At 36.5% G+C, this 288,358-nt stretch overlaps 2 long non-coding RNA genes across 3 annotated transcripts; one reads left to right on the forward strand and one right to left on the reverse strand.

Moving 5' to 3' along the window:
- Nucleotides 1-495: 495 nt before the first annotated feature.
- LOC125965356 (uncharacterized) lies at nt 496-172,736 on the forward strand. Of its 2 annotated transcripts, none has more exons than XR_007479147.1 (5): nt 496-962; nt 27,477-27,529; nt 27,653-27,696; nt 144,277-144,384; nt 172,651-172,736. It is a non-coding gene; the product is annotated as an uncharacterized LOC125965356 (long non-coding RNA). The 2 variants fall into 2 exon arrangements; XR_007479146.1 differs by lacking the exon at nt 172,651-172,736 and adding an exon at nt 145,654-146,409.
- LOC125965357 (uncharacterized) lies at nt 94,874-196,341 on the reverse strand. Its single transcript, XR_007479148.1, has 3 exons — nt 196,222-196,341; nt 158,344-158,426; nt 94,874-96,143 (listed from the first exon to the last, which is right to left on the reverse strand). It is a non-coding gene; the product is annotated as an uncharacterized LOC125965357 (long non-coding RNA).
- Between the last annotated feature and the right edge of the window lie 92,017 nt (nt 196,342-288,358).

A 288,358-nucleotide genomic window follows, 5' to 3' on the forward strand; every position in this document is an offset into this window, starting at 1 on the left:
AATGATTCAATTATACTATATAGACCATTTGGTTCTTAATGACCTGTATGGTAACACAATACTGAGTAGATTGTCTTGAATGTGGATTTCAAGTCTTTGACACGTCCTGGATTCCACAGATAGCTTAATAGTAAAAGAATTTTTAAAAAAGCATCCGAGTAAAGAAAAGAAAACAAGTACCATTACACTCAGTTTGCTCCCTAGAGCATTAAATCCCGAAAGCATTACATAGAAAAATAATTCCTTGGACTCTTAACAGATATTACTCCCAAAGGTTTAAGAGACTGGTTAAATAAGGTTGAACAGATTTCTCTATTACAAAACTCCACACTGTCTTTAACATATAATGTGTTTAATTAAATGCTTTCTAAATCTCACTTCCCCATGAACATTTTATGGGCATTGTTTCATGGAACGCTGATAATAATTGAGATCAGTAGTTCTCAAACGAAGCTGGACATTACAATCACTTAGTGAGTTTGTGAAGTGTATCCCTGCCAAGAGCAATTAACTCTGCGTCTTTGGAGGGTGGGAGCCTGCAGTAAGCAGAATAATGGCCTCCCAAAGATGTTTATGTCCTGATTCCCAGAACCTGTGAATTCCTTGCTTGCCAAAGGGGAATTAAGGTAACAGATGGGATCAATGTTGTTAGTTGGCTGACCTGACGTTAGATTATTCTGGAATATCCAGGTGGGCCCAATGTAATCAGAGGTGTCTTTAAATGGGGGTGGAGGGAAGGAAGCTGATGAGTCAGTCTTAGAGTGATGCAGCAGGAGAAAGGCTCAACCGTTGTAGGCTTCGAAGAGAAGGGGACCGCCAGCCAAAAACTCCAGCAGTTTCTGGAAGCCAGAGAAGGCAAGGAAATGACTTCTCCCCTAGAGCCTCTGGAAAGGAACACAGCCCTTCTGACATCTTGAGCTTCGTCCAGTGAGACTCATTTTGGACTTTTGGCCTCCCGGACTGTAAGTTAATACATTTATGTCGATTTGAGCTGCTGAGCTTGTGATAATTTGTTACAGCAGTAATGGGAAATGAATACAGGGTCCAAGCGCTGGTCTTTTTTTTTTTTTTTTTTTTTTGCGAGTACGCGGGCCTCTCACTGTTGTGGCCTCTCCCGTTGCGGAGCACAGGCTCCGGACGCGCAGGCTCAGCGGCCATGGCTCACGGACCCAGCCGCTCCGCGGCATGTGGGATCCTCCCGGACCGGGGCACGAGCCCATGCCCCCTGCATCGGCAGGCAGACTCTCAACCACTGCGCCAAGCACTGGTCATTTTTAAGAGCTACCAGTTGATTCTCAGGTGTAGCCAAGGTGAGAGCCCTGGGTTAGGGGAATCACCTAAGAAGCTTTTTATCAAACACTAATAATGTCTGGCACCCACCACTAGGGATTCACTTCACATTCAACATATTAACTTATTTAATCCCCACACCTTCATAAGATTGGAATTGTGATTATCAAAAGCACAGATTAGTTTTTATTTTTTGTCTACTGTGACCCAGCTACTAAATGGTGGGCTTCAAACCCATGCAGGATGGCTCCCATCACCTGCATTGAATTAACTTAAACTCTTGTGTAGAGCCGTTAGTCCTGTTTTAAACACGATCATTAAAATTATCAGCTGTTTTCTGAGTTTCTTTTTCACAGAAAAAGGAAGTTAGAAATGAAAGGTGCCAGTAAAAATAAAAACATACTTGGCAATAAACTAGTGATTGACACACTAACAGTGAGGGCTGAGAGTAAAGAATATAAAATCCATCAGTGTTTAAAAATATAAACACCTGAGAGCTTTGGGGGGTGTAAATGTTACTACATGCAGCAATATTTAGTGTTATTTGAAAGTATTACTCAGAGTAGAATTCATTTCAATAACTGATTTAATAAGAAAGGTTCATTTTTGTTCTGTGTATTTCCTTCACAAGAGGAGGTATATATTTATAATTTCCTAGTATTAATATAAGTAAATAAATGTTGATACTGTGAGAGAGAAGCATTAAATGAGTATTTAATAGGTCAGCCAGGAGTTTTCGGAAATTCAGTAAAATGTATTATGTACATATGTTAGGTATCATATGGAAAGCCTGCCTGTTTGCATATGAGATCTATTCAATTTTTAAAAAGTTAACGGCCATTCAAAATCAACTGAAATGTCAACATACTTTGACATTTTGCTGACAGACTTAGGAGAAGCACAAAGACACCAAAACAAAGCTATAAAATCCAGTATTTATAACGCATTCATAATTTAAGAGTGAGGAAGGTGAAGATAAACAGCAAAACCAATTCCCTTGTGCTCAGGTATTTGCCATTTCTGTTCATCCCCTTTAAAGACTATAATCCTGGTATATGTTAAATCTTGAAAATTTTCAGCCCTCTGTTCCTCTGAGTGTTCTAATGAAAAGAGCACTGAAATAAAGGAAAACACTAGCTAGTTGTGTGACGGTGAGTATAAGCCATAAAACCAGGGCAATTTTTCCATCTGTAAAGTAAGTTTTTCACTTGCTTTTTCAATCACAAAGGATTGTTAAAAGTCAAATGACAATGCATGGAAAAGTGATCTTGAAAATAATAAACCACCATGTAAATAATTATTCCATGCAATAATTTACAGTCGGTCTGGACTGCAAAAGTTATTTATCCCTGCATAAAAAGTTACCGCAAAATGTAGTGGCTTCAAACGATAGTTATTTCATAGTACCTTAGGGTAGAAGGCTGCGTATGGCTTCATTCAATCTCCTGCCTCAGGGTCTCTCACAGCTGCAGTCAAGGTGTCTGCTGTAGTTATAATCACCTCAGGGTTCAAGTGGGGAAGGATCTGCTTCCAGGCTCAGTTCCTCCCAGGTGATCTGACTGAGGGTCTCAGTTTCTCACTCACCATTGGCTGTAGGTGGCCCATAGTTCCTCGGTACATGGGCTTCTCCATATGGAATCTTGCTTCATCAAAGTTTGCAAGCCTAGAAGGCAATAGAAAGAATACAGAAAGATGGAAGTTAAAGTCATTTGTAAGCTAACTGTAGAAATGACATCTCATCACTTTGGCCTTTCTCTGTTCCTTAGAAGCAAGTTAGTAGGTCCATCTCATACTCAAGGGGAGGTGACCATATGATGTTGTGAATATTAGGGGGTAAGGGTCATCTTAAAAGATACCTCTTATGTGGACTGTCTCTCGTTCCTTAAACGTATCCTGGGCTTGGCTCTCCCTGAGTTACTGTTTGAGGATTTCTTTCTTTCTTTAAAAGTTCCCTCAAACCCAGCTCAACCTTCAAGGTCCAACTCGATTATACCTTTAACGTGTGTGTGAATTCCCTTGAATCTTCAGTTAGACGGGATCTTTGCAACATCTAAATTCCCAAAGCATTTGACGTTCATCTCTTGCTTATCCCACATACTATCTCCTGATTTTCTTAACACAGTCATAGCTTTCAGACGTCTCCATTTATAAGGGCGCTAAAGGCAGGAATTGGGTCTTATACCTCTTTGTATTCTCCCAGAGGGCCAAGGACAGTCAAGACTACAAAATGAGCCATCTATACACATTTATTGAAATGAGGCAGTTTTTTAAGGAAAAGGTTAAGATCAGCTGTATTTTGATCTTTCTGTTAAAGGCTTACATGAAGCCATCAAGAATCGATCAATAATATCAGTTCTGAAATAGTTTAAGTTCAGGGATTCCTGCCAGTTTCTTGTTTTTCAAAGGACACTTGTGGTCTGCCCTTGAAATGGCTTGATTCACTGAGAGCATGGGCCTCAGGAAAATAATGGAACCATGTGACCTCAACAGGAAGGTCCTCGATTTTCTGGGGCCTGTGCATGAGAAGTGAACCCTGTTGTTCCAAGAGTTTTTCTGTGGCTACATGCTTCGTTATTACAATGCTCTATAGCAAGCTTAATCTTAAGGCAATATTTCTCTTGAGCATGAAGGTTCAATAAGAAATCTTTCATTGACATTAACTTATTAAAAAACTTATTATATGGGTAATATTTTTTAACCATACCCTGTTTGCATGTACATAGACCTACCCTCCAAAGAAATCACTTAGATAATAGCCTGGATAAAAGAGTGTCTGGGGATACATAAAATAATATTGACACAGTGGACCCTGAGCCAAGATTTCTACTTCTTTGGGGTATTTATTTTTATATGAAGTTTGGCCCAACATTCTTATCATTATTATTTTACAAGGTAACAGAAGAGTAATTCATTTCAGTTCAAAAGATTTCAAAGGGGGGCTTCCCTGGTGGCGCAGTGGTTGAGAGTCCGCCTGCCGATGCAGGGGACACGGGTTCATGCCCAGGTCCGGGAAGATCCCACATGCCGCGGAGCAGCTGGGCCCGTGAGCCATGGCCGCTGAGCCTGCGCATCCGGAGCCTGTGCTCCGCAACGGGAGAGGCCGCAACAGTGAGAGGCCCGCGTACCGCAAAAAAAAAAAAAAAAAAAACATTTCAAAGATCATTTCAGTAGCTTGATAATCTGTTGAAATTGGCCCCCAGGGGTTTTGGTTTAGACTCAGTCTACTCTTAGTTTTTTGAGTTCAATCCAAAGAAGGCTTGGGGAGAGCATATTTCAGGGCAACTCGCTGTTAAGTTCTCTACAAATCCCTTCATCAGCCTCCCCGACCGCACCTGCTACTTGTCATTACCATTTATTCTGGGGAGAATTTCAGGAGGTCTGTGCTGAGTTCTGCTGTTTTTCAAGGCTCTCCCCCATCAGTAGTCCCTGTGTAGGAAGTGGCCAATGTTCGCGGTTAAATTTCTGGCTCAGCAAATAGGACTTAATCCATTTGTTCAGTGGTCCATGTATTCTAAAGCATCATGGGGTTTGATTCAGTGTGCTGAGCGCCAAGTCACAGGAAGCAGTGTGATATTTCACTGCATTTTATGCTTCAGTGTGTGGGAGAGAAAAATTGTGAACTGATGGGAAAAATAAAATAGGGCAGAAAATTGAGAGAGAGTTTTAGTGCAGGCCACATTCATAACTTCACCAATGATATAATCATCCTTTCATTCATTTGATGAAAAATACTTGGGCATTACTGAGTTTAGTACTGTTTTAGGCAATGAGATCAAGCACTGAACCCAGAATGTCCCAGCTCTCATGGATCTTCTATGTAGTCCAGAAGTGGATAATGAACAAATAATCAAGTAGACCTACATTAGGCCAGATGGTGATGAGTGGTGTGCAAAAATAAATGAGTAAACCTTGTAAAGCAACAGAGTAACAGTTGGCGATGGGGGTGTGTGCTATCATAGATAGGGCAGCATATGAGCAGTGACCTGAAGAAAGCGAGAGAGTTTGGGGAAAGGGGAGGTTCTGAAAGCAGCAGAAAGTACATAGACACTAAGGTGGGGAAGTTGTCTAAAAAGCGTGAAGAAAGCTGGGGTGAGCAATCCCACTACTGGGCATATACCCAGAGAAAACCATGATTCAACAATGTGTTTATTTCTACTGTACAGCAAAATGAATTAGCTATACATATACATATATCCCCTCTTTTTTGGATTTCCTTCCCATTTAGGTCATCACAGTGCATTAAGTAGACTTCCCTGTGCTATACAGTATATTCTCCTTATCTATTTTGTACATAGTATCACTAGTGTATCTATGTCAGTACCAATCTCCCAGTTCCTCCCACCCCACCCCTTTCCCCGTTGGTGTCCATACATTTGTTCTCTATGTCTGCATCTCTATTTCTGCTTTGCAAATAAGGTCATCTATACCATTTTTCTAGGTTCCACATTTATGTGTTAATATACGATATTCGTATTTCTCTTTCTGACTGACTTCGCTCTGTATGACACCCTCTAGGTCCATCCACTTCTCTACAAAGCAACTATACTCCAATAAAAGTTAATTAAAGAAATAAAATTATCCTGGTACACTTTAAAAAAAAAAAAGGAAAGAAAGCTGGAATGGAGATACAGAGAGAAGAGAAAGAAATGAAATCAGAGAGGTGGGGCGTGGATGCGGACCATATTGGGAAAGGTAGACCATTGTATTGGAGATCTTTGAATTTGATTCCGAATGAGATATTAAGCCATTGGGGAGTTTTAAGCCAAGAGGTGATTTGTCCTAAAGCTTAAAAGGATCAATCTGCCTGTCATATGGAGAACAGACTTCCAGAGAACAGAGAAATCAGGAGGCTGTAGTAATGCAGGTGCAAGAATTGTGACTCTTGGACGGAGGCAAGGTTTAGAGAAAGTGAAGTGTCAAGGATGACCCAAATGCCACGGGTGGAAGGATGAAGTTGCCATTAGTGTAGATGGTAAGACTGGGGAGAGGGACAGATTATGGGGAAGCCAGGGGACTCAGTTTTATACATTTTGATTATGAGCTAGCTTATTAAATGGGAGATAAATTCATAGTTGAATATATGAGTTTCAGACTGAATAAATACAAGCGCCCTCAGCAGTTAGATAGTATTTAGAGTCAAGGGACTGGTTGAAATAATCTAACAAAGAAGTGAATCAATAAAAAAGGAGTTCAGGGACAGAGTTCTGGGGCAGGCTAACGTTTAGAGATAAGATAGATATGGAAGACGCCATGAAATAGGGGAAATGAGACGATGTGTAGAGAATTTGAAAAATGTATTGAAACCCTAATGTATCGGAAGCTCTGTGATAGGTACTGTGGTTCAGTGATGAATAGTTTCTGCCCTTGAGGATTTCACAGTTTACTGGTGCTTTAATAGTTATTTATATAGAGAGTTCTATAGAATGTCCTCTGGGCTCAGGGAAGTCTAAGCTGCTATCTGTGCCTTTGAACATCAGAAACGCTTCAGAAAAGAGGTCACATTTGAGCTGGCAGAGAAACATGAGATGGAGTTTTCCATGTAGATCAGGAAATGAAGGACATTCCAGGTGTGATGAATGGTGTGTAGGAAGGTGCAGACTTGGAGCACCTGTGTGTTGGTGAGGGTTACAAGGAAGTGGCATAGTTGTAGAACTAAACACAGGCATTGGAATGTCGGTGAACTGACATCTGTCACCCAGTGGCTGTTTCATCTGGGGCAGCTTATTTACCTGCATTGCCCTTTGGTTCCTTACTTCTAATTCATGGTAATACTGTCTTCCTTGCATGGTTGCAAGAAGGATTGGGAGTCAGTGTCTCTAGTCCTTGCCTCCATAGTTACAGTACAGGGTGGTTCTGCTGATGTTGTTATTACTGTATCTCCCATATTCTGGAAGAGTTGCATCGAGAGACAAAACTGAAGGAGCTGGATATTTTGTCTTCACGGGGTAGAATTAGAAAAATTTAAGCCCCAAATGTTATGGGCTTTTGTTATGTGAAAACACCTCTCATAATTGAAAAGAGAGAATTAGAAGGGGAAGGAGGGAGAAATGAGGTGAATAGAGAAAGTGAGAGAGAGGGAATAAAGGAATAGTCAAGGAAAGGAGGAAGTAGTGAAAAGGGGGTGGAAGGAAGGAAGGGAAGCACAAAAGAGAAGAAAAAAGGAAGAGAATGTTTCAGTGTTTATGATGTGTCATTCATTATGCAAAGTGTCTCAACAGACATTACCCGACAATTACGTGAAATAGGTATTACTACCCCCATGTCTACATCGAGGAAACAGATTCTCAGAGAGGCTAAATAATTTGCCTGAGTTTTCCTAGGTAGTAAGTAGGGTGGAGGCCAGAGCACAGGGATTGTGCAGAAAGCCAGCATTCAAAACAAGGCTTGTCTAGTATCATATGATATCCCTTCTATGTGGAATCTAAAATACTGATACAAATGAACTTATTTACAAAACTGAAACAGACGCACAGACTTAGAAAATAAACTTACGGTTACCAAAGGGGAAACCTAGGGGGGGAGGGATAAATTGGGAGGTGGAGGTTAACATATACTCACTACTGTATATAAAATAATCAACAAGGACCTGGTGTACAGCACACAGAGCTCTACTCAATACTCTGTAATAACCTATATGGGAAAAGAATCTGAAAAAGAATAGATACATGTGTATATATAACTGAATCTCTTGGCTGTACACCTGAAACTGACACAACATTGTAAATCAACTGTCCTCCAATATAAAATAAAAATTAAACAACAACAAAAAACAAGGCTTGCCTGGCTCTAAACACTAGGCAGAAACATGAGATGGCTCTTTACTGTCAGCGAGGTCCAAACTAGAGCCGGCAGGGTCAGTTTGCAGGAAAGGGGATGATTTGGCAGAGAGACCCAAATTATATCAGCTGAGGCATCGCCAGAGTAAAAGCTTTGTAGCTTGAATAATAGATTGGATCGTGATGATTTCATTCATTGAAGAAAAGAGGGAGGAACGTTGAGGGAAGTGTCAACTTATTAAAATTACACCATCCGTGATGGATCAAGATGACTTATTTACATCAGTTGGATCAACTAAGCTTTTTGTTTATTAGCTCCATTAAAAATCTGATATTTGGACCCCTGGAATTTTGATTAAGACCATAAAATGCAGAGTGCTTTTTCTTCCATTTACGTACAATTAAAAGGACTCAGATCCCCTGGAGTTCATTTAAAACTTTGAAATATCTCAGCATTAAGCTTTGAAAGCAAGTCTCCCCTCCTTTCCACACCCCCTCCACATACCCCAGAACAGAAGCTGTACCCAAAGGTAGTTCTCTCCAGGAAAGAGGGTGAAGGAATTTAAATTCTGAGGATTAGAAGGATGCAAGGGAAGATAAGGCTTAAGCAATAAAGTGATTAAATTGCCTTTTGATTTTAATTATTTTAAAATTTCTGAAGCTTGAAGCTGGACATTTTTTTTTGGTACAAAGCTCAAGTTGTAATGCTCAGACCGCTCTCCTGAATTCCAGACCTGAATATCTTTCTATTGGGAAGCTCTATGTGAACGGTCCCCAGGAAGCTTGCGTGCCTCAGAGACATTTAAACTCAACATGTTCAAAACTGAACTCACCATAGTTTTGTAAGATTTCTTTTTTTTTCCCTGAAAAGCCAAGTCAGTGAAATGTAGTAACATCAAGGCGATCAGAACACTTCAATCGTTCCTTGACTTTTCCATTCCCTCCCTCCCTCCCTCCCTCCCTCCCTCCCTCCCTCCCTCCCTCCCTCCCTCCCTTCCTCCCTTCCTCCCTTCCTCCCTTCCTTCCTTCCTTCTTCATTCTCCACATCCAGTAAGTTATCAAGGTCAGGCTCCAGTTTTCCTAGCACATGGTCAGCTTTCCTAGTTTATCCAAACCAGGATCAACCCCTGTCCTCAATCCCCACCCTTAGAGTCCTTGTCATATGAAGTGTCCATGAGTAAGGTATAGAGTCTACATTGTGTGTGTGTGGGGGGGGTTGGGGATGTGGGTGGACCCATACATATATTTTGTGTCCCTTACTCATGAGAAGAGATGTCACTGTCTGAAGATTACTAGGTCTCCTATAGATCCGCTCTGCTGTTTCCATGAGCTTCTCTGGGGAAGAAATTGAGGTGATCTTTAAGGTTACTTAGAAAAAGAGCAAAAGGCCCTTAGAGGCTTTTATAATTCTTCTAGGCTGTGCAGAGTTTGAGACATTAAGTGCTTTATATACACGGTCATATATTAAAATATTGTATTTGGCTTCTTATGTTTAATTGATTATTATTATTAACAGTAATATTTGCTGTAGCCTCACCAGAGTAGCCAGACTTTTTGAGGTCTGGGCGCTTCCTGCTCCAAAGAAAGTAAAAATGGCCTTTTGGGATTTCTGAGAGAGAGTAGTGTTCTATATAGTATATGGGAAAATCAGGCAGACACCTAATCCACGTGTCTTTCTGCTAAGATGGTGTGAAGTATTGGTCCATTGAGCAAATTGGTTGAATGTTGAGAGACAGAGAGGGAGGGAGGGAGGAGAGATATTTCTGTGCTTTGAGGTTTGGAGGGAAAAGTTGCCCTTCACAAACAGGTGGAATTCCTGAGACTGGAATATGGGAGACAGGAGGGGTGGAACCTTGTGAAATTTTGAGAATTGGTTCTTGAATCACTGAAGCACCCCTGAAGTGATAGAATTTAGAAAGTGATAGATGGTGTGATGTGGAACTCACCGGAGGAACAGAAAGCAGCTGTCTTCTCATCATGCCTCGGGCCTGAGCAGGGGCCAAAGGCTCCAGTGACTGACATGAAAGAGCAGGGGTGGGAGTGGGGAGAAGGGCTTCGCTTAACTGCACGGTGCAAACCTCAGTGTTCTCATCTGATCAATAGTGGGGAGCAGGACCTGAAAATGAATTGATAATGGCTTTAACTATGATGATTGGCAGCTGGAATTCAGTTTTGATTTGATTGAAATAATTGAAAATAATAAAGAAATGTGAAGTATCTGGCATTCTGAATGCTGTGGACGAATTCATGCTTATTATACACAAATTCATAGTGATCAATAGTTCAGCTGAGGTCTGTCTAGAAAAATAAATGACTCATTTGAAGTGTTGATGGGATATTTGATAACATGAGCTCTTGAGATTGTGGTAGCACTAATAATGTTTTAGGGCCTGAGGAATAGTGAGAATTCAAGCTTTTGATGCTGGAAAACAATTAACCCTGGGTATCGTCCAGGAATCATACTGAATTTTTTCCAATTTTACTTCATTTCTGAACCTCCGTAAATGAGTATCCTCAATGCAGATGAATTGGTTTTCCTACTTGACGGTCATGGCTGAAAATTCCAAGTACTATTTCTTAAGATACCTCTTTGCAGAGTGAGTTAATAGAATAGAAAATCAATGACTTGCTTGCTCATCTTGGAAATGAGGTAATCTTTGCAGTTCAATTACACAAATATATATTGAGTGCCTACTCTGTGTATTCAAGAGACTAGGCAGTAGGATCTAATGCAAAGAGGATGAGATAGGAATTTACTGGAAATGCTAGTACCTGGGTTTGTAATCTGAGCCCAAATAATTACTAGATGAGTGTCTATCAGAAGGTCATTTAACTTTATCTTCTACATTGATGTTGTTAAAACAGCGATGTCGGGCTTCCCTGGTGGCGCAGTGGTTGAGAGTCCGCCTGCCGATGCAGGGGACGCAGGTTCGTGCCCTGGTCTGGGAAGATCCCACAGGCCGCGGAGCGGCTGGGCCCGTGAGCCATGGCCGCTGAGCCTGAGCGTCCGGAGCCTGTGCTCCGCAATGGGAGAGGCCACAATAGTGAGAGGCCCGCGTACCGCAAAAAACAAAACAAAACAGTGATATCTGTCTCACAATGTTAGGATAATTTTCAACATGTAATTTTGCTTCTTATTTGTTCAGTCTATAAAATGAGGCAAAATTATCACCCCTAGTAGTTCCTCTAAATTCTGTGATTCCCACAAAAAGAAAATACTTTGGAAATTCAACAAAGGGGTATTTCTTAGAGCTGTTTATTCAGGAGATGTAAGTCTGTTCAGTAAAAGTGTGTTTAAGCTTAACTCATTGCATATGGGATCTATAATGATAATCTAAAGAAAAATAATGGTTATAAATGGAGATATTGACAAGTAAATAATTCGTTTAAAATCATTAAAAAGATCACAAAGACATAATTGAGCCAGTTATATTGTGCCCCCCACAAGGTTAAGGATCTCATTTGTTTACATGTTTTTAAGATAGTGAGCATTTGATCAGTTGTATTAAATTAAGTGAACCCTCAATTTTCAGCTCATTGTTTGGAACCAGTAATTCTCAAACATTGCCTTCAGTGTGATTCAGCGTCGCCTGGAATGGCTCATTAACATGCAAATGCCCATCAGAGCATTTGATTCATCAGGTCTGATAATTTGCATCTCTAACAGGTTCCCAGGTGATGCTGTTCTCGCTGCTCTGAGGAGTACACCTGAGAACCAGTTCTTCTGAAACACCAGTTCATCCACTGGTGAGATAGGGAGGAATTACCTGGAAAGACTTTATTTATTTAAACATCTTTATTGGAGTATAATTGCTTTACAATGGTGTGTTAGGTTCTGCTTTATAACAAAGTGAATCAGTTATACATATAGATATGTCCCCATATCTCTTCCCTCTTGCGTCTCCCTCCCTCCCTATCCCACCCCTCTAGGTGGTCACAGAGCACCAAGCTGATCTCCCTGTGCTATGCGGCTGCTTCCCACTAGCTGTTTTTTTTACGTTTGGTAGTGTATATATGTCTATGCCACTGTCTCACTTTGTCCCAGCTTACCCTTCCCCCTCCCCGTGTCCTCAAGTCCATTCTCTGGTAGGTCTGTGTCTTTATTCCCGCCTTGCCCCTAGGTTCTTCATGACCATTTTTTTTTTTTTTTTTTTAGATTCCATATATATGTGTTAGCATACGGTAATTGTTTTTCTCTTTCTGACTTACTTCACTCTGTATGACAGACTTTAGGTCCATCCATTTCACTACAAATAACTCAATTTCATTTCTTTTTCTGGCTGAGTAATATTCCATTGTATATATGTGCTACATCTTCTTTATCCATTCATCTGTTGATGGACACTTAGGTTGCTTCCATGTCCTGGCTATTGTACCTAGAGCTGCAATAAATATTGTGGTACATGACTGTTTTTGAATTATGGTTTTCTCAGGGTATATGCCCAGTAGTAGGATTGTTGGGTTGTATGGTAGTTTTATTTTTAGTTCTTTAAGGAACCTCCATACTGTTCTCCACAGTGGCTGTATCAATTTACATTCCCACTAACAGTGCAAGAGGGTTCCCTTTTCTCCACACCCTCTCCAGCATTTATTGTTTGTAGATTTTTTGATGATGGCCATTCTGACTAGTGTGAGATGATACCGCACTGTAGTTTTGATTTGCATTTCTCTAATGATTAATGATGTTGAGCATTCTTTCATGTGTTTGTTGGCAATCTGTATATCTTCTTTGGAGAAATGTCTATTTAGGTCTTCTGCCCATTTTTGGATTGGGTTGTTTGGTTTTTTTGATATTGAGCTGCATGAGCTGCTTGTAAATTTTGGAGATTAATCCTTTGGCTGTTGCTTCATTTGCAAATATTTTCTCCCATTCTGAGGGCTGTCTTTTCGTCTTGTTTATGGTTTCCTTTGCTGTGCAAAAGCTTTGAAGTTTCATTAGGTCCCATTTGTTTATTTTTGTTTTTACTTCCATTTCTTTAGGAGGTGGGTCAAAAAGGATCTTGCTGTGATTTATGTCATAGAGGGTTCTCCCTATATTTTCCTCTAAGAGTTTTATAGTGTCTGGCCTTACATTTAGGTCTTTAATCCATTTTGAGTCTATTTTTGTGTATGGTGTTAGGGAGTGTTCTGATTTCATTCTTTTACATATAGCTGTCCAGTTTGGAAAGACTTTAAAACAGATTCTAGGCCTTAACCTCAGATTCTGTTTCTGTGGGTCTTGACTGGGACCAAGGCATCTATGTATTTTAAAACTTCCCAGGACATATTAATAATCCAGTTTTGGAAACTCCTTCTCGGTATAGAGCTAAAGGCTTGTTGGGTTTTTAAGATGTACCTGAGCTTTTCTTAGGTTTGAAATTTCAGAATAAATCTAGCAATAAAAAATAATAAGACAGCATTCTGACACAAAGGGAGAGAGCAATAGAGTTAGTTCTTATTTAGGGAAATACTGGTTTATTTGATTTTGATTAAATTGAAGACAACATGGCATTTATATGGAATATAAATTCCCTTCCAAAGGACGATGACATTGCTTTGGGTTTCATGTCCTTAAAAGCATTTGGAAGCCAGATTTCACATATATACAGTGATATACATGGCACTGTATAATAACTGACATGATTCTGCTCTCTATCTCTTAAAAACTTATTGAACAGGGCTTCCCTGGTGGCACAGTGTTTGAGAGACCGCCTGCCGATGCAGGTGACATGGGTTCGTGCCCCGGTCCGGGAAGATCTCACATGCCGCGGCGCGGCTAGGCCCATGAGCCATGGCCGCTGAGCCTGCGCGTCCAGAGCCTGTGCTCCGCAGCGGGAGAGGCCACAGCAGTGAGAGGTCCGTGTACCGCAACAAAAAAACAAAAACAAAAAACAAAAAAAATCATATTAAACAAAATTATTACAGAAGGTATTTGGTTGATTCTAAATTTATCAGTTATCTGCTGGAAGACTTAAACAGACATTTCTCCAAAGAAGATATACAGATCGCCAACAAACACATGAAAGGATGCTCAACATCACTAATCATTAGAGAAATGCAAATCAAAACTACAATGAGGTATCACCTACACCAGTCAGAATGGCCATCATCAAAAAAATATACAAAGATTAAATGCTGGAGAAAAGGGAACCCTTTTGCACTGTTGGTGGGAATGTAAATTGATACAGCCACTATGGAGAACAGTATGGAGGTTCCTTAAAAAATTAAAAATAGAATTATTACCATATGAACCAGCAATCCCACTACTGGGCATACACCCTGAGAAAACCATAATTCAAAAGGAGTCATGTACCACAGTGTTCATTGCAGCTCTACTTACAATAGCCAGGACATGGAAGCAACCTAAGTGTCTATTGATAGATGAATGGATGAAAAAGTTGTGGCACATATATACAATGGAATATACTCAGCCAGAAAAAGAAATTGAGTTATTTGTAGTGAGGTGGATGGACCTAGTGTCTCATACAGAGTGAAGTAAGTCAGAAAGAGAAAAACAAATACTGTATGCTAACACATATATATGAAATCTTAAAAAAAAAAATGTTCTGATGAACCTAGGGGCAGGACAGGAATAAAGACGTAGACGTAGAGAATGGACTTGAGCACATGGGGAGGGGGAAGGGTAAGCTGGAACGAAGTCAGAGAGTGGCATGGACATATATACACTACCAAACGTAAAACAGATAGCTAGTGGGAAGCAGCTGCATGGCACAGGGAGATCAGCTCGGTGCTTTGTGACCACCTAGAGGGGTGGGATAGGGAGGGTGGGAGGGAGACGCAAGAGGGAGGAGATATGGGGATATATGTATATGTATGGCTGATTCACTTTGTTATAAAGCAGAAACTAACACACCATTGTCGAGCAATTATACTCCAATAAAGATGTTAAAGAGAAAAAAAAAGTTATCTGCTGAACAGTCATCCAAGACCTGAGAGATGAGGCAGGTACAGTCACATAACAACATTCTGATGATTAATTGTACTCAGTTACCTGCTAAAGGGTGCCACACTTAATCATTTTTCATGGCCCTTTAAACCTTCACTGTTTCTACTTCTCCATATCAGATGTCTCATCTACATGCAAAGGTGATTTTGTTTCATGACCAGTAGTTTCATAAACTCTACATGGCAACTTCAAGCATCAAACTTTATCTTCTATAGGATATCTTTGGACAATAAACATCCTCAACCAGGATGTAGCTGCTAGCTTGGCAGATAACGGAAGAAAAAATCTAAGCTGACTGTTCTGTAACTATTTCAGTTATGTAATACAGAAATGAGTAAATGTTTATTTTGGTCGATAAAGCAAGCAGGTGTGGCTTGAAGATAGGACGGGGTGAGCTAAGTTAAGTAAAAGTGGTAATTTTACAAAATTACTTTCCTGACCACCATGAAAATTTATCCTGCATATTTGAGATTAAAGGTTTTTCACAGAGGACTAATCCAGGGAAATTTATTTTCCAAATAAAGTGTATATACTTTCTAGTTTTATTTTTCATTTCACACATTCGGGCAGGATGAAACTTAAAATGATGTTTGAAATTTCTTTAGATCTTCTTTTACAGTCCATCTTAGAAAAAAAAAAAGAAATCTGGCCTTGCAAGGAATGGAATCTTCATAGTGTTAAGGACCAAATTTACCATGTATTTGCCATGAATGTACTTGAATCATGTGAAAACACTGAAAAATAGGATTTATGAAGCATTAGAAGACCATGCCTGGAAATAGTTATTCAATAAATGTTTGCTTCATTTCTATGTAAAATAATTGGGCTAGATTTGGAATTAAACACCCCTAGCAAAGGGTCACACACATCAGTACACACATCAAGACATCAGTAAATCGTGTATTTATGGGCCACAGGCACAGTGAATGCTGAGGCAATAGAGAGATATAAAGGTAAAATCCTTGCCTTTAAAGAATTTAGCTTCTAGAAAGTAAGACAGGTGTGCAAAAGGGCAGTCACAATGGGACCAGTTATATGACAAAATGCCATATGACAGATTGACTAGGAGTCAGTGCAGGCTTCATGGAGACATAATTATCAAGTTAAAAGATGTGGGAATGTTCAGTGCAGCCAAGATGAGTGAGGGAATTATGTACCAGAGAAATTCCTGACAGAATATGGTGCATTTGGGTAACAACAACTTAGTCTTTATGAAGGTCAGTGGTTGGGGGTAAGTTGGATGGTGGGCAGAGAAAGATCAGATCACCTGTACATTAAATATAGGTGCCTTTGTGTTTATCTCTTAAAACCTGGGTAATCTTAGATTCACATGGTAGAAAGTCATTTGCCAAGCTTTTGCTGGCCATTCCCAGTATCGTGGTTTTCTTTGCAGATGTAGTCAGAATGCACACACGTGTAAATGCTGCCACGTCACGTGTGACAGAGCAACCACTAGGTGGCAGAACTGTACCGATTCTGTGGCCAAGGCCAGCTAGCTGATCCCTTGACACCTTCGTCCTGGTCTTTGTTCGAAGCCAGGTTGGCTCCACACTGACGCTAGGAGTCTAGGTTTGTCTGGAAGCTTTGCTGAAGATTGCACAGCAAATTTTAAGGAGCTTTTGTCACTGCAGACAACCTGCAGCTACCAGCCCTGCTCTTTTCTCCTCCCGGGGGACATCCGTTGTCAGATGAATGCAGCCTGGAAATATATCTTAAATTATTTCTTTGGTTTAAAAACATAATCAAGACCCATATATTATCAACAGTCACACAGCATATTTCACATATAATTAGCTCGTAACTAAACGTAGCAGTGTGCAAAAATAAAATGTCAATCTAATTTCTGTTCTGTAAAATTTTCCTGCTGCCAACATAGAATAAATCCATCCCCATATGGCCCATCAGTTCAGCAGAAAACATGGGGTCTAATGGTATTTTGTTAGCAAACTCTTGTAATTGATTTATTTTTCTAGGCTACCAGCTGGGTTGTTGTTGTGTGTTTCTGGTTAGATCATCAATAGATATACTTAACTGCTTCTTTGCTGTTATTGTGGTTCCTATGTTGAAGAACATATAATCAGAGTTCAAGAATTCTACAGCGTAGATTTGCCAGTTTAGAATGGGAGAATGTCGATAACAGGTTGATAATATTAAACATTTCAGTGTTTCTCTTCAATATAATGTAAACGTTGTCTAAATTTAGGCTCTGTTTAAAAGGCAACAGTTAGTCATGGATGATCTGTTTGGACTGTTTTTTAGTTAATGGTACATTGATTAACTTAACTTGCTCATTAAATCCATTAATCAAACTGTTAGTTTGGTTAATGATTCCATGAGCATGTTCCTTTGATGATACAGTCATGATCTTAGCCTGATTTTCTATTAACAGATTAATGTGGAGGTCATTAATACCCTGAAGCGGTAATTAATATCCTGCTGCTCCAGGTAATACTCAAAATAGTCTTATAGCGAAGATTCAAACTTTGTATAGGCCTTTCCAGCACAGGAAGGGGATTAAGGGAATGTGAGTTCACTTTGCATGGGTGTACAAGCATACAGGTATGAGACTTTCAAATATTTTTCTTTAGGTGGGACACATGTTAATATTTGAAATACAGCTTTTTCTTTAACCATAAATTCTGTAAAAACTCTTCTCTAATTAGACTTTTATGGATGGAGAGATTTTAGAGTCTCTCCAAAGTCAGTTAATTTGTAGTAACCATTTGAAACAAGCACACACATGCATGCACACACCCCATCCATTTTAAGTACAATAGTCCCAATATCTTTATGACCAACCAGCCATTCATAATACAGACTTTCAAATTACATACGTTACTGAAAATAACTAGAATGCAGCACTGAAATATAAAACTGGTTATGTTAAAACATGATTTATTCTGCTCTCTTGCCTACTATATTTCTCAGGGAATCATTATGTCTTGCTAGAAATACATCATTATACAAAGCTTCGATATCTCAACAGAGAATAACGTAAGGTGAAATTGTAGGGCTATAGGTCAGCGTGGTCTCCTATCATAATCTTTTTCTTCTTTCTTTTCCTCCTTCTATTCCTTTCCCTTCCCTTTCTTCTTTTATTCATTTTTTTGCTTTCTATAATCAAGAAAAAAAAATTGAACTGGAACGGAAAATGTGTATCCCAAGTTTTTCCCCCTCTTACCCAAAATAGATACAGTGTGCTGAAAGCTTTATAAATTATTAACAAGCAAACTAGGTATTTAAAACTTATTTTAATAAATGCTATGTGAAACACAAATCTTCTAAGGCCAGAAAATAATACAACTTTGTGAATTCAGAGTCTCTACAGGCTGGAATTTTAAAGCAGATATTCCTTACTTATTTTTATATTACAGCTGCATAGTACTCCACTCTGAGGACAAATTATAGTTCATTCAACCAGTTCCCATTGTTGTATGAAGATTCTCGTACATAAGCTTCTTAAAAATTTTGGCCAGCGTACCTCTGGGGCTGATCCCTAGAAGGAGAATTGCTGGGTCAAAGTGTCAATGTGTTACCAAACCATGTTCCTTTGCTGGACATGAAGCAAGCCAGACTCTGAGATGCCGAGGTTTGCAGCAGGCAATGGTTTATCCGCAGGGCAGCCAAATGAGGAAACAGGAGAACAGATCTGCCTCCCCCAAGGCAAGGCGTTAGGATATTTCGGGAATAAAGCTGAGCCATAGGGAGCCTGGAAAAGGTAACTGGAGATAAGAATAAGGTGAGGTAATCATCCTTCTGTGCAGGCATGACTAAGCTACAGGCTTCTTCCTGGGACGTGTGCTCAGAAAATGATGGTGTGAGCCTGTTCTTAGGGTGGAGTTTTGGCCTCTGATGTCAAAAGTTCACTGAGTGGACATTCATGCATGCCCAGTTGGAGGACCTGTGGTCCTAACCAGTCTTAACCTGCTTGACCTGGAACTGGACAACTTGGGCAAAAACATCTTATTGTTTAGGCTACATGACGTTTGGAGGACACAAGTTTTTTGTAAAAACAAAGCGAGCTTGATCAGTGAAGGCGGGTGACAGTTTATTATATATTAATGGCAAACTGATGACTACCCTTGGTTTCAAACACTTACATAATTTTGCCAGGTGTTGCCTCATCAAATTCTTTATCATATGGGTTCTCCTACTTTGCATCCCTACTAGCAATACCTGAGAATGATTATTTTACCCAACCTTGCCAACAAAGTATAATGTCAAAAGTTTTGATATTTTTCAATCTGTAAGTGAGAAATGGAAACTCAATTTATTTTTTTTTATTAATTTATTTTTGGCTTCATTGGGTCTTTGTTGCTGCACACGGGCTTTCTCTAGTTCTGGCGAGTGGGGGCTACTCTTCATTGCAGTGCGCAGGCTTCTCATTGTGGTGGCTTCTCTTGTTGTGCAGCATGGACTCTAGGCACGTGGGCTTCCGTAGTTGTGGCACACGGGCTTCAGTAGTTGTGGCTCACAGGCTCAGTAGTTGTGGCTCACGGGCTCTAGAGCACAGGCTCAGTAGTTGTGGCGCACGGGCTTAGTTGCTTCGCGGCATGTGGGATCTTTGGGGACCAGGGCTCGAACCCGTGTCTCCTGCATTGGCAGGCGGATTCTCAACCACTGTGCCACCAGGGAAGCCCTCTCAATTTAGTTTTAATTTGCATTCAGTTAGGATGAATCAGGTTGAGTATCTTCTCATCTTGTTAAGAGAGATTTATATTTCCTTATCTGTGAACTATACATTGTTACACCTAATTTTTCTTTATTTTTAGAAGTGTGTACATTTTAATGACTTTAGTACTTTGTCTATAAGTTGGACATACATTATTATTATGTAATTATGGGGTTTTATTTCATATGCCACTACGGTGGACTTTTTTTTGGCTATGAAACATACTTTTATTTTTACATAATCTATTTTTCAAATTTAAGTCATTTTCTTTTGTGTGTCTGGAGTTGAGTCCTTGGGGAAGTATTCCCATGGCTAAAGTATAGAAGAATTTACCTATGTTTTTGTCTAACGTTTATATAGTTTCCTTTTTTCACTATTCAAATTTCTGATCTCTGAGGAATTTATCCTTCTGAATGGTATAAGGAATGGATCTTCATTACTTCATGACTATAAAAGCATTACTTACATCATGGTATACTAAATTTACATACAAACTTGGATCTATTTGATTTTAATCAAATAAAAATTGTAAGTTATTTATAGTGTACAAAGTAATGATTTAATATATGTATTCATGTAAAAGGATTCCCCATCAAGTTAATTGACATATACGTCACCTCATGTATTCCCTCCCTTTTTTTTCTGTGAGATCATTGAAGTTCTACCCTCTTAATTCTCTTTGAATAGTCTGTTTATTCACGTGCTAATACTCTACAGTTTTAATTATGGTGGCTTCATAATATTTATTAATAACAGGTGGAGCTATTCCTCTATGATTGTTTTAATGGGGGGTTATCTCAGGAAGATACATACTTGAACTTTTAGTATTTTTAACCCCTGTTATGTATTTTTAACTCCAAATCCTAGCTGCTCTTAACACACAATGAAAGCCTTAAATGTAAATGTCTATAGTTCAAGGTGTTAAGCTCTAGTGGTTTCTTTTAGCTTTCGTGAACTTGTATGTTGGAAGAAATAAGTTAGTTTTAATGGTTCTCTCCTATAGGCTTTTTCATCTATTGGGAAATCGTTTATGGCATGGAGACTCAGAAGACCTGGATTTCAGAACTGGGTCGTTAATTAAAAATAGAGGGAGAATAAATAAGTTCTAGGGACATAATATACAACATGATGTACTTATGGAACACTTCTCTGTTTATATATGTGAGTAAATCCTAAGAATTCTCAACAGAAGGAAAAGATTGTTTTTCTATTTAATTTTGTATCTATATGAGATCATAGATGTCCACTAAACTTCTTGTGGTAATCATTTCATGATGAATATGAATGAAATCTTTATGCTGTATATCACACTTACACGGTGGTGTATGTCCATTGTATCTCAGTAAGACTGAAAGATGAAAAGGGACAAGAAAGTAGAGGGAAAACTTAGTGAAAGAAGCCGTTTAACTTCCTTTGCCTTCCTCCTCTTATCTATAAAAAAGAGATCTTGTAGAGGGATTGCATGCATCATTTAGGAATAAGTTCAGTGGCATGGAAAATTCAATGTAATCAAATACGGTGTTTTGTTTGTTTTTTTGCATAACAAAAAGTTCAGGATTAGAAAATAAAGTGTTGACCTGGTAGCTCCAGGAAGCCATCAGGGCTCACTTTTTGCTCCATCAACTTGAGAGTCGTTCTTATGCTTTTGTTCTTAGCCTTTAACCTGTGGTTGCAAGATGCCTTCTCTGACTCGCTTCTGTGTCTCTACTTAAAGGAATGAAGAAGGGGAAGACCAAGCATACATATCATATCCAAAGTGCATCAGCCTTTATTAACATTTTTTCATAAGCTCTGCTCAGCCATTTCTGCTTAGATCTAATTGACCAAAACTGTGCCCTGTGGCCATTCCTCATTCCAAAGGAGGCTGGAGAATTAAGTGGGATTATTGTATTTATTAATGTGTTGGATTTGCAGCTGAGAGCAGTGCTATACCAAGAAAAATTATGATTCTGTTAATAGAGAAGAAAGAAAAATATAAATTTGCCACAGTGGATTATAAAGGCCCTTCTATAAATATCACAGTAGAAATAAACAAAGAAAATATTTACCTCTTTTCCTCTCCCCCCAATATTTCTTTACTCAGTTATAAAAAGGTCTTTCCTATAAATAACTCAATTTTTCAATGCATTGAACTTGTAAACTGTTCAAATAACTTACATGTTATAAGCATTTTTCAATGTTAGAAGTATGAGAAGACAGTCAAAGGAACGGGGACAGGGAGAATGCTGTGCACACGAGGGAAAGAGAAATGGAGAAAAGCAAGCAATATTCAAATGTCAGATCAACAGAACAGGCTCCCTTTGTTTTCTAGTCATAAGTATTGCTGAGTTTGCTATTTTAAAAAAGAACCAGATTATGAAAATAATTGTTCAAAGGCATATGAAAAACTGCTTTTGAATTGCTCCAGAATCTACAAGTTACCCACCTGTTTGTTAACTTCAGTGAGGTATAGTCTATATATAGTAAACTGCCCCATTTTAAGTGTGCGGTTGGATGAGTTTTGACAGATTATACGCCTGTATAATAACTACCCCGCTAAGAGTACAGATCAAGTCTGTTATCCCCCAGAGATGCCTTATTTCCCTATGTAACCCGCCTCTCCAACCCAGGAAACTACTGCTCTGATTTCTGTCGCTACAGATTAGTTTGCATTTTCTAGAATTTCATACGAAAGGGCTAAACATCACATATTCTATTGTATTTGGCTTCTTTAACCCAGCTTAGAGATTTGGAGATGGATCCATGATGTTGTTGTATCAGGGGTTCAGTCATTTTATATTGCTTAGTAGTATTCTACTGTACACACACACACACACACACACACACACACACACGCCACAGTTTGTTTTATCCATTCATGTATTAATGGACATTGGGATTACTTTCAGTTTTGAGCTGTCATGATTAAGTTGCTATGAACGTTCATGTACAGATCTTTGTGTGGATGTGTTTTTTCATTCTTAGGTAAATGTAAATGTGATTGTTGGGTCATATGGTAATTGGACACAGCAATTTCTGATGCTGCCAAATTCTTTTCTAAAGTAGCAGGTCAAATTTACGTTTTCTCCACCAATGTATGAGGTTCTGGTTCTATGTACTACAGTCTCAGCAGTGCATAGTACGGCCAGTCCTTTTAAATGTTAGCTACCTCATGTTTAAGGGAATGCTCTGAGTTATAAAAGCAGCAAACTCACAGTTCCCTTTTGCAGATCTGTCTTTCAAGGGTAGATTCCTCTGGTCTCTGCCTAGTGTCCCATTAAGCTTCATGAGTTCTTCCTCATGCACGAGTAATTTCACTGTCAGCCAGGGATTCGAGCAGGGTTTATACTGAGATTTTGGACCGCATTCCTTCAGTTCTCTTGCTGCCATGATTTCTTCAAATTTCCAGCTGTTCTTCCAGCCCTGAACTCTGTTCCCTGGCATCCTGAGTTGCTGAGGCTGAGGTTTTCCATACGTCCTGTAGCTGTGGTGGTTGAGGAGACCCCTTTTGTCCTTGTCTTTGTATAAGAGCTTGAACCTTTAACATCTACCCACTGCTCTCTGAACCCATGCTCATTTTCCTCCCTCACAGTTGCAGTTTATAATCTCTTCTCTAGCTAATGTCAATCAAAAAAATTTTTTTGCTAGTGCCTTTAGACATTGGGTACACATTCCCAGAAAAGTCTCCATAATTAGGTTTGAAAGCAATGTCCAGAACCGTCATAACTGATAATGAGTGTAACTGAAATAAAGGATTTATCAAAAAATCTAACCCAAGTTCTGGGGGCCATGCAGTTTAAAATGTAAGCACAAAAGAAGAGTTTCTTTACTTTCTTGGGTCAAGGATGGTCCAAAGAACAAGTTAAAATGTAGCGAAAGTTTAACAGTGGTACTCCTCTATTCCCTTTCTGCTTTCTTCTACTTCTCTCTGTACGCGTGGATGCCGTTTTGTCACGCTATATTCTCAATGAACCCATGTTGAGGTCTGACTTGCCTCCTTGAGTTTTTCTCACTTCCACCCTGCTTTGATGAGAACTCCAATTCTCCAATGCAGTTCCTCTCTGCTAAATGTAAAAGAGGTGTTTCTTCACGTTCCCAGAGGCATTTTCATTTTTAGAAGTAGACATTTAATATCTTAAGTTTTTAATAGAGAACATTTGGTGACATAGCAGAATATAGTAAATTGTTCAGTTCACATGGGAGAATGTATTGGGGGCAGAGGGCAAACATGTAGGCATGGGAATCTTGTAGGAATGGGGATCTTTACTAATGGTTAGCAATTCTGGAATGTTTCTGATTTTTTTTTTTTTTTTTTTTGTCTCTTCTTACCTCTTTTCATCTTTAAATCTAGAGATTTCTTAAAAGCTTCATGTATTTGGTTGTATGTTTGGCTGGTTGATTTCAAGTAGCCACTGATGGCAGCGACTGGGGATTCACAGGTGGGGGATGGCAGGTAGCAGTAGTATTGAAAGACTTTTTTGCTAATAGGTGAACTTGTCTCTGAAACTTTCCTATATTCTGTTCTGCTGCTTTTCTCTACTTCCCATTCCTCTCTCTCCAGGCCCTCAGTGGATGAATTGCTCCTCACTGAAAATAAGAGTTTTATCAACTATACTTCTATTTGATCATGTCTCAACATTTCTGGAGAATGGGTCTCTTTCCAAGTTTAGTTTGGTCCTTCAAAATTTGACTCTCACCAGTGCCTCATGCAGTTAAAGCAATTTAAAACAGAGCTGTATGCTCAACCATAATCTTTCTTTGTCTATAATCGTTCCTAACTTTTGCCTTAATCACGTTTGCTTTTCAGACAGCTGCTAGGTTATTGTCTTTCATCATTGCAACTCGCTGTTTCTAATCTGTTGAGCAATTTTTTATTAAGTCTGATTTTCTTCTTTAAGGTCTCATGGCACGTCACCCTCTTTGGTTCTGAGAAGCCACTCTGAGTTCTCATCCTGCCTGCAGTGCTCCGGCCGTCTCTTTTCTCAAGTCCCCTCTTTATGCAGTGGGTGAATTCTACCTGCTTTGAGCATTTACCTGTTTTGTCCTATGCGGATTGAATGCCGTCCCAAACACGTGCTCTGCTACTAGCCTCACATGAATCCTGTTTTTTCATAGCCTGCAGAATATGATGACAGTGAATCCCTTCTTGCCACATATGATGCAACACATTAATACCATGTTTCAGAAGTACTGAGTGAATTACAAATATATTTCACATATAATCACAGAGTGCTTTAGGCACTCTTTTATACACTTCATTTGCATCACTCATTTAATCATATGAGTAATTAGGTAGATACTGTAAGTATTTCCTTCTTATGCAATAAAAACCTAAGCAAGGAAAGCAAAGTGAGTTAATGGATTCCACAAAGCTAGGAGTTAAGAGAAGGAGATTCAAGGGCACGTACTTTGGCTTGGAAACTTGACCCTGACCTCTTACACTGTTTGGTATATGTGAAACTAATTGCTCTGGACAGCTGCCCAGTGGGATGCTGGTATTAACACCATTTGTAGTTGAGGAAGTGGCTACCAAGTGAGGTTAATTTATTACTCCCTGTTGCCTGACTAAAGCGGTTCAAATGGCCCTAGAATATGAGGCGTCAGTTCCTTCGGAAAAGCCTGTTACTGCCAAGAGTTCATGTTGCTTCTCTCTCTCTAGATATCCTACAGGAGACAAGAGAGCCAATAACAACATCAAACTGAGGTTATCTCGTTTTAAGCCTCGGAAGCAACAGCATTTGAAGGGTACGGAAAGAAAATTAGAAACAAGACAAATGCATTGATGAAGAACTGAATCAAATTCCCTCCGCAAACACTGTTCTCCCAAATGTTAGAGCAACTGCTTCAAAGCCTGCCAGTAACAATCACTGAAAAAAAAATACACTGTGTAGCACAATGCCTAGTTAGTTGTCTTTTGGGACTAAAGATATATGACTGTTTGAGAGCCATGATCTGATGAATGAATCAAGCGGAGCATTCAGCCCCAAAGCCACTCGACCAGAAAAGTGATGCTTACCCCAGAAAGTTTACCTTAGGAAATCCTTCACTAATTAAGGATGTTTTCTCCTGTGTAAATATGTGCACTCCTTGGAGGGAAAGCATTTTAAGTCTCGCTCATTATTCAGCCTCTGGTGGAACTAGTTAATGCAGTCCAATTGCTGGCCAGTTGAAAGTCTGGATAAGGAGGTGGAGGGAGAGACTGTGCCCTGTGCTGAAAAGACATAGATTTTAAGGTCAGATAAAACAGGACCTGAATCCAGATCTCTCCCTTAGATGCTGGGTAACAGTGAACAAATTATGAAACCCCAGCTTCCTTATCTGTGAAATGGTTATGATGACAGAGCCAGGAACTTGCAATTGTGTAAGATAGCATACATAACACACCTAGTTTATAATAACTACTAAAATGTTAGTTCCATTTTCTCTTAATGCTTCTCTGGAAGATGTGTTGTAGAGGGTAAGCAGTTAGGTCGCTTCTGATTCCAGAGGGCTGGGCTGCGGGGAAAGGAGGAAGAAGAAGGACAAATAAAACAGGAGAGCTTTGGAAGGAGGTTATAGTTACCAAAGGAAAAAATTAAACTATTTTGAGCTTCCGTTCGTGATTGGATCTGATTTATTCTCTCTGTGTGTCTGTCTCTGTGTCTTTCTGTCTCTGTGTCTCCGTCTATCTGTTCTCCCATCTCTCTTTCCTTTGTACAACTCTCTATTTAAAAATATTACATTATAGGTAGGATCCCCATAAATAATTCTCAAAACTTCAAACCCTTAGTTGCTACATTGGTAATACTTTGCTGTTATAGAGATACAAGCTAAATGCCATTCATGAAGTTACATTTTCAAGACTGGTTAGTTTAAACACAATACTGGATTTTGGAAGGAAAGAAAAACGCTGTGTTTGTGGGGGGCAGAAACTACTTTAAGTAGCAAAAGGTTAGGTAAAATTGGTTGGCATTTTGCTTCAAGTTCTGGAAATGGGTGAAGGCTATACATACTGTAATTGTATTGTAACTTTTATTTGCAGTGAAATTCTTGCATCCATCACCTTTTAAAACAGACCTGCATGTTGTAGAGAACAAAACAAATGAAAAGGCCGAAAGCATCCCTAGCACTTCCTTCACTGCTTGGCTTTAGAGAAAGGAAAGAGAGGAGAGAAAAGTTAACACATGACTACGTGAAGTGTTCTTTTGAATCTCACCACCCACTGTATTTTATACTCACCCCTTCCAGTTTTTCTTGTTTATTCCTCCCTCTTCCATAAATAAGGTTACTCAGTCAAATTAAGGTCACAGTTCCGCCAGGGGCTATTACTATCAACAGGGAACAGAGACTTAAGCTATGTGACAAAGTGAGAGAGTGGCATGGACATATATACACTACCAAACGTAAAATCAGTAACTAGTGGGAAGCAGCCTCATAGTACAGGGAGATCAGCTCGGTGCTTTCTGACCACCTAGAGGGGTGGGATAGGGAGGGTGGGAGGGAGGGAGACGCAAGAGGGAAGAGATATGGCGATATATGTATATGTATGGCTGATTCACTTTGTTATAAAGCAGAAACTAACACACCATTTTAAAGCAATTATACTCCAATAAAGATGTGAAAAAAAAAAAAAGAAAATAATACCAACCCACAGATGAGTACTGAGGTGATGGGAAGGTTTTGGGATCAGGACCTTCTGTGAAATTGCCTTCACAAAGGAAGTAATCATTTCTACCTGTGTGCTTTGTAACTGGTTCTACAACACTGGACTAACCACTGCTTCCATTTCAGCTTTTCCTTCTCTCTTTGATTCTTTCATTTTCCTTTCTCCTAGGAAGCTGAGCAATTTTGTAGGAGACCCAGGTCTTCCCAGAGGTTTTCCTGAAGGTAAAACTTCTGATTATATTTGGCAGTTTAAATGTTAAGTTGACATAAATCATATCCATCCTACATGATATTCTTTCATTTTTGACCTTACTATATTTATGACTTTTGTCATATATTTGACAGATATTTCTGCTACTGTTTCATTGAAACTGAAGAAAGCCACTAAGGTAAGTTCTAGAGAGAAACCCTGCAGTGCAGATTCAGAGACACGTACTTGACCAGCTCCTGAGGAGATCAAGGTAAGGTTTCATCAATTACTAGTGTCTTCATTCCCTTATGTACTGTTCCAGGTCAGTGTTGGTATGAAGATGCTACCCCCAGTGATTCTGGTCTAAAGTTTTAAGAGAATGTGAAGTGTTGGAGAAGATAACCTCTCAAATGGTCCCCACCCCTAACCCACATCCCCAAATACATAGCAACAGCAGACATTGTGTGCCTTGTCCCCAGAGAGATGGGTCAACTCAAAGACATTAAAGATTAAACATAGAAGGAATGTTTTACTGTGGTGATAATGTGATAAATTTCTGTACTTTTTTCTTTCTTTTGATTGTTAAGACAAAATTTTTTTTTGTAGGGGGGTAGATAAAATAAGGTTTTTCAATTCAGTTGAAAAGCATACATGTTAAAAATTCTAACTGAAACATGGTAGTTAGGTGAAAGTAGCCAACTGTTTTCATTCATTCAGGAATGACGTGAGCATCTTCTGTGTGGCCAACCTTGTTCTAGGGGCTGGGATGCAGGGATGAGTAAAGCAGATGTCTACATCCTATTCGCTGACATTATTGGGGGAGAGAAGCAGAAAGTAACCAAGTTGACAAGTACACGCAGATGATAGCATTTCAGATAAGGAAAATTTTTTAAAAACTAAAGAAAGTAAAGGATGAAGTAACCTCTCTCTACTACTTTAAACTGGGTAGTTACAAAAGGCTTCTCTGAGAAGGCAAATACAGAAGGCATAACTAGAAAGTATCACCAAGAATTGTGTTTAACTCTACAAAATACAATGTGATATTCTGATAACTTATGTAAGTTTTATAAGTAGTTGTTTTGAATTGATCTTGATATAGGAAGATGACATTTTTTTGCCTGTTTTCAATGAATAATTTAGGCATTTGCCTCCCATCTCTAGAATTCATAAGTAGCTGTTATATGCAGTGTTCTTTGGCTTTCTTCCACTCAGTCTTTACACTCTGCTCAATCCCAAGTAGAAATTGTTGGAGAATATTGCTTTGGGTGCCAAAGTATTAGCCTTCCAGGGAATGTGTCTGTTTGTCATGATTGTGCTTTAATAGGGTAGAAAAATATAAAAGCAAGTTAGAGGTTTAGAACTTAGTTTTTTTCTGTAACATGGTCACGTAGCTTCTGCATCTGGGATGATTTTCTGACTTTTAGTACTTCTTTTCTTATACCAGGTGGTCACTTTTTTTCACCATTGTATACTCTCCATTATTTTTCTTGAGTAAGTGTCTAAAAAAGACTCTGATATTGAACATGCTCTACTTAGTTGACCTAACCATTAAAATGCTCATCTTAAACTAGCTATCTGGTCTCTACCCCCATTATTTATTGCAAAAACTAGATAATAATTTTCACAAAAGAGAAAAGGCATTGTGTGATCGCTTGGCTGAAGATATTAACAAAAATCATTTAGCACGGTGTTGTGACTAAGTGATAAAAGATAATGAACTGGAACTTTCCCATTCAAGTTAAATTCCTCTGAGACTTATTAGTATCAGTTGTAATGGTGTATTTTTTTTTGACGTGGGCCCTTACCCACCATCCTAGATGGAGCTGATGCATTTCACACAGGCTGCCAGAGAGCTGTGTGTAAGTGTTTCCTCTCTCTGCCAACTAGCAATTGGTCAAACGGCTCCCGCAAGCCTGAGGCTGTTCCGTCTGTTTCTGGGGCCGAGTAACAAGAATAAAGTAAAGTGATGTAGCACGAGTAAAGGAAAAACCAGACTTGTAAAGGGCTATGAAAACTAGAAGTTAAAACATCAGAAGTGCCTTTTTGCAATGTTTGAAGTGTCTCAACGTTAATCAGAGCATAAAAAGAGATGTTGTACTTTTTTCCCCCTAATGGCAGATACATGTATGTTTTTCTCATATAAATCAGTGACTAAAAGGGAACAGAAAATGCTACAAGAATGTTGTGAGACACCTGACTGTGGAAATCTTTTGAACATTCGTGTGGATTTTTGATGTTGTACACGCATCCCCGTGTAGTTTTTAATGACAGTATATGCAGAAGTGTTTTAAGAGCAACTGACTATGCAGCTATCCACATAAATTTTTATTACATCTCTAAGAATAAGTCCAAACTGTGTAGAATAAGTCCAAACTGTGTAGAGAAATTCAATACAATAAAATATCTTAAAGACATTATAACACCAAACTTGGGTACTTGTAACAAAGCGTGCTCCAATCTGAAAGTCCAAGGTCAGAGGTGTTTTGCTAACACAGAGTTTTAAATATTTCTTAGCCAAAAGGAACCTGTAGAATCTCTAGACACTTGGTTTAAGGAAAGATAGTTTTAATTAGAAACAATTCTGAGCTCTTAGAAATAATATTCCCCCAAAGCAGTATATTATAGCTAGCATTTAATTTGATTTTTTCTGTGTTTGTACATAGATCCATAATTTATACCTATAGAATAATTTTTGCTAAGTTGACCATGTGCTTTATAAGCAATGTCTAACTAATCTTCAACACATCTATACATACTGGGGATGGGATCCTGGTTTGTTAGGTCAGCTTAGCAAAGGGAAAATGAATTTCAAAGGAATTAGGTGACTCCAGTAAGGAAAGCTCATTCTACACCCCCAAATATGGCTGTTTTTCAGCAAAAAATAACAATTTAAACAAATGATGTTGCCTCGTGGTACCTCTCTCTGATTCTGTTTCTTTCAAGGATTTATTGTGGCTCTTTGTTGCTTTGTATATACATCTGCATGGTTTATACATTGTCCAGCTCTGCACGTCATTCAAATATGGCTTCCTATATCATTCTGACTTTTAAAGACAGACAATTCATTTTATGTTGTCAAATGATTTTGTCAAGGATTCTTGGTAAAATCATATTAAAAATACTGTTTTGAAAACAGGTTGGAACGTGGTAAATCCAATTCTGCTTCATCACTCTGAGAACAATCTGATCATTTCTTGGTCTTGGTTTTCTTAGGAAATCAATGGATGTGGTTTACAAAAGGTCAACTGTGACCTTTCATCTACCATCCCACCAATACCTTCAGATCTGTAGGCTGTTTCTACTTAGTAGTACTGCTCTTGCTTTAACCTGGACGTGACTAAACATAAAGTTCCCTCCTGTATTCCTCCTCTTCTACAGGCAAAGCAATATCTGTTTCTCAGCAAGTCCATTGTGAGCTAACATTCCACTGTCTGAGACCCAAACTCCCTTAAAAAGAATTGCCTTTGACTCTAATTTCCCTCTAGCAGCTCTGACTAATGTGTCTCCAAACTCCGATATCCTAAACTGAGGAAATTTCTCTCCCCCTAAGGTATCCCCTCTAGCCCTTGAACCACGTCTCTCTGTCCTGAAGGCTCTACACTTTGTTAGGAGAATTGTTTGCACTTTGTGTTTCCAAATCTCACCTTCCATTTACTTTTTAACCTCCTGCAAACTAGCTTCTGTACCAGGTAATAGCTAACTCCAATAGAACATTTTTCATTTGTACCCAATTGGATTTCTTTACTGAATACTTTTATTTAATCCTTCCTTTTAAAGACCCTCACTTCATCTGTTTTCATGACCTATTAGCCTTTGGTTGTATTTGTATCCCTTTGTCTATATATTTTTCTTCTATGATATGCATGCATTGGATACGGTCCACGAGGACTCATTTGTATCTGCTTCCCGCTTTTGGTAATGTCCGGAGTTGTGATTTTTGCTCAGAGAGATGAGGAGAGTTAGCCATTCAGGTGTTGGGAGGAAAGCAACATTAACAGACAAAAACATGAAAAGTAACAGAGGTTTAAAAGAATATGATGCGGGGCTTCCCTGGTGGCGCAGTGGTTGAGAGTCCGCCTGCTGATGCAGGGGACACGGGTTCGTGCCCCGGTCCGGGAGGATCCCACGTGGCGCGGAGCGGCTGGGCCCGTGAGCCATGGCCGCTGAGCCTGCGCGTCCGGAGCCTGTGCTCCGCAATGGGAGAGGCCACAACAGTGAGAGGCCCGCGTACTGCAAAAAAAAAAAAAAAAAAAAAAAAAGAACATGATGCGTCTGGAGGAGGTTTGGCATATTGGTAAGATGAATGTGGTGGTGCATCTGTGGGTAAAAATAAAAAGGTGGGTTAGAGTCAGATAGTGAAGTATCTCAAATGCTCCGCGAAGCGTTTGGACATTGTACAGAATGCTTGGGCTACCACTGGTAGATTCCAGGCAGTGAAGTGATAAAATCACATTTGAATTTTAGAAAGACCACGCTGGTGAAAATTTGGAGAATAAATTGAGATCGTGCAACATTGGGAATGGAGACAATCTGGTTTGTCTTAAAATCGTAGGAAATTAATGATGAGGGTCTAAACCAGAACTCTGGCAAGGAGATGAAGAGAATGGAATCAACTCTTTTTGGGTTGCAGAACTGACAAAACTTGGCAATCAATTGGATATGGAGTGGGGCGGAGGGAGACAGCAGTTGAGGATGAGTCTCACAGATGAGTGGTATTGGAGGAAGGGAAAGGAGATGACGTTTTTGAAAGAAAAATGACCAAGTTAGTTTTGGTTATGATTATCAATTGCCTGAAGAGCAGCCCGATAAAATCGTTCAGGAGGCATGGAGAAAATGCATATAGGGATTAGGTGATTGTTCCTGATGGCGAAAAAGATTTTGGGGGAGGAAATAATTGACATACAGGTGGCAGCTAAAGCTGTGAGCACAGAGCTAGAGAGTAGGAATAGAGTGAGGAAATACGATAGCTCTGTCAGTCCTTGTGGATGTGCTTATGCTGTAGCACAACACCCTCAAACCTCAATGGTGCACAGGAACAAAGCTTTACTTCTCTGTTTTGTTACATATCTATGGTGGTTGGGATTTGACTTTAAAAAATCTTTGGGATACAGCCCTCCTGAACAACTTGTATATGGAACCTCATTCATCATTATGCAGAGGAAAAAGAGAATGGGGTGAAGCTTGGATGGACCCTTCCAGCTTCTGCCTGTAACACATAAAACTTCTGCTCACGTTTCCATAGTCAAAGCAAGTCACAAGTTGTGACTTCTGAGGGGTCGAGAAGTATAATCCTCTCCCAGGATGGAAAGCAGACATTTGGTAAATAAAAATGAAATTTACCAGGATTGCCAAGTCAGAATCGAAGAGAACATAAATGTTTAAGTTGCTCTTGGAAAAAGGAGTATTTTTGAAGAAAGCTGAAAAGGAGTGGCCAAAAATATAAGTGGAAAACACAGATGAAGTGTTTTTCTTGAAATAGACTAAATGATTTCTTCTTTTTAAATTCATTAACGATTTTTGAAATTTATACACCAAGGGTATATTTGCTTTTAATAATTCATATTTGGAAGGGTATGGGGGTAAATTTTGTTATTATCTTAAAGATTTCTTGCAGAGAAATCATCCTGCAAGATGCATTGCCATAGGCAAATGTAAAGTGCAAAGAGAATGCCTTAATACAGGGTTTAAATACACTCTCATACAAAGGGAGAAATACGTTCCAAATTTCTCTTCATAGTTAAAACATGTGTTTTCCTAGAAAATATAAGGATAGTTTTAAATTTCTTATACTTCACACGGTTGAAGGCTTTTAAACTGGTTCTTAAATTTGCTCCTTCCATTTCAGGCGAAATGGAAGCTCCCAAAGATGGAGGTAACATTTATATCTTTGATTTTATGAAAGATGATGTTCATTTTTTTTTAGCATGTGAATAAAGTACTAATCCTTGCTCTCTTGCGAAGAGTTGGGCAGACTTCCAGTACCAAGACCTGAATTTGCTGTCAATAAAAGAACAGTGAGACATTAGGTACTGAGGTCGGTTCTGTCTTATTCTGAAATTAAATGTGGAATTAAGAATCAAGATTTTAGTAAATCAGAGCTCTCTGAAACGTTAATTGGCCTTCGGTAACTCTGTGGAGTCACAATTAACTCATGAACTATTTGTGGATCAAAAACCGTATTGAGTCTCTATGGGCATCAACTGCGCATAGAAGATACAAGGCCCCTCTCCAACATGGAACTTATATTAAACTTGGGCAAACATGTTAATCCAATAGTCCCCGCCTTATCTGAGGTTTCACTTTCTGTGGTTTCAGTTACCCGTGGTCAGGTATGATCTGAAAATGGGAAATTCCAGAAATAATTCATAAATTTGAAATTATGTGCCATTCTGAGTAGCGTGATGAAATCTCTCAGTGTCCCGTTCCATCCTGCCCCGGATGTCAATCATCCTTTGTCCCGCATACTCTGCCCATTAGTCACTTAGCAGCCTTCTTAGCTACCACATCAACTGTTTGGGGTATTGCAGTGCTTATGTTTCAAGTAACCCTTATTTTACTTAATAATGGCCCTGCAGTGATGCTGGCTGACAATTTGGATATTCTCATGCTGTGCCTAGTTTATAAGTTAAACTTAATCATAGGTACGTATGTATAGGAAATAGTATATCTAGGCTTTGGTACTATCCATGGTTTTGGGTATCCATTGGAACCAGGGGTCCTGGAATACAGACAAGTGGGGGGACTAGGATAAATAAACTGTACAGTTAATAACAATTATATCAGCGTTAAGTGTCAGGAAGGAGATGACTGATATCTAAAAGATGAGCTGACCTAGTGTGATCTCGTTGAGAAAGTGATCTAGAGTGGATAGTTGAGGGAGAAATAGGCGTTAGTAGGTCAAAAGAATAGGGACAATGTGTGGGTTACGGAGCTCTCTGGATGGAGAGGGTCACGATTGTGAAAGTGATGAAAGCTCGGTTGCCTAGGGGATTTGGAAAAGTCCAGTCTGTGAGAGAAGTCGGGGAAGATGTTCCTTGACCTGGGTCGACGTCATCTATAGATCCTGGAGGGCCTTGTAGGTCACGACAATGATCTTGTATTTCATTCCAGGGACCATGAAAGTCATTTTTTTAATAAGAAAGAGGGGAGACATATTCACATTTGTGTTTTCAGTAGATTATTCTGGTGGCTGTGGGGGGGGGGAATGAATTAAGGAGGAATCAAAGTGGCCATGGCATAAGTTACTATAGTTCAGGTAAAGGGTCACGATGACTGGGAATGAAAATGGAAAAACAGGGATAGGCTCCAGAGATAGCTCAAAAACAAAGTCCAATGGGATCCATGATTGATTAGATAGATGTTGAAAATGAAGTTCTCAGAAGGATAGATGAAGGGTAAATGCAAGGTTTCTGGCTTATGTAAGTGTAGGGGTTAGAGTCACCATCTACTGTGGAGGAATGCTGGAGGCGGACCAGATTTATGAGAGGATATTTTGACTCTGTAGAGTTTCTATGCAAAGGCATTACTAGTGTGCACACTGGCCCTGGGTAAGTGCAAATACCATTCAGTTTAGAAGAGAGATCTAGAGACTGTCTCTTTTTGCTCCAAGATCAAATTTTCTGGGTCCTAGGGAAAGTCAATTAATTATGAAGTTCCATTCTATAATATCAAGTTAGCCATTGTTGGCCTAGCTTCTTCTTACACAGAAAGGATGTTGAGGGAATATTCAAATTGATTGGACCCTTGGGCTTTTGGGAGTAGACCCTTCGGTATTAAGCATTTTGCTACTGACCACCTGTACGTTTATCCACGGCACACAGTAGTGAGGATAATGATGATGGTTCGTAGACACTGAGTCCTTACCATGTGCCACATGCCATTCTGTGTGCTTTATGGATATTAATTCATTTGCCTCCTAACACCCTAGGTACTATTACTACCACTCTTTTACAGAGGAGGGAAATGAGGCATAGAACTCTTCCATACTTGCCTCAGTGTATATAGCTGGTAAATGAAAGAACCAAGATTTGAATCCAGAGAGTACAGCCATGCGGTAGGGGCTCTTAAACACCTCACTAGAGAACTGAACTGTTGTGAATCCTACTGTGCAGAGGCTATAAGAATTTGACTGGAAAAAGGCAAAGGTCATGGAATGGGGTTGTGATGTGGGGACAAACTGCTTTCACAAAAAGCCAGAAGTGCGTCATAAGGTATAGTCCTAGGCCTGTTATCACAGCCCGTGTTTCCCAGGCTGAGTGGCTCTGAGTGGGATGCTGGTGATGATTACTCCCCAGGAGTCAGGAAGAGTCCAACCCCTTAGGGATCTTCAGGCTACAGATTGTGAGATCTTAGCATGAGGAAACTATACCGTATTCATCTTTGTATTTCTAATGTCTGAAAGAAGGCTTGAGGAATTACAGATATTACAGTGGATAAAGAAATGAATCCATCAATCGATCTTGTAGTTACAAGTAGTTCCCATGTGTTTTTTTTTTTTTTCCTGGTAAAGTGTTGAGGACGGAGGTAAACTGTGTGAAGCTGAGGACTGAGTCTTTAGTTAGAAGTCTCTCACGTTATTCAGAATCTCGTCAGGTATAAAGTAAGAAAAAGGCAGGCAAAAATAAACAACAGTAACAAAACATCTGGTTATGATGAGCCTGTGGTAGATTCCAAAGAGAGCTACGGATGCTTTAATGATGTATAAAGGTTAAATTCACTTGAGGACAGTTACAACATTTTGTCATTATTTATAGATATTTTCCCCTTAAAATCTTCACTTAAACCTCACGTCATCTGCTGAGAGGCAAGGGGAGATGAGATTATCACCCGTTTATAAAGCAGATACACAGAGCAAGTAGAGGAGAGGTGATTTGCTCTCTTAGTGAACTGAAAGTCAAGTGGAATTCATTCATCCTATGAACCCATACCAGGGTTTAAGTTCCTAGTTGACTGTACTGAATCTTGAGTAAAAGATACTTCCCACTGTCATGCACTATAAGAAAGCTATTAAACTGCTCAGTTTGGTGTAACTTGTCACTTTCATTTTAAAATGCTTCAGGCCTGTTCATTTCTCACTTTACTGGCTCCACTCAATCTGCCATAGATTCCGGGCACTGTTGGACAGTGAGTTCTGAGTTAAGTCAGATCTTTGAAGCTTGTGAGTTGGCCGGGCTTAATATCAGCAACTATATATTTTGAATTACAATCTTGCAATATCTGTTTATTTTTTTAAGTATGAGAATTATATACTGCTTATCTGGTGTGAGATAATTATTTAACTGGAATTTATTATGAGAGCAAATAAAAATTTTCTTCAAATTTACCTTATCTTGTTCAAAGATCTTGTAGTTCCTAAAGAGTTCTACCGAAGTTACTAGATGTATTTTTGTATCTTACTCTGTGAGCCTTTTAGAAGCTTCAGTTTTCAGTGAAGTCACGTAATGCAGTTGGTCTGCTTCTTTGATCTTGTTTGGGAAATAGATTTGCCTTTCTGCTGTTACAGATTTATTGCTGTAATGTGTTTTAAATTCAATCAATTTTAAATTCAATTACTCATTGATTTCCTATTGAAAGCTTTCTATGGGACTCATGTAGTGCTGTGTTTGAGGTCCTAAAAGAAATACTATACCTACAGGCAACAAGAAAGAGAGGAAGAGAGAGGAGAAATGGAAAGAGAAACAGGAAGTCAAGTATTTCTATTTTCCTGAATGTAATTTCCCTAAAGACACATTAAATGATGTATTTCATTGGATGTCCTGTTACAAACTACAAGCTTGTTTCTCTTATAATTTAAACAATGTTTCCTCTCTTCAATCCTGCATGTACTGGATGTTGATTTTATGTTAAGGTCAATTACAGTATCATTAATCTACTATACACTCGAGTTATTTCCAAGTCTTTTAAAAAATGACATAGCAGTTACGTCTGTGGTGAGAATCGTATGCAGTATTGGAGAAAAAATGGGAGATGAATTCTGTAATTGACTTTAGGATTTGCTGATCATTAGAATCGAGGGACATAAAGGACAAATTGGGAAGAAAGTAGAGTTATGGAGGTAGAGGTTGATTCAAGATACGGGTACTGTGATGTACCAGTTGCAGTGAACTTGACTGCTTGCTTTAGTATACTTGCTCATACACTACATATTGGTGTGTTAAGAAGCACCTTGGATTCTGTGACTAATTTCTTATCCGTACACTTTTAATAGATACAGAGAAAAATTTGTCTTGTGACCCAATTCTAGTTTTCCCAATTACTTGAAAATATATGGTTTAGGAGCCAACTAGAACATTGCTTCTTTGCTCTGGAAGTGATCTTTTTGAAACGAGGGGGGATAAAATGAAAGGAAAAACAAAACCGGTACCTGAGATCTGTGAATTTTCATGGTGCCAGACAGCTTTAGGAAAGAAAAGTAAGAGGTTTGGGAAATAAGGACCAATTTAACATGAGAAATTTTACCTGGCAGTACTGTTTATCTCACCAATATAATGGCCTAGTTAAGAGTTTTATTTTAACACCCTATTTATTTCAGCAGTACTTACACCCTGAATGGGTTTGAAACGTGAGTAGTCTTTTTTTCCAGCAAGTTCTAAAACTACATAAAGATTTAACGAGGTGTTCAAAAGTCAAATAGGCTTTATAATTCACAAAAGCCTTTTTCACAGTTGAAAAGAGAAGGCCTCACCACCTCTACACTTGTTAAAATTGTAAGGAAACCTGTACATTAATCTTGGTAGCTATTTTAGAGGAACAAGGAAACTTCTATTTTTAGTGATGCAATTTTAGACCAAGAGATGACATGTGGGACTTGGCTAAAAGGTCGGTGGTTTTGTTTAAATTGAACAGTAGTTTCTTGGTTGCTTTCCCTTTGCAACACTCAGATCTACTGAGAAGCCAGACTGTGTTCCATCTATGATGAGGTGGTAGGGGAATGGAGTAATTTCATTCAGAGGTGGATACTTGCTCCTGATGAAACGCTCATTTTTAGAAAATATAAATGTACTCCGAAAATTGAATGCCAGATTTCACGAGCAATATTTCAGGTATTTTTTTTTTTAAAGATGTACGAGTAAGAAAGAATAAAAAAAAAAAAGTCGTAGAACTTTGGTATGAAGTAGGCTGAAAAATAAAAGGTAGAGAATTTGGGACAAGTCTTTGAAGATGAGATTGAGATCAGTGGTATCATCGTAGTTTGGGTTTGGCCAGAAGTAGATGTCAGAATGGAGATTATCAAGCAAGTAGCTGGATAAGAGGGACTTGTGGACCAGCATCTGTGAGCGAGTGAGGGGAACAGGACTGGGTAGGGGGAGGAGTTGAACTGTGACAGTTGCAGCAGAGGCTTCATCTGGCACAAGTGAAACTCTGGATCTGGGCTAGTCCTTCAGAGATGTCCAAAATCGAGGTAAGGTTGTCAGAACTTTCGGTGCAGCTGTCCCTGCAAAGAAGGTGTAACCTTGGGTGAGGCAGAGACCTTCCTCCGAGGGCAATTCAGCTCTGAGCTCAGCAGACGACCATCTGTGCAGCTGGGGAATGAGAGGTGGCAATTCAGTGGGGCTCTTGCTTAGTCCCCTTGGAGAAGTATTTACTTTTTATGAGAATAAGACATCCAGAATTGCAGAACCTAGAATTTCAGGAACTGGAAGCACTAATTTCCAAAGAAAGGAAACCAGGATTCTTAAAAACCATGATCTCTTCTACATCTCCCTTCCATGTATTATGTATTTTCCATAATGTATACTTCCATCTCCATGTATTTAACCTGGTAAAGAAATATAACTGTAATTGATTTGTGGTATATGCTGGGTCCTGGACGATGACGCCTTATATGCTCAAGATGATCATTCCTCAGCAGGTAGCTGCACCTTTAAAGATCCATTTAATTGTTCTATCGGGCCAGCAGCTTCTGTATGGTGTGTCATAGAACCACTCTGTCCCATGATCACGTTCCCACAACAATTCTCCTCTGCTGGGAGAGGTTCTTTAATATTCAGTATGATGTTATATGGATCTCATATCAGGGGAGCAAACGTTCTGTTGACCTTTACGTAGATATTAGTGCTCACTGAAGCCTTGTGGGTAGGAGAAGCAGCCAGTGATGGAATATATACATAATTATTGATCTCAGTCAAGATGATTCGCTGTCTATTCCCGGATGGAAAGTTTCCAGTGTAATCAACTTGCTACCATGTTCCTGTTGGTCTCCCGGAAGGATGGTGCAGGACTGGCAGTGTTGTGCTAGAGTTGGCTTGAGTTGTGTCTCAACTGGTGACTGTGCCCATCTCTTCAAGTCTCTAAGTTCAGTAATGTCCTGTTGGTAACTTCAGGTTCACCATGCTGAAAATATTACACCACAGAGATGAGGGCTTTTTTTTCTTTGATAACCAGTTGTTAAATAGTTACTAATGTCCTACTGTATTTTGGAATCTGAGATTTGATCTCTGTTGCTGAAAATTTAGGCATTCAATATGGGTAGTAGCTAAATCAGGCTTAGTGAAAGGGACCCCATGTTACTGTTCACAAGTCCAGAGCATCGTGATGGCCAATGACAGAGGCTGGCAGATACCAAATGACTGACTCATTCTGTCTATGTTATTGGTGCCATTTCTTTGGTGATGCTCTTGGGTGGCCTTATCACATACAATACAGAGAAGTTCCCATAGATCTATATATACATTTTCCCCAGCCCTCCTAGTTTTCCGGCCTTTATCTTTCCGTGTCCCTGACCTGATAGCCAAGTCATTCACGGCTGCCTATGAGATTTCAGATATTCTTATTTCAGGCCATTTTCCCTGTATGAAGTGGATGGTCTACCCTGTCCAAAGCTCTGACCATTCCAAGGACTCTCCCCTATGGCTGACTTGCACCGCTGACTTTCACCATCTTTCCCTGGGTGAAGATAACCTGCATTAGCAGTTTTTCAAATTCACATACTGAGCTGATGTATCTATGATCCCAGGGTGACTTTTTTTGTTTTTTGCCTCCATCATCTAGTTTTTTGTTTGTTTGTTTGTTTGTGGCACGCGGGCCTCTCACTGCTGTGGCCTCTCCCGTTGCGGAGCACAGGCTCCGGACGCGCAGGCTCAGCGGCCATGGCTCACGGGCCCAGCCGCTCCGTGGCATGTGGGATCTTCCCGGACCGGGGAACGAACCCGCGTCCCTTGCATCGCATCATCTAGTTTTAAGGGATCTCCCTGACATAGTCATAGTTCTGAGATGAGAGAGACAAATATCTGCTTCAGTTGTTAGTGAACCAGACCCTTGTGCCTTCTGTACCTGCTCATGCCCCATCCCACGTGTTCCGTGTGATCTTACAAGGTGCTATTGTTGGGTCCACCCTACATTAGGACGGAATGCAACTCATTATGAGGTATTCTGGCTGCACGGTCATTTGCCGTATCTCCACCAAGGCCCAGAAGGACAATGCAGGTCACTTTTCAAATGATACTCAACTCTCTGCTGCAGATGGCATGGCCTTGATCAAGGAGTCTAGGAGTCTGTGTTGTAATTTTACTGCTGGAGAATTCTCTACATTGCATCTTTTCCCGCCGTACATACTTCTAAAGCCACGGGGTATGCTGGGTCATATGGTCCAAGAGGCAGGGATGCTTGCACTGAAAACTGGGCCTGCTGCAAAGCTCTGTTCTCTCCTTGGTCCCACTCAGTGCTGGCAGCCTTTTGTGTAATCCAGTACATGTATTTACTGGATTTGAAGCAGAACTCCCAAATCTTGCCTCTAGATCCTGAAGAGTCCAGTCAGATTGTGTTTCCTTAGCTGTGGGATATGTGATGTAATAATGTCCTTTAATTATTTTGGTATTTTTCTAACTTTGTGAAGTTCAAGATTAATAGAAGTACATTTAAAATTAATACTTATCTGTTAATAAATGGTAATAGACTCAAAAAAAATAATAATCTGTCCTTTGTAAAGGACATGTCCTGGAATGCCCCAGACCATAAGACATATAAAAATTTCACTGATACTAATCTTCTAGAGTATATATACTTTATGAAGGCCTCCAACATATTTAGGACAAATGTGTATTTTGGTTTGATTAACATGCTTTCATTTCATTTGATTAACCAAACGGATGAACCAGTAATCTTGTTTGATTAACATGTTGTCAGCGACGTATGGACTAATATAATATTGTGAAGATGATCTAAACGTTGCAGAGTACTTCAGACAATATGATAGAATGCAGGAGGGTAAAGCTAGCCCTGGGGGGAAACTCGAAATAAATACTGTAGTCAGTCCCATGTGAATGTGATCTGCTTCTTGATAGATTTAGGAAAAAAATACATTCTTCAAATTCATGGTAGTTTACCTCAGGTCTGTTGATCTAGCAAAAATAGCACATCAGGCTCAGGAATTGCAGTTGGGGTTACTGCAATAGTCCATTGTTATCCTTCAATCCTGTTTGGTTTGTGTAAGGACCAGCATGGAAAGTAAATGAGGATATGATGGGACCATCAGCCCTCCATCTTTTAAATACTTAGCTAGTTCTTCTTTTTTTTTTTTTTAACATCTTTATTGGAGTATAATTGCTTTACAATGGTGTGTTAGTTTCTGCTTTATAACAAAGTGAATCAGCTATACATATACATATACCCCCATATCTCTTCCCTCTTGTGTCTCCCTCCCTCCCTCCCACCCTCCCTATCCCACCCCTCTAGGTGGTCACAAAGCACCGATCTGAACTCCCTGTGCTATGTGGCTGCTTCCCACTAGCTATTGGTTTTACGTTTGGTAGTGTATATATGTCCATGCCTCTCTCTCACTTCGTCCCAGCTTACCCTTCCCCCTCCCTGCGTCCTCAAGTCCATTCTCTAGTAGGTCTGCGTCTCTATTCCTTTCCTGCCCCTAGGTTCTTCATGACCATTTTTTTTTTTACACTCCATATATATGTGTTAGCATACGGTATTTGTTTTTCTCTTTCTGACTTACTTCACTCTGTATGACAGACTCTAGGTCCGTCCACCTCACTACAAATAACTCAATTTCGTTTCTTTTTCTGGCTGAGTAATATTCCATTGTATATATGTGCCACATCTTCTTTATCCATTCGTCTGTCGATGGACGCTTAGGTTGCTTCCATGTCCTGGCTATTGTAAATAGTTAGCTAGCTCTTCTTGAGATACAATCTAGGTACTTAATTTAATCTTGGCTGGAAGTGGGGTTAGCTTCAGAGGCTCCCATCTGGCTCTCCCCACTATGAAGCTCCTGCCTCACAAACCATGGAACCAGTGTGGGAGTTCTGGCAACTATATTGTGCATCCATTCCAATTGTACATTTACGGACCAAGGAAATTACCATAGAATATGTTTGTAGACCTAGTTGGCAACTGCACAGGCCAGGACACAGTTACTGCCTGGCTTCCGCATTCTCTCATTAAAACAGTGGTGGGGGTAGGGAGAGGACATGTTGCTACTTCAGTTTTCTGGGTATAGTTCTCAACTCAAGCACCGTCCAAGAGTCATTAAAAAAATCTACCTCTTCCCTTTTCCTCAATGTGAAGTTGCTTTAGTAAATGGACATAGGTTCCCTTGGTAAAGTGCTGGAAAAAATTTTACTACACACCCTTTCTGTAGTAGGACAGAGTCCTTCCTCCTGGAGACCTGACCAGTCCTTTAATCAAGGGGTTCTGGATCTGCAGATTGGCTCAGGTCTGGATCCTCTGCAAGGGATTGTGAGTTTCATTGCGGTAGCCGCTCTTAGTCTCCAGGTCATCCATCCTTCATTCCTCTGTTTGTGTTGATGGAGCAATACCCTACCTTTCCCTAGGAACACCGTGTTCTATTAACCACTTCCAAGGCATTATGAGTCGGGCCACCCTGACTGCCAGTTCAACCCCGCTGCTTATTAGGATCATGGCTCCAACTTTGTCTCTGATGGTTAAGTAACACCCTATTGCCTTTACTCTTTGGGAGATGGTATCATCCCCACTGCTATCAGGGAACTCATTTCTGTAAGAGAAAATCCTACCGTTATCCTTGTCCTACGGAAGGCAGCCACCACTGAGCTTCTTAATAATGCCGGGGATCTTCTCACAAACACATTTCTTAGCGCTTTGCTAAACAGAGGGTCCTCCATGTTTTCTCTGTGACACACAGTCATCTTGTGGATTTTTTGACTTTGCATAGTGTACCTACTGTAGCATGTCTAATCTCTGAGCCTTTTGAACTCTTCCACGAATTTTTCATAGCATTTTTGTTTCACTAAGTATGAGCCATTGCTTTTTCCATGATTCTAAGAGCTATCCTAATAGAATGTTAGCATCTGTCTCTGAAGGTCCTTGCTAGGAATTTATTTATTTATTTATCTATTTATCTATCTATCTATTTATTTAATTTTTGCGGTCCACGGGCCTCTCGCTGCTGTGGCCTCTCCCGTTGCGGAGCACAGGCTCCGGACGCGCGGGCTCAGCGGCCATGGCTCACGCTCCACGGCATGTGGGATCTTCCCAGACCGGGGCACGAACCCGTGTCCTCTGCATCGGCAGGCAGACTCTCAACCACTGCGCCACCAGGGAAACCCTCTTGCTAGGGATTTAAATATGGCATCATGAACAATGCCCCCATATAAATAAATTCTAACTTTATGATCCGGCAGTAGGAGGAACCCCAGCCATTGGCAAAGAGCAATGAGCCACTTTTGCAGGACCAAAGGGCTCTGGAGCAGGTGGGGCTTTTTGTCTGTAAATAAAGATTTTTCCAAACTTAATAATTTTTGATTCCCACTCCTTCCCAATAATGAATCTGACCTTGGCATAGTAGATTTGCTGGAGGTGAGAATTCAGTCCTCTTGGGAGCTTTTCTACTCTTAAGTTCTGGGTCTGATACTCAGTCTTTACTACCTCTAGGATGCAGTAGATACGGTACTTTTATATTTTACGGGGGCGATCTTCCAGCTGTCATACTTTGCCTTGAATTAGTAAATAATCATCCTCTGCTGTTCTTTTTCTATTTTTCTCTAATGCTTCAGTAGCATCCAGTAAGAGCCGTTTGGTTCTGTAGTAATTATAATTGCCACTTCCCTTAAACTCTGGGAATGTCTGAGACCGTGTACTCACCAGAGCATTCCCTTCCATGATACCCTATTCTCATTCACCAGTGGAGAAAATCACATGCCAGAGACTCTTTGTTTTATCTAACACTAGTGATGGATGGTATCTGGACAGTGGATGGTATAGTTCTAAAATCTCATTTTAATGCCTGTTTTCCAGCACTAATTTTCATAGGTCATTTTCCCCAGGAAATAGATTCCAAGATAGACATTTACATGGTGTAACTACATTAGGAAATACCAGTAATTCCTGTAAGAGAGTCAGGGAAGTGGGGCTGGGCAGAGGGGGAGTTTGAAAAGGGTTGTATTTTTAGCACAGGCCTTACCAGACCCCAGTGGAGGTCTGAAGCTGTAGTCTTTCAGGGGTATTTGAAATTGTGGCAGCCTCCTTGATTCAACAGGCAGAAGGCCTTGCATCTGGGGGATGAATGCTTCAGCCCTAAAGAGAAGATCTGGGTGGCACACCACAGTACCTTCTACGGTGTCAGAAAAATCCATTCATATTGACATTATGGTACATTTGGTAGCATTTATATTTTCCCAAATCATAAATGAGAGCAACTGCTCTAATATTGAGCCTTTAAACGTTTCAAGACAAAATTTTGAAATTGGCATTGTATTTCAGTGTATCGCTAATTATTTCAGTATATATATTTCAGCTATATATTTCAGTATATCCTATTTTTCAAAGGAAAATATCCATTAAAGTCATTCTTGTTTATGTATTCAAACTGTCATGAGGTTTTTATATCTAGAACACTGAGGTAACAATTTTTTATACATAAAAATAAAGAGGAAGAAACTATTATGAACTAGTCATTTCTATGTAGTAATTTAAACGTTTGTGAGACAGTATTAACATTGTTTAAAGGCAAGGCGTACTAATGACAAAATAACCACTGTGAACAAGATAGGTGAAAATTTTATAATATCAGAATAATGCAATTTATATATATATATATATATAATTTATTTAATGTTTTACCGTATTAAGATCCTACTGGTCATTTTTCTTTGAAATAGGGGTATCCTACATCATACAGAGAACCCAGTAATAACAAAAGAAAAAAATGATAGAAAAAATAATAAAGTGTCATGATAGCCAAAACATTGCAATGAATAACTGATAATTAAATGCTAAGGACACCTCATTAAAATTACAGATGTCACATTTGTCTAAAGAAGATCAAACTTGGATAAAATTAAATGCAAATGGATCTTTTTTTTATATATACCGCATTTCCATTGTGTCACAATAACTTTGTCTGATATGTTCCAATGTGTCTTTTTGATGTTGACTGAACATCATTCATTTTTTTCTGCCAAGTAACACTGTTATCAAAGGTAACACATGCCACTATGAGTTTTCAATTTCCAAGGGTAAATTCAGGCCAAGTTTTATGCTTTCAGCAGGTATGGCTGTCCTCCAGCAATAACTACTGTGGATACTACTCTGGTATAAATGCATGGGTGCTCAGCAGCTATTTAGTTTTAGTATTAAAACAACCTGAAAAAAAATAAAGTTTTTTTGTTGATTATGAAAAAGGTCACATCTTTTAATGAAAAATTCCAATTTAACATTTAAGAAAAATCTATTTAAATTTTTGAAGCACATGGTGTGTTTTTAAGGAAACTAATGTACATAATGACAATACTGGCATCCCACTTAAGAATCTCAATATAAAAGTAAAAATGTCTTATTTTCTATCATGAGAAATATCACTGTCTTGATGTCACTATTTTCATGAAATGGCCTTTATTTGTTCCTTTATTCAGTCTTTATACAGCCCTTCATTTAAAACTCTTCATGATTTTTTGAGTCACAGATGTGGAGAACAAACTTATGGTTACCAAGGGGGGAAGGGGGGTAGGATGAGTTGGGAGATTGGGATTGATATATATACACTACGTATAAAATAGATAACTAATGAGAACCTACTGTATAGCACAGGGAGCTCTACTCAATGCTCTGTGGTGATCTACATGGGAAGGAAATCTAAAAAAGAATGGATATAAGCAATGTATGTCTGTTTCAAGAGGATGTGACAGAGCTAAAAAGCAAACATTGTTGGATTTGTCAGAGACTAACATGTGATCCCAGTCTATCCTGAAATGTTTAGCTATGTGACCACACACAGATCAGTGTTCATATCTGCTTGGAATTGTTAAAACGTATTTTCTATCATCAAGACTGTTAACCTCAACGTTAATATCTATCACTAGAGAAATAATCTTGTAATCAGAATGATAAGTGCCTTGACTGAACTGATTTACCATTTAATAAGACCTCAAAGAGCTGTATTTCAATATTCTCTTTGATTTCAAATTGAATAGCAATGAGCACTAGGTCTATAATAGTATTTTTTAATGAGTAATACAAAAGTAATTTTGGATTCCTTTAGTATTACTTATTAATTACTGGAAACTTTTTTTTAAAAGTAAGTCCTACTGCTAATAACAAAAAGGTGACAAAGCAAATATGCGTATGGATTTCAAAACACGACATATACATATACATACATACATACATACATACATATATATATATATATCAACCCAGAATGGGAACCATGAGGTGGTTATAAATTCATGTTAAAAATAGGTACTAAGATACCAACCTTCTACTCTTTCTAAAACCTTCTATGTCCTCCTAAAGCCTATTCTGAATAAAAGAAAGTAACCAGCTGAAAAAAAGAAAATAAAAAAATATAAAACTCTCCATGATTTTTGACTTCATCTGACTTTCCAAATGTAGTAGCTTCATAAATTCTATTTTGCTACCAGAAATGTTCCCTGTTCAGTTTCATGACATTGAGTATGAGGTTGTCTCTTGGAGATTAACTGAGTTGATGGATAGGGGCGGGCGTCACTGTGTTACAACTGAAATGTCAAGACCTCCACATTCCCGAGGGGTAGGGGTTCTGCAGTTAGTTCATATTCAATTTGGCAGTTACTCTGCCCAACAAAAGAAGTAGGATATAAAACTTTTTTTCCCCCATCTCTGCTGTGTAGGCAGAACCCTGAAACAGATGGGTGGAGAACACAATGTCCTAAGATTAGAGACAGAAAAATTCAGGTCCCCCCAAATAGAAAGAAATCAGTCCACAGTAACAAGTGATACAGGCCAGACATTTTGTAGAGCATAACAGAGAGGAACAAAACTAGCTTAACCAACACTTTGATTAAAAAAAAAAGTACTTAAGGTACTTAAAGGTACTTAAGGTACTTAAAGCAGAGACTGAAGAAATTCGGCAATGCAAGGGTGACAACACTCAGCACAGAGTGGTGTGGCATGAGGACAATGTGAGAGACAGCACTGAAGCCCAGAGCAGAGACGTCCTTTTAGAACATGAACAGATTATTCATATTAAAAATCCATGCAAAAGACTTTTCTCAACTCCTGATCAAGTGGGAAATGGACATAGACAGGGCTCTGTTCTTTCTACTGTATGATTATGAAATGATATTTTGGTTGATTTTATATAGTGCTTATTGTTATGTATGAATTCAGTAATTCTTAACAAATCCACTTATTATCTATATTAAGTGCTGAGGTAAAGAGGGCTACCTGGATTGGACAGGCTCTCCTGACACTTTAAAGTACCCAGAGAGGACACAGCAAGTGGCAGTGGCCTTTGCACCATGCAATCTGAACCACTTTCCCTTCGACTAGCTTTACACTGACTTGCATGTACTCTGCTTTCCTCCTCGTGCCTGGGCTCAAGGTACATCACTGCCTGGAACAACCTTTCTGCCATTTGCACAAGTCACGATCTTGCCTATCTTTTTAAAACCTAGCTCAGATGTCATATTCATATTTATTCATTCATCCTCAGTGGCACTGAATACCTCTTACATTCTTAGGAATATTAGAACCATAGAGAACCATAGAGAAAACAATAAAACAACCATTTATTTTATTCAAAAATAAATTGGGTTTGTAGCCATAAAATTGTTACTTTTTTTTTTTAAGCTTGCAGGTCACTTTTAGTTCTTATTTTATTGAGATATAATTTACATGTAACATATTAGTTTCAGGTGTACAACATAATGATTTTTTGTCTGTTTTTGGCTGAGCCGGGTGGCATGCGGGGTCTTAGTTCCCCGACCAGGGTTCGAACCCATGCCCCCTGCATTGGAAGTGTGGAGTCTTAACCACTGGACTGCCAGGGAAGTCCCTGTTACTGGTTTTTGTTTTTTATTGCATATTAGTCAGAGGAAGTGAGGAAAAGGAATTAAAGAGTTTTGTTTTCTGCAGGAGATGACACATAACCTGTGTCTGAAGAGATGATGTTAATTAGTTAGAGGGGGTGGGAAAGTATAAATGAATAGAGAAACGGGAAGAAAGTCAGAGTAATTGGAAATAACCTGATATTTGTGGAGAACTGCAAATAATTCAGTGTGAGCAAAAAAGAGTGAGTGAAGAAACAGTGAAAGCTGAAACTGGAGAGGTCCTGGAAGATTGAATTCAAATTCCATAATACTAACTTGTAAGTTATTGGGATTCACTGAAGTATTTAAGGAAGAGAATGGCAAGGTTGACTTCTCAGCAACAAGTACTCTTGTAGCTAAAGCAGAGGAGAAAAAAATGAGCGTGTTAGACAGTAGTAGGTCAAGTAGGAATCAGTTCTATACCTACTGAGGTAAGGGTACAGGAGGAGAAAAAGGTACGAGAGGAAGATTATGAGTTCAGGTTGAACAAGTTCATTGGAATTGTCTGTGCTACAAAAGATGAAAATCTCAAGCAAAGTACACTTATGGAGTTTTTAGACAAAGCATTTGCTGGAAGGTATTTATTTAGGAGTTATCAACTTACAGATAGAAGTTAAAATTATGAAACTCAATGAGATCACCCAGGCTGAACAAAAAGAATAAAATTTTAAAGCAAAGGTGGAAGAAGTTCTTAAATTGAGTTAAAAATATTTACAGTCAAGAATGCTAATACCATTTTGTCAGGCGGTAAAGGACCCTGCCATAGGTCATTTGGCTGGTAACAATGAAAGTGAAGTTCAAATATAGGACTTGACACTGCCAACATTTGTGGTCTCTCCTATGTAGCCATGTACACACTAGAATCACAAGAAATTCAAGTAAAATTATTTTTAACTAGAATATTTTGGGGCAAATAATAAAGTTTTTAAAATTTACATTTAATTTCCCAGTGTAGAGTAAGTCAAACATCATAAGTAAAGGAAAAATGAACATTCTAACCTTGGTTCTGAATTCAGAGCCATAATTTTTATTTCAAGCTGAGTGACATTTTTGTTTTTTTCAACTCACAATAATCATTTGGATGACCTTGAAAAGATAATATATCTTGTTTATTTCAATTTTTTAAAAATATAAATTAGTTGAATCACAAGGGTCATATTTATTTAAAAAAGCAGTTACATGATAGAAAAATGCAGTTGAAAAAAATACATGTAAATTCCGAGGAGAGAAATGTTCTTTATGTGCTGTTAGTAAGATGCTTATTACTAAATTGTTTGATTTTGTTCATATTAAAGTTTGAAGGAATCATGGAGTAGAGTGAACATGTGGATTGAAAAAGATAAAATATACTTCTTATCTACATGCTTTATATATTTATTAAAGACAGTGATATATTAAGATAATGGTGTGTGTGTGTGTGTGTGTGTTTCAGTTTGGTTTTAAAATTTTCAGTGACCATTCGGCTATCTATTCGAAAACTCCATACTGGGCACATAAAAATATCATACCTGGTAGTATATATTGAAGGCGTCCTCAAAAGATTTGCCAACTATTTAAATATACAAAACTATACAGAGGAAATAACTGTGTACCTAGTTAAGACAGTCAGTGTGCTCTATTAATTCCGACCTAGATACAATCCTAGAGCCAAATCAAGCTATGAGAAAAGATAAAGTAATATTACCTGAGATACAGTAATTTAAAAAATTGTGCTAAATTAAGACAGCACCAATGTATTGTGTACTGCTCTGTCATGACCTATAGTGTTGGGTTTATTTTGGGCTCATATGTTATTACAACAAACAAATAAGAAACTTTCACATAACAAAGATAAAAGCCTGGAATTGTGAAGGGCCAATAAGTGAAGGGCCAATTCTACCATTTGAATTTTGGGGAAAGAACTGGTGATATGTAGTTGGAACTAACAAGACTACTGAAGAGTGATACTTCTATCCTCCAAGAGTGGAAGGGCTGTTACTTAGAAGATATTATGCCTTTTCTTTATCATCCTGGAATCTAGATCTGAAGGCTTAGAGTAAAGGAAAACCCTAGAGTGAAACAAAGGTCTGTTTGACTCCAACGCTGAAATGGATTCAGAGTAGCTTTCCTAGAATATATTTAGGGGCTGTCCCCTTTGTTTGTACCTGCTCCTGGGTACGTACATCCTCTGTGCCTCTTCTGTAGATTCACTTTTGACATGTTGTTCCTGTAAGTCCACTTTGGTTTCTTTAACTGTTTTCCCTTTTCCCTACTGTCAGGGGTATTCATGGTTGAATTTCACTTTTGACCTCCATCACCTTGAACTTTGCTGTCTGATCAGAAACAGTAGAGACAGATCTTCTAGATTCCTACAGAGAGGACATTGTGGCCACTAGAGATGTATTTTACTTTTCTGTATATCAGATAAATATGTCTTATGACTTTAAGGGAGAGTTCAAGGTTGAATTTACATTCCTAATCAATAATAAAAATCTGAGATTGTTACCTCAAATTCTGGTCTAATAGCATCAGCTTCAAGTATCTTACATTTGGCCTTAAATAAAATTATAGTTGAAATCGGAAGGCATCAATCTCAATGGGAAGGTCTATGTAAATTAAATAACAAATTCTGGTTTAGTCATTAGACAGTTATTATTTACGTAAGAAAGAATATTAGTGTCTATATAAATTACTGTGAAATTTAAGTTAAACCAGTACTTATTCTTGATCAAATCATTACTAAGTTGAACTTTTGCCTATTAACAGTGGCAAAGAGCTTTGTTATAGTATTAAAATACATGTTATAATTGAATGACTGTTGCCCTGTAACCCCAAAACTATAAATATTTGTTGGGGGGGACATCCTTTGTGGAATACTGGCTTTAAATGATTGGGTTCTTATACCTAAATTAAAAACATTTTTGTCATAAGAAGCTTATTTTACAAGCCAAACTTCAACTATTTCTGATTTCATTAGCTAGCTAACAAATCCAAGTGATATAAAAGACTATGTGATTCTCTTAAAATAAAAATTTGAAAAAAAAATATAAATAAAGATATTTTCCTTGTACAAGTAAAAATTAGTTTACAAGATTACAGTAGATTCACTTTAAAACCCAAGTGGGAATCTCAACTTTCCCCAATGGAGAGTTTTATTTTTCTTTCTTTTTGCCAACAATGCAAGTTTTTACTTGCATACCAAAATAAAGTTATTTCAGTAATTATTTTACATGTGCATGATTTACTTCATTTCCTTAAGCTAAAGAAGTTAACAATAGATATTGCTTTCTCTTGCTGATCATATGTCTCGGTCCTAAGACAGGCAAGTGGAAATTTTGTATTACCTTAATATGTAGGTGAAATTCTAGGTCTCGAAAAAAATAGAACCTTAATTCTTGTCTGTGGGATGAGCAGGCCTTCATAAGAGCATTTTTCGAAGACTTAAAATAACTGGACAAAATAGACTGTATGTGCAAAAATGATTAAGTTTTAGGCTAGTAAAACATAGCAAACTAAAAAGAATGAAAGTATAGAAAATATGAAAGCAGTAGTAAAATGTACCTCAAGGGATGCTATTACCACAGCAGTATTTCTTGAACATTTGGATAAAGCAATTCAGAAAACTGATTACTGAGAAGGATTTTAATGCCAACCAATGTGGTAAGTAGTACTAGATGCATTCTAGAACTTTCATTTACTGAATTATTTCTACCCAGTACCATTTTCATCACACTGGATATAAATATTTTATATAATAACTTGCTTTTGCCAATCATGATTTTGCTAGCCACTTGGGTAGACATAAAATAAACTCTGTTACACAGCTGGGAGTTCCAAACTGTACCACCCAGACTATTCTGACTGGTAATAGCATCTTTTCAACTAAAGCAAAGGTTCTATGATTTCCAGATGAGGACATCTTGTTACCTAAGTATGTTGGTAATTTCTTGAGACTTTGATTCTCTTTGAATTGTCCAATTACAGCAACTAAAATAACTGGTTGAGAAAAATTTGTGTTTCCTCTTCTGTGCAAAACTTTTTGTAAAGAGAATGAATTGACATAGCGTTACGTGTGCTTTTGTCATGAGCTTCGATATCTGCATTCTTTCAGAAGCTGGAGGCTTACAAAGGTGCAGAAGGGTTAACATAAAAGTTCCCTTTAAATTTAGCAGCCTGTGAGTTTCTAGGCAGTTGGCTTTGTAATCTAAATTAACCAAATTTCTTTTTTTTTTTTTTGACGTTTGGACTTTATATTTTGTTTCTCCTCATGGTTTAAATAAATATTCCTTGCTCAAACTGTAAGACCCAGTTTTAGATCGTCATTGTGAAGAAATGTTAGTCTTCCATCATGTTAGTCTATATTTATTCCCCTTGACACATTCACGATCATATAGTTTAAGTTCAGACTTCCATTTGTAAGATCTCTCATATTTATTTAGTACCACAAAATATTTTAAAGCCTATCTACATGTATTAATCATCAATGTGGTTCAGTAATTTCTGAACAGTCTGTGCCAACTCCAACTACTTGATTCCTTTTCAATACTGCAATCTAATTGTCTAGTATTTCAATTATGCCCTATATATTAACTTAAAATACCTCAAGAAATGTTATCATTGTTACCCCAGTTAAATCGTTGGAAAAATGTATGATAGCAGCTAATTTAAAAGTATAGTTCTAAAATCATATAATGCATCTTCAGTCATCTATTTTGTCTTTCATTTGGCTATACTTTTGCCTGGTTCAAAGTCTAAATGTTTTATAATATTAATGCCAAACATTAGCATAGAGCCAGATATAAGATAAAATAAATATTTAGCATCTCTGAATCTTGAAATGGCTTGAACTACTGTTTTTATTTTAATTTTTCTCAAAATTTTAACAAATACAAGGTTATAACTTTACATAAAGACCATGAACACAGAGAATGACATTTTATTACAAGTCAAAGCTATATGGAGTAATGAGGATTCATCACAGAATTAAGTTGAATAGTTTATCCAGGACCTAAAATACTTTTGCTATGTATATGTTGCTAAATTCTTTAGGTAACTTTTCGTACCCAAATATTATTTGACTGTATTGGTCTCGATTTTTTTTTTTTTTTTTTTTGCGGTATGCGGGCCTCTCACTGTTGTGGCCTCTCCCGTTGCGGAGCACAGGCTCCGGACGCGCAGGCTCAGTGGCCATGGCTCACGGGCCCAGTTGCTCCGCGGCATGTGGGATCTTCCCGGACCGGGGCACGAACCCGTGTCCCCTGCATCGGCAGGCGGACTCTCAACCACTGCGCCACCAGGGAAGCCCTGGTCTCGATTTTGAAGTACAAAAACTTGAATCCCTTTGGAAGTAAACAAAATTATTATATGAGAACTTGTCACTACATAAAGTAAAAAACACTTTGTTCTGTCTGAAGGTTTACTAAGCATTTAGGACTCTAGCATAATGTCTTATAATGTTATTGAATAAATACTGTTGTATTGTCTCAACACTGAAGAGACAGCGTAACTGTATTGTGCTTGATAATGCTTCAGCAGAAATGCAAGTAAATAGTCTTCTCTCCTATGAGTTTTCTTCTTTCTCCAGAGAACCAACTCATCATTCCAGCGTACTAAATACACTGTGAATATGAATAAATACCTCTAAATCAAAATTTAATCTAATTACTGCAGAATATTCTTGACAGAGTAGATCAGTCAATGCCAGCTACAGGCAAATATATGACATCTGGCCTGCTTTGCTCTCTGTTCTTGACAGTGTTCTACATGATCCTCTGTGGTGGAAACTAATCGAAGGATCATGTTTGAACAGTGTTTTATCTTTCTCTTTATTGCTATCTTGTCTGTGCCCTCATTTTCTCCTCTACATTCAACTCAGAATGAAAGACATTAATTGTTCTGAAGTAGGCTATTACGAATTGACTATCTTTTACTTCATATAGATCAATAGAGCAGTCTGCATGTTTTCCCTCTACTGAGTTACAATTTCTGTTAGGCTCCCAGGAAAAGAGATTTGTATTTTATTACAATAAGAGTGACAGTGTTTCAATGTATACTGTACCTATTTTTGGTATTTCAATCAACTATTCAGTTAAGAAGCACCTGTCCCTCTTCTATTTCTTCCTCATAGCAGGAATTTGTTTTTATGAAGTCCCATGTTCATCAGCTTCGGTCACTGTCTTTCACACTAACTCATGGAATGACTCAAGGATGACTTGTACATGGCTTAGAAGTTGAACTAGTCAAGTCACTAGAGACCAAAGGGAGCCCGAGCTCTCAAGTTTTAGACCATTTTTCAGGAATTGTATTTAGAGTTTAGAAAGTACTTCATCATTATTCAAAGTCTACCTTGGTTACTAAGTGTGGATAGGAAATTGTAACTTCATTTTGAAAAAGAGTGATTATAAAGTTTGCAGTTATTCCTGGTGCTAATTTGAATCTCCAGAATAAGAGTCTTCTTTTATTCTGAAATCGTACTAAAGTTTGTCTAATCCTAAAAATCTTTATGTAATATTAGACTAAGTTTTACATAATTTCTGCCACTCCCAACAGTATAAATGTTAATTAAAGATTTCAAAGAGTGTTGAAAAAAACGCATCATGCTTCTCCCTTCTTAGGGAGAAACATGTATGTCAGGCTGTGTCAGTGCTCCAACACACGCACAACTCCTAACCAACCAGGGGCACGCCAGGGAAGGAACTCAAAGATTTCAGACCGTGTGCCCTATTTATATGATTATGCTCTGAGCTAATATCATAATTCTGGGCCCCATTCTATTTTCCTAGTCCCTAAAGAGGACTGGAGAATAGGAAAAAGAAATAAGACTCATTGTTGTGGATTATCATTTTGTTTTTAATTTTAAACTGCAGGTTCACATTCTCCTTTGAGTATCCTCCACCACTGAGTTCTTTCTCACAGACACTTGGGAAATTTCAAATGCTGGATCTGCTTTTCTAAAACATGATGTGCTGAAATAAACATGGGGCAAACTGCAAGGACTTGATGAGAGACTAATAAATTCTTTCCTTCTAAGCAAATGCATGTGGAATTGAAAGTTAAGACTAATCTATGATAATATCATTCAATCATAGTGAGTTCCTAACAGAAAGACAAACTATATAATGAAAGGAAAATACATCATTGAATATGTGAAATTCAGAACGTGAAGTGTTTTTTGGTGGCGGTATTGTTAGTCTCAAAATCTGTAAAAAAAAAAAAAAAATCAGTTTGTCAGAGTAGTTTTCAGACAGGAAGGTAGGATTTAACAACTTAAAGGTCTGTGAAATTGCCTTAAGCTCTATATAATGTTGTTTTAAATTTCATTTTATTTTTATTTATTTTAGGGACAATTTTGAACAGAGCACCACCCTCCACCCCCAACACACACAATTCAAAGGTATAAAGTTTTTTACAAAACAAATTTTACTCTCACCCATTTTAATTATTTATCGATACTTCTACAGGTGTGGAAGTCTTTTTATTTTTTTCCCTCATGATTTCTTGGTAGAATAGAAAAGCTCAGTTAGGAAAAATTTAATCATGTTTTAATATCAAAAAGAAACTTCCTGCCAACAATGAATAATGGTTTTTGTTTTGCAGGCTTGGTATACAGGATACTCTAGATTACTCTGAAGGTTTCTCATGAAAGAAAGCAAGCTATAATATTTCTCCTTTATCTTAGTTTACTTAAATATTCATGTGCCAAATATAACTTCGCATACATTTAAGACAGGAGAGATTCAGCTAGAAGTCAGGATTATTGTGTCAGCGTGTTTGCTATTAAAGGAACCAAGAGGAGCTTCCGATAATTATGACATGCCCTTCTGAGCAAGCAGATGTTTCAGGCTCTGTCCCAAGCGTGTGACCCAGTATCAAGCCAATATGTATTTGTAAATTTTAAAAACCAAGAGAAAATAAACACAGGTAGCTTTTGTCTCTTCAAAAGCGACCATGACCGAGTGTAAATGTCCAAGCTATATCATGGGTTCATGTAGTCAGTTGGCAGTGGACTAAAAAGAAAAGCACAGTTGCAGGTTATATTGCAGTCTGATGTTTGCAAAACCAACTGTGTGGACTTTTCAAAAATATATGAACGTATCAACGTTTCTGACCATTCACTGGAAGATGGATGGCAAGAAAGCTTCCTAGTAGAATCTTTTGGTGAACTCAATCAGAGCCTATATGTCACGATAATAAAGAGTCTGGGCACCAAAGTCAGACCACAAGGACCTGTAGCACACTCTACAACTCACTGTGACCACGGCAATCGGCTGCCCATGACTGACTCAGAATAACTTCAGTGAGTTGTTATGGGCATTAAATGAGACCGTGTACGTATGCAGTTTTGTATGGAGCTCGGCCCCTACAGGGATCAGTGAGATAGGGCTCAGTGTATGTGCTGCCGGTGAAGATGTTCATGCAATCTAAAAGTGGGGTGTAGTTCCCTCCCTTGAATCTGGGTTTTTCTGACCAGTAGATTATGGCAGAAGTGATACTATGTGTCTTAGTCCCTTCGGGCTGCTGTAACAAACAGAGAGGCTTATGAAAATTATTTATTGCTCACAGTTCTGGAGGCTAGGAAGTCCGAGATCATCAGGGTACCAGCAAGGTCGGGTTCCGGTGAGAGCCTGCCTCCTAGATTTCCCTTTTTGTCACTGTATCCTCACATGGTGGAAGGTGTCAAGGAGCTCTCTGGGGCCTCTTTTATAAGGGCACTCTCTCGTTCCTAAAGGCCATGCATTCGTGACCTAATCAAGTCCCATAGGCTCTGCCTCCAAACACCATCACATTGGGCATTAGGATTTAACACTAATTCTGGGGGAACGGGAATGCTCGGTCTATAGCATTGTGGTAGTTAGAGAACTAGTATCTACGGCCTTCATCTCACGGAGCCCTGACCTACAAAAGAAAAGAAATGTAAGCAACTTCTAAAGACAGAGGTCACAGAAAGGGGCACTGAAGGGCCAGGCGTATGAGTGAAGAGGTCATATTGCACACACATCTCAGTTGAATCTTCAGATAACTCCAGTACCAAGCTTTATCTCACACTGGCACTGGAGACCCCCGAGGGCTACTGCACTCTTCCAGGGATTCAGCACTAAATAAAACAAAACTGCTCCCTTCATGGAGGCTGCAGTCTAGCAGCACTGGAGCTCTCTAGTATTGAGTGTTCTGTAGTAGAATGTTCTGTGGTGGACTTGTTTTGACTGTGATAATAAGTTGATTCATGGACAGAGATTCAGGGTAGAACGTGAAAGTGATATGTCAAGGATCAGACAATCCTTGAATGGCAGAAGTGGTTTGCTGTAGAACAACAAGAACAACAACAACAACAACAACAAACAGAAAAAAAGAGAAATGAAGCTTAGGTTGATATCCTGTGGAAAGACAGTTCACCTTTATATTTTCAATCATTTATGTACAAAAGAATTGTCCTTGATAATACTTTCAGTAAGTAAGAGTATTCAACACTCTTCAAGTGATGTGAAAAATACAATTTTAATAGTGGGGAACCAGGTTCTTTTTGGTGAAGAAGCAGTGTGTTCTACTGAGTTAATACAGGGTGGAAGATAAGCTCCTGAAGAAGCAAGTTGGGAAACTGTAGGAAAGATACCCAGACACTAAGAGATGAATGTAAATTCAGTGATGGGGGTAAACAAATGAGAATAATGAGGGGAAACAAATAGGGGAAAAAGGAAAAGCAATGGAGTTAGGGGCTGAACCTTGAGGAAAAGCATGTCCAGTAAGAAATTTCCCACCCTGGACGGGCAAGGGAAGTGTAGGAACAGGGGTATGTATTGTTCTGATTTCTTCCATCTCTGCAGCATGTGCCTCTGTTGCTTATTAATTAGTTTTTTGGTAGAAATCAGGGGAAGAGTTTTGGTATGGGGACCCACATGGAGTTGAGAGAAACACATGACAGCAGATGGTGAAATGTAAGGGAATTTGAGAGTTCACTGGGGCACAAACTAGTGTCCAGTCATAACCGTGAATGTAAGCTCTTAGGAATTTGCTGAAATTTTAGAGAGGGCATTGGATTTTACATAAAATGTGATAGAGAAGAGTAAGGTAGTGTTATCTAAATATCCTAAGGCGGGATGTCATTAGCTGATAACCTGTCAGACATCAAATACGAGGGGACATAAATGATGGGCCCTGTGAAAAATAATCCTTGAGGGAAAAGTTTGGTAGTGAGCGTAGGAGTGGTGGGCAGGAAACTAATATTTACTGAACGCCAACCAGGCACTAAGCTCTGTGCTAGGTGCTCTGCTTATTTTTATCATCTGAACTTAACAGTGACTCTCTGTATTAGTTATTGTAATCTCCGTGTGGCACATAGGAGCTAAAAGACTGTGACATAGCTAGTAAGTGACAAAAATTGGATTATTTGCCTTCAAAACCTTTGTTCTCTCTCTTATACCTCATTCTATATGAAGTAAGAATAGGACTGCAATTCCAAGAGGCCTCTGAATGCAGACTCACCTAATTCTAGAAAAGTATTCTCAAATATATTCTTTCATCAGACGTTGGTATCGGATAACGAATAGTGATATTACTGGTATTTTTAAATGGAAAAGTCTATAGTAATTCTAAGTAAGTGGGACTTACTGTCTGGCTGGACGTACTCCTTGAATTCCTCCCTCTAATGTCCTCATGGGAAGCTTTAATGAGGCTGCCTTGAGCAAAATAACACAGTGGATATAATTTATTATTAATTTATTTTTTCTTCACAGCTCCTCAGCCATGTTCTTTTCTTCCGTCTTTCTCCACTGCATCAGTATCAATGCTCTCAACATCACATTTTATCAAAGCCTGCCCTAAGGTGAATAGAGTGTCTGACTGTGGTATTTCAGGCATCATCCAGTGCCCTGGGGTATTATGGATAATCGGGCCTCTTTTTGGTGCACACGAACTCCAATTTAGAATTACCAAAAAGGATTAAGTAGAAGTTAAAATACAAGCACTAGAGCAATAGAGAAGAGAGAATATTCATTAAAAGCATATACAGCAAAAAATACTGAAATAGAGGTTAGCCCTTTTAACTGTTGACATTCTATTTGTTTTTATTGTAAATTCTAGGAGTATTCTCAGAAAGGCTTCTTTGCCCCAGTATAAAAATGAACAATAGACAACATTATAGGCAATGGAGTATGTGTTTCTTTGAGCATCTGGCACAGACATCTGTTGGAGATGGGACACCAGCTCATTGCTCTTTTCTTTTTTTTTTTTCTTTGTGGTATGCGGGCCTCTCACTGTTGTGGCCTCTCCCGTTGCGGAGCACAGGCTCCGGACGCGCAGGCTCAGCGGCCATGGCTCACGGGCCCAGCCGCTCCGCGGCATGTGGGATCTTCCCGGACTGGGGCACGAACCCGCGTCCCCTGCATCGGCAGGCGGACTCTCAACCACTGCGCCACTGGGGAAGCCCCATTGCTCTTTTCTTATGTGGAAGGTCTAATTAAGTAGCAGACAACCCAAGAAGCCCTAGAGTGTAGTTCAGATCAGTATCCAAAGGTTTATATGTGCTCACAAACCTCTTAGATCAGTAATACTGAAGTGTGAGTCTCAGCAAAACTAGCCCCAACTTTCAGGCCTAGCATATGCAGAAGTTGAAAGAACTTTTATGAGGCACTACGTCTAGCTCCAAGATGTGACAGAGAATGACTAAGCTAGAAGGAACTTCAATAAGTCAAGTTCTCAGCTAAGGCTGCTACTTAAGAACATTTAAACTGGCTCAGAAAGAGAGCTGTTTACACTTTGCTAAATAATCACCAGTGGCCGAGATTCTGCATTAATAGCTCACGATCTTTAGAATCAAGGACTTTTGTCTATTCACTAAATTCTCCTATCTTTTTTCTGTCATCTCTTCCTTTCTTTCTTCTCCTTCCCTCCCTCCCTTCCTTCCCCCTCCCTCCTCCTTTCCCCCTCCCTCCTCCTCCCTTCCTCCCTTCCTTCCCCCTCCCTCCCCTCCCTCTGTTCCCCCTCCCTCCCTTCCCCCTCTCTCCCCCTTCCCCTCTCTATCTCACTTTCTGCCCCCTTCCCCCCTCCCTCCCTCCCCCTTCCCCCTCTCTCCCTCCCCCCTTTGCCCCTCCCCTCCCTCCCTCCCTCACTTCCTCCCTTCTTTCCCCTCCCTCCCCTCCCCCCCTCCCTTCCCCCTCCCTCCCCCTTCCCCTCTCCCTCCCTATCTCACTTTCTGCCCCCTCCCTCCCTCCCTCCCTTCCTTCTCCCTCCCTCCCTTCCTTCCCTAATTCTGATTGCTGTTTACAGAGGAATATATATTTGACTCCATGTATCTAATTGTCTTTTATCAGTCCTCCTTCTGTTAGCTCATCTTTACTCTAAGGAATTCAATTTGTTTTCAAATTCTTTAAGTTTTGCTCCTAGGGTCAATTTTCCTCATCTCTGTTTGCTCTTTTTTGGGGGTGGAACCATCTAGTTTACTTATTAGACCTTGACAGATTCTCTTAATGTTCACAGAGTTAAACCTTCTGTCTGTTCTTTCTTTCTGAACCATCACTCTCTTAGAAAGTGGACTGAAAGCTATTTCTATTTTAAATTTATCAAAATATCACTTTGATACATGGGAATTTATTTTCCCTACAAATGGATATCATTGAGAAGAAAATAAAAGGTTTTAGTAATTTTATATTTTTTAAATTGAACTTTGGACTAAAAATGGAAAAGATAAAGGAAAGTTATGAATAAATGTGAAACTATAGACCCAGTTGGCTCCGGGTCTCCAAGTGGACAATGGAGTCTGGGAATTCATCTCTGAGTGGTACCTGGGACTAAAGAACAGCAACTCAAGATGAGAAAATAAACCTGAGTCACTCATGAAACCAGTGCCAGAGTGATAACGACCACTGCTCCCCATCAAAGAAAAGGAAAGCAAACTAATGTCCTACACGTGCTGCCTCTATAGAAGTGTGGGCCTAGTGACACTGGAGAACCCAGATATACTACTTTTAAAGCTAGCATTGCGGGCTTCCCTGGTGGCGCAGTGGTTGGGAGTCTGCCTGCCGATGCAGGGGACGCGGGTTCGTGCCCCGGTCCGGGAAGATCCCACATGCTGCGGAGCGGCTGGGCCCCTGAGCCATGGCCGCTGAGCCTGCGTGTCCGGGGCCTGTGCTCCACAACGGGAAAGGCCACAACGGTGAGAGGCCTGCGTACTGCAAAAAAAAAAAAAAAGCTAACATTGCTTCCCTTACTGTATGTACTATAGACTCAAACTTTGTAAAAGTCAGTCTAAACCCCTATTTTAAGACCTGCTTTTTAACTTAGAGTCTGGGGAGGTTGAGGTGCTGGAGGTAATTTCAACATGACCAGACCCAGAAGGATGTGCAGGAAATGAGGGAAGAGGGCAAGAAAGAAGGGAGAAAAAACCCTTTCTGTGTAGAGCAGATTCCTGTAAACCAACATTCCATCCCTCATGAAGACAAAGCGTCTAATGATGGTAACGCACATATTTTAACTTGGTGAATTGACACAGGGGGAGAGGTGAAGAAAGAGCATGCTAAGTGAAGCAGAATCAACAATCAAAAGATAAATTTACTCTAAATGAAATTGATTTTATAAAACAATCTGATAACGTTCAAAAGGAGCATGTTTAGAGTTTATTTGAAACGTGATCACATCTGTAGACAACATTGTGAAGCAAAACAGAAATGAAACAAGAAAAGGTGCATAGGAGAGAGAACAAAGTATCTCAAAATTAAACCAATATATTCATTAAAATAAAAAATTCAAGAGGCAGGAAAAGCTTTAGACTGGACCTAACATAGGAAATAGGAAAATGTTACCAATGAATTCACTCCAGTACACATCACTGATAAAGGGACAAATAGTAAATGAGAGTCATGGGAGATATATCAAGATTCTAAGAGATCTGGACACAGAAACTAAGAAAGTGAGAAACAGCAGTATTGGAAGGGATAAGAGCTGAGAGTTTTCAAATATTAGAGAAGGTTTGATCTTCACCTTAATGTATCTGCTAGACTTTTGGGTAAGAAAAATTAAAAACACAGAAACAAATATAACCTAGACACATCACAGTTGAACTGCAGACTATCAAGATTGAAGAGAACATTTCAAAAGCTGCCAGATGATTGACAAAATAAACGAGAATTAAACACAACAAAATTCTCTTCCGCAACAACCTATAGTGGGATGCAGTAAAACAATATTTTCAGTTTTGAGGAAAAAGAACCTAGAAATGTATGCCCAGCTAAATTATCATTCACGTGTAAGAATAAATTAAAGATACATTGTGATACCTGAATAACCGGAAAACGTTGTTAAAGAACCATTTTAAAATATACTGCAGTGAAAAGGAAAATGAAGGTGGAGGGAAGATGTAGGATATACAAGATACCAGAGTAACGTGACAGTTAACAATTTTTTGGTGAATTTAATTTATTCTTGACTATAAAAATACTCACTTTGTAAAAAGATACAGCTAAAAATAAGCAAACAGTAAAGTAGGATATTCGGTGTGTGAAACAAAGAAGCTAGCATTTTTATGTTGAGGAAGAAAATAGCTTGAATGATTTTAGCCTTTAAAAAATAAGTATGCAGGTTAAAATGTAAAGATATGCATCAAAACATTAGAAATAAAACTTATATTTCCAAAACATCTGTTTAGAAAATAGTATTTTGCTCTCAAAAGGCAGAAAGGGGGAGAATCAGCAAAGAAGATGATAAACATAAAAAGTAAGATGTTAAAAGGAGGTCCAAATGTAGCAGTTATCAAAAGTAATGAAAATCAATGAATATTATCAAAACCCTTAAGATCCTTAAGTTTGGCACTAACTGATCCCACCCAGTCCAGGATGTAACATTGCTTTAGATTTACTGTTTTAGCTATGTGAGGGAAATTTCAGAGGCTTCAACCCACTTGTGTTTTCCACTACAGTAACTCTTACCTCACATGCCAAGGACTCCATGTGGGAATTGCACCAGTTGCCCAGTATGTCAGTCCCCGTTACACATTCAGGAACTGCAGAAAGCTTAATGAGTGGGTCCACAGGCTCAGAACACCCATCATAAATCAGACCTTGGCCAGGATTCTCTTTTTTCCAGATTCCCATATACTCTCTGCTGTAGCAGCAGGGCCAAGGTGACACTTTGTTTTTCCGGATATTAATATCAACTCACATCCTTCCTCATATTCCTTGAAATACATGGGTGTTTTGTTCTTCCTGAAATACCGTTTCCTGACTATCTGGCCACGTGTAGCTTTGGGAAAGGACTGAGGAAACACGATCACTTGTGGTTTTGCAGGATCCTTCTTTTGGAGGAGGACTCAAAGGTTGTCATGTGTGAATGCGTTTTGGTTCTAGCAAAGGGTTCTAGGTGTAAAAACTGAGTTGGGTCTGCAAACTTGGTCAAGTGTCAAGACTTCTTATGGGACTGACTGGTCTCAGCCGCTCTGTCATCCCTGTACGTGCTGAGCGATACTCTTGTTGGATGACCATCCATTTTGCCCCTGGGATTGCTACGGTTCTGTTAGCCTATTTGATAACTTTCTAGATGTCAGGCCTCTTTGGCTGCACCCTTATCAGTCAATAAGACACTTGCTTATATCCTTCAAACTCAGCTACTTGGCTTCTACTGTTAAAGTGTCTGTGATCCTGGTTAGTGTTAGCAAGCCAAGCTCTGTACAAGTCTCTCTGATCTTCAGCTTCTGTATGTAGTAAAAGAACCATCTGTTAACTCTTCAGTTAATGTTTTCTGTTTTTTTATTTAAAAAAAATTTTAAACATCTTTATTGGAGAATAATTGCTATGTAAAACTGATCCACTTTGTTATAAAGCAGAAACTAACACACCATTGTAAAGCAATTATCCTTCAGTTAACGTTTCATGCCTCTTGCCAGCAGCATTTCTTTTGGCTTTGTGTCTTCCTATGGAAGAAAATCATCTGGTGGGTGTTCTAAACACATAGTGTATATTTATTTAAGAATGCCCAGTTATCTGAGCCTTCCAATTTTTTCTTTCACCATCTGCCAAGGCAATTCAACTTTGCTTAATACAGACCTTTTCTTTACTTCTTTTCTGTGTGATGAGGAACTGTTTCCTGAAATCTTTGTTTGTTTAAAATCCCGTATCTTAGGAGAGTGCTTGCAAATTTATAAACTCTTCCGTGTCCACCTTTTTGTTTTTGTTCTGGATTCCCTGAACAAGCACTCTTAGAATCATTTCCTGTGCATATTCCTCCAGCTTCCTCAGGTCCGCTAAACAGGTCTGGTGGTTCCTTTGGGATATATGATCTTGCCTTCCTTAACAGGCCTGGTATGTCCCCACCTAGTCTATACCACGACTTAAGCCTAGCTATGTGCCTAGTTAGTCGGGAAGGGAGATGGGACAGATCCTTAGGGGGAAACTGTCGCCTTGATGGGGAGAGGCCTGCCAGCATGAGGGAAGTGCTAGCTCTTAATAGAGGTCAGTCCCCTGTAGGCTCAGAAGGTTCAGTGGTATCTGGGGTACCTAAAATCTTAGAGGATGTCTCCCAGATGTCTCCTTTCCATATGTCAGACTCCTAGGTTTTCCCAATCAGGACTTTTATCGTGACCTAAAAGACTTAACTGGCTAGAATACTTACCCTTCTGAAGCTCAGCCCCTCGGACTATTATATCCTGGGCTTGGTCTTCTGTCCAGGATACCATATTTTGTCTGTACTCCCGATGTAGCAGGTGAGGGCTTTGTATGCTACCAGAAAGGTCCTCTGGCTTTCATACTTGGTTTTAAAATGCTTGATAACTGCCTTCAGCATTTCATTATTTTTCTCTTCAGCATCAACATCAATGCAGTTTAGGAATAACCGTCCAATCCCTCTGCACTTGTAATGATTCCCTCTGTAAGTTTCAAATTCCAGCTAATGCATTCCCTTGACCAGTATACTAGCCCAATTCACCAGTGGTAAAAGTTTAACAAGTAGAACTGCATGAACTGTTTGTGTTCTACCAGTGATTTGGGCAGGTGCAGGGGTAGAGGGAGGGGAGAGTCTTCATCTAGGCAGGGAATGTCCCAGCCTCAAAATACCAAATTATTATCTATACTTTTGAACCACCCCTAGACCTTAGCTTCAGGGAGCTTAGGTGCTTGAAAAGAGTTTCCTCTGGCACAGACATTTTTCTGGATTTACTTTTATAAAACATCTTTGCCTCTGAGTATTGGCTCCTCCTGGCTACAGAAGTACGTACTCAGCCTGGAAATTCTGAAGAAGAGACTAATGGGATTTGCACTGCAGCCAAGCCTAAGTCCTGCTCAGGAACTGTCCCCTCCTGCTGATGTTCTAGAAGGAACATCATGCTTTAAAGACAGATTTTATTCTTCCATTTGTTCCTTTACCCTGCCTGCCTCCTGTCTCAAAGGTGATGATCAGAAATACAATCATTTCATGTTTCAAAATTTACATATTGTTGAGAAATCTCTGAAGATTGCCAGGAGAGACATTCTATGTCCCAACTGAAATGAAAAAACAACATTTGAAAGTATATTAGCTGTTTTGGCTGAATACAACGTTCAAACAGCAGGTGATCTTTGCTACAGCTGAGAGAACGCCTTTAAAATGGGTTCTGGAGTTTTATTTTTTCGTCATGCATGTGGATGATTGAATTGCAGTTTGCTAACTGAGACAACACTAGTTGGTGTCATGTGTACCATTCGGACATTTTAAAGGCATCCTGGGTTCCTTTAGCCACTGAAAAATAGGATACTAAAGGCAGGTTTCCAGAAAGTGGATTTTTAGACTGACAAATGATTACAGCTTCAGCGAGAAGCTCTTAAAAGCTTTTCAATGTTCTGCAAATCAGTTTGTTCTTTTATTTCTCTAGAGTCTTGATGATATGCTCAAAAGTAATGCTTTTAATTTTAATAGTAATACGGCAGTAGTAATAACTTATTGAACACATACCATACCCCGTGCTTTAGTTAGAACATGATATACATTATCCCATTTAATCTTGTTTTACACTAGAGGAAACTGAAGCTTAGATAATTTGAGTATTTGGCCTATGATCATTTAGGAGGGAAGGGTGATGGATGGTGAACCCAGGTCAGTGTGCAATAAATCCAGTGCTCTCAACCACTGCGCTAAAATATTCCACATTGACTCTACTTCCTGTTTAAACTCTCAGCTGTTAGCACAGCATCTGAGACTTAGGGAATACTCAGTAATGTAGAAAATAAATGCTCATAGAATTAAATGGAATCTTAGTTATGGGGAATGGCCATTACTATATGTGATGTATTGTATGAAAAGAATTACTTGGCTACACTGAGCCTGTTTTAAAGAACTATTCCTCTAACTTCCCTCTCAACATGTTTTTCTTGAAATGTTTTGTTTTCCTAATTTTTGTTGAATATAATTAACACACAGTAAATTGAACATATTAAATAGCATCATTTGATAAATTTTGACATATGTGTACACCCGTGAAACTAAGACCACATCAAGAAGTGAACAAATCCATCAACTGGAGAGTTTATCTGGACTAATTTATACTCCCTCTATCCCATCCCTCCCCATCCCAGACAACCACTGCAGTTTGTCAGTATTCTTTTTTGTGCGGATTATACTCATCACAATAATTTGGAGATGCACCCACGTTGCTGCATATATTGACAATTCAGTTCTTTTTACTGTTGAGTAGTATTTCCTTGTATGGATATACCACAATTTCTTTATCAACTGACCTGTCGATGAACATGTGGCCATAACCAGAAGCGAGAAAATTAGGAAGTGAAAAAGCTCACTGGTAAAGGCAAGCGTAGAGTAAAGGTAGGAAATCATCCACATACAAATCTAGTAGGGAGGTTAAAAAACAAAAGTAGCAAAATCATCTATATAGGCAACAGGCAGTTAAGGGATACACAAAACAGATGTAAAATATGATATCAAAAATAGTAATCAGGGGAGGAGAGTACAAATGCAGGGTTTTTAAAATGCATTTGAAATTAAGAGATCAGCAACTTAATCATATATATATATATATATATATATATATAGACCACTATACAGAAACCTCATAGTAACTGCAAAACAAAAATCTGTAATAGATATACACCCCAAAAAGAAAAGGAATCCAAACATAACACCAAAGATAGTCATCAAATCAAATCGCAAGAACATGGCTGTTTTTGACGTTGACTATTACACATCAAGCTGCTATGAACATCACTGTACACGTGTTTGTATGGATATACGCTTTCTTTTTCTCTTGGGTGTATCACTAGAGGTGTAAGGGATGGACGATATGATACCTGCATATTTAACTTTTAAGGAAACTGCCGGATTGCTTTCCAAAGTGGTTGTACCGTTTACTTTACAGCAAATGTGTTGACAGTTCCCACTCCTCTCTCTCCTCAACAGCAGTTGATAGAGTCAGGCTTTAAATTTTAGACATTCTAATAGCTATGCAGTGTTATTTCAAATGGTTTTAACTTACATTTTCTCATAAATTGTGTGGGTAAGTTACATTTTCTAATGAATTATGTGGGTCATGTTTTCATGAGCTTATTTGCTGTATAGCTTTCTTTTTGTAATGAAGTCCGTTTTCAAATGTTTGCCCATTTTAAAAACTGGTTTGTTTTCTAGTTACTGAACTTTGAGAGTGTTTTATATATATTCTGAACACAAGTCCATCAGATATACGCTTCTCAAATATTTTCTCCCAGTATGTGGCTTGTCAGTTTATTCTTTTAATAGTATCTTTCAAAGTGCATAAGTTCTAATTTTGATCAAGTTCCATTTATCAATTTGTTCTTCTGTGGTATGTGCTTTTTATGTCATAACAAAGAAATCTTTCCCTTACCCAAGGAAGCAAATATTTTATCTTCTGTTTTCTTCCACACGTTTTATAGTTTGAAGTTTTATCTTTAGGCCGATGAAACAAACTGAGTTAAGTTTTGAATAAGAAAAAATTATTTTATGTATATGGGTATCCAATTGTTCCAGCATCATTTGTTGAAAAATCTACTTTTCGCCTATCGATTGTCACTGCATCATTGTTGAAGGTCAGTTGTCCCTGTAAGTGTGGGCCTGTTTCTAGATTCTTCTTCTTGTTCTGTCAATCTTTTTATCTATATTTATGTCAATACAATGCCGTCCTTATTATGTAGCTTTACATAAGTCTTTAACATACATGGTGTCACTCCTCCAACTTTGTTTTTCTATTTAAAAGTTGTCTAGTCCTTTGCATTTCTATACGGTTTACTAAATTTCATCAATTTCTTCAAAAACAGCTGCTGGCATTTTGATTCAACAGGATTTTATTGAATCAGTAGATCAGTTTGGGAGAGTTGATGTCTTAATAACAGTTAGTCTTCTGACCCATGAAGATACAGATGATGTCTCCATTTGCTTAGGTCTTTAATTTCTCTCAGCAATATTTTGTGGTGTTCAGTAGTTGCACATACTCATTCAGATTTATCCGTAAGTATTTCGTATAACTTGATATTATCATCAACAGGATTATTATTTTCAACTTCTAATTGTTGTTAGTGTATAGAACTCCAAATGATTAATGTATATTGGTATTATATTTTGCAACTTCGATAAGCACATTTATTAGATATCATATCATCGGTTTAAAGACAGTTTCACTTCTTCCTTTCCAATCTAGATGCATTCTGAAACCTCCAATGAATGTTCTGTCAAACTGGGGATGGCAGACATTATAGTCTTAATCCTGAACTTAGGGGAAAGCATTCAGTCTTTCACAATTAAATATGATGTCAGCTGTAGGTTTTTTGTATACGCCCCTTATCACGGTGATGAAGTTCTCTTCTATTTCAATTTTTCTGAGGGATTTTATCAGGAATGGATTTGGATATTGTCAGTGCTTCATAATTGTCTGTTGAGATGATCATGTGATATTTTTCTTCTTCAGCTTATTGATAGAGTTAATTACTTTAATTTTTAAAATAAATTTATTTAATTTTATTTATTTTCGGCTCTGTTGGGTCTTTGTCGCTGTGCGCAGGCTTTCTCTAGTTGCGGCGAGCGGGGGCTACTCTTCGTTGTGGCGTGCGGGCTTCTCACCGCGGTGGCTTCTCTTGTTGCGGAGCACGGGGTCTAGAGCGCGCAGGCTTCAGTAGATGTGGCACGTGGGTTCAGCAGTTGTAGCTTGTGGGCTCTAGAGTGCAGGCTCAGTCGTTGTGGCGCACGGGCTTAGCTGCTCTGTGGCATGTGGGATCTTCCCAGACCAGGGCTCGAACCCATGTCCCCTGCATTGGCAGGCGGATTCTTAACCACTGTGCCACCAGGGAAGCCCTACTTTAATTTTTGAATGAATGAACCGCACTTCTGACATTATGTCTGTCGTGCAGTTGTATGGGTTTTGACAAATGCTCGTACTGGTACATACCGTCATTGCAGTATCATACAAAATAGTTTCAGTGCCCTAAAAATCCATGGTGCTGCACGTACTCATCCCTCTTCTCCTCTCTCTGACCTCTAGCAACCACTGCTCTTTGCACTGCCTCTATAGTTTTGCCTTCTCCAAAATGGCATATAGTTGGAGTCATATTGTGTGTGGCCTTTTTGAACTGGTTTCATCTAGTAAAATGCGTTTAATGTTTCTCCATATATTTCCATGGCTTGATGGCTCATTACTTTTTTTGTTGTTGTTTAAAAATATTCCAGTGTTTGAACTGCAGTGTGCTACAGTTGATGCATGCATTCACTCATTGAAGGACATCTTGGCTGCTTCCAAGTTTTGGCAATTAAAATAAAGCTACTCTAAATATTTGTGTGCAGGTTTTCGTGTGGACGTCAGTTTCCAGTTATTTGGTAAAATACCTAAGAGTGTAATTGCTGAGTTGTATGGTAAGAGTATGTTTAGCTTTTTAAGAATCTGTCAAACTGTCTTCTAAAATGCTATACCATTTTGCATTCTCACCGGCAATAAGTGAGGGTTCCTGTGCTCCATATCCTAGTCAGCATTTGGTACTGTCAGTTTTTTTTGGATTTTAGCCATTCCAATATGTTATCTCATTATTGTTTTAATTTGCAATCCCTTAATGATATATGACGTTGAGCATCGTTTCATACATTTGCCATTTCTATGTCTGCTTTGGTTAGGCATGTGTCCAGATGTTTTGCACTCTTTAAAATTGTCTTGCTTTCTTATTGTTGGGAATTAAGTGTATTTTGCATGTTTTGGATACAAGTCAGTTTTTAGGTATATGTTTCATAAATATTTTCTTTCCTTTTTGTAAATATTTTCTTTCAGTTTATTTTTCTTTTCATTCTCTTAACAGTCTTTGCAGAGCAGAGACTTTAAATTTTAATAAATTTTAATAAAGTCCAAATTGTCATTTTTCTCTTTCATGGATTATGCTTTGGTGTTGAATTTAAAAACTCATCACTAACCGTAAGCTCAATCAAATTTTCTCGTAAGTCTTATCTTCTAGAATTTTTATAGTTTTACATTTAGGTCTATGATCTCTTTTGAGTTAATTTCAGTGAAAAGTGTATGATCTATGTCATATTCATTTTTTGGGATGTGAATGTCCACTTGTTCCAGCACCATTTGTTGAAAAGACATTCCTTTTTCCATTGAATTGCCTGCCCTTTTGTTAAAGATCAGCTCACTGTATTTCTGTTGGTATATTTCTGGCTTCTCTATTCTATTTATCTATTTGTCTATTCTCTTTTTTTGGCAGAAATACACAGCAACTGTAATTTTCTCACATTGTTGGTGTAAATGCAAAATGATCTAGCCACTTGAGAAAACAATTTGGAAATTTCTAATAGTTAAACATACACTTACCATACAACTCTTATTTTTCATTCTTAAATATTTACCTCAAAGAAATGAAAGCATAATTACACACAAATATCTGTAGGTTATTTGTAACAAGCTGAAATCTGGAAATATTCCAAATGCATGTCAGCGGGTGAATGGACAAACTGTGGTACAACCACACGATGGACTCCTCAAAAACGAAAAAGAACGTAAGTTATATGCAGCATAATTCCATTTATTCTGGATAAAGCAAAACCATGGGTAAAAACATCAGATCATTGGTTGCCAGGGGGTGGGGATGTTGGGGGAATTGACTATAAAGTGTCAGAAGAGAACTTTCTGTGGTGTTGAAAATATCCCATATCTTTAATGTGCTTGTAATTAGCAAGTGTATACGTTTCTCAAAAGTCTGAGTTCTACACCTAAAAATATGAATTTTAATGTATGAAAATTATATTTCAATATACCTGATTTTTGAAAACTTCCTCAGTTATTCTTGATTTTAAAAAACTCCAATAAATCGGGCTAGATATTTTCTTAATATAATTAAATATTTCTTAGCCCAAGCATCATTTTTTTTAAAAACAAATTTTAGATTTTTAAAAATTGAAATATAGTTGATTTACAATGTTGTGTTAGTTTCAAGTGTACAGCAAAATAATTCTGTTACACAGTACATACATATATATATTCTTTTTGTACATTCTCTTCCAGTATAGCTTATTACAAGATATTGAGTATAGTTCCCTGTGCTATACAGTAGGTCCTTATTGGTTATCTATTTTATATACAGTAGTGTGTATATTTTAATCCCAAACTCCTAATTTATCCCTCCCCCTTTCCCCTTTGGTAACTGTAAGTTTGTTTTCTATGTCTGTGAGTCTATTTCTGTTTTGTAAATAAATTCATTTGTATAATTTTTTGAGGGTCCACATATAAGTGATATTATATGATATTTGTCTTTGTCTGATTTACTTCACTTACTGTGATAATCTCAAATCCATCCATGTTGCTACATATGGCATTATTTCTTTATGGTTGAGTAATATTCCATTGTATATATGTACCATGTTTTCTTTATCCATTCATCTGTCGATGGACATTCAGGTTGCTTCCATGTCTTGGCTATTGTAAATAGTGCTGCAATGAACATTGGGGTGCATGTATCTTTTCAAAGTATGGTTTTCTATGGACATATGCCCAGGAGTGGGATTGCTGGATCATATGGTAGCTCTATGTTTAGTTTTTGAAGGAACCTCCATACTGTTCTCCGTAGTGGTCGTACCAATTTACATTCCCACTGACAGCAAGGGAGAATTCCCTTTTCTCCACACCCTATTATCATAGATTAATAGAGTTACTGTTGGAATTACCTTTAGGAACTTGATTCTCCTTCTTAATTTGTGGGATGATATACAACATTTTACTGTATTTTAATTGTGTCTTAATCATAGAAAGCTAATGCTTTATAAAACTTATTCTCTGCCAAGTAACACTTGAAGTATCTTAGGTATAGCAACTTAATTAATGTTAAAAACAATCTGATGAATTGGGAGATTGGGATTGACATATATAGACCAATATGTATGAAATAGGTAACTAATAAGAACCTGCTGTATAAAAAAATAAATAAAATAAAATTCAAATAAAACCCCCCAAAAAACCCCAATCTGATCAAGTAAGCACAATAATAATCCCCATTTAAAATTGAGAAAGCAAAGGAAAAGAGAGGCTAATGTATTTCTCTGTTAACCAGCACAGTCAGAATTCAAACCTAGGCAGGATGACTTGAGTCTCAACAGCTAATGAGCATTCATTTCCGCTTACTAGAAGTGGTATGTATTAGTATTAACAGCCCAAGTGAATTACAGACACTTTGAACACTGACTGATATCATGAGGGCTTCACTGTTAAGACATCCTGATTTATTCGGATACTTGCCAACTAGATATTTTGCTTTAGAATTCTTGAGGATGATACGCTTTATGCAGTAACACCAGATGAGGCTGGTGCAGCAGAAGTCCACAAAGGTTTTGATAGTCTCCAGAGAAGCCCTGATCCTACTCTGACTCTTTCTTCATTCAGCCTTTCTGTTTGTTTTTCTATAAATTCTTCCCCTACTTCCCACATTGTCTGGGAGAAATATATTCACTCAGTATAAATTTGGAGGTTTGAAAAAATACCATTTAGTGAGTAGTTAATAACTGTTAGTTTTTCTCAGAATATACATTTATGAAATGAATGCCTTCAAACGGGCTCTATAAATTGTACTGAATTTGGCTGTGAAATATCAGGGAGATGAATGGAACAATCTGAGACTTGAGTATGTTCAGAGAAATATGAGGAGTTTTACCAAAGCTTTTTAAATAAAAGTATAAAGGCTAGCTAATAAAATGAATGATCTCTGACATGCAAGTGAATTATGTGGGCACACGTAAGGAATACAGTATTAAATGAAGAGCATAGGAGAGACTTTTGTGAAGTCAACTACCTGCATTTTCAAGGTCTCCTTGACACTTTACATACAATAATCTCATTGAATTAATTTTCTTCAATAATCTCGCATACCCAAGGTTAACTGCAAGTAACAGTTAACATTTGGGAAAACGATTCCCCTTTAAGTCCAGAAAATATTCAGCAGCATCTGTGGTGTCTGGGAAAGGTGACACATCCTTCTGATGACCTCAGTGATAGCTTCATTAAACATTTCGGTCCGCACCACTGACTTGCAACTGATTTCCTCTGAGGTTGCAGGGTACCACTAGGCTTTCATCAAAAGGAACCTGATCTTCTGCCCAGTTCTCCACATGCTGCTTCGACCCTGTACGCTGTCACTTACATGGGAATTAGAACTGACTTGAAGAAATACTTTGCCAGGGAGAGTTAATAATTTAAGCCCAAGAAGGGGGGAAGATGCTGGCAGTTGTGTTTCATGAGCCTCTAAAAATCAGTAGGATCTGTATAAATTGCCATATTATAGGTGCACAGGTTAATTTAGAGCCAAGGTATCTGCTTGGCACTCCAGTTTTACATGGGTACCTCGGGGCTTTGCCAGGCACCACCACCTATATCAATTCCTGCTCTTAACGGGTCTGGCTGTCATTGAACCTTTTTACAGTCCTGCTAAGTCATTAGCACCTGCGACTCAGGAAGGCCACAATGTACAGCTGCTGAGTTGCCCTGGAGTTGTGCAACGTGGCATCCTTTCTGTGCTTTACTGTGTTCTATGCAAAAGGAGAATGCCTCACCCTCTTTTTGTGTTGCACTATGTTAAACAGGTACACGCCCCTGTGTCTTTATGATTAAAATCTCCCAGAGTTACTAATGAAAAAGAAATCTTCGATTTTTCTTTCCTGCAGCCCTAATTCTAAAAGGAAGGTAGGGTAAACCTAAGCCCGAGAGGCTTTATCGCATGGGTCCTAACATACATTGACGTTTATTTTTTCATCTTTATATGTTCTTTCTTAGGAGCTTCTTAGTCCTTTATTTAGTGTCAAATGGAAATGGTTGAGATGATCCACCTATGTAGTCACTGTCTCTGATGACGGATATTGGCAACCATGATCTGCAGTTCACAATTCTTATCTATCGTTGCATCCTTCTGAATGATGTGATTTAAGAGTGCACCTTCCGTGTGCTGGAATGGGGAATGATAGCAGAATTCTTTGACTTTGCCTGTGGATTAACTGTTGTCCTTTGTATGGAGATAGTGTAGGTTGACCTTTTAACTTTGGAAATGTGACCATATTTTCTAAGAGTTCAGATAAAATATAGAAAACCAGAATGCTTACAAACACCAAAGCCAGCGTGACCAAGACACCACTGAAAAAGAAGGCCAAGTAACTCTTACTTTAATGACAGATGGAAGGACACATATAACTAGGTTAGGGAGATAAGTAACAGAACATTTGTCATTGGGCATGGTGCCGAAGGAGAGGTGAAGGCGTGTATGCAGACTGCATCTCACAAGTCTTGGAAAGACAGGCAAATACATCTAAATAAATCTGAAAGACACCAATGCTCCGTTGGAAACAGTGGCTGCTGAACTAGCTTGGGAACACCCCACTGATGAACATGCAGTATCATCTTGTTACCTCGATTACTGTGTGAAAGCCAGTGAGGTTACGTTTCCTGATTAAGAAATTGCAACTAAAACGCTCTGTGGGAAAACAAAAGGGGAACTTTTGATCATACTTAGGTTACCCCTTTACATTATAAAGTTCATTCTGTCAAATCTAGCTAGTTTCCTTTTCAGCATTGGGAATATTATGACCATGTTTTTATTTTCATTTTTTAAAATTTCTTTTCTTGAAGTATAGTTGATTTACAATGTTGTGTTAAATTCTGCTGTACAGCAAAGTGATTCAGATATATATATATATATATATTTCTTTTTCATATCCTTTTCCGTTATGGTTTATCACAGGATATTGAATATAGTTCCCTGTGCTATACAGTAGGACCTTGTTGTTTATCCATTCTATATATAATCGTTTGCATCTGTTAATCCCAATCTCCCAATCCATCTCTCCCCCACCCTACTCCACCTTGGCAACCACAAGTCTGCTCTCTATGTCTGTGAGTGTGTTTCTGTTTTGTAGAAACATTCATGTGTGTCATAATTTAGATTCCACATGTAAGTGATATCATATGGTATTTATCTTTCTCTTTCTGACTTAGCTTCGCTTAGCATGATAATCTCTAGGTCCATCCATGTTGCTGTAAATGGCATTATTTCATTTTTTTTTATAGCTCAGTAGTATTCCACTGTATCTATATACCACGTCATCTTCGGCCATTCATCTGTCGATGGACATTTAGGTTGTTTCCATGGCTTAGCTATTGTAAATAGTGCTGAAATGAACGTTGGGGTGCATGTATCTTTTCGAATTATAGTTTTGTCTAGATATATGCCCCAGGGTGGGATTGCTGGATCATATATGATCATATTTTTTATGTGCATGTATGTGCCACATTGAAACTAATTTTTCTCATATTATGCTGGAGACATTAAGCTCATTCACATTTATTGGTAGGTTTAGTTCAACTGCATTGTAATTTATAATTATGGGCCTTTTGTTTTATGTGCTATGTTTCTTTATCTATAGGATGTGCATTCTCTGCTCTTTTATAAAAAAAAAGCCTGGATATTGAAGAAGGTTGAATGGTTTGTCTAGGGGCCACCTTGGTACTTAGATCTCCTCTAGTGACTTTAATTCCCTCTTTTCTTATTTTATCTTTCACTATCTGCTTTATCACTTTTTTTGGGGGGTGGCATCCTTAAATACATAGTTATTGTCTATAAACAATGAGTTTTTTGTGGTTTTTCTGTTTTCCTCTCCCTTCTCCTCCCAAATTTTAGCTGCATTATTTCTGTTATCAAAATACATAACATGAAGGTAATCAAAAGGCACAAGCTTCCAGTTATAAAATAAGTTGTGGGGCTGTAACGTACAGCATGCTGACTGTAGTTAATATCGTGCATTTTGCAAGCTGCTAAGAGAGTAAATCTTAAAGGTTCTCATCACGATGAAAAAACATTGTGACTGTGTGGTGATGGATGTTAGCTAGACTAATAGTGGGGATCATTTCATAATATATGCATATGTTGAATTACTGTATTGTATACCTGAAACTAATAAAATGTTATATGTCACTTTTATCTCAATTAAAAAATATATAACCTTTTTACAGTAGTCTCCCACTTCTCTCTCCCTTTATGGGTATAGTCATGCTTTTTAAAAAATTCTTGCTATCTATCCTTTTTTGAAAATTTCACAGTCATAATTTAGTTGGGTGAAGCTTGTGCTTTTATAAGAAATCCATTTTGATTTTTAACTTTTGATTTCTGATCCCAAGTGACTTTTCATATGTTCGAATGCTTGTTTCAGTATTTTAAATTCTGTTCAGTGGGTAGATTTATACTTTTCTTTGGGTTGATGCTGTTTTTGTATACGTGGGGGTGGGGGGGTGCCTTATTTAAGTTGCATGTAAGGTTTTTTACCGATTTTCTGCAGTACATCTCTGTAGGCTTTTCTTGTTTTCATTCTGGATGATGTCCAGATATTTTACATGCTTTTTATTTTAATGGCAACATTTTCTGTCAGTCTGGCAAAGGAGAGTAATTTAGCAGTGTTTTGTTGTTTGCTTTTGGTGTTGGAGAGGTTGACAGCCTTTTCACACGTAGAACTCTGCATTTTCCACTTTCCTTGCTGTTTTCCCTTTCACTACCTAATTGACAGAGCTCACGCCTTCCTTTCGTTTTTTCCTGTTCCTGTTCAGGAGCTCTGTGTTGGGAAGAGTTTTTTTTTTTTTTTGCAGTCATGCCTTTTGTTCCCCCAACACAAGCCTTGGATGAGATAAGAAAACACATCTAAATAAAGAAAAAATATCTTGTCTCCCCCAAAGACACTAATGCTCAGTTAAAAATCGTGGTCACTGAAGTAGTGAAGCAGTTTGGGAATATCCTACTAATGAACAGACATTATCATCTTGTTCCCCTGATTATTCCATGAAATTTAGAAAGTCACATTTGCTGATTAAGAAACTTGCCCCATTAAGCAACTTACCTCTTTAAATTGGACGCCTGAAATGGAGTGTATCTCTTTAAATCCTGCACCTGTCTCTTTTTATAGTGTTGGGCTCTTTAAGGGCAAGTACTTTGCAATCTCCTTCCTGGAGGTTTGTTGTATGATCGTCTTTTTGCCTTTTCCCCTTAGTATCTTCAAATTTAGTGTCGATTTCATCTTTCTCCAGTTGCTTCAACTCCCCCTCAGGCTCCTTAGTTAGCGTCCCTCCTCCATGTTTCTCTGCCACAAAGCACGGAGGTGCCTGGCGATGGTTGGGAGCATTTGGTACCGTGGCACCCATCCTCTCGTGCTCTTTCTCTTTTTCATTAACACTAAATTTGCATTGTCCACCTTCAGGTAATGTTAAAGGTGTGACTTTGCCTAGACTTTTCACAGGTAAACAGTGCAGTTAACCCTGTCCTCTGGGAAAAGAGTCAGGGTGACTTTTCATACACAGTCTCTGTGGTCAATAGCCCCTCCAAAGCTTTTTTCCTCTGAGTTTATAATTTCCTTGGCAACACAGATCCCTTAAAATTTAGTAAGCACCTAAACTTGTGCTTCCAGCCAGTTCAATTTTGCTTTTTGGTCCCCTCGTCCTCCCTTAACCCAGCAGTGGCCCTAAAGAAGCAGATGTGCAGGCCACTCTTTTACTCTGGTTTTGTGATCCTTGATTCACTTTATGCAAGCGAGGGTCTTTTCTGGCTCTTTTTTGCTCAAAGCCATTTAACATTTAACCTCTTTGGTTAGGGTCTGAAAATATTCAGCTTTTCCAGTTCTTCAAATGTCTGATACTTTTCGTTTTTACGTGCTGAGTGACCCATTCTTTTTTGTTGAGCTCTTTTTAGTATTAGCAAGAACACCCTAAGTGCTAGGATTTTAAAATCACTTTTGCTAGACCTCCTAACCCACTAGGCACATGGTTGTCCTCTAATATCATGACAGCAAGAGTTTGGCTAGAAGTTTTGCTGCTGTATATCATGGATCACAGCATCTCTATCCTTCATTATCAATTTCCTTTTCACACTGTAAGCCATGGTTCAGCAAATAACTACCTGTGGGCCAAATCTGGCCTTTGGCCTGTCGCTGTAAATGAAATGGTGTTGGAACACAGCCATGTTCATTCATTTATGTACTGTCTATGGCTGAGTATAGGATTGTTGAGCAGTTACACCAGAGACCATAGAGGCCTGAAAGCCTAAGATATTTACACGCTGGTCCTTTGCAACATTTGCTGACCGTTGCCACATACGTTATGGTTTTGTTACAGAAGAACACCTCTTCAAAATTCAAATTTCTGGATTATTTGGAGTGAATGAGTCATTCTTCTGTAACTGATGAACTCTGAAATCGCGGGGTCTTAACATCATAAAAGTATATATTTTCACTAACGTGAAGTCCAGTGCCAGGTGGATTCCTGGGCAGTTTTTCTCCAAATGTTGACTTGGGATCCAAAGTTCTTTGATCATGTGACACTGACATTCTGGAGTTTTTTTTTTACTACCAGCCACATAGGGGAGAGAGAAGAGGGAAGACGACATGATAGATAATTACTCACGTTGGCATGGAAAATATACCCACTGCTTTTATTCATATTTTATTGGTCAGCATAGTCACATGACTAACCTTATTGCAGGAGAGGCTGGAAAATGAGTTTGCAGGTATATTTCATGTTAACTCTCTAGGTTTCTTTAATAGGCAGATACCCAGCACAGCTCCTTTACCTCTCCTTTTGCAGTTTTTAATTTGTTTATGGCCACACAGAAGTTTCCATGCTTTGTGTTGAGATCAGCCATAGCCTTAAACGTTTGTGTAGTGGTTTTAAAATATGTCCACACATTCTCTGGTACTCTTTCTTTTACAAGGTGGAGTTTAATTCCCATCTACTTGATTGTTGGCTGTGTGTATTATTCTAGGTGTCTCTGGTATTTGGACAGTGTCTGATATATAGCATATGTTTCTTGTTGTTGAATAGAAAACAGAATTTTGCACAATTTATTGAAAAGCATACTGCCACAGAACTTGATAAATACTGTACTCAAAGTGAGCTTCACAGAATTGCAGATGGAAAACTAAGACAATTCTGTAAAAAGTAATAGATAAATAGAAACAAAAAAATATAAAAATGTACAATGCAAGGAACAAGATGGCCATGAAAAAGAAAAGAGGATTAGATGAACCTGGACAAACAGGCGTCCAGAAACAAAAGGAAAAGTGATGGTTCCTTATTCATGCTGAATAAAGAATCTCACCAGATGCCTAGAGAGAAACTAAATATCGACATCTGAGTGCATTCATGACTCATTGCATATATTAATATTTAATTTAATTGTCTTCTTTATAAAACTCCAAGTTGGAAAATACAAGCGTTTTTCATGTTAGCTTGTGTGAAGCATAAAACAACATTTAATAATGTCGGTGAGTAATGTGGTGTATAGTTGAGATCAGAGCTATTTTATATAAAGCGATCAGGAAAGTCTTCTCTGATAAAAAGCACTTTTGAGGTTGAGTTCAATAGGAACTAAGGTTTGTGGGTACCTGGAAAAACAGTGTTCCAGCAGAGGGAAGAATAAATGCAAAGGTCCTGAGGCAGGAACGTGTTTGTCATGTTTGAGGAAAAGCAAGGGATCCAGAAAAATAGATGGAGTAACCAAGGAGAGGTTCATAATTATTTAGGTCAGAGGAATAGTAACAGTTATCCCTTGTAAAGCTACGGTTAAAAAAAAAATTTAACTTTCAGTGAGGTAGGAAATTTGAAAACATTACAGTGCTTTGAGCAGAGCAGGGAAAATATTTGGCTTATATTTAAAAAAAATATTTGGGCAGTTCTTTGAGGACTATAGGAGGGTGTTAGGATGTTACTGCAATAGTTGATATACACAAATGATAGTGTCTTCTACTAAGTACATAGTAGTGAAGCAGGAGATACATAGATTCTTATGTATCTTCTTACAGTATCATCATCCACAACTTAATTACAGCTTTTTCTAAAACACAGAGTTCATAGGGAATCCTATAGTACTAAGAGATTGTCACTTCCACAAGAGAAGGCATCTCAGTACCTAGAATAGTTTCTGTCATGTGTGAATTCTTCAGTAAATATGTGTGGAATGAATGAATAAATAAATGAATGACTGAAAGAATGAATAGGTGAATACCACATATTTTATGCTTGTTGCAACCAGTTATATCAATATTATGGTCGCATCCTAGGCTAACTCTGTGTAACATGGCTAAAATATATTTATTTCCATTTCTCAACTCTGCATTTCTTTTCGCTGTCTTGACTGTGATCTTCATAATAAAAGGTTACGATGCCCTTTGACAAAGAAATAAGCTGCATAAGTCTTACTGAACTTTACATAATTGCTCACTATCTCACTAGATTTTTATAAGCAAATAATATATCTTCTGAGGGGACTTGACTGCAAGGACACTGTAATATGAGTTGTATGCGAGGTTTCCTTTTTTGTACTGACTCATAAAACTCATCCAATCCATTGAACTCATTCTAGAAACAAGATGAAGTATAAATCAATAAGCAAAAACTATTGATAATAATGAGTACTCATTTAAAAGACTTTTATGTAATGAGAGTAAACCCCTATTGAAACACAATTAGGTATCCATAAAAATTTATCTTCCTTTCACTCTTTAGCAGCTCCAATCCTGGGAAAAGATTTATTTTTTGTATCTGTTAAGTTTATTAGTTTACATAATTCTCATCACTGCTGAGGTTCCTGCTTATTTGTAGGGAGATTATACTTTGCATTGATTCCATATCCCTTTTTGTTTTAAAAGCAATTATTTCAAACGATTATCAGGTCAAAACATATGAAATTTTTTAAGGGCAAAATGGGAGAATACTGGCGATTTTATATAGTTCAACCAAATGTTTCTCTTTGTCCTAGCAATGAATTCATGCATTGTGGTCCCATAACTGCTGAAATTTGAGGCTTCTTTCAAGGAGAAAGGAAGTTTAAGCCATAGCTATTTTATGGTCTAGCTCATCCTTTATTCTACCCTTCAGAGACCATAAGATTACTGGAGCCTTATCAGAGTTGCAGTGATCCTGGGTATTTAATTAATCTAGAGCCAGGCAGAGAAAACTGAGGAATTAGCATTATATTAATCATATTCTCTCAATTCCTGTTGACTTCTGTGTAAGCTAGGATTAATTTTCTGCTGGGAAGGACTGACCTTGTCTTGATTTACGATGTAACAATGCTCTTTGCTAAGGGAAATATTCAATTAAAATCAAAATAACCACAGCAACAATTGTACCAGTAAAAAATACTCTTCACCAAAAGCAAAATACCTATTGCATAAAATTTACTCTTTTTTCCTGGAACTCTTTGCTGTAGTGTTTTGCAAGATCTTTTATGTCAATATAGGGCTACGTACTGCATTCTTTCAAATATTGTAAGCTGAAAAGTTTCTTAGGATGTGCAGATTTCTATTCGGTAAATAGTCTATAAGCCATAAAATAAACATAAACAAACAAAACGAAAACCAACTGATGTAACAGTTGCTAAAAAGTGATGAGAAAACTCTGGTAGATATCAGAGAGGAAGGATTTATGTTCTATGATTTACCTTTTACCAATCCATTTTTTATGATTTGTCTATGTTTTACATTCCACGTAACAGAAATTACTTATTCACAAAGGTATTGAGTGACTATATTGTGATGGATTTTTAAAAAAAATGTTTCAAAGTGAAAGATCAAGTAGAGCATTTAATTAAACTAATATTCAGCTGTGTTTAAGACATTTTAGTTGATGCTGTGGGGGATGGAAAGAAAGGACTCCCCTCAAAGAAATTATAATAAAATTTGGAAGACAGGCCCAAAGCACAGAAGTGAAAACCTACAAAACTACGAAAAATTTTAAAATATTTCTTTTCAGCATGAGAGGGCATATCACATAGTAGTGGTGATTAATCATAATTAATTTTGCAAATAATAACTCCCTTAAAATCTTAGCCTTGGGAGAATTTACTTCAGGTATGTGGTCAGTGGTGAGAGAAATTTTAAACTCTAACAAGGTATTATATTTGCAATACATTTGCCATATCTCATCCTAAAGGCATGAATCCACCTGACTGGGAAAGCATGGGGACAATTTTATAAAAAGATGTGAGTGGTTTTTAAGAAAAGCACACTCTATATTCATAGTTTTATAGTGCCTGCAGAAACTAATAAAATTGGGCTTATCTTGTTATCTACACTTCTATCACTGACAGAGAGGAATATGGCAGGGGAATGGAGCCTACCGATTAGAAGGTTTTCAGCATTCTTCTCAATCTCCTTGAAAACTGAGGTGTAAAAACATTTAAGTTAGTGTCTGCCTGTTGTTCAGTAGTGCTAAAATCCTAATTTAATTTAAAGGATAATTGGTCTACTCTTTATCAGTGTTGATTTTAAATTCTATTTCCATAGCTAATTCTCATAGTGAAGGTTTCCTGTTTGTTTCTTCATTTTAAGCAGGCTGATCTATTAAATATTTTTCCTTCCTTCTCTGATGAATAGGATGTAAACTTGAAACTCTTTTAATTATAGTTTTCCTTATTTTGCTATGATTTCATGCCTGCTATAGAGGTAAATATAAAAAAAAAAACTCTTGAAGCAGATGCCTAATACAGACTGGGTTGGTCCATTGCACGTTTTCAATCAGATTATAATCGTTTCTCTAAACACATACCTGTACACAGCTGAAAACCTTACACAAATTTGATGGCAGTCAAACTAAAATAGTCAGGGCTGTGCGATTGATTTCTGTTGCCCCAGATACAGGAAAGATCATGATCTGAATGCTCTACAGAGTCAATCAGTTACAGGAGGCCACCTTTTCTGCAACCTAAGTGCCCTCCTACTGGTAACTAAGAAAGGTCACTTGAGTTTTTTTTTACCACTCAGGGCTTGCTTGATTAAAAGGTATTCTATTTAAGTATTCTCTCATGAGAATCTCACTGAAATTAATTTATAAAATCTATATATTAAGTACAAACTTCTTCCGGCAAGTATAAGCTTATCAGACAGTGGAAAACGACGGAGTAGAAAGTGGCGCTTTGCCAAAAAAGTCTTCTGCGTATCTTTGTTTCTTTTGCTAGATTCTTTTCACTACATTTCCCAGTATTCTTTGTGATGAAGAATCTTTATCATGTACATGATGAACTTCTTTAAGCAGATGCTTCCTTTGATACTTGAAAATCCAAAATGAAAATAGTATGTGCTGCTCAGGAAGGCATATATTTCTGCAGCAGGCATCCTGCCGTCTGTTCCCTGACTTAAAAATTGTCCAGCACTAAGTAGCTTCAGTAGAATTCTGCTGAATTATGAATAGTCAGAAAAAAATACATTAAAGAAAAATTGGCTCGCTATTTGCCTTATCAGGGTTCAGTCAGATTTGCTATTTTCCATTTACATTTGTCCACATATTCTCTTAATGTAGGTGAAACACTCAATTTCATCAGAGTAGAATTATTTCCAGCACAGTATTAGTTCTCTCATAATGTGGACTAAAAAAATGACTAAACTCAGTGGAAACACTCCATAATGCGCTCTGTGAGGGCTGGTTATGCAAAATCAGAACTTATGCTTTATATTTTTCATTTTATATATTTAAATATAGCTTACTAAGAAATGTCTAGGGAGATTGGTATAAAAGCAATTTAAAAAACCCTAATCTCAGACATAATCCCAAAAGGGCCCAGCAACTTTATGGCTTCTTAGTGAAGTACCGTAGTTTCAGCAAAGAGAAATTAGTTAAGACAACTTTATCATATGGGTCATGAACTTTGTAATTTTGATCGAAGATAGGAACAGGGTGATGAAAATGACATAAAGATAGTTATAAAGCAACAAGGCAAATAGAAAATAGAGTAAAATCCCAGAAAATCATGCTAGCAGTCCTAGATTTGAAAGCCTGAGGGCCAGAGGTGAAGATGAACAGTGGGAAAGATGGTTATCACAGATGGAGCCCGTTTTATTGCCATGCAGTAGAAAGTTCAAAGACTGTAGCAGCAAGGATATAAAAACAAGTACAAGGCCATGACAATAATGTCTGACGTGGCTTTCCAGTGTGCACTGGGGGTGGGAAGCAAGGGGATAGGGCAAGCCACGGGAAAACAGAGAGCACACTGCTAAGAAACACTTTTAGTCTATAGTTTTACAATCAGAGATTTCTGTATATGCACTAAAAAAAAAGAAAAAAACCCCTGCAGATAAAAGAGCATGCTGTTTGAATTTTATGATCAGAGTTCCTTTAAAATTGGAAGTTTTATGTCAAGATATGATGGGACTTTCTAGAAAAATATTGATTCAATAGGCAGAAATTAGAGGAAAGTCTAGAAATACCTGTGCTATCTACGTGCAGAATAGAGAATACAAGACTAAATATGGGGCTTCCCTGGTGGCGCAGTGGTTGAGAGTCCGCCTGCCGATGCAGGGGACACGGGTTCGTGCCCCGGTCCGGGAAGATCCCACATGTCGCGGAGCGGCTGGGCCTGTGAGCCGTGGCGGCTGAGCCTGCGCATCCGGAGCCTGTGCTCCACAACGGGAGAGGCCACAACAGTGAGAGGCTCGTACCGCAAAAACAAACAAACAAACAAAAAAAAACGAAATATGGAAATACGGCATTTTGAGAAATGGGTTTAAGGAATAAAAGTAAATATGTATAGAACAACATTCCTTCCCCATGAATGCCTAAGGTCTCTGCTGCTTCTCTAAATATAGCAGGAGGCAAAGTAGCTGAAGTGATGGTACAAAATTTCATCACCAAGACCTACACGAATTTTTCCGGTAGCCTGATGCCTATGTTGTATCTAGAGTAGAAGAAATTCCTAGATTTTGTTACTGTCACTCCAACTCACCACCTACTTGCCTGTGAATGTGGAAGAGATCAACAAAACGAAGAGAGTAATCACAGGACTAACTTTTCCTGAGAGAAGTGGAGACTCGGGAGAGCAGGACCAGTGGACTTGATGCCAAAAACGCGGCCTCTGTGAACCGGTGCTGAATCAGATTTCAGAGAGCAAGTTTTGGGTGAAGTAGAAAAGAATAGCTTTATTGCTTTGCCAGGCAAAGGGGAACACAGTGGCTTATGCCTCCAAAAACTGTGTGTCCCAACCCGGGAGGATTTGGTGAGGAGTTTTGTAGCAATGGTTCAAGGGCGGGGTTGCTGATAAGATTTGGGTGTGTGCAGGGCCCAGCACTCCTTTAATCTGGTCCCAGTTTAATCTCTTGGAAGAGCTTCTCTGGTTTCTTTGATCTGGACTCAGGTGGTCTTCTCTGGAATGAAGAATGCTACAGCTTCCATTTGTTGGGGGTTTTAGTTCTGTAAAGAGCTCAAAGATAGTGCTATGTGTATCCCTTGAGGTGGAACCAGGACCCTGCCCCAAGGCCGCACTATTGTTTCCCCGACAGCTCCTCCCTTGTCTCTGCATCCCCTCCCTTCCCTGATTAGCAACTATTTGAATGTGCCCTTTGGGACTCAGGGAAGGTCATAGAGGCTGGAGTCTATTCCCTACAAACAAGAGATGGGGGGCACAGAAAGGCATCTGTGCCCAGGAGCCCCACAAGGTCCTGCTTGGTTTCAGACTCACCTTGCATTGGGAAATGGGTATTAATCGTGAGGGCACACAATGGCTCCAAAGCCTAAATATGTGTCCAATTTAGAGAAGTGAGCCTTGTATAGCAGTTAAAACAGAATTAAAACGCAATGTGATATTTTGCTTCTGGGAAGATGGAATACATGTTCTTTCCCTTATTCTTCCGGCTACTGACAACTAAAAACTCTGGACATTCTATGTAAAATGAACATTAAAAAGACTGAAAGGTGGAAAGATGTCAGACAAGCTAGGAACATCAGGGCCCAAGAAACAGCAGGGTAGCGGGGATGTATCAGTGGAGGCCTAGAGGGGAGCTGAGACTCCCACCAAGGGCAAGGAAGATTATGAGTTAAGCACTGAGAGGTTGCATGTTAGGGCTTCTTTCTGCTGCTTCTGCTTTGAGTCAACTTAGGTAATAAATACTATGTAATTGCATATCTACATTTTCCACACTCCTTCCATTCGATATCACTTTAGGTGTTGGGTTCTCCCAGCAGGCAAACTGCATCAAGCTGCCAGCAGCTATCAGGCTGTCAGAACCCACCATCCTTAGACGGTGATCCATACTGGAATATATCCTGAATTTCCTGACCATCAATAACAAGGAATGATGTCATGAATACTGCAGCAAAAAAAAAAAAATTAACTTAAAAGAGAAAAAATGAGACTATCTTCCATCTTCTCAAAAGCCAAAAATTGGTTAGGGAAGATTTAAGAGACAGAGGAGGCCCTAGTTGATCACCTGGTTGGCCAAGTATATTCCTCCCTGCCCCAAAATATTACAGCAGCTCTATCTCCTTCTGATGTTCAGGGCCAGTTACTCCTGTCCAATGGTTACCCTTTTCCTTGCCTTCTTGTGTGCATAAGATCAAAGTGACTGTGCAGTGGGCGAAACTTAAAATTTAATGTAACATTTACAAAAATTCTGGTGCACGTGCTTTTCCTTGTGGGAACAAGAGACAGAAAGCACAAATTCTTCAAGTTAAGTCATAGGAAATGATCATAAGCAGGACACTGCTGTTTCCAAACTTTGGTTCCCAGAACCACGTATTCTCTCTATTGGGAGCAGTGTATATATAGAATAATGGTTCTCAACTTAAGAGTATAGACTGCATGCTGGAGGATGGTGTATCAGGAAGGATGGTAAAGATCATAGGCAATATGTCTAACTTGTCCTTTGTGCTGCACCTTCAAAAAGCAGTATCATCACTCTATCAAGCCAGCAGCTGCTGGTGGTACAGTATGTGATAGCACCAGTGTATCCCATGATCTGCTGCACCCCATTTTCTTTCAGTTGGGTACCTTATGTTAGATTTATGCAGTACGTCAGGTTCACGGACAAAAACACTCTGCGTATCCTTGGATAGAGGCACTGGCTGAGAGACTGTATATGCAGGAATGTTGCCCATAGACCCATACCCAGAATATTTGATTCAAGAAGAATCAGTGCTGCTTCCACAAAAACACAACGTCCATGTAACCCAAAGCCACCCTCAAAGGACGGTATCACATGCTGGGGGCTCTGTACCCGGTAAGTTCAGCTGTCATCAGGAGCAGTAGCTAGATCAAGGCAGACAGGAGCCATGCTATCCCTTATTGGCTACATTTTCAATGTCTGTAATATAATATCCAACTCAAGGAACTGACATTGGTATAAGGTATCTGTGTAGTTTCAAGTAACTTTATCACGTCTGTAAATACATGTAGTCACCACTGCAATCAATACAGAATTACTGTATTACCACAATGATGTCCCTCATAATACCTCTTTATAGACATACCCACCTCCTTCTACCCACCGTTCTCAATCCTTGCAATCACTAATGTGTTTTCCATCTCTATACTTTTGTTGTTTGGAGAATATTATATAAATAGAATCATGCAGTATGTGACCCTTTGAATCTGTTTACATAGTAAGATGTAACCAATAAGGGATGCAGGGTGAAGGTTACACGGAAACTTTCTATACTATCTTTGCAACTTCCTATTACTCTAAATGATTTCAAAATTAAAAAAATAAAACATATGTTCAAGTTTTGATAATAACAATACATTTTATTTTTGAAAAATAAAGAAGCTCACTGTCTAAAGCCTTATTTTCCAGTATAATTTTAACTAAATGAGGATTTTATCAGGAATATTTGGAAATAGAGATTGAATAGAATTTTTAGAAACTAAGCTATAATAAAAGAATAAACAGAAAGGAGTTCAAGAGTTTTTGCTTTCTTGATTTCTATCTTTTAGTTAATCACACAGTAGGTAGGTATGATTAACTAAAAGATAGAATGGGGCTATATATGGAAAAATGTTTTAAATGTTCCACACTTGACACATACACACTACTACATATAAAATGAATAACAAGAACTTACTGTATAGCACAGGGAACTCTACTCAATACTCTGTAATGGCCTATATGGGAAAAGAATCTAAAAAAAGAGTGGATATATGTGTATGTATAACAGATTCATTTTGCTGTACACCTGAAACTGACACAACATTGTAAATCAACTATACCCCAATAAAAATATTTTTAAAAATGTCCCATACTTGGTCCTAAAGAACAAAAATAAATATGTCCCAATGCATGTTATAGGCTCTTTGTGAATTTTTGCATATTAAGTAAAAGATATGTGAAGTCTATATTGGTAAAACACGGTAAGTATAGCATAAAACACTTGAGTTATGGAAAATCCAGATTCATTTAAAAATTAAAGACGACTTTCCAAATAACACCATTAAATCATTTTGATTAATCTTTTAATGATATAAAGTTAATTACTTGTGATCTCCTTTGGCGACTTGTTTTTAAGCTGGAAAGTCAAAGGACTGGGAAACCAGGCTATAGTTTTTTCAAAAAACAAATGAAAAACACAAAAATGCTCTGCTATGTATTAAATAATGTATTGTTACGTTTACCTTTCATTTGAATTTTCCGATTTTTTTTTTCCCCCAGAGTATATTTGTTCTGATGTCTGCGTCTTTGTATGTTTGGTGCAAACAATAGCAACGGGCCACGCAGTGCTGTTCAAAACTCAGCCATGAGCAGTAGCGACAAGTGTATCACAATTGTGGGTGGGCTTTGAGGGAGGATCCCTAATATTTGGGTTTGGTTCTTTTAATCTACATCATAAAGAAAGCCTCAACATATTTAAAATTATAGACAGAATTTCTAACAATTTTTCTGCAATCTAATGGATCATCTCATACATCTTCTTTGGGCACCATTTCTTTTATGTTATGATTTGTCATTTGCTGCCAGTTTCGCTTCCTGTTTGTTTAGACAACAATAAGAACCTGACACGAACACTCATGCTTATAGTAATGAAATTTTAAAAAATCAATTTTAGATATGTTGCACAGCTTGACATTTTATTTTAAATGGTATCTGATAGAAGAAAATGGAATGTAAATTGGACATTAGATCAATTTTATATTCAGATTCAAATAACATTTGCTGAGTAACAACAAAGAGATTGCCACTGTATGTATTAAGCACTCCACGTAATCCATTTTAAATAACCCTTATAGTATCTATGTGAGGTATTACTAGCATCTGATTTTATGTATAGAGAAATTGAGACTGAGAAGAGAAATAATTTCTAAGTATCTTAAACATAAGAAGAAAAGCAGCCTTTTAAAATTTTCCTGATTCCTGAAATGTATTTGATTGCATGTTTATGTAAACCTCTAATTTCTGCCTTATACAAGACATAATTACAATAACGCAATGGGACTGATTTGTGACTGCAGTTTACGGAAATCAGACTAACTGCATTTAAACCACCAGCTGGAGAAAAGACATATACCTCTATTTTTGATGTATGGTTTACTCACAAAAGGCATTTGATAGAAAGATATCTATATCTGTGTTTATTTCTTTGCAATCTAGAATTAGTTATATATTTATTTTCAAGTAAACTTGTGAACTACTCTTATTTAGGACTGGTCTATTAAGGAATCATCAATAGGTATCAGTTTTCAGCTTTTAACAGTTGCTTTAATATCACATTCAAAGACTCCCTTCAGATCCTTTTGCATTTCACTTCATCTCTCACTAGTCTTGCTTTAATTGTTCTGTGTTAAAGCTCTTTTATCTATTTGTTTCAAGTTTTAAATCCATCTTGAATATCTTATTAAATTCAATCATGCATTCTCTTTGGTCAAAAAAGATAACTAATAGAAGTGGTTTAAAAGAGCTTAAAATGAGTAGAGAGACTTTTTCAAAATTAAGTGCTATTACTAACATTTAATAAGAAATAGAGATGCAACAGAAAAAAATAAATTTTTTTGGCAAAGATTGTTTTCAAAAATGGTGTCAAAATAGAGAGTCTGGAACTTTATGCAGAATAAAACAAGTGCCTTAACTTGAGCGTATGCAACTTATTCATTTCAAACTTGAATGAATGGCCAGTGTTTAGGGGAAAAAAATAGTACAGATATATAAAAGAAGTGGCAACTATTGAGAAGTAGGACAGCAGAATATAATTCCTCTATTGTAAAGTACAGGTATTTCTTAAAAAATACGTTTGTCCCGTTTGAAAATGGGAAAAATGCATTTGGTGCCATGTAGACCTTTGAGATAGCTCCTGTTTCTAAGAGGAGGCTGAGAAACTATGGGCAGAGCAGGTATTTTGGCAAGTTTACTGGGATTAGTGGAAAAAATTGGTGATCAACACCCTCTCAGGATGAGGGCGTCTGACTTATTACCCATGCTTTAGGATGGTTTCCAAAAAGACTACACTTGGGAAATAAAGATGAATTTAGAAATACAGTGGTCTTAAAGTCCTATTTTCAAAGTATCTCAAAACTTCTTTTTTTGTTGTTAATTTTTATTTTATATTGGAGTATATTTGATTTACAATGTTGTGTTAGTTTCAGGTGTACAGGAAAGTGATTTAGTTATACATATATTCATTCTTTTTCAGATTTTTCCCCCATATAGGTTATTACAGAGTGTTAAGTTCCCTGTGCTATACAGTAGATCCTTGTTGATTACCTGTTTTATATTTAGTAGTGTGTGTATGTTAACACCAAACTCCCGATTTATCCCTCCCCTCCACCTTTCCCCTTAGGTAACCTCAAGTGTGTTTTTGAAGTGTGTGAGACTGTTTCTATTTTGTAAGTAAGTTCATTTGTATCATTTTTTTAGATTCCATGTATAAGTGATATATGCTATTTGTCTTTCTCTGCCTTACTTCCCTTACTATGATAATCTCTAAGTCCATCCATGTTGCTGCAAATGGCATTATTTGATTTTTTTATGGCTGAGTAATATTCCATTGTATATATGTACCATGCTTTCTTTATCCATACATCTGTCGATGGACACTTAGGTTGCTTCCATGTCTTCCCTATTGTAAATAGGGCTGCAAAGAAAATTGGGGTGTATGTTTTCGAAGTACGGTTTTCTCTGGACAGACGCCTGGGAGTGGGATTGCTGAATCATATGATAGTTCTACTTTTAGTTTCGAAAGGAACCTCCATACTGTCCTCCATAGTGGCTGTATCAATTTACATTCCCACCAACAGTGTAGGAGGGTTCCCTTTTCTCCACACACCCTCTAGCATTTATTGTCTGTAGACTTTTTGATGATGGCCATTCTGGCCTTTGTGGGGGGATACCTCATTTAGATTTGATTTGCATTTGTCCAGTAATTAGTGATGATGCACATCTTTTCATGTGCCTATTGTCTTCTTTGGAGAAATGTCTCTTTAGATCTTCTGCCTATGTTTTGATTGGGTTGTTTTCTTAATATTGAGCTGCATGAGCTGTTTGTGTATTTGGGAGATTAATCCCTTGTCGGTCTCATCATTTGCAAATGTTTTCTCCCATTCTATGGGTTGTCTTTTCATGGAGTTTATGGTTTCCTTTGTTGTGCAAAAGCTGTTAAGTTTAATTTGGTCCCATTTGTTTATTTTTATTTGCATTACTACAGGAGGTGGATCCGAAAGAATACTGCTGCAATTTATGCCAGAGAGTTTTATAGTATTTAGGTCTTTAATCCATTTTGAGTTTATCTTTGTGTATGGTGTTAGAGAATGTTCCAATTTCATTCTTTTACATGTAGCTGTCCTATTTTTCCAGCACCACTTATTGAAAAGACTGTCTGTCTTTCTTTTCTCTATTGTATAGTCTTGCCTCCTTCATTAAAGATTAGGTGACCATAGGTGTGTGGGTTTATTTCTGGGCTTTCTATCCTGTTCCACTGATCTATAGTTCTGCTTTTGTGCCAGTTTTGTGCCAGTACCATACTGTTTTGATTACTGTAGCTTTGTAGTATAGTCTGAAGCCAGGGAGCCTGATTCCTCCAGCTCTGTTTTTTTCCCTCAAGACTGCTTTGGCTATTCAGGGTCTTTTGTGTGTCTGTACAAATTTCAAGATTTTTTGTTCCAGATCTGCAAAAAATGCCATTGGTAATTTGATAGGGATTGCATTGAATCTGTAGAGTGCCTTGGGCAGTATAGCTATTTATGATAGTACCATTATGAGAGGACGGGGAAGGGAATCATCTGCGCTGTTTTTTGTTTTCTTTTCTTGCACTTTTTCTAGGAATTACAGCTCAAATACAAAAATACATGAAATATGAAATAAAGGATTGGGATAAAGATACATTGTACTAATATTAAACAGAAAATTGAGTATAGCTCTTTCATAGTGATTAAAGGGATTAATCCCCAGGAAGATATAACAATTATAAATGTGTTTGTGCCCCTAATAACATATCCTCAGAAGATAATACAAAATTTAACATTAATAAAAGGAAAAAATGGCAAATCTAAAATCACAAAGATTTTATTATACCTCTTTAAATGTTTGTTTGCTCTTTAAATGTTTGAATAGGAAGTCAAAAATAAGGATATAGAAACTTGGAAAAAGATGTATCAACTTTATATAATTGAAGTATATAGAATAGGCTCCAAACTCCACCGCCTCCTGCCAAAGTGCAAAACAAACACTCATTCTTTTCAAGTTCAAGTTCATTTGGCATATTTATACAACCTGCTAGGCCAAAAAGGGAATTCTGAAATAAATTCTAAAAATTACACAGATAATCATTCATACAGATTATATTTCTAGTCCCATGGAAATTAAGGTAGAAATAAAAGATAACTACAGTATCTCTTCATATTTGGAAATTAAGCAGTATCATTCTATATAAGCAATGTGTGAAAGAAATTTAAGGGGCAAAAGGAGCAAATACAATCTTGAAGGGGAAGGACAAAATGGAATGACTTATTCTAACAGGTATCAAGAATTCTTATTAAGGTGGTACAGTATTTAAACAATGTACTTTTGGTACAAGGATATACAGCAAGACCAATATCGAGTGTCCAAGTAGACCTCCACAAACAGACAGACATATAAAAAAGAGGGCATTGAAGAGTGGTGGAGAAAGATCAGTTTAAAAAGTCGTGTGCTATCTATCACTTGCATATCTATATATGAAAATAATGAAATCTGACCCCTTTCCCCATCTTCCCCCCATACTCAAAAATCAAGTTCAGGTGAATTATCTAAATATGAAAGCAAGAGTAAAACAGGAGTCTTTAGGAAATAAGAGCAGAAAATAAGTTCACAAACTCAGTGCAAGGAAAAATTTATAGTTAGACGTTTTAATCTCGGGTTTAATAAAGGAAATGATTGATAACTTAAAAATAAGCATTTATATGAAAAAAGTTCTTAAGAGATTAAAAATGTAAGACCTACAGTGGGGGAAGATAATAACAGCATATATAACGAAGTTATAGAAATTAGTAAGAAAATACCAGATATGACATTTTTGAAAACCCAGAAATGTATGGAATTATTAACAATGTATTATTCATAATAGAATTTTTAAAACATTCCAAATGTCCAGTAGCCAATGGATAAATACACTGTAACAGTTATACAAATCCTATACAGCAATTAAAAAGGAACATAAAAGAAGAATAAATCTCACAGACACAATTTTGAGAAACAGAACACTGACACAAAAAGATATCAGCTGTGTGATTCTTTACATAAAGAGTTCAAAAACCAGCAAAGCAATTCTGTATTGTTACGTTTCAGGATAGGGGTTACTTTTGGAGAAGAGGTTAGCAGCAGAGAGGAAAAACTGGGGCTCTTCTAAAATGATGGTAAAGTTCTATTATGTCAGATTTACTTGGTGGTAATTTGTACTGTACACTTGTGATTTGTATGCCTTCTATTGTTATGTTATATATCAGTATGAAAAAATAAAATTTACTCCCTACAAGAAATACAAATACTGAAATGTAATAAGTAAGTAATAATCCTCTAGATAAAAGTCATTCATAGGTGAGGTAATACAGACAAAACAACACTGAGGGGGTCACTTTTTTCACCTATTATTTTGAAAAGAAACATTTTGGTAATGCCCAATATGGCCCAGAACATGGGTTAACAGGGCATTAAGGCTTTAGTGCTAAGACTATGCATTTGTGCCACTGGTTTGGAAAGCCATTTAGCAACAGCTACAAAATTAAAAATGCATATATATATATGTTTGGTTAGAATCTCCACTTCTAGGAATCTTTTCTATGGATATACTCACACACTTCTATAGAGTCCTATGCACATTACACCATTGTTTTAAGAAAATAAACGAAATCAACTTAAATCTTCAGAGGTAACAAGTTAAATACATTTTGGTTAAATACCCTACAACCCTTTTAAACCACTAACATTTCCATATTTGAACATAGGGATTATAAAACGAAGTACTCAATTTCTACGAAGATAAAGGGAATAGAACTTTCCCTTTGACTTACTTTTATTCTGTCATATGCAGGTTCAGGCCTGTGTACAGGACAGTTAGTATTCTGAATTTAAAGCAGTTGATCATCAGGTAAAGAAAATGAGTAAAATATCGATGAGTTTTAAACTACCGTTTGCATATTTTGCCTACTCGATAATACATATTCAAGATGACGAGCTAACATTTAGCTGGAGTTCACTGTCTCTGAATGTTATTTGGGAGAATAAATAAATGCTTATATTCTGTAGTTCCTGGCATATTTTTCTCATTGCTGATAACACAGTGGCATTTTCAGTGGTACCGGTTTAGAAAGATCCGGCAAATTTAAGATCTGCAGTAAAGTGAAAACAGTGCTATTTTCTTGAACACTTAGGGTTTTGTTAGACGCTCTCATAAAACCTTCTGAGACTACGGCAGCGATTGCGGTTACTACTTTGTTATTAACACAGCACGTTGATATAGTCTCGTAGAGATATTTATATATATATGAATTTGTTATGTATCATACATATATATGTAACAAAAGCCCGAGGGAAACACTACCTGCCACTTGGGTTCAGAGCTGTCCTTCAGCTGTTCAAGCTTCAGAAGTGTCTTAGCTTTCTTTGTTCCGCAAGAGGCTTACTGGCATCAGAGCACACTGTGCCAAGCTATAGGCAAATCGTTTATCAGCACATCCCTTTGAAACTGTCATTGAACCGCATGGACCTAAGGAGTGATAAGCATTAATAATACCGTGTTCCTTTTATGCCTTCTGCCTTTCAGCTTGCTTGCCAGATTCTTCATCTAAACTTAGGTTTTACAATCCAGACAAAGGCAGTTCCCCTTGCCTTCAAAAGTGGTGCTTAACCTAGCTTGTACAGATGTAGGATTTTTTTCTAACTACTTATTTTCTAAAATAATACTTTCTTGTAAATGACCTTGAGCTTTACTTGGAAAGTGTCAGTATCATGGATCACAGAACATCTGAAAAGAAACACATCATATAAAAAGGCTCTCATTCCCCATAAATTATTGGATATGTTTCTATGCATGGTAAATCGTTGTTACATGTGGCTCCTTTGTGTGAAGCAGGCACGCATACCTGCAGACACCAGACACACTCATTTACAGGCTTCATATTGTCAAGTGCAAAGTGAGTTGCTTGAATTGCCTGTGGAAACGGTTAAAGGTTGAGACATGAGAAATATGTCTTCTGAGGCTTTTTTTGGTATGTTATGTGAGAATTTCAAAATTGTAACTTTATTCTCATCAGTATTTTTATATTTTAGGTATCTTAAATATATACATATATTGAAAACCGCAATATACAAACTGCTTTAGTTTTATAAAATTAAAAAATAAGTGAGGTATACTATTTTATTTTGCATAAACATGAAACAAGTAAGGACTTGGTTTGAAAGACTGTTTTCTTTGTTGTTGTTTTAAGATATAAAAACAACACTACAAAAACTGTATGAAAATATTTTCCCGTTCTTCTCAGATTATTTTTCATGTCCAACATGACAGAATTATGTATACTTATGAAACTAAATGAATTGTATTAACCATTATGTCACAGTGATAAGATGTCATAAATCACAAGACCATCTAAGGGATCTATTATTCTCAAATTCTTACTTACAGCGTTTGTTGAAATCAGGCTAAGGATTAGATATAAACCTTGAAACATTTCTAATTGATATACAGATATAGATATAAAACAGGTAATTTAAATAAAAAAACATACCCAAACTACCAATGGTAGATGGCCTTTGGAAAAAACTAACCAATTTTGTCTGTTCTCTATCTTTATGGATTCTCCTCCTTTAGCATATGCTTAAAAAGGTGTTTCTTTGAAATTGTCTTAGCCTAAGACTATGCGTGTGTGTGTGTGTATATATATATATATATATATGTGCTTTACAGAAGCAGGGGTTGTATTGCTAACAGATAAGTAACCCTAACAAATAACAAATAGTTCTTTCCTGTACACTCTCTCCTACTGGTCCTGGATCCCACAATCTGAAACAATACTCTCCCTAAAATTCTTGATACCTTCATCTCTCTTTCCTCCAGCCACACCTTCCAAGCAAAACTGCGATCAATGCTGAAATTAAACTTTCTGGCTTCTAATAAAATTTGTAAGACTATACCTCAATTAAAAGTGTAATTAACATAACAGTAGTTTCAAGTGTACAGCAGATATTTGTATATATTGTGCAATTTTTACCACAGTTAGTCTAGTTAACATCCAAGGCTATACTTTCTAAATGTATCAGTCAACTTTGTAAACATAAACCACTGCCAGTTCATGGTCTGCAAGTTCATCAATACCATTAGCACTGCCCAATCCTTTTCTTGGCCTTTATTAGCTATAGATCACACTGAGTTCCCCCCTTCTGGCTACAAAACTTCACTTCTCAAGGTCACCATTCTCCTTCTCTCTAACCAAACTTGCTTGCTTCCTAGTTTACTGAGAAAATTGAGAAAGCCAACATCTCTCTGAGCTTCCTGCCCTACCTACCTACGAATGTATATACAACCATTCCTTAATTTCCGTTTTTCTACTCTGGATGAGGGGCTTGAACAAGGGCAACCATCCCAGTTAAGCTTTCAACCTAATTCCTTCCCCTCAGTCTTTCTCTTCTGCATCTTCACTAAGTCTCATCTCTTCTGGAATATTCTCCCTTTAGCCTTTGTGCTTGTCTCTCTCGTCGTGCAGGCTCTCCCTCCCGTCCTCATTTAATTCAGACTTCTCAAAAAGGTAGTGTATACTTATTGCCTGTTTCCTTACATCTGACTTTTGACCCAACCACTTTACTCAAACTGCTCTTGGTAAGGTCATCGATGGCCTCCTCTTGTTTCCATTCCTACCTTATTTGCCTCTCTGGGAGCATTTGACAGAATTAATCATTCCCAAATGGATACTTCCTAGTTCCTTGTTTTAATTTCAAATATATATATATAATAATAATTTTTTTTTTTTTTTTGCGGTATGCGGGCCTCTCACTGTTGTGGCCTCTCCCGTTGCGGTGCACAGGCTCAGCGGCCATGGCTCACGGGCCCAGCCGCTCCGCGGCATGTGGGATCTTCCCGGACCGGCGCACAAACCCGTGTCCCCTGCAGTGGCAGGCGGACTCTCAACCACTGCACCACCAGGGAAGCCCTATATATATTTATATATAAAATTTTATAGAATAATTTTCACTAATTTTCGATGTAAACCTTGATGATGTTTAGTAATTATATGTATTTAACCATCACCACAATGAAGGTATAGAATCATCATCACCCTCTAAAGTTTCTGCCCCTTTTGCATGCCATGCACTTGCCATGCACTTGCCTGACCCTGGTCCCGGGCAACTAGTGATATAACTTCTGTCACTATAGTTTTGCCTTTTCTAGAATTTCGTGTAAGTGGGCTCAAACACTATAAAGTCTTTTGTGTTGACTCCTTTTACTTAGCGTGATGTTTCTGATATTCACTGTGCTGCGTATATAGTAATATTTTGTCCCTTTTCATTGCTGAGTAGAATTCCATGTTATGGATACCAAAGTTTGTTTATCCATTCATCCTTTTGTTGTTTCTAGTTTACTGATTATTGCAGATAATACGTCTGTGGATATTCCCCTATAACTTTTGTGTGAACATATGAACACTTTCATTTCTCTTGGGTAAGTATTTAGAAGAGGGACTGCTGGATCATATGGTGTACATATCGGAGGGTTCCATTTGCTCAACATCAGAGTTTCTCGGCAGCAGCACTAACTACTGCCATTTGGGGCTGAACAATGCTGTGTTTTAGGAGAACCTCCTCTGCATTTGAGACGTTATTATAATAGTATCCCTAGCCTCTATCCATACTGGATTCCAGTAGCAGAGCTCCCTCCTTGTGAGGATAATTTGCATTTTCCTTATGACTCCTATGGAAATAAGCAAAGACTAGCCCAATGAGGAAGGAGCTGTAAGAAGGGAGTAAGCCACCAGTACTGGAATTTGGCAGAGAATCAAGGGCAGGTAGAGAAGTATAAAAGCTTTCGAGTGGAAAATTGGAAGGCCCTGATCGGAGACTGTTGGCATGGGGAAGAAAGAGGTGGGCTGCCTGGTGGGGCATCTCGTGTGAATAGTCAGGAGAGCCTATTTGGCTTTCTCTAGTTGGTTCTAAGCTAGAAATAGAGGCAACAATTAGGGAAGCTGGGGCAGTTTTCCATACCTCAGGAAACAAGAAACATCTCAAATAAACAACCTCACCTTACGCCTAAATGCAACTAGAGAAAGAAGAACAAACAAAACCCAAACTTAGTGGAAGGAAAGAAATCTAAAGATCGGAGCAGCAATAAATGAAAGAGACAAAGAAAACCATAGCAAACATCAATGAAAGTAAAAGCTGGCCCTTCTTTGAAAAGATAAACCTCTAGCCAGACTCATCAAGAAAAAATGGGAGAGGACTCAAATCAATAAAATTAGAAAGGAAAAAGAAGTTACAGCCGACACAGCAGAAATACAAAGCATCCTAAGAGACAAGTACAAGCAACTCTGTGCCAATAAAATGGACAACCTGGAAGAAATGGGCAAATTCTTAGATACATACCATCTCCCAAGACTGGTAGAGGAAGAAATGGAAAACACGAACAGGCCAATTACCAGTACTGAAATTGAATCAGTAATTTAAAAATTCCCAACAAATAAAAGTTCAGGACCAGAAGGGTTTACAGGTGAATTCTACCAAACAATTAGAGAAGAGTTAACACCTACCATTCTGAAACTATTTCAAAAAATGGCAGATGAAGAAACACACTTCTCAACTCATTCTGATACCAAAACCAGACAAAGATATCACAAAGAAGGACAGTCTCTTCAATTAGTGGTGCTGGGAAAATGGACTTCAGATCTAAATGTAAGACCAAAATACATAAAACTGCTAGCAGATAATATAGGCAGAACACTCTTTGATGTAATTTTTTTCCTCAGTTACCTAAGACAAGAGACAAAAGCAAAAAGAAATGAGACCTACTTAAAAGCTTTTGCACAGCAAAGGAAACCACTGACAGAAAAGACAACCTACTGAAAGGGAGAAAATATTTGCAAATGATACGACTGATAAGGTGTTAAAATCCAAAATATATAAACAGCACATACAACCCAATGTCAAATAAACCTGCTTAAAAAAATCGGCAGTAGACATAATTACACAGCAGAAATACAGATGGCCATCAGGCACATGAAAAGAAGCTCAGCACTGCTTATCATCAGAGACATGCAAATCAAAACCATCAGATATCACCTCACACCTGTCAAAGTGGCTATCATCAAACAGTCTACCAGAAACCAATGCTGGAGAGGATATGGAGAAGAGGGAACTCTAGTACACTGTTGGTCGGAATTTAAAGTTTTTGCATGCACTATGGAATGTCCCCAAGAAACTGAAAATAGAACTACCATATGATCCAGCAGTCCACTCCTGGGTATGTACCCAAAGAAAATGAAAACACTTATGTACCCAAAGAAAATGAAAACACTTATTCAAAAAGATACACACATCCCTATGCTCATAGCAGCATTGCTTACAATTGCCAAGCTAGGGGAGCAACCTAAGTGTCCATCAACAAATGACTCGATAGAAAAGAGGTGATGTGTGTGTGTGTGCGCACACACACACATACCCACAGAGTAGAATATTACTCAGCCATAAAAAAGAAAGAAATTCTGCCATTTACAATAACACGGATGGACCTGGAGTGTATTATGCTTAGTGAAATATGTCAGAGAAAGACAAAGACCATATGTGATCACTTATACGTGGAAACTTTAAAAAAAAAATGAATACAACAAAACAGAAAGAGACTTAAAAGATATTAGAGAAGAAACTAGCGGTTACCAGTGTGGAGAGGGAGGGGCAAAATAGGGGTAGGAGATTAAGAGATACAAATGCTATGTATAAAATAAATATGCAACAAGATATACAGCACAGGGAAATATAGCTACTATTTTGCAGTGATTTAAATTGGAATATAATCTATAAAATATTTAATTATGTTTTACACACGAAACTAATATAATATTGTAAAATAACTATACTTTAAAGAAAGAAAATCACTAAGGAAACACTGCACTTGTCCTATATCCTACATGAAATGGACCTAACAGACACATACAGAAAATTCTACCCCAACCGCAGAATATACATTCTTGTGAAGAACACACAGAATATTCTTCAGTGTGTATCGTAAGTCACAAAACAATTTTAGCAAATGTGTTAAATGTATTACAATCATACCAAGTATCTTATCCAACCAAAATTGTATCAAACAAAAAAAATCAGTAATAGGAAGAAAACAAGAAAATTCACAAATGTGTGGAAATTAAACAACATGCTTCTGAATAATCAATGGGTCAAAAAAAGAAATAAAAAGTCCAAATCATGAAACAAAGTAAAATGGAAACACAACATATCAAACTATCAAACAAATAAAAGCAGTTTTAAGAGGGACGTTAATTCATACATTAGAAAAAAGAAAGATCTCAAACAACCTAAATTTACACCTCAAGGAACTAGATAAAACCACCAAAGTGCACAATTAGTCAGAAGTAAAGTCAGTAAAAGTAAAGGCATGACAAAAATAGGGCAGAAATAAATGAAATAGAGACTAAAAAAGACAATAGAAAACATCAATGAAACTAAAAGCTAGTTTTTTTAAGATAAAAGGAAAACGTTGACAAATGCTTAGTCAGACAAACTGAGAACGTAAGGGAAGACCCAAATCAGAAATGAAAGACATTACAATTAATAACATAGAAAAACAAGGACCATATACTACTACTGTGAACAATTAAAGGCCAACAAATTGAATAACCGAAATAAATAAATTCCCAGAAACATACAACTTACCAAGGCTGAATCATGAAGAAATAGAAAATCTGAAGAGAACAATATTGAATGGAAGGATTTAAACGGTAATCGAAAACTTCCCAACCCTATTGTTTCCCTGGTGAATTTTACCAAACATTTAAAGAAGAATTAATGCCAATACTTCTTAAAATATTAGAGGAGGGAACACTCCCAAACTCATTTCATGAGGTCAACATTACTCTGATACCAAAGTCAGACTAGGATACTACAGCAAAGGAAGACTCTAGGCCAACATCCCTATAGATGAATACAGATGCAAAAATTCTCAACAATACTAGCAAATCGAGTTCCATAGTACATTAAAAGGATCATACACCACGATCAAGTGGATTTTCCCTGGGATGCAAGGGTGGATCAATATATGCAAAGCATTAAATGCAATACCCCACGTTAATCATAAGATCATTTCAATAAATGCAGAAAAATACTTGACAGAAGTCTACATCCTTTCGTGATAAAAAACACTAAACAAAATGGGTACAGAAGGACTGTGCCTCAGCATACCAAAGGCCATATATGGAAACCTGGAAACCTCACAGCAAACATGCTCAGTCATGTAAGACTGAAAACTTTTCCTGTATGACCAGGAGCTCACTCTCTACTCCTATTTAACATATTCCTGGAAGTCCCACCAGAGCGATTAGGGAAAAACAGAACAAACATCCAAACTGGAAAGGAAGACGTAATGCATCCACACTGGAAAGGAAGAAGTAAAACTGTCTCTGTTGGCAGATAACGTGATGTTATGTATGGAAAACGCTAAAGACTCTACCAAAAAGCTGTTAGTTAGAACTAATCACCAAATTCAGTAATTTGTAGTATACAAAAATCAACATAAAAATCCGCTGTGTTTCTATATACTAACAATGAACTATGCAAAAAATAAAGAACACAATTATATTTACAATAGCATAAAAAATTATTGAGGAATAACTTTAACCAAGGTGTGAAAGGTCTGTATAACATCGTGCCATTTGTGACGGCATGAATGGACCTTGAGGGCATGATGCTAAGTAAGGTAAGTCAGATAAAGGCTAAAACTGCAAGCTGTCACTCCTATATGGAATATAAAAAAGTCAACTTACGGAAACAGAGATAAAATGGTGGTTACCAGGGGACAGGGGTTGGAGGGATAGGATAGACGTTGAAGAGGAAAAGCCCTAGGGATCTAAATGCATAGTATACTGAATATAGACAATAACATTAGATTATAAACATTAAACTTGCTAAAAGACCAGAATTGAATTATTCTAACCACTAAAAAGAAATGATCATATTGTAAAATAATAGAGGTACTAATTGTAACTACAGAGGCAATCGTGGAATATTATTCAGCCACGAGAAAGCAGTCAGTCGTGCCTTTTGTGACAACATGCATGGACCTTGAGGGCACTATGGTAAGTGAAAAAAGTCAGGCGGTGAAAGGCACATACTCTATGTTCTCATTTATATGAGGAATCTAAAAATAAAAGTCAATCTCATAGTCAGGCAGTAGAACAGTGATTGCCATGGGCTGGAAGTGGGGAAAATGGGGAGAATTTGCTCGGAGTATACAAACTCCCTGCTATAAAATCAGTAAGTTCTGGGAATATAATGTACAGCATGGTGACTATAATTAACAAAACTGCATTATATATACTTGAAGTTGTTAAGAGGGTTAAATGTTCTCACTCTCTCCTCCCCCCACCATCAATGGGAAGGACATGAGGGAACGGAGGTATCAACTAACCTTATTGTGGTAATCATTTTGCAATATGTACTTGTATCAAATTGTCACTCTGTATACCATAAACTTACATATGTTATACGTGAATATTTCAGTAAAGCTGAAAAAAGAGATTTAAAAGAATTCATTTCAATGAAGGGCAAGATAAAGATGAACTATGACACACTGGAAAATATTCACCGGTCACTTGCTGCTTACACCCTGCTGAACACATTGTATATCACCTCATTCACATGAGAAAATATTCCTCCTTGTTTAGTTCACTTTAATCATGTCTTAATTCTTACTTGGATGCCTTCATTCCCAATGATTCCTAACTTTCCAAAGAAAGTTCCAATTATTTGATTTGAGCCTATTGCTGATTTGAACAAAGTTGGAGTTCTTTATTAAAGAAAACTAAGGTAATTAATGACAGCCTCAAACCATTCCTCTCTTTAATTCTTAAAATATTGTGGAGATTGTCATTTCCATCAAAAGAGGCTCTGGAATTATTATATTAAATAATTAATTTTACTTTCCTCAATGAAACATTTCCTGCATGTTTTTCATTTATGTCAAAAGAACTGCCAAGATAACCCAGTGACTCTCAGGTGATTAAACAGGTATCATTCCTTAAATATGTAAGTTTTAATTGACTGTAAAAATACCCTCTTCAGTATCAAATAATTTTATAAGAAAAAATTCAGCTAACAAAGTAATGTCATTGCTAATGTACCTTATTCTGTATTCTCTCTGATGATACTTAGTCGAGCGCAGTAAGAGTGTAATTATATTTCTAAGCTGAAATAAAGTGCACTTATTTTTTCTGAAAATTACAGTGGGACTAATCATTTAGTAAGCCCGTAACTGCTCTGTCAATGTGATATCAGATTGCTGCACAATTTGAATCGATCTGTGGATGATATCACTTAGGGAAACTATTGATTATGTATACAATCCATTCAAACAATGCAGTTGGTCAATTTTAGGCAAAATTGTTTAGGAAAATTTTGGTATTTGTCAGAATTCTATTTACAGTATGATTTAAAAACATATTTAAGTGGCTAGATCTCTGGGAGAGAAGAAAAAGGTAATTGTGATTTATTCCTAGATCTCTGACCCACTTAATGTTATTTTACAACTATAATGTTATTTTACAACCGATCATGTCAAGAAAATTACATCCAATTGTCGTTTCATTTTACAAGGATATTAGGGACATAATGGCATAACAGATATGTAATGATTCTTGATATTCTGTAATGAATTTCTCATTCATAAAGGGATATAAAAAATTTCTGCCTTATACATCTTAAAAGGAAATAAACTTTTTATGCTCATACAACATTCCCATCAACATTGGTTGCAATGTATTTGAACATCAAATCCTTTACCAAACATTTGATAATCTTTATGATTTTTATCGAGATACAGCTTTTTAGCATCTGTGAACATCTTGGTTTCCATGTTATGTGTATGTTACTTTCTTTCTCCTAAAATTTGTTGTGTTCCAGTAGTATATTCAAGGGGGAGGCATTAAGTAGTTAAAAGGGAGAAACGTCTCCATTCATGTGATTTTCCTATCATATTATTGTTTGCTTCAGATATTGTGTTTACTTTTAGATTTGAAAAGTAATAATGCCCATTATAAAAGATTTAGCAAATAAAAAAAGCAGCATTCTTATTTTTAATATTTCTCTGAGTTATCAACCTTAACATTAATGTGTTCATTTCCCTCTGCTTATATATATAAGGTAAATACAATTTTGCCAACACTCATTGTTTTAAGCTTTTTTCTGAAACATCACAAGTGCTTTTTAACAGTTTCATGATATCCTATTACTAACTTTTTATTCACTCATTTATTTGTTAAACACTTGAGTGCCTATAATGTATCAACAAATATGTTTATGCTAACATGCAGTACTGAAGAGAATAGGCCAGCCTCTCATGCCTCGGCAGCTTATAGTCCAGTAGAAAAAGACAGATAATAAAAAGAAAATAAACGTAAATGCTGGAGAGCGTGTGGAGAAGAGGGAACCCTCCTACACTATTGGCGGGAATGTAAATCGGTATAGCCCCTTTGTAGAGCAGTATGGAGGTTCCTTAAAAAACTAAATATAGAACTACCATATGATCCAGCAATTCCACTCCTGGGCATATATATGTGGAGAAAACCATAATTCAAAAAGACACATGCACCCCAGTGTTCCCGGCAGCACTATTTACAATAGCCAAGGCATGGAAGCAACTGAAATGTCCATTGACAGAGGGATGGATAAAGATGATGTGGTACACATATACAATGGAATATTCCTCAGCCATAAAAAGGAACGAAATAAGGCCATCTGCAGCAATATGGATGGACCTGGAGATTATCATACTAAGTGAAGTAAGTCAGAGAAAGACACATATCATATGATATCGCTTATACGTGGAATCAAAAAACAAAAAGGTACAAATGAACTTATTTACAAAACAGAGAGTCACAGATTTAGAAACAAACTTATGATTACCAGGGGAAAAAAGTGGGGGTGGGGGAGTGGAAATCAGGAGTTTGGGATTAACAGATACACACGACTATATATAAAATAGACAACAAACAAGGACCTACTATACGGCCCAGGGAGCTCTACTCAATATCTTATGATATAACCTGTAAGGGAAAAGAATCTGAACAAAAAGATACATATGTATGTATAACTGAATCACTCTGCTGTACACCTGAAACTACAACTATACTTAAGTGTAAAAAAAAGAAGAGAAATATATCAATGTGATGATTTCTAATAGTGGTAACAGTAATAAAGATGATGAAAATGGATAATGTGATAGTAACTGGAGTACAACGGCTCTGGGGTAGTAATAAGTACAGCATGTCCAAGGAACATAAAGCACATCAATGCAGCTGGAACTTAGTTATCAGGGTTGGGGCAATGCATTTAGTTGAGGCGTTACTTTGAGTTTGCAAGCTTTTGCTTACAGTTTTGAAGTCTTGACTGACAGGTGCTAATAGGGATCATCAGCTTTGCTGATCTTTGCACAACTGAATATATAGCACAAGAATTCAGAAATATAGTATTAACCTGGTCCCTTATTATTGGATAAGTAGTTGCCAATTTTCCATTAAATAATGTTGAACTTCTTTACACTTAAGTCACTAGCTGAGTTTCTGCTTTCTTAAGGTAGAGTTATATGATGAGAATTACTGTGTCACAGTTTATAGAATTTTGAGTATCCTGACACCTATTTTCACATTGATCTTTGTTTTCACTTAGGCTTCTAATAGCAAAGTGAAAAGAGTTAAACTCACTAAACCTGAAAGCATTTCATCATTTTTAGTATGCTACCATGTTAAGCCGGTTAGAATTGAACCAGAATTATTTCATGGACATTAAGTCCACAACAATATAAAGAAAGACATCATAAATAACACAGATATAAATATGTACATTTCCAAGTAAAGGATATCATATGCTTTTTAAATATTTGCTGAATAAATGGAAAATATATAAAAAAGAAAAGAGGATAAAGAGCAAATATGGGGCTCAAACACCACACATTTTTCTCTAAACTGATTCTTGAATCATGCGTAAGACATTCAAAAATCCTGAAAGAAATAATCTAAACTATTTTAATTACTCAGGCCTATCAATATTCCTACCCTGATGTCGATAATTAAGGTAAAAAATGAATCCTTGCTATTCACGTTACAATCAATAATTTACATAGTGCTTTAAAATGACGTTGGATTTCATAGTCTGGTAGGGAATTGGGCATTATTCATAAATTTGAAAATACTATATTCTCTGATTTTGAGATGTGCTTTTGACCTTGAGTAACTCAGAAATCACAAAGAATTTTTGCTTTGAGCAGGTGGTATGTGTCATTAAGAAGTATGCCCTGAGCGAAGAAAAAATACATAGGAAGTTTCTGCATGCTGTGCATAAACATATTCCAGGAAGCGGATTTAGAATTCCATGGGCACATCACATCTCAGGATGTCATGGGGAAGAGAATTTTCCAATTAAGTTAGGTGGGGAAGAAAAATTCATAACACTGAAAGTTTTTAAAAAATTAAAATATCAACAGAGTTTGTTTTAGTGAATTAATAGACAAAATACATAATAGTTATCAGATTGGTAATTATTCATCACTCTTTCTTTCAGATATCAGAAGCAGAGGAAAAGAAAATAACTGACGTTTAAAAGATCTGAGTTAGCAATCTCAGTTAATAAATAGTGTTTTTCGGGACTTCCCTGGTGGCGCAGTGGTTGGGAGTCCACCTGCCGATGCAGGGGACGTGGGTTTGTGCCCCGATCCGGGAAGATCCCACATGCCTGCCGCGGATCGTCTGGGCCTGTGAGCCATGGCCGCTGAGCCTGCGCGTCCGGAGCCTGTGCTCCACAATGGGAGAGGCCACAGCAGTGAGACACCCGCGTACCGCAAAAAAAAAAAAAAAAGTGTTTTTCACTCTTTCTGCTTTAAAGTTCTATAAGCTATCAACAAGACAACATATCTATTCATCATCACCTGATGAAGAATACAACAATGAAGAGATACCATCTTAAAAAAATGGTCTTTTTGGCTGAGACAGTGGTAGAAGTGAAAAAGCTCCATTTCAAAAATATTATTCAGGCTCTGTGATAAAAAATGTATCAATAATGCATCAGGAAAACATTAATATACCCATTGTTTTTTTTACTTTCAGATTTCTAAAAAGTATGATAAGAAAAAGCAGACAAAGACCTAGACTGAATTTCACTGAAAAATCTACCACACATGCAAAAGCAAGTAATTCTAATGCCACAAACTGTTACAGAGATTAAGGAGGACAAGAAAACCTTCAGAGCATTTTTATGAATGAAGATATTAATGCTATACCCAGTCAAGGCCATCAATTCGTTTTATAAGGATGTTAGAGACACAATGGCATAAGAGATATGTAATAAAAAAAGAAAAGTACAGACTGATCTTGCTGAATCATGAATAAAATAATATCAGAAGAATCTAAAAGCACACTAAAAACAATGTATCATAATTAAGTAGGATTTAATCTAGAAAGTCAAGGGTGATTCAATACAGTATAATCCATTAATATAATTTATACTCTACACACAAAAACTTTCAAAAAGTCCACTATTTGTTAACAAAACACCAATAAAATAAGAAATTATGGTGACTTTCTAACCGTGATAAAATGTGTACGCCTCACTAGCAAAACCAACATCCAACATACTAGGAAGCAATAGAGCAATAACACCAAAATAAGGAAAAGGGCCACTATCCTATCTATACTGATATAAGGTTGAATTAGACTTATTATTCAAAACAATAAGAATTGGAAAAGAAGACACATGCTTAATTTCCTGCTTTTTATAATATGTATGGAAAATTCAAGAGGAATTTAAAAAAAGAGTAAAAACCAATACAAAGATTTCAGTATCAGAGTATTAAAAGTTAGGAAATTCAAAACCCTTCAGATATTCAAACAATAATCCCAAAGAAGATCCTGTTTAAAAAAACAATCAGTAAAAGATGATACCTAAGATTAAAGGTACAAAACCTACAGAAGGAAAATATTTAAATTCTTCAGAAAGACACAAAAGTTGTCTTAAAAAGATGGAAGGAAGCACAATTGTTTACTATAACAATCAAACATTGTAAAGACATTGATCTACCCTAGGTAAAATATAAACTTACCATGGTCCCAATAGAATTACCATAGATTTTCACTATATGTAAACAGGTTCATTAGGAATGTCATATGGAAAAGAATAACAAACATGGATAGACAGGAAGACCCTAAAAAAGATCAACAAGGTAGAGGACGATTGGCCCTGGTAGAGGATGATTGGCCCTACTAGATATTAAAATAAAGAAAAAGAAACCACTTCTCTCATAAAAGCAATGTGTTGTGTGTACATGAATAATCAGAAAGACCACTGGCACCAAAGTAAAATTGGCCCCAAGTACCTACGGAAGTATAGTATGTGATAAATTAAATCACAGGGATAAAAGTTTTTGATTAATATTTTGAAGATAGTTTAATAGTCATTAAAAAAAAACCTAAAATTGAACCTGTATTTCATAGCTTTCACTAGGATAAACTCCAAGTCGATCAGATATATAAATATTTTCAAAGAAACCATGCAAGTGCTTAACATGTATTAGTTATCTTATGTCAGAATTGGGAAGCCTACGTAATATGTCTCAAAATTCAGAAGTGGTAAAAGATGAATAAATTTGATTCCATAAAAAAAACCTTGGACATGGAAAAACACACAAACCCACCCCAAACTAAAACCACAAGAAATGTGTACCTTTTCATCATAGATGAAGTTTAACCCCTATGTTTGTTCTCTTTCCGTGCTCCCCCTTTCTTTCCTCCCTCCTTCTCTCCCTCCCTCCCCCTCTCCTTCTCTCCCTCGCTCCTTCCCTCTCTCTTTCAGAAAAGCAAATTCTGATAGAAAAATGAATAACTGAAAATACAGTTGACACAAGAAAAACAGGAAAAATTACCCTTAAACCTAGGAAAAACACTTTAAAAATTTCAAATTAAAACCCACATTTAAAAATGTTCTCATTTTTTAGATCTAAAATCCAAAAATGCCGACAACAAGTTCTACTGGCCTTGCAAATTTGCTGGGGAAAAAGCCATTGTCACAGTTTACTGGTCTACAGGCCAGATGACACAAAATCTAGCGGGGGAAACTAGTGGGGGAAACTAACACCACAAAATGCTAGATAGCTTTTTTACTTTGACTTAGCAAATCAACTTCTAGGGGTCCAACCTAAATAGAGTCCTTTGTAAATAAGGGGGAAAAAAGATGCCGATGGTATCCATTGTAGTGTTGGTTACAGTAAAAAATTTAAAACAAGGCAAATATTCAAAGTAAGAGACAGTTTAAAGCTTTAAAAAATCTACCCGTTGGAGTACCACGGTACTATAAAAAACAATGAAGGACATTTGTACGGACTTATAATTGTACATACATTGTTAAATTAGGAGAGCAAAGTACAGATAGGGTAGATGGTATGCTACTTTTTGTGTAAGAAGTTAGGAAAGTATATAGATAAATGTACATACTTAAACACACATGTATGTACACATATCTTCAGATGCTGATTTTATTTACAAAAGATGTACTGGAAGGAAACATCTTGTAGAGTCAAAAGCAAAACTTTTCTGCATATATTCTTATATAGTTTTGCATTTTTAGAACCAAATGAATATTTTACACATTCAAAAAACTTGATGAGAAGGCTAAATCTCAAGTTGAATACAACTGGGGCCACTGATCCTAATTCTAGGTCAAATTGTCAACACAACCAAATAGATTGAAGAACAGAGTCCCCTTATGCTACACTTCCTTAATGACACTTATCCTGAGGACAGAAAAGGACTGCAGAGACATCTTGTCATTCAGTAATTTTTTCAGCAGTGGTATTACTATGTTGTGCACTGAAACTTATTACATAAATATTTTAACAAAAGCGTATGGTTTTGTCCACTGAAAATGCCAAGAAACAACGATATTCAGAAGCAACATACTTTATACCAAAGTATAACAGGTTTGAAATACCATTCTCTATTAAAAGGACAAAAACTCCTTGCAGAAATGCATGATTATGTGTATGGTGCAGAAAATACAGAAGGTGAACACTAAAATGGTTATATCTAAATGACACAAAACAGGTTCCTACTGTTCAACTTTGGGACAATTTAAGTATCAAAAGAATTTTGTAATTTGTTGTAAGCTATCTATTTATCTGGCCATCTATTAGCACCATCTGTGTGTGTGTGTGTGTACTATAACTTAAAAGCGTAGGAAGACTCATTTGTCACTATTCATGTGACTATTACACACTGGCTATTACTCTTTAAAGTGGTAATTAAACGAAAAATTAAGCATAGACCATGCCTTTATAGGAGTAACTGTAATTCATCTCCAGTGAATGATAGAAAGTACTTCTTTACAAAAGAATAAAATTAATATAAAAGAAATGTTTGAATTAGAAAAATCATTTTTCCATCTTCAGTAAAATAAATTTATTTGGTCAAGGATTGCCGATGACTGCTAAAACAATTAGGGAAACTTTGAGGGGCGAAGGACTGTGAATTTGTATGTTGTGAAAGTATCATCCCACAGGTGAAAAACCTTACCTTTAAAACAGAGAATGTGGTGACCATAACATTAACCAGGAAATCAAATGTAGGAACACAAGTGTGGATCAACCTGATAATATGTATTACATACCACAAATATTCACCCATGATGGATTTTTTAAAACAAATGAAAATTTATACTGAATCTAGTTAAGCCTCCAGACCTAAATTGTATTTTAATGCTGATATAGGAAATAGAAAAAAAACCCAAAACATTAAATGACCACACAAAAGCAACAAGACAAATCTAGGTGGTGGGACATTATTAAACATACCTGCCTTGGTGTCTTTCTTTTATGACAATAAAGAGTTTGGGAGCTCTTCTATATTAACAGACTAAAAAGACATAATGACAAAGTTTAAGGAATAATTCTTGATAGGAATGATTAATGGGATATGTCCTTATTTTCACAGCATACACTCTGCAGTACTTAGGTGTAAACTGTCATAATGTCTTTAGGTTATTTTGAAATTATATTTATACATATATATACACACATATAAATAGATACATAAATATAATGCCTGCATACATATGTACATCTGTGTATGTGTGTGTAGGCAGAGAGAGGAAACAAATACAACAAAACATTAATTATTGTTGATCTAGGTATGAGTTATGGTGTTCATCGTCCTACTCATTCATGTTGCCTATCTGCTTGGACAGTTGTTTAGGAATGTTTAAAACAAAGTGTACTCTGGTCCATTTTTTAGATACACTTGAGCAGACTATGTGTTGCCCGAACACGAATGTAATTCAATACAACTCACTCTGGCTTACTAACTGCATGCACAGAATCTCAATAGGTAGAAAGTGCTATTCAATTGGAAAAGCTAAATAATTGCTTACAAAGTAGACTGTGGTGCTTGAATAAATGAAAAGTGCTTCAGGAATGTTTATATTGGAAACAATCTCCATTCTGATACCGTTCCTTTGAGGTATTTATTTACTATGAATTCAATTCGAGGATTCTCAACTATGAAAGCTTAAGGTATGGAGACTAAATTTTCTCTAAAATAGTAACTATTTTCCCTGTAATACCATCTGGTAAATTAAGTCTTGAGAAATAGTTCTGCTGGATACACTTCAGGGCAGGGAGTTAATGGTAGTCATGTTTTGAATTTACATTTAATATATCCCTTATTATTCAGAAATTACAGTTTTAATATTCTCAATTTCCCAGAACACTGTCATTAGTTGATTAGAAACAAAAAAAGTGGGGAGAGGATAGGAATCAGTGGGATTAGAAACAATAAGTGTATGTCCATTGGCAATAGTGACATTCTGACATGAAGGAAGTAGAAAATAGTAAAACAAAACAAAACAAAACAAAAAAAACCCGAAAAACAACAGTAACTAAATTACTGACTGGACCTCAGTCTAAGGTCATATAATATAGAGGTAAATAACCCCCTATAGGCAAAAGGCCCCCAAGAACATACTTTTACTTAAAAGGTAATAAACAAATACACAGTGAATGTTGAAAAACACACACTCTGAAGCATCAACATTAATTACACAGCTCCATGAAGAAAAGAAACCAATATGTCCTAGGAATCATTTTAAAAATAGTATTTGTCCCAAGAAGCAACCTGTGAAATTATAATTAAATAGAATAAATCGAGGACAGTAAAAGAACATAGAAGTGTCCAAATAATTTTTCTCTAATATTTTAAATATGGGTGTGGTTACTAAGGGCATGGCATCAGATAACTTTATCTTTATTTTTAAATTCTTTCCTAGATTGATTACATTACCAGGAAAAATGCCCAGTTGCCTTTGTGGTTGCACAGACTGATAATATCTGGAAGTTGGAAACACCTGAATATTCACTTGTTCCACCCCTTGACAAAATCACTTAACTATTTCCAATTTTTAAAAATACTCCTAAAAGATGGTGACATGCTTCTAATACTTAATATTCACATCATGAAAAGTTACTTTTATTTCCTATTAAATTCATCATTCTGCTGCTTCTCTACTAGGCTTACGATTTCAAAACTAGTGTTTTCTAGCATCTTCTGATGTAGTCTTCCTCATTCTCAAATTCAGAAAACTAAGAACATCTAAAACTTGGAAAACTAAGATTGCCAGACAACCTATTGGTAGACATATCCAGAAAATCATGAGAGAAGAAATAAAAATAGCTAATTCATATTGGAAACATTTTTCTTTAAAATCATGAAAAAAATTCAATATTCTTGTGTTTTTGCTAATAAAAGGAGAAAAGATTTTAAGGAAATCACTCTGATATAGTGAAATAGGCCTTTCTATAATGAGGTAGAAAAGGAAATGATGCAACATTTCTGAAGGGTGATATGTAAAATGAGAATTACTAATGTTCACATTCACTAACCTTGTAATTCTAGTTTTAGGAGAATTACCTGACAAAAATGAATTAAAAATATTTATTAAAAAATTTTTTTTTTTAAATTAGAAGTTGAATCAAGGGTTATTTCTGGGAGTAGAATGTTGAAATTGACGAAGTCCAGAAATAAGGAATTCAATATATTTTGGCACATCCTAACATAGAAATTATTCAGTGAATACATAAGAATTAGAAGCATCTTTGATGACAGATCAAATGAACACATCTAATAAAAGTGATTCCAATGTATAGAAAAATTACTGGGGGATATTAAAAAATATAAATGGAATTATAGCTGAATAATGGGAACCAGATTAGTATTAGATTGTCTTATACTTTTATGTATTTTTAATTTTTCTATGTAAAAATATCTCTGTGGCTTTTATTTATTTATTTTATATTTTGCGGTACGCAGGCTTCTCACTGTTGTGGCCTCTCCCGTTGCGGAGCACAGGCTCCAGACATGCAGGCTCAGCGGCCATGGCTCACGGGCCCAGCTGCTCTGTGGCATGTGGGATCTTCCCAGACCGGGGCACGAACCCATGTCCCCTGCATCGGCAGGCGGACTCTCAACCACTGTGCCACCAGGGAAGCCCCTCTGTGGCTTTTAAAAACACTAACAAAGACATGACAAAGTCATGCGGTTTAAACAGACATATACAGAACATACCATGCAACAACAACAAAATGCACATTCTTCTCAAATGCACAGCAATATCCTCCAGGATAGATCATGTGATAGGTCATAAGAAAGGTCTTAGCAAATTCGGGAAGATTGAAATCATACCAAGTATCTTTTCTAACCACAGTAGGATGAAACTAGGAATCAATAACAGGAGGAAAGCTGGAAAATTCACAAATGTGTGGAAACTAAACCACACAGTTATGCAAAACCATGGGTCAATGAGGAAATCAAAATGAAAATCAAAAAATTTCTAGAAACAAGAAAAAGAGAAACACAACATACCAAAAATCTATGGATGCTGCAAAAACAGGTCTAAGAGGGACTTTTATAGAAATAAAGGCCTACATTAAGAAAAGATGTAGAGACAAACCTAAAGACAAATGAAAAAAAACCTAGAGACAAATGAAAACAAAAATACAATGATCCAAAACCTATGGGATGCAGCAAAAAGCAGTCCTAAGAGGGAACTTCATAGGGATACAAGTTTTCCACAGGAAATCTCAAATAAACAATGTAACCTTGCACCTAAAGGAGCGAGAGAAAAAAGAACAAATGATACACAAAGTTAGTAGAAGAAAAGAAATCATATAGATCAGAGCAGAAATAAATGAAATAGTGACTAAAAAACCAGAAAAGATCAATGAAACTAAAAGCAGTTTTTTTTAAAAGACAAACCAAGTTGATAAACCTTTAGCCTGAGTCATCAAGAAAAACAGGGAGAGGGCCCAAATCAATAAAATCAGAGAGGAAAAAGGAGAAGTTACAACTGACTCCAGAGAAATACAATGGATCATAAGAGACAACTTCAAACTGTACACCAATAAGATGGACAACCTAGAAGAAATGGACAAATTCTTAGAAAGTACACTCCCCCAAGACTAAAACAGGAAAAAATAGGAAATGACTAGTGACTATTAATGAAATTGATTCTGTGATTAAAAAACTCCTAACACACAAAAGTCGAGGACCAGATAGCTTCACAGGTGAATTCTACCAAACATTTAGAGAAGAGTTAACACCTACACTTCTCAAACTCTTTTTAAAAAGTGCAGAGGAAGGAACACTTCTGAACTCATTCTATGAGGCCAACATCACTCAGATACCAAAAGCGGACAAAGATACCACACACACACACACACAAATTATAGACCAATGTCATTGATGAACATAGAGGCAAAAATCCTCAATGAAATATTAGCAAATTAAATCTAAAGGATCATACATCATGATCAAAAGGATCATACATCATGATCAAATGGGAATTATCCCAGGGATGCAAGGATTTTTCAACATCCACAATTAATCAGTGGGATATATCACATTAAAAAATTGAAGAATAAAAACCATACAATCATGTCAATAGATGCAGGAAAAGCTTTTGACAAAATTCAACATCCATTTATGATAAAAACTTTAAAAAGTGGGCATGGAGGGAACATAACTCAACATTATAAAAGACATATATGACAAGCCTACAGCTAACATCATACTCAGTGGTGAAAAGATGAAAGCATTTCCTCTAAGATCAGGAACAAGACAAGGATAGCCACTCTCACCACTTTCATTCAACATAGTCTTGGAAGTCCTAGCCACAGCACTCAGACCAGGAAAAGAAATAAAAGGAATCCAAACTGGAAAGGAAGAAGTAAAACTGTCACTGTTTGCAGATGACATGGTACTATATATAGAAAATCCTAAAGATACTGCCAGAAAACTACTAGAGCTCATCAATGAATTTTGTAAAGTTACATGATATAAAATATACAGAAATCTGTAACATTTCTATACACTAACAGCAAATGATCAGAAAGAGAAATTAAGGAAACAGTTCCATTTACCATCCCATCAAAAACAATAAAATATCTAGGAATAAACCTCCCTAAGGAGGTAAAAGTACTGTACTAGGAAAACTCTAAGACACTGATGAAAGAAATTGAAGATGACACAGATGAAAAGATATACTGTGTTGTTGGACTGGAATAATTGTTAAAATGACCATACTACCCAAGGCAATCTACAGATTCAATGCAATCCATATCAGAATACAATGGCATTTTTCATAGAACTAGAACAAATAATTTTAAAATCTGTATGGAAACACAAAAGACCTTGAGTAGCAAAAACAATTTTGAGAAAGAAGAACAGAGATGGAGAAATCATGGTCCCTGACTTCAGACCATACTACCAAGCTATGGTAACCAAAACAGTATGGCAGTGACACACAAACAGACATATAACAGGCACATAGATCAATGGAATGGAATAGACAGCCCAGAAATAACTGACCATCTCCTTATCTATGGCAAAGGAGGCAAGAATATAGGACAGAGAAAAGACAGTCTCTTCAATAAGTGGTGCTGGGAAATCTGGATAGCTACATGTAAAAGAATCTTTTACATGGATTAAAGACCTAACTGTAATACCAGGTATCATAAAACTCCTAAAAAAAACAATAGGCTGAACATGCTTTGACATAAACTGAATTTTTTTTTGATCCTTTTCCTAAAGCAAAGAAAATAAAAGCAAAAAGAAACCAATAGGACCTAATTAAACTTAAAAACTTTTGCATAGAAAAGGAAACCACTGACAAAATGAAAAGACAACCTACTGAAAGGGAGAAGATATTTGTAAATGATGTCCACTAAGGGGTTAATAGCCAACATATAAACAGCTCATACAATTCAACATCAAAAAAACCCCCAAACAATCTGATAAAAAATGGGCAGAAGAACTGAGTAGACACAATGGGATATCATCTCACACCTGTCACAATGACTATCATCAAAAAGAACATAAATAACAAATGTTGGCAAGTTTGTGGAGAAAAGGGAACCCTTGCACACTGATGGTGGGAATATAAATTGGTGCAGCCACTGTGGAAAACTGTATGGAGTTTTCTCAAAAAACTAAAGATATAACTACCACTTGACCCATCAATTCCTCTCCTGGGTATATATCCACAAAAAAACAGAAGAAACACTGATTCAAAAAGATACATGCACCCCAATGTTTATAGCAGCATTATTTACAATTTCCAAGAAATGGAAGCAACCTAAGTGTCCATCGACAGATGAATGGATAAAGAAGATGTGGGATACACACACACACACACACACACACACACACACACACACACACACACACACACGGAATACTACTCAGCCATAAAAAAGAATGAAATTTTGCCATTTGTAGCAACATGGATGGACTTGGAGGGGCATTATGCTAAGTGAAATAAATCAGATGGAGAAAGACAAATACTGTATGGTATCACTTGTATGCGGATTCTAAAAAAAGAAAGGAAAGAATATAACAAAACAGAAACAGACTCACAGATAAAGAGAACAAAGTAGTGGTTACCAATGGGGAGAGGGAAGGCAAGGGGCAAGATAGCTTGTAACTTTTAATTCCCTAACACTATCAGGTATAAAATAAGCTACAAAGATATACTGTACAGTATAGGGAATATAGCCAATATTTTATAATAACTCTAATGGAGTATAACCTTTAAAAATTGTGAATCACTATATTGTACACCTGTAACATATAATATTGTACATCAACTATACTTATACTAAAAAAATTCTAAAGAATCCACCAAAACTCTATTAGAACTAATCAAAGAATCCAGTGATGTTGCAGGATGCAAAGTTGACACGCGAAATCAGTTGTGCTTTAGTTTACTAACAACGAAATATCTGATGAAGAAATACAGAAAATGATCCCATTCACAATAGCATCAAAAATGATAAAATAGTTAGGAATAAATTTAACTAAAGTGGTGAAAGATCTGTATCCTGAAGACTGTAAGACTCTGATGAAAGGAACTGAAGAAGACAGAAACAAGTGGAAAGATATCCTGTGTTCATGGATCAAAAGAATTAATGTTACAATGTCCAGAGCCACCTACAAATTCACTACAATCCCTATAAAAATTTCAGTGACTTTTTCACAGAAGTAGAAAAACAACCCTATAATTGGTATGGAACTACAAAAGACCCTAAATAGCCAAAGCAATTCTGTGAAAAAACAAAGCTGGAGGCAGCACATTTCCTGATTTAAAACTGTATTTCAAAGGTATTGTAATCAAAGCAGTATGGTACTGACCAAAAAAACAGACACACAGACCTATGGAAAGGAACTAAGAGAGCAGAAATAAACCCTTGCATACACAGTCAACTAATATTTGAAAATGAGCCAAGAATACTCAAAGGGAAAAGCATAGTCTCATCAACAAATAGTGTTGGGAAAACTGAATAATCATATGCAGAATAATTCAGTTGGAATCCTATCTTATACCACTCACAAATGTTAACTCCAAGTGGACTAAAGACTTAAACATAAGACTTGAAACTGTAAAACTCCTAGAATGAAACATAGGAAAGATGCTGCTCGACATGGGTCTTGGCAAGAATGTTTTGAATGTGATACCAAAAGCACAAGCAACAGAAGCAAAAATTAATAAGGGGGGCAAAATCAAACTAAAAGGCTTCAGCACAGCAAAATAATAATCAATAAAATAAAAAGGTAACCTACAGAATGGGAGAAAATATTTGTAAATCATATATCTGATAAGAGGTTAATATCAAAAATATATTAATTACCCCTACAACTCAATAAGAACAAAGCCGTCTGATTAAAAAATGGGCAGAGGGGCTTCCCTGGTGGCGCAGTGGTTGAGAGTCCGCCTGCCGATGCAGGGGACACAGGTTCGTGCCCCAGTCCAGCAAGATCCCACATGCCGCGGAGCGGCTGGGCCTGTGGGCCATGGCCACTGAGCCTGAGCGTCTGGAGCCTGTGCTCCGCAACGGGAGAGGCCACAACAGTGAGAGGCCTGTGTACCGCAAAAAAAAAAAAAAAAAAATGGTCAGAGGACCTGAATAGACATTTTTCCAAAGAAGACACAAACGGCCAGTAGGTACACAAAATGTGCTCATTATTAATCATCAGAGAAATGCAAATCAACCACAGGAGATAACACATCATACCTGTTAGAATGGCTATTATCAAAAAGACAAGAAATAATAATTGTTAGCGATGCTGTGGAGAAAAGACAACACTTACACACTGGTTTTGAGAATGTAAATTGGTATAGCCACTACGAAAACAATATGAAGTTTCCTCAAAAATTAAAAATACAACTACTATGTGGTCTAGTGATCCCGCCTGTGAGTATATATCCCAAAGAACTGAAATTAGGATCTTGAAGAGATATCTGCACTCCATGTTAATTGCAGCATTATTCCCAAGAGCCAAGATTTGGAAACCACCTAAGTGTCCCTCAACTGATAAATGGATAAAGAAGATGTAATACACACACACACACACACACACACACACACACACACAGAATATCATGCAGTCATGAGAAAGAAGGAAATTCTGTCCTTGCCAATACATGGATGGAAATGCCCTTGAGGGCATTATGCTAAGTGAGATAATCAGACAGAGAAAGACAAATACTGTATGATATCACTTATATGTGGAGTCTAAAAATGCCAAGCTTGTAGAAACAGAATAGAATGGTGGTTTTCAAAGGCTGGGGGTTTTAAGAAGTAGGGAGATGTTGGTCAAAGGTTTCAAACTTCCAGTTGTAAGTTCTAGGGATCTATGGACATCATGGTGATTATAGTAAATAATACTGTATTACATATTTGAAAATTGTTAAAAGAGTAGATCTTAAATGTTTTCAGCACACAAAAATGGTAATTATGTGACATGACGGAGGTGTTAGCTAATGCTATGGTGATAACCATTTTGCAATATATAAGGGTATCAAATGAATGCATTGTATACCTTAAACTTATACAATATTATATATCAATTATATCTCAATGAAGCTGGAAAAAACAAGCCAACCAACCAACCATCCAAGGAAAAAAATGAAGACCAACAATAACAATATTGCTGTGTTAACTTTTTGTGAGAAACTGGGAAGTGAATTTCCATCTGTTTTCTCTCTTGGATTTTAAGAATACTTGGAGATCTTGGTTGACCATAGTGCACTCCTGAGTTGGAGTGTAATTCTGTGTTTCAAATGGGAATAGACATCACCCCTTTAAATTTTAGTTTTCTGTGCTGTCAATGCATCATTGAGGACATAAACCAGACTAGTGAGTTGCTTCAGTTAAGAAATGACAATACCTAAAAAAAAAATTTTCTGAACTGACTTGAAAACACACACACACACACACACACACACACACACACACACACACACACACACACACATATTTCCTTCTACCAAACAGGCCCAAACACCTACTAATTTCTGGACACTGGAAATTAGAATTTTATGGCTGTAGGATAAACAAGATATGACCTATCTAAACTTACTAGAGAAATATTTAATGACACTTTAATCTCATGAAACCAAATTAAAAACTAGCTTTTGCAAGGAGGGGTTTGAACGTTAATTTGTCATCATTCACCAAGTTAGGAAATCTTTTTTTTTTTTTTTGATAAAGGTTCTAACTGTGACATTGTGCCACTTTTCAAATCTTCTTCACTTGAAAGTTACTGAGACTTGCAATTCTTTTATGACTGGTAGTTTCAAAGGCAGTTCATCAAACCTCCCAGCAATATGATTCTATGTATATAATTGACTACTCAGAAGGAAGTAGAGATAGGACTATGAAGCAAGACCAATGTACTTCTACTGATGAAAGCTTATAAAAACGAATGAAGCTCTATTTGCAAAATATTAGCAGCTTTGCCCAAAGTTCTTTCTTAAATTTGTTTTTCTAAACAAAAATTTTTGTGCATAGTAATAAAATTTTGATAATCCTATTTAAAGGGTTTTCATGTTCTCTGCTGCACAAACCAAATATCCACTCTATAACAGAAATGTATGTATAAGGTTTTTCTATTCATGTCTAGCATTCATAATAATTATTCATTAATATATATTAAGTAATTACTATTGGCTTTATTATATATTCGATGCAAAATGTATTTAGCACATAATTCTAGGATTTCTGTAAGAGTTCACTGGTCTTCAACTCTTCCTGCACTTATTATCATTTCCCATCTTTATTAATTTTATTTCTTTCCTAAAATGCGTAATACCTAATTTCTTTAATTGATTTCCCCACATACAATAGATTCATTATCTTATGACTTCTTTAAAAATCCTGTGCATTTTGTCCTCTTCCATTTTCATATCACAAAACTGCTTACTTTTAATGTGCTATTCTTCTGGAAAACTTCAGTGACCTTTTCTAATTTTTTTCCCTTTTGGATCTCTCAACATCACATCTCTTGACACAGGCAGTTAGTTTCTTCCTCTAAAACTACTTTTATCTTTAGCTCCATGCATCTGAGGTCCTGATTCTCTTCTCTTTTCATGTTGCTCATATTCTTTTTGGTTCAGTCCTCTTCTTTTCCAGGCCATTGATCTTGTTAGTACTCCAGGGTTTGTCCTAAAACATTTGCTAATCTCTTGCTACACCGACAAGTAGGGATACATTATCCAATTGAAACTTGAAAACTTCCAAATCTGTATCTTCAAACTTAACCACTGACTCTCAAATGCCACACTTAACTCTCCAACTATCTTCAGGGCATATTTATTGGTGTATTTTTAAGATCCTTGAAACGCAGTAGGAACTAAACTCATTATTCTTACTTCAAGTGCAGTCACCTCTACCCAAGTTTCTAAGCACTAATTATGCTTTCCATTCCAGTTTCTTATTCCAGTCTATGTTACTTCTTAATTACCTGACATGTTTCTTTTTTCTACGTAATTCCGTATTTAATCATTTCCTAATTCAACTAATGCTGTATTAGGGAATACATCTTATATATTTTATATCTTTTCCAGTTCTCATCTACATTCACCACCCAACTCTTTTTTGACTATATTCTTTTTTTCCTCTTTGCTTTAGCAGTTCTTAAATATAGTTGTGCATTAGAATCATCTGGGGAAGTCTGGATTTTTAAAAAAGTTTTACTGCATTTTAACTTACATAAAATGAATATTCACGTGAGTATACATCTTAGTAAATATTTACAAAAGATCTGACCCATGAAATCATTAGCCCGTTGAAAATACACATTTCTAATAGTACAGAATGCTCCCTTATGCCACCTCTTAGCTGATAAGCATTAAAAATGCCAAAGTTTTAGCACCAGCACTGGAGATTTTGATTTAACTGGTTTGAGGAGGGTCCTGAACATTGGTGTTATTTTTCCATATAAAGATATTTGATAACTTTAAAATACAGAGAAAGACAAAATATGCTGGATATATCTTGTTAATAGAGTTGAGAACTGGAGGACATATGAATGAACTTGAGAGAGAATAAAGCTCTCAGAACATTTTGGGAAAGAAGCAGTGATGGAAGTAAAACATAATTTTAGGCAAGGATTGTGTCATTTTATGCCAGGTTATATAAAACACTGCCGCCATTTATGTTATTTAAAGTATTTTTGGTAAACGTTTCAAGAATATTTTAGTTTGGAACGGAGAGAAATACACACCTGTGTGCATAATGAGATCTCTTTAGGGGATTATTAAAAGTATATTGCAATGCCTATGTCATAGCTTATCTGAAGAATTTATACATATCTGCAGTAGGCAATTATCCAGTAGCATATTTTACATAACAGACACCAGAAAAATATTTTTTAATAAATTAATAACAAGGTCAGCTTAAACTTAATGTGAGTATTGATATATTTAACAGTAAATCTACCATCTTACTATTTCACATTTGTCTTTTCATGGTATATTTACATTTTCTCTTTGCTTGCCTTCTGTTTGATTAACTACTATTTTCCCATTCTCCTGCTCTAATAACTTGTTAGCAATACATTCTGCTACTATTTTTTAGTGGTACCTCTATAGAATAAAACATGGCATGTAATATGAATGAAAACTTCTACATTTCCTAAAGAAGCTGTACCACTCACTACATTTACTTGCCTCCTACCTTTTTAAAAGACTGTTGAATTTTCACACTGTTGTATGTATGCCATGTATTTTAATTTCCAATACATTTTAAACCCCACAAAGTTGATTATTATCGTTCTGTATGTAATCATATGCATCTGTATTTAGCCATTTTTGCTCTATGTTTCTACCTGAATTTTTGTACTTTTATCTAAGTTCACTTTTCTTTTGCTTAATGAACACCCTTCGTTAAGTATTATCTTTAGTGTAGTTACGCTGATGATAAATTCTTTATTTTTTTCATTGCTTGAAGTTTTTGGTCTTTAGTTTTGAAGAATATTTTCACTGTATAGAGAGTTCGAGGTTGGCAGAAAATATCTCTCAATTACCTTCTAGCCTCCAGTTTAAGTTGGAAAGTTCGTTGCCTGTTTTATTACTCCATTTTTTAAAATGTCTCTTTTTCTTAATTACTTTTAAAGTTTCCTTTTGTCTTTGGTTTTCAGCAATGGTCTATGATGTACCTAGGTATATTTTTCTTCCTACGTATGTTCATCAGAATTAAAAAAAATTTAAATGTGTGGGTTGATGTTTTCATCAAATTTAGAAAATTCTAAGTCATGAGATCTTTAAATCTTGCTTCTGTCGCAATATCTCTCCTCTGCTTACCATCCTCCAACCACACATGAATTAAGTTTTGTTATAACTGTATGTCATTTACTCTTTTCTGAATTTTTCATCTTTTTATCTCTCTGGGCCCTGGTTTCCTATTTGTTTGACCTATCTTCCAGTTCAATAACACTTTCTTACACAGTGTCTAATGTGCTTTTAAATCCATATACTACATTCTTAATTTCAGATTTTAGATCTAGAGTATAAATTCCATTCTATTATTTCACATCATCAGTTCTGTCCTGTAATTATCCATCTTGTAATTTAATTTCTTATACCTGTTATTTTAACTTTATCTGTTAAAAGTCAATGTCTATAAATTCCATGAATTTATTTCAATTGACTTGTTTTTCCTCTTGATTTTGGTCAATTATTTTCTTTTTTATGACTTTAATGAAACTGAATGTCAAATATGCATATAAAAACGTGTTCACATAGTTTGAGGACCTGGCTGATCTTTTCTTTCAGAGAGGATTAACTTTGCCTCTTCTAGGCAATTAGGGCCAAGGTAGATAATTTTAATCCAAACATGAAGTGTGCTGATTCAAAGTTGGAGCCAAAATCAGGACTTAACTATTTCTGGCTCACTTGTACTGCTAGGTGGTAGCTGTTAGGAGTTTAACCTGAGAGCTCATTTTGAATGCCCTGAATAGCGAAGTTTGTGCCCCAGCCCTTAAAAACTACCCAATGTTCTGTCCAGGGTTCACAAATGCTTCTCTTGATTCACTGAATGCTCTACAGCAGTGGTTCTCAACTGGGGGAAATGTTGTCTCCCCTATCCAGGGACATCGGGCAGTGTCTAGAGACATATTTGGTTGTCACAACTGTCACGGTGTTACTTGCATCTAGTGGGTGGAGACTAACGATGTTGTAAAACTTTTTGTAATGCACAGGACCACTCCCCATAATAAAGAATTCTTTGATTTAATATGTCTGTAGTGCTATGGTTAAAGCACTGACCTTTTCAGAGGAAATGCAGCATTGCATGTATTACTCACATTTTAGGGCATTTCATCTCAGTAGGATCATGACCATTCAAGTCTTTCCTACTTCAATACTATTAAAAATACATTTTTTATTTTGCATATTGTCCAGATTTTCAAATTTGGGGGAAAGATCAAACTAATCTGCTATGGCTGGAAGGAAAAAAAAGTCACAGATTTAGTTAGAGTTTTGTATTTCTCCACAATTTCTTTGGAAAATAGGAACAGGAGCAGAGAGGAGTGCTGTACAAGGAATGGATGATAGATTTAACCCAGAGCTAGGCTTAGAAGATATTAAGGAATAGTTTGTGTAAGAAAGAGTCTATGATGTTAGAGATTGTAGCACTGATCAAACTGTCTCTGGATTGTAGGATGAAGAAAATCAGCCATAATGATCAAGCGAGTGGTCTTTGGTTTTAGGAAAAGAGTTCAGATTGAGACTAGAGACAACTTTGATGGCAAAAAAACAGGTTTTATATTCCCACCATAATATTTCAGTTTAGATGCAACTTCGCAGTATTTTTATAGTAAAGGTTTTTTTAATGACAAAAGTGTCTGGCTTCTAAATTTGAAGTCATCCCTCAATAATAGTGGATAGTGGTTTAAAGCCCATGAGGGACATTTTAAGTGCTGAGACACAAGGCATTCAATTTATTTTTAGCTAGCACTCAAATTTAAATTTAGTTATTTTGCATTCCTTTCAAAAGAACACCATTAGAAGTTAGTCTCTCAGGAGTAATACCATGATAACTTATTATATCAGTGTTCTCATATAGATTCACTTCTCCAGGAAAGGTTAAGTGGTTAGAGACCAGTTTCACTTCTCCCATGATTTTTCTTCCAGTTTTCATGACTGTATACTGGGACCTGAAAGCCAAAGAATATAAAGATCCAAAAGTGTTGGGGTGCATATAAATCCGGTCTTAAATGTGGGTGTAGTAGAGATGGCAAATGTCAGAAATAGCTGCTGCATCTTGAGATCCACTGATGAGAGGTGAAGATAAAAACATGATTATTGCAGGTATGAGCACATCTAACACCCAAATATTTAAAAAACCTTTAAGAAAATTAATTTATAGTGAAAAGATAAAATTAAATAAGCCAAAATTATTACTGGAGAAGTTAATCCAATAAAAATTGCAGTTTAAATCAAATGGAGAACACTATTTTAACCATTTACCATCTATTTATTTTTTTTATAAATCGTGAAAAAATATAAGACTTACTATTGGCCTTACATTAATAAAGTGGCTGAGGGTATACAATAAAGTAGGGTTCAATTCTTCCTTTTAATACTGTCTCTATTCAGCAAAAGATGATGAATTTGAGAGCTAAGGTAAAACTTTCTATATACTACAATATGGTGCCTTTTCTTGGTGGTACAAAATAGCAACGAATTGCTTCTTCTTTAAATTATTTTAGGTTAATAGGGAAGCAGATATTGTAAACATAGATGAGAGTGTTATTTAGAAATTTGCAGTCAACATTGAGAGACGTCATTCAAAGCAACCTGACCAAAATAGGAAATTTCTGGCAACTCATGATCCAAAATAGGAAACAAAAATCTGGATCTAGATCAACTCTCAATTCCTGTATTGTTTATCACAATTATCATCACTCTGGTAGGGTTTGCTCCTTTTTTTTTTTCCCTGAAAGTGTTCTTTTAACCCTTTAATGTTCCACGTAACTTCCATTAGTTGACTGGTTATATGAAATTAGGTATACCGTGTAACAAATGGCTATTGATGATTTTGTAAGCTATTTAGTGACATGAGGTAATAATTGGGACCTATTTTTAAATGAAAAATATTGATTACCAAACAGAAAATACAGGATAGCAACATCTGAGATCTACAATGCATATTTTATGTGCATTGCACTATTTTCTATACATCCACCGATTTATTAAATGTATACTATAAATTACTCTATCAACATTTTTATAGGAAATAGTTTTGAGGTGATATGTTAGGTGACTTTTAATCTTTTGTGATTTTCTTTTTTCTACAAGATTAGAGTTTAAAATTGAGAGAACTGATTGGGAATGAGGGAGAAGTACAACTGATGTACATCTTATTAGAAATTCTGGTTTAAAATATATTTGGAGGGAAGTTTAAAACAAAGGAATAAAATGAATTTCTTAATGTCTTTCACTTGTATTCATATATATATCTCCTACTTATGTAGCTGATGAAATGTAAGACATAAACCTATAAACTGGACTGCTGTTAATGATAAACTAAGTTGAGGGTTAAAAAAAGAGCCCCTGATTTAGTCAACATTCTTCATCAAAATTTCTATCACTGAAAGACAGCCCCTCATTTTTGGTCAGCCTTTCTTTCATTGACAGAGTGAAAGCTCCAGTTCAACTATTATGAATTTCTTTCTTCATAACCTTGCAGTTACTTTTACCCAAATAAAGTGAAATGCTCTATACTAAGCAAACAAATCAACATAAAAGATAGAGCTATAAGATCATTTTCTATATATATCTGAAAGTAATTCAGATATTATGAACATTTTCTAAATTAAACAAGGTACTAATGGTGACGGGAAGTCTCAATAAGAGTAAAACATTTATTGATCCAGGCATTGTGTTCATTGCCTATGACACAAAAATGATTGGAGTGGTTTAGGTTTACTGAAGCTCATTCATCTGAAGGAGCTTTGTTTGTATAAGCTCCAGTTTGGTGAAAATAGATGCACGGCTGTTGTCCTCCCTCAGATCACTGAAGCATTAAGTATGCTTGCCTCTGATTCAGGTCTGCCTGTGGGGTCTGACTCTGAACACTTCCTGGCTCTGTATGCCTCTGCTTGTCTGTTTGCATACCCAACACCAAGGACAATCAGAGCTATTAGCAGAAAAGCAGACTTTCAGAATGCTATTCTCTGCAGAGCTGCGAGTGTGACAGTGTCTCTGGTGTGCACTGCTACCGATGAATGAAGCCTCTCAATATTCAGTTGCTAAAGGAAAGGATCCCAAAACTCTTCACTGGGGCATAGTGGTTTCGGTGTGTCAGATTTCTTTAAGCTGCTCATGACAGTTAGCTACCTGGTATGTGGAGATAGAGCCCACACAAATATACCTACCTTTGTCAAGCACACTTAACTGCCTGACTCATGAAAACGAAGCATAATGGAATTCTTGCCTGATATTTTACTACAATTGCTTTTGTATAAGTATTTCAACTGGGGTAGGCAATATACCTACAGGTATATATTTTCCATTTGAATACTGAGTGCTAAATTTATATACCCTTTTATTTAGTGAGAGATATTCCCTGGCCTAATTTGTCAACCCGGAATATTTCTCACATGCTTTCCCTTTCTTAAGAGGAAGATCCCATTGTTGGAGGAAATGGATGTTAATTAATCATATCCTACCAAGCTTTTTATTGTGTAGCTCAATTTTATTTGAAAAGTATAATTGGGGTTGATGTAGAGGAAGAGTAAAAACCAAGCTTAATATTTATGACAATATTGAATACTTAGGCAAACCATCTGAATATTTTAGTCTGTTTTCTGCTGGTAACATTTTATGGTTGACTAAAGCTGTCAGAACAACATTCATATTAAAGGCAGCGGGAAGTCATTCAGCAATGGAGAAGTATGTGCAGCCAGCCAGTACTCAGCACTGCTGCAGAAGGCAAGAGTGCTAATAATTGTAGTCCTTACCGAACCTTGGCAAAGTTGTTTTATTTTTATATATTGATATTGAATGAATATAACTATATATTTGGTTTTAATAATGTAAATCTCATATTACAGCATTAATTTCACTTTTAACTGGTAGACAAAGAATCCAGGATAAAAGGGAATTCATTTCTTCTACTAATTCCTAAATTATGAAAATTAAAATAGCTTAACGTAAATGGTTATGATAGACGGTCCCAATGAAATCAATTCCACTGAAGTTCCCACATCATGATAAACATAATTATAATGATAAATAAATGCATATATTTTACTTTTCTCTTGAAAACTAAATGAGCCTTCATTGTTTTCCATGGCATTGTATTCAAATTAGTGTCTGCACCGAAATCCCCAGAAAGTGGGCATAGAGGAAACATACCTCAACATATTAAAGGCTGCATATGACAAGCCCACAGCTAAATTCATACTCAACAGTGAAAAGATGAAAGCATTTCCTTCAAGATTAGGAACAAGACAAGGATACCCACTCTCGCCACTTATTCAACATAGTCTTGGAAGTTCTAGTCACAGCACTCAGGCAAGAAAAATAAATAAAAGGAATCCAAACAGGAAAGGAAAAACTAAAACTGTCACTGTTTACAGATGACGTGATACTGTACATAGAAAATCCTAAAGATGCCACCAGAAAACTACAAGAACTCATCAAGAAATTCATGAGAGCTGCTGGATACAAAATTAATATGCAGAAATCTGTTGCATTTTTATACACGTGCAACAAACAATCAGAAAAAGAAAGTAAGGAAACAATCCCACTTACCATAGCATCAAAAAGAATAAAATGCTCAGGAATAAATCTATCTAAGGAGGTAAAAGAGTTGCTTGGAAAACTATAAAAAGCTGACAAAAGAAACTGATGACAACTCAAACAGATGGAAAGATACACCATGTCCTTGAACTGGAAGAATCAATATTGTTAAAATGACTATATACCCAAGGGAATCTACAGATTCAGTGCAATCCCTATCAAAATACCAATGGTATTTTTCACAGAACTAGAATAAATAATTTTAAACTTTGTATGGAAACACAAAAGACCTTGAATAGCCAAAACAATCTTGAGAAAGAACAGAGCTGAAGGAATCATGCTCCCTGACTTCAGAAAGTATTACAAAGCTATAGTACTCCAAACAGTATGGTACTGGCACAAAAACAGACACATACATCAATGAACAGGATAGGGAGCCCAGAAATAAACCCCATGCACTTATGGTCAATTAATCTATGACAAAGGAGGCAAGAAAATACAAGAGAAAAGACAGTCTCTTCAGTAAGTGGTGCTGAGAAAACTGGAGAGGTGCATGTAAACAACACTCTCTAACATCATATACAAAATTAAATTCCAAATGAATTAAAGACCTAAAGACTGGAAACCAAAAAGTCCTAGATTAAAACATGGGTGGAACACTCTGACATAAATCATAGCAATATTTTTTCCATCTGTTTCTAAAGCAAAGGAAATAAAAGTAAAAATAAACAAATTAGACCTAATTAATCTTAAAAGCTTTTGCACAGCAAAGGAAACCACTGACAAAATGAAAAGACAACTTACTGAATGGGAGAAAATATTTGCAAATAATATGGCAAAAAAGGGGATAATATCCAACATATATAAACAGCTCATACAACTCAACATCAGAAAACAAACAACCTGATTAAAAAATGGGCAGATGACCTGAATATATATTTTTCCAAAGAAGACATACACATGGCTAACAGGCACATGAAAAGATGCTCAACATCATTAATCATCAGAGAAATGCAAATCAAAAGCACAATGGGATATCACCTCACACCTGTCAGAATGGCCATCATCAAAAACACCACGGATAACAAATGTTGGCGAGGATGTGGAGAAAAGCAAACTCACCTATATTGTTGGTGAGAACGTAAATTGGTGCAGCCACTGTGAAAAACAGTATGCTGGTTTCTCAAAAACCTAAAATTAGAACTATTATGTGACACAGTGATTGCACTCCTGGTTATATATCTGAAAAAAACAAAAACACTAATTCAAAAAGATACATGCACCCCAATGTTCACAGCAGTATTATTTACAATTACCAAGGCATGGAAGTAACCTGAGTGTCCACTGACAGATGAATGGATAAAGAAGATGTGGGATATATACACAATGGAATACTACTCAGCCATAAACAAGAATGAAATCTTGCCATTTTTAACAACATGGATGCACTTGAATGATATTATGCTAAGTGAAATTCATCAGAGACAAATCCTGTAATATATCACATATATGTGGAATCTAAAAAATAATGCTATTTAATATAACAAAAAGAAAAGCCTTACAAACACAGAGAACAAACTAGTGGTTGCCAGTAGGGTAAGGGGCAGGATAGGGGTAAGGGATTTAGAAGTACAAACTATTATGTATAAAATAAATAAATAAGGATATATAGTACAACACAAGGAATACAGCCAATATTTTAATAACTACAAATGGAATGTAACCTTTAAAATTTGTGAATTACTATGTTGTACACCTGGCACTTACATTGCATATCAATTATACCTCAATTTAAAGAACATTTTAATTGACTAAACACTCCACAAAGAAGGCAGAGAATGTAAGAATGAAGAAAGCAGGGCCCAGTTACATGGTACGGTGAAAAAAAACACTATAAAGACACTGGCGGGTTCAAAGTAAATGGATGAAAAATAAATAACATACAGTCATCCCTCAGCATTCTCAGGGGGATGGTCCAGGACCCTCACAGATACCAAAATCTGAGGATGCTTAAGCCCCTTATGTAAAATGGCATAACACAGCTGGCCCTCCATATCCCAGGATGTGGAACCCAGAGATACAGAGGATCAATAGTACAAGCAGTAGTTTGAAAAGTCTAGAATGTTCTATTAATATTAGATGAAGTATTTAAGAGTATGTTGTTGTTGTTGAGTCTATGACTCGTTTTATTCTTTTTAACTTAAATTTTTAATTGAAGTACAGTTCATTTATAATATCAAAGAGTATTTTTTGAAATAAAATTGTACACTGTATAATGACAAAAGAGTCAGTTCATAAGGAACACATGACAATCCATACTGTGCATATGAATAATAATAGAACCTCAAGATATATGAAGGAAAAACTGGTATTAGGAAAGGGAAACACAACTATAGTAGGATATATTTAAAACAGTTCTCCCATCAACTGATGTAAAACAGTAAGTTAGTATTTTTTCCAATCACCTATACTTGTACTATCAGCTACAGTGATCTAATTGTTTTTTTAAATATCTATATCCTACAACTGTGTTATTTTCAAGTGCACACAGACCATTTGTCAACATGCTTGGCCAAAAAAACAAGCATAAAGGAATTAAAAACAAACTTGAATCAAACAGAATATACTGTATGTATGCCTATAACAGAATCAAATTATAGATTAAAAAACCCTAAGATACCCAGGAAAACCATAAGTATTTCAAAATTAAATAAGAAAAATTTAAACAACTCATGGGTCAAAGAAGAAATCACAAGAGAAAGTGGAAAATATTTCAAAATGAACGATGAGGAATACATAATACATCGATATTTATGGGAGTTAAAAGCAATGCCTAGAGAAATATGAAATTTTAAATGAATATATGAGACAATGGTAAAGAAATTAAATCATTGCTGAAGTTTCCATCTAAAGGAGCTAGAAAAAGAGCAAAAAGTAAAAAGTATTTTTTCACGTAAAAAGAAGTAAATAATGATGATAAGAGCAGGAACTGGTTAAATGGCACAAAGACAAGATAGAAAATAAAGTCATAAGCATGGTTATTAAAAAGATCAATGAATCTGATAAAACTCTAGGAAGAGTGAACACAAAAAGAAAAAATGTACAAATTACTCATGAGGAATTAAAGAAGGTTTTCACTATAGATTCCATAACCATAAAATAATATGATGTTATGCACAATTTTATGTCCAAATAGAATAACAGTGATGAAAGGGACAACTTAATGGAAAATCTACAACTTAACAAAATTGACACAAATAAATGAAAAATATAAATAGCTTTATGTCTGTTTAAAATTTTGAAATTTTACTCAAAAATTTTCCCAGAAGAAAAGTACCAGGACCAGATAGTTTTGCTGATTAAGTCTATGAACCATTTGAAGAAGGAATGATATCAATTACTCATAAACTCTTTCAAATGAAGCCAGAATTACCCTGATACCAAACCTGTAAAGATATTACAAAAAAGTAAGATTGGGTCAAGATTGCTTATGAACATAGACCCTCAAATACTAAAAAAAAAATTAGCAAATTGAATCTGGCAACATATAACAAGCATATAACAAAATTTTCTTTCATAATAGCATGAAACATAAGATTTTGGGAGTTAATTTAATAAAAAATGCAAAATCTTTATAATAAAGCTAGGTATTTCTGAGGAATATTGAAGAAGACTAGATAATGTTGAAAACACCATGTTCATGGGTTGGAAGAATTAACTATTTTAAGTGATCAATTCTCACCAAATTGATCTATAGATTCAATGGAATACCAAAAAATATCCTAGTATGCTTCTAAGAAAGTTAATTGTTATTTTTTGAAAACCTATAAAAATCAAAAAAGTTATTAAGAGTTAGAGGACCTACAAAATTTGATTTTAAGATTTACTGAACACTGACAGTTTTGGTAGCTTCTTCTAAAGTTAATAAACATGCACCAACCATATGCCCCAGCAATTCCACAATATTTACTTAGGAGAAATAAAAATATACATGCACAAAAATATTTGTTTGTGAAGGTATATAGCAGCTGTATTGACAGTAACCCCAAACTAAAAATAATCTAAATTTTTATCAACAGGAAAATGAACTAAAATTTATGGTACATTCATTCAACAAAATACGACTTAGCAATTAAAAAGTAACAAACTACTAATACATGTAGCAGCAAAGATAAATCTCAAAATCACTATTTTTAAGAAAGTGAAATATAAAATCTACTTATTGTATAATTCCATTTATATAAAAGTCTAGAAAATACAACCTAATCTATACTGATGGAAAGCAGACCAGTGGTTGTCTGGATTTGGGAGCCTAGGGAGGGGACGGACTGCTGAATGATGAGGAAACACTGTTGAGGATGACAGAAATATTCCGTATCTTGACTGTGACTTTGTTTCCACATACTTATTTATCTGTCCAAACACAATGGTTTGTACACTTAAAACAGATGCAGTTTATTGTACTTAAAAAAAACAAAAGTAAATACAATTAGCTTAATTAAAAAAAATACTGAGGCACATTTTATTTTGGTCTAAGCAAGGTTTTGTATGCTTTAAAAAAAACTTGAATTAATATAAAACCTTGATGATTTTTTTACACTAAGTACAAGAGTTAGGACTAGTTGTTGAGTATGTGAGTGCATGAGTACCTATAGTTACTTTGTTTTCTCAACCAGTCAGGTTGAAGTCAATTCTTCCTGTGTGTGTGTGCATGTGTGTCTATCCTAAACTACGGCAGAAAGAGACTCCTTAAAGAGTGTGGCTTTTAAATCACTTGCAGTATTAAAATAAAATAAAATTTTAATACTCTTAGGAGAAATACCTGATAAGGTATTTATGTTTTGTTTGAACAATACCACTGTTCCTGTAGATATATTTTATTATGGAATGCTTTGAATAATGCCATGTTCTCTTCACAGTGGATACCGTAAGAGTTGGTATTCCTCATGATTTGCGTAGTCACATATGGAGGGTAGTCTGTGTTGTAGAGTCTTCTCTGAAAGGTTCATGGAATCTTATACTTGCAAACGATAAAAGAGTGAAGGAGTCAGACGCCTGTAAGGGGTCAAAGGCGACTATTCTTGTGACTCTCACAGAGGCTATTTAGAAATTCAAATTAGGTAAAGTATAAGAAAGCTCTTCCTAAGGAGCCATGCAAATAAACACTTTTTACTAAAATTAAGATTTGTGAAATATTGCTCTATTAATCTTAACTTTTAACTCTTTTAAACTTAACTTTTAACTCTTTTAAAAGTCGAGGCTGAGAGAATTGTTGGAAGAATCTAAGTGAATTAGGGCTACACTAGAGCGGAGTCTTGAGTTGTTTATAGGCAGGTAGAAAAGATTTTGCTTTTTCATTTTAAGGAAAATTACTCTTTTGAAACCTTTACATGCTACCTTGGCTATATCGTAAGAATAAAAAGCTTGGAGTTCAAAGGGCACTCTGAATTCGGCTGTGCTCAATTTATTCTTGCCTTCAAAATTCCAAAAAACTTTCTTCTTGTGTCTTAAAACCATTCACAATCATGGGATAACATTTTAATATATTTCAGTAATACTCTCTTTCAGTTTCTTTCTTTCCCAAAGGAGAGCTGTAAAAGGGCTAGCTTCTTAGTAAAAAACTTGCTTCTAAATATACATTTTATCTTTTAGAAAATACACAGTTCATAAATTTTCCAAATGGAAAGGAAAAAAAAGAACAGCAGTAAGTTGCATGAGAAGATAATGAATAGTATAAATATTTAAATATTTTTGAAGATACTTGGCTGCTACCTTGGTTAGGTGATTTTTTGTTCCTGCAGGGTTTTTTTCCATTATTTATTTAGCATATTTCAGGAATGTCAGATGCAGATTATACAGCTATTTTAATAGGCAGTTCCACTCTTTTTTCTGAGATGATGTGCAAACAGCAGAATTATCAGAAATGAGCGTGCTCCAGATGACAGTGTATTTTTACAAAGAAATGGAACATGCAACTCTGCAGTTTATTCTGAATTTTGCAAAAATCTATCTGAAGGGCATTTATGATTTTGGTGACCTGAAATTCTCAAGATACAAGTCAGGTCAAATTGACAATCTTTTGAATTTGGTAGGAAGTAAACAATCCATTCATTCATTCATGTACTCATTAATTCAGGCTAGTATATTTTATTCTCTATCTTCTGTGACCACCCGGTGTCAACTGAGTGAGGTACTGAGGCTATGAAGATGACTGTGATTAGACTCTGCAGCGAGGAGCTTGCAGTATTGAGGGGAAGACAGATGTGACTGTACCAGGAGGCGTAGGCCATTTGTTATTTGGGTCTGGCTGTAATCAAGGAGCAGCAGGTCTTCCCTTCATTCATTGATTGGCCTTCCGGGGCTCAAAATATGTTGGCCTCACCTAGCAAGTCAAGGCGGAGGGTTCTTATCCCATGGCTTTCTAAATATCTCTTCAAATGATCACTTGACTTTTAAAAACTTTCATAAAACACAAATCTGTGGCTTTACATGTACAAGGTATCTGATCTTTGTTATTAGCCATGTATGTTTCTGTAACTGCTTTGTCTTATTTTTAGTGAGGTTTTTTTTAAACTAACTAATTCCTTTCACTATTTTCCCTTTCCTTCTGTCATATCTATCTATCCATCTATCTAATGTATATACATTTGTTTTTCTCATATTTAAATATTTTAAGTACCTGTAACTTTTTGTGGGAGTGAGGGACCCTGTGTTTAATCTCAGACATAGACAAGGAAATTTGTACTTAGCTTTTACTTAACTGGGAATCTTCTAAGCTCCTGAGATATATTTATTTTATTAATTAATTACTTTCATGGAAAGGCATTTAATTTTAAATATAGCAGTGTGTACATGTCAATCCCAATATATCTATTTTAAACTTGTATATTGCCTTGCCTTTGGTCCTAAACATAATCTTCCTGGGAGAGTTAGTCGTATTACCTGTAACACACATGGACTATTAATTGGTAATGGTTAAGCTGCATGTAAAAATGAACCTACCCACCCAATGGCTTAAGCTAAGAAGGTGTTTACTGACTGACATAACTGGAAAATCCAGGGATGGGACTGGTTTCAAATGAACCTTGATTCAGGATCTAAATGATGTAATTTCTCTTTTCATCTATGTACTAACTGGAGGGTAGGGAGTGAAATGTGAATATTTTATATAAGTCAAGGCCTGCTTCTGGAGCTGAGTGAACTTATCCTCTACAAAAGTATATGCACTGAGAGTGGAAGACAGGTAGTTCTCTTTTACCAGGAAAAGTGTGATTGTTGGATACCAGAGGCAAAAATGCATTTCACAATTTTGCACCAATTTGGTAGCTTTCTCTACCTATTTCTCTAGTAAATCACTGGAACAACAGGTCAAATTCACAGTACGATAAATTCAATCCTAAATATGGATGAGTACAACTAGTAGAATAGACTTTTGTTGTTTCTAGAAACACTCAATCCATATATGTATAAATTTGTGAGTGGAAATGCAACCTAGCAGGACACTATGGGGCCTTCCTGGGATCGATCCCATCCCCCTGTCCTCCACCTGCCTCTTTTTTGTAGAAAAGCCATAGTCTCTCAGGCCTCCCCTGAGTCACAGAAGCCTGGATCAAGAATTCATGATTAAAAGGTAGTTGCAAAAGTAACATTTGGGCCAGGACAACTGTTAACGATTTAAACAGTAAATCAGCCATATGGCAGTGACAGAATCTTTAGTTCCTTCCTGAATTACCTAGATAACAGTATCTGATGCCCATTTCCTGAGTTGCTTTACAGATGCTAAAACCCCCACCAAATGGAAGAAGTTAACTACTTGATAACCATGAGCTCACAGGCCCCAGACTGGCTGGACCCTGAGGATTGGTCATGTTAATCCCTGTGACAGCCCCCTGTTACCTCACCTCAACCAATCAGCAAATTGTGCACTAGTTGATCACATATCCTGCAACTCTCCTTCCTCACCTGGCCTTTAAAAATTCTTCCCTGAAACCCATCAGGGAGTTTGGGTTTTTTATGCCTTAGCTTCCCAGGAGTCCTTGTGTGGCTCCTGCAATGAACCTGTCCTTCAACCAAAACCTGGTGTCAGCAGACTGGCTTTACTGCACACAGGCAAGCGGACACAAATTTGGTTCAGTAACAGAAATCTTGATTTCTAACAGGCCTCCTCTTTTAGGTGAAGCCTCCACTTCACATGATGGTCTGGTGCTGCAGGGAATGAAATAATCATTTAGGAAGGGACACCAAATGTAATCTTGCCACTGGTTTAAATTCTAGAAATAAACAATTAGGAACTTCTCACAGTATTCTTTAGAAGGAGGTACAACAAAGCATCTCAGCTAATGTATGAAAATCTCTTGCAGGTCAATTATCCTCCAGCATATGTCTGAGTCAACTGCTGCCCTTTCTATCAGAGAAGACTGTGAAAGGAAAAAACAGTCTTTCCCTTCCATCTTGTGTCAACACAAAAATTAAAAACATTTCTCTAGGAAGGGCTCTTGTTAGTTAGGTCATGTTTCTAGATAACACAGACCCTATGACTCTCCTTTGGAATCAGTACTTGAATTGCTTTCCAGGGTCTTTGAGAACAATGATCTCCAATGCTCTCTGAATCTGCCAGGCTCTAGTGACTCTCTTGAGTATTGAAAGTCATTAGAGTTTGCAAATCCTAGAGATACAAATACATCAGACAGTGTGTAATCATGAAATGCCAAGATCCAAAAACAATTTTTACCTCCATCAGATTGTTTTGGGTCTTTCATTTACTCGACAACTCGAGCGCCTAGAGGACCTGGTTTCTCTACTAGGCACTTAAAGTATAGAGGTCTCTGTTTTCGATGGAACTTACATGCTATGGGAAGACAGACAATAATGAACAGGTAATTTCAGAGAGAGACAAATGTTATGCAGAAAGTAAAATAGGGTGATGTTACAGAGAGTTACTGAGTAGGAAATACTAATTTAGAATAGGTGTTCGTGAAGTAATTTTCTTAGCACGTGATATCTGAATCAGGACTCGAATAATGAAAAGTAAGCCAACCATGTAAAATCTGGAAATTAAATATCTCGGGGTATATTTCACAACAAATACGTATCATGCCCAGAGATTTGGCAATGTAAGGATACAGTCTAGACTTCTACTCAAGCATCAACACTGTTTATATGAAAATTTGTTTTATGAAAAAAAAAATCTTCCAATTCCAATATGCCAGGCTCTTTTACAATATGGTATTATAATAAGATGACTTAAATAAACACTAGTGTGAGATAGCTGATACTGTTTATGGTCGAAAGTAGAGGATAAGTTCCTTAGCTCTACGTGTGATATAAATTTACTGTTCCAAACTCTGGTCTAGGTCTCTGATAAGATTAAGCTGATATGTCTCAATCAGTGTCTCCCTCTTACTAAGAAGCAACTTCTCTCTCAAATGCTTGCACCAATTTGACAGCCTGTGCCAATTCCAATATTCTGAAAGAGCTTTAGCTGTCTTAAGAACTTTCAGAGACCTTGAGATATATAATTTAAACTGGCTTAAAAGAGATGCATTCCCCTTTAACCTACTCAGACTGTCAGTACTATTTTCACTAAGTCTAACTCTACCTGTAATGGAAGAGATGATGTGGCCGATAAGTTTAAGAGAGAACAGGGATGCCTGCAATTCCAATGACAAAGTCCAGATAATTCTCATCAATCCACTCAAAATGAATTTTTGGAACATTAAGAGATATGCTGGCCTTTGTGTTATTACGTCTGGCCAATCAGTGATTCGATTACCTTTCTTTAAAATGCTAAAACCTCTAATAACTCCAAATACCAAACTGGAAAATGTCAGAGAAGTAATAGCATACTTCAAACAGCAATAAGATGCAGTCAAATACAAACATGGAAAATTGCTTCTTTTTTTAAACAACACTTTCTCTTGAAAAATTGTCATGACAGAAAGTGTCAAGAAGAGGTTTTACATGAAACCGTAAAGCTAATCACAACTGTAAATTACGAGCTGTAACTGCCTGTGATATGACAAGTTTAATGTTTTTCACTTTCTTCAGTTCTCAAAAATATCCTGATTAGCCTCATTTTACAGAAGAAACTGAGATTCAAAGGTTGCACAAGGTCATTGTGGTAGGCTGAGAAATCTTTGGGTAGACCCCAAAATATCCAGGTCCTGATTCCTGTAAGGAAGCAGATTATCCCCTGCAGTCACCAGAGGAGTGCAGTCCTGCTGACACCTTGGTTTTGACCCAGTGAAGCTGACTTTGAACCTCAGATCTGTGAGAGACCGTGTGTTGTTCTAAGCCATGAAGTTTGTGGTACTTTGTTAGTGCAGCCATGGGAGACTAATACCATCATAAACATGAACATGTTGAATCCCAGATCAGAACCAATCTATCCCCCTGTTTTCTTTCTAAAACACCACCTTGTTTTGTTGATTTCTAGAGGAGACTTTAGAGTGGCAAATAGATACCCATCGATTGGGTACACTCCTCATTTGAATTTACAGTTTCAAGAGCATGTCTTAATTTGTAGATCTGGTAAATGCATCCACTTTAAAATATTGGCTCCATCACCGAAAACTGGATGATTTATAGTGTTTTGAAAGATGGAACCCAAGCCTTGGCAAATTATTGACACTAGTTACTGCCTCAGATAGAGTTTCTTTAGGAGAAACTTAGAAAATATAGACCCTTTAATTTGTTACATACGTGTAATTTCCAACCTATTCAATTTCTCTTGAATTTCTTGCGACTCAACATTTTGTATAAAAAATTGAAACTGGCATAACCATTCGACCATTAATCACTACTCTGCTGCACTTTTGGACTAGGTAAGGAGTTATGAAGAATGGCATCTTCTGTCTACTACTCTGGAAAATACTAGAATGCTAAGAAGAGAAGGAGTTCAAAGGCAAAGGTGAAGGAATAAAGGGCATAACACCAACAAACTGAATCAGGCAATTTATCATGTTATTGTTTGCTGTTTCCGAGCTGAGTCAAAAATCACAAAGTCTCTTTTAGGGGTAATGCCCTTGTTTCTGGGACAGGGAATGACAACAACATAGAATATAAAAGCAACATAGAACCACACACATGGGAAATATCTACTTATCGGTCAGATTCCAGAAAAGGCAGAGTGAAACAGCATTCAAAGCTGAAGAACAGTGATAAGATTGGGTATTTGAATGGGGTGGACAGATACGGATGGGAGCTTGGAATAAAAGGCACAGAGCTGAGGGACCGGGATGAAGAATTTGAAAATGAGAGCTCATTAAGGGTAAAAACTGTTATCACTTAAAAAATAAATATTTCAGTGCCTGTGATATGCCTAAGTAAAACTGCCAAAGTAGAATTTTAAGCGAAGAGTCAGAAATGAAACAGCATCATGTTTGAATGAGCAGCAATGATGGGGCAGAGCCCACGAATGGGAGGCGGTTAAATCCTTGTGTTTCAGGTCACGTTTGGTTGCAGAAATTGAGGTCAATCTGAGCCTGAGTTGATACTTAAGAGCATGATTCTAATGTGAAAAGCGAGTTGCACTTCCAAAGTTACAAACTTGGCGGATTCAGAAATTCTATGCTGTTTCACTGCACCAAGATAAGGGTACATGAATTAAAAATTTATTGAATGCATGGATAGTTTAGTTTTATATGCCAAACTCTAAGCTCCCTACATAAAACTCAAAGTCAATACTTCTTCAAAACCTGTAAAGCAAGGACTTGATGTGTTTTATCAACTGTCAGAAAGCCTGTATGTAGGAATGTACTAAACAAAGGGAAGAAGCATAAGGTAAGGTTGAAGGGATGGGAAAAAGTTTGGACATTATTCTAAGTAAAAATGGATGCCACTGGAGAACTTTAGGTAGCAGAGGTATATTACATGACCACATTATTAAAGATCAATTTGATTATCCTATGTAAAATGAATTTAAGGGGAAAAGAGGGAAAAGAGAAATCTCTTAGGAGGCCAGAGCCGTATTCTAAATGGAAAATGAGCATGACTAAGCTGGTGCGAGTGGAGTTAAGAGAAATATTTATGGTGTATTTTTAACCTAAGGTAGCATAATTTGCCACTGACAAGTTACATATATGTGTTTGTGTGAATATGGGTGGTAATGAGCAGGAATTCAGATTAAAATAACTGGGTGGCCTGCCTAGGAATTCACTGAGATGAAAAAGATTAGCAGAGAAACAGGATTATTAACTGACTGATTAACCTTTTAGGAAAAGAGGAAAGAGAATCAAGAGACTGTTTTGTTAAATCTGTCATGCTTCTGAGACATTTCAATGGAAAAATCAGGTAATCAATGAGATGTATAAAGGCTATAGTTCAATGAGATATATATTTGGGAATTATCGTCCTATATATGGTATTTAAAGCCATGTAAATTTGTAAGATCACCATAGGAGAGGGTATAGCAGGGAAGAAAAGAGAGGCCAGCAGCAAATCCTAAAGGATCCCTCTGAGAAGGAGATAACACATACAGACTGAGAAAGAATGAAAAATAAAAACAGGAAAAAACAATAAGAGTGAGACCTCATGGAAACGAAGGGAGTGGGTATTTTTGGAAGAATTCAGTGGTCAAGTGTAGCACACGAGAGGTGGCCTAAGGTGAAGACAGGAAAATGTCCCCTGGAATGGTCCAAAGGAAGGCTGTGAATCATGTTGACAGGTGACGTTTCAATGGAACAGAGAGTTTCACAAGCCATACTGAAATAGGTAAAAGAGGGAATGTGACACGAAGCACTGGAAGAATGTATATACAATATTGTTGAGGAGTTTTGCTTAGAAGGGGAATACAGAAATTGAGTGGTTGCTGAAAAATTATGCATCTGTTAAGGGAGAATATGTTTTCAAGATGGAGGTATGATATAACATGCTTATGTGCTGATGGAACGAACTGGTAGAGAGGGAGAGATGGATGATGTGTACCTGGAGCATATGTTGGGGAGCGTTGTTCTTTAAAAAAAGCGGTGTTTCCTCTACTATTACAGAAGACAGGCAGCAGAATCTAGGCAAAATCTACACAGGTAGATTTTGTTCTGAGAAAGTGAATCCTTTCCATTTGATTATGTCTATCTTCTTATTTAGTTATTAAATGGAGTCATCAGCTGATTCAGGAAAGGGAAGAAAGGGCTATGAAAGTTTGGTAGAGTTTATAAGCTGGAATATCTGCAGCACCAAGAAGGCCTGGCACATGGAAATCCTCACAATTGTATGTTGAAGGAATGAATGGAGAGAAAGACAGAGAGGAAATTGTTACCTTGGAAAGTAGAAGAATTGGCTGACATAGGATTGTGTAGCAACCTGTACGTCCAGTTTTCACTTGTTCACTCTTTCCCTACAGAACTGGGGTCATCACTGTTCTACACTAGCAGTGATGTTCACGTTTCTCGCCAATGACTGGTATTGGCACGGGAAGGCATTCAGGTTTTGGGCCCGTGAAGAACAAGAGGGATTTTTCAAGAGGCTTCTTTGCTTTTACATAAGCATGTGGGGGAAAATGGTCCTTTTCTGTGTCTAGACAATGGTGTGTTATAGAATGAAAAAGGGAGCTAGCCAAAAGTTTGAAAATGGCAGAGTAGAAAAATAGAAAGGACTCAGGCAAAGCACCAGCATTTGACCAGAGCAGAAGTGCCCTGCTATGGGCCCTGTAATTTGCCAACTTTGAGGACCTGGCTCATTGCAAACCAACAAAAAATACACTTGTTAAAAAAAAAAAAAATACACTGGTGAATCTGTCAATAGGGTTTTGTGCTCAACAGGTAGTTCTTAACCCATGACCCTAAACATCGCCTTTCATGGTTAATGTAGGATTGCCACGTAAAAGACAGGACACACACTTAAGTTTGAATTCCGTATGAACAATGATATTCCTTGAAATATTTGGGACATACTCATATAATAATGTGTTATTTATCTGAAATTTAAACTTAACTGAGAAACTGATCATTTTATTTGCTAAATCTGGTAATCTGAGACCAATGAACCTCTCTACATCTTCTGTCCTGTATCCTCAACAGGAACTGTGATGGCATCCAAATGCTGTGACTCTGGATGGAGATGCTGCTGGCACTGGAAGACAGACGTTGCTTTGGGGTACAGAGAACATTTAAACAGAAAGTTCCCAAGTGAGAAATGACAAATACATTTTAATTTTTAATGTACAAAATCCTTTCATATAGCAAAAATGCAACAGATTTCTGCACAAATAGTGTCATTACTGAGTAGTGCCAAACATCCATCTGATTTTTGCCCTTGATGTTTGAATTTATGATTCTAAAGGTCCTCATAATTTAGTGTAGTATTCACATATGCACATGATAGCTGGGAAATATTTGGCTATATTAAACAATCTATACTATGCTAATATAGCCAACTATTTGGCTATATTAAACAATCTATGTATTAGGAATAGAGCAAGATACTGATTCATTACATGGATCACTAGATGTTCGATGAAAGCGAGAACTCTAAATAGTTTTAAATATCAAAATTTATTTGCTAAAATCAAATTAATTTTACAAAAAGTAGAGCATGTAATTTTAATAAGCTGTATTTAACTACCTATTATATTTTTGTTCTCAAGTTTCCAGAGCATACTACTTACCTAGTACCATTCTAGATACATAGGAAAAAAGGTAATTTATTACACCAAATAGCTACCTTAAGGCCTTAAGGCTTAATTCTCTCCTGTGATCCTAGCTGAGAAAGGCTGAAAGGATATAGATTTTCATTTAGTGAACAGAATAGTGCATTAGCCCTCTAAGAGCTTGTTAGAAAGTAAATCATAAATGAACTTCAACAATCACTGAAGTATATAGTTGAGATGCCAGGTATTTGCTAAGAAATACGCTATACTAACTGTATTATATTATTATTATTCAATATGTCATAATATATATGAAAGTATCACCAGAATCATAAATTTAGATTGTGATTTTGGTTTTCATTCCTTCACAATGCATATTGAGCCCTAATTATTTAGCTCTTTGTGCATCCATGCCTTTGCAATATGTCTTTACAACTTCTTGCATCAGTGAGAGTCTATCTTCCTAACCCTTAAAACATGGGTAACCCTGTGATTTCTTTTGGTTAACAGAATATAGCAGAAGGGGTAATTATTAAACAAAAATTAAAGCTGGCCCTTGTATGTCCTATAACTTGAATCCATTTGTAAGAATTAAGTGGTAGATATTTTAGAAAGAAAGAACCAGAATTCATAGGTTTTTATCTTCAGATGATAAACATTTTTTTTTTTTACTGGGTGGTTATCTTTGCTATTTCTTTATCACCTACCGCTTCTTATCATGCTTCACTCTAAGCAAAGCACATTCAGAGTTAAAGTATCTTTAAGTGCTTTGTCTTAAAAAATATTTTATTGTTAACTTCTTTTCCAGATTTTTCACTGGAGCTTTCAAAAAACGGTCAAGTCAGCAACTGAACTACATGTACTAAAATTGATAAACTTGAGAAACTGAAACTCTTGATCTGTTATCATGGTATTTTGAGACATATTGACTAAATCCAATTACCACGTAAGAAGAATTACTTCTCTCAGTGATGGCACTAAAAAAAATTTTTTGGCATTGTCGGGTTACAACCTGACAAGTTTTGAGTTTAAAAAGAAAAAAGCTTATTCTTTCTGCTATGGAAAAGCCTACTGTTTTGTCAAAATATTGCCTGTGAACAGTGAGAGTTATGTTTATTTGAAAACATAATTCAAAGTTTATTTTCATTATTAAGACATTTTTAGAGAATGATCTTATTAACACATAAATATTGCTTTCCAATATTTAGTGTTCTCTCCATTTAAAAGTTAAAAATTAATATTTTAAGATTATAGCCAATGTCTATTCATTTAGAAATGGGAAATGCTTATGCTACAAGTAAATGTCTAATCTAATTTTACAGTATTTGGATGTCTTTTTGGATGCAAATGAACAACTGCATTGCACGTTTACAGAATTCAAAGCTCAAAACTCAGTGGGGAATCTCAGTCTGCTCTTCAGAAAGGCACTGTGGGCAAGACTAATAGGGAATATTCCATTGGTGGTAATGGGCAATAATGCTTTTGCTTTCAAAAAGTTTATGAATGTCTGAGAACTAGAAATGCAAGGAATTCAGACTTCCTTCATTGTCTATACATGGTCAGCTCTGAGACACATAACTGCTCCAAAATTAAGTAAAAAAAAAATTCAAGGTAAATTTGGAAAAGAGTGCAATTTAATAAAGTTTCTGCAAATCTGAACTTGAGGGAGTATTTATTCAGTAAGACAGGAGTCAGGCAGAGGGATTCTCCTGGCATGAGTACAACTATCCACTCCCACTTGCGGTCTGAGATGATCTAGGTAATCAGTAAAGAACTTAGACGTACAAAAACAAGAGGTACCTTTTGCTACGGTTTCTCAAGCAAGTACCTCAATAAGCTTTGTTAGGCTTTTTTGTGGAAAAGGCTGGGGAAATTTTTTGGAGCAAATATGGAAATGTCCCAAATTAGTACCCTGGATATTTAACAGGTTTAACTCTGAGAACCTCTCCATTTTATCCAATCCTCAACAACAATTAGTTAAACAGGTAAACTGACTGTGTGGCTTTTCTGGAAACTGATTTATCATCCTGTATTCAAGATCCACCTAAAGTATCCTATATCCTGATGAATATAAAACCATGAGGTTTTTTTTGCAACTAACTGGATTAAGCATTTCAACATTACTTATTATGTAACAATTACATATACACAAAATATACATCATATAAATGTTTATATGTATACGTATGTGTATACATACATAAATATATGTATGTATGTATGTACGGTTGACCCTTGAGCAACACAAGGATTATGGGTGCTGACACACAGAGTTGAAAATCCACCCATAACTTGGCCCTCTGCATCCCTGGGTTCTGCATCCTAGGATTTAACCAACCATGGATCATGTAGTACTGTAATACACATTTATTGAAAAAAATCCACATATAAGTGGATCCTTGTAGTTCAAACTTGTGCTGTTCAAGCATAAACTGTATATATCTATATCTATATATCTATATATCTATAGTATAATATACACATACTCCTTTTATATTGGGCTGAATTGCTGCTGATACAACTCTCAGTTTTGTGATATACTTTCATCCCGATGAAGCCCTACATTATGTTGTGGTTCTTTATATTTCCTAGTGACTTATAAAGTGCAACCCTCCTTAATATAGAACAATGGTTCTCAACTCCCTTTACCCCTTATCCAATTAGACAGCACACTCCCATCAGTAACATTCCTTGAAAATAACAGTGATTCATTTAGGGCTTGAAACTGACTGTTCTCCAGAAGGAAATATCACAAATCCTAGGGATAGTGATTCATCTTCAGTGAGGGTTATAGTTATTTTCCTCTCTCACTTTCTTACAACCACTGATGTAGATTTTTAAACCATAAAAAATATGAGTAGAATTTATGAGAAGAATTAAAATGTTATGCTAAAAATATCCACTTAATACAAAGGAAGACAAAAGAGGGGCAACAGAGAAACAAAAAATCATGATGCACATAGTAAACAAAAAACCAAGAGGGAGATATAAATGCAAACATACTAATAGCCATATCAAATGTAAATGGATTAAAATACAATCGAAAGGCACAGATTTCAGACTGCATTTCAAAAATCACTGATATCCTGTTGTATACTCTCTACAAGAGACACAATTCAGATTCAAAGATATTCAATACAAATAGAATGAAAGTAAAGGATGGAAAAATAAATCATATAAACAGCAATCAAAACTAAGCTCGAGGGCTTCCCTCGTGGCGCAGTGGTTGAAAGACCGCCTGCCGATGCAGGGGACACGGGTTCGTGCCCTGGTCCAGGAAGATCCCACATGCCACGGAGCGGCTAGGCCCATGAGCCATGGCCGCTGAGCCTGTGCGTCCGGAGCCTGTGCTCCGCAACGGGAGAGGCCACAACAGTGAGAGGCCCACGTACCGCAGAAAACAAAAAAAAACAAAAAGAAACAACTAAGCTCGAGTGACTATACTAGTAACAGGAAAAAAAAGACTTTGAGACAAAAAATATTACTAGAGAAGAACTAGAGACATTTTTAATGTTAAAAAGGTCAATCCACCAGGCATATATGACAATTATAAACAAATATGTGCATAGCATCACAGTTCCCAAATGCATAAAAACTGATAGAATTGAAGGAAAAATAGACAAATGAACATATTATTTGGGACTTCAATACTTTCCTTTCAATAGTGGACATATATAACAGTATGGCAGAAGATAATAAGAAAACGGAAAACTTGAACAACACTATAAATCAGCTCGACCTAAAAGACATCTACAGAACAAGCCATCCAACAGGAGAAGAACATGTATTCTTCTTAAATAAATGTGGGACATTCTCAAGGACCATAAACTATGTAAAAACCAGCCTTGACAAACTTCAAGTGAAATTATACAAAGTATGTTTTCTAATCAGAATGATATTAAATTAGAAATCTATAACAGAAGGAAATTTAGGATATTTGCAAATATGTGCAAATTAAACAACACATTCCTATATGACCAATGGGACAAGGAAAAATTAAATTACACATCTCTTTGAGATTAATGAAAAATAAAATCCAAAATTCCAAAATTTATAGGATATAGCTACAGCAGTACTCAGAGAAGATTTATAGCTATAAATATTTATATTAAAAATAAGAAGAATTCAAATGGATAACTTAAATTAGGGAACAATGCCTTTGACAGAATTCTCAGAAGAAACTTCTAAGAGAATAAACAATGCACTTGAAGATAGATCAATTAAAACTTCTAAAACTGAAACTCGAAGGAAAAAAAATGTAGACTGGAACATCCAACAACATTGGACAATTTTAAAAGTTGTAACTTTTAAAAAAAGAGAATGGAGGAGATGAATATTTAAAGTAGTAACGGCTGAGAACTTTCCAACATTAAAGACAAGTACCAAACCACAGGTATGAGAAGCTCAGAAAAGACAACAGAGAACAAACTTCAGAAACTAATCACAGCCTACTGTTATGGACTGAATGTGTCCCTCAAAATTCCTATGTTTAAGTCCTAATCCTCCATGCAATGGTATTTGGAAATGGGGCCTTTGGGAGGTAATTATGGTTAACTGAGGGTTAGTAGCCTTATAAGAAGACAAAGCAGAGAGGTTGTTCTTCATCTCTCTCCACTATGAGAGGACACAACTAGAAGGTTGTTGCCTATAGGCCAAGAGAAGAAGCCTCAGAATGAAACCTACTTTGCTGGCACCTTAATCTTGGACCACTAGCCTCCAGAACTATGAGGGGAAAAAAGTCTGTTTTTTAAGGCACCCAGTCTATGGTATTTTGTTATGGTAGTCCAAGCAGACTAATACACTATCATATTCAAACTGTAGAAAACCTGTGACCAAGAGAAAATTTTGAAAGAAGCCTATTTCTTGGGGGTAGTGGGTGAGGGCTGTGGCAGAGTACCTTTCCTAAAATGGAAGAAAGATAAAAAGCTAAGATACAGCTGTTTGTCATAAATCATGCAAAAAGGAAGACAGTGGATTAAAACATTTAAAGTGTTGGAAAAAAAAAGAAAAAAACCCACCAAACTGAATTCTGTATCTAGTACAATTACCATTCTAAAGTTAAGGAGAAATAAAGACATCATCAGACAAACTAAATCTGAGGGAATTTGTTGCAAACAGTCCTTACCTACAAAAATATTAAAAGATTTTTTTCAGGCCAAAGGAAAATGATATACATCAGAAATTTAGATCTCCCTAAAGAAAGAAATACCGTGCCAACATTAATCAAAATAAGACTGGAGTAGCTGTAATAATTTCAGATGAAGCTGGCTTCAGGGGAAGGGATGTTACCAGGAATATGGAGGGCACTATAAAATGATGTATACATCTCTTTTTTAGCACAATTCCATTATCACACCTATCTAAGAAATATAGCAATAATTCCTTTGTGTTTAATACCATTTCTTACTGATAGTTTCTTAATTGTCTCAAAACATTTATTTAAAATCAGTTTGTTCAAATTGGTGCTCAAGTTACATATATTGACTTGGTTGTTATGTTTCTGAGGTCTCTTACTCTAGAATGATCTCTTCTCTCCGAGTCCTCCTTTTTCTTGTTTTGCACCCTTGACAATGCAAAACCAAGACAGTTGTCCAGTGTTATGAACTGCATTCTTGATTTGTCTGTGTCCTTCCTTTGGATGCCATTTAAATTGATGGAGGAACAATTTTTTTTTTTTTTTTAACTTGGAAGTATTATCTAGAAGTCTCAGATTCAACTTTGGGAATAATGTTTCTAAGAGGTACAAAATATCTGGATATCTGGCTGTCCTACTTTTAATAGTGATAAGATTGATCATGGATTCTGGTGGCAATAGCATTACTCGTCCTTTGTAAAGTTCCCCATCAATCTTTCATCTAATTGTTTACTCCTCTGCCTGAAACAATTATTTAATTACAAATTAAAAAATGGCAATGTCCTAATGTTGGTATTTCTTCCTCATTTATTACCTAAATTTTTCTATGAAAACATTTTCATCATTAGCTAGGGCTACGGGGTTACAGTAAAATGTCATTAGTATGAGATTAGTAGGGAAGATATTAAATTTTCCATTAATTACCAACTTCAGGGTAAAGAAGTGATGCTCTACATACATAGGTGGTGACCAGTAAAGATTTTTTTGTGTGTTATTTATTATTGTTCTATTTTCTTTTACTATATCTTCTCAAGTATCCTTATTAACTCAATGCTTTAAAATACATATTTCATGTATATTAATAAGTAGAACCTGATTTTACATTTGTTGCACAAATTTTCCCATCTTTGTGGGAGTTTCTTCCTTTTAGTCCCGAAGTCCTTTTGATATATCACTATCAGACATTTATTGTTTCTTTGCTGTGATGCAATATCACCGACTCACCTTGAACATTTCATATACCAGTCCTGGAGTCAGCCAGTAATTTAAGATGCACTAGTTGCTACAGCATTTCAGAGTTCAGTTTTGGGGACACAGGTACCTATCCCTACTGGGCTGTTATTATTTCTAGGTCTTTTTAGTGAACCAAACTAGGATGGAAGGTTGGAGAGAGACAGACAAATGTACAGTATTTTTTAAGACAGAGCAAGACTCATGAACAGGTCATAGTCTTCCCAGCTTAATGTATTAATCTAACTAAAAATAACTTTGTTAAAGTTATAAAAAATATGTCTTGCAGTTTTCAAAGAAAAATAAAAGGGAAGAAAAACACCAATAAAGAGGACACCTTTGAGGTGATCTTGTATCTGTTGTCCACAGGAAAGGACATCTTAACTAATGGATTTCAAAGTTGCCAGTGTCGATGACAAAGCTAAATCCTGAGTGGAAATGGCTATAGAAAATTGTAGGATTCCAGAACCTGCAGCAAAATTATATCACACCTATCGCCATTAACATTTGGTTTATGGAATTCCTTTTGTTCTGAGTCAATGTCCTTTTTAGGACAATGTCCTCCTGATTCAAACGTATTCCGATTGTAGAACAGACTGCTTCTGGTATTTATTTTATTTTTTGTGAATACGATTTTTCGTTTTAAATAAAAATACTGTCTTTTAATATATTTGGCTTCTCTATAACTTGACTAAGAGAAAGAATATGCTGATCATGCCAATATGAGTATATTCACAATCCTTTTGACATTTATTTTTTCTCTTTAAAATTAATGATTTGGCATTCTGGTGTCTAACTTAGTCTGAAGTGTATTTTACTTAGCATTAGTCATTTTCTAAGGCATGGTGAGTCCGGGGCCTTTACAATAGCACAACTTCAAAGAAAGGACTAGAAAATAGCAAGCACTAATAATAGCAAGACTTCAAAGAAAGGATGGACTAGTTAATAGCAATGCTTTAAAGAAAAAAATAGAAAAAGTCTTTATTCCCACAGACCAGACCTTCCTAAACCTTCAAAAGAAGGGTGAATATGGGCAGAGTAGATTAAAGCATAGTAAGAAAGTGCCAGATTAAAATGAAACGTTTCTTTAAAATCTCTTATTTTGAAACAGAAATCCATGCTTATTATGAATTCTGCTTAGTAATATGTTTATTTGATATTTTTTCATAATAATAGTGGTTTATATTTATTGAGTACTCAGTATGTGCCAGACACTGTGTTAATTGCTTTACTTGTTCTCATTCAGTTGTCTCAATTCAGGGAACTGATGTTCAAAGAGGTTAAGTAATGGACAGCTCTCAGTGACAAAGTCAACATTTGAACCCACACCTACCTGACTACATATGTTTATAAACATTACTCTTCAGAATAATATGCCAAGTTGATACTATAGATCAGTGTCATAAAAAAGGTATATAAATACTTTATTTTTAGAGGATTGCCTTAAATCTTTAAGTTATCAATTCCTCTGTTCCATTCAGAGAGATCTGGAATAATTGATCCAATGTAGTCCCAAAGAATGTATATTTCTTACAAAGAAGACTGGTGATCATAATGCAGGGGGCTAAGATTCACTTTAAGAAACTACATCCTTATAGGTTTTTCTTCCATTTATTTCTGTATCAACTCAGCTCCCTACCCAGGCGTTTTTGTAAAGAAAAAGCCAAGATGCTCCATCCTGAGACAAGTCCTACCTCACCCAGCAGCTAGCTGGGGTGCTAAGGAAGGAAGAGAATGAATGACAATGAGGCACAGCACTGTGTCTGTCTCACTTGCTCCTCTGGCAGGATCAGTAGCAAGTGGCTGGCTGCAAATGTATTTGAAAACTCTGCCTATCTTGGCAAGCATAAATGCCTTCTGTTTAGCAGGTAAACATGTTTGTTAAAAAAATGTATTTTTCATAAAATTATGGTGACTCTGTGTTGTATTGTAACATTGGTATTTTAAGAAGAGAGCTGGGAAAATGAAGATATATAACGCATTTCAGTAAGTTAATTTTTCTTCACCAAATTCTTTTGCTAAATAGTACTGATACTTTTTTCAGAATGGATTAAAAAGGTACCTTTGGTTTTACATAGATATATGTACATATACATATACATATATGTATTTGGCATCTAAATTGACCATAAAAGACCACCTAGATTGTATATGTTTTAATCAGATACTTTCAATAATAAAATGACTTCCCTTTTAGTAGACATGTAGGAAATCAGCCAGGAGGTTATGCATATTTTAGCAGTATTTAAGCAGTCAAAAAAATGTCAACCTTTCGTTAGAAAATTTAAAAATGAATCTAGTTTAAAACTTCTAACTAATTCTGTTGACCACTGAGCTGCAGCAGCAGCTTTTGTAAAATATGTTCTTCTGAGAGCACAGAATTGGAACTGAGTTGTTATAATGAAGTTTAGTTACACATGTTCTCACCTGCAATATTTATAGAACATTTAGATTTTAGAGAGTGATGGGTAGAAAGTCTAATCTATGTATTAGGATGACCAACCAGAAAGGATTGCTAGATTTTAATTTAAGTTTTCTTCACTTCCTTCGTGAGTGAATTAGAAGGGTTATGGCTATTCTGGTCCATACAGTGGCGAGTGGTTCTGGAGATCATGTTTTTCCCCAGGGAGCAGAAAAATATTTAGATTAAGACTTTGAAGTTTGAGACCCCAAGCATGGAAAACCAATGGCTCATCTGAATTCTTCTCTTGTAGAAGCACTGAGTTCTGTGCATGAATACAGGGCCACAATAAGTGGCTATATAATACCATAAAACATGATCTAACCCAGTATTAAGGAACGATCTTCTAAAGTTACAGGGCAGCAACAAGAAACAAGTGTTGTGGCACTTGGTAACACAAGTTCTCTACAGGTGAAGTTAGATTTCCTTTTTTAGGACATTACTTGGGAATGGGAGAGATACTGGATTTTGTGTTAATAGGGCAAATGGGTCTCGTTAATTTATTGATAATACTGCACTTGGTAGACTTTAAAATAAAGACTGTTACAAGAGATAAAGAAGGACACTACATAATCAATAGGGAGTCAATCCAAGAAGAAAATGTAACAATTGTAAATATATATGCACCCAACATGGGAGGACCTCAATATATAAGGCAAATGCTAACAGCCATAAAAGGAGAAACTGAAAGTAACACAATAACAGTGGGGACTTTAACACTCCACTTTCATCAATGGACAGATCATCCAGACAGAAAATCAATAAGGAAATGCAGGCCTTAAATAACACATTAGAACAGATGGACTTAATTGATAATTATAGAACATTCTATTCATAAGCAGTAGAATACACTTTCTTCTCAAGTCCACATGGAACATTCTTCAAGATAGATCACATTTTTGGCCAAAAACAAGCCTCGGTAAATTTAAGAACACTGAAATCATATCAAACGTCTTTTCCAACCACAATGCTATGAGGTTAGAAATCAATTACAGGGAGGAAAAAAATTGTAAAACACATAAACATGTGGAGCCTAAACAATATGCTAGTAAACAACCAATAGATCACTGAAGAAATCAAAAAATACCTAGAGACAAATGACAATGAAAACATGACAATCCAAAACCTATGGGACGCAGCAAAAGCAGTTCTAAGAGGAAAGTTTACTGGAATACAGTCATACTTCAGGAAACAAGAAAAATCTCAAATAAACAACCTAACCTTACACCTAATACAACTAGAAAAAGGAGAACAAAAAACAAAGTTCATAGAAGGAAAGAAATAATAAAGATCAGAGCAGAAATAAATGAAATAGAGATGAAGAAAATGATAGCAAAGATCAATAAAAATAAAATGTGGTTCTTTGAGAAGATAAACAAAATTGATAAACCTTTAGCCAAACTGATCAAGAAAAAAAGGGAGAGGACTCAAATCAATGTAATTAGAAATGAAAAAGGAGAAGTTACAACTGATACCACAGAAATGCAAAGGATCACAAGAGACGACTACTACAAGCAACTCTATGCCAATAAAATGGACAACCTAAAAGAAATGGACACATTCTTAGAAAAGCACAACCTTCCAAGACTGAACCAGGAAGAAACAGAAAATATTAACAGACCAGTCACACGTACTGAAATTGAAAAAGTCATTAAAAAACTTCCAACAAACAGAAGTCCAGGACCAGATGGCTTCACAGGTGAATTCTATAAAACATTTAGAGAAGAGCTAACACCCATCCTTCTCAAAGTCTTCCAAAAGAGTTGCAGAGGAGGAACACTCCCAAGCTCATTCTATGAGGCCACCATCACCCTGATACCAAAACCAGACAAAGATACCATAAAAAAAGAAAATTACAGGCCAATATCACTGATGAACAAAGATGTAGAAATCTTCAACAAAATACTAGCAAATCAAATCCAACAATACATTAAAACAATCATATAGCATGATGAAGTTGCATTTATTCCAGGGATGCAAGGATTCTTCAATATGCACAGATCAATGAGTGTGATACGCCACATTAACAAACAGAAGAATAAAAACCATATGATTGTCTCAATAGATGCAGAAAAAGCTTTTGACAAAATTCAACACGCATTTATGATAAACAAAACTCTCCAGAGGGCTTCCCTGGTGGCACAGTGGTTGAGAGTCCGCCTGCTGATGCAGGAGACATGGGTTCGTGCCCTGGTCCGGGAAGATCCCACATGCCACAGAGCGGCTAGGCCTGTGAGCCGTGGCTGCTGAGCCTGCACGTCCGGAGCCTGTGCTCCGCAATGGGAGAGGCCACAACAGTGAGAGGCCCGCGTACCACAAAAAAAAGAAACAAAAAACTCTCCAGAAAGAGGGCACAGAGGGAACGTACATGAACAAAATAAAGGCCATATATGACAAACCCACAGCTAACATTATTCTCAATGGTGAAAAGCTGAAAGCATTTCCTCTAAGATTGATATGGGCATGGGCAAGACAAGGTTGCCTATGCTCACCACTATTATTAAACATAGTTTTGAAAGTTTTAGCCACAGCAATCAGACAAGGAAAAGAAATAAAAGAAATCCAAATTGGAAAAGAAGTAAAACTGTCACTGTTTGCAGATGACAAGATACTATACTGAGATATCCTAAAGACGCTACCAGAAAATTACTAGAATTCATCAATGAATTTGGTAAACTTAATACAGAGAAATCTAAATACAAAATTACACAATTAACACAGAGAAATCCCTTCCATTCCTATACACTAACAATGAAAGATCAGAAAGAGAAATTAAGAAAACAATCTCATTTACCATCACATCAAAAAGAATAAAATACCTAGGAATAAACCTACCTAAGGAGACAAAAGACCTGTGCTCTGAAAACTATAAGACACTGATGAAAGAAATCAAACATGACACAAACATGGAAAGATATGCCACGGTCTTAGACTGGAAGAATCGATATTGTCAAAATGACTACACTACCCAATGCAATCTACAGATTCAATGCAATCCCTATCAAATTACCAATGGCATTTGTCATAGAACTAAAACAAAAAAATTTTAAATTTGTATGGAAACACAAAACCAAACACAGAAAGCAATCCTGAGAAAGAAAAACGGATCTGGAGGAATCAGGCTCCTTGACTTCAGATTATATTACAAAACTACAGTAACCAAACAGTATGGTACTGGCACAGAAACATATATATATATCAATGGAACAATATAGAAAGTCCAGAAATAAACTCACCCACCTATGGTCACCATATCTTTGATAAAGGAGGCAAGAATAAACAATGGAGAAAAGACAGCCTCTTCAATAAGTGGTGCTGGGAAAACTGGACAGCTACATGTGAAAGAAAGAAATTAGAACACTTCCTAACACCATACACAAAAATAAACTCAAAATGGGTCAAAGACCTAAATGCAAGACTGGACACTATAAAACTCTTAGAGGAAAACATAGGCAGAACACTCTTTGACATAAATTGCAGCAAAATCGTTTTGGATCCACCTCCTAGAGTAATGAAAATAAAAACAAAAACAAATGGGACCTAATTAAACTTAGAAGCTTCTGCACAGCAAAGGAAACCATAAACACAATGAAAAGACAATCCACAGAATGGGAGAAAATATTTGCAAATGATGCAACCAACAAGGGATTAATTTCCAAAATATACAAATAGCTCATGCAGCTCAATATCAAAAAAAATCAAAAACCAAACAACCAAATCCAAAAATGGGCAGAAGATCTAAACAGACATTTCTCCAAAGAAGACATACAGATGGCCAAAAAGCATATGAAAAGATGCTCAACATCAAAACTACAATGAGGTATCACCTCACACTGGTCAGAATGGCCATCATTAAAATGTCTGCAAACAATAAATGCTAGAGAGGGTGTGGAGAAAAGGGAACCCTTCTACACTGTTGGTGGGAATGTAAATTGGTACAACCACTATGGAGAACAGTAAAGAGGTTCCTTAAAAAAACTAAGGATAGAATGACCATATGATCCAGCAATCCCACTCCCAGACATATATCCAGAGAAAACCAGAATTCGAAAAGATACATGCACTCCAATGTTCACTGCAGCACTGTTTATAACAGCCAAGACGTGGAAGCAACCTAAATGTCCATCAACAGTGGAATGGATAAAAAAGATGTGGTACATATATACAATGGAATACTACTCCACCATAAAAACGAATGAAATAATGCCATTTGCTGCAACATGGATGGACTTAGAGATTATCATAGTAAGGGAAGTAAGTCACACAGAGAGAGACAAATGTCATATGATTTCACTCATATGTGGAATCTAATTTTAAAAAATGATACACATGTACTAATTTACAAAACAGAAACAGACTTACAGATATTGAAAAGAAACTTACAGTTACCAAAGGGGAAACATGGGGGAGCTTGGGATTAGCATACACACTCTACAATATATAAGACAGATAACCAACAAGGACCTACTGTTTAGGACAGGGAACTCTACTCAATATTCTGTGATAACTTATATGAGAAAAGAATCTGAAAAAGAATGAATATATGTATATGTATGTATATGAAGTTTGGTGGTCACTGGATTAGCTTTGTTAATCGCCCCGGAATGCAATAGAGATGACACTATCAAAAGGATTAAAGGGATTACCTGTAAGAACTCTCTGAAGCCACATACCTTGGCTGAATACTGGCTCCATCCTTGTTGGTTGTTTCCCATTCAACAAGTTATTTAACTTCTCTGTGCCCAACTTTCTTTCTCTGTAAAATAAAGATGATAAAATTATTTACTTCATAGGGTTTTTACAAGATTACATGAGTTACTGCATGAAAAGATTTCTGAATAATTCCTGGCACACAGAAAATGCCACTCTTGCCATGTACTGTTTGGCTTATTAGTTTATTATCATTTTATTTATGAGTGCCCCCTTTAGGACATGCATATTAACATATTTGAAAATATTAATTTATCATATAGGCAAATAATGTCTTGAGTAAGGTTGCCATATTTAACAAATAAAATACAGAACATGCAGCTGAATTTGAATTTCAGATTAATAATGACTTTTTTTTAGTGTATGTATAGCCCAAGTGTTTCATACATACCAAGTGATATTCTAACAGTTTTTGAACTTGTCAGTAAGTATTTATTCTGTTCTCCTGTAGTTTCAGTAATGACCCCAGATTGTTTCTCATTGACCTGGCTTGGGAGATGATCTTGTAAGTGAGCCATTACTGTGAATTGGGACATGAAGGGCTTTTTTTTGTCCATGATTGTGTCATGTAGTGGTCAGTCTCACCTGCAAGTCACAGAATGAGGTAAAATGTTCTCTCTCAAACCAGGTCAAAAAAGAAACAACCATATAGACCTCTGCTAAAACTACTAAAAACAGAAACAATCTTTCCTGTGATGGTTGAAAAGCTGTTAGAATGTAAGCCAGAAGCTACTGGAAGAGAGACTATGCAATAAACGATTAACAGAAACAATACATAAGAAAGCAGAATAAAGAGATGAGAGGGGAAAAAGATAAGATTAGTTTCTCAAAGATGCTCTGAGTCCCTAGAGCCAGCTGACCTGATTTGATATACCACTGGCCTTTTCATTTATAGGAGCCATTAAATTTTCTATTTAGCTAACACCAATTTTCATTATATTCTTCATACGTATAGCTGAAAGAGTCTTAGCTAATTAAGGAAGTAAAGGTCAGCTGCAAGGCTTGGGAACCAGAGAATAATCCAAGCCAGAGGCTTGAGAGTATTACAGTTACTCTTAATATGGGTCCTAGCACGTGATTAGTATTGAATAAATTATGGTCATTGTTAATAGCATAAAACAGCTAAGGAATGATATGTAACTGATTTGATATGTGAGATCAAGTTGCAACCAAACAGACCTTCTGTAAAATGGTATTTAAAGCAACTCATGTTATTTCAGTTTTTTCCTCTAGTCAAAACACTTTATTTTCTCAAAGAATCATCATAAATATTCTACAATAGCACACAGCCCTTAGAAACATTTTGACAAGTTGAATTAGACAAGTGGAGATTTTAGTTTCCTAGAAATACAGATACTTTAAAGAATAAATGGATAAAAACTTCTGGGGCAATTTAAGTTTGGGTTTTGTCAAAGTTTCAATGTTTGCAAAATTGTTCAAGGAATCAGACGACCTAGAACACAGATTTTCTTTTTCCTGTCATTTGATTACTGCCACAAGAGTATTGAAGGGCGGCTGTAGCATCTTTCTGTAATCCTCTCATATGTCTCTAGTGTTTTTTAAATAATTCAAGGAATGGCTTTTTGGTGGTTGATATCATTCTGGTCAGCATGACAATTGCTATGAACTTATTCAATAAGAAAATAATGAGGCTTTGCATAAATCTTCATATTTTATAAATTAATTTCTACAGTCCTGAAGCCAGATAACCACAGGTCTAAACTCAACTCTGCTACTTAATATTCGAATATCTTAGGCAAGTTACTTTACCTTCCAGAAACTCAATTTTCTCATCTGAAAACTGAACCTCATAACACTACCTGCTTCATAAGATTACTGTGAGGATTAAATAAGTTAACACATCAGAAACAGTATGTAAAGTGTAAGCTACTAGGATTATGATTATTGTCCACTGATCCCAATCTGCAGTCTTCTGGAGGAGTTAGCACATTTCATTATTTATCACCACACCCTGTGGCTGGGTAAAATCAGGTTTAGAGAAAATGAAGGGACCAGCCAAGATCACATAGCTCTGACTGAGTGGCAAGTCTGAGTCTCAGCCTCAGACTGTGGAGATGCCAAATTATTTTCTGGCATTCTCAGAATCCACGGTCAGTGTTCCCAGGAATGTAGTACCGCATGAAGTGCTTGGTTTTAAATTCAGGATACCATTTGCATAATCATATTTCTTTTACTGAAAGTATGATTAGCCAAACCAAATATTTTTAATTGGTCTCCATTTCTCAGTGCACCCAAGTTAGGGAGATTTTCTTAAAAAAAAAAAAAAAATCTTAGTTTATCTAAGCTTGAGTTTTGAGGTATAAGCTATTTTTTTCTTATTTCTTTTTATTTTTGGTTCCTTTTCTATTTTTGTTTTGTTGTGTGGTGGTAGTTGTTGAGTTGGAATTTTATTGCCTACTAATAATAATTCATACTGACCTAGATAAAAATTTTCTCTGCATGTAGGCATACTGGCAGGCAGTAATTAGAGACCTGACTATATTAACAGCTACTTATATCAAAATATGGTTTACTGTACTTTTCAGATAAGGGTTTCTAGTTAGTCTCTGGTGAGGTAGCAATTACCATCTCATCTCCAAAATTCAACAGCTTATATGTGGATTTTGTAAGCATGAGGACATACAAGCACAAATTTTATGCCTATGTTTAGACTCTTTATGACCAGGTAGCAAATTCTGAGGCAGCATTTACCCAGTAGAAGGTAAAGATATAACACAGAGACACTGCACCAAGAAACTGCAAAGGTGATTTTTTACCCTATTGCTTTGCTTGATCATTAAGGGAGACAACTATCTTTAGCCCCATAAAATAAACTCTAATTAAAAAGGAAGACATTAATGTACATGATCTAATTATTTCTCCAATGTTAGGCATTAATAACATACCACAGAACTTATTAATAAATGTTCAATTAATAACTGTTATTTGCAATTAGCTCTTTCTGTTTTCTTCCTAGTTGATACACATGGTGCTGGACCACATAGTAGCCACAATAAATTCCTATTGACTGATTTTAAAAAGTCTTTTAAAAATCACTTAAAATGTATGAAATAAAAAGTTATCGTAAGTTAGGGCAAAAAGAGTTGAGGACATACTTCCAGTAAGAAAAAATACTTATATATTGTCAGTAGTAAAAATATATTTTTATCAGTGCTCTTATGGGTTTAAAAATTAGTTGTTTTTTTTTTTTTTTTTTCCAAGCTATGCATTGATGGGGCTGACGGTTTGGGTGCAGCCATTTGGCACGAGGAGCTCTGGTCTGAAGCGACAAGTGCAAGGCCTTCAAACTCAGCACCCTGTGAGCAAGTGAAACTGGACCAAGCACAAAGGAAACAAAGGGGCAACCTTCAAGACTGCAGAGGAAAAGATGTGGAGATCACCTTCCTCCCCATAAATACATCAAAAATACATCTACATGTGGAACAACTCCTACAGAACACCCACTGAATGCTGGCAGAAGACCTCAGACTTGTCAAAAGGCAAGAAAATACCCATGTACACCTGGCTGTGTGGCTGACAGGGTCTTGGTGCTCTGGCCTGGTATCAGGCCTGAGCCTTTGAGGTGGGAGAGCCGAGTTCAGGATATTGGACCACCAGAGACCTCCCGGCCCCATGTAACATCAATCAGTGAGAGCTCTCCCAGAGATCTCTGTCTCAATGCTAAGACCCAGCTCTGCCCAATGACCAGCAAGCACCAGTGCTGGACGCCCCATGCCAAACAACTAGCAAGACAGGAATAAAACTGCACCCATTAGCAGAGAGGCTGCCTAAAATCATACTAAGTTCACGGACACCCAAAAATTTCATGATGTGGCCCTGCCCACCAGAAAGGCAAGATTCAACCCCATCCACCAGAACACAGGCACCAGTCCCCTCCACAAGCCACTGAACCAACCTCACCCACTGGGGGCAGACACCAAAAACAACGGTAACTATGAACCTACAGCCTGTGTAAAGGAGACCCCAAACATAGTAACTTAAAAAAAATGAGAAGACAGAGAAATATGCAGCAAATGAAGGAGTAAGGCAAAAACCCACTACAACAAAAAATGAAGAGGAAATAGGCAGGCTACCTGAAAAAGAATGCAGAGTAATGTTTGTAAAGATGATCCAAAATCTTGGAAATAGAATGAAGAAAATACAAGATAAGTTTAACAAGGACCTAAAAGAACTAAAGAGCAAACAACCAATCAGGAACAACACAATAAATGAAATTAAAAATTCTCTAAAAGGAATCAATAGCAGAATAACTGGAGCAGAAGAACAGATAAGTGACCTGGAAGATAAAATACTGGAAATAACTAACACAGAGCAGAATAAAGAAGAACAAAAAGAACTGAAGAGAGTCTCAGAGACCTTGGGGACAACATTAAACACACTAACATTCGAACTATAGGGGTCCCAGAAGAAGAGAAAAAGAAAGGATCTGAAAAATATTTGAAGGGATTATATTTGAAAACTTCCCTAATATGGGAAAGGAAACAGTCAATCAAGTCCAGGAAGCACAGAGAGTCCCACACAGGATAAATCCAAGGAGAAACCTACCAAGACACATATTAATCAAACTACCAAAAATTAAATACAAAGAAAAAATATTAAAAGCAGCAAGGGAAAAGCAACAAATAATATACATGGGATTGCCCATAAGGTTAACAGCTGATCTTTCAGCGGAAACTCTGCAAGCAAAAAGGGAGTGGCAGGATATATTTAAGTGATGAAAGGGAAAAACCTACAAGCAAGATTACTCTACCCAGCAAGAATCTCATTCAGATTCGACGGAGAAATTAAAACCTTTACAGACAAGTAAAAGTGAAAAGAATTCAGCTGCAACAAACCAGTTTTACAACAAATGAGAAAGGAACTTCTCTAAGCAGAAAACACAAGAGAAGGAAAAGACCTACAAAAACAAACCCAAACAATTAAGAACATGGTAATAGGAACAACATATCAATAATTACCTTAAATGTAAGTGGATTAAATGCCCCAACCAAATGACATAGACTGGGCGAATGGATAAAAAAACAGGACCCATATATATACTGTCTGCAAGAGACCCACTTCAGACCTAGGGACACATACAGACTGAAAGTGAGAGGATGAAAAAAGATACTCCATACAAATGGAAATCAAAAGAAAGCTGGAGTAGCAATTCTTATATCACACAAAATAGATTTTAAAATAAAGACTATTACAAGAGACATAAAAGAACACTACATAATGATCAAGGGATCAATCCAAGAGGAAGATATAATAAATTGTAAGTATTTACACACCAAACACAGGAGTACCTCAATACATAAAGCAAATGCTAAGAGCCATAACAGGGGAAATTGACAGTAACAGAATAATAGTAGGGGCCTTTAACAACTCAGCTCACCAATGGACAGATCATCCAAAATGAAAATAAATAAGGAAATGCAAGCTTTAAATGATACATTAAACAAGACTGACTTAATTGATATTTATAGGACATTCCATCCAAAAACAACAGAATACACTTTCTTCTCGAGTGCTCATGGAACATTTTCCAGGATAGATCATATATTGGGTCACAAATCAAGCCTTGTTAAATTTAAGAAAACTGAAATCATATCAAGTAACTTTTCTGACCACAATGCTATGAGATTAGATATCAATAAGAGGAAAAACACTGTAAAAAATACAAACACATGGAGGCTAAATAATACACTACTAAATAACAAAGAGATTATTGAGAAAATTAAAGAGGAAATCAAAAAATACCTAGAAACAAATGACAATGAAAACATGATGTCCCAAAACCTATGGGATGCAGAAAAAGCAGTTCTAAGAGGGAAGTTTATAGCAATACAATCCTACCGGAAGAAACAAGAAAAATCTCAAATAAACAACCTAAACTTAGACTAAAGCAATGAGAGAAAGAACAGAAAAGCCCCAAAGTTAGCAGAAGGAAAGAATTCATAAAGATCAGGTCAGAAATAAATGAAAAAGAAATGAAGGAAAAAATAGCAGATATCAATAAAACTAAAACCTGGTTCTTTGAGAAGATAAACAAAATTGATAAACCATTAGCTAGACTCATCCAAAAAAAATCGGAGAAGACTCAAATCAACAGAATTAGAAATGAAAAAGAAGTAACAACTGACACTGCAGAAATACAAAGGATCATGAGAGATTACTACAAGCAACTAGATGCCAATAAACTGGACAACCTGGAAGAAATGGACAAATTCTTAGAAATGCACAACGTACTGAACCAGGAAGAAATAGAAAATATGAACAGACCAATCACAAGCACTGAAATTGAGACTGTGATTAAAAATCTTCCAACAAACAAAAGCCCAGGACCAGTGGCTTCACAGGCGAATTCTGTCAAACATTTAGAGAGGAGCTAACACCTACACTTCTCAAACTATTCCAAAATATAGCAGAGGGAGTAAAATGCCCGAACTGATTCTACGAGGCCACCATCACCCTGATACCAAAACCAGACAAAGATGTCACAAAAAAAGAAAACTACAGGCCAATATCACTGATGAACATAGATGCAAAAATCCTCAACAAAATACTAGCACACAGAATCCAACAGCACATTAAAAGGTTCATATACCATGATCAAGTGGGGTTTATCGCAGGAATGCAAGGGTTCTTCAGTATACACAAATCAATCAATGTGATACACTATATTAACAAATTGAAGGATAAAATCCATATGATCACCTCAATAGATGCAAAAAAAACTTTCAACAAAATTCAACATACATTTATGATAAAAACTCTTCAGAAAGCAGGAATAGAGGGAACCTACCTCAACATAATAAGGCCATATATGACCAATACACAGCCAACATGGTTCTCAATGGTGCAAAACTGAAACCATTTTGTCTAAGATCAGAAACAAGACAATGTTGCCCACTCTCACCACTATTATTCAACATAATTTTGGAAGTTTTAGCCACAGCAATTGGAGAAGAAAAAGAAATAAAAGGAATCCAAATTGGAAAAGAAGAAGTAAAGCTGTCACTATTCGCAGATGACATGATACTATACATAGAGGATCCTAAAATTGCTACCAGAAAACTATTAGAGCTAATCAATGAATTTGCTAGAGTAGCAAGATACAGAATTAATACGCAGAAATCTCTTGCATTTCCATACACTAATGATGAAAACTCTGAAAGAGAAATTAAGGAAACACTCCCATTTACCACTGCAAGAAAAAGAATAAACTACCTAGGAATAAACCTATCTAAGGAGACAAAAGACCTGTATGCAGAAAACTATAAGACACTGATGAAAGAAATTAAAGATGATACAAACAGATGAAGAGATATACCATGTTCTTGGATTGGAAGAATCAACATTGCAAAATGACTCTACTACCCAAAGCAATCTATAGTTTCAATGCAATCCCTATCAAACTACCACTGGCATTTTTCACAGAACTAGAACAAAAAATTTCACAATTTGTATGGAAACACAGAAGACCTCGAATAGCCAAAGCAATCTTGAGAAAGAAAAACAGAGCTGGAGGAATCAGCCTCCCTCATTTCAGACTACTACAAAGGTACAGTAATCAAGACCATATGGGACTGGCACAAAAACAGAAATATAGGTCAATGGAACAGGATAGAAAGCCCAGAGATAAACCCATGCACACATGGTCACCTTATTTATTTATTTATTTTTTCCAGTACGCAGGCCTCTCACTGTTGTGGCCTCTCCTGTTGTGGAGCACAGGCTCTGGACGGGCAGGCTCAGCGGCCATGGCTCACGGGCCCAGCCGCTCTGCAGCATGTGGGATCTTCCCAGACCGAGGCACAAACCCATGTCCCCTGCATCGGCAGGCGGACTCTCAACCACTCGCCACCAGGGAAGTCCGGTCACCTTATCTTTGATAAAGGAGCCAAGAATATGCAATGGAGAGAAGACAGCCTCTTCAATAAGTGGTGCTGGGAAAACTGGGCAGCTACATGTAAAAGAATGAAATTAGAACACTCTCTAACACCATATCCAAAAATAAACTCAAAATGGATTAAAGACCTACAGATAAGACCAGACAGTATAAAACTCTTTGAGGCAAACATAGGAAGAACACTCTGTGACATAAATCACAGCAAGATCCTTTTTGACCCACCTCCTAGAGAAATGGAAATAAAAACAAAAGTAAACAAATGGGACCTAATGAAACTTAAAAGCTTTGCACAGAAAAGGAAACCATAAACAAGACAAAAGGACAACCCTCAGAATGGCAGAAAATATTTGTAAATGAAGCAACTGACAAAGGATTAATCTCTAACATATACAAGCAGCTCACGTAGCTCAATACCAAAAAAACAAACAACCCAGTCCAAAAATGGTCAGAAGACCTAAACAGACCTTTCTCCAAAGAAGATACACAGTTTGCCAACAAACACATGAAAGGATGCTCAACATCACTGATCATGAGAGAAATGCAAATCAAAACTACAATGAGGTATCACCTCACACCAATCAGAATGGCCATCATCAAAAAATCTACAAACAATAAATGCTGGCTAGGGTGTGGAGAAAAAGGGACCCTCTTGCACTGCTGGTGGGAATGTGAATTGATACAGCCACTATGGAGAACAGTATGGAGGTTCCTTAAAAAACTAAAAATAGAACTACCATATGGCCCAGCAATCCCACTACTGGGCCTATACCCTGAGAAAACCAAAATTCAAAAAGAAGCATGTACCACAGTGTTCACTGCAGCAGTATTTACAATAGCCAGGACATGGAAGCAACTTAAGTGTTCATCGATAGATGAATGGATAAGGAAGATGTGGCACATATATACAATGGAATATTACTCAGCCATAAAAAGAAACAAAATTGAGTTATTTGTAGTGAGGTGGATGAATCTAGAGTCTGTCATACAGAGTGAAGTAAGTCAGAAAGAGCGAAACAAATACTGTATGGTAACACATATATATAGAATCTTAAAAAAAATGGTTCTGATGAACCTAGGGGCAGGACAGGAATAAAGACGCAGATGTAGGGAATGGACTTGAGGACACAGGGAGCAGGAAGGGTAAGCTGGGATGAAGTGAGAGAGTACCAATGACATATATACACTACCAAATGTAAAATAGATAGCTAGTGGGAAGCAGCCGCATAGCACAGGGTGATCAGCTTGGTGCTTTGTGACACCTAGAGGGGTGGGGTAAGGAGGGTCGGAAGGAGACGCAAGAGAGGGTATATGGGGATATATGTATATGTATAGCTGATTCACTTTGTTATACAGCAGAAACTAACATAACTATGTAAAGCAACTATACTCCCATAAAGATGTTAAAAAAAAATGAAACTCAAAAAAAAAAAAGATATGCATTGACACCAAAATGCAACTTTCCTTCTTTTTTTGTTTGGACACGCTTCGTGGCTGGCGGGATCTTAGTTCCCTGACCATGGATTGAATCTGGACTTCGGCAGTGAAATCAGCAAGTCCTATCCACTGGACCACCAAGGAATTTCCCCAAAGTACAATTTTATTTTTGTACCATTAGTAATCTTCACTTGCCATGCAAGCAATGAAAAGTGTGGTCTATAAGCCTGCAAGTTTACATACATAATAAAGTATTTTATTTTTTCAAAGACGATCTGAATACAAGTGATGATTTCTTTTAGGAGGACATGTACCATTTTAACCTCTCTGGTTATTACGCACTGGGGAATTAAAAAATTTAGTCTACGAATTTCTATCTTACAAAAAATGCCTGTATTTACTTGGCTTCAGAGGCACGATGATATATATAAACATATGAAAATCAATGTGGATTTTATAGGCAGGATCCTAATCTGATTCCAAAACGGATTTACAAAGAATATACTAAGCAGTATCAGAGATAATTTAAGCGCAAACAGTGCGACCAAGCTGTAGTGTGTAAAACTGCTCAAAAGTCCGTAATTTCCTTCTTACCTAGCTTAGACTCCAGCAATAATCATTAGATTCGCTTTCCAGAAAATATCCCAAACTACCCTGCCCACTCCTTCCTACTTTGTTAGAAACTTGAGCAAAATCTCAGCCATAGGAAATTCGCACCAGTGAATATGACAAAAAGAAATCAAAACTAAGACAACATACCCTATGTAATATTCACGATCACTAGTTTCAAATGGGAACTTAATGCTATCTTTCAATCCTACAAGATATTCTCACTTTTTCAACTATATCACTCGCCTAAACAAAATATAGAGACAGACAGACAGATAGCTAACTAGCTATGGATATATCTGCCTGTGATCTGATATAAAGCCAAAGCCAACACTTGAGCATCAGATACCATCTCCTCTCTCCTTAAAGACACAGTTCCAACAATCGTGTTCTCCCTCCTGAATCTAAGTTCAACCTTCTAAACTTTCTACTGGATCATTCCAATGAGAATATAAAGCTGTATAATTTATCCAACCTAAAAAAAAGAGTCTCTTGATCCTTAATTCTTATCCAGTTAACACTCAGTTTCTCTGCTCAGCAAAATTCCTGAAATTTCTTCTGTATACTTAGTTGTTTCCAATCTCTCTCTTCAAAGTTTCTCATAAATTAGTTCAAGCAGGGTGTTCTTTCCTGTACCAATAGAAATCTTTGCCATGGAGGCAGTGAAACAGCTACTCCATTAAAAGAGCACTTGTACATGTGGTATGCTGCTAAAACTCATACTCAGTAGTCCATCCCCATTTTATTTTACATTTTCAGACCTTTTGTTTTGAAATTACTGTAGATTCAGAAGTTGAAAAAATAGCAGAGGGAGTTCACCTGTACTCTTTGACCAGATTCCCCAATAATACTGTCCATCCAAATAATACAATGATCAAAATCAGGAATTCCCATTAGAACAGAACCATTAACTTAACCACAGATCTTATTTGGGTTTCATCAGTTTTTATATGCACTCATTTTGGGGGGCTGCATAGTGGTGTAAGATTTTATCACATGTATAAATCCATATAACCACCACAATAAGGATACAGCGCTGTTCCATTAACCCAAAGAAACTGTATCAGGCTACTCTCTTTTTGGTCTGAATCATTCATAGACTTGCCTGCTTGACTTGTCTACTCAGAATCTCTTGGGGGTTCAAGAGATGACTTGAATGAATACATTCAAAATTGTAAAAAGCCTCATCTTTCTCCTCAAACTTACTCTACCTCTTCCTTCCAAATTACAGGCAGAAACAACCTTATCATTTAAGTCGGTAAAGTTAAAAACTTTGGAATCATCATTGATTCTTCTCATAATCACTCACCCCATAAACACCCCATCAGATAATCCTGTCGGCTCTATCTTCAAAGTATATCCATAATCTGACCTTTCCTTGCTATTTCCAATATCAATGCTTAGGTCTAAAACATCATCATTTTGGTTAAATTATTTATCTAATTAATTACCCAATTATCTTCTGATCGTGTTCTTCTCTTTGGTCTACCAGCAACTTAGTAACTAGTGTGAATCCTTTAAAACAGAAGTCAAATAATATCATCCCTTAGTTCAAAAGTCCCAATGTCTTTCTAGACAACTCTGAGTAAAATCAAAAGTCCTCCAAATGCCTAGATGACTTGGCATGATCTATCTCCCTATGATTTTTGCATCTTTACTTCTACTACCTTCCCCTTACTCACTCCTGTCCAGGTATACTGGGGTCAGTGATCATCCTAAAAATATATATATATATATATATATATATATCTCAAACATACTCCTACCTTTGGGCTATATAGTACCTGATGTTCAAGCTCTCTGGCATACTTTTGACCCAGATCATCACTCATTCTTTTATTTTTCAATTTATTTTTTAACTGTACTTACAGTAAAATTCACTCTGTAGTAAAACAAAAATTCTGTAGATTTCCTTATTTTCTTTATGTCTTTGATAAATGTCACCTAATTAATCAGTTGGGTCTTCCTGACCAATCTGTATGAGACACACCCATCCATAATGAACACACACTACTTGTCCCTTTTATTAATATTATTGTTTTTGTTTCATTTGAAGCCATTGACATGCTGTGTTTTTATAATTTATTCTTTTTAAAAGCTCTTTCTTCAGAATGTAAGTTCCATTTAGGCAGACTCTTTTTTTGTTTTGCTCCTCTTTCCTGTTTTTTTCCAGGACCTAGAACAATGTTTTTCATACTGTAAATTTCCAATAACTGGATAAATAATATATGTACCTAAATCTCAAAGATATTTTCCCCAGCCTTTATCTTTACACTTTCCAAACTAATTGTTGTTCCTATGTCCATCTTAAAGATAAATTGATGTCATAGATGTTGTGGAAATTTTATTTTCCAGTTTTATAGAGAAATAATTGACATACATCCCTGCATAAGTTTAAGGCCTAGAGCATGATGGTTTGATTTTAAATGTTTTGTGAAAAGATTACCACAATAGGTTCAGCTGATAACCATCTTCTCATATACGTTCAATAAAAAAGAAAGAAGAAAAAAGAGGAAAAAAAATCTCCTTGTGGTGAGAACTCAGGACTTTCTCTCTAAACTTTCCTATGTATCATACAGCAATGTCAGCTGTAGTCATCATGTTGTACATTACATCCCTAGTACTTAGTTATCTTATAAAGTAACTGGAAGTTTGTAGCTTTTGACCATCTTTCTCCAATCCCCCCTCTCCCCATCCTTTGTCTCTGGTTCCCACAAGTCTGATCTCTTTTTCTATGAGTTCTTTTTTTTTTTTTCTCCAGGCTTCACATATAAGTGAGCTCATAAAGTATCTGTCTTTCTCTGACTTATTTTACTTCGCATAGTGACATCAAGGTCCACCCATGTGGCTGCAAATGGTAACATATCCTCATTTTTTATAACTGACTAATATCCACTGTACATATGTATACGTGTGTATGTGTATCACAACTTCTTTATCCATTCATCCATCAGTGGACACCTAGGTTGTTTTCATGTCTTGGCTATTGTAAATAATGCTGCTATGAACATGGGGGTCCAGGTATCTTTTTGAGTTAGTGTTTTCATTTCCTTTGGATACATTCCCAGAAGGAGAATTTCTGGATCATATGGTAGTTCTATTTTTACTTGTTTGAGGAACCTCCATACTGTTTTCCACAGTGCTTGTACCAACTTATAAGTGCACAAGGGTTCCCTTTTGTCCACATCCACACCAGCATTTGTTACCTTTTGTCTTTTTGATGATGGCCATTCTAACAAGCATGAGGTGATATCTCACTATGGTTTTAATTTGCATTTCCTTAATGACTAGTAATGTTGACCATCTATTCATGTCTCTGTTAGCCTTTCCTATATCTTCTTTGGAGAAATATCTATTCAAATCCTTTGCCCAATTTTTAATTGGGTTATTCTTTTTGCTATTGATTGTATGAGTTCTTTATATATTTTAAATATTAACTCTTTATCAGATATTTGGTTTGCAAATATTTTTTTCCCATTCTGTAGGTTGTCTTTTCACTTTGTGGATGGTTTCTTTGCTGTGGAGAAATTATTTTCCTTTTAATATTTTATTGAAGTAGTTGACACGAAATATTCTATTAATCTCAGGTGTACAACATAGTGATTCAACATTTATTTCAATACATACATTATGAAATGATTACCATGATAAGTCTAGTAGCCATCTGTCACCATATAAAGTTATAGAAATATTATTGGTTATATTCCCAATGCTGTCCATTACATCCCATAACTTACTTATTTCACGACTGGAAGTTTGTACATCTTAATCCCAATTGCAACCCCATACACAAATTTATAGTCAGTAGGATTTATACGTGAATGGAAAGATATGAGTACATTTTATAATAGAGCACCTTGCTTATACTCACTGCCCTTTATTTTTCTCCTTGTACAGTATTCTCTGATTTCTGCTAAGCATTTGCCAACCAGAGCATTTGGTCTCTGCCACATCAATCAATCAGTCCATATGGAGACTGATATGTTGGTATCGTTTTCACTTCTAATGACAAGGCAAAGTAGTTTCTTTTCTCTTCTTAAACAAATCCTTGGTTTTCATAATCATGGCCTTTGATCATCACTGTCTTTGCCAGGAGCTGTTTGATTTTAATATTCAATTTTGAATAAAAATGCCAATTGGGATAATCTTATTTTGCTCTGGGACTAAAAATCAGTTGAGATTTTTATTTATATTCTTTCCTGGTAGGCAAAAAGAAAGGTTTTCAAAGACACTACGTTCTTACAAACACTGCATATGAGTTAAAAAGCCATTGAGAAAGAGAACATTTTTATTGTTGTGGTTTTTCTTTCAGAGTTCTGAGAAAGCAGCGGCCTGCGCTATGGTCCTAAGCTGCAACATGTAAAGTTGGAAGTTTTATTTATTGAAGAGGGATAAAAGGCAAGCTGTCAGTTTTTAAAGTCTTCATTTGGGCTTTGATTGGGCTGAGAATATGATTTCGTGGCTATCAGGTAGCCTGAAAACAGCACTTTCTTACAATGATGGATGCTTTTTCCTTTCACATAATGTTTCAGCATGGAATGAATAAATCATATTTGCCCTGGAAATGCATCTTATTCCTGCATAACTGATATTACATTTGATGTTCACATTTTACATGTTGACCAAGTGTCATGCCCTATTCATTTGATTCCTTGAACTTTTTCAACCTCTTGCTATATTTTTTCCTATAGAAATCTATTTATCTTGAAGGCTTGAGTTTCACCATAGCCTTATTTGGTGAAGATATATGACTGTTAAAATGAAATCTGTGTCAATAGAATACTATGAAACTGAGCCAAATACTTCTAAGTCATTTGCTACAGGCATACAGTGAATAGAGGCAGACACAGGTTAAATTTCCTAGGATTGGAGACGTTACCAATGCTCAAGCAAAAGACATCAGCAGATTTCTTTACTTTTTTTTTTTTTTTTTAGCATTTATAGTATTGGAAAACAGATAATACTAGAACTGAAGCCTTTCATGAGTTAAAAGAAATAAACACTAAAGGCATAAGGATCTAGGTATCTTTTTATAAAACTAGTGTATGTCAAAATCACCTGTATGTGGGGGGGACCTTGAAGATGGCGGAAGAGTAAGACGCGGAGATCCCCTTCCTCCCCACAGATACATCAGAAATACATCTACACGTGGAACAACTCCTACAGAACACCTACTGAAGGCTGGCAGAAGACCTCAGACCTCTCAAAAGGCAAGAAACTCCCCACGTACCTGGGTAGGGCAAAAGAAAAAAAGAAAACACAGAGACAAAAGAATAGGGACGGCACCTGCACCAGTGGGAGGGAGCTGTAAAGGAGGAAAAGTTTCCACACACTAGGAAGCCCCTTCGCGGGCGGAGACTGCGGGATGCGGAGGGGGGAGCTTCGGTGCCGCGGAGGAGTGCACAGCAACAGGGGTGCGGAGGGCAAAGCGGCGAGATTCCCGCACAGAGGATCAGTGCCGACCGGCACTCACCAGCCCGAGAGGCTTGTCTCCTCACCCGCTGGGGCGGGCGGGGCTGCGAGCTGAGGCTCTGAGGCTTGGGCTTCGGTCGGAGCACAGGGAGAGGACTGGGGTTGGTGGCTTGAACATAGCCTGAAGGAGTTAGTGCACCACGGCTAGCCGGGAGGGAGTCCGGGGAAAAGTCTGCACCTGCCGAAGAGGCAAGAGACTTTTTCTTCCCTCTTTGTTTCCTGGTGCGCGAGAAGAGGGGTTTAAGAGCGCTGCTTAAAGGAGCTCCAGAGACGGGCGAGAGCCTCGGCTAAAAGCGCGGACCCCAGAGACAGGCGTGAGCTGCGGCTAAAAGCACGGACCCCAGAGACGGGCGTGAGCTGCGGCTAAAAGCACGGACCCCAGGGACGGGCGGGAGACGCTAAGGCTGCTGCTGCCACCACCAAGGGGCCTGTGTGCGAGCACAGGTCACTATCCACACCCCTCTTCCAGGGAGCCTGTGCAGCCCGCCACTGCCAGGTTCCCGGGATCCAGGGACAACTTCTCCGGGAGAACGCACGGCGCGCCTCAGGCTGGTGCAACGTCACACCGGTCTCTGCCGCCAAAGGCCCGCCCCGCACGCAGTGCCCCTCCCTCCCCCCCCCCCCCCCCCGGCCTGAGTGCGCCAGAGCCCCCGAATCAGCAGCTCCTTTAACCCCATCCTGTCTGAGCAAAAAAACAGACGCCCTCCAGCGACCTACACGCAAAGGCAGGGCCAAATCCAAACCTGAGCCCCTGTGAGCTGTGAGAACAAAGAAGAGAAAGGGAAATCTCTCCCAGCAGCCTCAGAAACAGCGGATTAAAGCTCCACAATCAACTTGATGTACCCTGCATCTGTGGAATACATGAATAGACAACGAGTCATCCCAAATTGAGGAGGTGGGCTTCGAGAGCAAGATCTATGATTTTTTCCCCTTCTCCTCTTTTTGTGAATGTGTATGTGTATGCTTCTGTGTGAGATCTTGTCTGTATAGCTTTGCTTCCACCATTTGTCCTAGGGTTCTATCCATCCATGTTTTTAAAAAAATTTTTTTTAATAATTAATTTTAATAACTTTATTATACTTTTCTTTCTTTCTTTCTTTCTTTCTTTCTTTCTTTCTTTTCTTTCTTTCCTTCCCTCCTTTAGACAACGAATCATCCCAAATTGACAACGAATCATCCCAAATTGACAACGAATCCTTTAGATTCTTTAGACAACGAATCATCCCAAATTGAGAAGGTGGTCTCTGAGAGCAAGATTTATGATTTTTTCCCCTTTACCTCTTTTTGTGAGGGTGTATGTGTATGCGTCTGTGTAAGATTTTGTCTATATAGCTTTGCTTCCAACATTTGTCCTAAGGTTCTATCCATCCTTTTTTCTAAATAATTATTTTTTAATTCAATAACTTTATTATACTTTATTTTATTTTACTGTATCTTCTTTCTTTCTTTTTTCCTTCCTTCCCTCCTTCCTTCCTCCCTCCCTTCTTTCCTTCTTGCCTTCTTTGCTTCTTTCTTCCTTCTTTCCCTCCCTCCCTCCCTCCCTCCTTTCTTTCTTCCTTTCTTTCTTTCTTTCTTTCTTTCTTTCTTTCTTTCTTTCTTTCTTTCTTTCTTCATACTTCTACTAATTCTCTCTACTTTTTCTCCTTCTTATTCTGAGCCTTGTGGATGAAAGGCTCTTGGTGCTCCAACCAAGAGTCAGGGCTCTGCCTCTGAGGTGGGAGAGCCAACTTCAGGACACTGGTCAACAAGAGACCTCCCAGCTCCACATAATATCAAACGGTGAAAATCTCCCAGAGACCTCCATCTCAACACAAAAACCCAGCTTCACTCAATGACCAGCAAGCTACAGTGCTGCACACCCTATACCAAACAACTAGCAAAACAGGAACACAACCCCACCCATTAGCAGAGAGGCTGCCTAAAATCATAATAAGGCCACAGACACCCCAAAACACACCACCAGACGTAAACCTGCCCACTAGAGAGACAAGATCCAGCCTCATCCACCACAACACAGGCACTAGTCCCCTCCACTAGGAAGCCTACACAATCCACTGAACCAACTTTAGCCACTGGAGACAGATATCAAAAACAGTGGGAACTACGAACCTGCAGCCTGCAAAAAAGAGACCCCAACACAGTAAGATAAGCAAAATGAGAAGACAGAAAAACACACAGCAGATAAAGGAGCAAGATAAAAATGCACCAGACCTAACAAATGAAGAGGAAATAGGCAGTCTACCTGAAAAAGAATTCAGAATAATGATAGTAAGGATGATCCAAAATCTTGGAAATAGAATGGACAAAATGCAAGAAACAGTTAACAAGGACCTAAAAGAACTAAAGATGAAACAAGCAATGATGAACAACACAATAAATGAAATTAAAAGTACTCTAGATGGGATCAATAGCAGAATAACTGAGGCAGAAGAACGGATAAGTGACCTGGAAGATAAAATAGTGGAAATAACTGCTGCAGAGCAGAATAAAGAAAAAAGAATGAAAAGAACTGAGGACAGTCTCAGAGACCTCTGGCACAACATTAAACGCACCAACATTTGAATTATAGGGGTTCCAGAAGAAGAAGAGAAAAAGAAAGGGACTGAGAAAATATTTGAAGAGATTATAGTTGAAAACTTCCCTAATATGGGAAAGGAAATAGTTAATCAAGTCCAGGAAGCACAGAGAGTCCCATACAGGATAAATCCAAGGAGAAATACGCCAGGACACATATTAATCAAACTGTCAAAAATTAAATACAAAGAAAGCATATTAAAAGCAGCAAGGGAAAAACAACAAATAACACACAAGGGAATCCCCATAAGGTTAACAGCTGATCTTTCAGCAGAAACCCTACAAGCCAGAAGGGAGTGGCAGGACATACTGAAAGTGATGAAGGAGAAAAACCTGCAACCAAGACAACTCTACCCAGCAAGGATCTCATTCAGATTTGATGGAGAAATTAAAACCTTTACAGACAAGCAAAAGCTGAGAGAGTTCAGCACCACCAAACCAGCTTTACAACAAATGCTAAAGGAACATCTCTAGACAAGAAACACAAGAGAAGGAAAAGACCTATAATAATGAACCCAAAACAATTTAGAAAGTGGGAATAGGAACATACATATTGATAATTACCTTAAATGTAAATGGACTAAATGCTCCAACCAAAAGACACAGATTGGCTGAATGGATACAAAAACAAGACCCTTATATATGCTGTCTACAAGAGACCCACTTCAGACCTAGAGACACATACAGACTGAAAGTAAGGGGATGGAAAAAGATATTCCATGCAAATGGAACCCAGAAGAAAGCTGGAGTAGCAATTCTCATATCAGACAAAATAGACGTTACAATAAAGACTATTAGAAGAGACAAAGAAGGACACTACATAATGATCAAGGGATCGATCCAAGAAGAAGATATAACAATTGTAAATATTTATGCATCCAACATAGGAGCACCTCAATACATAAGGCAAATACTAACAGCCATAAAAGGGGAAATCGACACTAACACATTCATAGTAGGGGACTTTAACACCCCACTTTCACCCATGGACAGATCATCCAAAATGAAAATAAATAAGGAAACACAAGCTTTAAATGATACATTAAACAAGATGGACTTAATTGATATTTATAGGACATTCCATCCAAAAACAACAGAATACACATTTTTCTCAAGTGCTCATGGAACATTCTCCAGGATAGATCATATCTTGGGTCACAAATCAAGCCTTGGTAAATTTAAGAAAATTGAAATCGTATCAAGTATCTTTTCCGACCACAACGCCTTGAGACTAGATATCAATTACAGGAAAAGATCTGTAAAAAAATACAAACACGTGGAGGCTAAACAATACACTACTCAATAATGAAGTGATCACTGAAGAAATCAAAGAGGAAATAAAAAAATACCTAGAAACAAATGACAATGGAGACACAACGACCCAAAACCCATGGGATGCAGCAAAAGCAGTTCTAAGGGGGAAGTTTATAGCAATACAAGCCCACCTTAAGAAGCAGGAAACATCTCGAATAAACAACTTAACCTTGCACCTCAAGCAATAAGAGAAAGAAGAACAAAAAAAAAACGCCAAAGCTAGCAGAAAGAAAGAAATCATAAAAATCAGAAATAAATGAAAAAGAAGGAAACCATAGCAAAGATCAATAAAACTAAAAGCTGGTTCTTTGAGAAGATAAACAAAATAGATAAACCACTAGCCAGACTCATCAAGAAAAAAAGGGAGAAGACTCAAATCAATAGAATTAGAAATGAAAAAGGAGAAGTCACAACTGACACTGCAGAAATACAAAAGATCATGAGAGATTATTACAAGCAACTCTATGCCAATAAAATGGACAACCTGGAAGAAATGGACAAATTCTTAGAAATGCACAACCTGGCAAGACTGAATCAGGAAGAAATAGAAAATATGAACAGACCAATCACAAGCACTGAAATTGAATCTGTGATTAAAAATCTTCCAACAAACAAAAGCCCAGTACCAGATGGCTTCACAGGCGAATTCTATCAAACATTTAGAGAAGAGCTAACACCTATCCTTCTCAAACTCTTCCAAAATATAACAGAGGGAGGAATACTCCCAAATTCCTTCTACGAGGCCACCATCACCTTGATACCAAAACCAGACAAGGATGTCACAAAGAAAGAAAACTACAGGCCAATATCACTGATGAACATAGATGCAAAAATCGTCAACAAAATACTAGCAAACAGAATCCAACAGCACAGTAAAAGGATCATACACCATGATCAAGTGGGGTTTATTCCAGGAATGCAAGGATTCTTCAATATAGGCAAATCTATCAATGTGATAAACCATATTAACAAATTGAAGGAGAAAAACCATATGATCATCTCAATACATAAGCTTTTGACAAAATTCAACACCCATTTATGATAAAAACAAAATTCAACACCCATTCAACACCCATTTATGATAAAAACCCTGCAGAAAGTAGGGAACTTTCCTCAACATGATAAAGGCCATATAGGACAAACCCACAGCCAACATCGTCCTCAATGGTGAAAAACTGAAAGCATTTCCACTAAGATCAGGAACAAGACAAGGTTGCCCACTCTTACCACTCTTATTCAACATAGTTTTGGAAGTTTTAGCCACAGCAATCAGAGAAGAAAAGGAAATAAAAGGAATCCAAATCGGAAAAGAAGTAAAGCTGTCACTGTTTGCAGATGACATGATACTATACATAGAGAATCCTAAGATGTTACCAGAAAACTACTAGAGTTAATCAATGAATTTGGTAAAGTATCTGGATACAAAATTCATGCACAGAAATCTCTGGCATTCCTATACACTAATGATGAAAAATCTGAAAGTGAAATCAAGAAAACACTCCCATTTACCATTGCAACAAAAAGAATAAAATATCTAGTAATAAACCTACCTAACGAGACAAAAGACCTGTATGCAGAAAATTATAAGATACTGATGAAAGAAATTAAAGACGATACAAATAGATGGAGAGATATACCATGTTCTTGGATTGGAAGAATCAACATTGTGAAAATGACTCTACTACCCAAAGCAATCTTTAGAATCAATGCAATCCCTATCAAACTACCACTGCCATTTTTCACAGAACTAGAACAAAAAATTTCACAATTTGTATGGAAACACAAAAGACCCCGAATAGCCAAAGCAATCTTGAGAACGAAAAACAGAGCTGGAGGAATCAGGCTCCCTGACTTCAGTCTATACTACAAAGCTACAGTAATCAAAGACAGTATGGTACTGGCACAGAAACAGAAATATAGATCAATGGAACAGGATACAAAGCTCAGAGATAAACCCACGCACATATGGACACCTTATCTTTGATAAAGGTGGCAGGAATGTACAGTGGAGAAAGGACAGCCTCTTCAATAAGTGGTGCTGGGAAAACTGGACAGATACATGTAAAAGTATGAGATTAGATCACTCCCTAACACCATACACAAAAATAAGCTCAAAATGGATTAAAGACCTAAATGTAAGGCCAGAAACTATCAAACTCTTAGAGGAAAACATAGGCAGAACACTCTATGACACAAATCACAGCAAGATCCTTTCTGACCCACCTCCTAGAAAAATGGAAATAAAAACAAAAATAAACAAATGGGACCTAATGAAACTTCAAAGCTTTTGCACAGCAAAGGAAACCATAAACAAGACCAAAAGACAACCCTCAGAATGGGAGAAAATATTTGCAAATGAAGCAACTGACAAAGGATTAATCTCCAAAATTTAAAAGCAGCTCATGCAGCTCAATACCAAAAAAACAAACAACCCAATCCAAAAATGGGCAGAAGACCTAAATAGACATTTCTCCAAAGAAGATATACAGACTACCAACAAACACATGAAAGGATGCTCAACATCACTAATCATTAGAGAAATGCAAATCAAAATTACCAGGTATCACCTCACACCGGTCAGAACGGCCATCATCAAAAAATCTACAAACAATAAATGCCGGAGAGGGTGTGGAGTAAAGGGAACGCTCCTACACTGTTGGTGGGAATGTAAATTGATTCAGCCACTATGGAGAACAGTACGGAGGTTCCTTAGAAAGCTAAAAATAGAACTACCATACGACTCAGCAATCCCACTACTGGTTACATAACCTGAGAAAACCATAACTCAGAAAGAGTCATGTACCACAGTGTTCATTGCAGCTCTATTTACAATAGCCAGGACATGGAAGCAAACTAAGTTTCCATCGACAGATGAATGGATAAAGATGTGGCACATATATACAATGGAATATTACTCAGCCATAAAAAGAAACGAAATTGAGCTATTTGTAATGAGGTGGATGGACCTAGAGTCTGTCATACAGAGTGAAGTAAGTCAGAAAGAAAAAAAAATACCATATGCTAACATATATATGGAATTTAAGAAAAAAAAATGTCATGAAGAACCTAGGGGTAAGACAAGAATAAAGACACAGACCTACTGGAGAACGGACTTGAGGATATGGGGAGGGGGAAGGGTGAGCTGTGACAGGGCGAGAGAGAGTCGTGGACATATATACACTAACAAACGTAAGGTAGATAGCTAGTGGGAAGCAGCCGCATGGCACAGGGATATCGGCTCGGTGCTTTGTGACCGCCTGGAGGGGTGCGATAGGGAGGGTGGGAGGGAGGGAGACGCAAGAGGGAAGAGATATGGGAACATATGTATATGTATAACTGATTCACTTTGTTATAAAGCAGAAACTGACACACCATTGTAAAGCAATTATACCCCAATAAAGATGTTAAAAAAAATGTAAGCTTGTGCAAGAAAAAAATTACATCTCATATTTCTTTGAAAAAAAAATCACCTATATGTTATAATTCCAACATTCGAATGATAGGTGTTTTTTTTTAATCCTTAACCTATTCATATCTGCAAAGTCCCTTCTGCCATATAAGGTAACATATTCACATATTCTGGTGACTGAGACTAGGAAAACTTTGGAGGCCACTGTTCAGTATACTACAATCCACCCTCTGGCCCTCAAAGATTCATATCCATCTGTTACACAAAATACATTCAACCGGTCCCAAAGTCTCTAAAAGTCTCAATGCATTACAGCATCAATGCAATTTCAAAATCTCATCTAAGTAGAATGATAGGTGTTTTTCACAATAATGAAGCTAATTTAACTCCTCGTAAGTGAGCCATTATTCTTCTATTTTTCATTCTTATGACACATTTTACAATATGTACATGTGACCTTATATGTTAATTCTGCACTCAAAAGACATTTTCCTTTTAGATAATTTGCCTGAAACCAAATACTGTCACTAAATATGTGGTAGACAGATGCCCAGATTCTGTACATCTCAAACTTACTGCAAGGTATTTTATGAATCATTCTACTTTTTCCTCTCTAGGGAGGAAGGAAAAATGTGGGCTTTCCCATATTTCCTGCAATAATTTTAGCTGTGGAATACTTAGTACTACTAATTTATTGTAGTTGTAAACATATAGGATTTTTCATTAAGAAATCCAAAATTCTTTATTAATGGAGGTTGAGAATTAGCCACCTTTTTAAAATTACTAAAGGATACCAGACATACAGAAAAGTGAAATCACCAGCAAAACAATCAAGTTTTACAAAGTGAACACTTCCATTTACTAGCCTCCAGATCCAGAAACAGAACATTGCCAATATACTAGAAAGTGTCACAACGTCTCCCGAAAAGTACCATAACTGTGGCTTCTAGTTATGCCTGGTTTTTACCTTTAAATGTATTCACTCTCTTTAGTTTCTTCAACATTTATGTTTGTAAAATTTACTCACTTTGTCGCATGTAGTGATGTTCTTTATTATATCACTATAGTATAGAATTCCTTTGTATAAACATACCAAAATAGAATTATCCATTCTATTATTAATGAACACTTGGCTTATTTCCAGTTTCTCTTTATTAGTGCAGCAATAAACATCTTATACATTGATTTTAGTGAGTAAATGTTCACACTGATTTGGGTCTAGGACAAAGAATGGAATTGCCAACAGTTCTGCTGGTTTCTTTACTTCTGCCCAGGCCTTTTATCCAGAATCTCAGATACTCTCATAAAGTATGGTGAACATATCCGCTTTATCTTTTTTTTAAATAACTACTCAGATATCCTACAGCAGTTGTCACAGACATTCATTTCTTCCAACAATTTCAAACGGAACATTATCATATGGTAAAAATTTTATGTGCAATTTGTTGTCCTTCTAGTTTTACTATTCGTTCCACTTTTCCGTGTGCCTATTAATATGCCAGTATCAAACCTTTTAATGATAAGCTTATAGTATGTTTTAATACCTGTACACTAGAACACCGTCAGCTCCTCACTTCTACCCCCCCGCACATACCTCTTTGTCAGGTATTCCTGAGTATTTTGATTTCTGTTCTTCCAAGTACATTTTAAAATCAACTTGTGTAGCTCTGGAGAAGTATTTGTACTGGGATTGCATTACATTTTATGAATTAATATATAATATCTTTATGATGTTAAGACTTCCTATCTAAGAACATGATATAATTTTCTATTTTTTTCCAACTCTATTTCTAAATCTCTCAGGACTCTACAGAGTTTTCTGTATTTAACACTTGGCTGTTTCTTGGTAATGTTATGCCTATGTATTTTTATCTTATTGCTGACATATGTGTATATTCTCATCCATTATGTATTTTACCTGATGTTTACTTGTTTACAGGAAAGTTTTAGATTTTTGAGTGTTAACTGTATGATCTGCTATTTTACTAAGTTCTCTTAATGCTTGTATTGCTGTTCCCATTGATACTTTCCAATTTTCCAGATATAGACTTATTTGAGCTGAATTTTTATCATGTTGAAGAAATATCCAAGAATTCCTCTTACATTTAGGGTTTCAACATGAATAGCTATTTTTTTTCAAATACCATTTATTCTTAGTGGAGGTGTTCATATGGTCAGTCTGCTTGAATTGAACTATATTTAGGATTTTATTAATTGATTTCCTAACATCAAACTACCCTTGCTCTCCTGGAAATAATTAACTTGGTCATGATAGGATACTCTTTCAATATATTATAAAATTTTTTATGACTACTCTTAAGTAAGTTTGGTTTGTAATTTCTGTTCTTGGTGTAATTTTTTGGTCAGGTTTTGGTATCTATGTTGCATTGATGCCAAATAAACAAATTTCAAAAACTGTTTTGACGCTCTACAATTTCATGTAGTTTGGGATGCTCTGTTTCTTAAATCATTGGTTTAGTTCCCCTGTGAAACCCCATGGTGTCTTCTGTGGGAGTCTCTTTTTTTTTTCCTAGTTTTTCTCTGGCATTGTTCTGTTTGAACTTGCTGTGTCTATTGGGACGGATTTTCATGAGGAATATTTTAGGGGGAAAAAAGGTACTCTAGATGTGTTAACTTCCTGAGGAAAAAAAGTTTAAAAATTAGCTATTATCTATTTCATCTAGTTTTTCAAATTTATCTGCTTAAAATTCTGCAAATTATAACTTAGCCTAGACTGATCTTTTTCATGGAATTTTGCACAACTGAATTAGCCAGATTTGGTAGATGCCCTGTCAGCTACTGAGATAGGCAGAAGAGGCTGCATGGCCAGAAATACGGGTTCTCTTCACCTCTCAACCTCTGAGCAAATGCTGTTAAATACCATAGTCTAATATAGGTCCTACACTAGTGATTTAGAGAGAAGAGTATTTTTCTCCTCAGGACAAAATGGGAAAATTAGTAGTGATCTTAAGTGGAGGACAGATATGACCAGTTGTTGGCAGAAAGATGAGATACATGTTCCAGATCAATTATCAATAAATTGATATTTGCTTGAAGATGCATCACAAAAGAGCCGGAAGGAGAGAAACAGGACAGAATCAAACTAAATCCTATTTGTGTTTTATTTCCTTGAGCAAAGAATGGATGACAGTAAATTATACTGCTGTAGCCTGAATCATTCCAATGTAACATCAAAGTGTGAAAAGGTCAATCTATAATATTTCACATCTTCAATAGAGAAAATATACTGATGCAATGCTTGTAAGAACACAGACGATCTTAAATTAAAAATAGTATATTGTAATTACAAGCCAGAATTAAAGGAATTTTTCAGGGCTAGCAGAATATTTATACTTTGTTCAGATCACTTGGGTGACCTGGGTGTATGAGGTGGCAAGAATATTAAAACTGATGTGAAATAGTTAAGAAGGAAAAAAATCATTTAATTCTTCTAGTTTGGCTATTTACTTAGGCAGTCATGGATTAAAACCTTATAGCATTATAGGGATATAAAAGACCTTAGAGATCACTTGGATTAGTAGTTTTTAAACCTTTTTAAAATTTTTAAATCATAACAAAGTCCAAATAGAAAATAGCTAAAAGCAAAGCTGCTCTATTAAAATAGGGGTCCCACTGTTCTTATCTTTCCCCCATCCCCCCAAAATCACAACATTGGAGGTTTTTCCTCCAATGGAATCTCTATGGCTTTGAAAATTTCTGATTTGGTGCAAGGCTTCATTTTTTTTTTTAAACATGAATGTCTTTTACTATGAAAATTGTTGTTACATTACAGCCAACATTCCAAAACAGTATTTTAATAAACATTTGTCTTGATTATAAAGTAGAGCAGAAACCATGATCCTTTTTCAAAATCGATTAACGTCTGTAGAGGTTATAACGCAAAGCATGAGGAGGACACTCTGTACGCTCACCCTGGTGTGTAGGAGATGAGATGGCGAAGAGCACCTACGTAATCCAGAACAGCTACTAGTGTCACTTGTGCAGTGTAAACCAAACACTTACAACAGGACATTAAAAAAAGAAAAAAAGCAAAACACTAAAAGGTTGAGGTGTCACAACACTTTTGAGATGGGGAAAACCACAGCGAGTTTCCTTTTCCTTCCCTTCTGTGAGTTCAGTGCAAGCAAGGTACAGGAAAGAACCACAACACCAGGTCAAGGATGGATGCAGTTCTTTTTTTTTTTTTTTTTTTTTTTGCGGTACGCGGGCCTCTCACCGCTGTGGCCTCTCCCATTGCAGAGCACAGGCTCTGATGCGCAGGCTCAGCGGCCATGGCTCACGGGCCTAGCCGCTCCGCGGCATGTGGGATCTTCCCAGACTGGGGCATGAACCCGTGTCCCCTGCATCTGCAGGCGGACTCTCAACCACTGCGCCACCAGGGAGGCCCTGGATGCAGTTCTTTGCTTCAGTATTTTCCAGTCTCTAGTTCTGCTCAAAACACAGCCTGCATGCAGCAGCTCTGCCTTCCGCCTCCTGACTAGAGAGAACATAGGAATTGTGTCCTTGGATTCCTTACAACGCTACAGAGTGAATACACTGGAATTCAGACACTGACCCTGAGCTGCTGCAGAACCTCATTCATCCGCGTGCAAACGCTGTATTCCGGGGCCTGTGAATGAGAGCCAGAAGAGCTTTTGCATGAAGGCTTCATTTTAGACACGGGAATGAATCTCGAGACTACACAGTGGAGGAGGGGGAAGGAAAATGGCACTATGACTCCTGCCTCTGTTCTCCGCCACCCCATTGGACTCCAAAGCTCCCCATTCCCTGCTGCTCACTCAGCTTTTACCAAGTTGTTCAGTACAAGTATTTCAATTCTATCAAGGTAAAGGATCTCATAAGAAAATCAAACAGAAGAACTTTCAGTTTGCAAAAATGAGAGTAAACAGAGAAGGGAGAAACTTTCACAATTATCTAAGTGCGTTTGGTTCATAATGGGGATGCTGTTTGGGTATAACCAGCACCTCTGGTTATCAAGTTATGGTTTTCTTGTTGTTTTCTGCGCATAAATGTACGATACGAAACAGTTATTGATATAGCCTACATACAGTTTTTCTTTCTTTGAACTTGCTAGAATGAGGATTTATGTCTTCAAACTACTACGTATGCTAATCTCTGTTTTTTCTGTATTAAAAACACTATTTTCTCTGGAATAGTGTTTACTTTTTGATTTTGTCACTTAACACTGAGAGTAATTCATGATTTAAAAAACTGTGTAACAGGAAAAATAAGAATCTTTCCTCAAACTCTAGTGTTTATTTTATGCAGGCCAAAACTGCTGAAAGCCTTATTTTTCTGTGTACATATTAACATATGTAAGTGTCCAGGAACACTCCTTCCATACATATCTAGGCAAAATCTTTTGGCCCTTCAAAATCAACAGACCTGTTGAAGTATTTTGAAAGAGTGCTATTAGCAATGCAACTGTATGGCACAGTGAACAAAGCAAACTCACTAGAGAGACAACTTGAGATAACCTCTTTGACTACAGATTATTAGTCAAAGTAAACTACAAATTTATTCTGGTTATCAGAATTTAGATCAAACAAATTAATGTTTAACATATGTTAATCATTTCTCCAAGTGTAGGAAGGGCTAATGAACAGACACTTCAATCTGTAACGTATCACAAGTAGGCTATAAAATAATTTTTATGCTATATTTATGTATGCGTATCTTTTATATAAAGGTACTGCTAGGGCTTCCCTGGTGGTGCAGTGGTTAGGAATCCTCCTGCCAATGCAGGGGACACGGGTTCGAGCCCTAGTCTGGGAAGATCCCACATGCTGCGGAGCAACTAGGCCCGTGAGCCACAATTACTGAGCCTGCACGTCTGGAGCCTGTGCTCCGCAACAAGAAAGGCCGCGATAGTGAGAGGCCCACGCACTACGATGAAGAGTGGCCCCCGCTTGCCACAACTAGAGAAAGCCCTCGCACAGAAACGAAGACCCAACACAGCCAAAAATAAATAAATAAATAAATAAATAAAACAAAAACAAAAAGAAGTAATTAAAGGTAATGCTAGCCTCACAGAATGTGTTGAGAACCAAGCAAGAAAGGAAGCAGGAAAATATAAACTTTGGTGAGGGGATATATCACTCAAACAAACATGACCCATAACTGATGTAGATATTGTAAATTAGCAGTGAAGACACTGAACAAATTATTATAACTTCAGAATATATGCTCAAGGGACTTTCCTGGTGGCGCAGTGGTTAAGAATCCACCTGCCAATGCAGGGACACGGGTTCGATCCCTGGTCCGGGAAGATCCCACATGCCACGGAGCAACTAAGCCCATGCACCACAAGTACTGAGCCTGTGCTCTAGAGCCTGGGTGCCACAACTACTGTGCCCATGCGCCTAGAGCCCGTGCTCTGCAACAAGAGAAGCCACCACAATAAGAAGCCCGCGCACTGCAACAAAGAGTAGCCCCCGCTTGCATCGACTAGAGAAAGTCCGTGTGCACAGCAACAGACTCAACGCAGCCAAAAATAAATAATAAAATAAACAAATTAAAGAAACAAAGAAGAATATATGCTCAAAAACACTTTACCCAAACTTCTATGAATCCTGAGCTTTTCCAGTATCACTCATGGGAAGTGACACTATTACCAGCTCTGTGTAAACATCAATCACTATTACTTCTAATTCCTTCAAGTGTCTTTTTAATTTTCTGGCCTTGATTAGTTTCCTCAGATGCATGATTGGTAAGTACTCAGCTGAATATTCAAGGGAACCTTCTACCTATCTCCAGAATTCTGTCTCTGTGGAACTCTTTCCTCTATGCTGTGAACTCTCACTGCTTTGATCCCCTGGGAGCCTCTACTTCATGTTACTAGTGCAAGGATGTACAGGACCATACCTGGATTTGTCCTCCTTATGCTCCAGCCTTAAAACTATATTACTGCAGTAAGCCTGGGCTGTCCTGGGTTCATCTTTCTTTTTTTCATTCCGAAGGGATGCTTTTCCTTTATTTTGTGATGTCCACTGTCTTGAAAACCACTTTTTGTCATAATTTTGTTTCTTTTTTGATAGTTCAACTTGTGAGCATAAATCTGGCTCCTGTTATTCCATCTTGGCCAGAAGCAGAATTTCCTTATTTATTATTTTCTCTTGTTTCTTATCGATACATCTTTTATTTTTGTTATCAGGGCCATTGTTCATTTTGTTGATGTCAGATTTTAAGTACGATTAGCTCTTAGTACCGAAAAATGTTTTAATTTTGCTCTCGTGCTTAATGTGTTCCTGAGCTAAATACAGAAAACAAGATTGATAATATTTTTTACTCTTAGAAAATCAAAGATATAGTTACATTGACTCTTGAACTTTTATTATTGCTCTACTGCATCTAAGTTTCATTCTTTTTGGTTTTCATTATTATATTTCTTGATGTTTTATCTGTTTACATCTTAGGATTCTTCAATTATGCATTTGGGTTTTTTCCTTATTTTGGCTCTTCAAATCAATAAAGTTCAAGTCCATTCTCTTTTGCTATTATCTGTCCCATACTCTTCCATCTGAAAAATACCATTATAAATGTGCTGGAATTCTCTATGTCTCTTTCTTTCTCCTTCCTACTTCCTGTATGTTTATCTTTCTGTGCCTTATGAATGCACATATCCTTATGTCTAACAGTTCTTTAATTTTCTTCAGTTGTTTTTAATATTCTCATGTTATTTACTGCTATTTTTAAAATCACTGTACTTTTTACTTCTAGATACTCATTTTGGCCTTTAAATAAAGTTTTAAAGTTTTTTTCCTCCAGAATTCTGACTCCTTCTCATGTTTGGTCAAGGATTGGGGTTTCAAGTTTTCACAGGAGATCTTTTTATTTTTCTCACCCATAGCATAGCATAAAGAAAAACTTCACTGTATACATCAAAGTGAATGGATCCTTTTCAAACACGATACATCATGAAAAGTGCCCTGGCTTTATAAGTGGCCTTGCATATACATTCCAGCCTACCTGCACTCAAGGCCAGATCACTTTTCTCTATATTCCAGACAAAAACCAAGGCCTCAGTTTGGTTAGTATCTTTGTCTGATGCTTGCAGAGGCCACCAACATCAACTTGAGCTCTCTACTCTGAGATTCTTTCCTTTTTTTTTTCTTTTAACATCTTTATTGGAGTATAATTGCTTTACAGTGGTGTGTTAGTTTCCGCTTTATAACAATGTGAATCAGTGATACATATACATATGTTCCCATATCTCTTCCCTCTTGCCTCTCCCTCCCTCCCACCCTCCCTATCCCACCCCTCTAGGTGGTCACAAACCACCTAGCCGATCTCCCTGTGCTATGCGGCTGCTTCCCACTAGCTATCTATTTTGTGTTTGGTAGTGTATATATGTCCATGCCACTCTCTCACTTTGTCACAGCTTACCCTTCCCCCTCCCCACATCCTCAAGTCCATGCTCTAGTAGGTCTGTGTCTTTATTCCCGTCTTACCCCTAGGTTCTTCATGACATTTTTTTTTTTCTTAGATTCCATATATATGTATTAGCATACGGTATTTGTTTTTCTCCTTCCGACTTACTTCACTCTGTATGACAGACTCTAGGTCTATCCACCTCACTACAAATAACTCAATTTCGTTTCCTTTTATGGCTGAGTAATATTCCATTGTATATATGTGCCACACCTTCTTTATCCATTCATCTGTTGATGGACACTTAGGTTGCGTCCATGTCCTGGCTATTGTAAATAGAGCTGCACAGAGCTATCCTTTGGCCATTTGAAAAAGTTAGATATATAATGAATTTTTAGTCATATTTTATGAATAGTTCTTACGAATTTTTGCCTGGAGAGTGATCTATACTAGATCCATATGCTAAGGTTGTCATAAAACTTTATGTAACTTTTTACATACCTTCTTTAATATATCCCTCAAAATGATTCAATGAATATAAGTTGATAGAGAAAAAAACTCAGGCATAGACATTTTCAATGACATGACCAGAACAACATAATTAGTAAATATTTTATCTAGGAATCAAATCCAAGTCAATGGCCTCTCTTGGCCTTGCACTTAGCCATTAATCTGTATAATAATAGTTTTGATAAACAGGGTATTTGGACATCTTATAGATCTTTTTTCTATAGGGAGAAAGGACCTCAATTATATGACCTACACCTGACAGTTGAGTCTGAGTATATCCTGTGTTCTCAGCAATTTAAATGTCTTGTGAAACCTGATCAAATTATTGGGTTTGGAGAGAAAGGGAAAAGAAAGAAAAATAATGCTATAATAATGGTATAATATTAGATATTGGCAGGTGGATCAAGCTTATGTCTTCTCCTTTGCTTAAAAATTACAGCATTTTAAACTCCAGGGATTGCTAATGGAGAACTTTCTCTCTTGAAAATTCTTTAAATTTAATATGTGGTGTACTAAAATCAGACTATTTGAAGTTACCCATGGTTAGTCCTTGATATTGATTGTGCTTTACCTATTAATCTTGAGTTATATAACCTTCCTTTGAGATTTATTCTCTTCTTGATTCAGTTTGCTATCTCAGCACCACTTCTGCCACTTGCATTTTAAAAAAATGAATCCTTAACACTCTCATGAGTTTATCTTTTTAACAACAAAAGGGTCAGTAAGGCTATTAATGAGGTTAAGTAGATTCATATCAATGGTTTATTATTATTATTAATCATCACATCCGTATATGAAAAAACAAAGTTGAAACTTCTTTCAATATTGATATTGCCTCTACTGTGTTTCTCTTTTATTCTGTAGAATTTTCCAAAGTTTCTCAAAATTACATAAATTTCAGAAACACCCACTGAAGTTACATAGATCTAAACATGCACAGCTGAGATTTACTCACTGATTACTGTTTATCTGAACTGAAGTTCTAAGTCAGATTGAATCCTATTCTTACTTCCTCATCTACTCCCAATTAATTTAGAAGGTAACACTGTTCATTTTATAAACAAAATGCCTTAACAGAGATTTCTATCCTTAAAAGCTTATTCTAAGTATTTACCAATTCTCTTACAATGCTAGAGTTGCACAATACACTGCCTACATGATTATCAGAAAGGATGATTATATCATTGATAGAAAGACACTGAAGGACACCGGGGATGAAAATTTTCATTTGTGACAGAAGTTATGGAAGCATAGAGAGATCACTATATAAAATAGGAATTTTTCCGGAGATCAAGTTCTAGTCTCCCAAAATATTGCACCTCAGGTATTCGAGGTGTAAGTGGTATGTGAAGGATAAGTGATTCCACGTACGCAAGTTTTGCATATTTAGCCAAATTTTAGAAGCTTGCCTTTATTATTTTCTACTCCAGTGCTTGTCACTATTCCCCAATAACTCCTGCCTAACTCTCTGTCTTAACTACTCTAGAGACTTGAATTATATATCTGTCTGTTTTACCAGGTGCTGTGCACAAGCCAGACCAAAACAATTACTGAATATTCTCTTTGAGACTGAATGAAGTGAAAGTCAGTTACCTAAAAGCACTGCTCAGTGGGTCCTGGCTTTAGATCTTTCTCAGGTTCATTCCTGTACTGTCATATGGAATGTCAAAACTCTACTTAATCAGTTCCAGTTACAGGCCTGAACACCATGCTAATCGCCAACATAATACTGACTACTTTTGGAATCCAGCAATACATTAAAAGGACAGTACACCATGATCAAGTGGCATTCAACAAAAAAGGGTTCAACGTGTGCCAATAAATCAATGTGATACACCAAATTAACAAAATGGAAGATAAAAATCATATATATAATCATCTCAACAGATGAATAAAAAACATTTGACAAAATTCAACATCCTTAAAGCAACTAGAGGAAGAAGAATAAACAAATCCCAAAATAGTAGAAGGAAAGAAATCATAAAGATCAGAGCAGAAATAAATGAAATGGAGATTAAAAAACCATAGAAAAGATGAGTGAAACTAAAAGCTGGGTCTTTGAAAAGATAAATGAAACTGATAAACCTTCAGCTAGGCTCATCAAGAAAAAAAGGGAGTGGGCCCAAATCAATAAAATTAGAAATGAAATAGGGGAAGTTAGAACCAACATCACAGAAATACAAAGGACTATAAGAGATTACTACAAGCAACTAAATGCCAATAAAATGGACAACCTAGAAGAAATGGACAAATGCTTAGAAACGTACAACCTTCCATGAATGAACCAGGAAGAAACAGAAAATATGAACAGACCAATTACAAGTACTGAAGTTAAATCTGTGATTAAAAAACTCCCAAGAAGCCAAAGTCTAGGTCCAGATGGCTTCACAGGCAAATTCTACCAAACATTTAGAGAAGAGTGAACACCTATCCTTCTAAAACTAGTCGAAAAAATTGCAGAGGAAGGAACACTTACAAGCTTATTCTATGAGGCCCCCATCACCCTGATTCCAAAACCAGACAAAGATACCACAAAAACAGAAAATTATAGGCCAATATCAGTGATGAATATAGATGAAAAAGTCCTCAACCAAATACTAGCAATCTGAATCCAACAACACATTAAGAGGATCACACACCACAGTGAAGTGGGATTTATCCCAGAGATGCAAGAATTTTTCAGTATTTGCAAAGCAGTAAGTGTGATACAGCACAGTAACAAACTGAAGAATAAAAACAATATCACCTCAATAGATGCAGAAAAAGCTTTTGATAAAATTCAACATGCATTTATGATAAAAACTCTCAACTTAGTGGGTATAGATGGAATATACCTCAACATAATAAAAGCCATATATGACAAACTCACAGCTAATATCATACTCAATGGTGAAAAGCTGAGAGATTCTCCTCTAAGATCAGAAACAAGACAAGGATGCCTACTATTGCTACTTTTATTCAACAGAGTATTGGAAGTCCTAGCCACAGAAATCAGGTAAGAAAAAGAAATAAAAGGCATCCAAATTAGAAAGGAAGAAAAAATCTGTCACAATTTGTACAACAGATGACATAACACTATATAGAGATCTTAAAGATTCCACCAGGAAACTGTTAAAATGAATAAACAGAATTCAGTATTCAATTCAATAAAGCTGCAGGATATAAAATCAATACATGGAAATCAGTGGCATTTCTATACACTAATAATGAACTATCAGAGAAATTAAGAAAATAATCCCATTTACAATAGCATCAAAAAGAATAAAATACCTAGGAATAAATGTAACCACGGAGGTGAAAGAAAGATATTCCATGTTCGTTGACTAAAGGAATAAGCACTGTTAAAATGCCAATACTACCCAAAGCAATCTAAAGATTCAGTGAAACCCCATCAAACTTCCAGTGTCATATTTCACAGAACTAGAACAAATAGTTCTAGAGTTTGAATGAAACCACAGAAAACCCTGAATAGCCAAAGCAATCTTGAGAAAGAAGAACAGAGCTGGCAGAATCACGCTCCCTGACTTCAGACTATACTACAACGCTACAGTCATCAAGATAGAATTGTACTGGCACAAAAACAGACACATACAATGGAACAGGCTAGAAAGCCCAGAAATAAACTGATGCACTTATGGTCAATTAATCTACTACAAAGGAGGCAAGAACATACAATGGAGAAAAGACAATCTCTTCAATAAGTGGTGCTGAGAAAACTGGACAGCTACGTGTAAAAGAATGAAATTAGAAAATTCTCTAACACCATACACAAAAGTAAACTCAAAATGGATTAAAGACCTAAATGTAAGACTGGATACTATAAAACTCCTAGAAGTAAACACAGACAGTAAATTCATTGACATAGGTCTTAGCGATGCTTTTGCAGATGTGACTCCAGAGGTATGGGAAACAAAAGCAAAAATAAACAAATGGGACTACATCAAATTAAGAAGTTTTTGCACGGTGAAAGGAATCATCATCAAAAGGCAGCCTACTGGATGGAAGAAGATATGTGCAAATCATATATGTGATAAGGGGTTAACACATCCAAAATATATAAAGAACACATACAACTTTTTTTTTAAAAAAGCAATCTGATTTACAAATGGGCAGAGGATCCGAACAGACATTTTTCCAAAGAAGACATACAGATGGCCAACAGGCACATGAAAAGATGCTCAGCATCACTAGTCATCCGGGAAATGCAATTCAAAACCATAATAAGATGGTTTTGAATTGCACCACCTCACACCTGTCAGAATGGCCATTAATGAAAAGACAAGAAATAACAAGTATTGGAGAGCATGGAAAGAAAAGGGAACCTTCATACACTGTTGGTAGGAATATAAACTGGGGCAGCCACTGTGGAAAACAGTATGGAGATTCCTCAAAAAATAAAGAACAGAATTACCATATGACCTAGATCTAAAAACACTAATTTGAAAAGATACATGCACCCCTATGTTCATTGCAACATTATTTACAATAGCAAAGATATGGAAGCAACCTAGGAATCTATCAACAGATGAATGGATAAAGAAGATGTGGTGACCACGCACACACACACACACACACACACGCACGTGTGCACATGTGCACACTGGAATACTACTCAGCTATAAAAAAGGAATAAAATCCGACCATTTGTGACAACATGGGTAGACCTTGAAGGTATTGTGCTAAGTGAAATAAGTCAGAGAAAGACAAATATCATATGATTTCACTCATGTGTGAATCCAGATAAATAAAAACAAAACATCTTCATAGATACAGAGAACAGATTAGTGGTTACTGAAAGGGAACGGGGTTGGTGGCTGGCAAAATGGATGAAGGGGATCGACTGTATGGTGACAGAGGGTAACTAGACTTGTAGTGGTGATCACTTTGTAGTGTATACAGATGTCAAATTATAATGCTGTACAGCTGAAACTTATATAATAAAAATATACATGTTGATTACATTTTCAGAGATTTATCTAAATCTTGATTGTTCTAACCAATCACTGTGACACCATAATTCTTGCCAGTGTTTATTTGCAGACAAGAGCCAACAGAGTTAAATCTGAACTCTTAATTATATTATTGAGCCATTAAATTGATTGATGGTGGATCTCCCTATTTTAATATACTAAATTTGAAATATTAAGTCATTCTATTAATTCAGGATCTTTGCAGTGGATTATCTATAACTTGCACCTAAGTATGACTAACTGATATATTTCCCCAATTTTTACCATTAGTTATCTTACTCTTGAATATACTTTTGGTGGTATTCTTGGTGTTATTCTTATACTTTCCTAATTATAAATTTCTAGAAGTAAACATATGTGATCTGTGCTTAGCTGATGTTTATACTGTTAAAGCTCTTGGTATTTACTAAACAAGTACCCTCTAGGAAGTCTGTATTATTATAATCAACAGCATTCTATAATCACCAACACTGGGATGATGATGATGTTAATGATGACTGTGACTACTACTACTACTTTTATTTTTTTATTTTATTTTTTTAACATCTTTATTGGAGGATAATTGCTTTACAATGGTGTGTTAGTTTCTGCTTTATAACAAAGTGAATCAGCTATACATATACATATATACCCATATCTCCTCCCTCTTGCATCTCCCTCCCACCCTCCCTATCCCACCCCTCTAGGTGGTCACAAAGCACTGAGCTGATCTCCCTGTGCTATGCGGCTGCTTCCCACTAGCTATCTATTTTACATTTGTACTACTACTGTTTAATCTTGTTCAGTGGTAAGGCTCCAGGTCCCCTAAAAAAAGATTTTGCCTCTGTATTTCAACAACAAAGACCTATAGCAGATTTTTTTTCTGAACACTTTGGATCTAAAAACATGATGGACAAAATTATTGTTTTTAACTGAAATCAAATAGAAGGTTTTAAAAGTTACCTAAATATTGTAGAAAGTAGACATAAAAAAGAAAGAGAACAAAAATGAAACAGCTTGAGAATCTAATATAGTATACATAGAAAGATTCACACAGAAGGATTGGACTAAATCAATGAATGTAAAAACAGAGAGAGAAAGAAACACATTCATACATAAACAGTACTCAAAATGAATAATATCAATTACGTTAGAACTCTGTTAAAAATTATTCAACGTATACTTCCATAAGTTGTCAAACTGTTAACCACTGAGGTAGTAGAATAAAGACATTTTCAAACAGAAAAAGATTCAGAAAATTTACCTCTTTCATACCCTTTTCTTAGGATGTTGCTTGAAGTTGTGCTCTAGCAAATTCAAAAGATAAACTCAGAAGTAATAAGGGATGGTATCTAAGAAGGTACGGGTTTTAGGAAACAATGGCTCCAACCTGAAAAACAAAAGAAGTGACATTCCAATTGACAAGTGAAAAATTAGTAGTGTAAGTCTATTGTTTTAAGGCAGTATGGTGACTGCCAAGGAGGAATAAAATCAAACAAAGTGATCTAAAAGACTTACAAGTTGACTTTGCAGATAGTGTCTGAGGACCAAGAAGGGTGAAATGAGGGGTGGCTCTTTTTTCATTAATCTCCCAGCACAAAACTTTTGTTTACTAGATGAATATATTTCTTTTATGTGAATAAAATAAAATAAATTTCAGGAATAAAATCCATTTTATTATAAGTGATACTTATTAATACAATGCGTTCATAATAATAAGAATACTGCACATTATTAAAAATTTCTGCATCCTAAATCATAAGCAAATATATTGTGCATATACACAAAATACTTACTGTTTTACTCATCAATAAATAGGAACTCAAAAGTTTTGTGGAATGCTTGAATAAATCCCCTCATTCACTGATAACACTGTGGATTTTTACCTTAATAAATGCCAATATTACTGAAATATTTTTGCTTGGAGAAAAACTTGTTAGTCAAAAATTCATGAGAACACCTCATGATCTGAGAAATGTAGTACCTAGTGTCAGGGCAGATCCTTACTGTGGCTCCAAAAAACTATGCTTTTGAGTTTCAGACAAGAGTTTGTTTTGATAAGGCTCAGACCACCACTCTCTACTTTTACCCAAACTCTCTTCCACTCTTGTTGACTTGTCTTTTCATTTGCCTTTTGAACAGCAGACAAAAAAAATCAGAAACTCCCTCATCATGATGAGACACAGATGGTGGATGCATCCATACTGTAATTTAAATTATGGCAGGAAGTCCTGCCTGCTTCCAACTGTCTGCTCCAATCAGACCTATCCAAGTATATATGAGAAGAATATTATTAAAGTGAATACCCATTTGAGGAAGGCACAGAAGGTACCTTAGTCACTTCACATTCTCTCAAATGCAAATACTTGTTTCTTAGTTTAGATTAGACAGAGAGCAGTCTAAATGGAAATGGAATATATATAAGTGGAGTGACTGTAGTTTTTCTGCTGCCCAAAAAAGAGGTGGAGGCGGGTATCCAATCAAGGCTGCTGGGGTGGACAGGGGAGTGCAGAAATCTTCACATAATGTCTATCTTAAAAAAATAATTTGGTAAGAAAAGAGAGGAAAGGGACGTAAACACAAGTAAAGCCTAATTTCAAATTTCCCCAGGGCTCTAGCGCTTGTCCAGGGACTTAAAGTGGAAAATTAAAAAAGAAAATAGGAAAGGAACAGCAATAACTGGAATTCCCTAGAAACATTTGGAGAAAAGTAGTCCAAGGGTCGATTTTAGGAAGGGATACGTTGTTTGAGTTAAAAAAAAAAAAAAAAAAAAACCTCAGGATTTTTGGTTTACCGGTATAGTGTTTCTATGAAATAGACATAAATAAAAGTAAATAAAACATTAAAATATCAGCTCTTCCCACATGTGACTATAGAGCTTAAAGATTCACTTTGCTTTGATGAAACAAGCTCTGTGGGAGATTACATTGCAAGGGCATTAGACACGGAAATGGGTATATCTGGGGAGCTCTTTATCATTTAACTAGAAAATTAAACTAGATGGAAATGTTAAACTTCTTAGTGGGAGAAAAGCACTCAATGTCATTTTGCCTATTAAAATAATATACTTCTCAACAAAACAAACGTTTTCTACCTAAAAAAACTAGTATTTAATCAGCAAAATAAACTGCATTAGCATTTTGCAAAGGTACACATGGTGTCTTCTCCTATCTGCATGCTTCTGTACTTGTGTTAAACATTTTCACTTTTGCCAATGGTATTATTTTTCCCTTCCTGTTTAGTCACAGTGGAATATGATCAGAAACAAGGAAAATTTATTTTGTTCTCCATATAATCATTCTGTTTAATGATATTGCATTGTGTGTTTTTTACAAAGCAAACCTCAAAGATCAGTCTATGTTCCATAAATTGTCTTCGAGGTTTTTTTATAGACCAATTTAGCAACCTTTCATCAGATGTGCACATGGTACCAATAAAAATGCTTTTGTTGCCTTCCTGAGTTTGGCAGTACTGCACACGCATACTTCCAATGGGATATTTCATCATTTGTAATGAATTAACATCATATAACATGATGGGTGATATAGAGAAAATTGGCTGGAGTAAACAAGTCAATAAACATTTACTATTAGTACCATGTTAAAAATATGACATGAGAGAGTCTATCCCATAAAAGCCATAAAGGAGATGTTCACAGGCCTGAGAGACCTCTGAAATTTGCTGTTATTTCTTTTTTATACTTTCCTATATATTGAAGAAGAATGGGAGTCATATGAAATTATCTGGACTTACTGGGAAACAAATTCAAAGGGGAAACCAATACTTCTCTATACGGTTTGCAATATGTATTGGGGGAATTTATTTTCTAAAAATAGTTCATTTTTGAGAGATGTCAAAAGTGATTTACAGTATTTTTGACCAGTCTGAACATTATTAAAATCCCAAACAATGAAATTAGTAGCTTTTAGGGAGAAACTAGACTATCAAATTTCCTAAGAATCTGAGAAACAGCTACAATCCTTATATGTAGCAGTCATAAATAGAAAATCATAAAATTTTTGAAATAGAAAGGAACCCAGAGATCATAAAAGTCAATATTCTACTCCTTATACTATGCTGTTTTACTCATTTAACAGGGACATCTGATACTCCACTAAAGGCAAAACCACAGAGATGCATCTTTTTTTCCATGATAACCTGTCCATTCTCATAGCACCCAATGGCTATATAACAATGTAAAGCCCATTACTTACAATTTAACAAGTATTTGTGGGTTACAAAAAGAAATTTTAAATCTACAATATTAAATAATCTTTTTTGCTGAAAAATAATATACTTTTATTCATATAATTATATGCCAAGTATTTCAGTGTTACAAAGGCTTTTGTTTAAACTTTATATTTAGCCTACATATACATTTAAATCACTTTGGGCCATTGGTAGTTTGTTATGGCATCATCATGACTGATTGATATCAACTGTCTGAATGATCAAAAAAATTTTAATCACCTTTTGTATTAAAAGTAAAATATTCAGGCATATTGAAGAAAAACGCAAGGTTTCATCTTTCTTTCCCATTTGATTATAATTGCAATTTTTTTCTCCATCTTGATTCCCTTTCCCCTGAGTAAATTATATGTCATTTTATCACTATACCATAAAAGCATTTTATAAATTTCAGCCAGAAGCAAATTTCAGGCTTAGTAATTCACATATCAAAAGTCCATTTAGTACCTACTGTGTGCCAGGCACTTTCTTTGCCCTGCGGATGTAATGCAGACAGTCAAACTTCTCTTGAGATTTACATTCTTGCCCTTTCCATCTGCATATTCAGTTTTCTTTAGCTCAAGGAAACTGTCTTCTTTTATTTGTCTAATTCTTGTCCTTCTCCAGTTCTTTTCTCTTTCTGAAAGTCCTTATATTATCATGTTAGATATTCTGAACCTTCTTTCCAAGTCTTACCTTTTCCTTCATGCTTTTTATATTATTTCATTTTTGCTTGATACTTTGAAATATTATTTCTACTTGATTTTCTGGCACAAGAGGCACTGTCTTACCATTTATGAATCTGTACTCATTAGTCTGGAAAACAACATTTTTCAGTCCCAGGATGTATGTTGGTGTGATGTAATATGCACCATGTTCCACAAGAAAGACAAAGACTTCGCCCCTGAGGGCTGGCTGGACAGTGGAGGCAACTGGAGGAAGCTCTCACTCCACCAGTTCCTAGGGCTCCACCAGACTCAGCAGCAGAAGCAGGACTCAGCCCAGGCAGTTGGCTCGTCCTTATCTTCCAGAGAACCGGGAAGATGGGACACGCTTACACCTAGGCCAGGCAACCTCCCTTGCACAGCACTCTCTCAGGTCTCAGTGGGCCTCTGGGAGGAAGTTCAGCAATGGCTCCCTCCTAGAATGTGCATACAGTCCCAGGTCTTTTCTGCTCCCCGAGACGCTTGGCTCAGGAGAGGTGACGGAGGAATGTGTGTGCAGCTGGATGAGTATATGTATGTTCAACACCACATCTTCCCAGAACCTCTTTGGTGGACACCAGAGGACTATTTTTTTTAAAGGGAAATCTGATCATATAACTTCCCTTCTTAAAATATATCAATAGAATCCCACTGCTCTTAAAACTATTAAAAATGGCTTTTGAGTCCTTACACCCGCAGATATGGATTATTTCTAAACGATGTTTCCTGCTATTTTCCTTTCAGCCAATCCCCCTGGATAGACAGACTGCTTTCAGGTCTCTTTATCACTTCCTTCTCACCTCAGAGCCTACTCTTCTGTTTTCCCCTCCACCTAGAGTTCTCTTTCTCCTTTCATCTGTCTACTGTTTACTCATCATTTCCTTTCTTCCTTTTTTCCTTAAACTTGTTCTGAGTTCCTATTATGTGCTAAAGTGTAGTTTTACACTGATGATCAAAATTGATACCATCTATGTCTTTGTGTAGCTTTTAGTTTACCAGGAGCAACAGACCAAAAAAAAAAAAAGTGTACATAAAAGTATAAAATCCAAACCATCATGAATTCAATGAAAAAAGAGAGAAGATACATTTGTTCAAGGACACAAGGTTAACTGAATGAAAAATATGACATAAGAATTCATATCTACCTGTTATTAAAAACTCTGGCCTCAATCATAATGTTACTCTCTATTTAATAAAATTATATTAGTTTACTTTCTGTACCATCATTTTATATTTAATGTCTACTACTTAGGATATATGCTGAACTGTTCATTGCTATCAGTCAGAAAAATATAGCAAATAGCAATAGAGGGATGGAAAGAAAGTAGATTGCATTGTTGTTCACAATTTTTCACACCTCCCTATTTTTGTGTGCCAAGTGACTTTGCTGACCTGCCTAATAAGAGTGTGCTTTATTTCTCCACCTCATGGATGCTGGGTACATATATTAATAAGTAGCTAGTTATGCAGCACTGTTTGTGACAAGAGTTGACAAATACAGTACACATCTCCAAGTCCATTCCAAATTTCTATAAACCTATTGCTATTTTTTAGTCATTAATGTACCCCAGAAGTTCATTTAAATATATTTATTGAGGAACCATTACCTTTCCTCAAAACATTTCTTTTGTGGTATATTAAAATGAGAAGTATAAATTACTTATTTAAAATAATTATAGGTTCACATTTTCAATAGCAACCTCAAAAGCGAAACACTTCCACCCTATATCCAAAACGTAACAGTGGAAGCAAAACTATTAATTAAAAGAGAAACATAACCCTATCTTGTTTTAATGTTAGGGTTTATTTTTTGAGATGTAGGAAAATGAAGTTTATATCTCTCCATTTAGAAAAAAATGACTGTCCTTTTCCTATTTAGAAAGGCATTTGTATTTATATTAAAACTCCACCATACTCCAACGGAAGTGGGGTTTGGAACCCAGAATTTTATTGATGGTTTGGTACTATAGGTAGAAAGATTACTGAATAAGTCTCCTAATTCAAGAAGACTGTAACAGAGTTGGTGGTTTGAAAGGCTAGTGGATGATTAAAATAAAATGTAAAAGTCAAAACAGGTCAAAGATGAACTGAGATAATTCTGATATGGTACCAATCCCATAGAAGACAACCCCTCTCTGATACTGTCTATCTTGAATCACATACAAACACACTGGCCCCAATTCTCCCTAAGTATCACTCTTTCTCTGCTTCATTTAACAGAAAATCTTCTCAGGGTAACTGTTTATACTTACTATCTGCAGTTCCTCTTCTCCTATTCTCAATGAAGATGTTCTAATGAGACTTTTACTCCACAACTATACCTATCAAAATCACCTGTAGGGCTTCCCTGGTGGCGCCGCAGTTGAGAGTCCCCCTGCTGATGCAGGGGACACGGGTTCGTGCCCTGGTCCGGGAAGATCTCACATGCCGCGGAGCGGCTGGGCCCGTGAGCCACGGCCGCTGAGCCTGCGCGTCCGGAGCCTGTGCTCCGCAGCGGGAGGGGCCCCAACGGTGAGAGGCCCGCGTACCGCAAAAAAAAAAAAAAAAAAAAAAAAAAAAAAAATCACCTGTAGTCTCTACATTGCTAAATCCAATAGCAATTCTCAGCTTTCATCATCTTTCACTTATCAGCAGTATTTTACACATTAATCACTCCCACTTTCTTTTTTTTCCCCCACTTTCTTTTTTATTGAGATATAATTGACATCTAAGATTATATTAGTTTCAGGTGTAGCCACTTTCCAACAAATACTCTTCAGCTGCATTCCATGGCACTACACTCTCCTAGTGGTTCCCCTGTTATATCAATGGTTATGCCTTTTAACTTCCCAATATCTCAACACTGTAGAACCTCCGGACACAACTTTTGGATTTTTTTCCCTTATTTAAATCCACTCCTTGATAACCATGGCTTTGAATATTATCTAAACGTCAATGAACTATAAAAGTATTCTCCAGCCTAATTTACAAAAAGGGTACAAATGAACTTATCTACAAAAGAGAAATAGAGTCACAGATGTAGAAAACAAACTTATGGTTACCAGGGGGATAAGGGGGTGAGGGATAAATTGGGAGACTGGGATTGACATATACACACTACTATATGTAAAATAGATAACTAATAAAGACCTACTGTACAGCACAGGGCACTCTACTCAATAGTCCCTAATGACCTATATGGGAAAACAATCTAAAAAAGAGTGCATATATGTATATGCATAACTGATTCACTTTGCTGTACACCTGAAACTAACACAACACTGTAAATCAACTATACTACAATAAAGATTAAAAAAAAAAAGTATTCTCCGGCCTGGACCTCTCCCCTAAATCCCCGAATTCCAGACTCATACAATACCACCTACTCAAAATCTCTACCTAAATATTCAAAAGGCATTTCTAACCCAACATTTACAAAACAGAATTATCATGTCCCCCAAAGCCTGTTTCTCTTGAAATCTCCACCATCTAGATTACAACCACACCACTCTTTAGATGTTTAGGCTAAAACTCTTGTTGTCATCTTTGACCCTTCTTCTTCTTTACTAACCAACATTAAATTTCGCAGCAAATCCTGTCAGCGCTACTTTCAAAATATATTTAAAATTCAAGTAATAATTTACTACATCTACCAGAATGACATGACCTTAGCCAACACTATTTCTAGTCTAGATAATTGCAATGGCCTCCTAATTTTTTTCCCTTGACTCAAATGTGTATTCCCCACAGAGCTTCTGGGGGAAAATTATCCATATCTATATTTACACCAATATATAGATATATAGACATATATCTTTTAAAATGCCAATCATATAATGCTGCTTCTATGCTTCAAACCCCTTTCGTGGCTTTCCATACCACTCAGAGAGAAAACAAAAATCATTACAGCATCCTACAATGTTTTGCAGGATCTATACTTTTCTCCTCCAACTCACTTAGCTCTGTGATCTCATGTCCTATTATTATCATTCCCCTTATTCATTCTGTTATAGTGCCACTGGATCTTTGCTCTTCAAACATATGGACAATCTACACCTACAGGCTTTTCTATCTACAGGTGATTAGTTTTTCTTTGTTTTGCCTAGAAAGCTCTTCCATCAGTAACACCTGAACTCTTCTCCCTTAGGCTTTGTTCACAAACTCTTCCTCTGATCACACGTTTCCTAATTATCTTATTTAAAAATGAGCCTCAACATTCTCTTCAGCAAATCCTTTCCTTATTGCTTGCTTTGTTCTCATCTCTGACACTTACTGATATCTAACATCATATCTTTTCACTTAATCATTTTTGCTTTGTGTCTTTTCCCAGTAGAAGGTAAAATTCATGAGCACTGGAATTTTTGCTTTTTATTTCTCTGTTACATCTTCAGAACACAGGATGGAATAAATATTCAATGAATGAATAAATAAATCAGTGAATTTCATGAGTCCTGCTTTGCTGAAATCATTGATGAATCAACTAGCCAATTAGCTAAAACTGTCAAAGCAGATTCCGGTGTAAAACAGAATAAGAATATAGCTTTCCTAATCTTTAGACATCCTTACACCTCGATGTTTCATGATTTTTGTGGAGATAGGGCATATATTAAGTAAGAGAATGAAATTATAGAAGTGCTTACTTTCTCTTTTTTCTCCTCCAGCTGGTGATAATATAGGAAGTATAGTTGATGTTGTAGAAAGATAGTTCTGCCTCATCAAAGCGGAGTATAATGGACCATCGGAAACCCTGCACACTAAAGCCTTAGGTATGTCTTCCTAAAGGTTGAGTGATAACCATCCCATAGGATGCATGCTGTGTAGGCCTAGGGCTGCCTTTTAAAAAAAACCATAGTCCTAGCATGTGCATGGATGTTTATAGCAGCAAAAATAAAATTCCCCACAAGTCAAAAAAAAAAACAACCAAAAAAAACATGATAGCTGACTGACAACCACATTGATTAATTTCATATGTTAAATGTAAAGTTTTATGACAGGATGGTTTGTCCTTGCTGGTAGTATTTGTGAGGAGATTACCTAACATCACTGAATGTTAAAATTCTATTCCTGCCCAAAGCTGTGCCCACATTATTTTTCACTAAACCCTTTGTGGATTTATAATGTTATCAATCTCAATGCAGTTTTTATCTGCTGTGCATAGAGAAGAATTTGAAACATCAGGAGTATGTAGTCTATGGATGCTGAGGAATGAAAACAGCAGTGTGTGTGTGTGTGTGTGTGTGTGTGTGTGTGTGTGTGTGTGTGTGTGTGTGTGTGTGTGTGTGTGTGTGTGTGTGTGTGTGTGTGTTAAAGGGAAGAAACCAGAAAGAGGAAGTAGGAAAATATACTTGACTTCTCAATCATTTTCATTCAAAACTGTATGGGGTGTGTGTGTGTGTGTGTGTGTGTGTGTGTGTGTGTGTGTTAAAGGGAAGAAACCAGAAAGAGGAAGTAGGAAAATATACTTGACTTCTCAATCATTTTCATTCAAAACTGTATGGTATGTGAAAACTGATCTGCTTATCTATGTAGAGATTTTATTTATATTTCTGGATTCTCAATTTACTTTGACATTTAAAAATACCGCTATTACCCTTTATTTTTTAAAAGACTGAAGAAAAAGACACCTGATTTCCTATCAAATCATGAAAGCTGAGTAGATAAAAGCGTAGAACTGAGTAGATGAATTTGACAAAAATGGAAATTCACAGAAGTGAATGGTGAATGTCTTTCACTTCCACGCACTGCCAAATAACATATACAAGCGTTAGGAAGGGAAGCCAGCTGGTACACAGATACCCAGTCCTGTATTATGTGGTAAACTTGATTCCTCCCTTGACACCATAACATAGTTAACGCCACAGTCCTTTATAAAAACATTAGTAAAGAGAGAGCTCTTCAATATCCATGGAAAGAAGCTGATCTAACATTTGAATAGTCACGAATTAGGAAAATGTATGATAATTGCTGTGCCTTGCCTCTTGCTTTTTCATAAAAAAACACCACGTGTCTGAGAACAGAAATGTTGAATTTGGGACCTTAGAGTGACTGGCAGATAATAGAGCAGGACATCCAGATGAAGTACTTGGCACAAGGTAAAAAATAACCTAGGCCAGGAGACTTTGTACTCCCAAACAAACTCAAGGGAATAAAGCAGCAAGGGGCTGCATACATGTGATAATTTAGAGGACATCAGATAATAGCACAACCAAAACTTGGTTAAAAATGAATACACCCAGCAGGAAGAACACCATGGTGGCTCAGAAAATAGAAAAAGCGGTTGTAAAGATCATCAGTATGTTTCATGTAAGGTACTAATTCTATCTCCAACTGAACTTATGCTATAGGGACACTACTATTTTTAATTGAAGTAGAGCTGATTTACAGTATTGTGTTAGTTTCAGGTGTACTGCAAAGTGACTCAGTTATATATATATATATTCTCGTACTAGTTTCCATTATAGGTTATTACAAGATATTGAATACAGTTCCCTATGTTGTGCAGTAAATCCTGAGAAAACAATGATGAATAAGATAGACAATTTTTCCAACTCTCAGAACTTTCAATCTATTGAGGAATATAGAAAAGTGAATATATAATTACATCACACAGTTTTAAGTGCTCTGAATGGAGAAATATAGAGGACACCACAGAGGACAGAGAAATGGGAACTAAGCGAACGTGAGATAGGTGAAGGGGGATAGGCAGGAAGACTTCCAGGAAGTAATGTTCCATTGATTGTGACATAAAGACTGAACGGAAAAGTCTCTGGGTTAAATATTATGGCACGTAAGACAGCTCAGAGGCTAGTGGAGAATTTAAAGATTTGAAATAAATGGAGTTTGGGGTATTATAGGGTTTTTGTTTGTTTTTTTCCTGTGGAAGAGTGAGAGCTGAAGTAGAAAAAGAGACCAGACATGTGGCCATTTTACAGATACATTGCATTTCTAAAGTGCTCTATATTTTTTAAAGATCTATCAAATTGGTGTTCTCCTTTCACTCCCTTTAACACTGCTAAGATAGGTGGTGCAGTTAAAACCATACTCTTTCACTGTTGTGGAAACTGAGGCTCATATGATCTCTCAAGGTCTCAAGGAAGTGGATGCCAGAATGGGAATTAAAATCTGTATGTCTTGACTTAGTTAAGTTAGTATGCCGTGTTGCCTTCTCTCTGCTCATCTTCTAGAGAAAGATAAACAACTGAGCCTGATACATTTAGATTCTCTCTTTGCCAATGAAGTACTGACAAAATTTACTGCAATTTAACGGAACTAAAAAAAAAAAAAAAAAAGGAGGGAATATAGTGAAGTCTCTCTTGAGGAACTATCTTATATTCTGCTGTATTAGGGTTTGTGTGTTAAGTAACAATGTTTTTATTCTATTTCAAGATAGTATGCAAAGCAAACTCATGGTCACTCCTTGAATTGGGAAAAATCTTTAGCTTCTGAGCATAATCTATAATTTGCATTTGATTTTGTAATTCTAGGATGAGCTAATTATTAAGGCTGAGAAATAATTTTATTTTACATACTAACAATGGACACACAGAAAAAAGATGTCAGTTACAGCCACACTGAGAAAGTCAGTGACAAGTTGGCATAAGAAAAAACGGATTTTACATCTGAAGTACAAAGAAATTGCAGTTTGAAGATGATGCCAGATTTTGGATATGAGAGAGAGGAAATGAAGTGTAATAAAAAGTTTATATATAATACCTTAACTTGGAATAGAAAGCTTAGTTTCTCAGTTTGGCTCCATTAATTCACATGAACATACCATGTAAACTCATTATACAACGCTCTTTTCATCTGTAAAATGGGAGTGGAAGGGGGGGTAGGGAATGACATTCTTACTCAGTGCCTAGGGAACCTGTGGGACTCAAAAAGGAATCTCCTGGAGCATTTCTAAATAGAAAGTATATACAAATAATAAATTTGGAAGGTATTAGGAGAACTCGAATGAAGGACAGGGCAGAGAAGAATCGCCCCCTCTGAACTAAAGGTAAAGAGATGGAAAATAAAGTTTTTCTATAAAATCTTAAAAAAAATAACTTCTAAGTAAGATGGGGTTTAGTTTACAACTTTTGGAAACCAAAATTTCATTTTAGTGCCTCAGAGTATATAAAAATCATTTGAAAAATGGATCTGCCAGAATGAATCTTTTGTGTTCATCCTCTATTTGAGGGCTTCCCACAGCCCCACAGGAAACGGGCCGCACAGCAGGAGGTGTTCGAGCGAAGCTTCATCTGTATTTACAGCCACTCCCCATTGCTTGCATTACTGCCTGAGCCACCTCCTGTCAGATCAGTGGTGGCATTAGATTCTCACAGGAGCGCAAACCCTACTGTGAACTGCACATGCAAGGGATCTAGGTTGCGCACTCCTTATGAGAATCTAATGACTGATGATCTAAGGTAGAGCTGAGGCAGTGATGCTAGCGCTGCGGAGTGGCTGCAAGTACAGATTATCATTAGCAGAGAGGTTTGACTGCACAGAGACCATGATAAATCCATTGCTTGCAGACTCATATCAAAACCCTATCAGGGCTTCTCTGGTGGTGCCGTGGCTAAGAATCCACCTGCCCATGCTGGGGTCATGGGTTCAAGCCCTGGTCCGGGAAGATCCCACATGCCTCGGAACAACAAAGCCCGTGAGCCACAACTACTGAGCCTGCGCTCTAGAGTCCGCGTACTACAACCACTGAAGCCCACGCACCTAGAGCCCGTGCTCTGCAACGAGAAGCCACTGCAATGAGAAGCCCATGCACCGCAACGAAGAGTAGCCCCCGCTTGCCGCAACTAGATAAAGCGCACGCGCAGCAATGAAGACTCAATGCAGCCAAAAATAAAAATAAATAAATTAAAAAAAAATAGCTACGATTCTCAAAAAAAATTCTAAAAAAAAAAAAACACCCTATCAGTGAGTGGCAAGTGAAAACAAGCTCAGGGCTCCCAGTGATTCTGCATTATGGTGAGTTGTATAATTATTTCATTATATATTACAATGTAATAATAATAGAAATAAAGGGCACAATAAATGTAATGCGCTTGAATCACTCCAAAACCATCCCCCCACCTCCCACCCCTGGTCCGTGGAAAAACTGTCTTCCACGAAACCAGTCCCTGGTGCCAAAAAGGTTGGGGACCACTGCTCTATTTCATGACTTTGATGGTATTGTGTATTGCCATTTTACCAGTGTTCAAGTTTTTAAGGGTTGTTAAGGTCACCATGTGACTCCATTTTGAATTTACTTGTATTTGTTAAATAACATTTACTTGTATTTGTTGAATTTACTTGTATTTGTTACATATTTTCATGGTTTAATCAAAGAACAATAAATAAAATTGTCCATAGAGTACTAGCATATATTTTGGGTCTAAAAAATAAAGTGTATAGTTTAAGAAAAATAGATAGCTTCTCCATTTAATTCATTACCCCTTCATTTACAAAAGCAAATTAATGAACATGGCAGCACTAATCCCAATATACATGATTATTCCTAAACAAAGCTTTAATATATGACATTTTCCATGACTTATTTGAGATAGTTGCTTATCACAAGATTTATGAGCAATTCTGCCACATAAAAACTGAGACCTTTATAGTTTGGGTTTGGTCAAGAATCCAATATTCTCACGAATTCAACTTCTATTTATCATTTGTACACCTTCCCAAGCCACTATCAACTTCATGTCACTATTAATTTCTTCCTGTACTTCTGCTTCCTTCATCTTATTTACAATAGGAAAACTCTACCTCCCTAACACGTTACTCAATATTTGTACCACTATTCCATTAAGCTGCTCATCTCCCTACTCCCATCTTCATAGATGCGCTGGGCTTTTCCGATGCTCATCAAGGTAACAGTATACTATTAAAATATATTTTCTAACATTTTCAAATATTTCTGTAAAAAATAATTCAACTTCTTTGCTTTAACTGAAATTTGACTTTCTCTTTCAGCTGCCTTTGCTGGAGAGTGCTCTTTCTAACTTTCCCAGTCCTTAAAATACCTGGTAGATTTCCATGCTAATTATAGATCACACTTCTGCCACCACCAACCTGCAATCACTTTTTGAAAATCTTCACTAAACCTTAACTCCAACTTCTTCACATGTGGTGTCAGTGACAGACACTCAAAATTCAACCCCTCTCCTTGAGGACTTCATCAGCAAGCTGACAGCCTTCCATTGCCACCTCACTAAAGGTTTTTACAACTTCAATATCAGCAGCAATGACCCTTCCGCTACCTGAAATCAGACTTCCTCAATCACTTCCACATCTTTCAAGGTCATTTTTATATCACTTAGTTCACCTTTTACTAGAGATAAACTATGATTTCCATCACGTTTGGAAATGATCCATCTCAATAAGCTCACCTTTGGCACCCCAAAATATCATGTATTTATTGAACCTCTTCTTTACCTTTACTGTGATTTCCCATCCTATGTCTGTCTCCATTCCTCATTAATTAGTCTGCCCACTACATTAATTGATTCATGCTTGTTTGATTGATTCAGTTAATTATTATTAATTGTTGCTGATAGATACCATACCAGATTATTAGGATTTGAGGAATTCAAGACAGAAATAAAGATTGATAAACATGGCACCTTCCCTTAGGGAATTTCATTCAATAAGTTCTAGGAAATACAGTTTCATGGGTTGAATATCTAATACGTAGCAAAACAAAAATGGAGCAATGCCAGGTGGAGCTCAACAGCGAGCCTAAGGTCTGTGTCCTGAATCCCTGTAAAAATCTGTGTGGAGGATAGAATAAGATCCGGAAGTTTCAGTGTGGAAATGGAAAGGTTACAAGAATGGTAGACAGGCTAAAACAGATCAGAAGAAGGATTTGATGAGTAGGGACGAATAGTTTGTACCATGGCATCCAGAATACTGCCCACCAAAGACCAGCTGGGAAGTCACATCTCAGTGGTCATCCGCATAGGATCTGGACTACACCAGCTATACCACAGCATAGATGGAAGGGGAAATGAAAAACAAAAGAAGAATCAAGGCCTTCCTACCCCTGTCACTATAAGAACACTGAAGAAACTGGTATGTTATGAGGTCATCTTGATGAATTTCAGAACAGGATGAGGACATCTGAAAGGCAGAACATTAATCTAAAAGTGACTAAATCAGGGCTTCCCTGGTGGCGCAGTGGTTAAGAATCCGCCTGCCAGTGCAGGGAACACGGGTTCAAGCCCTGGTCCGGGAAGATCCCACATGCCAAGGAGCAACTAAGCCTGTGCACCACAACTACTGAGCCTGCGCTCTAGAGCCCATGAGCCACAACTACTGAGCCTGTGTGCTGCAACTACTGAAGCCCGCGTGCCTAGAGCCAGTGTTTCACAGCAAAAGAAGCCACCACAATGAGAAGCCTGCACACCGCAAAGAACAGTAGACCCAACTCTACGCAACTAGAGAAAGCCCGTTAGCAGCAACAAAGATCCAGTGCAGCCAAAAATAAATTAAAAAAAAATAAAAGTGACTAACTCATTAAGACCGATTTTTATATTTGTAGAGACTGTGACATCATATAAAGCTGTATTTTATTTCTCCATTTAAAGTCCAGCAAAGTTTAAAGTTGTGAGTAAATCTGGATCTTTACAGAGAACAAAAATGTTAAATTTCTTATGAATGTATAAGGAGTAGTATGAGTAAATTTGTATTTCTGCTATTACTATAAATTTTCTCTTTAGTACACAATATCTCTGTCCTATGACATCAGAAAGATCAGTACAAAATAAATATTTTCTAAGGCATACCAAAACTTATAGCATCGAACATTGTCTTTTGAAGTCATCAGCTACCTGACACTTGTTCTCATGGGTTGACATCTCTTCAGAGTAGCAGCTCATTTGGAATTATCTATAAAGTCATTTTGTAAGTGCCATAAGGAATGCAGTTATATTCCTCTGTGGCCATACCTTGAATTTCTCATCATGTCATCTCTTTCGGCATAACTATCTGCCTACTGTTGACATTTCTGCAGCCATGCGTATTTTTAGCTTGAAGGGAGAATTAATGATATCCGATCTGTCAACTAACACTCATGAAAAACAAAAAGCTCTGTTGAAAAAATTGGGATTTGCAATGATGATAAAGTTTATCAGAACCATCAGGGGAAGCAACCACAGCACTGCCCTGCCATGAATTACAGACTGAAAATGTGCCAGGAAGAGTGCAAAACCATTTACGTGTAACTTCACAACATACACAGAAGATAGAAATGATTAATACTGTTGCTCACACAAGGAAACCAGAAATGTACAGAGTAAGTACTTGCTCAAGATATCCTAAGTTATGAGTGGACTTCAAAACTAATTCAGGCGGACTTCAGTCTATGATTTTGAGAATTTAGTTGTTAAATTTGCTGTTAGAGTATCAGCAGATGCCTGAGTTTGACTAACACACTCTACGATGATGCTAGAAAGTTTGTGAGGCTGATGCAAATGAAATATCATTGTTTTCATTGCATTATTTCCTGAAAAATTTTTAAACAAGCAATTGCCTTCATTTTTCAAGGAAATTTTGAATGTTCCAGAAGGAAATGCTATGGCTCTGTACCTTGAGGGCTGTTAGTGCCTCCTAAAGTTGGAATGAGATGAAGTGTTATATAATGAGTTTTTAAAAAACCAAATCAAAATATCACAACAGCTGGCACTTATATCCTAAAGAACCAGGCAGGAAAAGAAGACTTTAATATACCAAAACAACATCATTTGAGTTTTGAAAAGAATATAGCAAGATGTGATCCAGGGAGCCATTCTATGTGTTTTATTTACTGTAATTATAATTATAAATGATATTTGCCACTGTTTTTGACACTGCAGTTAGGAGTATCAAATTTGTTATGAAATGAGAAAATGTAAATTATGTTAATGATCCCTGTATGAGAAAAATTGGTTTAAAAAATTATCACTGTATGAGAAAAATTGATTTAAAAAATTGGTTTAAAAATTGGTTCAAAATAATCTTACAAGTGCTTAAAAAAAGCAGCAGCACTCTTAACAAAAAGCAAATTCCCTGTCCCATGCCCCTTTTAACTCTATATTTAAAAACTGAATGCTTATAGTATTAATTTTGGTTCACTGAATTTCTCTACTATGGTTGAGATTTATTTCTCGAAACATCCTCAACTCCCTCACTCATCTTCCAATTTTAATTATGTCATTATTTTTAGTTAAATTAGGACACAATGTTTACCTTGATGTGAGAATGTAAACTGTATTCTCTGCCAATTCAGAAAGTGTTCTATAATTTTTATTTCCTGTATAGCTTTTTTCCCCATGATGTCTTTCCCACCCTCCTCTTAACTTGTACTGCCTGCCTTAAATTGTTCTAAAAACTCAAAAAGAGATATGAGATCTACTGAGTACTCCTTTTTATTTACCAAACACCCACCTCTCTCCTGAAAACTGCAATCCTTCTTCAATATGGACTGATTACCATCTTTAGGTCTCCTGCTTAAAGCAATTGGAACTCTGATGTCATTTCCTTTGTGATTTATCTCCTTACACTGTTAAACATATAAGCAACTTCCAAAGATAAAATGTAAAGAAGGAAGTTCTCTGATTCCTCTCATGTCTGAAAATAGTATTATTCTGGCTCAAACTTAATTGAAGATATTGAGTATAGAACACCTGGTTTAAAATGGCCTCTCAGGGGCTTCCCTTCCCTGGTGGCGCAGTGGTTGAGGGTCCGCCTGCCGATGCAAGGGACACGGGTTCGTGCCCCGGTCTGGGAGGATCCCACATGCCGCAGAGCGGCTGGGCCCGTGAGCCATGGCCGCCGAGCCTGCGCGTCCGGAGCCTGTGCTCCGCAAGGGGAGAGGCCACAACAGTGAGAGGCCCGCGTACCACAAAAAAAAAAAAAAAAAATGGCCTCTTAGAATTTATCAAACAACACTCTACTGTCACCTACAATCTAGCGTTAATGATGACAATACCGATGCTTATTCAGTTCTCATTCTTTTGCATATAACTATTTCCTCAACCTCTTATACTGCCTCACTCCCATTCCTCTTGACAAAGAAAAAACTTATAAATTTCTTTATTTTCAGTTGTCTGCAATTTCACTGTTCTTTATCAAAAAATCAGGATTTATATTTCCATTTGTTTTCCTGGGCTTTGGGATGCTTCTTCAAAATGAAGACACATTTCTTCATTTTGCCCTTTCTAGAACCCCTATTACACATATGTTGGACACCTTACACTGATTTTCTATGTCCTTTATCATCTTTCCCCTTATATTTTCCATCTGTTACTCATTTCTACTTCCTTGACATATTGTCCATTTGCCCTTTTTTACTGATTTTCAGCAACCATACTTCCATTTTCCAATACTTCTCTGTCTCTGTATCTCATTTCTTCTCTTTTGAATAGCGTCACCCTTTCTTTGTTTATAAAGTCTTCTCAAATTTCTCTAAAGATATTCACTTGAGGAAGATCTTATTTGTTTGTACGTCTTGTTCTCTCTATGCCATGTTTTAGGCTTTCCTCAAATGTATGAGATATTCAACAAGGAGACAATGAAAGAATGACCCAGGAACACTGTGTACTTTGGTGCAGTGTGTTGATAGGGATTCAATCCTCCAGGGTGTGATTGGAGGACAGGGCTGGTTTTTATAACAGGGGTTGCCTAAGTGCCTGTATGGGAAGAACTCTCTTTTTTCCCCTGGTGCCATTCACTTTATTTCTCTTTTCCTGGGTGGCAGAAGTCAGTTTTCTGTGTAAAAGGCTTTACATCAGTGTTGGAGGGGAGAGGTTTACTATTCCAGACACAGTTTCATTAATATTTGTTTTCTCCCGTGACTCACATCTAACCTGACTTATTCCTGGCATTTCCTTTTTTTTAAAAAATAAATTTATTTATTTTTTTATTTTTGGCTGTGTTGGGTCTTCGTTGCTGCGTGCAGGGTTTCTCTAGTTGTGGTGAGCAGGGGCTACTCTTCATTGCAGTGCATAGGCTTCTCATTCTGGTGGCTTCTCTTGTTCTGAAGCATGGGCTCTAGGCACGCGGGCTTCAGTAGTTGTGGCATGCAGGCTCAGTAGTTGTGGCTCACGGGTGTAGTTGCTCCGCGGTATGTGGGATCTTCCTGGACGAGGGATCAAACCCGTGTCCCCTGCACTGGCAAGTGGATTCTCAACCACTGTGCCTCCAGGGAAGCCCCCTGGCATTTAATACTGATCATTTCCAAGGTTACCCATGGAAGTATGTCTTATTTTTGGCTTGACCTTTCTCTATAAGAATTTGGTTACACCTTCCTCTGCCCTCAATCTTTGGTTACCCCTCATTGATCAGCTCTCTAGGACTTACATCATGTTGAAACATTTGTCTCCTGGTGGTACCCCATTTGTCCTTTCTTTTATTGTGATATTATACCCTTCTATTTCATTTACTTTCATTTTAATTGTGTATTCAGAAAAAGGAAAAGAAATATATGTCAATTTATCTTCTTGAAACAGAATTTTCAATCCTATCATTTAGAAAATTAATACAAAACTTGGTACAGAAAAAATGTATAGCTCATGACTATTTAGATTTGATATTACAATGGTCTAAATTTATTTTTCTTTATCTAAATATACTTGGAGTTCTTAGAGAAATGTCAAAGAGCATAGTTATTACCTGGATATGACTGGCACTGAAATGCATTAGGTATTCTTTACTTCCAAAATTAAGGTATGACTGTGTGAACACATGAGTGAGTGCATGAATGTGTTTGTGTGTGTTTTGTATATTTTGGATGTCTAGTGCTTTAGATTCTTGTGAGAATCTTTAGAATATTTTAGAACTGAGAGGAGCCTTTATGATTATTTAGCTCTATCTCCTCATATTAGTAATAAAGGAATCGTGGGTATCAGCAGAGATGGCTATTTCAACTCACAAGATATCAGTGATAACCCCAAAACTTATGTTTTGTAACTTCTAATTATATTTCCTTCTATTCTATAAAGATTCACTTTATATGAATATGAAAATTACTGTTTTATCACAGTTTAATTTTAATTCACTAATGAAAGTTTAAATCATCTCTGGTCAAAATTTTAGTAGATGACAAATAAACCAATTTTTAATTACTTCTCAGTTATGAAATGATTTTTTAAAGCAAAAATGTATTAATGCATACTTTGATTAATTAAATAAATATTATGTCCCTACTGTGAACTAGACTCAGTGCTTCACAACAACATATAAAGGCAACGTCTGACTTCAGACATGTTAAATGTAAGTGTTATAAATGCTATGAGGCTGTGATAAATTTATATCCTGAATATTAAGGGGAATAAGAGAGGGACCAGTTAATCCTACATTTTAACACTGGAGGTGACCCTTAACTGATTAACTCAAAAATAGCTATTTTTGAAGATCAGTATGAAAATTTACAAGAACTTCTTACATCTTTTTAATAGCATTCTTAATTTAGGAACTAGGAAGGCTACAAAAATAAAAGAAAAATTAGTTGTCTTCATGTGCTGTACATGCAGACTTTTCATTTCTTGTGACTGTTAATTTTTTTCCATTTTTTGATGCATTGGCTTTATATTTTTATGGTCTTACATTTTTAGAGTAGTTTTAGGTTTGCAGCAATATGGAGCAGAAGGTACAGAGATTTCCCATATAACCCCTGCCACCACACATGCATAGCCTTCTCCATGACCAACATCCCCCACCAGAAAGGTACACTTGTTACAACTGATGAAGCTGCACTGACACATCTTTACCATCCAACGCCACAGAGTTAACTTTTACTGTGGTACATTCTATATGACTTTCATTTTTATATAAATAAAAACTTAGAAAAGTTGCAAAAGTAATGTAAGGTATGTCCATATACTTTTCTCCAGAGTCCTCAACTGATTACCTTTTGTCCATTGGATTTAGTATCTTTCTCTCTCTCAAACCATTGGAAAGTAAGTGGGAAACATCATGCTCCATTGCCTTCTGCATTCTAGACATCCTCTTACATAATTATCTAACCAATGTACAATTATAAAAAATCATAAAATTTTTCAGTGATGTAATGCTATTATCTAACCCACAGGTTTTTCTCCTTCTCTGTATGTATATACATGTATACTAATGTACATATACATATATGGTAACATGTATATATAGTAATATAATGATATATAGTAAAGTAGTAATATTTAGGTACATATAGTTTTAAATACACCCCCCCCACATATATACATTAATGGGTTTTCAAATGGAGTTCTGTAGAAATCTAAGGTGTTATGAAACGTCACTATAAGTTTTATGAGAGATAGTGGTAGTGGAAAACAAGTTTAGGTTTTTTTTTTTTTTTTTTTTTTAAAACTTGGAGCACCATGTGATATTAAAGTCTACAGTAATGGACGTGGACCAAGCAGCTCTGTTAGCTTTTCCTCTCTAATTATCTTTCTCAGTTTCTCTTTAATTCATGCAGACGAACTTGAGGGTAGGGACAACTTTTACAAGGTAATATAACATAAGAGAGACTGTTATTCTATATGCATAGGCATTTCATACACCACAACTCACTTGCCATTCTCCATACCATCATATTTGCTGGTTTTCTTTAAACACTGCAAAACATGGATTATGTAGGTCAGATATGGGTTGAATTGTGGTTTTTTTTCTCTTTTGTAACGTATCATGTCCTTCTGTTTTATGAATATATGTGTTTACATTGCTTTGCCAATCCAAAATAGTGACTTTAAAATATGATTTTTGATATAGAAGAAGAGCTTAAGCCTAAACCTATGTTCTGATAAGATTAGGATGAAAAATTATAAACTTCTAAAGCATGTTTATACACTATTGCAACAAAAAACACAAAAGTTTGCTTGTGTAATGAAAGCTACTTGCAACATTTTTTACATGGGTCGGTGATCTAAGTTGTCCTATTTCTTTTTTAGGAGGTCTGCAACAAATAATTTACAAAGAAAGCAATAGATCCATCAAAACTGGAAGAGAACTTAACTAAAAATGTTACTTAACAAAAAAAGTACTGATTATTTTAAAGTGCCACTGGAATCTCAAAACTAACAAAAATAAAGGTTTTATTTTTAAAATTCACATTTAATAAAAATTATCAGGAAGCAAGTTACTCAGTAAAAGTAATTAATGTCCAGGAAAGGAAAACTGATGCCACTGGAGAGAATCTAATAATACCAGCACGTAAAATTATAGGGAGTAAAATTCTAGGACAAGTTGCAGTGTATAAAATTTCAGAGATTACATTCTCAAACAGCAGGAAAAGTCAATATGATGCCGAAAAGGTTTTGTACTATAACTGAAAAACAGCAGTTTCTCTATTCAGATGATGAGCAAACAGATTTTAGCAGTAAGTATCATGTCGTAGCATTTTCAAGATTTGTAAATGATGGTGAAATTAAAGAGAACTTTTCTTCTGTTGCAAAGGACTGCTGAGACAAACAAAAGTATATACTTCGCATTTTTGTCTTTATACCTAGACAGAAAGGTCTGTCTTAAGAGGGACTATATTGCCGTCTGTATTTACGGTGCCCCATCAATAGTTTGTTTCAGAAATTTCAACTGTCAAAAAAAAAAAAATAAGGAAAATCCTAACATTACAATATAGAACTGCATCTTCACAGAAAGATACAGGTGTCAACAATTTTTATTTCTTTTCTCTTATAATGAGAAATTTTTTTTTAAATGAGAACTTTTAAGACCTACTCTCTTAGCAACTTTCAAATATGCAATATAGTATTATTAATTATAGTCATCATGCTGTGCATTACATCCCCATTACTTACTTATTTTATTACTGGTAATTTGTACTATTTGACCCCCTTAACTTATTTTTCCCCCAGATTCTGGCAACTACTCATCTATTTTCTACATCTATGAGATTTTATAAAATTTAGATTCTACATATAAGTGAGATCATATGGTATCTGTCTTTCTTTTGCCCGAGTTATTTCACTTAGCACAATCCCCTGGAAGTCCATTCATGTTGTTCCAAATGACAAGATTTCCTTCCTTTTTATGGCTGAATAATATTCCATTGTACATATATACACCACATTTTCTTTATCCATTCATTCATAGATGAACATTTAGGTTGTCTTCATGTCTTGGCTATTGTAAATAATACTGCAATAAGCATGGGGGTGCATATATCTTTTTGAGTACAGTTTTCATTTTCTTCAGATAAATACCCAGAAGTGGAATTGCTGGATCAACAATTCTTGATGATAAAAATGAAAAAAAATTCTGGATAACACTACAAAAATGGCTAACTTTATTGTCAAAGACCAGTTCATCTAGCACATTTAAAAACTGCGAAAATGTGGACAAAAAGAACATAAATTCTCTGCTAAGTAAAGAAATCTGATGGTTTATCAGAGGAAAACTTTTTGACAGGATGCTTTAGCTGAAAGATGAATTGAAGAAATTCTTTCAAGAATTTTTTTCTTAAAACATTTTCGAGATTTTGCTTAGTGTTTTGAAGATGAAGAATGAGTTCAAAAACTAGTCTACTTAAGTGATAGTTTTCAACACATAAACCAGTTGAATAAGTCTCTGCAACGCCTTGGAGAAAATGTTTTGACTTCAGGTGACAAGATGCTTGGATTTAAAGGGAAACTAAATCTTTGGGAAAATCATGTTGCAAAAAACAAACCCCATGAAATCTTGAAAAATTTCCACTGCTGGTTAGCCTTTTGAACAAGGAAGGAAACCGACAAGTCTCAAGTCCTACCCAAAGACGAGAAGAGCCAAAGAACAAAATTAACAGCATTTACCTTCTCTTCCTAGACTGAACGGGTGTGATCCTTTTTCTGAAACTTCTGCTCAGCCAGAGAACTGAACTTTGAGAGAAAACAAAGTCAGAGAGCTGTACTGTGATGATACTCAAGTTGAGACTTACTGCTCTGTCCTAAGCAAGCAATAAATCTCTTCACCATTTCTGTGAAAGAATATCCTGCCATTCATAAGAAATCAGGGAACATTTTGCTACTGTTTTTAGCTTCCTATGTGTGTGAGCAAGGTGTTTTGTATAACAAGTATCTTCGGCAAGATTAAATTCATTTAATTTCAATTGAAAATAAATCCCTTTGTATGTCTCTCAATTTTGACTGAGAACTATTTTGTGCAGCAAAACCTAGGCACAGATTCACATCTCAGAAGTTTTATTCTTTATTTTTAGTATCAAAAATAATACTTTTTAATCAGAGGCCTAAAAAAGGAGTTGATGAAATCAATGTCTTTACATGACAATTTTGAATAAATTACTATGCCTACTTATTAGCCCCTATGATATCACTCAAGAAAAAAATGTTTTGTCAAAGTCTTAAATAAATTTGTGTTTCAAACTAACTTGTATTCATGTTAATTAGGATTACGGTTGAGTAAATTCGCTACTGCCAATAACATTAATGGAAATCAAATTACAACTTTTATTTAAATTAAACATATTGAGCCTACCTTAAAAAAATTAAAGCCCATTTTTACCTTAAGCCATAATTTAACAAAAACTTATTAAGTTTGCCTTATGAGTTTTTAAAATTTGTACAAAGAAACAAATTTAAAGTCAAGAGGGCTTAAGCTACACCTAACTGCCTTTTCTTTTTTTCTCTCTCTAGGAAAAGTTGCCTTAAGTTTTAAAAAGGAGGAAGCTTTGGGCTTCCCTGGTGGCGCAGTGGTTGAGAGTCCGCCTGCCGATGCAGGGGACGTGGGTTCGTGCCCCGGTCTGGGAGGATCCCACATGCCGCGGGGCGGCTGGGCCCGTGGGCCATGGCCGCTGAGCCTGCGCGTCCGGAGCCTGTGCTCCACAACGGGAGAGGCCGCAACGGTGAGGGGCCCGCGTACCGCAAAAAAAACAAAAAAAAAGGAGGAAGCTTAAAATTGCCCTTAAACAAACTGTGTATTATATATCTACTTCATTAGGAACTTGTAAAGCAGAAATTTATGATAAGAATATAAGACTTACTTGGATACAAAATAATTTTTTAATGAAAAAAACTAACACTTCCTTTACCTACCTCACTGACTTGCATTAAAGGGGCTATAATTTACAGGGATGAGGAAACACACAAAACGAGTAGACTAATGAATTGGCGAAAATAAGCACAGCCACAGGAAAATATTTCTCAACTTAAAATAGCACTGAAAATTATTATTGTAATATTATATCTACAACTAATCGATCTCATTCAATTACAAAGAGCCATGGAATTCTTTTTTTCTATAGGAAACCTAAAAATTATTTCAAGGATTTCCTCAGGATAAAAAGATTGAGAAATATTGTTCTCTCTTACATATTACATAGATGGAAGGCAGGCAAGAAGGCAGGAAGGAAAGAAGGAAAACAGTGAAATAGTCGTTTTCTGTTATGATCCCCTATCACTCTTAATACACTCCAGTGTGTATCTTACAAAAACAATACTCTCCTACTTTACCACCATACAACCCTTCCATTTACGAAGTCATCACTAATACTATCACTATGTTCCAATCCACAGACTCTATTTTAATTTTGCCAATGATCACATCAACATATCCTTTTAACTTATAGTGCAGATACTTGTACAGAAGGTAGTATTGCTTCTAACTTGCATGTCTCATAAATATTCAGTCTGGAACAGTTGTTTAATCTCTCTCTTTCTCTCTCTTTTTTTAACATCTTTATTGGAGTATAATTGCTTTACAATGGTGTGTTAGTTTCTGCTTTATAACAAAGTGAATCAGCTATACATATACATATATCACCATATCTCCTCCCTCTTGCATCTCCCTCCCACCCTCCCTATCCCACCCCTCCAGGAGGTAACAAAGCAACGAGCTGATCTCCCTGTGCTATGCGGCTGCTTCCCACTAGGTATCTGTTTTACATTTGGTAATATATATAAGTCCACGTCACTCTCTCACTTCGTCCCAGCTTACGCTTTCCGCTCCCATGTCCTCAAGTCAATTCTCTACAACTGCGTCTTTATTCCTGTCCTGCCCCTAGGTTCATCAGAACCATTTTCTTTTAGATTCCATATATATGTGTTAGCACATAGTATTTGTTTTTCTCTTTCTGACTCATTTCACTCTGTACGACAGACTCTAGGTCCATCCACCTCGCTACAAATAACTCAATTTCGTTTCATTTTATGGCTGAGAAATATTCCATTGTATATATGTGCCACATCTTCTTTAACCATTCATCTGTCGATGGACACTTAGGTTGCTTCCATGTCCTGGCTATTGTAAATAAAGCTGCAACGAACACTATGGTACATGACTCTTGAATTATGGTTTTCTCAGGGTATATGCCCAGTAGTGGGATCGCTGGGTTGTATGGTAGTTTTATTTTTAGTTTTCTAAGGAACCTCCATACTGTTCTCCATAGTGGCTGTATCAGTGTACATTCCCACCAACAATGCAAGAGGATTCCCCTTTCTCGACAACCTCTCCAGCAATTATTGTTTGTAGATTTTTTGATGACGGCCATTCTGAGTGGTGTGAGATGATATCTCATTGTAGTTTTGATTTGCATTTCTCTAATGATTAGCGATATTGAGCATTCTTTCATGTGTTTGTTGGCAATCTGTATATCTTCTTTGGAGAAATGTCTATTTAGATCTTCTGCCCAGTTTTGGATTTGGTTGTTTGCTTTTTGATATTGACCTGCATGTAAATTTTGGAGGTAAATCCTTTGTCAGTTGCATCATTTGCAAATATTTTCTCTCACCCTGAGGGTTGCCTTTTCATCTTGTTTATGGTTTCCTTTGCTGTGCAAAAGCTTTTAACTTTCATTAGGTCCCGTTTGTTTATTTCTGTTTTTATTTCCATTTCTCTAGGAGGTGGGTCAAAAAGGATCTTGCTGTGATTTATGTCATAGAGTGGTCTGCCTATGTTTTCCTCTAAGAGTTTTATAGTGTCTGGCCTTACATTTAGGTCTTTAATCCATTTTGAGTTTATTTTTGTGCATGGTGTTAAGGAGTGTTCTAATTTCATTCTTTTCCATGTAGCTGTCCTGTTTTCCCAGCTTATTGAAGAGGCTCTCTTCTCTGCATTGTATATTCTTGCCTCCTTAAAATATGAAAACATTTCCACTAAGATCAGGAACAAGACAAGGTTGCCCACTCTCACCACTCTTATTCAACATAGTTTTGGAAGTTTTAGCCACAGCAATCAGAGAAGAAAAAGAAATAAAAGGAATCCAAGTCAGAAAAGAAGTAAAGCTGTCACTGTTTGCAGATGACATGATACTACACATAGAGAATCCTAAAGATGCTACCAGAAAACTACTAGAGCTAATCAATGAATTTGGTAAAGTAGCAGGTTATGAAATGAATGCACTGAAATCTCTTGCATTCCTATACACTGATGATGAAAAATCTGAAAGAGAAATGATCATTTATCATTGTAAAAAAAAGAATAAAATACCTAGGAATAAACCTATCTAAGGAGACAAAAGACTTGTATGCAGAAAACTATAAGACACTGATGAAAGAAATTAAAGATGATACAAACAGACGGAGAGATATACCATGTTCTTGGGTTGGAAGAATCAACATTGTGAAAATGACTCTACTACCCAAAGCAATCCAGAGATTCAATGCAATCCCTATCAAACTACCAATAGTATCTTTCACAGAACTAGAACAAAAAATTTCACAATTTGTATGGAAACACAAAAGACCCCTAATAGCCAAAGCAATCTTGAGAAAGGAAAACAGAGCTGGAGGAATCAGGCTCCCTGATTTCAGACTATACTACAAAGCTACAGTAATCAAGACCGTATGGTACTGGCACAGAAACAGAAATATAGATCAATGGAACAGGATAGAAAGCCCAGAGATAAACCCACACACATATATCTCTTTCTGTTATGTCCTTAATAGTCTTGAAAGTTGGCAGGCTTTTCATGCTGTGAGGATGAGTCCTTTCTGGGTCTGGAGGATGTTGCCTCATAACCAGACTCAGGTTTCTTTAGGGTGAAGTCATCATTGAGATTTCAATATTACACCCCCATACTGTTCCTCAGCGAAACCTCAGCCACGATTATAATCTTCCAAATTATGACTATCATTCCCTCCTTGTTTTTAGTTATTTTATTAAATACGAGTTTTTTCCTCCCTTATTTAAAATATTTACATCAGTATGGACTCATAGGTTCCTGTTTTATTAAATGGGGTATCATCTGATACTGTCACTGATTTTGATGTTCAAATTGTCCTAGATTTGCTTAATGAGAGAACCATCAAGTAGGCTTACATATACTTTTGATGTCTTTGTCATTCTTTGAACATATCTTTACTTCTTAGTATAAAGTATTCTTGGACAAAAATTCTTATGATTTAATGCAGATGCTGTTTGGAAGCCAAGAACATTGCTAAGTGGATATCAATGGGTCTATGCCCATCTGTGAATATAATTCACAGGCACTCACATACAAAGTTGATTCTCATTATTAACAGTAGTAGTTATGTGCTATCAAGTCACTGCAAATTACAAATTAGGGAATACTGAACCACTGCCCCTGAGAATGTAGGGTTAGGCTCGTTTGAGTCTCTGGTCACATTTTCACCAACTGGTCAACATATAACCTCATTGTTTTATGTGCGTTTCTGTTTAAAAACATCATACACAATATATATCATTGATTCATTGGCACTGAACTCATGACCAACAGCACAACAATTCATGCCTGAAGGAAGCATATTTAACACACATATTTTCTCCATAAGACACATCATAGCCTTCTTGTCCTTACGAAAACTAGACAAACTTCAGCACTATGACTGGAAACAGCAAAAGCACTGAGAAAAAGCACAAAAATATGAACACCATGGAACTAAACAGACCAAGAAGAGGAAGCGTGTTAACAGTATGATAGCTGAAACAGAAGGCAGAGAGCATCGCCTTGGTCAAGCTCAGCTGGGAACATGCAAGTCACTCAACTCAAACTGTTCACTGTTCTGTCCATGCCCACAAATGACCATGGGGGTGCTGTATTTATTGTGGGGTTAGAGATAAATTTTACCAAGTACATGAATTCTCAAATACTGAATCCATGAATAATTAGGGATAGTTTATTTTTTTAAAAAAGGGTTCATACCCATACTTGCAATTCCAAATGAAAATCTCAAGGTTCTAACTAGCATTTTCTTCCTCCCTTGTTTGTAAATCGTTTCTCAGTAGGTAAGATAATTGTAAATCCAATTATTCTTAATGTATTAATTTATTTGCCTAATCAACAAACTTATTTGCTCAAAGTAATCGAACTTGCAATCACCCTGATTCCCTCTGCTATCTGGCCTTTCATCACAGCACTCTCCAGGCGCCAGGACATTCTGTGAACCCCTCCTTTCAGCTCTTCCTCCCTAGCACTGCCTTACTATCCCTGGAACATCAAACACTCCCCCTTGATGTCTAGCCTCTTTGGGTGCCTGAGCTTAATATCTCCCCTGAGACTTCCTGGAAGAATTCCCTCCCTCTTACCATCTGTCTCCTAGAACACAGATGATTCAGGCTGAGTCAATAACTAGGAATAAAATTACTGGATAGTAGAGTAAGTATACGCTGAATCTTATTTAAAAAATCCTAAATAGACATTTCACCAAGGAAGACATACAGATGGCCAAGAGGCACATGAAAACATGCTCAACATCACTAATTATTAGAGAAATGCAAATCAAAACTACAATGAGGTATCACCTCACGCCAGTAAGAATGACCATTATCAAAAAATCTAGAAACAATAAATGCTGGAAAGGGTGCAGAGAAAAGGGAACCCTCTTACATTGTTGGTGGGAATGTAAATTGATACAGCCACTATGGAGAACAGTATGGAGGTTCCTTAAAAAACTAAATATAGAACTACCGTATGACCCAGCAATCCCATTACTGGGCATATACCCCGAGAAAACCATAATTCAAAAAGAGTCATGTACCAAAATGTTCACTGCAGCTCTATTTACAATAGCCAGGACATGGAAGCAACCTAAGTGTCCATCATCAGATGAATGGATAAAGAAGATGTGGCACATATATACAATGGAATATTACTCAGCCATAAAAAGGAACGAAATTGGGTCATTTGTAGAGATGTGGATGAACCTAGAGTCTGTCATACAGAGTGAAGTAAGGCAGAAAGAGAAAAACAAATATCGTATATTAATGCATATATGTCCAATATAGAAAATGGTACAGATGAACCTATTTGTAGGGCAGCAATAGAGACACAGATGTAGAGAATGGACATGTGGGCATGGTGGCGAAGGGGAGGGTGGGACAAATTGGGAGATTAGGTTTGACATAAATACAATACCATGTGTAAAACAGCTAGTAGGAACCTGCTGTATTGCACAGGGAGCTCAGCTCAGTGCTCTGTGATGATCTAGATGGGTGGGATGGGAGGGGTGGGAGGGAGGTCCGAGAGGGAGCGGATATATGTATACGTATAGCTGATTCACTTTGTTGTACAGCAGAAACTAACACAACATTGTAAAGCAATTTTATGCCTAAATAAATAAATAAAATTTAAAAAATGTTCAAAACTTAATGTCTTGTTTTGGTAAGAGCTGTATATTGCCATGTACTGATAAAATACCAAAATGTAAAAAGTTTGTCTAGGTGTGATGTCGACATCTGGTTTTCTTTCTGTATTGAGTCAGTCTTTCCCAGTTCATGAAACTCCCATGAAAGGGATATATGATGACTGAGTTCCTTTTGGAGAAGCTCTCTTTAGGCAGATGAAGGGGTTCAGAGAGAGCCCTCAGCTCAAAATACTATACCAAAGCGGCATCTATCAGGATGGCATGTCCTGAATTCCTTCACTACCAACATAAAGTAGTTAATTCAGATTAAAGTTCTGACCGAAAATCTGGGGGAAAAATCAACTTAAAGGCAATGGAAAGCAAGCAAAAGAAGACTAATACTAAAGAGGAGTCTATAATTGAAACTACACTTGTGAAAACAACAAATTTTTGAGTCTTCATTCATGACAATCTCTAACACACGTGCTGTTGGGAGGCAGAAAGCCACCGGTTACTGGCTTTATATGTCACAGCACAGCTTGAGGCTGGGTGAAAATCTAGACAGAAGAAAACATGGGAAGGAGGGCATCAAGGGAGGGGAGTGACAGAATCAGCATATAAAATCTATCCAAACCCTTTGCTGACCACCAAACTATACAACCACAGGGAAGGCCAGAGGGGTGCTAACAAAGAAAAAGCTTTGGAAACTGAAAAATCACAGCAGAAATTTCAGCTCCTGTTGTCTGCAGGCAAATCCAGTCTGGGGATTAACTGTCTGCCAGAAGAAAATCATTCTTTAGAGACATAATAGGGCTTCTGATTATATTGTACAAAATTTCAAATTAAAAATAACCAATATAAATTAAAATATGTAAGGAAATGCATATATATAATCTTAAGAAAAAACTCTGAAAGAGAACCAAATGGAAATTCTAAAATTGAAAATTTTAATCTATTCCTAAAAATTCAGTATATGAACTTAACAACAGATTTGAAAAAAGTATTGATGAAATCAAAGACAGATTGGTTACAGAAAATATCCATTTCAGAGATAACAATTTTAGAAAAAGGACGACCAACACTGAACAAGTAGAATTTGAAATTAAAAACACAAATACCATTTACATTAGCACCCCCAAAATAAAATACTTAGCATAAATCTAACAAAACATGTACAAGATATATAGGAGAAAGACTATAAAACTCTGGTGAATGTAATCAAAAAAGGACTAAAGAGAAGGAGGGGAAGATGGCGGAAGAGTAAGACGCGGAGATCACCTTCCTCCCCACAGATACACCAGAAATACATCTACACGCGGAACAACTCCTACAGAACACCTACTGAACGCTGGCAGAACACCTTAGACCTCCCAAAAGGCGAGAAAGTCCCCACGTACCTGGGTTGGGCAAAAGAAAAAAGAATAAACAGAGACAAAAGAAGAGGGACGGGACCTGCACCAGTGGGAGGGAGCTGTGAAGGAGGAAAGGTTTCCACACACTAGGAAGCCCCTTCGTGGGCGGAGACTGCGGGTGGCGGAAGGGGAAGCTTCGGAGCCGCGGAGGAGACCACAGCAACAGGGGTGCAGAGAGCAAAGCGGCGAGATTTCCGCACAGAGGATCGGTGCCGACCGGCACTCACCAGCCCGAGAGGCTTCTCTGCTCACCTGCCAGGGCGGTCAGAGCTGCGAGCTGAGGCTCGGGCTTCGGTTGGAGAGCAGGGAGAGGACTGGGGTTGGTGGCGTGAACACAGCCTGAAGGGGGTAGTGTGCCATGGCTGGCCGGGAGGGAGTCCGGGGAAAAGTCTGGAGCTGCCGAAGAGGCAAGAGACTTTTTCTTCCCTCTTTGTTTCCTGGTGCGCTAGGAGAGGGGATTAAGAGCACTGCTTAATGGAGCTCCAGAGACGGGCACGAGCCGCGGCTAAAAGCGCGGACCCCAGAGACAGACATGAGACGCTAAGGCTGCTGCTGCCGCCACCAAGAAGCCTGTGTGCGAGCACAGGTCACTATCCACACCCCCCTCCGGGGAGCCTGTGCAGCCCGCCACTGCCAGGGTCCCGGGATCCAGGGACAACTTCCCAGGGAGAACGCACAGTGTGCCTCAGGCTGGTGCAACGTCATGCCAGCCTCTGCCGCCACAGGCCCGCCCCGCATCCGTACCCCTCCCTCCCCACAGCCTGAGTGAGCCAGAGTCCCCGAAGCAGCTGCTACTTTAACCCCGTCCTGTCTGAGCGAAGAATAGACGCCCTCCAGCAACCTACACGCAGAGGCGGGGCCAAATCCAAAGCTGAGCCCCGGGAGTTGTGAGAACAAGGAAGAGAAAGGGAAATTTCTCCCAGCAGCCTCAGAAGCAGCGGATTAAAGCTCCACAATCAACTTGGTGTACCCTGCATCTGTGGAATACATGAATAGACAACGAATCATCCCAAATTGAGGAGGTGGACTTTGAGAGCAAGATTTATGATTTTCCCCCCTTTTCCTCTTTTTGTGTGTATGTGTATGCTTCTGTGTGAGATTTTGTCTATACAGCTTTGCTTTTACCATTTGTCTTAGGGTTCTATCCGTCCGTATAGTTTTTCTTTAAAAGTTTTTTTTCTTAATAATTATTTTTTATTTTAATAACTTTATTTTATTTTATCTTACTTTATCTTCTTTCTTTCTTTCCTTCTCTCTCTCTCTCTCTTTCTTTTTCTTTCTTTCTTCTTTTTCTCCCTTTTATTCTGAGCCGTGTGGATGAAAGGCTCTTGGTGCTGCAGCCAGGAGTCAGTGCTGTGCCTCTGAGGTGGGAGAGCCAACTTCAGGACACTGGTCCACAAGAGACCTCCCAGCTCCACATAGTATCAAATGGCAAAAATCTCCCAAAGATTTCCATCTCAACATCAGCACCCAGCTTCACTCAACGACCAGCAAGCTACAATGCTGGACATCCTATACCAAACAACTAGCAAGACAGGAACACAACCCCACCCATTAGCAGAGAGGCTGGCTAAAATAATAATAAGTCCACAGATACCCCAAAACACACCACCAGACGTGGACCTGCCCACCAGAACACAGGCATTACTCCCCTCCACCAGGAAGCCTACAAAACCCACTGAACCAACCTGGCTTAGCCACTGGGGACAGACATCAAAAACAATGGGAACTACGAACCTGCAGCCTATAAAAAGGAGACCCCAAACACAGTAAGATAAGCAAAATGAGAAGACAGAAAAACACACAGCAGATGAAGGAGCAAGATAAAAACCCACCAGACCTAACAAATGAAGAGGAAATAGGCAGTCCACCTGAAAAAGAATTCAGAATAATGATAGTAAAGATGATCCAAAATCTTGGAAAAAGAATAGACAAAATGCAAGAAACATTTAACAAGGACCTAAAAGAACTAAAGATGAAACAAGCAATGATGAACAACACAATAAATGAAGTTAAAAATACTCTAGATGGGATCAATAGCAGAATAACTGAGGCAGAAGAACGGATAAGTGACCTGGAAGATAAAATAGTGGAAATAACTACTGCAGAGCAGAATAAACAAGAATGAAAAGAACTGAGGACAGTCTCAGAGACCTCTGGGACAACATTAAATGCACCAACATTCAAATTACAGGGGTTCCAGAAGAAGAAGAGAAAAAGAAAGGGACTGAGAAAATATTTGAAGAGATTATAGTTGGAAACTTCCCTAATATGGGAAGGAAATAGTTAATCAAGTCCAGGAAGCAGAGTCCCATACAGGATAAATCCAGGAGAAATATGCCAAGACACATATTAATCAAACTGTCAAAAATTAAATACAAAGAAAACATATTAAAAGCAGCAAGGGAAAAACAACAACACACAAGGGAATCCAAATAAGGTTAACAGCTGATCTTTCAGCAGAAACTCTGAAAGCCAGAAGGGAATGGCAGGACATATTTAAAGTGATGAAGGAGAAAAACCTGCAACTAAGATTACTCTACCCAGCAAGGATCTCATTCAGATTTGATGGAGAAATTAAAACCTTTACAGACAAGCAAAAGCTGAGAGAGTTCAGCACCACCAAACCAGCTCTACAACAAATGCTAAAGGAACTTCTCTAGGCAGGAAACATAAGAGAAGGAAAAGAACTACAATAACGAACCCAAAACAATTTAGACAATGGGAATAGGACCATACATATTGATACTTACCTTAAATGTAAATGGACTAAACGCTCCCACCAAAAGACACAGATTGGCTGAATGGATACAAAAATAAGACCCATATATATGCTGTCTACAAGAGACCCACTTCAGACCTAGAGACACATACAGACTGAAAGTAAGGGGATGGAAAAAGATATTCCATGCAAATGGAAACCAAAAGAAAGTTGGAGTAGCAATTCTCATATCAGACAAAATAGAGTTTAAAATAAAGACTATTAGAAGAGACAAAGAAGGACACTACATAATGATCAAGGGATCGATCCAAGAAGATATAACAATTGTAAATATTTATGCATCCAACATAGGAGCACCTCAATACATAAGGCAAATACTAACAGCCATAAAAGGGGAAACTGACAGTAACACATTCATAGTAGGGGACTTTAACACCCCACTTTCACCAATGGACAGATCATCCAAGATGAAAATAAATAAGGAAACACAAACTTTAAATGATACATTAAACAAGATAGACTTAATTGATACTTATAGGACATTCCATCCAAAAACAACAGAATACACATTTTTCTCAAGTGCTCATGGAACATTCTCCAGGATAGGTCACACCTTGGGTCACAAATCAAGCCTTGGTAAATTTAAGAAAATTGAAATTGTATCAAGTATCTTTTCCGACCACAACGCCTTGAGACTAGATATCAATTACAGGAAAAGATCTGTAAAAAATACAAACACATGGAGGCTAAACAATACACTACTCAATAACGAAGTGATCACTGAAGAAATCAAAGAGGAAGTCAAAAAATACCTAGAAACAAATGACAATGGAGACACGATGACTGAAAACCTATGGGATGTAGCAAAAGCAGTTCTAAGAAGGGAGTTTATAGCAATACAATTCTACCTTAAGAAACAGGAAACATCTCGAATAAACAACTTAACCTTGCACCTAAACCAATTAGAGACAGAAGAACAAAAAAACCCCAAAGTTAGCAGAAGGAAAGAAATCATAAAAATCAGATCAGAAATAAATGAAAAAGAAATGAAGGAAACAATAGCAAAGATCAATAAAACTAAAAGCTGGTTCTTTGAGAAGATAAACAAAATTGATAAACCACTAGCCAGACTCATCAAGAAAAAAAGGGAGAAGACTCAAATCAATAGAATTTGAAAGGAAAAAGGAGAAGTAACAACTGACAGTGCAGAAATACAAAAGACCATGAGAGATTACTACAAGTAACTATGCCAATAAAATGGACAACCTGGAAGATATGGAAAAATTCTTAAAAATGCACAACCTGCCAAGACTGAATCAGGAAGAAATAGAAAATATGAACAGACCAAGCACAAGCACTGAAATTGAAACTGTGATTAAAAACTTCAAAGAAACAAAAGCCCAGGACCAGATGGCTTCACAGGCGAATTCTATCAAACATTTAGAGAAGAGCTAACACCTATCCTTCTCAAACTCTTCCAAAATATAGCAGACGGAGGAACACTCCCCCAAACTCATTCTATGAGGCCACCATTACCCTGATACCAAAAACAGACAAAGATGTCACAAAGAAAGAAAACTACAGGCCAATATCACTAATGAACATAGATGCAAAAATCCTCAACAAAATACTAGCCAACAGAATCCAACGGCACATTAAAAGGATCATACACCATGATCAAGTGGGGTTTATTCCAGGAATGCAAGGATTCTTCAATATATGCAAATCAATCAACGTGATACACCACATTAACAAACTGAAGGAGAAAAAACATATGATCATCTCAATAGATGCAGAGAAAGCTTTTGACAAAATTCAACACCCATTTATGATAAAAAACCCTGCAAGAAGTAGGCATAGAGGGAACTTTCCTCAACATAATAAAGGCCATATAGGACAAACCCACAGCTAACATCGTCCTCAATGGTGAAAAACTGAAAGCTTTTCCACTAAAATCAGAAACAAGACAAGGTTGCCCACTCTCACCACTCTTATTCAACATAGTTTTGGAAGTTTTAGTCACAGCTGTCACTGTTTGCAGATGACATGATACTATACATAGAGAATCCTAAAGATGCTACCAGAAAACTACTCGAGCTAATCAATGAATTTGGTAAAGTAGCAGGATACAAAATTAATGCACAGAAATCTCTGGCATTCCTGTACACTAATGATGAAAAATCTGAAAGTGAAATTAAGAAAACACTCCCATTTACCATTGCAAAGAATAAAATATCTAGGAATAAACCTACCTAAGGAGACAAAAGACCTGTATGCAGAAAATTATAAGACACTGATGAAAGAAATTAAAGATGATACAAATAGATGGAGAGATATACTATGTTCTTGGATTGGAAGAATCAACATTGTGAAAATGACTCTACTACCCAAAGCAAACTACAGATTCAATGCAATCCCTATCAAACTACCACTGGCATTTTTCACAGAATTAGAACAAAACATTCACCATTTGTATGGAAACACAAAAGACCCCAAATAGCCAAAGAAATCTTGAGAACGAAAAACGGATCTGGAGGAATCAGGCTCCCTGACTTCAGACTATACTACAAAGCTACAGTAATCAAGACAGTATGGGACTGGCACAAAAACAGAAAGACAGATCAATGGAACAGGATAGAAAGCCCAGAGAGAAACCCACGCACATATGGTCACCTTATCTTTGATAAAGGAGGCAGGAATGTACAGTGGAGAAAGGACAGCCTCTTCAATAAGTGGTGCTGGGAAAACTGGACAGGTATATGTAAAAGTATGAGATTAGGTCACTCTCTAACACCATACACAAAAATAAGCTCAAAATGTATTAAAGACCTAAACGTAAGGCCAGAAACTATCAAACTCTTAGAGGAAAACATAGGCAGAACACTCTATGACATAAATCACAGCAAGATCCTTTTGACCCACCTCCTAGAGAAATGGAAATAAAAACAGAAATAAACAAATGACCTAATGAAACTTGAAAGCTTTTGCACAGCAAAGGAAGCCATAAACAAGACCAAAAGACAACCCTCAGAATGGGAGAAAATATTTGCAAATGAAGCAACTGACAAAGGATTAATCTCCAAAATTTATAAGCAGCTCATGCAGCTCAATAACAAAAGAACAAACAACCCAATCCAAAAATGGGCAGAAGACCTAAATAGACATTTCTCCAAAGAAGATATACAGACTGCCAACAAACACATGAAAGAATACTCAACATCATTAATCATTAGAGAAATGCAAATCAAAACTACAATGAGATATCATCTCACACCAGTCAGAATGGCCATCATCAAAAAAATCTAGAAACAATAAATGCTGGAGAGGGTGTGGAGAAAAGGGAACACTCTTGCACTGCTGGTGGGAATGTGAATTGGTACAGCCACTATGGAAAACAGTATGGCGGTTCCTTAAAAAGCTACAAATCGAACTACCATATGACCCAACAGTCCCTCTACTGGGCATATACCCTGAGAAAACCATAATTCAAAAACAGTCATGTACCAAAATGTTCATTGCAGCTCTATTTACAGTAGCCCGGAGATGGAAACAACCTAAGTGTCCATCATCGGATGAATGGGTAAAGAAGATGGGGCACATGTATACAATGGAATATTACTCAGCCATAAAAAGGAACAAAACTGAGTTATTTGTAGTGAGGTGGATGGACCTAGAGTCTGTCATACAGAGTGGAGTAAGTCAGAAAGAGAAAGACAAATACCATATGCTCACACATATATATGGAATTTAAGAAAAAAAAATGTCATGAAGAACCTAGGGGTAGGACAGGAATAAAGACACAGACCTACTAGAGAATGGACTTGAGGATATGGGGAGGGGGAAGGGTAAGCTGTGACAAAGCGAGAGAGTGGCATGGACATATATACGCTACCAAATGTAAAACAGATAGCTAGTGGGAAGCAGCGTCATAGCACAGGGAGATCAGCTCGGTGCTTTGTGACCACCTAGAGGGGTGGGATAGGGAGGGTGGGAGGGAGGGAGATGCAAGAGGGAAGAGATACGGGGACATATGTATAACTGATTCACCTTGTTATAAAGCAGAAACTGACACACCATTGTAAAGCAATTATACTCCAATAAAGATGTAAAAAAATTTTTTTAATAAATAAATAAAGGACTAAAGATATCAAGAGATATGTTTATATATAGAAAGGCTTAATACTGTTAAAACATCACTTCTTCCCAACTTGGTCTATAGATTCAATGCATTCTGTATCTAAATCCCAACAAGTTATTTTATGGATATTGACAAAATAATTCTAAAGTTTATACGGAGAAGCAAAAGATCCAGAATAACCAGCACTGTATTGAAGGAAAAGAAGAAAGTTGGAAGACTGAGACTAACTGATTTCAAGACTTACTATAAAGCGACAGTAATCAAAACACTATGAAAGAATAGACAAACGAATCAAGGGAACAGAAGACAGAGCCCAGAAATAGACATATAAATATAGTCAACGACCTTTGACAAAGGAACAAGGGCAATTACAATGGAGCAAACATAGTCTTTCACCAAATAGTGCTGGAAAAATTGGACACCCACAGGCAAAAAAAGAAAGAAACAAAGAATCCAAACACAGATTTTACAGATTTCAAGAAAATCAACTCAAAATGGATCAGAGACCTATAATATAAAACTAAGCTGTAAAACTCCTAAAAGATAACACAGAAGAAAATCTAGATGATCTTAGGTTTGGTGATGAATTTTTGTTACAACATGAAATGCATAATCCATTTTAAAAAAGTTGAACTTTATTAAATTTTAAAATATCTGCTCTGTCAAATACACTATCATGTGAATGAAAAGACAAGACACAGACTGGGAGAAAATATTTGTAAAACACACATAAAGTACAGGACAGATATCTAAAATATATAAAGAATTTTTAAAACTCAACCAGAAGAAAATAAATGACCTAACTAAAATATGGGTAAAATATCTGAATAGCCTCACCAAAAAAGACATACAGATGGCAAGTAGGCACATGATAAAATGCTCAACATCAGATGTTACCAGAGAATTGCAAATGAGAACAAAAAAACCACATACTCCTTCCTTTCGGAATGGCTAATATCCAAAACAGCAAATGCTGGTGAGGATGTGGAACAACAGGAATTCATATTCATTGTGAATGTTGGAAGTCTTCCACTTTGGAATACAGCTTGACAGTTTCCTACAAAACTAAACATAAAACCTAACAGTTGCAATTTATGGTATTTACCATAAACTAAAAACATAAGCTGAAAACTTATGTTTACATAAATACTTGCACTTCAATGTTTATAGATTTATTTATAATTGCCAAAATTTGAAGCGACCAAGATGTCCTTCATTAGGTGAATGGATAAACATTAGGCAAATGGATACATTCAGGTAATGGAACATTGTCCAGTGCTAAAAAGGAATGAGCTTCAAGCCATGAAAAGACATGGGAAAACATTAAATACATATGCTAAGTGGAAGATCTAAACTCAAGGATATGCATTTACTAAAGATATATGTTAAAGACACAAAAACATTGAAATTAAAGAAAGGAAAATTATGTATTGAATTATAATAAAGATGGAATGACTAAAGTAATTATCTAAATATAGGAGCAAATAGGTATCAAGACAAGGAATATTACCAGAGGTCAAAAGTGACATTTCATAATGATTACAGGCTCAATATATCAGGAAAACATAATGTGTATAAATATGCATTCCCCCAATCATGGAAATAACGGGACAACAAAATACATGAAGAATGGTCTGGTAAAACTACAGAGCAAATCCATAACCATAACTGTAATCTTTAACACTACTCTCAGTAACTGATAGACCAACAGTGGTTGACAGACTGTATCAATGGAGATATGGAAGATCTGAATATTACTATCAATTACCTTATCCCAAATGATGTTTATAGACCCTACATCCAGTGCCTACAGATATAAATTCTTCTCAAGTGCACCAATTTACCGAGTTACCAATACAGACACTGAGCCATGCATAAAACAAGTGTCATAAAATTTCAAAAGAGAGAAGACTTACAGACTATGTTCTCTGTCCACAACAGGAGGAAATGAGGAATCAAGAAAATTAGATACCTAACAAAGCTTATATTTGGAAATATAAACAACTCTCTTTTTAATAACACATGGATAAAAATGATATAGGTGAAATTAGAAAATATTTTAAATAAATCATAAAACATATTATATCAGTATTTGTAGAAGACAACTAAAATTATGCTCAGAGAGAAATATATAGCTTTAAGTTCTTATCATAGAAAGGAGTAAAGGCCTAAAATCGGTTATCTCAATGTTCATTTTACGAAGCTAGAAAAGAACAAGCAAATTAAATGCAAAGGATGTAGAAGAAGGAAAATAACTAAGAAAAAAATCAATGGCATAGAAAACAAACAGTAAATTAATAACGCCAAAGTTTTTTTTAACCAATCAACACAATTGTAACAACAACTTGTAACAAGACTGATATAGGACAAGAGACAGACACAGAGATAGAAATAGAGATAGAGAGAAAAACATACACAGAGACAGAGAGAGAAGGAAAGAGAGAAAGACAAATTAGCACTATGAAAAGGTAAAAAGGGTCTACAATTATCAGTCCAGAGTTATCAAAAAAAGCTATTATAAATGTCTTTATTCCTATACTTTGTTAACTTAGAAAAATTATCCTGAACTCTGCCTCATTCTCAATGTTTTAGGACATATAATTTCATAGAAAAATGAGCAACTGAAAATACTGAGGTCAAATGCCATGAAAATTTGTAAGAAAAAAAGGAATAAAGAGAATAACATCCTTACACACAATGAAAGTATGGCTTAGACACATACTCATAAAGCAGATAAAACTTATAACTTACTATTTTAAAATGAAAATCTCAGAAACGAGATGCTAGTAATCAGAAAAGCATTAATAAAAAAACTATTTCAGAAATAAAAATATACTGAGAGAAATACAAAAGTGAATAAACTTATTTCTTAAGGCAATTATAAGTTTAATATTTGTGTGTACTAATTTTAAAATGCTGCGTATTTTTTATTAAAAATTAAACTAAAAACAAATATAAAATAGGAAATTTCAACTAAGCCAAAAGCCTGTTTTTTAAATAATATACTGATAACCCCTAGAAAATTTTTTCAAGAAAAATAATAGGAGAGGAAAAATAACACAAATTATAACCATCATAATTGAATATGGAAAAATCATGACAGATTTAAAGAGGAGCAAATATGAAATAATTATCAATATATTTGCTAATAAATTTGATAGTTGGGTTGAATTGGGCAAAATCCTCAAAAATAACACTGACAGGAAAAAAGAAAACAAAAACATAAAATCTCAATATCCTGTAGTTCTAAACTGTGTGCCAAGGCACATTAAGATGATACAGTGAACTCAAGAGTGGTGTCAGAATGTATTTTAAATATATTTCATATATACATGAAATACGATTTGCAGAGAAAAATTTAGCTATCTGTGATACTAGAGAAGACAAAGATTAAGTACTAGATGCAAAAAGTTTCACCCATTAAAGAATTATAGTAAAACTAAGAACTTTTGTTTATAAGGTAAACTATTAAGAGAGTGAAAAGTCAAAGGAGTAATGTATTCCCAATAACATTTCTAAAAAAATACTAATAAACAGGATGTAGAGAGACCATATAGAAATACACAATAGAAAATCTGCAAATTTTTCTGATCGTTTGGTAAATGAAACTTAAAACACCATGATATCCCACCATACATCTACCAGAATGGTGAAGATAAATAATGACAATCACAATAATATTAAGTTTTGGAGAATGTAACTCTCTTACTCTGCTGGAGGAAGTGTAAATTGGTATAACTCCTTTGAAAATCTGTTTTGCAACCTCCACTAAAATTGTACATACACACATTTCCCATGCTCCAGGAATTCTACTCCTAGGTTTATACCTAAAAGAAATAGACACAAAAGTTCACTCAAAAATATGTACTAGAATGTTCATGGCAGTAGCAATATTTGAAATAGTCAAAATCGTAGAAACTAACTGAATATGTATCAACAATAGAATGGATAAATAAATGGTGTTACAGTCATACAACTCTACAGCAATGAGGAGAAATACCTAAATCATGCAACTCTATGGCCAAATTCCATAAATTTAACATGGAATGAAAAATGACAAAGATAAAAAGTGCATTATGTGTTATTCCATTTATACAGACCCAAAAAGGACAAATGTTTTAGAAGTCAGAACTGTGGTTTTCCTGTCACAGGGTAGTGTTTGGAAGGTAAAATGACAGGTAATTCTGAGGTGTGGACAACATTCCATTTCTTGATATCAGTGCTATTTACAAAGGTATATTCACTTTATAAAAATTCACCCTAATATCTCTCCCTCCCCCTTTAATCTTCTCTATTGCTGTCAAAGGAAACCATCTATAATTCAAACCTAATCATGTCAATGCCCGGCTTACACATATTTTTATCTATATTACTTTTATCTGGATGACTCACCCACACCTGACTCTAACTCTTACTCCTTCCTAAGATTTAGTTCAAATGTCAGCACTTCCACAAGTCCCCGAGTGACCATTCATGTCCAGAGATGACCCTGTGCTCACCTCTGCTATATCACGTTGAATGTAAAATCCCTAGTCCCAGGAAGCAAAAGAATTGACTCTCTAATAACCAGTGTAGTAACACACATATCTTAAAAAGGCAAAAATATATTCTATTAACACTTCTCATTTACTGAAGATTTGTATTTGACACCAATAGTTTAAGTTTGTAGAAACAGTATGAATATTATTTTCTCTATTCTTTGATTAGAAAAGATGACTCAAGCAGTGATGCAAGCAGTCTTGCTTGCTTTTGCTGGTCACCTGCTTTTTTGAAACCCAATTTGTTTGCAGGGTTTATCTGTTATAACTGGACCTTTTGTATGTTCTTGGTGGTTCACTGGGAATAATAGGTGCTAGCAAAATAATTTCTGATTGATTTACTTTAAATCTTAGCTATGTGCTCATTGATGTTTCTTTGAGTTCACTTATATGACAACAATTTGTACCAACACAAAGAGCCTATAAGCAGGTCTACCTCAAATTCCTCAGGGAAAAGGAAGCATCACTATATCTAAATTGGAGAAAACTGTTTCATTTCTGAGTCCAAATTTAGGAGAAAACAACAATATATCTGCAATGTGAAGGGCTATTTTCTACTAATATACTGAACCCTGTTTATGACTTAATTGTTTTCCACCTCTGTTAATTAAGTAAACAAATGCCTATGGTTAGCTACTTTTATAGAGGCAATGTTAATTTCTGGGAATACAATTATGAACAAAAATATTACGGTCTCTGTCTTCGTGCACATTACAGCTTAATAATTTAATAAACAAAATAAAGAACTCAAATATGATGGGTGATTTTTAAAAAGGCAAAATAGGGCTTCCCTGGTGGCGCAGTGGTTGAGAGTCCGCCTGCCGATGCAGGGGACACGGGTTCGTGCCGCAGAGCGGCTGGGCCCGTGAGCTATGGCCGCTGAGCCTGCGCGTCCGGAGCCTGTGCTCCGCAGCGGGAGAGGCCACAAGAGTGAGAGGCCCGCGTAACGCCAAAAAAACAAAAAACAAAAAAAACAAAAAAAAAAGGCAAAATAAATGATGCTATGAGGCCATTTAACGAGGATTTTTACCTCATTAAATCGATGCTGACTGGAAGGTAGCCAACTCGCCCTCACAAATCAGCGCTCATCATTTTCTTCAAACTCTAGGCTAAAGAGATGATTTCTCTGAGAAATCTTATTTAATTCTATTTCACTTTGTATATCCCTGTAACTTGCATATGCTTAGGCACTTGTACTATATTAAGACGTACCTGCTTACATATAACTTTTTAATGGTGGTTTAGCATATGTATTTTATGACACCTATTAGATAACCAGCTTCCCAGAATATTGAGTTCATTTTATTTCTCATTATACCTTGTGAACTCCCATCTACCCAGACTTTCCTAAGGGCCCATGAAGATTGTTTAATGAATATGCATTGGGATAGGCAGGTTAAAGCTGAGTAACAAAGGAATCCTTCACATGTGAAATGTCCTCAATTCCAGAAATAGAGCAGTGAATTATCAGGGAGCATAACCTCTTGGAATCATCACATGAGGACAATCACCTATTTCACTTGTTCCATTCAAAATTCATTCAGTGAGCTCCGGCCTGCCACAGACATTCTAGAGCTGGCAGAATCTTCCAAACCGGCATAAGGAATTTTAAGCATCTCAGTTATTCGGATTTTAGGCTTATAATGAGCCCAATCTGCAGGTGTTAAATTAGCCAACAGGGAGCCTTTCTGCTGGCCCATACATGTCAGAGAAGCAGACTGAAACAGATAAAAGAAAAGTAAAAACAATTTATGTAGGTGATACAAAGCTTAAACTTCATTCCACAGATGGTAACTGCCTCAATCTGCAGAATTCTTTTAAAAAGGTATTTTATTCTCTGCAAGCTTTCCAAAGAAAAAAATAATAAATGAAGCAAGGTTGTTTCCTTCTTATGTTGCTCCACTTAATTCTCTCTATAAAAAAAAGTGTGATGCATGCATTTAAGTACATTTTTTTAAAGGCCATAAATCAGCATCCACAGACCTCAGTATCTACATCTCTAGTATAATCGTCTGCTGAGTGAATTTAACTCTAAGTGGAGGATTCTTGTTTACTGGCTTATCTTCACTTGATGCCACAGTCCCACAGTGTTATACAATTTAACTGCAGATTTTTGTTTGCTGATCTTTCTAGTAATTTGTTTTAAAGGTTACTCCCATTATGAAATCTCATCTTTAGATGCAGAACCTTATACCTTTTGGAATTTCAGGATATGATATTAGTGATGTGTTTTAAAATAACTACACCAGAAAATATAAGAAAAAGAAGATAATTTGCTTTGGAATAAATATACCATTATATTCATAATACTTTCAATATGTTGAGGAATCATTTCTACAATGTTTGAGCTTTAAGAGCAGGTAAAGTTTGGAAAGGTATTATTAATTATCTTATACGGAAAGTGGCAAACTTGTTTTTAGTACACTATAAAGTGGAAAAAGTAAATTACATGACTATTGTTATTTTTCAAGCTTGAAAAATTTTTAATGATTCTTATGCAATAGTGAAATAAGTATGTATATGAAACTAGAATACTTGGGGTACAGGAACCTGTCTGTTGTACAAATGGTGCCGTTACTCTATCAAGTAATGGGTTATTAAAACAAATGATCATATACACTCAAAGAATGAAACATCATGGTAAAGTCAATCTGAGTATTTGTGACTAGCTAAACAGATTATTGTATGTTTGAAAATATAGTGACTAGTAGGAGGAGAGAGAAATTAGACAACTGAAAAAAATGAACAAAACATGAGAGAAGGGCTTCCCTGGTGGCACAGTGGTTGAGAGTCCACCTGCCGATGCAGGGGACACGGGTTCGTGCCCCGGTCCGGGAAGGTCCCACATGCCGCAGAGCGGCTGGGCCTGTGAGCCATGGCCGCTGAGCCTGCGCGTCCGGAGCCTGTGCTCCGCAATGGGAGAGGCCACAACAGTGAGAGGCCTGTGTACCGCAAAAAAACAAAACAAAACAAAAAACAAAAAAAACATGAGAGAAAAATGGAGCCTCTTTATTTACCCTTCAATCAGTATAAACACACAAAACATCAAAGGGCTTCCTTGTTTCTGTCAAATTATTTTCAATATATTATTCTAAAAGATATAATACCACGATCAGGAATAGCACACAGAAAGAATATGAGAAATATTTTTAGCATCTTTAAATGTGTTATAAAGTGCTACTTTAAAATAAAATTATAGTTAGATTTCATACTGTTCATATTTCATTACCTTTCCAATGGTGCTGGATAAAGTATTGCTGTAAACTGGGTGAGAAAACAAGACTGGGAGAGTGGAAATAGTAGCATAGTAAAGAGTCTTTAAATCTAGATCTGGAGCCTGCCAAGAATGCTGACCAAACTTTCTTTAGTACAAAACAGCTTGTGACACTCAAATGCATAAAGAAAACATAAATAATAAAAGCAAAGCCAGCTTTTAAAACCCCAAACAAAAATAGTTTTCAATGAAATGCAAGATTTTTATGATCTTAGAAACTCTTTGCCAGAATTTGCTTTGTGCTGCCAGGATTCATGAGAACGGAATACAAATTAGTATGTTTTTCTTGCTTTGGATGCACCTAAATCAAGTAGGTGACTATTAAACTTCACCTCCTAGTGAAGATCTTTTCTCCTGTCATTACATTTTAATTAGCTCAGCTTTTCCAGTTTAAAAAGTCACTTTTTTTAGTTTTGAATGAAGCTGCTAATTTGACGTTACTTGTTAAAAACAGTTGAGGGCTTCCCTGGTGGCGCAGTGGTTGGGAGTCCGCCTGCCGATGCAGGGGACACGGGTTCGCGCCCCAGTCCAGGAGGATCCCACATGCCGCGGAGCGGCTGGGCCCATGAGCCATGGCCGCTGAGCCTGCGCGTCCGGAGCCTGCACTCCGCAACGGGAGAGGCCACAACAGTGAGAGGCCCGTGTTCCGCAAAAAAAAAACAAACAAAAAAACAGTTGAAAAGATCTGAGGCTCATCTGACGAATCCAAAGCATACAAAACTGAAATAAACCATTTGCCATCATCAGAAAACTGACTGTATCACCCACAACTATAATTTTTATTTCCAAGTGAATTATTATCTATACTGATTCTAAGACTATATTGAAGTTTTACTTCAGTGTTGGGAAATTCTATATGTCTACTAACATATAGAATACACTAATGGAATTACTTTCAAACTGTACTCTTCCAAATCATGGAAGGCAAGGCTGAGTTTGTGACTACTAGCCATGCCCTCCAAAATGAAAATGAGGACAGCATTATTTTTTTTAATCCATTTGACTATAAAATGAGCTTCTATTTGAGTGTTATTTCCTTCAAGGAAAGACTTTTAATCTAAAACAGGTTTAAAACTCAATGGAATTAGATATTATCAAATAGTTACTGAGCTATCAAATTTCATATAACTATTTTTGAATCAATAATACAATGGTATGAATGAAAATATTATGACTTAATTAATCTTATACCCTGCAACTTAGCCAAATTCATTCATGAGCTCTAGTAGTTTTGTTGTGTCTTCCTTAGAATTTTCTATGTATAGTATCATGTCATTTACAAATAGTGACAGTTTTACTTCTTCCTTTCCAATTTAGATTCCTTTTATTCCTTTTTCTTGTCTTACTGATGTGGCTAGGACTTCCAATACTATGTTGAAGTGGACATCCTTGTCTTGTGTCTGATCTTAGAGGTAATACTTATAGCTTTTCACCAATGAGTATGATGTTAGCTGTGAGTCTGTCATATATGGCCTTCATTATGTTGAGTTAGGTTCCCTCTATGCCAACTTTCTGGACAGTTTTTAACATGAATGGATGTTGAATTTTGTAAAAAGCTTTTTCTGCATCTATTGAGATGGTCATATGATTTTTATTCTTCAATTTGTTAATATGGTGTATCACACTGATTAATTTGCAGATAGTAAAAAATCTTTGCATCCCTGGGATAAATCCCACTTAATCAGGGTGTATGATCCTTTTAACGTATTGTTGGATTTAGTTTGCTAATATTTTATTGAGGATTTTTGCCTCTATGTCCATCAGTCATATTGGCCAGTAATTTTCTTTTTTTGTGATATCATTGTCTGTTCTGGTATCAGGTTGATGGTGGCCACACAGATGAGTTTGGAAGTATTCCTTCCTCTGCAATTTTTTAGAATAGTATGAAAAGGATAGGTATAAACTCTTTAAATGTTTCATAGAATTCACCTGTGAAGCCATCCACTCCTTTCATTTGTTGGGAGTTTTTAAATTACTGATTCAATTTGATGACTGGTAATTGGTCTGTTCAAAATTAATATACAGAAATCTGTTGCATTTCTATACACAAAAGATCAGAAAGAGAAATTAAGGGAACAATCTCATTTACCATCACATAAAAAGAATAAAATACTTAGGAATACACCTACCTAAGGAGGTAAAAGACCCGTACTTGGAAAACTATCAGATGCTAATGAAAGAAATTGAAGATGACACAAACAGATGGAAAGACATACTGTGTCCTTGGATTGGATTAATTAATATCGTTAAAATGACAGCCTGGAGGGGTGGGATAGGGAGGGTGGGAGGGAGGGAGACGCAAGAGGGAAGACATATGGGAACATATGTATATGTATAACTGATTCACTTTGTTATAAAGCAGAAACTAACACACCATTGTAAAGCAATTATACCCCAATAAAGATGTTAAAAAAAAAACCAAAAAACAGATATATAGATCAATGGAACAGGATAGAAAGCCCAGAGATAAACCCATGCTCGTATGGTCACCTTATCTTTGACAAAGGATATAAGAATATACAATGGAGAAAAGACAGCCTCTTAATAAGTGGTGCTGGGAAAACTGGACAGCTACATATAAAAGAATGAAATTAGAACACTTCCTAACACCACACGCAAAAATAAACTCAAAATGGATTAAAGATCTAAATGTAAAGCCAGACACTATAAAACTCTCAGAGGAAAGCATAGGCAGAACACTCTATGACATAAATCACAGCAAGATCCTTTATGACCCGCCTCCTAGAGAAATGGAAATAAAAACAAAAATTAACAAATGGGACCTAATGAAACTTAAAAGCTTTTGCACAGCAAAGGAAACCATAAGCAAGATGAAAAGACAAAGCTCTGAATGGGAGAAAATATTTGCAAATGGAGCAACCAACAAAGAATTAGTATCTAAAAAATACAAGCAGCTCATGCAGCTCAATATCAAAAAACAAACAACCCCATCCAGAAATGGGCAGAGGACCGAAATAGACATTTCTCCAAAGAAGATCTACAGATTACCAACAAACACATGAAAGGATGCTAAATGTCACTAATCATTAGAGAAATGCAAATCAAAACTACAATGAGGTATCACCTCACACCAGTCAGAATGACTATATCAAAAAATCTACAAACGTTAAATGCTGGAGAGGGTGTGGAGGAAAGGGAACCCTCTTGCACTGTTGGTGGGAATGTAAACTGGTACAGCCACTATGGAAAACAGTATGGAGGTTCCTTAAAGAACTAAAAATAGAACTACTATATGACACAGCAATCCCACTACTGGGCATATACCCTGAGAAAACCATAATTCAAAAAGAGTCATGTATCAAAATGTTCAATGCAGCAGTATTTAGTATAGCCAGGACATGGAAACAACCAAAATATCCATCAACAGATGACTGGATAAAGAAGATGTGGCACATATATACAATGGAATATTGCTCAGCCATAAAAAAGAAATGAAATTGAGTTATTTGTAGTGAGGTGGATGGACCTAGAGTCTTTCATACAGAGTGAAGTAAGTCAGAAAGAGAAAAACAAATACCATATGCTGACACATATATATGCAATCTAAAAAAAGAAAAAAATGGTTCTGAAGAACCTAGGGGCAGGACAGGAATAAGGACACAGACATTGAGAATGGACTTGAGGACACAGGGAGAGGGAAGGGTAAGCTGGGACGAAGTGAGAGAGTGGCATTGATGTATATACTACCAAATATAAAATAGCTGGTGGGAAGCAGCCGCATAGCACAGGGAGATCAGCTTGGTGCTGTGTGACCACCTAGAGGGGTGGGATGAGGAGGGTGGGAGGGAGATGCAAGAAGGAGGGGATATGGGGATATATATACACATATAATTCATTCACTTTGTTATACAGCAGAAACTAACCAACAATGTAAAGCAATTATATTCCAATAAAGATTTAAAAAAAAATATCGTTAAAATGACCATACTATCCAAGGCAATCTACGGATTCAATGGAATCCTTATCAAAATACCAATGACATTTTTCACAAACCTAGAATAATTTTAAAATTTGTATGGAAACACAAAAGACCCCAAATAACCAAAACAATTTTGAGAAAGGAGAACAGAGCTGGAGGAATCACACTCCCTGGCTTCAGACTACTACAAAGCTACAGTAATCAAAACAGTATAGTAGTGGCACAAAAACAGACACATCAATCAATGGAACAGAATAGAGAGCCCAGAAATAAACCCACACACTCTGGTCAATTAATCTACGACAAAGGAGGCAAGAATATACATTAGAGCAAAGACAGTATCTTTAATAAGTGGTGCAGGGAAAACTGGACAGCTACATGTAAAAGAATAAAATTAGAAATTCTCTAACACCATATACAAAAATAAACTCAAAACAAATTAAAGCCCTAAGTGTAAGACCAATATCATAAAACTCCTAGAGGAAGACACAGGCAGAACACTCTTTGACATAAACCACAACAGTGTTGTTTTGGATTTGCCTCCTAAAGCAAATAAAAGCAAAACTAAACAAATGTGACCTAATTAAGCTTAAATGCTTTTGCACAGCAAAGGAAACTATTGACAAAATGAAAAGACAACCTACTGAATGGGAAAAAATATTTGCAAATGATGTGACAGATAAGGGTTTAATATCCAACATATTTAAATAGCTCATACAATTCAACATCAAAAAAACAAACAACCCGATTAAAAAATAGGCACAAGAACTAAACAGACATTTTTCCAAAGAGGAAGTGCACATGGCCAACAAGAACATGAAAAGATGTTCAAGATCACTTATCATCAGAGGAATGCAAATCAAAACCATAATGAGATATCACCTCACACCTGTCAGAATGGCTATCACCAAAATGAACATAAATAACAGATGTTGGTAAGGATGATGAGCAAAGCGAACCCTTGTACACTATTGGTAGGGGTGTAAATTGGTGCAGCCACTGAGGAAAACAGTATGGAGGTTTCTCAAAAAAACAAAAATAAAACTACCATATGACCCAGCAATTCCACTCCTGGGTACATAGTGGAAAAACACAAAAACACTTATTCAAAAAGATACATGCCCCCCAATGACCACAGCAACATTATTTACAATTGCCAAGAGATGGAAGCAACCTGTGTGTGCATCAACAGATGAATGGATAAAGAAGATGTGGGATATACATACAATGGAATATTACTCAGCCAAAAAGAAGAATGAAATTTTGCCATTAGCAAAAGCATGGATGGACTTGGAGGGCAATATACCAAGTGAAATAAGTGAGACTGAGAAAGACAAATAACGTATGATAGTGTTTATATGTGCAATCTAAAAAATACAAAAAACTAGTGAGCACAACAAAAAAGAAGTAGACGGACAGATATAGAGAACAAACTAGTGGTTACCAGTGAGGAGAGTGAAGGGGGTAGGGGCAATATAGAGACAGGAGATTAAAAGGTACAAAATATTATGTTCAAATAAACTACAAGGATATATTTTACAACACGGAATATAGCCAATGTTTTATAATAACTATAAATGGAATATAAACTTTAAAAATTGTGAATCATATTGTATATCTGTAACATATAATACTGTACATCAGCTTCACTTCAATTAAGAATGTAAAAAAAAATTATGACTTAAAATAGTACCAATTAGTCATCAGATTCATTTGTTCATTTGTGTCCAGAGACAGGGACAGATTAGAGAGAAAATTAAAAATTATGCTTAAAAAGATTACACAGTGCTTCTTGGTAACATTTTAATTCATATTTTCAAGACTCTCTTGGGAAACAGCAAGAGAACATGGATATCTATGAAATGAAAAAATGCTATTAGCCAGCCTAAACTATCAGTTTTGTAGTTCACTCTTTAAGTATGTAAGTTATTGAAAGACAACATTAATAAGCCTGATTTTGGAGTTTTCTGAATAGTGCTAAAGATAAACTACGGTTAAGGTAAAACCTGGAAACTCAAATTTAAATACACCATAATTAATATATCACATATATTTTGGGAGAGTTAAGCGGGAATACCATCATATTACACTAGCAGAACATAGTGCCTCTCCCCTCCTCCTCTTCTGTCCTCTCTCTTCTCACTGTTCCTCCTCTCTCTTTTAACCCATTATGTGTTAGATATAATAAATACAAGGAGAACACAGAATTTTACAGCTTAATGATGTAACTCCAAGTAAACATGTGGTTAACCAAGGCAATTAAGTCAAGAAACAGAATATGTCTAGCACATCACAGTCCCTCTCAAACTTTCAATCATGATCTTCCTATTTAATGTTACCGCTATTGTGACATTTATAACAATTATTTATTTGCATTTACTTACAGCTTTAAAATCCCTATGCACCATTGTTTAGTTTCGCATTTTATTTCATATAAATGAAGTCATTTGAGGTGTATACTTTTGGTTCTGGCTTCTTTCTTTCAAACATGCTTGTGAGATTCATTTGTGTTGTTGCATGTAGCTTCAGTTTCTTGATTTTTTTTAATGAAGTATAGTTGATTTATAACATTGTGTTACTTTCAGGCATACTACAGTTTCTTGATTTTTAATGATCTGTCATATTTCATTTATATCTTTCAGTGTTGAATGATTCTATAAATAAAACTATCCATCCTACTGTTAAGGGGAATTGGGGTTGCTTCTAATTTTAGATTAATAAACACAATGTAGTTATGAATAGTTTGGAACACATCTCTTGCACACAGATCAGTTTATCAGTTTTTACCATCATGTTCAGTGCTTATTTTTAATTTTTAATGTCCTACCTAATAAATCTTTGCCTACTAAAAGACCATAAAGATATTCTCCTAAGTTAACTTCTGAAACTTAATAATTTTGCATTTTACATACTGATCTACAATACATTGTAATTTAATGTAATTCAATGTAGACATCAAGTTTCATTTTCTTCCATAAGGTAATCCAATTGATGTAGCACAATTTACTGAAAGGGACCATTCTTTCCCAATGCTTTGTAATGCCAATTTTTCCTAAATCAAGTCCTGTGCCTGTTTCTGAACTCTCTTTTGAATTCCACCAGTCTATTTCTCTTTTTCTGGACCAAAAACTTGTGTTACTAAATGACTGGATTTTTGTCAAAATTTTAATATGCAGTAAAGCACATCCTTCATTATCTTCTATTTCCCAAATGTTTATCCTTGGTCTTTGAAATTTCATATAAACTTAAAATCATTTGTCAAGCTTTACATAAAATATACAGTAAAGTTTGGAACACTGATTGTGATTACGTTGACTATACAGAATAATTTGGGGAGTATTTATATCTTGACAGGGTTGAATGATTCTTAGGTATCAAGTTTATGCTAGCTTCATCAAAACATTATTCTCTGTAGTGTTCTACATAAGTTTGGTGCTATTTTTTCATTATTTATTCACTATAACTGTCTTAGTCCAGAGTTTCCTTTGAGAGAGGATTTGGAATTTTATTTTATTATTTATTCATTTTTTTGGCGGTACGTGGGCCTCTCACTGTTGTGACCTCTCCCGTTGCAGAGCACAGGCTCCAGACGCGCAGGCCCAGTGGCCATGGCTCACAGGCCCAGCTGCTCCGCGGCATGCGGGATCCTCCCAGACCGGGGCACGAACCCCTGTCTCCTGCATCAGCAGGCAGACTCTCAACCACTGCGCCACCAGGGAAGCCCTAGAATTTTAGATAACATTTCTTTGATAGTTGTAGTGATATTAGATTTCAAATTTTCTTGGTTCAGTTTTGATAAGATTTTTTGAGAAATTTTACAATGGTATACTTTTTACAGTTATTGGCATAAAGTTATTCATATTTTCTTACAATTTTTTAAGTCTATGTGGGGTTTTGATACTAATTACATCTTTTAAACTCTTGATTGTTTTTGCCATTTTTCTCATCAATATTTTTAGTAATTTTGTAAAATGGACTTTTTAATTGACTGGTCCATTCTTTGTACTTTTGTTTACAATGTCATTAATTGCCATCCATATCTTTAATTTTTTAAATTTTACTTTTTGGGTTTAGTTGTTTTTTTCCCTAAGAAGTAAATATTTGACTCATTTATTTCCAATATTTCCTTTTTTCCAATATATGAATTTAAAGTTATAAATCACCTTCTAAGTCTGGCTGCATTTCAGTTTTGAGATTCATGGTCCTTCAGTTCAAAATTTAGAAAATAAAAACAAAAACATATCAATAAACCATTAAAATGCAATCAAGTACACTAACTGTAAAAAAGTTAAATGATTTACTCTTTGGCAAACTGATAACAAAAAATAATAAATCCAAATAAACTATTATGTAAATTGAGAAGGTATTTTAAAAATTAACATATTTTCATATATAAACTTCATACTAGTAAATTTGAAAGTATAGACATAAAATATACAAGTTAGATAAAAATAAAAATTGCCAAAATTGATTCAGGAATTACAAAGTTGATTATTTCAATACTGTATAATAAAATGAAATAAACACAAAAATAAAAAGCAAGTAATAAGCAAATAAAAAAATTTGCTACAATGGTTTGAGGGGCAATTGTAGAGACGTGCAGGACAAGTTGTGAGAAAACTCAATGAGACAAATGATAGAATGTTATTTACTTTTTAGGGCAGATAGGCCTTACCAAACGAATACATACGGTGCTTTTAAATATCTAGATTAAATTTGTATTAACATTTTGCTTCTACAGTGTGTTCCAGAATGGCGACTTCACATGCTTGAAATTGGAACTAGTTCAGTTATCAAACAGTACTTATTTGACAGTTTTTATGAGAAATCTTCCTGTAAGCCCACACACAGGGATAAGCATATTGATTTCCTAGGTTTAATAGGCAATAAAAGAAGTGACAGTGATTTATTTATGAAACTCCTAGAGGGATGCAGCGTAGGCCTAGACAGGATTCAATGCTGCCAACCAAAGTAGACATATTATCACAATGTATTTAGCAAATGATCATGCAGACTAAAGGCAAATATGCCCCAAAAGTGAGAGACAGTGGTGTGAGCCTGACTGAGAAGAATTTTCTGTAGATTGTGAATACTTTAGCCTGAATTTTTACAAACATCAAAAACCTTGACACTGTTTAAGTGGTTGTTAAAAGTCATTTCTCCTTAAGAATAGTAATCAAAATAAAATTGGCTTTGAACTTTAAAAACACAGTTACTTGGTGGGAAAAAAGACCTGTTAATTTTGTGTGTGTGTGTGTGGTACGCGGGCCTCTCACTGTTGTGGCCTCTCCCATTGCGGAGCACAGGCTCTGGACGCGCAGGCTCAGCGGCCATGGCTCACGGGCCCAGCCGCTCCGCGGCATGTGGGATCTTCCCGGACCGGGGCACGAACCCGTGTCCCCTGCATCAGCAGGAGGACTCTCAACCACTGCGCCACCAGGGAAGCCCAGGGAAAGACTATATATCTATATATCTATGAAGGAATATTAATTCCTCCTCTACTGGTGTTATAATCAAGTTTCTTTCTGTCATGAAGTTTTAATGATTGAGTCACTAAGACAGAAAGAAGTCCTGCTGAGTTGAAGTGATTGGGTTATCAGGGAATACAGTCATAGAAAGAAGTTCCAATTTTTGTGGAAAGTCATAATGCAAATTCCCACCATTTATGCCCATGATACTTGACTCTGTTCTACAACTCAAAAGTCACATTCTTAGATTGTCACCAGTTTCCAGTACTCACTGAATTCTGTCACATCAAATATAATACAGAGATACTGTGTCTTTTCTATGTAGAAATTAGCAGTAAATGCCCCTTAAGTAAAATGAAATGCTCCTCAGATAATCTGAATCTTTAAAAATGCATTTACCCACCCTATTTATCAAACATTTGTTCTCTAGAATACAGAATCACTAAATCATCATGAACTAATGTACTTTTTCCAGATTTTACTGAGGTAGATTTGGATTTAAAAACTCACTTCTTGTGGTTAACACTGGAAACATAGGTAGAAATTATCTATTCCAAACAACTGCCTCCCCAATTAATGATGTTTAACAGATAATAGGAGAGAAGAGGAAAGAACTCAAGGTATGGTCAGCTTCAAATCACAAATAAATTAGACCAGTGACCTGAAGATGTTTTGTTGTTGTTCATGATGTTTTCCTTTCTTTAGCTGAAAAGCTATTAATTCAATGAAATCTTTGGTGGGGACCCATATGTAAAAGAAAAAAGCACTGCTGCTGTGGATAAAGTAGATCTGATACACTTGGGTCTGCTTCATGCAGCTAAGGCTACATACTGTACTCATAGGATGGAGTCCTTTTCTGAATTAGAGACCCATAGGTACGTCACAAAAGGCTCTTTCTGATTCAAAACAAGTTTTCTATTAATCTTTACTACTTATACAAATAATGATAATTCCTTTAGTTTTGACTAGACACTTGTTAAAACACAAATGTCCTTGATTGGTTAATTAATTCAATCTGTTGATTATTAACACCACAGAATAAATTATTTTTCACATCCCTTCCTAAAGGCAAGAAAATAGATAATAAAACAGATATTATCAAGAAGGATTACATGAGAAGTTTAGGATATTAAAATCAAACTTCAGCTACTTCAATTTTTCTAAGATGCAGATCATGTTATATTTTAATACAATTTGAATTAAATTTTATTATAAGAATAACATACATGGAATATTAGATTTGGAAGATCCATAGAGTTAGGGAGGCAGACTCAGGAATTAAGACATTCTGGCTAAGTGAGAAGTGAGTCAGGGTTGCAAATCTTAATAGTAGCAAGAAATCTTGGCACTTGTTAAGTTGGAGAGAGAGCAATGATGAAGCTGTTGGGAGACAATCCTCCACTGGTCCTTTGTGATTCGAAACAGCTTATAAAGAACCACTGACCAGCTTTTGTTCTGAACTATCTTTTCAAGGAATTTTGTATAGCAAAGGTCCTTGGAAGAGGAAGGTAGTATCTCCTTCCAGGGCAGAAGGCAGATGCCAGGTTATTAAAGACACTGTCTCCTTCTGGGGGATGCCAGGTTATTAAAGACACTATCTCCTTCTGGGGAACAGGTAAGGCAGGTTTGCCAGCAGCCCTCTTACAAAATTGGTAGTAAATTGTGGCAGGTGAAATTGTTAGCTTGAAAGTCCAGTAAAATCTCAAACCTTTCTACAGTCTTTACAGCAGTATGTCATATAAAAAGGTCAGAAACTGAAAGTAGCACACCCGATAAGTAGTACAATGGGGCCTGTGCTGGCCAAGAATTAACATGAAAATTCTACTAAAGCAGAGTTGAACAGAAGGAAAAAAATTAGCTCACACAAGTCATGGGGAAAATTTGTGAGAATAAAAAGAGAAGCGAGTGTTCCCCAAAAGTGATCCTAGTGTCTTGAAAATGATTATTAGTCTTTAGGCCACCCCACTGGTCTAATATTAGTATCTCCTTATCCCTGTTCCTCTAGGTCATTACAAAGAAACCCACATTCCCAGATCATTCCTCACTGCCTTTGCACTAAGACCCGCATAGCTCCTCTCTCATCTCCCCCGGCCCTCCCTGCATACACTACTTAACCTCATGACCATGTGACATATTACGCGTGTACTGTATCACGTCTTTATTGGTTTGGATTCTTCCACTAGAATATAAGCTCCATAATAGTAGAGATTTTTGTATTCTCTATTCACCTACTAATCTTAACTTCTGAAAGAGAATCTAGTGTTGCATAAGTAATAAACATCAGTCAAGATGAATTAATAAGTAGATGAATGAACAAGAATGGTTGTGGTTAAGTTGAAGAGTTGAGCTGATTTCAAGCCTTCCAATCCCTTACTGCCTTCCTTGCAAGACCCACTCTTTCCTTCCTTCCTTCCTTTTCTTTTGTTTCATCAAAAAAATTTTTTTTCTTCCAGTTTTATTGAGATATAACTGACATACAGTACTGGATAAGCTTAAGGCGTACAGCATAATGATTTGAATTGCACACATCATGAAATGATTACAATACGTTTAGTGAACATCCATCATCCCATATATATAGACACAAAATAAAAGAATGAAAATATTTTTTCCTTGTGATGAGAATTCTTAACTATTTTTATATATATAACATAAGCAGTGTTAATTATACTTATCACGTTGTACATTACATCCCTAGTACTTATCTTAGAGCTGGAAGTTTGTACTTTTTGACTATCACATCCAGTTCTCCCTCTCCCCATTCCCCCACATCCGGTAGCCACAAATCTGATCTCTTTTTCTGTGAGTCTATTTGTTTTTGACATATAATTGACTTATAACACTATGTTAGCTCCTGTTACACAGCATAGTGATTCGATATTTCTATACATTTCAAAACAATCACCGCTGTAAGTCTAGTTACCATCTGTCACCATCAAAGGTGTTACATAGTTATTGACTATATTCCCCACACTGTAGATTTTATACCTGTGACTCATTTATTTTATAACTGGAAGTTTGTGCCTCTTAATCTTCCTCACCTATTTGTTTCCTCCCCCCAACCTCTCCCCTCTAGCAACCAGATGTTGTGCTCTACATTTAGACTCTGTTTCTGTTTTGTTATGTTTGTTAATTTGTTTTGTTTTGTTAGATTCCACATATAAGTAAAATCATACCATATTTGTCTTTGTCTGACTTATACACTCATGGATATCCTTAATCTAAATTCCTTTATGGTTAACTAACAGGAAATGTTTTCAAATGTATTTAAATAGTGACAGGCACTTCCTGCTTCCTTTTTTACAGCTCTTGGACACTACCTTCCCCACTTTCCAAAATCTACAAAAATATATGCAGCTATAAGGGGAAAACATAAATGTAGTATGCTTCTGTTGGGACTTATAAATTTAAAGGCTAATGATGAGATCATCTTTACTGGGTGATATCAACACACTGAAAAATATAACATAGTTGGCGTTAATCTGAAATGCAAGACACTTAACAAGGATTAATAGCTTTAGTCAATGCTTTACCTTCCAAACAGAAATCTACGCAGATGCTTAAAGGTTCGTAACTCTTTTCCTACAGAAAACTTAGGTGTAATTTATACCCTCTTCATTATTCACATGAAAATGATCTAAAAGTTATTATACAGTTTTGATAAGCATCTTTCCTCTTTAGTTACAAACTGTCCTGTGACTAATAATGTCTTTAGTCCTTCGACTGAGCAGGGCTTCTTCCCATGAAATGTTATAAAAAACAAAATGTTGTTAATAAAACTGGGACTTTTAAAGCTGCCATATTTTATTTCACAATGTACTCTGCGTCACACTTAGTACTATGTCTGGAATTCTATACATTCAAGCCTTAGATTAAGGCACAATTTTTCCTGATCATGGAACCCAGATTCAATCAGAACCAAGTCAAATTTTTTTTTTTTTTTTTGGCGTTACGCGGGCCTCTCACTGCTCTGGCCTCTCCCATTGCGGAGCACAGGCTCCGGACGCGCAGGCCCAGCGGCCATGGCTCACGGGCCCAGCCGCTCCGTGGCATGTGGGATCCTCCCGGACTGGAGCACGAACCCGTGTCCCCTGCATCGGCAGGCAGACTCTCAACCACTGCACCACCAGGGAAGCCCCAAGTCAAATTTTTATTCGTCTTCCCTTGAAAATAAAACTACATCATCATCCCCAGCTGGTAATTATTTGTAATTTCTTCACTCTGGTTGCATTTAGTTATTGCCACACACACACACACACACACACACGCACACACATATGTATACATATATATTTATCTACGTATTTATACAGATGTTCATATAGATATATTTGTTATATATTTATATACATACAAAATAAAAAGTATCCAAACAACTTGGCTGAAATTATTCCAGAAGTATACTGGATAAAATTAGATGAGCAAGAATTCCAAATTTAGATCTATTCTATTTTTTTTTTAATTTGTGAGAAGAATATTTTTGAGGCCTATTATGTATAAACAATATGCTTTAGTTGTTATAAAACTCTAAAATATGATCCTGAAATCTAACCTCAGAATATCTTAATTTCATTTTTTTCCAACAAATATTCAAATTGTATATGTAACTCATTTTTGACTGTCAGACTGTTCACCAAGGTGGATTTTTAAACTTATTGATAGCTATTGTTATATTGCACTCAAATGTTAGTTTAAGAGTTCCACCTAGATTCATAAATAGACACAATCATAAGGTACTGCTTATGACTGTTAATGATTAACTAAGAACACATAGAAAAGAGAACTAAATTATTACAGAGGCTCAGAAAGAAATTATGAGAACATTACACTGTATTATAATTTACCTTCATTTTGTAAGCAACAGTTAAAGCAAAAAAACACCTGCCAGTGATGACCTACTCCAATTCAGCCACCTTAAGCAGAAACTTCGGCTAAAAGCCTGAAATGAACACCTGCATTTACTAGTAGATCTATCTTAGCCCAGCTGATCAAAAAACAAAGGAAGAAAAAAAGAAAAGCCTGTATTCCATTCAGAAGTTAAGCTGTAGTTGCACTATTTTTATATTTTTGGAGCCAACAATTAGTGATGGAAATAATAGAGTGCATGCAGATGGTGGTTTGGTTTCTGCATCAGGAGTTGAACAGTTTTGCTGATAGGAGGTTAAAATTAGCAGTTGAAATTAGTGAGAAAGGAAGTAAGTTGAGAGAGTTCAGTAAGTTGACCTTACGTTCTTTAAATATCACGGCACAGTTTTAGAATCATCCAAAAAGAATGTTAGCATCATGCTTTATCAAACTCCCTCTCACATATCTCCTACCTGCTCTCCCTTCCATGCCCATGCTCACATTAAGGTGAAAAAGGACCCAGAATATCATGCTCAACCTATTTAAAGTGCAATGAATTATTTTTATGCTGGAACGGGTACGTGTTAAGAGAAAATGGTGTCAGGGAATTGTAGGGTTTCAGAATTTCTATTCTAAATTCTAAATCAGGGATATTTCTGTGATTTAATTAATGTTTTTAGAGCCTTGGATCTTTCAAACATTTGAAGAAAGATGGAGACGTTCCCCAGAGAAAAAATTACAGGTGTACGCACATACTCTCACATCAAACATACTCTCACCCACATCCACATGCACACGCTCTCTCCCCCTTCTCACACACACATATTTGTATATATTCAGACTTATACACATTTACAAAAAATCTTGTATATTTATAGTATTTATAGGTTTTTATAGACATTTTCAGAGAGTACCATGAACATTCCTGAATTCTATGTAATCAGAATAAGAACCTGTGATCCAATCAGGGGCACCAAAATCCAGCCCACTGGCTGTTTTTATAAGTGAAGTTTTATTGGAACACAGCCTTAGTTATATATTATTTATGGATGCTTTCATGTTATTGATATAATGGCAGAGTTGAGTAGTTATAACAGAGACTGGCTAAGGAAGCACAATGAGTTATTCCCTCTACTGACAGACAGATATAGACGATTGTCTAAACCCCTTTCTATATCTATATACGTGTGTCCACACATACATATCTCCTCATATGTATATAAAGTGTAGAAAATCAAAGCAAAGAGGTTTCTTAAAAAAGAGAGAAAAGGCATTATAAAAATGACATTACAAAAATTTATGCCAATGGCAGGATTCATATTACAATAGAGGACCGACACCGAAAAACATTTTTCATTTGCTCATCTATAAAAATTAACAGTTATACATATGCCACTAAGGTATCATTCAAGACAAGGATAAAAACAAGTATTTCCAGACAAAAGAATGAATGAAAAAGTTTACTACCGGTAGACTGTGGTAGAAAATATTATGCATGGTTTATATTAAGATAAAAAGTAAACCTGGGAAGATGGCGGAAGAGTAAGACGCGGAGATCACCTTCCTCCCCACAGATACACCAGAAATACATCTACGCGTGGAACAACTCCTACGGAGCACCTACTGAACGCTGGCAGAAGACCTCAGACCTCCTAAAAGGCAAGGAACCCCCCACGTACCTGGTTAGGGCAAAAGAAAAAACTAAACAGAGACAAAAGGATAGGGATGGGTCCTGCACCAGCGGGAGAGAGCTGTGAAGGAGGAAAAGTGTCCACACACTAGGAAGCCCCTTCGCGGGTGGAGACTTCGGGAGGCGGAGTGGGGGAGCTTGGGAGCCGCGGAGGAGAGCACAGCAACAAGGGTGCGGAGGGCAAAGCGGACAGATTCCAGCGCAGAGGATCGGGCCGACCGGAACTCACCAGCCGAGAGGTTTTTCTGCTCGCCCGCCGGGGCGGGCGGGACTGGGAGCTGAGGCTCCGGCTTTTGTCGGAGCGCCGGGAGAGGACTGAGGTTGGCGGCGTGAACACAGCCTGCAGGGCGTTAGTGCACCGCGGCTAGCCGGGAGAGAGTCCGGGGAAAAGTCTGGACCTGCCGAAGAGGCAAGAGACTTTTACGTCCCTCTTTGTTTCCTGGTACACGAGGAGAGGGGATTAAGAACGCTGCTTGAGAGAGCTCCAGGGACGGGCGCGAGCCGCGGCTAAAAGTGCGGAGCCCAGAGACAGACATGAGACGCTAAGGCCGCTGCTGCCGCCACCAGGAGGCCTGTGTGCGAACACAGGTCACTAGCCACACGCCCTTCCGGGGAGCCTGTGCAGCCCGCCACTGCCAGGGTCCCGGGATCCAGGGACAGCTCGCCCGGGAGATCGCACGGCGCGCCTCAGGCTGCAACGTCACGCCGGCCTCTGCCGCTGCAGGCCCGCCCCACACTCCGTGACCCTCCCTACCCCCCGGCCTGAGTGAGCCAGAGCCTCCGAATCAGCGGCTCCTTTAACCCCGTCCTGTCTGAGCAAAGAACAGACGCCCTCCGGCGACCTACACGCACAGGCGGGGCCAAATCCAAAGCTGAGCCCCTGGGAGCTGTGAGAACAAAGAAGAGAAAGGGAAATCTCTCCCAGCAGCCTCAGAAGCAGCGGATTAAAGCTCCACAATCAACTTGATATACCCTGCATCTGTGGAATACCTGAATAGTCAACGAATCATCCCAAATTAAGGAGCCCTGTGGATGAAAGGCTCTTGGTGCTGCAGCCAGGAGTCAGTGCTGTGCCTCTGAGGTGGGAGAGCCAACTTCAGGACACTGGTCCACAAGAGGCCTCCCAGCTGCGCATAATATCAAACAGCAAAAATCTCCGAGAGATCTCCATCTCAACGCCAGCACCCAGCTTCACTCAACGACCAGCAAGCTACAGTGCTGGACATCCTATGCCAAACAACTAGCAAGACAGGAACACAACCCCACCCATTAGCAGAGAGGCTGCCCAAAATCATAATAAGTCTACAGACACCCCAAAACACACCACCAGACGTGGACCTGCCCACCACAAAGACAAGATCCAGCCTCATCCACCAGAACACAGGCACTAGTACCCTCCACCAGGAAGCCGACACAACCCACTGAACCAACCTTAGCCACTGGGGACAGACACAAAAAACAACAGGAACTACGAACCTTCAGCCTGCAAAAAAGGAGACCACAAACACAGTAAGATAAGCAAAATGAAAAGACAGAAAAACACACAGCAGATGAAGGAGCAAGATAAAAACCCACCAGACCTAACAAATGAAGAGGAAATAGGCAGTCTACCTGAAAAAGAATTCAGAATAATGATAGTAAGGTTGATCCGAAATCTTGGAGATAGAATGGACAATAGAATGGACAAAATGCAAGAATCAGTTAACAAGGACCTAGAAGAACTAAAGATGAAACAGGCAACGATGAACAACACAATAAATGAAATTAAAAGTACTCTAGATGGGATCAATAGCAGAATAACTGAGGCAGAAGAACGGATAAGTGACCTGGAAGATAAAATAGTGGAAATAACTACTGCAGAGCAGAATAAAGAAAAAAGAATGAAAAGAACTGAGGACAGTCTCAGAGACCTCTGGCACAACATTAAACGCACCAACATTCGAATTATAGGGGTTCCAGAAGAAGAAGAGAAAAAGAAAGGGACTGAGAAAATATTTGAAGAGATTATAGTTGAAAACTTCCCTAATATGGGAAAGGAAATAGTTAATCAAGTCCAGGAAGCACAGAGAGTCCCATACAGGATAAATCCAAGGAGAAATACGCCAAGACACATATTAATCAAACTGTCAAAAATTAAATACAAAGAAAACATATTAAAAGCAGCAAGGGAAAAACAACAAATAACACACAAGGGAATCCCCATAAGGTTAACAGCTGATCTTTCAGCAGAAACTCTGCAAGCCAGAAGGGAGTGGCAGGACATATTGAAAGTGTTGAAGGAGAAAAACCTGCAACCAAGAATACTCTACCCAGCAAGGATCTCATTCAGATTTGATGGAGAAATTAAAACCTTTACAGACAAGCAAAAGCTGAGAGAGTTCAGCACCACCAAACCAGCTCTACAACAACTGCTAAAGGAACTTCTCTAGGCAAGAAACACAAAAGAAGGAAAAGACCTACAATAACAAACCCCAAACAATTAAGAAAATGGGAATGGGAACACACATATCGATAATTACCTTAAATGTAAATGGACTAAATGCTCCCACCAAAAGACACAGATTGGCTGAATGGATACAAAAACAAGACCCATATATTTGCTGTCTACAAGAGACCCACTTCAGACCGAGACACATACAGACTGAAAGTAAGGGGATGGAAAAAGGTATTTCATGCAAATGGAAACCAAAAGAAAGCTGGAGTAGCAATTCTCATATAAGTTATATATATATATATATATATATATATATATATATGTAGTTTGCTTGAGTGCAGTGTTTTTTGTTTTCTGTACTGAATTCATTAGCATGGGTCGGTATAAAATTTAGCATAGGTCAATATGTAATTTGTAAACTAATAAGGTCTTAAAAGTGAGGAATTAAGTCTTTTAAATTTAATTATTTATTGCAAAGAGCAGAATAGCATACATAAACAGGTGCCTAAGGAAAACTTGTATTCTAATATGGAACTCTCATGAACACCTTTTTTTTTTTTCTTCTAACGGTATGATAGTAGGCCATTTGATTATTTTTATGGCTTTAACTTTACAACAATGAAATATTCGTAAATTTTAAAAAGTATTTTTCTTTATTTGATGCGGGTGGGATACTGGAGAAATGAAAGGTCAAACATCTATTGAGGAATCCATACTTGTCTATATATTGTGTACTTTTATTTCAAGAACTGATTTAAAATTCCTAAAAGGATGCTATAATAAGTTATTATGCCATTTTACAGACTGAATTAAGTGAATTTCAGGGAGGTATGAAACTTGCCTAAGGCTATCCAGCTACCAAGCGGTAGAAGTGAGAATTAAATCCAGGTATACCTATTAAAAAAAAAAAAAAAAAAAAAAAAAAAAAAAAAAGGCGAGGGCAGCACCAGGGTATGGGGTTGTTAGTTTTATAGGGGTGAGTAATTTCATACGCTGATGAGTGGGAGGAGTATTCCAGCTATTTTGGGGAAGGGGTGGGGATTTCTAGGAATTGAGCCACCGCCCACTTTTTGACCTTTATGGTCATCCTTGGAACTGTCGTGGCACCTGTGGGTGTGTCGCTTAGCTTGCTGATGTGTTACAATGAGTGTATACTGAGGCTCAAGGTCTAGTGGAAGTAGACTCGTCCGCCATCTTGGACCTATTTTGTTCTAATCAGTTTATGTTGTGTCCTCGGGCTATGTAATTCTTTTAAAGGTTGTGCCCTGCCCCCTTTCCTCCTGTTTCATATTGAATATATAATATTTACCAGAGTATGTTTTAATAATTAATACATGATATATTGTATAATTAATTTATATATCATATATATAATGATATCTATAGGTATTTGTTCTAATAAGTCATTAAAAATAAATGAATATTCTTTTTCTTTCATAAAAAAAAAAAAAAAGTAAACCTGGAATGGAAGAAAGAGATTTAAGAAGAAATAATGACAGGACAAATGATGTTTTCTTTGTTTTTTATTCTTTGCGGTACGCGGGCCTCTCACTGTTGTGGCCTCTCCCGTTGCGGAGCACAGGCTTCGGACGCGCAGGCTCAGCGGCCATGGCTCACGGGCCCAGCCGCTCCGCGGCATGTGGGATCTTCCCGGACCGGGGCACGAACCCGTGTCCCCTGAATCGGCAGGCGGACTCTCAACCACTGCGCCACCAGGGAAGCCCCAAATGATGTTTTCTAAGACTGAAAATTACTGTGCTGTTTCTAAATAAGCTGGGGAAATGTAAGACGATGATGAATAGCAGGGAAAGGGTGCTGGCAGTGAAAGTAAGTCCCAGTTATCTCAGCAAGCAGCTGTCTCAGAAGCAAGAAAAAATGGGAATTCTCAGCAGAACAGCAGTGCTCTCCCTGAAGGAATTAAAGAAACTTCCACTGATGATTCAATGGTCTCTTATGAAACACTGGAATGTTTTGGAAATCCATGTAGAAGTATACGGATGCCAAAATCAGTTCTGAATATAGTAAAACAGAAGTCTTGCCCAGAGCTATAGGCCAGATACCTTATTTGCAACCTGTTCACAGAGGCAGTCCTGATAAAAAGTAAAGCCTATAGCAACCTGGGGTGTGGCATGTGCACCCTTAACACCAGTAAGATTAACGCGCTCTGAGAGTGTCTCCAAGACATGTATGAGACTTGTGATCTTTCAGAAACTGGATATGACTGGGAACTGTGTGTGACCGCTATCAATAGCTGTATTCGCAGTCTTAGATATGACCTCAGGAAGTCCACATCCAAATCACAGCCGCCTCCAGCAAGGACTCCTTCGACATTCAGAGCCAAGAGGTACTGGCTTAGCTGACTGAAGTACTTGAATGTCAGTCATCTTTTTTTTTTTTTTTTTTTTACACTACTGTACCATCCTCTAAGTTTCTCAAGCTATTAATTCCAAAATTAGCCTGTTGTAGTGGTATTGTAGTTCTGCATTCACACCTACAGAAATAGCCTACGTTCTTTTTTTGCCCACAAGGGAGGCAGAATTGCATTAGGAAGACGTGTAATGCTTCATCTCATGAATAAAGTGATGGGCAGTATTACAATAAGAACCTCTGAATAAGGGAATGGTAGTAAACGCCTAAAGATCGTTTTCATTGCTGTTTTAATGTAGAACGAGAATAGCACTTTTAGCTCTTAATGACAGATGAAAATGAGTGTCAGTGATACAGATATAGGTAGTGATGTAGAGAACCATAGTTGGATAGGCAACTCATAATACCGAGCATAGGAACTTGCAGGTAGTAGACACTCAACATGTCAAGTGAATCGGCAGTACAGAGCTTAGGTTAAGCTACACTGATTGAGAAGGGTGGTATGAGTGACATATAACCAATACATCCATGCTGGCTTCCTTACACATCCATCAGTAGGGGATTCATAGGATTAACATCATATTGTTTGACTTAAGCTTTCCAGAGATGAGACCTATGTTCTTTTGATTTACTTCTGATAAGAAGAGAATTCTTTTAATTAACTTCTGGTAATATTTTATCATGAAAGTTTGCTAGGAGTCAACATAGAAAATCATATTAGGAGATTTTTCGGTTCCATTGAAGTAATTTAAATTTAAGAACATATCACTATGAACATAAAGAATCTGACCAGATTTCAACACTAACTTTTTTTTTTTTGGTTTCTGAAACATCTACATAAAGATTATAATGTTTACTGTTTTTATGATTAATTCTATTAACTGAAATGCATACAAGTTTAAATCTTACAAAGTTTAAATGAAAAAATTTTTATCAGAAATTCAATTAGAAAAAAGTGATCTTAAAGGTTATTGGCAGCATTATTGGGGAATTAAAAAATAATTCCATTTTGCTCATAAATAGAATTTTATTTTTTTTATACTCAGGGTGCAATGCACTACTCCTCCCCACCATCACCATCGACTCTCCAGCCCAGCCTCCCCTACCTACTATCATAGCTAAATCCTCACACTGAATGCCACTTCCTCCATGAAGACTTCCAGCTTACCCCCTCCTAGGATTTTTTGTTGTTGTTGTTGACTTACAGTGTTGTGTTAGATTCTAGTGTACAGCAAAATGATTCAGTTATACATATATATATTCTTTTTCAGATTCTTTTCCATTATAGGTTATCACAAGATATTACCTGTGCTATACAGTAAATCCTTGTTGTTTACTAGGATTTTATTTTTAACTTAAGCACTTTATTTAAAAGTTCTTGAATGTTTCAGCCATAGGAAATATTGTATAATTTCATTGTTTTTGATTATTTGTGTTTAAGAAACAATTTTGTCAGTTACAATGCCATCTTTCAGCTTTCAACCTGTTGAACAGTTACATTCGTTTTAGTGTGTTCCTTATTATTGTTCAAAGAGCAAATTTTTTCCTTCTGAGAGTTCAATCTTTAGTTATGGCCATTTGATTGTGGCCCATGGCTGTGTCTTAAATAACTGACATTAATTAACTTCTGATTTTTCACAAGGCAAAGAAATTCAATAGAAAGTAATGTCGGTCAAACGATATAATTCGTGTAAAAGCTGACAAGTCTTGTTATTTTTGTGACTTTTGAGATAGTTTAAGATGGTTTTATGTGATCAATTGGTACAACAGATACATATTTTCATATGATATATCTTTTGAAAATTAAATTCAACTTTTAGAGTATTTTAGTGAAGTATAGTATAATTAGTTTTATAAAGATAGAAGATTTAATTTTTACTCTATTCTCCAAATAAATAATTTGCTATTAGTTGCCTTTAGTTTAATAAAACTATAGTACTTCTATGCATATCTTTAAATGTTTAGGCTATGCCTACAATGGTCTTAAAAAGTAGATAATTCAAGCCAAAAAACTCTTCCAGATTTTTAATTTCAGAATAATTCATCTATATTAGTCTTGGGCTTCACCATTCACTTTCGCAAATAATTTTACAAACTACTGGTAATAGAGTTAATATAGAAAAGTAAATTTATAACCTAGGCGAGATTAAATTTCAAATTGTGTATGCAGAGTTCAAATCTGATTTGTATTTTGTGTTATCTGAAATATTCCCTGGATTAGAAGCAAACTTACAACAACAAAAACTTCATATTTACAGAAGGTTTTCAAGATTTATGTGGTTAACTTTATTATGGTGGTTGCTTACATAAGTTACTAGACCAGCCCTGTCCAGCAGAACTTTCCATTATGTTGGTAATATTCTATAATTTTACATTGTCCAATACGGTAGTAGCTAGCCACATGTGGCTTTTGAGCACTTGACATGTGGCTAATTAGACGGAGGAACTAAATTTTAAATGGTATCTCATTTTAGCCAGTTAAAATTTAAAGAGTCACATGTGGATAGTGGCTACTATATTTGATAGCACAGTTTAGAATGCACTTTATTTTTTTTTAAGTATTTAAAATTGTCCCCGCAGGTTGAGCCATAGTAATATACACATAATTTCTTTAAAACCACAATGATTGAGCAAAATAAGTTTCATAAAGGTGTTTCAGATCTTATTTAGACTAAATTAGACCTATCTTCAAAATTTCACAGGTTAATTTTACTATTGTATCACTCCAATGTTAAACATTTTAAATGCCTGTTCACAAGTTTTGCTTTTGATAAATAAATTTATCTTTAAAAAAAAAGGAGACTTTTGCAAAGAAATTTAAACCTTAAACACAGATGTGTCATGTAATACCCTTGGCCATGTAGGCTTTAGAAATAAGGTATCCAAAATTAATTTGCTATATTATTCCTCTGCTCTTAGGAAAGAAGACTCTTAGCTCATCTAGAATACAATCGTTTTTCTAAACTAATTTATTTGTAAGTTTTCTAGGATCAAAGGCCAGGGTATGTACATGCAGTAGTTTTCTATCTCCCCCAATGGGTCGGAGAGACAAAATTGTACTTCTGAGGTATCAGTCTTTCAAGAATGGCAGCAAAAAGCAGTGAATAGTTGATCATGGTAACCACTGAACAACTACCAACCCCAAAGCTCACATTTAAAATAAATTTATTATAGTTTGAGGAATTTAAGGTTATCTCACCCAAGTTTCTCTGAAGACCAGAACTCTGATTAGGTAACTATTCCAACACTTATAAGTAGCATAAGTTCCACAGATGGTAGACAATCCCATATATGGGCTATCTTATCTAAGGCTAAGAATTTTCTTCCTTGTGTTTGGAGGAATTCTGCTTCTCTAATTTATAACTAGTTAACAGATTTGTACTTATAGACTAAAAATGCACAGAATATTTCTAAAGATTTTCTACCTGAAGACAGGAAACTTTTCCCCTAGATCTCCAGCAAATGGCTTTAAAACAGAAGTTAATTTTCCAGTTTCCTGAACAGCAATTTCTCCAAAATAACTGAGATTAAATTACTAAAATCACTCATGGAAAGAAACCCATGGCTGAGAAATATAATACAACAATGAATAGCAGGTACAGGGAAGCAAAAGCATTATTTCTCATGTAGTATGTACTCCAAGACCCTATTCACTCTTTAAAATCATACATAGCTTTTAGTCATTGGTAGCCAAAATCAAGAATGCTCATTTTACAAATGAACACAGCGACAGAGTATATGATATTTTAATATAAATTATGCACTAGTGATATAAACTAAGACACAGTCTGTATATTAAGAAAAGCCAGATTTGAAGAGCAAATAATTCAGTTATACGTATGAAAATATTATATAGGTGAAGATATATCTAAGCACATATGAAGATCATCGGACTGACCAGATGATCTTGGACTCCATTTTGCTTGTAATTTTACATGATACTACCTGATACAACTTTAGAACAACAACGTTCCGTAACAAAGCTTCTAAGTGAAGAAAAGTTTTTGATGTACTGTCATTATAATTTTACCTATATCCTAAAACAGGAGCTTTAACACTAATATATTATGTTGCACTTTTTATTTGACCTAGGATTTCATATTTCTCACACCTATGTATTAGTACATATTTTAATATTATCAAAGAACAAATAAACAAATGTAATAAACATTTATAATGGGAAGGCATGTCTTAGTAATATAAATTTAAAAGTTGTCATAGATTTCTGACAACTACACAGGTATATCTTAAGATTTTTATAGAAATCTATTTTTTCTTTCTGTTTGAAAGGAGGTAATATTAATTCCATGCTGATTTGGTGCCTATAAATGGAAGGGGTGGGCTAGGATCATAAAAGGGAGGCCGAGGAGTGTTAATAAGGGGATGTTAGTTGGAATGGGAACGTGTAAAGCCTAGATAGTTAAGTTACGCTTTTAAATATGCAGTCCTGTATCTCTTTGCCTTGGGGTTTATATGAATACAAAGGTAATCAAAAAGTTTGAAATTAGGAAATGACAACATTATGTAAGAACAAAGGGAAAACAGACTTAACAAGATAAGCTGTCTGCATAATCTATCTGATAATTTGTAATGCAAATGCTGAATACATCACTTTAGCAACTTAATTTTATGTTAAGTAATTTTGGTGTCCTAAGGTCATGTTACATGCCCATAACACTCTATACTCTCCTCAGAGCTATGATCACAGTATTATTTCTCTTTCATTTTTAATCTTTCTTTTCATTATTTTGAGCTCCGTTAAGGGCAGTGATCAAATCTGGCTTGCTCACTGGTATTTGTCCATTGTCTGAAAAATGTTAGGCGCTCAAGAAACATTTCAGGAGTATCATTATAAACACAATTAGTGTAGTTCACTTCTGTTTGGTCAGTTATTTATTGAATACCTACTACATGCTGGGATAACAAAGATTAGTAAAGCAAGGCACTTCCATAAAAAGCAGCCAGACTGACAATACATGATATTCCATATCTCGTGGCCCATCTATGCTCTAAGTCTGTATAACGTGCTATGGGAGCACAGGAAATCACTCAGAACTCAGCCAGCAAGTTCCAACAACACTTTCTGTCTAAACTGAGTCCTGAAATAAAACCAAAGGTTTGCCAGTTAAATCAGGATGATAAAAGCATTCTGGGTCAGGGGAACAGGACAAGCCATTTCAAAAGCATGAAAGAACATGATGTATGAGAAATTTTTTACATCATCAACTATTGTTTATTATTAAGCAATGGCTGAAACTTATTTTTGCAAAATCTGTTTCCAATTGGAAGCATTGTAAGACTCCACTGTCTGATTATACATGTAAATTAGTTTTTACCACGAAAAACTATCATGATATGAAAAGGAAGTTATGTTTGTGGACATTTGGGCTCAGAATAACAGAGTAGAATAAAAACAATGGATTCAAGCATTTAAAAAAAGGCAGCTCTCAAGAAGATATACATTATAGTTAATACATAAAGTGCATGTTTTTGCATTTTTTCTGTGATGAGAAAGGTATAAGTTGTTTTCCTACACAGCCCACATATATCCTTTTAAAAAACAATACTTCTTACATACATTCTCATTACGTGCACTTTTTCCCCAGTGGATTATGTATTACTGCATGCATATTATTTGGGGTATCATCCAACTCATTAAAGAAATTACTTAGAACTTTACAATGAAGGGAATTTTTAGACTTGCTTTTACTCTAGCCTATTTACAAACTTTAGAAATAAAGAAGGAAGACTTGTTATTCTCAAGAATCTACTTAATGTTCTGCTATTGGTGTCTTGAATTTCTTAATTTTTGAAAAAGCGTCCTGCGTTTCCATTTTGCACTGGGTCAAATGATGACAGACAAATTATGTAGCCAGTCTTGCTTCCTGTTTTCTTTTGCTTACTACAGAGAATTATTATTTGTAGTTTGCATTTTTGTATTGTTTTTAGGAGAATTCTATTGCTTTCACAATAAAAACTTATCTATCTATTGATATATATACATACACATTTTTTAATTATATGCTTATTTATTTCTGTAAACTACTGTGGTGTAACACGAAAACTTTCAATTGTCATGATAATTACTGAGTATCAGCAGATTCTCTAAAATATTAAAATTAAAAGCATGACACAGAGAAAGAGAGGTGTTAGAATCTATCACTACTACTTACTGCTCTGAAAATGGAAGAAGCAATTTACTTTCTCATTTCTCAGACCTCAATCAGCACCACTCGCTCACCTTTGAAATAGCTGCAGATTTTAATGTAAAATGTATGTGTATTTCTACAGAAATTTTTACATTTAGCTAGAATTTAGCTAGAATGATGTAGCTTGTATTAGATTAATACTCCTGGTAGAGACTAAAAGGTATTTAAATTTATCAGAGAAAAACAAAGACTTAAGGAGCATCACTGAGGGAAATCCAATTACATGAAACCCAAATTCTGCGTATCATTTCATCTTGAGATATTTACCAACTCCTAAACAATACATGCATGGGGCGAGATTTTAAGAATGTTAAAAACAGATACTAAAGCCTATAACACTAATTAGTTTCTAGAGAATTCAAAGTGCTGGAAGACAAAAAATTGACATGACAAGCCTGACAAGAAAGAGGGGCTATGGTTAAAACTCAGGCTTTTAGTTGAGACCCTGAAAAGAGGTAAATGGAGTAAAAGGGGAAAAAATAGACAAATCTGAGCTAGAATAACATGATGTGCTTACATTCCATCTGCCTATAGGAAGAAAATGAAATCTAGTGGGGAGAAACAAAATAGCATCTAGAGCCTTTGCCATCAGTCATGCACATTGCATTCAATAAAATATATCATAAATAAAAGGAAATAAGACCAAATGACAAAAATCAAGAAGAACACAGACAAAGCAGTAAACCCACAAGTGACCAAGATACTAGAGTTTTCAAAACTGGACTTAAATTACAACTAACAATTTTAATAAAATAGATTAAAATATGGAGAATTAAACCAGAGAATTAAAACCCATGTATAAAAAAAGGAAGGAAACAATTCCTCGAAATTAAAAACACTGTAACTACAATTAGGTGTTCAAGACTTAACAGGAGAGAGGATTAGGGAATCTGAAAACTGATAATCAGAAAATACACAGGGGGTTTCCCTGGTGGTGCAGAGGTTGAGAGTCCGCCTGACGATGCAGGGGACGTGGGTTTGTGCCCCAGTCCGGGAAGATCCTACATGCCGTGGAGCGGCTGGGCCCGTGAGCTGTGGCCGCTGAGCCTGTACGTCCGGAGCCTGTGCTCCACAACGGGAGAGGCCACAACAGTGAGAGGCCCGCGTACCGCAAAAAAAAAAAAAAAAAAAAACAGAAAATACACAGGTAGAAATACAAAGAAAATATAAAGATAAAAATTATAGAAAAGAATGAAAGAAATATATGGGATATGGAAGATTCAGAATGTGTGTACTTAATAGTTCCAGAAGAGAGAAAGTGAAAGAATGAATGTCTTAAGAAATACAAGCTGAAGATTTTTCAAAATTTGTGAAACTTATCAAACAACAATATCAAGAACCAATATGAATGCAAGGTAGTGTAAATACAAAGAAAAAGCACAACTCAGCACATAATATTAAAAATTTGACAAAGTGAAAGAGATATACTTAAAGTAGTAGAGGAAATAAGACAATTTTTCTTCAAGGCAGTTAACTGTAAGTTTAAAAACTGACTTCCAATATTATATTAATTTATCAATTTATTCAAGATTTTCTTATATGATAGTTATTTTCAGCTGTGCTTATACAACAATGGATTAAAAAACTGATAAAAACTATGCATATATTATGTTAGATGGGGATAAATTCTAAGGAGTAAAATAATTCAGGGAAGAAGATAGGGGGTGGTAGGATGTTTGCTGTTTAAACACTTTACAAGGAAGCCAGGTGGACATTTGGGGGAAGAGTTTTCCAGGCCAAGGAACAGCCTGTGCAAAGAACGTGAGTTGGGAGCATGCTTGGTGTGTGATCAGTGAAGGTGAAGAAAGTCTAGGCAGTTGGGGCCAAAAGCAGGTGGAAAGAAGCCTAAGAGAGGACCAATTAATTAAGGTCTCACTATACTATATTAAAACTTTGGTTTTTTACTTAGAGTGAGATGCAAAGCTAATGGATAGTTTTGAGGTGAGGAATTACATGATCTGACTTAATGTTTTGATAAAAATCATTCAACTTGTTGTGCTGATGACAGACTACAAGAAGGCAAGGGCAGAAGCTTGGAGATTTCTTGGAAGACATATTTCTACTGTTTTCCTGTTTCCAGAGTAACTGCTGTGAAGTCTGCTGTCAATTAACTGTCATTTCTTTGTGATAATCTTTTTTTACTGACTTCTTTAAAAATCAAAAGGGCTAACACAAAAAGGAAGAAAAGTGTATGGTTTGAAGAGAACACAGAGCAAACAGAACTCACACACTGCTTGTGGGAAAGTAAACTGCAATAACCACTTAAGAAAACTAGTCGGTATTATCAAAGCTTAACATATATATATGCCCTATGGCCTAGCAGTCCTCCTAGATTTATACCCAACATAGATGTGTACACAGTTATCAAAAGATCTGTACAAAATCACTTATAACAGCACAATTCTAAATAGACTGGACCCGTGTCCAAAAATAAGGGAGTACATAACAGCATTTTGATATATTCAAACTTCAGGAAATGATGCAGGAATGGGAATGAATAAAGTATAACTTTATGTACCGACATACATGAATCTCACAAACATAAAGTTTTGTCTGTTTGAAATACCCCTTTTCATTTCTAGCACCCACTACTTTCTTGCACAAGAAGCTCCAGACTCATCTTGCACTTTCCTTCCAATCAACCATTTCTTTAAGGAGCTTTTACTTTATTTGAGAATGGATCTGGAAACTCCTATCAAAGAGACTGGAGTGCTCATTTCTCTTAAGGTGTCATTGCTCCCAGGTCATTCCAGACCTAGGAAATGACAATGAACTCTTACTGATATTACCCATTCCAAACCAACACCTCAGGGTTTATTCTAGTTTACCCCTTTCTTTACATGGAACCATATTCTCTAAAAATGAGAACCTTGACTTTTATCATCAATATATTTATTCACTTGCTCAATCTTCAAATATGCATAGTATCAGAATTTTTGAACCATACTGCTGTGAAAATTAAATATCTAAATTAAAATACATGTGTAGAGTTTTTTCTTTAATCTTTAGTAAATAATCAGAAGAAGGTAGTTACTTAGGTCAGTTATTTTCTTCTCTACCCCCATTAGTGTGGTTTATTAACATTTTTGTCAATTTGGCTTTTAGCATTAAAAAGGTCCCTTTTCCCCTTTAATGCTTGTGCACTTAAATTATACTAGGTTTGATAATACCCCTACTTTCTTACTGTTTCTATGTGCCTGTTATACCTTTGGTCTTCCCTTAAAAATATGCCTCTGTAAGTCACTTTGTTTAGATCTGCCTTTTGAATATAACATGACTGAGTCTTGTTTTGTGAGCAAATTAAACATCTTTTTTCTTTAAAAAGGTAAACTAAGTCCATTCACATTTATTGTTGTACCAAATATGTTTGGTCTCCTTTCTGTCATAATATTTTACAATGATATGGTTTATGTTATAATTTTATGCTTCTTTCTCTATATGATGTGATCTTAAGTAAAAACATATTTTGGAAAGTAGTTCTGTTCCAGTTATTACCTCTGTACTTATACTGTTTTTATGCCCTTAATTCCTACTTTTCATAAACTTAACTACATGGTTTGTCAGCTTTTAAGCTATCTTTTATTCCCTATCTATTGTCTATAGAAGTATCAATAGGTATACTTTAAACTAATACAATGTTACATGCCAATAAAAAAAGAAAACCAATGATCTCATTCAAATTTCCTTTTTAACTTTTTTCCTCCCATTTAAAAAAATGTACTTTGTCACTACATATAGAATTTGTACATTAGTAGTTCACCCTTATCCCCACTATTATTTTAGCATTAAATTTAAATTGCATATATTAAAATGCTCAGTATCAGTCCTGTTGCTGAATTTTCCCCTGCCATCTCATGTTTTAATGAAGCTCATTCTCGTTTTCCTAAGGAGGTCTCACTAGTAGAGAATTCCCTAAATTCATATATGTTTAAAACGTTTTCTATCACCTTTATACTTAAGGAATGCTTAACTTGATACAAAATCCTTGGTTCACACTTTCTTTTATTGATTTTTTGCATGTCCTGCTCTACTGTGGTCTTGCTCAGAATGTTGCTTTTAAATAACTGAACATTGTTCTAATTCTTTTTGCCTTGTAACTTATTTGATCTTTTTGTCTAAAGAACTTGAATATTTTTTAATATCTTCAAAGTTTAATAGTTTTATTAGGGTACTTCTAAGAGCTAATCATCCTCAGTTAATTTTCTCCTGTTTGCCCTTTCAATTTGTGGATTCAAGTCTTAACTTATTTTTAAAAAGATATCTGGGATTATAATTTAAAATATTAATTATATTCCATTATTTTTCCCCAAGGGGTACCTCTTTCTTTTCCTTTTATTCTTTTTTCTTTCTCAGATGCTATGCTTCAAAGACAGCCACTTCAAACAGTGAGAACTTTAAGTTTTCTTTGTAAGTCATGCTGTGAAAATTCAGGATACTTTATTTTAGAAAGTATTTTCACAATTGTCTTACTCTTTTTTCTTTTTTTTTTTTTTTGCGGTACACGGGCCTCTCACTGTTGTGGCCTCTCCCGTTGCGGAGCACAGGCTCCGACGCGCAGGCTCAGCAGCCATGGCTCACAGGCCCAGCCACTCCACGGCATGTGGGATCTTCCCGGACCGGGGCACGAACCCGTGTCCCCTGCAACGGCAGGCGGACTCTCAACCACTGTGCCACCAGGGAAACCCTGTCCTACTCTTAATGGCAGTAGTTTTAGAATAACTTCAGACCTAAGGCTAGCTCTTCTCTTTTCTCTTTCCAGCACTTCTCTCTCTCTCCTCTCCTCTCCCCCCCAACTCCCCCCTCTCTTTCTCATTCTTTCTTTCTTCCTACTCTTTTCAACACAAAGCCTTTGCAGCAGGGTATAGTGTACGCTGGAATCTACTGACTTCTGCACTTACCTTTCCCACATTTTATCTAATTTTAAAGTTTGAGCATTCTCTATTTCCAACTTGCAATGAAGGCATGGTTTTGGTGCATATTTTTTTCTTTTCTTCTTCTTGCTCTATTTTGTTTTAGGAGGAAATACTGGGAGATGCAGACCTAGGTAGCTGCTGTTGTCCTATCAACCTGGAAGTCTCTTAAACATATTCTGTGATACAAAAGCAAATCTATATACAGTTTCATTTTCTCTTTTGTACAAAAAAGAAATCACAGTATGCATACCATTATACTTTTTAAAAAGAATACATTTATCTTGAAAATCTGTCCACAGCAGTTTCAACATTTTATCACATGTATAAAGTAATATATTTGTTACTAAAAATTTTCACATGCTGCTAAATTAAACAGCTATGAAAAAAATAGGATTAGGAACAGTATATTCAGTATTAATGAAACTTATAGCCAGAATACTAACAACAATTCCTAAGGAAAAATACTAGTACAGTTAAAGACACAGCAGATCATCAATAAATGGAGCACTATAATAAGTATATGCTCTTCCTAAAAAAATAAAATAAAATAAAATAAAGATAGCTCAATAGAAGGGGATGTAAGGAAGAGTTGAAGCTGTTGAGTTCTGGGAAAATTAAAGAAGGTCACCCAATAGCACTGGGTCAAAAAAGAACACGGAGTGGACATTCATCATGTATGTGTGCTACTTTTGTGGCTTGGTGCTTTCAGCTGACGCTGCAACATTGCATTCAACTGCTGGTGCTTGCTGGCACAAAATAATCAAATGCTGGGAAAATTCTCAAATAAATCAATATACAGTCCATCTTCTAGTGATATCTTTCCTCTATTTACCAATCACATGTGACCTTATTTGTATTCCATAAATTGGCTGTATTCAGGTATCTCTCTCTCTCTCTCTCTCTCTCTCTCTCGTGCGTGCATACACACCCACATTTAAATGTGAATTAGAATTTATAAAAAGTATCCTCTGTCAGCTATTCTCAACTTCCCTTGTAGAAGTGCCTGATGTCATAAGTTTTGAAGACTCTTGTGTGTACTTTTTTGAAATGGATTGTTTCTTGAATTTCCTTATTTCTGACCCTGGATTCAGTTTTCTTGTTCCATTAATGATATGTCTCCATCAACTTAAATCATGTGGTTAGCCTCATCTTCCCATTTTCTTTGGTTCTTGTAGGTTCATACTTTTTGTTTGAACTCTTCCAGGGACATTTTAATTGATATGAACCCTTTACTGATTATATATAAAACCCCTCAAATAGCCAATGTATAATTATTCTTAAAATCAATAAAACTATCAGTAAAAAGAAAAACAATTCAACTTCTCTTTAAGTCTACTAGATTATATATTCTGCTAAAACAAATAATTCCTAACTACCAAAACAGAACTTGTAATGTAACATCTGGTTAACAATGTGACATTTTGACTGGAACAACCTAGTTTTGAATTTTGGCTTTAGCCTTTACAAGCTGTGTGACTTTCAGCAGGTGGCTTAACCTTTCTGATCTTCACTTTTTACAACGTGTACATCACAGAGTTGTTGGGTAAGTTAAACGAGTAGAGATGTGACAGGACTTCATATATGCCACATTTATAAGTTTGCACTACAGAGATGACACATTCAGTATCTTAATGAGTTATTTTTGTCTCTTATCTAAACTTAGAGGGTATGTATTAGGATAACTAGACAGTTAACCAGAAAATAACCCTAATGAGATAAATAGGATGGATTTGATCCCAGCATGGGGCCTGGGGAATTGCTAGAGAACATACTCATTTTTGGTTATTGCTGGGTAGAGATTGAGCCTTGGAGGAAGGGGGAGCCATGTACAACCATGCTCACCATCCTTCATAGATTCAATGATAGCTGTCTTAGATGGTGATAAGTGCATTCTATTACATAGTAAAAAAAAAAAAGAAAAAAAAGCTGAGTGTGAATAAAACTTATAAATGTGACATCACAACTTTATGGAAAAATTTTGCAAACATTATCTATGTGCTTCTGAATATGCTACATACCTAGAATTCTTTTGTTATTGTTAGCCAACCACTAACTTACAATCATATTTAGGAAATTAAGGACAGCTCTGAAAGGTGAAGGATTCCTTGAGTCAGCAATACTGTGTCACTTCATAGGGTTGTTTTCCTTCTGGGACTAATACAGAGCTTACTGATTTTGTTTAGTCAGCCTCCTGGTACAAGGTTTCTTCTTATCAGCACCCTTTCATATGATTTTTAAACACAGGAATAAGGATTACAGAGTACTGCCTAATTTATTTTTAAAAAAGATATTCCAGTGAGATGCTGACTTTAGTTTTTTGGAGGAAAGATTGAAATTGCCTACAATTTTATCATCAGCAGTGATGGACAGACTTTGAAAACCTTAAGTATTATGTCTTAAAACTGCTTTCACATCATTATCTGTTTGTCCCAGAGGGTCTCAATTTTTCAGTGTTGATTTTAAGTAAACCTTTTCATATTAATTTTTCTACAAAATGTTCTGTACTGTATGCCATAAGTGACAAGATTCCTACTTCATAATGTTAAGCATAACCCTGATTTTATTTATATTCACAAACTTCTTTTGAGAATGGCTAGATCACCTAGTTGTTCTTTTGTGTGTGTCTGTGTGTGTGTGTTCAAGAGACCTCAATATACATGTTCAATGATGTAAATATACTAATGTTAAGAAAAATTTCTAAAATTACAGGGGGTTTTTACCTGATGTTTTAGATTGATTAAAAATATGTATCTTGTAATACAGTTTAGTCAAACTGTATTATTTCTCAGTATACTATACAAATATTATACTGGCTTTCCTGTAAATATTTTCTTTCTAAAGAGATACAAGTTAGACACATGTTTAATTCTATGTAAATCATACATTTCTTATCTTGCAAGTCAATCAGGATACATTTGAGATATGTATGGAGTGCAAATGCGGATAAGTCATTTGTATTCACTTTTTATTTATTCAATATATATATTTTTTAGTGCCTCCCATATACCAGGAATATTTTTAGGCCCTGTGGCTGCAGCACAGGAAAATAAATGAAGAAATTTCTAACACGGAGTTTGAATTTTAGGGGTGGTGGAAGAGAGACAATAGGATACTCACATACACTCACACATACACACACACGTGCACACTAGGCTATAATTAAGAAAACTGGAAAAGAAAGGTAGATGTAAAAGACAGGTACTAAAAAACAAAAAAAGAGACACTTCCTCAAAAAGAATCATTGGAAATCAATATTGGAAATGTTCATGCATGAACTAACATGAGAATAATCTGTACATAAGTCCCATCTTTTTAAAGTCGTTTTCCTTATTGTTGAGTAATAATTTTATAGTGACTTAAAGTTAACATAGAGTTCTGATGTAAAAACACACTCTATATGTCTTAACTGATAAATATATACAATGGTAGATCCCCCATTGAATTTCACTGTCCTACATTTCATACATTTAAGTAGGAAAATTTTTGATGATTTTAAGAAAAGTCAAAAAGAATATACACACCCACACAAATAAGCATGTGTGTTATGTGTGCTCACATGTGTGTGAGTTATATGAAAAACAAGGAACATCCTCTAAGTACTTACCTGGTTTGTAAAAACAAAGCTTGGGTATAAATTGTGTCTTTTGATAGACACTTATTTCTGTACAAACGTTTTTCCTTATCAGTATAACAATATCTGTTCTGTCACCATCACCATGGCATATCTAATAAGACACTAATTTTTTTACAAAATATATCAACCTATTCACCCATTAATCAAGCACATGCTCAATATACTAGATTAAAAATGAGTTAATTCATGATAATTTTCATTAATTACTAATACATTGCTATGTTGAGGGAGCCTGGGTAACAGAGTAAATCAATTCTACTTTAAGAAGAGTCTTGGACAATATTTAACCCAAATGAAAAATATGTTTAATGGTGAAATTTCAGACATGTGACACGTCAATGAACAAGTATTTTGTATAGATGAACTTTTATTTTTTACCTCCTAGTAAGGTATATGAGCATCATATTTAACAGCAGGTATCTTTGCATGTTTTATTTTAAGAATATGCACAACTCACTCCCCCCACGCCCCACCCCCAAGAAATAATGGCAATAATAATGTAGGAAAGAGCTTTCTAGGTTTTCCTAACCTGAGATTTATCTGCTTGCCTTTTGAGGAATAGAGATACTGCCTCAGAGAAGATACTGGCTTTAAAAGTCAGGGCAAGTGGACCTACAGATTATCATACTAAGTGAAGTTAGAGAAGGAGAAAGACAAAGACAAATATCATATGATATCGCTTATATGTGGAATCTTAAAAAAATGATACAAATGAACTTACTTACAAAACAGAAGTAGCCTCACAGACAGAGGAAAAAAACTTATGATTACCAAAGAGGACAGGTGGGGAGAGGGATAAATTAGGACTTTGAGATTAAAATAAACACACTACTATATATAAAGTAGATAAACAACAAGGACTTACTGTATAGCACAGGGAACTACAATCAATATCTTGTAATAACCTACAATGGAAAGAATCTAAAAAGAATATATATATCTGAATCACTATGTTGTACACCTGAAACTAATAAAACATTGTAAATCAACTTAAAAAAAAAGTCAGGGCAAGTGCTATTGAGTTCAATCAGATTTTTTTTCAGTACTTTCTGAAAGTACTGCTAACATGCTGATAATAATTTCAAATAAACATAACTATTGTAGTATTTTTTGTAAATGACAAGATCATTTGGCCACAAAAGTGTGGGTCTATAGGAATATTTCTATCAAAAATATAATGCTGCAAATATAGGCTGAAAATACATAAGAGAATTGCTCTGGATAATAACTTATGAAAAAACAAAATGGAGTCCATTTCTCTGGTACCGACATTATTTAAAGTATTCTCTGCCCTGCTGTACCTTTTGAAAAAATTTTGGATTGTACATATACTCAAAAATAGCACTAAAAATCATTCTTTGCTGACAAATGGAAGATACGTTACTCTCTACTGTTACTAGATTTAAATGTGAAATATCAATATAGTACCTCTTTCTCCACTACTTCCCTGAGTACCCTGAGGACTTGTTTCCCATTTTTATGTTTTTTTGTTTTTGTTTTTTTGTGGTTTTTTTGGCAGTACGTGGGCCTCTCTCACTGTTGTGGCCTCTCCCGTTGCGGAGCACAGGCTCCGGACGCGCAGGCTCTGCGGCCATGGCTCACGGGCCCAGCCGCTCCGCGGCATGTGGGATCTTCCCAGACCGGGGCACGAACCCGTGTCCCCTGCATCGGCAGGCGGACTCTCAACCACTGCGCCACCAGGGAAGCCCCATCTTTATGTTTTATTGACAAAGGTCAAGTACTTCTTTCCCAACTCAGATATGAATAGTCTTGAAATTGGTGCTGATAATTCTCATGCAAGTACTGTATACTTTTACTCTAATTTGTTTATTCATAAAAATAGTATGCATTGTTCTGTGTGTTCTAAGAATTTGTACTAATGAAATGTGATACTTTTCCAACTTGATACTTTCATTCAATATTCTATTATAGAGATGTAGGTATCCTGATATACACAGATGTTGATTATATTTCACTGCATGAATTAGAGTTTATTTAGCCACATACGATGAAACAATTACACTTTTAGATAAACTACATATAGAAACATTCCAGTATTTTATGTAATTCATCTTCACACATTCTCTATCAGGGTAAGGTAAGTAAAAAAAAGACTTGAAGTGATTACCACTTCATTTTACTGTCTCTGCTGATTTACACTTAAGTAGGAAACACTTTTTAGTACCATCGCTATGGCTATTTTTATTTAAGGATAGCTAAAATATGAATCCTATGACTATAAATTGCAGATAGGTAAATCAAGAATTTAATCTCTCTCCCAGCCTCAGATTGCAATGCAGTTTGTAGCACACCTGTCAGAAATGCGCAATACACTGAATCATAAAACTATAATTCAGATCAGATCCAATCAGTCACCGTGTTATCATCGGCTGTTTTACATATTATGTGGATCTGGAGCTCAAGAATCATTCTTTAGCATAAAGAGTATTTAGTATAGCACACTTAATAATGCCTGCTGCACAGATCATTTCACTAGGAGAGCATTAAAATAGGTCTGTTTCTGATATGGCTGCATAAGCCATTTTCTATGGAGGATCTTTTAAAAGATCCTTTATTTGAAGAAATACTCATTATTTAAAATGAACTAAACTTTAACGTATTCTCAAATAAGGCATTTTACCATATTCTTACACAATTCTCTGAGATACGCAAGGTAAATATTGTTAGCTAAGAAAATAAATTTCTATACCTGATGTGCTAAATAGAAAGTAAAACATTTTTAATGGAAATAAGTTATTTAATATATAACTCACAGTTGCTGTAATACCTTCACATTTATGTTTTCCTTTAGAAAACAATTTCAGCTTGACCTTAATAAAACATTAGAGGCCTTTTTAAAGCCTGTACAAAATCAGAAAAAGACAGATAAACCCATTCAATGGTCTCTGCTCAGCTCCTCCAAGTCTTTGGCCCTGCCTCTACCACAGTTAGGAGAGGGAGATATCTTCTCTGAAAATTAGCCCTGGGCTTTAAGAATCTCTGAAAAGTTGTGCTTACTAAGAAAGGATTGAAGAATGTATTAAAACCATATTCAATACGCATTTTAGTGTATATACAATACCTCATTTAAAATATACACACACACTTTTAAAATAAAAAAGTCTGGGAAGATATATACATCAAACATTACATCGATTATTGCTGCAGTGTGACTACAGATGTTGTTTACTTCTTTATTGTATATAGGACAATATTGTAAACAGTGAATATTTATCACTGTTTTGTGAATATCACAAATGTACAGAACATCTACTATATAAACGTTACTGTTTCAAGTTCTGAAAAGTGAACAAAACAGTGTCTTTATTATGGAGCTTGTAGTTCTACAATAATTTTTATTTAAAAATGAAGTACTTTAAGTTTGGTATGATGACAATTTTGTAAACTTTGGTACTTGAAAGCCAGATTATTTCTTCATGATGAGAAAGAATAATTCTTACTTCTTTTTCTGTATTTTTAAAATTTTTCTAAAAGTATGACTTCATTATAAAAACTTAAAAATAATCTAAAATCTTAGATGCAAGTATTTCAATTGACCAAATTATTCCTTAAATTATGGTTTACATTCTTTTTTGTCTGTTCCAGTTTTATCTTCTATCACTGAGAAAACACTCATCCTGAAAGTGATTTGACTTTTTAAAGCTAAAATTTTGCTTCAAACTGTTCCCAATAAAGATTTTAATAGTCATTTTATCTCTATTTTTAAAATTTTGCTTTATTTAATCAATTTCCTTTTATGTTATATTTTTTCTTCTGATCTCTCTGCTCTTCGTGACTTTCTGCGTGAATTTCATGAATTCATTTACCTGTGTTTTATTATGAACTTAAATTCATTTTCTAAGTTATCTTTGATTCATTGTTGCAAATTACATTTGCAATGTAGACCTGGCTCCCAATTTTCAGAGCGACATACCTTTCCATTGGTCATGCAGTTGTAGACCCACGTTCTTTATTTTATGTGTTTGTTGATCCTTTTTAAAGATTTTTTTCTTATGTGCATATCATGAATGATAATTAGATTAATACTATTTCACAAGGTATAAGGATTGTTCATTCAGTGACTTCCAACATGCTGATTCATTCTCATTTTCACTCCTAAAGCAGGATTGCTTGTTTATATGATGTAGCCCAATTCTTGTCTATAATATATTTTTATGAGTTTCTACTGAGTTGTATTTTTATTGAGTTTCATATTTTATGAGTTTCTAAAACATAAACGTATAATTTGCAGTTTACATTTTACATAACCTATTCCTATTTATTCTCGCACTTCCAACAATTTACTCGAGAAAACTATAATCCTCAGGAAGTAGTCGTCCCCACAGTGGCTGTTAGCAGAAGTACTGATCCATTGATTTTCACTGTAGTTTCAAGTGCAGATTTCATTTTTTCCTATATTTTCATAAGTGTTCTAATTGATAGATAAGCAAAGCTAATTTAAGACCTTATACTCAAAATGCCATTTTGAGATAGTACCAGGCTGGTAAAAAAAAAAAAACAAAAAAACACTAGAGAATGCCACTTAAACCCCAAATGAGTACAAGACAAATAATACTCAAAATCATAGTTATTTTAAGCCATTAGAAAGCTTATATTGGAATGCAAACCTAATGATCTAAAATCCAAAAGAGTGACCAGCCCCTATTAGATGAGCTCAGTGGCGGATTTAGTCTTTAACAGAGTAGTGCGAGGACAAAGAAACAGCCCTAGATGCTGGTAAGAAGAAATCAGCTGAAAATTGTAACAAAGGAGATGACTATCTCTCCTGGAGTTGAAACAGAAGTGAGAGTCACCTGCTGCCAAGGAGCAGCAGCATTCCCTTGGAAATGCAAATTAACAAGAGTTAACACTACACAATCATTATAGTGGCTAAGATGAAAAAGACTGACAACACCAAATGTTACAGAGGTTGTGGAGGAACTGAAGTCTCATATATGGTTTTGGGGAATGTAAGATTTGCAACTACTTTGGAAAACTGTTAGGTAGTGTCTTAGAATGTGATAAGTACCTTTACCCTACGACTCATCAATTTTACTCCAGTAAAATGAAAATATATGTCTCCAAAAAGCCTTGTGTAGCAGTATTTATACAAAGTTAGTTCATAATAGTGAGAATTGGAAACAGTCCAAGTGTCCATCAACAGGACAATAGAAAAACTTTGTGATACTCATATAATTTTTTAAAAATTCATCAAAAATTGCAAACTAGTGACATATGCAAATACATGGATAAATATAAAAACATTAAGTTGAGAAAAAAATCCAATTACAAAACAGTGTACACCCTATGATTCCCTTTATGTGAAGCTCTAGGTAAGTCAATAAATAAATAAATAAATAAATACTAACCCATGGTGATAGCAATCAGATTAGACTGCTTCTTGGGGTAGGAAAGAATTAACTGGAAAAGGGCATGAAGACACTTTCTTGAGTAATGGCAATGTTCTATTTTTTTTAAGTTATGTGGATTTCATTGAGTGAATCCATTGTCAAAACTGAGCAAACTGTACACCTAAAATCTGTGCAACTCACTATGCATACATTACACCTCATAAAATAAGATTTTTAATAGCTCAAGAAGTCCAAAAAGTAGGAACCAGGCTGATTTTTTTAAAAGATATTAAGAAGACTGAGTAACAAAAACAACCAAAAAACAATGTAAGAAAAAATAATTTAAGGCTCTTTGGCTCTTCATGGAAACTGTGGTGCATATGTGGTGGCTTCTAATTCATCTGTAACTCAGAACTTTCAAAATAGCTAAAGTTAGGTGATTTCAGATTCTTGGCTCAAGCCAAAATGACTAAAGTAGTTGTTAACCCATTTATTAAATAATGTATACTGTACTCTTCTTAGTAAAATTGCTTAAGAAATCAAATGATACAGCTAGAATTGTTTAATGCTTGAAGAAAGAAAATAAGAAAACAATTTAACTTGCAATGAAAGTTAGGAGGTGTTACATAGATTTATAGATTACAGCTTTATATGGGACAATCAGATGGTTATTGGTAGCACATAAATATACTTTCTTACATAGAGTTAGTGGCACCATCCTTTTCCACATAAAGCAAATGTTACCTAACTCTGTAACACCATTACTACAATAAACAATTAGTTACTTGTTTTCATGACTGCTCTCTCTCTCTCTCTTCCTTTCTCCACTCCCAAGGGAAACTCTTATAGGGCCTTACTGGCCTAGTCATCAGAGCTGAGCACAGTTCCTAGCTCAATATAGGAGTTTTGAATTTAGTAAAAATAAAATGTAAGAGAAAATTAGTCATTCCTAAATCTTAGGTACAGTAGAACATTTTTTTTTTTTTAGAATCAAATATAAAAATATGGACCAAATAGCAAAAACCAGCATGCGAGGAGGATTTGGAGATCATAGTGGTTTAGAAAAACCCTGAAGAACTCTGTAGTAGCCAAGAAAAAAATTATTCAGCAGAGTTGTGTATACTTTTTATAGTTCAAAAAATAATATTAAACTTCAATGTGAAAACCTGTTTATACAAGCACAATTTGGAATAAAGTTATTGACATGAATATCTATCTATACAGATGTCTAACCCTGCTGGTGAAAGCATGATCATTCCTGAGATTGCATTAAGTCAACTCTCCAAGGACTCTCCAACCATCCTCATTACGTTTTGGAATACAGAATGATAGGCAAACCACCTCCTCTTAGAGTGGAGCAATGATAAAGTAATTTGTAAATGGATTTAAATGGCAATGGGGCAGCTCTGAAGATTTATGTACAAGTTTCGACTAAGGATATACATTTCATGAGACAAATAGGTAATACATTGCCTCTTACATTCTTACCAAGTCTGAATTTTGTTACTCTTAACCAGAAATATCAGTATTCACAGCACAGACTACACATTTCCAAAATTTGACATTAATTAGGCTGAAGACATTTCTTCATTGACAGCTTGGAACTTTTTGGTTAATGATGAAATTAAATTTCATGAATATAAAGCAGTGGAAAAATTATTTCCTTTTCATAGAACTAGTGAATTTTATAATTTCCTTTAAAAGTTTTATTAATAATAGTAGCTGTCCATATATCAAACTTTTACTAAATGGCATTCTATAATTTAAGAACTCTGAGGTCAACAACTGTATTTTTATTTTTGTCTGATATACACATACTACATTTGTTATATATAATGACAATCTCTGAAGACATCAATACAGAATACAAAGGCTATTCATTTTCATTTCTTAGAAGAAAAGTGACCATGCACAGAGACGAATACAATTTAAGACTGGCCTTTATACAGATTAGTACCATTTTAACAAAAGTGAACAAAAATTGACTTGGGCAAGAAAAGTGAAAATTATGTCCATCTATTTGCCAATTAAGGACTTCCCTGGTGGTGCAGTGGTTAAGAATCCACCTGCCAATGCAGGGGACACGGGTTCAAGCCCTGGTCTGGGAAGATCCCACATGCCACGGAGCAACTAAGCCCATGCCCCAACTACTGAGCCTGTGCTCTACAGCCTGCGAGCCACAACTACTGAGCCCATATGCTGCAACTACTGAAGCCCGTGCTCCGCAACAACAGAAGTCACAGCAATAAGAAGCCCACGCACCGCAATGAAGACTAGCCCGCGCTCACCTCAGCTAGAGAAAGCCCACGCACAGCAACGAAGACCCAACACAGCCAAAATGGAATAATATATTTTTTTAAAAAGTTGCCAATTTTTTGCAGATGGAAATGCTAGTACTTTATGTCTTAAATGTCACTTACGACACAATTTGGGAAGCCAGATGCAGCTGGCTTTTAAGAATCAAGATGACCTATGTGCTTTTTATGACCACAGAGAGCCTGGTTCCTGAATGGTTTACTGCCTTCTCAAAACAAAGAATATGTTAATAATGCCTGTATCTCTTTGAAGAGTGTTTTATTATTTTTTTGATTTATTGCATTGGCATTTAAATGACTAATATAAGTACGAACTAGGGAAAATTCACATAGTAGAGGCCTAATAAATTTTCAAACAAGTTCGTGTGATGAAATATACTAGCAGTAATAGCAAAAGACTTAAGTTCTTTCTTCATCTTTCTAAGGTACTAGAAAATTATCTCTACAAACCTCAGTTTTATAGATCGTAAAACTTCGAGGACACACACTATACAATTGGTCTAATTCATCATGACTATAAGGACCAGATGCCACAAGCGTTAAAGCATTTTTTGAATAAGAGCTACATAAAACACATAAAATATTGGAAAGTTAAAATGTTTGTAGAGAGATAATAGTTCTAATGCTTCCCTCTCTCCCATCCTAGACTACACAACTTCTGCAGCAAAACCAACCACAAATTCTCAGTGGCTTACAAAAATAACATTTATTTTTAACTACTGATGTGACATCTGCTGGATTGTTGTACCTCAGACAGTTGGTTCAATTTTTCTTGGTTCTGTGGGGTTTGACTAGTTTACAGAAAATTTGAATTGGGATGTCCAAATGAAAATACTCCCTGGAAACTACATTAATCCATTCAGATATCCTAGAAATGAATTTTATAAACATGCCTCCTTTAAAGTTTTCTCTCCCAAGAAGATATGTTAAGTGGCCAAAATGTTACTCATTTCACTTTTAAACCTTATCTATTATGTTTTTATAAAAGAAATAGTCACAACACTCCATGCTGAAAGTTCTAGAATATCTATTTTGTTTCTTCCAATGACACCAATTGCAAACAATTACACACCTTTTCTGAATTAAGCTTCTTGTAGCCATTAATAATATGAAATTAATAACAAATGACTTGCAGTAGTAACAGTCTGTCTCAAAACTTCTTCTCCCAAAGTAAATTCACTAGGTATATGTTCTGCATCAACTTTAACCCAGCTGATAGTTTTAGTTGCCAAAGCAAAACATGAATCACCGTTTTTTCAGTCCCCTGTAACAATAAAATTTATAAGCCTCTAGTCAGGCTACCAAAGACAAAAAACTACAAGAGAAGACACAAATTACAAATATCAGAAGTTAGAGAGTGCCCTTCACTACTGATCTCATGGCCATTAAAAGGTTAATAAGGGAATATTATAAACAACTCTATGCCCACTAATTTGATAATTTAGATGAAATAAAACATTCCATTAAAGGCATAATCTAAAGAAACTCACACAAGGAGATAAAGATAACCTGAATAGGTCTTTAGTTACTTAAAAAACAAGTCAATAATAACCTTCCTAAGGATTTCACTAGTGAGTTCTACCAAATATTTGAGGAAAAATGACACCAGTTCTCTATGATTTGTTCCAAAAAATAGTAGCAGAGAAATCACTTCCTAACTCATTCTATGAAGCCATGATTACCCAAATACGAAAACTAGACATGACAAAAAAATAACATGACAAAAAAATAAACTATTAACCAATATTCTTCATGAAAACAGATGCAAAAACCTTCAACAAAATATTAATAAGTAAAATTCAATCAATAATCCAAAAATTCAATAGATAATTATATACCATAAACAAGTGGGATTTATTCCAGGTATGTAATCCATCCCATCAACAGCCTAAATAAGAAAAATCATATGATCATATTAATAGATGCCGAAAAGTTATTTGAAAAAAATCTAATACCCACTATGAAAAAACAAAACAACACAAAACCTCTAATCAAAGCAGAAATAGAGGACAACTTCCTCAACTTGATTAAAAAAAAAAAACTGCAATGAGTCTTATAGCCAATATCATACTTAAAGTGAGAAACTAGATACTTTCCCTCTAACATCAAGAACAAGACAATTTCTCTACTTGTCCTGGAAGCCCTCCCAAATGCAGTAAGAGGAGAAAGTACATAAAAGGTACACAAAACAAAGAGGAAGAAATAATACACATGGCAAATAAAGCATATAAGAAGCTGCTCAACATCATATGTCATCAGGTAACTGCAAATTAAAACAACAATTAGATATCACTGCACATTTATAATGACTAAAACCCAAAATACCGACAACAACAAATGCTGACGAGAATGTGGAGCAACAGGAACTCTCATTCACTGTTGGCAGGAATGCAAAATTGTACAGCCACTTCAACGTGGAAGACAGTTTGGCAGTTTATCTCAAATCTAAACATATCTTATTATATGATGCACCAATTGCACTTTTAAGTGTTTACCCAAATAAGCTGAAAACATATTTGCACAGAAACCAGCACAAGAATGTTATACAGCTTTACTCATAATTGTAAAAAATTGGAAGTGACCAAGATGTCCTTAAATAGGTAAATGGATTTAACAACTGTGGTATAACCGGCAAATGGAATATTATTCAGCAATGAAAAAAATGAAGTATCAAACCCTGAAAAAAAAAAACAAGAAAAAAACAAAAAAAAAAATTGAAGGAACCCTAAATGCTTAATACTAAGCAAGATAA

This window comes from Orcinus orca, chromosome 9, assembly GCF_937001465.1.
Source record: "Orcinus orca chromosome 9, mOrcOrc1.1, whole genome shotgun sequence".
Classification (NCBI taxonomy): domain Eukaryota; kingdom Metazoa; phylum Chordata; class Mammalia; order Artiodactyla; family Delphinidae; genus Orcinus; species Orcinus orca.